Here is a 252320-nt window from a genome sequence, read left to right on the forward strand (position 1 = left end):
GAAGAAACAGAAAAGAAACGCCACGCTACCACCAGTCTTAGGAGGAGCTCTCAATTATTACTATGGGCAGAAAGTCTCGGCCTTCTGATCCAAGCTGTGAAGAAAAATACATTGAAGAAGAACATCGGCTGATATGTTTTAGTTCTCCAAGATAATCTTCAACTCAAAGAGATACTGAGAGAGAGCGAGAGAGAGAGCTTCCAGAGCAAGTTGTGCAATGTCAGGATGGCTGAGAGGCAACCAACTCACTGCACAGGCAATAGGCTCTTGCCTCTCAGCCCGAGCTTTGCAGCTATCCCCAACTCCTAAATGTCCTCCTACAGAGGCAAAGACAAGGCATGAAGTATGTTTCTGTCATCACTTACCCACCTTAACTTGACCACAGCAGTGCCTGGAACAAGGGCTCAGTAGAAGATATTAAGATCCAGGGAGGCTGATGTGGAAGTTTCCCTTAGGGCTGGGATGAGAAACCTGGTGCCCTCAGTTGTTGGAACTCCAGCTCAGCACAGTCAGTGATCAGGGAAGAGGGGAAGTGCACTCTCCCACCATGCCCTTGGAACGCCCCTTTTTTTTGGTGGGGCATGCTGGCTTAAGTTCTGCTGGCTGAGCTGGGACTTACACTGGCATAGACCCAGCTCAGCTGGGATAGCCCAAGCCCTGTTGCGCCCAAACTCTCTCATCCCAGCGGGTCTTGGGTTTGAATTACATAGAATCATAGAAGAGTAGAGTGGGAAGGGGCCTATAAGCCCATCAAGTCCAACCCCCTGCTCAATGCATTGTTGCTTTGTAACATGGTAAACCACCCTTGCTGTGTTTATTTATTTATTTTATTGTATTTGTATACTGGCCCACAGCCGAAGTTCTCTGGGCGGTTTACAGTAACTAAATACATTAAAAACAAATATACACATTTAAAACATATCTTTAAAACACAATTTAAATTTTTTAAAACAATTTAAAAACACATGCTAAAATGCCTGGGGCCCTCTTGCTCTTTCTGCTGAATTTAAGCCCTGCAGCCCTGTATCAGGCAAGGGTGTTTGGCCTTACAGTGCTGCAGGCCCTGGGCAGGCTGGTGCCCAAGGGCCCAGTCATGCCTGGCGCTTGCCCTGGTAGCAGATCACTAGAAAGCATTGCTAACAGAGGCAGGGACGTGCCCAACGTCTTGACAGATATCCCTGATTTGCTGGGTCACAGCAGACCATACCTTTGCCAACGCTTCACCTTAGAGCTGCAGGGTGTTTTTAGGTCGCCCTTCAAAATTCCCGTGTTTTCCATCCAAGTCTGGGATGCTAAACAGCAGCTGAAGAAGACCTGCGCAAAAGTCTCTCCAATTTTTAAAAAAGTGCATTTCTGGACGTAGAAGAAACCTAGGAGTTCTTGAATGCTTTGGTACTTGTTTCTCACCACTTCTTTGTGAAATTGTGCCAGGACATACATTGTTCATATATATTCCAGGACAACCAGGAGCTTTGTGTGAGCTCAGCTTTGTCCAGCTGCTGGTAATCAGTGCAGCATTGAGAGAGAGGGAGAGAGAGAGAGGGGGAGAGAGAGTGTGTCTCTGTGTGTGTCATTGTAGCCCATAACATTCCCATCATTCTCACCAGGAAACCTCTCCATCCTGGGGTGGGCCACTGGGATAGATCAGAGCTGCTGTCGGTGTTTCACCTTGAGGTGATCTCAGGTGTGGTGCTAGACAACCCCAGAATATTGGTTCTGGGAGAGATTAATATCTATGCCAAGGCTACCTTCACTGGGCCAGCTCCCGACTTCATGGTCTCCATGGCAACCATGGGGGCTGTCCCAAATTGTCACTATCCCAATGCACAAAGCAGGACATAACTTTGATTTAGTCTTTACCTCAGGATGTGAGACGAGCATGTGGATATTGGAGGGGTTGAATTAATCCCGTCATGGTGAGACCATTACTTGGTGAAGCTTGGTCTTGCAGTGCCAATCCCCCTCTGCAGGAGTGGGGTACCTATGAAGATGGTTCCCAGATACTTTTGGAATCTAAAGGATTCCCAAATGCTTTGGGGGATTTTCTAGAAGCCAGAGACAGTGATTCTATTGAGTCCTTGGTCTCGTTATGGAATGGCAAGATGTGCTGGGCTGTTGACACAATTGCTCCCGAAGGCCCTCTCCAACACTGTGGAGACTGGAAACTCCCTGGCTTTCCAGGGAGCGCCAACCTATGAAACAGGCTGGGCGAAGGCTAGAGCACAAGCGGCACAAGACTCAACAGGCAGCTGATCAGACACATGCTGGAGGGCATAGCTGTGCCTACTGCGTTGTGGTGAAAGCAGCAAAGGCAGCTTATTTTGCTGCCTCCATTGCATCCTCAAGTAGCCAGCCAGCAGAGCTTTTCCATGTGGAGAGGGGACACTTGACACTTGTCCTTGTGGATAGAGGGTTGGAACCCTCAGAGGCCAGCTGGGACAAGCTTGCCAGGCACTTTAGAAGATAAAGTCACTTGTCACCACATTCCAGAGCCAGGTGAGAGATGGCTGGCACAACACCTTGCCCAATCTTGTCAGATCGGTTTCAGCTGATGAGGACGTGGACTAGATGCTTGCAACAGTTCAGCCCACAAGCTTCTTCAACGTCTGCCCACCATGGCTAATTTGAGCTAGCCAAAGGGGGCTGGCCGGGTGGGGGTCCAGGGAATGGGTAACATGTCTCTGCATGTGCGTGGGTGGGTGTCTGGTGCTTTGAAGCAGGTGGTAATGCAAGCGCTCCCAAAGAAAGCCTCCTTGGGTCCTGTGGTACTCGATAACTACTGCCCAGTCAGCACTAAATACCCCCTTTTGGGGTAAGATGCTGGAGAGGGTAGTGGCAGCCCAATTGCAGAGATCTTGGAGGAAAATGATTATCATGGCCCATTTCAGTCTGGCTTCAGGCCTGGTTCTGGGAGGAAATCGGTCTTGGTTACCCTGAGAGATGACCTTAATGAAACACCTCACCTGTCCCTCCCCAGAGGCCAGCGTGGCTTCCTTTTCTCCGTCAAACCCCTTGTGGAGCAAGTGACTAGGCACATGAGTGGTTGGAATAACCCTGAGAGTTTTGGCACAAATGCACTCAAGACCCCAACAGCCACATTTTATGAAATGTATTGAGAACGAAAAAGAAAGGAAGGGGGCAAATGGAGAGGGCAGAAAGTTGCTTCAAGAAAATAACCAAAAGAACCTTTTTGTGCACACCTGTCTCTCCTATAATACCCGCTGACAAACAGGCTTCTGGTCTCCAAGTTGTTTCTCCGTTGTAGATTGAAAGGCCCCCGATGACCTCACCCTCCCAACTGCAGCAGGAGGGAGGGAGGGAGTTGCTTATAAAGCAATCAGCTCGCTGCTGGGCTCAGGGCTGGGCGCCTCACTTTCTGAAATACAGACTTCCTTCTGCAGTAGCAGCAATGCTGACACTTGGCAAACCAATCAAGGGCACCCCCAGAGGCCGTTTGAAACACAGAAAGGCACTGGAAAACTGCCTCTGTGCTGCCTGCCGCTCGGCTGTGCAAGTGGGACTGGAGACCTCTCTGCCCCCTCCCCAACATTCTCAGCTTGCACTGGGACAAAAAGGGGGGCACAGGGCTGCAGCTCCTCCACGGAGGCAGGGGACACATGCACGTTCTTCTCAGGATGCCAACCGGCACCGTCAAATCACTTTGGGATGTTTTATGGAAAGAGATTAATAAATGAAAATAAGGAAATGAATGAAAATAAATATATCTGAGTGAAAAGCCGTTTGTGTGCACTCTCAGGTGTTCTTGCGCCAGTCCTGTAGGGTAGACCAATGATTCATGTGTTGCAGTATGTGTGGTGGCTGTGGCTTGCCTAAGCCAACCGATTGTAGAGAGTGCCATTTTGACTACATAAGGATCCACACTCCCTTCTAAATGTTGAAAACAGAGAGAGCCAGTGGGACCTGCAACAAAATGTTGCAGCGTGGAGTGCCTGGTATTCAGGACTGCAATATTAGAATCTCTCCCTTGGTCCTCCTTTTCCAGCTAGTACTCCTCCCCACCCAGTTTTGTCCCCGTCCTCTGCCCCCCAAAACTTTCAGCCTTCTGTGGGCATTGAGCAACCTCAGGGCACTTCAAGGGACTGGCACGATTTTCAGGTGAGATTTGATCACATCCCAGCAAATTCAAGCTGCAGAATTAAAGTCAATTTGGAGTTTTGCAAAACAAACCCACTTCCTCAAAAGATCAGACTTTTTTAAAGAAGGAAAATGATGGGGAAATGCATGGAAAGTGCTGGGAGAACACTTGATGCAATCTCCCCAAAAAGAAATCAGGCTGAATGCTCATTAAATTGCCAATGCCACCTAAGCTCTCTGCAAACAAATCAGGCTGAACACCCATTAAACAGGCTGTATCCCTTTAGGATGCACACCTTAACGTGGTGAGGGGGGTTGAGAGTGTCGAAGAAGCTGAGAGCAATGCCGTCAGGAGTCTAGACCAAGACGCTAGACTCCTAGCAGGGGCACCCAAGGCAGAATGGTCAAAGCTGAGACACCAGACTAAGATGCATCCAGACTCAGAGGAAGGAAAGGGAAACCACCTCTGAATACCTCTGACCACGAAAACCCTATGAACAGAGTGTCCAAAATGCAACACGAGATAGTGCTGGAAGATGAGACTCCCAGGTGAGAAGGCACTCACCGAGCTACTGGGGAAGAACAAAGGACAAGTACGAGTAACGCTGTGACTAATGATGCAGCTGGGTCAAAGCCGAAAGGAAGCCCAGAGGCTGATGCGCACAGATGTGAAAGGAGAGTCCGGAGTTGCACAACGCACACAATAGGAACATGGAATGTGAGAAGCATGAACCAGGGAAAGTTAGAAACTGTCAAGCAAGAAATGGAACATATTAACATTACAATACTTGCCGTGAGTGAATTCAAATGGACAGGAATGGGGCATTTTCAATCAGGCAACTACAAAATATTTTATTCAGGAAATGAGAAATTTAGAAGAAACAGCATTGCTTTAATAGTGAGGTGATGTAGCAAAAGCAATTAGGAGCTACAATGCAAGGTCTGAGCGAGTGACATCAATGAGATTAAATGGGAAACCTATTAACATTACCATCATCCAAGTCTACGCTCCAACGTCAAATGCAAAGAGGAGGAATTGGAGAGATTTTACGCAGAAGTACAGGAAGAAATTGATCACACGCCAAAACAAGATGTGCTGATAATCATGGGGGACTGGAATGCAAAAGTAGGGAACAGAGAAGAATTAGGAATTGTGGGGAAATGGGGCCTAGGAGAGAGAAATGAAGCAGGAGAAAGACTTATTGAATTCTGTGAAGCCAATAATTTGTTTCTCGCAAACACATTTTTTGAGCAACCAAAAAGACATGTGGACATCACCAAATGGTCAATATAGGAATCAAATTGCTTATATAATTGGTAGCAGAAGATGGAGAAGTTCCATACTTTCTGCAAAAACAAGACCAGGAGCAGACTGCGGTACAGATCATGAACTGATAGTATCGAAAATCAGAGTAAAGCTAAGGAAGAACAACAAAGCAATCATAATGCCAAAATACAATTTAAATAGCATCCCAGAAGAATATAAAGATCAAATCAGGAACAGATTTGAGGCTTTAAACTTAGTTGACAGAGAACCAGAAGAACTATGGAATGAAGTCAGGGACATTATCAGCGAAGAATGCAAAAAGACAATACCTCTAGTTAAAAAGAAAGACCTCAATGGATGACTGAAAAATCTCTGAACAGGGTGGTTCATGACAGATGCTCTTGGAGGTCACTGATTCATAGGGTCACCATAAGGTCACTTGGCAGGTTTTTTTTGGAGATTCACCCTTATAAGGGTTCCCCCCCTCCCCCACAAAGGCATTTTGTACTGCTGCAAAACTTGGACGAGACTGCTGACCCCCCCACCTTGTGCATGGCTGGTGCCGTTTTAGGCAGAAAAGCAACGACACTCAAGAGAAGTGAATTGGAATTAGAAGATAGGGTGGCAGGTGCTGTTGGCCGGATGGGTCAAGAGTCCCCCTGATACTTTAAGAAACCTAAGCACAGTCCTGCTGGATCAGGCCTGCAGCCCATCAGGTGAAGCACCCTCTTTCCCAACATGTATGGGCAGAGACTTCTAGGAAGCTCACAAGCAGATGAAGCCAACGCCCCCCCTCCTACTGGCCATTTCCCCTCTCTCCCTCGTCAGCAAGTGGTATTTTGTTGGTTCTCCCAAAACAACTACCTTTGGGTTTGTTTTACATGGGCAAGGAACACTAGACCTTAGCCGTGCATACTCCTTGCCCACACTCTCTTTTGCTGTTTCAAGATGAAAATGGAGGCAGGGACTGTCCCTCAAATAGTGCAAGGCTCCTTTCCTCCTCAAGATTCAGACTCCACTGTGCTCAGAGCTCTGGGCATTTCACCATTACACCATGGAAGTGCAAATGCCCACATTAAACACCTGAGAATATTAAGCTTCCATGCAAAAAGAAAACAAGCAAACCCTCTGCCACCTTCGAGTCCCTGATGCTGAAAAGCAAACCTGCTGGTTTTAAGAAAGGTGAGGGAGAGGATGAGGGAGGACTTCAGTGCCACAGAGAAGAGGCTGCCTGGGCCTGTGGAGCATCAAGAATGCACCCCTGGTGAACTGCCATCGTTCCTGCAAGCGGCAGGCTCCCAACAACTCTTCCTCTCTGAATCACAGCTGGGGATTCAACTAGGAATCAGAAACATCTCCACCAAAAGGCAGCCAATCAATTTGGCTCTTCAATAAAAGAAAACCGCTTCCCGCCTCCAACTTTCTCCCTGGGATTCTTCTGACAGACTGAAAGGCTTTGGTGCCATGTCTCTTTTATTTCCTAGCAAATAACACCTGAAAAAAACTGCCTTACCCTGACAGTGGCTTCATCTGTAGTGCCTGTAAACCTTGCTCTGTAATCAATAGATGTGATGCACACGAGTTTCATGCTGAAGCCATTAATGGGCCAGGGACCAAAAATGGAAGCTGGAGAGATCACAGAACAGTAGAGTTGGAAGGGGCCTACAAGGCCATCAAGTCCAGCCCCCTGCGCAATGCAGGAATCCAAATCAAAGCATTCCCGACAGATGGCTGTCCAGCTGCCTCTTGAAGGCCTCCAGTGTCGGAGAGCCCACGACCTCTCTAGGTCATTGGTTCCATTGTTGTATGGCTCTAACTGTTAGGAAGCTGCCTGGGGGCCCCAGAAATCACAAGGATATAAAAACAGCACAAGCATACACACACACACCACTTTTCTTCCATTTTTATTCCATCAGACCAACTTCCTGCCTTCGCTGAGGGTCTAACTAGGCTTCCTGCTCCATGCTTTCTCTCTCCCCCCTCCAGTCCAAAGCTCTTTCTTGCACCATCTAAACACAACAGGTGATGCGACACAATTGTATTGGCCATTGCCTCCCCACTCTCCCCCCCCCCAAGGAAGCTGTGCCTGCAGTTTTTATTGAAGTCAGACGGCAGGACAACATTGGTTCAAAAAACCAATCCCTCTCTGGCTTTCCTTCTTTGGAAGCCAGGTCACCAGCTGCAACATCCAAGACACATTGAACCCTTCTTTAATCCAACACACCATCCTCGGCTAGTGTCAGTTAACACAAAATAATGACACCCGCTGGTCTCCAACGTCTGAAGAAAGTCCAGGTGTCATCTCTTTAACAGCAATGTTGTTAGAAAAGTGTGGCATCCCATTTCTATTTTTAAAAAATTGCACCACTGGAACAATTCCACCAAGCAGCGAGATGAATGGGCTACTGAGGCTGCAAAGATTGCCTGCGATAAATAAATGGTAGAGGAGCAAGCAGGCAGGTGGCAAAGTTTTGTCCAGGTCAGCTGTTCTGTAACAGATTGCTCCTTGCATCTGGGTTCATCAGTCTTTGGAAACCTACTCAGGAAATTTTTTTTTGCCTCTCCAGCTGAAGCGGATGCAGCCTGTGCCTTTGTTTTCCAGCCCTTCACCTCCTCACATTGTAGAAGCAAGGAGCACTGAATTCCCTGGACCAGGGGAAATGGTGGGGAAGTACGCGGTGCTTGTCTTCTTTGCTCAAGAGAACAAGAAGGGCCATTGCATGAGCGCACCATGTGGTTGATCCGCTGCAGCTGTGTGTGCATGTGTGCGCGCGCAAGCGCATGCATATCTGCCTTCTGAAACCCAGCAGCCAAGATCTGTGGCAAAACAGGGACTCCTCCTCAAACAGTAGATGCAAGCCAGGAGAACTACAAAACTGCACAGAATCTTTTTTTTAAACACCTGCAGGAAGTCAAGCGCTCCTTGGGTCATAAACACCAAGTACTAATGTTCCCAGGAAGATGTGGACACAGCACAGGAATGGTCTCTGGCCCACCGATACCTTCCCTCCACAAGGCGCTCTTCAGAAGCCGCGTCGTCCTGCCCGTGCCTCTGCCCCGTTGCACTCCCTCTGGCACGGCTCCCACCCCCCCAGCTTCAAGGGGGCCTGTCAGGCTGCTGCCTCTTCCCTGCCTTGCAGCTCATCCAGCAGGCGCTGGACGTTGTCGGTGAACTCGTCCCGCTTCTTCTCCATCCCACCCAGCGTCACGGGGTGCAGGCTAGGGTGGGGTCTCCTGTAGACATGGGGGCACCAGACGTTGCTGAGGAAGAGCCAGCTGGCATCTGGGTCCAGCTGCATCAGATGGAGAAAAACACTAAAGAGACAAAAAGCAGAAGCTGAAAAAAGGGGGGAGAGATCAAGTAATGCCAGACACAGCACTCCCCCCCCCCGGACTCTCTGCATTGGCTTTGGAGAAGTCATTTCTGGCCTCAGTTCTCCACCTGCAGCTGCTCTCCCCAACGTGCAAGAAGAAGTGATTCGCAGCACTGTCAGGGATGGCCTTTTGGGCCAGTGAGTGGGCCCCGTAGCTGAGGGGAGATTTGAACCCAGGCCTCCCTGGTCCACAGCTGAGATTTTGTTCCCCACATCCCACTGGCTGTGGCCCCCAACCCTTGGAATACCCTACCCCAAGAAGCCCGCTCTGCTCCCTCCCTGATGGATTTCTGGAGACTTCTGAAAACCATCTTCTTCTGGAGAGCCTTTGGGAGGGACTGAAGGTAGAGTCTGACACTGATTTTACGCCTTCTGTGTTAATTTTTATCTCAGTAGTCCCTTCAGTACCACTCCCTATATATGTGTGTATGTCTGTGTATATGTATATATATTATTTTATGTATTTTAATTTATTTTAATGTTTTTGTGATTTTTATTATGTACAATTTTGTTATGTACGTGCTCAATTTTATTGTAAGCCGCCCTGAGTGCCCTATTATAGGGTAGAAGGGCGGGATAAAAATATTTTAAATGAATAAATAAGATGAATAAAAATAAATTTTAGCTGGCTTCTTGTATTTTGCCTCTACAAAGAAGAATGCTGATGAAAGCCTGCAAGCAACAGCACCATCACCACCTAGTATTTCAATTTATTTACACCAAAGAACAATTCAAATAGCAAATTCTATAAAACACAGTACATACAAAATCAGCAGTGAAAGATCCCTACCGCTGAGCGACACTGTCTAAAAGCACCCGAAACAGAAGGACATTCGCAGGAGAAGGGCCACAGGCTAGCTCAGGGGTAGAGTATCTGTTTGCATGCAGAAGGCCCCATGTCCACTCCCTGGCAGCATCTTCGGGTAGGGCTGGGAATATCTCCTGCCTGAAACTCTAGACAGCTGCTGCCAGTCAGTGTAGACTGTACCAAGCTAGAGTCATAGAATCGTAAAGTTGGAAGGGGCCTGTAAGGCCATCAAGACCAACCCCCTCCTCAATGCAGGAATCCAAATTGAAGCATCCCCGACAGGTAGCTGTCCAGCTGACTCTTCAAGGGCTCCAGTGTTGGAGAGCTCACCACCTCCCTAGGTCATTGGTTCTATTGTCATACCACTCTAACAGTTAGGAAGTTTTTCCTGATGTTCAGCCGAAGCTAGATGGACCAGAGGTCAGACTCAGTATAAAGCAGCTCCCTTTGTTGCTAAGATTGGAGTGTGGTGGACTTTGGGATACCAGCAGGTTAGGAGTTCCAGAGATGGAGGGGCCACCACAGAAAAAGCCTTTTCTCCTGTGGCCACCAATCTCCTCTACCTAAAGAATCAGGGACACTCAAAAGTGTTTTGCCAGGCCCCCCAAATGCCTGCATCACACAACTCTGTGGTATTGCAAGGGATTCCTCAAACATGTCTCAGATCACACCTGGCCACCCCTAAAATTTCCTTCCCTCTGTGACCGCTGGGGTGGACTGTATAGTTGAAATGGCCCCGTAAAGAACACTTGCACGTTCTTGCAAATAGCAACAGCCCTTCACTTGACTTGTGCCTGCATGACCCCTTGAAATCCCTGGTGCAGCCACAGTGGGTGTCCTCACTGTAGCATTCAGGCTATATTCATAGACTTGCAATGCAGGAAAGGATGAAAGAGGTTCTGCTATCGAACTCTTGGGCTGAAGGGAGGTTGCCTTAAAGCATCCATGGTAGAAGACTGCACAGCCTTGAGGATAATCTTCGAGCCACACTCCAGCATTAAATCTCTTGCCCCACAAGCTTTTCTGCACTTTCCCCCCGGCCCCCTCTTAGATCCACATTATCCCAAGTCTGAGGGAATGAGACCACCTCCTTTCATTCATTCATTCATTCATTTGATTTATATCCCGCCCTTCCTCCCAGCAGGAGTCCAGGGCAGCAAACAAAAGCCCTAAAAACACTTTAAAACATCATAAAAACAGACTTGAAAATACATTTCATTCTGCTGAACACGTCTGCCTACAAGGGCCTTCTCTCCTCACCACAAATGATGACTTTTGGTATTGTCTGAAAGACTAATCGGTCCAATAAAGGTCTCATTTGCTCTGCTTATCATATTATGGAGAACCAGCCCAGGTACTCACACCCCAAAGTGCTGAGGGAACAGCCAAGGAATCACAACACAATGCCAGCGCTATCCTTAAGACCAAAGACTTCCTCAGCACCTGCCATTACTGATGGATTGGGCTGTTTGGTTTTTTTTTCTAGAGTCAAATTTTAAGCCTAGAATTCTCTCTCCACCTGGGCAGCCGCGGGCAGGCAGCATAGTCCCAAGGAGCCCAGTTGCCCCCCAGCTGGCAGGTGCAGAGAAGGAAGGGGCTGGCTTGTGCAGCTGTGGCAAGCTGAGCAGGCCCTGGCCAGCTGGGGAGGACTAGCCTCAGAGGGAGGCAATGGGAAACCCCCTCTGAATACCGCTTACCATGAACACCCTATTCATAGGGTGGCCATAAGTCGGAATCGACTTGAAGGCAGGCCATTTCCATTTTCTCTCTCTCTCTCAAAGGAAATTACCAAATCACGTCATTCTGAATGACTGATGGTGGTTGTTTACCTTGAGTTCCCAGTTGCTTTGCACTCCTTGCTTTTGCAGGCTGCCCTAATTTCCCAGTTAAGAGGCTCAGCAGTTTTAAAAATGGATGCAGGGGGCTTCTCATACCTGCACAGCGTATCACAGGAAAGCAAAGCCAGGCTTATAAGGATGGTCTTGTCTGCCCCCCCACCTCCGCAGTGACCTGTCCATCTTCAAATCAAGCAACTGTTTCTTGATCCTATCAGCAAGGCATTTCCTTCCTCCCCCTTTTTTTGTTCTTAACTGATAGGATGACTGGGAACCATTTTGCTACAGCAGAGATGGTTCCCTGCCAGTCTGTTTCAGTCCAATTGGTGGCAAAGGATCTTAATTCACTCTGGTTGCTATGCAATCTATATGTCTGATTCTAGATGGCTGGTTAGAGCAGCAGCCCTGCCTTGAGTCATTTGGAGTCCTGTCTCCATATAAAGCCTCTCTCTCTCTCTGAGTATGGCTTGTTGTTGTTGTTATGTGCCTCCAAGTCAACTACGACTTACGTTGGATAATGGAACGGAGCAAGGAATTTCAGAAGGAAATCACCCTGTGCATTATAGATTACAGCAAAGCCTTTGACTGTGTAGATCATGAAAAACTATGGAATGCTTTAAAAGAAATGCAGGTGCCACAGCATCTGATTGTCCTGATGCGCAACCTATACTCTGCACAAGAGGCTACTGTAAGGACAGAATATGGAGAAACCGACTGGTTCCCCATCGGAAAGGGTGTGAGACAGGGGTGTATTTTATCACCCTATTTATTTCATCTGTACGCAGAACATATCATACGGACAGCAGGATTGGACCAAGATGAAGGAGGTGTGAAAATTGGAGGGAGAAATATCAATAATTTGAGATAGGCAGACGATACCATACTCTTGGCAAAAACCAGTAATGATTTGAAACGAATGCTGATGAAAGTTAAAGAGGAAAAAGCACAAAAGCAGGACTACAGCTGAATGTCAAAAAGACTAAAGTAATGACAACAGAAGATTTATGCAACTTTACAGTTGACAATGAGGACATTGAACTTGTCAAGGATTATCAATACCTCGACACAGTCATCAACCAAAATGGAGATAACAGTGAAGAAATCAGAAGAAGGCTAGGACTGGGGAGGGCAGCTGTGGAAAAACAGAAGGAAGTAGAAAAAGAGGAAGGCCAAACAAGAGATGGACTGATTCCATCAAGGAAGCCACAGACCTGAACTTACAAGATCTGAACAGGGTGGTTCATGACAGATGCTCTTGGAGGTCGCTGATTCATAGGGTCGCCATAAGCCGTAGTCGACTTGGAGGCACATAACAACAACAACATGAATCAGCAACCTTCAACAGCATCTGTCATGAACCACCCTGTTCAGATCTTGTAAGTTCAGGTCTGTGGCTTCCTTTATGGAATCAATCCATCTCGTTTGGTCTTCCTCTTTTTCTACTCCCTTCTGTTTTTCCCAGCATTATTGTCTTTGCTAGTGAATCATGACTTCTCATGATGTGTCCAAAGTATGATAATCTCAGTTTCATCATTTTAGCTTCTAGTGACAGTTCTGGTTTAATTTGTTCTAACACCCAATTATTTGTCTTTGTCGCAGTCCATGGTATGTGCAAAGCTCTCCTCCAGCACCACATTTCAAATGAGTTGATTTTTCTCTTATCCGCTTTTTTCACTGTCCAACTTTCACATCCATACATAGAGATCGGAAATACCATGGTCTGAATGATTGTGACTTTAGTGTTCAGTGATACATCTTTGGAGTATGGTTTTAGTTCATGGCAATAGTTGACACCCTGAAAACTTGAAATGTGCTAAATAAGCATGATTCTTTTTAATGTTTATTTGCTGGGAGCAAAACCCCAGGAAGAACTAGAGAGTCCTGATTAGAGGCATTGCCACTTCCTATTTTAAACTTCTTTTATCAATGCATACCTCAATTGAAGCTAGTTCACTGTTAGTCACATTTTCAGAATGTGATTGCACAAAACAGCAGATTCAGAGATTACATTTTTAAAAGGTTGCACAACAAAAAGTAAATCTCTGGAAGGAGTGGGTGCACACATACACACATATATATCTTAATGCTAAACCCTGAACATCTGCATGCTTGCAAACATTTAGATATTTTTCCAAAGCAATTCTATTAAAAGTGGAAATGACGCACAAATGAAATTCAGACTGTGACAAGACACTACAGCATTTCCGGCCTTCTCCAGAGTTCTGCCCTGGTGCCAGCACTGACTTTGTACAGCCTCCCACAAGCTGTTGCTCTCCAGCTGTTTTGGACTATAATTCACGGCTGTGCTGGCTGAGGCTGATGGGAATTGGGAGTCCAAACACCTGGAGGGCCCCAGCTTGAGGAAGGTTTGCCTAGCAGACCCCAAGAGCGGTTTTTGTTTTTCCTCTTTCTCTCACCCCCCTAGAGAATTTTCAAAATCATTTCATCATACATTCACCCTTCCCACTGATTTTAACTTGCCGTTGATGCTGCTTTTTCATCAGGCTTTGCCCTCAGATTCCAAAATAAATGCATGTGGTGGTAGTTATGAAGCGCACTATGTTAATCACAGTTTTCCGTAAAAAAAAAATGTCAGAGACTTTTTTTTAAGGGAACATAGGAATCTGCCTTGTCCCGGATGAGACCAGTTCCCCATCTGCCCCAGTGGTGCCTCCTCTGACTGGCAGCAGCTTCCCAGGGCCTCAGGCAGAGAAGGGTCTTTCCCATCACTTGCTACCTGGTTTCTTTTAAGTGGAGATTCTGGGGACTGAACCTGGAGCCTTCCACATGGGAAAAAGGGGCTCTTCCACTCCCTTAAAGAAAAAAGCAACAGTTTGTATACACTCTGGTTCCTCCATATATTTGATGCTCAAGTTGTGGCATCAAGTTCAAAACATCACTTAAGAAGCGGCTCTCGCACCTTCTTTACAACCCTCATAAAGTTCCCTAATGAACTGTATCAAGCAGACTTCCACTTTTGTTGGGGTTGAAGATGAAAATCTTGTAGCTTCAGCCACTTCCTAAACACTGGGGGTTAGAGCTGCACTTTAGTCAGCCAGATCAAGAGATGCACAGCTCTTGAGAACATGGAGAGGTGGTTTGCATGAATGAAAGAGGGGAAACTTAAATGTCCAACTCTTGAGAATTGGAAACATGACACACTAACACAAGAGCCTGCAGGTGCAGACCAAAAGAGACCCACTAAGCCCAGCATCCCTGTTGTCACAGTGGCCAGCCAGATGCCCGTTATGGGAAGCACACAAACAAGACCTGAGCACTCTCCACACATGTGGGGCAACCGGTATTCAAAAGCACACTGCCTCCTACAGTGGAGGTACAACAGAGCCAGTCAGGCTAGTAGCCATCGACAGCCTTAGCTTCCATTAATTTATACACTTCTGCCATGTTGCCTCTTACTTGCTTTTACTTTAACCCAAGAAGCCCCAAATGCTGCAACCTTTCCTCACAGGGAGTCGCTTCATCATTTTGGTTGCCCTTTTCTGAATCTTTTTCTAACACTATATTTAACTCGTTTGAAATGTGGTGTTGGAGAAGAGCTTTGCAGATACCATGGACTGCGAAAAAGGCAAATAATTGGGTGTTAGAACAAATTAAACCAGAACTATCACTAGAAGCTAGTTATCATACTTTGGACACATAAGAAGACATGATTCACTAGAAAAGGCAATAATGCCGGGAAAAACAGAAGGGAGTAGAAAAAGAGGAAGGCCAAACAAGAGATGGATTGATTCCAAAAGGAAGCCACAGACCTGAACTTACAAGATCTGAAGAGGGTGGTTCATGACAGATGCTCTTGGAGGTCACTGATTCATAGGGTCACCGTAAGTCGTAATTGACTTGAAGGCACATAACAACAACAACAACATCCAAGTACAATCAAACCAGATATTTGTAAAACAGCATTATGATATTGGCAGTTTTCTTTTCAATATCTTTCCTAATGATTGCTAGCATGGAATTTGCCTTTTCCACAGCTGCTGCATACTGGGTCAATATCTTCATCGAGCTATCCACTACGACCCCAAGGTCTCCTTCAGATCCCATGAACATATATCTAAAATTAAGATTTTTTTGCTCCAATATGCATAATTTTACATGCATTGAATTGCATTTACCATTTTACTGCCCACTCACTCAGTTTGGAGAGGTCCTTTTGGAGCTCTTTGCAACTCCTTTTTGTTTTAACAACCCTGAACAATTTAGTATCATCAGCAAACTTGGCCACCTCACTGCTTAACCCTAACTCTAGATCATTTATGAAAAAGTTAAAAAGCACAGGCCCCAATACCATTCCTTGGGGGACTCCACTTTCTATATCCCTCCATTGGGATAACCGACCATGGTCATGGCAAAGAATGCATAATTTTATTTGTAAATTCACTTGTTATGGTTAAGCCACTGGAAGTACAAACCTTTGGCTACGATTCACCCACAAATCCACCAGCAAATCCCCAACCACCTTCTGTCCACTCCTGCCCTATGATAACTTGCCACCAAGGGATGCTGGCTGTTGCTGTGCACATTCCCTGTTGACCTGGGGCAGGAGCAAAGCCACAGGACTTGGCCAGCATGCTGGGCGAATTGCATTTATTTGTATTTACATGCTGCCTTTGAGCACAAACTCTTTCAGAGCAGCTTACTGTGAAAGACAGAAATACAGTAAAAATATGCTTAGATTACACCCTGGGAGACCAGGAATGGATCAAACAGGCAGCGCACTCAAAACTGCTAGAATATAAATCAAAGCCAACAGCAATCCAATAGCAGCACACACACTACCTGCTTCAAGGGAAAGTCAGTGAAGAAGTTTGACAGGCTTGCAGTCTGGTGACCAGGCCGAGTTCAACAGGCCATGAATTCCAAAGTGGCAGAGCTCCTGGTGCAGAGAATGGGCTCGGCCTTGTGCCCACCAGTTGAACGGCTCCTGATGGCAAGCAAAGAAGAAGGAGCTCCATGGAGGACTTCAGAGAGCAGACAGGTTGGCTCTAGGGGTGTAGGCATCCTTTAAATAACCCTGATCCAGACCACTGAGCCAAGGGTGCCATCTAATTCATGTCCCTACAACCCGTGGGCTCCATGACTGACGTCTGGGGGCTTTTCTGCAGCCGTATCAATCTAAACATCCCCTCAGGAGTGATCAGTTTGAAAACCACTGGCCTGCTCTAGAGCTGCAGCTGGAAATTGCCAAAGGGACCTGAGCAAAATGCAAATGCTAAAGAGGTGACTGCAGGCAGTGGAGGCCTTTGGAGAGAACGTCAGCCTCTTTTGGCTTTTTATGGATTTCTTCCCAGCTTCTTGTTTGTACCAGGCAAGCAGTCTTCCAGGTCAGCCGCTTTCCTGCTCCTTCAGAGCACGCATGTTTTCATTGTGCCCACTCAGACGGCCCCAGAGGCTGAAATTAGACGCTGTTCATATTCAGCATGCTTCTCTAAAGCCAAGAAAGACTCTTGAGGCCTGATTGGGATTCGGCAGGACCCTTTCCTAGAGGGAGAATAGCAATACTTTCCGTGGCCTAGGAAACAGCGGGTAGGTCAGGAGAAATCCATCATCTTGGGCAAGGATCAAATGGCCTCCACAATACATGTGGCAGAAGAAATTGCAGGGGATCCCACAGGAATGCGAGGAAGTCTTGCGATTCTTTAGGATGCACAAATCACACATGAAGACTGTGAAGTTGCTGGAAACCGCAGGAGGGGAGAGACTGCTCTTGCGCTCAGGTCCTGCTTGCGGCCTTCCCATGTGCATCTGGTTGGCTGCTGTGACAACAGGATGCTGGACTAGATGGGCCACTGGCCTGACCCAGCAGGCTCTCCTATGTTCTTAAGAAGTGACCCCATGGCAAGCTCCAGTCCTGGATACCTTCCACACCACCAGTTTGTACCACACTCTGTTAATGCAGACGTTCCGTGACGTCCTTGTTCCCCAGTCCAATTCTGCACCCACAAAACAACGCTGACACCTGGGGCATCATTGTTCCTCTTTACACATGAGAAACTAGACCTCTCTTGTTCTGCCGGCGCGACTGATTTGCACGGCTTGCCTCAGCTTGGCAGAGGCAGAGCCTCGTGGGCACTGGATGCCATCCGGCGACCTAATCCCACTTGAACCCAACCACATGGCAACGGGCAGAGTGAACAGATGTAAACATGCAAATCTGTCTGATAGCAAGACAGCCCATCGGTCCATCCAGCCTAGTGTTGGCGCCTCCGGCTGGCTGCAATTCCCCAGGGCCACTGGCAGACGTTCTTCTCCCTGCCAGAGATCTTCTAACTGGAAGTGCTGGGTACTGAACCGGGGGCTCCTGCACGCAGAGCATGCGCTCACTGCTGCTGCGCTGTGTGTCCCCGCCAATGCACATAGCAGGGGAAATGGTCCTTTCAGCAAAGCCGCTTAGGTGAGCAATGTCTTTGCTACACCACCCACACTGGAGCAAGCAGAAGAAAAGTCCAATTAACAGGCGGGCTTGCTCCCAAAGGGGCACTCTCTGAAAATGCTGAGCAAAGGGGCAAAACCTCAGACGAGTGTGCAGAGGCTGCTCGAACCAGCCTAGTCGGGCAATGCTTGTTGTGATGTGCAGATTCACCTTGCCCCCCTGTCCTCACCTAAGCCACCTGCCTGGTGCCTTCCCTTCCCACCCCACAGTCCTGGGTCCAGCATGGCTGTGCTGCCAACATCCAATGGACACATGCACCAAAACCCTTCCTCTTGTGGTCCAAGGTTGAATACTCACTCCTGATGGTCTGCAGCATAAGGAGCAACTTGACTTCTGCAGTAGATTTTTTAAAGGACTTACTCCAGCAGTTTCCAAGCAACCTCCGTTTCCATGGCAAAAGATTCCCGGGTTAATCCACGCTTGTGTGCTTATGTTTGTATTTGCTTTGTTCAAGTGTGGCTTATTGATATTTATTTATTTATTTGCTTGGCAGTGCTCTGTGCCCCGGGTTACAGTTGGCAGTTGCATATAAGTATCCAAAAATTGAAAGCGGCTCCAATTAGTCGCAGGGAATTGTGCTTGTTTTATTGTGGCTAGAGATGGTTCAGATGTGCCAGCTTGTGCAAGCTTATGCGGTCAGCATCTGGATCATAGAATAGTAAAGTTGGAAGGGGCCTCTAAGGCCATCAAGTCCAACCCCCTGCGCAATGCAGGAATCCAAATCAAAGCATTCCGGACAGATGGCTGTCCAGCTGCCTCTTGAAGGCCTCCAGTGTTGGAGAGCCCACTACCTCCCTAGGTCATTGCTTCCATTGACGTATGGCTCTAACAGTTAGGAAGTTTTTCCTGATGTCCAGTCGAAATCTGGCTTCCGGCAACTTGAGCCCATTATTCCGTGTCCTGCACTCTGGGATCCTCTCACTGTCCCGCCAAGTTGGGATCCAGCTGTCCGGACAGGAGTTTCTCTGCTGAGACATGCCCTTCTAGGCTGGAAGGGATTGTCGTCTATGCTCTGAACTTTCCCAGGAATAGCCCTTTTTTACGTAGGTCAAGGTGGGGAACCTGTGGCCTTCCAGCTGCTGCTGATGTTGTTATTATTAATTAGTCACTTTTTTCAGAAAGGTGAACTAAAAGTGACTCACAAATATAAGCATTAAAAACAAAAATAAAAACAATCCAAAATGGTCACCAATAATATATGTAGAAATGCAGATTCTACTAAACCCCAGTCCACTAAAAGTCAAAAATTAAGGTCCAAAGGCCTGCATGGGTAAGAGTGTTTTTGCCTCACGCCCAAAAACAGACACTTATGGTGCCAGGTGTGTCTCCATCTTCCATCGGCCCAGCCAGCATAGCCAACAGTCGGGGCAATGATGGGGGCTCTAGTCCAGCAACATCCGAAGGGCTACAGGCTCCCCACCATTTCGACACAACTCCCCTATGAAGAAAGACTGCAGCGTTGGGGGCTTTTGAGTTTGGAGAAAAGGTGAGTCAGAGGCCACGTGACGGAAGTGCATAAGATTATCCCTGGCATGGAAAACGTGGACAGAGAAAAGTTCTTCTCCCTCTCTCATGACACTAGAATTCATGGACATTCGATTAAACTGAATATTGGAAGATTCAGGACAAACCAAAGAAAGTAGTTCTTCACACAGCACATAGTCAAACTATGGAATTTGCTCCCACAAGAGGCGGTCACCAACTTGGAAGGATTTAAAAGAGGGTTAGACAAATTCATGGAGGTCAAGGCTATCATCAGTGGCTACCAGCCATGATGGCTATGCTCTGCCACCACAGTCATAGAATCACAGAATCATAGAACAGTAGAGTTGGAAGTGGCCTATAAGGCCATCAAGCCCAACCCCCTGCGCAATGCAGGAATCCAAATCAAAGCATTCCCGGCAGATGGCTGTCCAGCTGTTCAGTCATAGGCAGGATGCATCTGAACACCACTTGCCGGAAGCCACAGGAAGGGAGAGTGCTCTTGCACTGAGGTCCTGCTTGTTGGCTTCCCATAATGGGCACCTGGTTGGCCACTGTGAGAACAGGATGCTGGACTAGATGGGCCACTGGCCTGATCCAGCAGGCTGTTCTTATGCTCAATAGGTCTACCCTGAGTATGACATCTTAATCAAATGCTGCCCAATATCCAAACTTCATTGTAAGCCTTGCTGAATACTTTTAATAGAAAAGCATTTTTTAAAAACATTTTAAATAAACACAAAACTTATCTGTGGTGTGTGACTCTACTGGCAATTTTCTTGTTCAGGTCAAGGTTTTTTAGGGGCTTGTTAAGAGACTCTTGGTCTGAGCCTAACTCCGTGCTTCAGCTGCAGACGCACAGGCAAGGCAACCCAGTCTATTCACAGAACCAGGTAAATGGGATGCCGGGTGGGAATGGTCATGTGAAGTCAGGGCCACAGGCTATGAGGACATAAGGCAGGGCAAGACACACGCGAAGGAGGTCTACGGTGAGAGCTGGGAACCTTCCAGCTCTTCACGCCAGAGAGAAAAGGCTGACCAGGAAGTGGCCTTAGCGGCCAAGGCTAATCCCATGACCTCCTCAAGCCCTCTGCTGCTTCCCACAGGGCTGCTCAACTGGTCTCCCTGTAGCCCCCCACCACCATCACCGGGCCTCAGCTCAGTGATGGGGCCTGCCTGAGTCAGGATTATTTATTTATTTATTATTTGATTTATATCCTGCCCTTCCTCCCAGCAGGAGCCCAGGGCGGCAAACAGAAATGCTAAAAGCACTTTAAAACATCATAAAAAGACATTAAAACAAAACAACGTTAAAAACATTCTAAAACATCTTTAAAAAATCTTTTTTAAAAAAAGGGTTAAAAACATATTATTAAAGAAAACATATTAAAAGCAATTCTAACACAGACGCAGACTGGGACTCCATGCTGGCTACAGCCCTGTCCCTACCACGGAGAAGGACCTTGTGTGATTATGTCTTCATTAAGTGGTGAATCACCTTTCAAATAAAATTTCAAGACAACTTACGACCACACAATAAGAACAACTAAAAGTTAAGATTTTAAAACAATACAAATGAAACACCCAAGGCAAAGGCCTAATCCCCCCCCCATCCAGATGGAAAAGCTTACCGAAACAAGAACATCTGCAATTGTTTTTGGAAACTACAGACAGTGGGTGCCTGTCACATCCCAAGAGGGATGCTGTTCTGCAAACAGGGGCAGCCGCACTGGGTGCCATACTCTTGCTGTGGGGGGGCTTCTGATCTTTTAGGGGCTTCAAGAGACAGACTTTCCTGTAGACCTACTAGCGAACTGCAAGGAGATGGATCTCGGCCACATGGCCAATGATCTCCCCAGCAAGCATCCATCCTTTTCTCTCTGGGGTCAAAGCACTCAGATTTGGAGAGGATTTGCAGAGGAGCCCCTGCCTCTTAATCACTCCTCTTAAGTGAAGGAAGAGGGTCACCTAGCATGAATTAAGAGTGCAGAAGGTCCGAGAGTAAACATGTGTACTGCCCTTTTGCTCCCAGCCGGGCACAGCAGGGCACTTCAGCCTCTCATGTCTGCTGTGGTCGTAACTATATACACAATGGAGCTTTGGACAGATGCACAATAGAGGTGCTGTCTCTTTCCCATGATTTGCCATGGAGTGGAGAGAAATTAATTTAGGCTCAGCCAAGTAAAAGTGAGGTTAAGGAAGCAAGAGAGGGGCCCCTTTACAGAATTTGGTGAAAACAGGAGGAAGGGCGGTGGCAGGAATTTTTTCCACAGAACCAAATCCACATCTTGTTGTTGTTGTTGTTATGTTCCTTCAAGTCAATTATGACTTATGGCGACCCCATGAATCAGCAACCTCCAAGAGCAGATGTCACGAACCACCCTGTTCAGATCTTGTAAGTTCAGGTCTGTAGCTTCCTTGATGGAATCAATCCATCTCTTGTTTGGCCTTCCTCTTTTTCTGCCCCCTGCTGTTTTTCCCAGCATTATTGTCTTTTCTAGTGAATCAGGTCTTCTCATTATGTGTCCAAAGTATGATAACCTCAGTTTCATCACTTTAGCTTCTAGTGACAGCTCTGGTTTAATTTGTTCTAACACCCAATTATTGGTCTTTTTCGCAGTCCATGGTATGCGCAAAGCTCTCCTCCAACACCACATTTCAAAGGAGCTGATTTTGCTCTTATCCACATACTGAGTTACAAGAAGATAAGAATCCCTTTGCAGGAGAAGAAAAAGAAGTTCCACCTATCCAGCATTCGGATTCCAAAAATGGCCAGCCATAAGCCTCTGCAAGCTCAAAGAAGAGCAACAGTCCTTGTGGTCTCTTGGGCCAAGCGCCAAAGCCCGGCGCAAGAGCACTTGCATTGCATGCAGAAATCCCCAGCATATCCAGATAAAAGGGTCAGGTGGAAAGAAGGTGACGAGAAAGGTTTCTCTCTGTGCCTGAGACCTCAGAAAGCCGCTGCCAGTCAGAGTACAGAATACCGGGGAAGATCCATAGTTCAGCAGGTCATCTGCTTTGCATGCAGAAGATCCTGGGGGTCTTTCCTAGCTCTACCTGGAGATCCTGGGGGTTGAACCTTTTCCCTGCAAAGCAGCTGCGCTATAACCAAACCATGGCCCTGTCCTCAGACTGACAAGGACTGTGGTTTCCCCTCCTCATCTCCTATAGCCCTGCACCTTGGCTCACTTGCACGAGTCGCCTGGAGCAACCAGCTCTGCTGGTACCTTTCTGCGGTGTGCTTTTGGCACGTGGCCTGGAACAAATATACGGATCATAGAATCATAGAATAGTAGAGTTGGAAGGGACCCATAAGGCCATCAACCCCCTGTGCAATGCAGGAATCCAAATCAAAGCATTCCCAACAGATGGCTGTCCAGCTGCCTCTTGAATGCCTCCAGTGTCAGAGAGCCCACCACCCCTCTAGGTCATTGGTTCCATTGTCGTATGGCTCTGTGCTCAGGAAGACATGCAAGGGTTTGCAACGCAAGGCTTTGCATTTGCGGTACCTGCAGGCGGCTTCTTGCAGTTTCGCAGGCTGCTTGGCACTGAGGTAGAGCAGGCAGGCATCCGCCACTTTATCCAGGTCACTCTCACCTGTGGGGATGAGAAGAGAGAAGCGTCACCAGGTATGGCTTGTGCAGATAGCACCCCAAAGGGGGTGAGGCTGGGTGTGCAGAGCCCCTGCTTGAATCTGAGGACAAGGAGGGCCGTGTGAGATGTACAATTTGCCAAATCAGTCGAGGGAATGGATGAGAACTCAGCTCCTGGAAAGGCAGGAGCACAGGCAACACCAATTCCCGCAAGGCTGATCCCTATAGCAGGCCCACGTGCCCCACACCTGACTTCACAGATGACGTGAGGTGTGAGGCAGGGACAGACACAGTGGGATTTCCTGAGTGACTGAGCTGTCCCCCTGGGGAACTCAATCATGCAGCTGGCCACTGCAGAAAGCAGGGAGAGGCACCCCGCCCATCAGCTGAAGGGTGATGCGTTCAACTCTGCTGGATCGGCTGCCAGACCAAGTTCCATGCGGGGAGCTCGACTGCGCAGCTGATCCCTGCAGAAAGCAGCTTTGCCAGCCCTGTGCTTGGCACTTTGCTGAGCAGAGGACTGGCCAAGAGCCTTGCACTGTGGCTCCCAAACACCTGGTATGTAGGCAGGCCAAGCCTGTCAGTCATCTGATATCAATCTGGGTCACCGGCCCAAAAGGATCTCCGCCCATGGACTAAGTGATAAGCGCAGCATGGGTAGGAGAGACCTATGTAGGTTGCACCTCAGGGGTGGATTTCATATTGTCAAATGAGGGGCATCAACCACCCTTCTTCCCAGCACCCTTAAGTGCAACCTGAAACCTGCACGGCAACTAACAGGGCCTCCTCTGAATGTCTGCCACCTCCCCTCCAGTTCCACTTCAGGATGGAGGCCAGATGCAGGCTCCTCGGTTTCAACATGGGCCAACTTATTGTTGTTATTATTATTATTATTATTACAGTAGGGCCCCACTCATACGGCAGGTTAGGTTCCAGACCCCTGCTGAAAAGCGAATCAGCTGCAGCATGGGGGTCTGGAACCTAACCCGCTGATCGCGCCGGAGGAGGAGAAGGTCTACAGCTGATCTTCCCCTCCTTAGGCATGATCAGCTCGAGCGGGAGTCTGATTGCGCCAGAAGAGGAGATCAGCTGTAGCGCTCTAGAGCTGATCTTCCTCTCCTCTGGCACGATCAGCTGGAGTGCAGGGAGCTCGAGCCCCCCTCCAGCTGATCACCCCACTGGCGCCGTATTCGCAGAACACCAAAAAGCAGGGCCCTGCTGTATTTTTATTAAATTTATTTCGACCCCGCCTTCTGGCCAAAGGCCCTCAAGGCGGCTTACAAAAAAACAGGCAGAAACATAAAAAGACATCAATGAAGGCAATACAATTTACAAAAACTAAATAACAAATATCATTATTAAAAAAAACAGCAGTTACAACATTATTAAAAAACAACAGTTGCAACTTAAGCCCCTGCAGATGTTGCTGGACTGGATTGGATGTATGCATTGTCACCTGTTCCCACAAATGGAACCTGAGAAACAGTGAACAGTCACCTACGCCATGAATAACATCAGAGGTAGATAGGACAGAGTCACTGAAGTTGTGAGGAGTTGCTGGCACGTTTGGTCGGAATCAGCATGAATTGCCGGGAGTCTTCTGATAGTGCTGCTGAAATCTACTGCTGCTTGCAGCAGCTGCATGGCATGGGTGGAGGAAGGGTCTAGGCTGTCCTTCTCGGCCATGAGTTTGGGCAAGTACTTGCTCTCGGGCTCGGCCTTGGCCGTGGACTCAGGTCCAGGCAGCAGTGGGGTAGGGGCGGTGCTGGAAGCCGGCGGGGGTAAGCGGTGGCCGAGGGCAGCAGGACCCTCTCCCTCACTCCCTTGCTCTGTTTACCACCCGGCCTGGTAAAAGAGTTCTGGAGAATTCAAAAACTTCCACAGTCTTTTCGAACATTTGGGTGGTTTAATAAAGGCATTGCCCCCAATACAGATTTTGGTGTGTGCGTGTATGTATGGGTCCTTATGGGTCCACACAACTATCTTTAGCTCTCCCTGAGCATCTGGGCTGGTGTGGGACGAACATCTTAAGATGCAATAGCGACAGTTCCCTCCATGGCCACCTTCTCTGGGTACACTCACCAAGGTCCAGGGTTTCACAGAGCGATCCGAGACTCTCAAGCACAACGAGCTGAAGCTTGAAAGCAAGGGTGTGGCTATAGATGGGCCCGGCGCGGGCACTGACAGGCGCCTGAGTGACAAGAGAGCACACCAACTTGGGCAGGACGTCCTTGGAGAATCGCCGCCTCAGGAATTCGCCACTGTGGGCTCCCAAAGTGCACAGCACCTGTCAAAAGCCCCACCAAAGAAGCTCTTACTCAGAGAAACATTTGGCTGAACGAGTGTGACCTGCAGCAAAATGTTGCAGTGTGGAGGGCTCCTGCTCAGTGTACTGCAGCTTGGGTTCATGCCGGACAGTTGCAACAAGCTCTTTGTGCAATGCAGCAATCATGCAAGAGCGATCATGCAAGTTTATTTATTTTATTTATTTATTGTATTTATATACTGCCCCATAGCTGAAGCTCTCTGGGCGGTCTACAGTAACTAAAAACACTAAAAACAAATATACAAATTTAAAACACATCTTTTAAAAACAATTTAAAACACAATTTAAAAATTTAAAAACACGTATTGCCTCGAAAGAGTCCTCATGTCAAAAGATGCAGTGGCTGTAGGGCCAAGGATGGGAATGTCTAAGAAGAACTGCTAACCCTCTATGCGGGCTCACTTGCCAAGATGAGGGCCCACCCTGGACAGAGGGCTTGGTACCTTGCCGCACTGAAGTGCTCTCCCTTGCTTCCTGCAATTTCAAAAAGGAGGCCACTACCATCAAAGGATTTTTATAATTAAAAAGATCACCTCCCCTGCTGCTTGGTAGTGTATCTCAAAATGCTGAAACGGTAACTGTGTTTCTTGATAACAGTTTCTCCTCTCCCTTAAAATCCTGCCTTGCCCTTGAGACATTTGCATGAGCCACTGGCAGGATTAAATCCACAAGACTCGCTGGGCAGTGCATGCTTGGCTAATTTTTATTTTTGCACTTTTGGCTTTAAATCACCCAAACCATTTAGACTTCAAAAGCCCTTCTCTTAGGCCAGAACTCAGAACCAAAACCCTGGAACGCATCTGCATAAATGAATAGATTATTGCCCTGACAGTTGGCAAGGAGAACTTGCTCCTAGACCATAGCTGGGCCAGAACAGCTCCAACAGACCCTCCACCAGTCCTTGAGAAACAAACAAGAGCACCACAAAGGGATCTCCTGTTGGTTGCTGTATTGATTTCTTGCCAAACTTATGCTGTTTTTCATTTTGTTTTATACAGGTGAGCTGCAATCCTATACACCAGCCACCCCCAGAATGCTCAACAAGATGGGCCCCCTTTGGCCTGATCAAGTTTCCTTATGATCTGATGTTCTCTTGGAAATCCATTCTGCTCCCTCTGCTGCCCCCTGAAAGCCAGTAAGAAGCCTGAAAAGTGAGTTGCCTTTCACAAAGGCATTGTACAGCTGGGCACCACCACCAAAAAGGCACAGCTATGCTGGCCGGGGAGGATGGGAGTTGCACTCCAAACTCACCGGCAGAGCACCAGAGTGGAGACGGCTGCTGTGCACATTTACCTGGGAGTAAGCCCTATTGATCCATAGGGTCGCCATAAGTCATAATCGACTTGAAGGCACGTAACAACAACAAGCCCTATTGAACTTTGGGTGTTTGCTTTTATTTATTAAGTGTATATCTCATCCTTCCTCCCAGAAGGGGCCCAGTTTGGCAAACAAATGACAAAAGACTGAAAACATCTATAAAACAACTTAAAAATAAAATATCTTTAAAAAATATAAAAAAGCATATAAAAACACCTTTTAAGCAATTCCAACAGAGTGGGATGAGGTTTCTGCTTAAAAGGCTCATTGAAAGAGGAAGGTCTTCAGTAAGCATGGAAAAGGCAACAGAGTACACATGTCTAGCATTGTGCTGTCAAGTAACTTGCCTATTGTTTTTTTTTTTTCATTCTTGCCAGACAGGTTGAATTCTTTTTGATGATGAAAAGTGGAATATCCATTTTTAAAATGAATAATACAAAAAATAAAGACGCAAAGCCTTTTTGGTGGTGGTGCCCAGCTGTACAATGCCTTTGTGAAGGACAACTGACTTGACATGCTTCTTACTGGCTTTCAGGGGGCAGCAGAGGGAGTGGAATGGCTTTCAAGAGAACACCAGAAGATAACAAAACTGGATCAGGCCAAAGGGGGCCCACCTAGTCCAGTATTCTCTTCTCACAGTGGCCAACCAGATGTCTATCGGAAGCCTGAAAGCAGGACCTGAGTGCCCCGAAGGGTTTTTAACAGGCTTTTAGCTGCTTAATTTTGTCTTCTCCCTGCCCTCGTCCTCCTTATTTGTATATGAGATTTTATTATGGAGCCTTGTTATGGAGCAGAATATAAATGTAACAAACTAAATGCAAAAGAAGCAAATATATCTCATTTGCATCCATGTGGCAGAACTTATCTGGACACAAAATCGGCAGGGTCTGGTTGCCTTTTTTTAAAAAAAATACAAAGCGCTAGTTACAGTCCCCTACCCACGTGCCAAGTTAAAGTGAATGCAGGCAACAGTGCCCATCCGCGCACTCTCACCCCAGTGTCAGAAGGAAGCAGGACACCTGACCTCAGGTGGTCGGCAGGTAACTGAGGAGCAAAACCGTAAATAGGGGAGTGTCCCAAAGAAGGCAGCTCAGGCCCATTAGACTACAGAATTAACGCCAGCCTCTCAAGTTCCCAAGGACAGAGCTTTGGCAAGGGGGCCGTGGGCTGCTCTAGGGCTGAGATAATCTTCCTGCAGGCTCTGGGGTTCTGGCTCTCCTGCCCAAGATTCTGAGCAGGCTTACCTTGAAGGCTCTGAGTACGGCCAGAGGGTCATCATTAGTCAGGCGCTGGACCAGGGCAGGCCATGTCCGATGAGCCAGTGGAAGGAGGTGGTTTTCATGTGTGCAGAGCACCATCACACAGAGCTCCAAGATATCCAGGACCTGCCAGGGGAATGGGGGGGGAGGAGCAAGACAATGGAATTAATGGAGGCTAGGGGGGCAGCTCAGTTACTGAATCTCCAACACAAAAGCGTTCAGCCCTCTTGCTTTGTCCTCGCCTTGAGAAGAAAATGGTGCTTAACCCCTTTTTTCTAAAAAAAAAAAAGTAAATGAGAGAAAGAAATGTTCTGGACAGTGTTAAGATCAGTCCTCTAAGCTGTGTTAAGATCAGTCCTCCATTAGTCTCAGGTACATGGGTGTCAGGCCCAGGATGTGACTCAGGAACCAGACCAGCGGTTGTAGTTAATTCGTGTTTTATTAGGGTAATGTCCAAACAAAGACTGCGTTTTCTCATGAAGCAATACAGGGATACAGGTCCTGCGGCATTGGGAGAAAGTTGACAGAGCAAGGGACTTCTTCCCGCCTGTTCTTTAAGAAGGGGCCAAACGGGCGCGCAATCTTTCGCTCCTCCTTAACTGCCCCTCAGGTACTGCCCGCCTTCCCCCCCTTCTCTCCTGTCTTTTCAGCTGTCTGCGTGTGCGCGGTGAGGGGGGAAGCATCACCCCCTCCTCTTCTGAAGTTTCCGATTCCAGGATGGGGGATAGGGGAGGGGCTGATGGTAAACTGCCTCCCCGCTTTTCGGCTGTGAGCAGCCCTCCCTCTTCCCCCTCTTGCTCTGAGCCTGAAAGAGGGGGAGGCGTGAGAATGTCCAGGGAGGGCTCAGGCTCCCCGTTGCTAAGCGACCTTATCACTGGCAGTTCCTCTGTTTCGTCTTCGCTCCAAAGGGGGGAAGTTCCTCCCCCTTCCCTCTGCCATCCGTCCGAATACTCCTCTCCCAACTCTCCGGGATCCAGCTCCCTGGGATTGGGACCCCAGCTCTGCCTTCCGACAATGGGAAAGGAACTCTGGACATGTTCCAGGTAACTCACTTCATTACAGTTTTACATGTTCATTAAACCAGAACTGTCACTAGAAACTAAAATGATGAAACTAAGGTTATCATAATGAGAAGACATGATTCACTAGAAAATACAATAATGCTTGGAAAAACAGAAGGGAGTAGAAAAAGAGGAAGGCCAAGCAAGAGACGGATTGATTCCATAAAGGAAGCCACAGACCTGAACTTACAAGATCTGAACAGGGTGGTTCATGACAGATGCTCTTGGAGGTCGCTGATTCATTCGGTCACCATAAGTCGTAATCGATCAGAAGGCACACAACAACAACCAAGTGTTCTTTGGCACTAAAATGCCATTTCCAGGGCAGGACCCACAGATTCCCAAGACAAACCTTTGGTGAGCACAGGCTCAAACCTAAGCCTGAAATGTGTTCAGTTCCCTGCAGGCCACGCTCCACCCTGTGCAGAGTCCAGGAGCCTAAACCCCTTTGCTTGGAAGTAAGCTCTGCTAACTTTCGGATCAGTCCTGTGCTCTGAATGCAGCTACTGGCTGCTGCTTCCTGAATCTTCCCTACAGTGTAAGTTCGGTTCAAAACACAGAGTTGTATTCAACAAAGTCCTACTCAGAGTAGACCCACTGAAATTAATGACCCTAAGCTAGTCATGTCTATTGATGGCAATGGGTCTACTCTGAGTAGGACTAGCATTGAGACCAAGCAGCAGAGATGGAGCCTGATGTTGCACAGCATCACCTCAAGGCTTTTCGACAACAGACACCTTTCACTCAACAGCTTCCAGGTGAGCTTTAAGAGATACGAAATCTTGAGGAAGGAACAGGCCTTGATTATACTTATGATAGGTAGGGTCGTTTACATCTGGTGCTTCTGTGGTGACAGAACCCAGCATAGCTCGGCCAGCTAAGGGAATGAACTGCGATCTAGAAGGTCACCAGTTCAAATCTCATCTCAAACCAAAAAACCTACCAGTTGACCTCCCAGGGTTGTTGGACTCAACCTCTTCTCAAACTCAGACCTGCCTCGTATCCACAACATACAGATGAAGGATGGGGAGGACGTCATCTTGAAATCATGGCGAGAGGGAGCCCAGCAACTTGGACATGTCCAAATATTTTCAAAGGGGGAACAGCCACAGCTCTATCATCTCAGCATGCCTTGTGCCAACAAGATTTTTTGCACCAGGCACAGCCTGTAGAACACCTCCTCCTCCGTGCTAAGACTGTTACACACTGCAGGCTTTGGGGATTTTTCATCATGCCCCCAAAGAGGTGTTTTTTTTTGCCATCTACCCCAGTTTTGATGTTAACACCCAGCCTAAAGAAGAGTCTTCACGAACTTAAAAGCTCACTCACAACTTTGTGACTTTTATATCTGGTTGCTTTATCCTTGTATAGTTTTTCTAATGAGCCAATGCCGCTGCCCACCAGGTTTGCCCGTACAGTTCTAGTCCTCATGAATGCCAATGTAAAAAAGGTGCATTGTAAGGCTTCAGGGGACTGCACCGTGCCTTGCCCTCTCCCTGGGGCTGTCAGGAATAAAATACGCAAAGCAAATAAACAAATGCTGACAAGCTTATTTTGCAGAACTTGTTCAGGCTACAAAACTCAGTTTCAAAATTTAAACATTAGATTGTTTAGCAGAACCCACACGGCCCCAACTATATATCCCCTCCCTCCATTTCCAGCATCCAGTGCTGAGGACAGGAAATGAGATCCTCTGAGGTAGGCAAAAGGTGGCAGAACTTGACTGCAGTTCCGAGGAAAGAGTTTCTTCTGCCCTGCCAAAAGGGGTTCAAGGTAAAACCTTGATGTTCATCTAAGATTCTCCCTGTTTCTTCAGTGCGAGATGAATTATGAGCCAAGGGGGATTTTGCAACTTGAAACAGGCCTGGGGCTTGAGGGGAAGACTCAGAAGCAGGAAGATGCCACCTTCACCAGTGTGCCCTCTGGGGAGTCAATGCCTGGGATTCCTAAGGGAGTTTTGGCTGGTGTGGCTGCTCCAAGGGGCAAAGCCCACCAGCACGACCTGAGCGCAACAGCACTCTCCCTCCTGCAGTTTCCAGCAACGACTGTTCAAAAGCACGCCGCCTCTTGCCATCCAGGAAGAGCACAGCCACTGAGAGCCTCATCCTCCATGGATTTATCTAACCCTCTTTTAAAGCTATCCACGTAGTGGCCATCACTGCCTCTTGTGGGAGCAAATTCCACCGTTTAACTATGAACTGAACGGAGAAGTACTTTTTGTTCTCTGCCCGAACCTTCCAACATTTAGCTTCATTGAATGTCCACGAGTTCTAGCATTATGAGGGAGAAATTTTTTTTCTCTATCCACTTTCTCCATGCCATGCATTGTTTTATACACTTCTATCATGTCGCCTTTTCTCTAAACTAAAAAGCCTCAAATGCTGCAACCTTTCCTCACGGGGGAGTCACTCCACCTCCTTTATAATTTTGGTTGCCCTTTTCTGAACCTTTCCCCAAAACTACAGTACCCTTTTCAGTTACTGCGATTAGAACCGTACACGGTATTCCCAAATGCCGTCACACCACAGATTTGTATAACGGCATTATGGTATCAGCAGTTTTATTTTCAGTTCCTTTTCTAATGATCCCTCGCACGGTACCTTCAGTCGCACACGAAGACTCTTGTCGGAGAGTAAGTGGACGCATCTCTCCATCACAGCCTCAGCAGTCTGGGCATGGGGTGCCAGCGGGCCCTCCACCTCGTCGCTCTCCTCGTGTGCTTCAGGCTTTGAATCAGGCACCTGCACTTCTGGGGAATAAGAGATGAGCAGGCTTGACAGTCACGGGAACAGCTTGGCCCCCACAGGGTCGCATTTAAACACATGGACTTAATTTGCCAGTTCAGTACTGGGAAATACTGGGAAGCCCCATAGCTCAGTGGCAGAGCACCTGCTTTGCATGCAGAAGGTCCCAGGTCCGTGGCATCGCCAAGCAGGGCTAAGAATGGCCCCTGCCTGAAACCCTGAAGAACTGCATCCAATCAGTGCAGACAATAGTGCACTAGACGTACCAATGGCCTGACAGGCAGGCCTAAGGCAGCTGCCCATGCTCCTAATTATACAGCCATGAGAGTGGCTGTATACAATAGCCAGCATGGATTTTTTGCATTCCACAATGTTAAATAACCCTCAGTGCCATTCTGATGCTTCCAATCAGCTCATTTCAAAACAAAATGTTACAAAACTTAGTCCTGAACTCAGAAACGCTTATTTATTTATTTATTTATTAAATTTCTATACCGCCCCATAGCCGAAGCTCTCTGGGCGGTTCACAACAGAATAAGACATCAATATATAATTAAAACCACATATTAGACAATTCAAACACGCAAAAATACTAAAATGTTAAGAAACTAGCATACTAAAATGCCAAAAATATTAAAATGTTAAAAATGAGAAGATGTTATAGTGTTAAATGATTAAAATGCCTGGGAGAAGGCCCCAAACAGCTCTAGATACTTGCCCCCTAGAGTTTTGGCAAGCCATTTGGTGAAGATGTGACGGGTGGCCGTGTATCTGAGCCTTGGTGGTGTCAAGAGACGTTCCAAAAGCCGAAAGTTCTCATCTCGCTAAACAACTCTCTAAATTTTCATGGCAATTCACAAAACAGAGAGTTCAAAGTGTAAAAAGAGAGAGAGAAAAACAGACCCCTTTTGGACCTTTTTCTGCCAGAGTACTCGTTACACTTGTCTGTTGTCAGACAAAGCATCCGCCCATCCAAGGCATCCATGGCGTGTGCAGGGGACAGGATGTACATCCTTGGATTCAACTAGAGACATGAAGGGCTGACGATTTATTGCTTTATTGATGCATTGCCTTACTGATGTATTTTATATTTGTGTTTTACTTTTTGTAAGCTGCCTTGAGGGCCTTTGGCCAAAAGGCGGGATATAAATTAACATTAACATTACAGCTGCACTGACCTTCACCCTCATCCTCAGCATCTGAGAGATCACCCTCCGCAATCTGCTTCTCCTTGACATACTCCAGGAAGAACTCTTCCAGGGCCTCTGCTGTGGGCGGCGGGGAAGGCATTTTGTCACGCTGTCCGGCCGCTCCCCGAAAAGGGCCACCTTCTTGCTCCAGATCCTTCTTCATTTGGGGCTCCACAGCGAACCAGGAAGCTGCCGAAAGGAGGAAAACATGATTACCTCGAGTCCAACACTGGACACGTGACACAGTCATCTTAAAACGGCTATGCTGGCGGAAATGGATTATATATCAGGCAGCTGATGTATGTTTAAGTCCCAATTTGGGGAAAGAGGACTGAGGTATATAGTAGCAGATGCAGATTCTCCTGGCTTTTTCTGCAACTGGGACAGTTAGATCGCAAACTATCCAGGAAGGAAGTTACAATGAATTCAATGAGTCCCTTACTAAGCAGGTAAATATTGACAATGGATCACTTTGAGATTAAACAAATGCTGGTCCTCCTCAGAATACCCTCACTGAAATTAATGGGCATGATGAACGTAGCTCAATTCACTTCAGTAGGTCTACACTGAGTTGGCTACAGCCCTCAGTGCCTAATATCTGTTAAGTGTAATCCTAAGCATGCGTACTCAGACGTAAATCCCATCTGTAAATTAATGGGGTTATTTCCAAGTCGTTCTGCATCCCCACACAGTGCAGATGTTGCCTGGGAAATGGGGGCAGATTACGGCACAGCTCCAAGACCCTGGTTCAAATCCTCACTCAGAGTTGCTGAAAGGGAGAAATGAATAACAGATATACATTGCAACCAACGTCAAACCCTGGGGATAGGACAGGCAATACATTGACACAGGTTCTCTGTTGGCCAGAAAGTGCTGCAGAGTTCCTACCCTCAGCCAGTGTGGTGTCGTGGTTTGAGTGTCAGACTAGGACCTGGGAGACCAGAGTTCCAATCCACACACAGCCACGAAGCTCACTGGTGATCTGGGGCCAGTCACTATCTCTGAGCCTAGCCTACCTCACAGGGCTGTTGCCAGGACAAAACGGGGGGGGGGGGGGAACCATGCGGCAAGGGCTATAGCTCTGTAGCAGAGCACTCGTTTTGCATGCAGAAGGTCCCAGGTTCAATCCTCAGCATCTGCTCCAGGTGGTGCTGGGGATGCGTGGAGGGCTGCTAGATGGACCACTGGTCTGGCTCAGCGTAAAGCAACTTCTTCTGTTCCTACAAATGCTGTCTTGAGCAATCTGGGGGAGGAAGGAACGGACGGGCTCCTCTGCAGGAAGGTGCTGGATGGCAACGTACTAGATAAATAAAAACAAATAAAATGTAAGTGTCGTATTAAATCGCTACCCAGCATCAGCAGAAGCGTCTGCATGACCCCAAGGAATGAAGGCGCTCGGTCACTGTGACACTGGTCGAGTCTGGCCAGGATGTCTTGAATGACGTCCTCCACCAATGGCAGCACGTTGGCATCTGAGTGTCGCAGCATGGCTTCCAGGACCCGCGAGGCACGGTGCTCGTGCGCCTGATGGCGCAGGTGGAGCGAGATGCCGTTCACCAGGTAGTCAGCATTCTGGTTGATGAGGTCAGGGATGGAGCCGTAACCACAGGAGTGGCAGATGCTCGCCATGGCCCCCCTGGCCGCCTGGCTGATAAGTAGGGTGCCATCTCCTGCCTTTTCCAGAACGGGGTACAAGGCCGAGATTAACAGCAAACGGAAGCCGTGCTTAAGTGCATAGGCAAAGCGACCGATCCCTTCCAGCTGGATGCAGATTTGCCAGATGCTGCTGTTCATGGAGTGGACGGTGGGCTTGGAATCTGTGGGAGGAAGAGGCTGGCTGCGTGTTGCAGATGGAGCGGCTAAAAGCTCAGAGTATTTCGCTGCTGGTTCAGTGGTGAGCTCTTCGGCCTCGATGCTGGTGACCAAATGCCAATTTGCTTGGTCCACGTATTCTTCTAACACGGAAGTTACGACCCCTTTAAGATCCTCAGCGCTCAGCACAGCTTCCCGTTCATGAAGGATGTCCACCTCCAGCCCTGTGGCTCCAGCGATCAGTTCATTGACAACCATCGCAGCCTGCTTCCGGTACAGAGCAGATTCTCTATACAGCTCCATGAAATGGTCCACCAGCAAATAGAGGTTCCCATAGTAACCGAGAACCTGGCAGATCTGCCAGAGCAGAAACAATATCCGATCATCGGTGAAAAAACGGAAGCACTTCCTCTGGATGCTGCCCATAGGTGGCAACCACTCTAGCAAAGTTCCCAAAGGCTCCCCCAGCCGCCTTCCCTCCACGATCCTCACATCCTTCACATCCAGCTCCAGGACCTGCATGAGCGCTCTGGAGAGGCGCTGGAGATGGGAAGTGGAGTTGAGAAGGAGGTTCACCTTTGGGCCCAGCAGCTTCAAGTACCCCAGGAGCAAGTTCAAGGTGGAAGCTTTGCCCTGGTCGTCCTGGGAGGTCATTAAGCGGGGAAGTGCTGTGGCGAGGGAGTGGAGGTCCTCCAAAAGGACGTCAGCAAGAAGCCTGTTCTTGGCCACCATTCCCTGCTCTGCAATGCTCCTCAGCACCTCGTTACTCTGAGCTTGGATCTCGGGCCTCTCATCATTAACTAGACCAACTAAGGCTTTCAGAAGTTGGCCAACAGATTCCACCAAAGACCGGCCACACGTTGTCATCAGGAGGCGGACCATTTCTATGAGCGCCTTTCTTGCCTTCCAGTGAGGGTGAACAGAGACAGATTCAACCACCTTTTTCATGAGGATGGAGAGTTTGGCCGCGGTGCTCTTCGTCCAGTCCAGGCCTCTGTGCACCACGAGTTCTGATATTCTGCTCTGCCCCAGGGCTGAGGCCTCCTTCTCTGGTGAGATCTGCGCCAGCTGCTCATCAGCCATTATCAGACTTATCGCTCGAGAGAAGAGTTTGAGGGCTGAAACGACGACCGCGTGACCTTGCTTCACATCTCCTGCGATAATCCGGGACAGCGCGAGAGAGATCCCAGGCAGGAAAGAAGCGAACAGATCTCCACATCGCCTCGTCTCCTCCCCGTCCAGGGTCCTGTGACACTCCTGGCAGTCACACTGCAAAAGGAGAGCTTGCAGACATCTTAAGGCGGCGATCTTGATTTGCTTGGCTTTCTCCTGCTCTGCCAAGGAGAGGAGCAAGGACACGGCGAACCCCAAGTGGGGAAGGGTGGAGGGCTGGTACAGAGACACGATGACATCCCCGTAAGCCGAATGCAGCAGAGCAAGAAGCGCCTGGATCACGGCCTGCTTTAACTCTTCCGACAATGGGGCCAGCTGGTGGGGGCTGGAGGGAGAGGCCAGGCACATGCAGAGTTCCGAGAAAAGTTCCAGGAGGAGCTGCGGCTTCTTCACACACGTTGCGGAGAGCACAAACCTCACACACTGCACCACACTCTGGACCACACGCTCTCGCTTGGGCCCCGGCGTTTTGAGGGTGAATCTCAGAGGAAAGAGGACGTACTCCTGCAGCTCCTGCAGGGCAGAGTCACTGACCACCCGGAGCTGGGAGTGGAGGAGCTCCACATTCTCCACCGTCTGCGCTTTGGTCAGCTGCACACAAACCGGGCGCAAGACCCCAAACGCCTCCTGCGGGGTGTCGAAAGCCGCCATGGCTCAGTCCTGCCGCTCTCATGTCACGCTTGCTCAGTCGTCATCCTGCCTGCAGAATGGGAAAGAAACGCCATGAGAGCAAGTCCGTTCTGTTTCCTACCGGAGGACACACGCTGTCCAATGGAGGCCATAAGAGAGGGATGGCTATCCTGTAGCCCTCCAGGAACTACCTGCTGAACTACAGCTCCCAGAACCCCTGACCAGGTCAGCAACATCTGGAGAGCCATGGGCTAGCCACCCCGGCCGTAAGAAACCCAGTAAAGACTATGGCCCATTTTGTACATCTCCTTGCACGCTGTTGGCTCTCTACTGCTCTCAATCAACTCTAGTCCCCCATCAGTAAGAACATAAGAACCTAAGAAGAGCCTGCTGGATCAGGCCAGTGGCCCATCTAGTCCAGCATCCTGTTCTCACAGTGGCCAACCAGGTGCCTGGGGGAAGCCCGCAAGCAGGACCCGAGTGCAAGAACACTCTCCCCTCCTGAGGCTTCCGGCAACTGGTTTTCAGAAGCATGCTGCCTCTGACTAGGGTGGCACAGCACAGCCATCACGGCTAGTAGCCATTGATAGCCCTGTCCTCCATGAATTTGTCTAATCTTCTTTTAAAGCCGTCCAAGCTGGTGGCCGTTACTGCATCTTGTGGGAGCAAATTCCATAGTTTAACTATGCGCTGAGTAAAGAAGTACTTCCTTTTGTCTGTCCTGAATCTTCCAACATTCAGCTTCTTTGAATGTCCACGAGTTCTAGTATTATGAGAGAGGGAGAAGAACTTTTCTCTATCCACTTTCTCAATGCCATGCATAATTTTATACACTTCTATCATGTCTCCTCTGACCCGCCTTTTCTCTAAACTAAAAAGCCCCAAATGCTGCAACCTTTCCTCGTAAGGGAGTCGCTCCATCCCCTTGATCATTCTGGTTGCCCTCTTCTGAACCTTTTCCACTCTAGAATATCCTTTTTGAGATGAGGCGACCAGAACTGTACATAAGAACATAAGAACATAAGAAGAGCCTGCTGGATCAGGCCAGTGGCCCATCTAGTCCAGCATCCTGTTCTCACAGTGGCCAACCAGGTGCCTGGGGGAAGCCCGCAAGCAGGACCCGAGTGCAAGAACACTCTCCCCTCCTCAGGCTTCCGGCAACTGGTTTTCAGAAGCATGCTGCCTCTGACTAGGGTGGCAGAGCACAGCCATCATGGCTAGTAGCCATTGATAGCCCTGTCCTCCATGAATTTGTCTAATCTTCTTTTAAAGCCGTCCAAGCTGGTGGCCGTTACTGCATCTTGTGGGAGTAAAATCCATAGTTTAACTATGCGCTGAGTAAAGAAGTACTTCCTTTTGTCTGTCCTGAATCTTCCAACATTCAGCTTCTTTGAATGTCCACGAGTTCTAGTATTATGAGAGAGGGAGAAGAACTTTTCTCTATCCACTTTCTCAATGCCATGCATAATTTTATACACTTCTATCATGTCTCCTCTGACCCGCCTTTTCTCTAAACTAAAAAGCCCCAAATGCTGCAACCTTTCCTCGTAAGGGAGTCGCTCCATCCCCTTGATCATTCTGGTTGCCCTCTTCTGAACCTTTTCCACTCTAGAATATCCTTTTTGAGATGAGGCGACCAGAACTGTACATAAGAACATAAGAACATAAGAAGAGCCTGCTGGATCAGGCCAGTGGCCCATCTAGTCCAGCATCCTGTTCTCACAGTGGCCAACCAGGTGCCTGGGGGAAGCCCGCAAGCAGGACCCGAGTGCAAGAACACTCTCCCCTCCTCAGGCTTCCGGCAACTGGTTTTCAGAAGCATGCTGCCTCTGACTAGGGTGGCAGAGCACAGCCATCATGGCTAGTAGCCATTGATAGCCCTGTCCTCCATGAATTTGTCTAATCTTCTTTTAAAGCCGTCCAAGCTGGTGGCCGTTACTGCATCTTGTGGGAGTAAAATCCATAGTTTAACTATGCGCTGAGTAAAGAAGTACTTCCTTTTGTCTGTCCTGAATCTTCCAACATTCAGCTTCTTTGAATGTCCACGAGTTCTAGTATTATGAGAGAGGGAGAAGAACTTTTCTCTATCCACTTTCTCAATGCCATGCATAATTTTATACACTTCTATCATGTCTCCTCTGACCCGCCTTTTCTCTAAACTAAAAAGCCCCAAATGCTGCAACCTTTCCTCGTAAGGGAGTCGCTCCATCCCCTTGATCATTCTGGTTGCCCTCTTCTGAACCTTTTCCACTCTAGAATATCCTTTTTGAGATGAGGCGACCAGAACTGTACATAAGAACATAAGAACATAAGAAGAGCCTGCTGGATCAGGCCAGTGGCCCATCTAGTCCAGCATCCTGTTCTCACAGTGGCCAACCAGGTGCCTGGGGGAAGCCCGCAAGCAGGACCCGAGTGCAAGAACACTCTCCCCTCCTCAGGCTTCCGGCAACTGGTTTTCAGAAGCATGCTGCCTCTGACTAGGGTGGCAGAGCACAGCCATCATGGCTAGTAGCCATTGATAGCCCTGTCCTCCATGAATTTGTCTAATCTTCTTTTAAAGCCGTCCAAGCTGGTGGCCGTTACTGCATCTTGTGGGAGCAAATTCCATAGTTTAACGATGCGCTGAGTAAAGAAGTAGAAATTCTTATTCTTATTTATTATATTGATGAGTCACTTTCCCCCCAAAAAAGAAGCTCAGTGATTTACAACATTAAAAACAGATATAGAAACAAGAATAAAAGTAAATCCTAATCACGCAAGAAGATGGCATGTTTCAGTGCAACCACCCACCCTCTGGGCGAGCACGTACAAAGCTTTCCAGGGCCACAGAGCTCTTGTTGAAAGTCTCAAAGCCCTGCACACCCCGCCCCCAACATTGCTCCACTCAAAGCTGAAAGGGCAGGGGGCTTTTTCAGCATGCAACAGATGACGCAGGAGTCCACGTGGGCAGAGGAATCACTGCCGTACAGAGGCGAGAGTGTTGGGCTTAGATAGGGTGATGGGTTCAAATCTCAGCTCAGCCAAAAATGCTTGCTTGGTGATCTTGGGCCAATCACACTCTCTCAGCCTAACCTACATCACAGGGTTATTGTGTAAGGGTCAAACGGGATAACCCTTGTGTTAATGAGGATGGGTTATAAATACAAGAAGTAAGTAAGGTTGCCATCACTTCTTCACGCCTTGCTGGTAGTAGGGTTACAAGCACTCCCACTTCAGGGTTTCACAAAGTGAGAAGTTACAAACCTATGGCAATCTTCAACAGAAAAGGGGTGACTGCCCCCCCATGGCTATGGGTCTGCAATCTCAGGCTTGAATGGTTTGGAAAAGGGCTAGGGTTGGATGCCCACGGTAGAAAAGTGGTGGTGTGCGTGTCTGTCTCTGGAGGAGCCAAATAAATTATAAAGCTGGATAGGCACAGCATACAAGATCTATAAACTTAATCACTGAGGTAATGGGAGGGGGTGTCACATGTTACATTAAGGGCACAATCTGTGTACCTGTGAAAGGTACATTTGCACAATGATTCAATGAGGGTACAATCTGTGTACACAGTAGCTGAGCTGTACCAATCAAGAAGTGTATACACTTTTGCACACAATGTACAGAGGCAGCTTGTACATTGTTCAGTGCAACATGTGAACAATCCTAACGCATCATTTGAAAGAACATAAAAAGAGCCTGGCTGCTGGATCAGGCCCGAGGGGGCCCATCTACGCCAGCACCCTGTTCTCACAGTGACCAGCCAGATGCCCCAATGGGAAGCCCGCAAGCAGGACCTGAGCGCAAGAGCCATTCTCGCCTCCTGCGGCTATCGGCAACTGGTTTTCAGGTGGCAGAGCATGGCCATCATGGCTAGTAGCCGTTACTAGCCTTATCCTCCATGAACTTGTCTAAAAGAAGATCAAAGGCTTTACAAGAAAAGCGATCCCAGTTGGTGGCCACCCCGCCTCATGTGGGAGCGAATTCCATAGTTTAACTATGCGCTACACAAGGGCTGAGAAGCAACAAAGAGGCGCACAAAGTTCTCCAAAAGTTCGAGAAAAGCTTTCTACAAACAGCCAAGAGTCTTGTGGCCCCTTGAAGACCTGCGGTGCGGCCACGGCTTCTGAGGCTCAGATGTCCGCAGCCGATGCTCCCGCCACATCCGCAGGAAAGCTTCTGGCATCGATACGAAGAAACTGCCCGGCCCCAGGCTGGTCCGCGCAGGCAGCTCAGCACTGCCTGCCCGGACTGGCAGCGGCTCTCCGGGGGTAGGGAGCTGGCGTCGCTCGCCTCCTGCCCGCAAGGACCGTGCTCTACCCACTGCTCCCTCGCCGCGAGGAGGCATCCTGCTCGGTCCTCCTGCACCAGACAGGCGCGCAGAGCGATCCTGTGCACGCTCGCCACGAAGGCGGCCGGCTGGAGTCGACGGGGCTCGCTCCCAGACGGGGGTACGCAAGAGGACAAGACCCCCCCCCGCTGCGCTGGAATTGGTCACCCTGGAATAGACCCCTCGGGGTCCCAGCCCAGCGCCTCTCCCCCCAGCCTCCCCATGACAGGGAGAGGCCTCGCAAGCCCCCTGACCGGCCCCTGGCCCCGCTTCACCTTCTCCAGTCACCCCCTCAGGAGAAAGCGAGGGACTCGCACATGCCGGAAGCATACCTGCCTCTCTGGGTGAGGGAACGAAAAATCTCCCGCAAGCGATCACATCAAGGAGTCGGAGCGAGAAAAGTCTCGCCAGAGCAGCACTGCACATGCGCGGTGGCGAACTACTGCGCACGCGCAGTTCAAGGCCGGCCCACCGGCCGGTCGGAGCGGCGTGCGCATGCGCCCCAAGCGCGGCGGCTTGTTTCCCGGCCGCCTGCCCTTTCGCTAGAAGCGACGGTGTCTCACGCCAGCGAGCGAGCGCGCCTTTCCCGCTCTTTTGTCCCCCTCTGGCCACCCGTAGCATGCTGTCCCTTGACCCGCAGCGGCTCCGGGGTGAAAGGGCGGGCGGCCATTTTGTGGCGGTTGGTCGTCTCTGAGGCGCGGGGGGCCCCCGAGTGGGCGGGCGGCGGGGCCGGGCCGGTCCAACCAGGGCCGGGCACAGCCGAAGCGCGGCGCTCCTCTTCCCCGTCCGCTCCCGCCATGTCCTCGTTCTCGGAGTCGGCGCTGGAGCGGAAGCTGTCGGAGCTGAGCAACTCCCAGCAGAGCGTCCAGACGCTGAGCCTGTGGCTCATCCACCACCGCAAGCACGCCGGGCCCATCGTCACCGTCTGGCACCGCGAGCTCCGTAAGGGTGAGGAGGAGGGAGGAGGGAGGGGGAACGGCAGGAGGGGCGCGCTCTCTCGCACACACGCGCCTCGGTCCGCACAGAGCGCCGCAGCAGGGATGCCAGCATGGCTGAATAGTTGCGTAATCAGAGTGTCGCGCGACTTCCTTCTCTAGAGTACCGGTGGGGTGGCGGCCCTCCAGGTGCCGTTGCGCTCCGAACGCTCATGACTCGCAGCCAGCCTCGCCAGTTGACGGGTGGTGGGAGCGGAAGTCCAGCGACCTCTTGAGGGCCACAGTTTAGCCATAGCCGCCCCTGGTCTGGAGTGACCCTAGGTGGCGGCCACTCTTCTTTCTGGCCCTCGTAGCTCCTGACCTAAAGCGCCCAGCTGCCAAAACAAGAACACTGGGGAGCCCGGGGAGCTCTGTAAAGAGCGTGCTTCTTTATTTATTAGACTATTTCCACACTATGTAATACAGAAAAATGTCTCTAAGCGGTGTACAGAAAATTAAGACGAGCGTTATAAAAATACACAATAAAGACCTTAATACAAATGACTAATATAGACAGATATTAGTTCCTTCTCCTTCTGGCACACCTCCCCGTTCAACACCGCGCATGCCCCGACGCTCACTCAGGACTCCAGGCACCCACCGTGGCTCTCGCCCAGGGCTCATACGTTCACAGATCACCTCCAAAATCTCACAACATAGAGGGCTCCTGGGGTCTGCTGGCGTCATCCTAGTCTCCCACACTAGGTTTGCCTTTATGGACAAGCACTACACCAGATGGAGTTTCCTAGGCTGCCCCATTCAACTGCACTGCCCACACCACAGCACATTTTGTTCGGCTAGCTTCTCAGGGGCCCCAGAACATAAGAACCTAAGAAGAGCCTGCTGGATCAGGCCAGTGGCCCATCTAGTCCAGCATCCTGTTCTCACAGTGGCCAACCAGGTGCCTGGGGGAAGCCCGCAAGCAGGACCCGAGTGCAAGAACACTCTCCCCTCCTCAGGCTTCCGGCAACTGGTTTTCAGAAGCATGCTGCCTCTGACTAGGGTGGCACAGCACAGCCATCATGGCTAGTAGCCATTGATAGCCCTGTCCTCCATGAATTTGTCTAATCTTCTTTTAAAGCCATCCAAGCTGGTGGCCATTACTGCATCTTGTGGGAGCAAATTCCACAGTTTAACTATGCGCTGAGTAAAGAAGTACTTCCTTTTGTCTGTCCTGAATCTTCCAACATTCAGCTTCTTTGAATGTCCACAAGTTCTAGTATTATGAGAGAGGGAGAAGAACTTTTCTCTATCCACTTTCTCAATGCCATGCATAATTTTATACACTTCTATCATGTCTCCTCTGACCCGCCTTTTCTCTAAACTAAAAAGCCCCAAATGCTGCAACCTTTCCTCGTAAGGGAGTCGCTCCATCCCCTTGATCATTCTGGTTGCCCTCTTCTGAACCTTTTCCACTCTAGAATATCCTTTTTGAGATGAGGCGACCAGAACTGTACATAAGAACATAAGAACATAAGAAGAGCCTGCTGGATCAGGCCAGTGGCCCATCTAGTCCAGCATCCTGTTCTCACAGTGGCCAACCAGGTGCCTGGGGGAAGCCCGCAAGCAGGACCCGAGTGCAAGAACACTCTCCCCTCCTGAGGCTTCCGGCAACTGGTTTTCAGAAGCATGCTGCCTCTGACTAGGGTGGCAGAGCACAGCCATCACGGCTAGTAGCCATTGATAGCCCTGTCCTCCATGAATTTGTCTAATCTTCTTTTAAAGCCATCCAAGCTGGTGGCCATTACTGCATCTTGTGAGAGCAAATTCCATAGTTTAACTATGCGCTGAGTAAAGAAGTACTTCCTTTTGTCTGTCCTGAATCTTCCAGCATTCAGCTTCTTTGAATGTCCACGAGTTCTAGTATTATGAGAGAGGGAGAAGAACTTTTCTCTATCCACTTTCTCAATGCCATGCATAATTTTATACACTTCTATCATGTCTCCTCTGACCCGCCTTTTCTCTAAACTAAAAAGCCCCAAATGCTGCAACCTTTCCTCGTAAGGGAGTCGCTCCATCCCCTTGATCATTCTGGTTGCCCTCTTCTGAACCTTTTCCACTCTAGAATATCCTTTTTGAGATGAGGCGACCAGAACTGTACATAAGAACATAAGAACATAAGAAGAGCCTGCTGGATCAGGCCAGTGGCCCATCTAGTCCAGCATCCTGTTCTCACAGTGGCCAACCAGGTGCCTGGGGGAAGCCCGCAAGCAGGACCCGAGTGCAAGAACGCTCTCCCCTCCTGAGGCTTCCGGCAACTGGTTTTCAGAAGCATGCTGCCTCTGACTAGGGTGGCAGAGCACAGCCATCATGGCTAGTAGCCATTGATAGCCCTGTCCTCCATGAATTTGTCTAATCTTCTTTTAAAGCCATCCAAGCTGGTGGCCATTACTGCATCTTGTGAGAGCAAATTCCATAGTTTAACTATGCGCTGAGTAAAGAAGTACTTCCTTTTGTCTGTCCTGAATCTTCCAGCATTCAGCTTCTTTGAATGTCCACGAGTTCTAGTATTATGAGAGAGGGAGAAGAACTTTTCTCTATCCACTTTCTCAATGCCATGCATAATTTTATACACTTCTATCATGTCTCCTCTGACCCGCCTTTTCTCTAAACGAAAAAGCCCCAAATGCTGCAACCTTTCCTCGTAAGGGAGTCGCTCCATCCCCTTGATCATTCTGGTTGCCCTCTTCTGAACCTTTTCCACTCTAGAATATCCTTTTTGAGATGAGGCGACCAGAACTGTACATAAGAACATAAGAACATAAGAAGAGCCTGCTGGATCAGGCCAGTGGCCCATCTAGTCCAGCATCCTGTTCTCACAGTGGCCAACCAGGTGCCTGGGGGAAGCCCGCAAGCAGGACCCGAGTGCAAGAACGCTCTCCCCTCCTGAGGCTTCCGGCAACTGGTTTTCAGAAGCATGCTGCCTCTGACTAGGGTGGCAGAGCACAGCCATCATGGCTAGTAGCCATTGATAGCCCTGTCCTCCATGAATTTGTCTAATCTTCTTTTAAAGCCATCCAAGCTGGTGGCCATTACTGCATCTTGTGAGAGCAAATTCCATAGTTTAACTATGCGCTGAGTAAAGAAGTACTTCCTTTTGTCTGTCCTGAATCTTCCAGCATTCAGCTTCTTTGAATGTCCACGAGTTCTAGTATTATGAGAGAGGGAGAAGAACTTTTCTCTATCCACTTTCTCAATGCCATGCATAATTTTATACACTTCTATCATGTCTCCTCTGACCCGCCTTTTCTCTAAACGAAAAAGCCCCAAATGCTGCAACCTTTCCTCGTAAGGGAGTCGCTCCATCCCCTTGATCATTCTGGTTGCCCTCTTCTGAACCTTTTCCACTCTAGAATATCCTTTTTGAGATGAGGCGACCAGAACTGTACATAAGAACATAAGAACATAAGAAGAGCCTGCTGGATCAGGCCAGTGGCCCATCTAGTCCAGCATCCTGTTCTCACAGTGGCCAACCAGGTGCCTGGGGGAAGCCCGCAAGCAGGACCCGAGTGCAAGAACACTCTCCCCTCCTCAGGCTTCCGGCAACTGGTTTTCAGAAGCATGCTGCCTCTGACTAGGGTGGCAGAGCACAGCCATCATGGCTAGTAGCCATTGATAGCCCTGTCCTCCATGAATTTGTCTGATCTTCTTTTAAAGCCGTCCAAGCTGGTGGCCATTACTGCATCTTGTGGGGTTTGCTTATCAGCACTCAAAAGAGAGGATGTTGAAGCTGAAACGTTTGAATTGTCTTGTAGGGAGCAAAATCAGAAGAGAAAGAAGACATTTTTAAGTTAGCACATTTGTGCTTAAATGGGTGTCATGTGACTAGAGATGTGCAGAAAAATGGGAATAAAACAGAACCTGGAGGAAAAAACAGAAAAATGGGAGGAACTCCCCCCCCCTCATTTTTGTTTTCCCCCCAGGGCTTCGTATATCTGTGCATGACATACGGCAGAGTGTAAAATCCAAGTAAAGTAGTTGTTTCATTTGATTAAGAGGATAGATTACACATGATGTAGGGTGGAGTAAGCAGGGTCATACTGTGGTAGGTGTCTTCATTACAGTGTTGTTCCCAGAATTACCATTATATTCATTCTTTAATAAAGGCGGGGTCTCCACTGTATTTCACAAAAGCGCCCTTAAAGAGTGGAATATTTCACTCTCAAACTCCATTCTGTGAGTGTGCAAAAGTGTACAAAGGAGCAATTATTACATATTTGAGGTGCCGGAGTGGAAAGTACTTAGCTTTCACAAGTCGTGGCATCCAGTTTTCACCAATCCCCTCTGCCTGTCCAGGTCTGTATCCTGAAGGATCTCCCAACCCTCAGGATTAGCTATTCAAGGGCAGGGGATTGAGTGTGTAGGAGGGATCTTTGAAAATTGAGTATCCTGCCTTGCAGGATACTTTGAACAGAAACGAAATGAGCGGTCTGATTTTATTTCTTTTTTAAAAAAAATGCAAATGGTGCTGAGTAGATGTCTGAACAACTCTCATTAGGTGATGGATTGCTCTTCTTGGGCAAGGTACTTGACTGGATTGTGGCTGTACAGGCTCTTTTGGATGAAACCGATTTTCCAGATTGGAGTCTGGTTTTGGCACAGGAACCACCTTGGTTGCCCTCCTTCATGACCTGTGCTGGGGGCGGGGGAGAGAGAGAGAGAGAGCTGGGGAGTGCAGCCCTGCTATTTATCTTGCCCCCTTGGTAGCTTTCGATCCCATTGATCAGGAATCCTTCTGGATCACCTATGTGAGTTGGGAGCTGAGCGTATGGTGGTTCCATTCCTGTTTACAGGGCTGGTATCAGGAGTTAGTGCTGGGGACTGCCACTCCCATGCTCCTAATATCCATCTGAAGCCAGTGGGAAAGGTAACTCCGTGATTGTGGATCAGACACGCTAATGACATACAACCATGTTTCTCTCTGTCATTGAATGGTGTGAGGTGAGGGAAGTGCTGAATTCAATCCTGATAAGGTGGAGGTACTGTGGGTGGACTGTTAACTTATGTAGGGAGATGCTGTTCTGTCTGTTCTGGATTGGGATTCATCCCTCTGAAGGGACAGGTTCACAGCTGAGGGCGACACTTTGATCCAGCTTTCCACTTGAGGTGCAGGGGTCCCACGTGGCCCCAAGTTGTTGTTTTCCAGCTTAGGCTGATGTGTTGGCTGCAACTATGGTTGGGCAGAGATGGTCTGGTTACAGGGATTCATGCTCTGGTAATGACCTTTTTTTTGACTACCACAATGCCAGTACTATTCAATATCAGTCCAACTCAGAGTAAACCTTTTGAAGTTAATAAACATGACCAATTTAGAGTCATTCATTTCAATGGGTGTACTCTGAGTAGGACTTAGGTGACAGCAACCTGTGGGAATGTAAGCAGCACCTTTCTAGAAAGGCATTGTTAGTCCATCCACTCAGTGTCATCCACAGTGTCTGGCAATGGCTTTCTGGGGTTTCAAGTAAGAGTCTCCCAACCCTGCCTAGAGATGCTGTGAATTGAACCTGGGACCTTCTGCATGCAAGGCAGATGCTCTGCCACGGAGCAACAGCCCTTTCCTTGTGGGTATGTGTTGTGTGTGGGGCTGCCCTTAAAGGCACTTTGGAAACTGCAACATGTTCAGAACATGGCTGCTGGACTTCTGACTGAGGCGTTCCATTGGGAACATAACTTACCAGATGTGAAAAGGTTTCACTGGTTACTTGTTGGTGTCCCAACCCAATTCAAGGTGATGGTTCTGATCTTAAAAGCCTTGCATGCCTTTAGACTCAGGTACCCAAATGGGATGGGGAACCTGTGATTCTCCAGATGTTGCTGGACTGCACTTCCCCTCTTCCCTGATCACTGACTGTGCTGAGCTGGAGTTCCAACAACTGAGGGCACCAGGTTTCTCATCCCAGCCCTAAGGGAAACTTCCACATCAGCCTCCCTGGATCTTAATTCTCTCTCTCTCCCCCCCCCCCCCACGAGCTTTTAGAGCTCCTCCTAAGACTGGTTGTACCATGGTGTTGCTTTTCTGTTCCTTCAAAGTTTCACTTCTGACATAATGTCCACCAATTTATCATCTACCAAGTTGTTCCGGGATGTGTATCTGCCAAACAGAGGACCTTGACAAAGGACCTGTTGGATAAATATAAGAACTTGCACCATGTGGTATGGCTACATTTCCCCTGGCAGGTGCCAGGGCTCCATTTTGTCCACGCTGGAGATCATGTTCTCCCCCCTTACGAGGAAGATATGCCACCATCCATGTTGTTGTTATTATGTGCCTTCAAGTTGATTACGACTTATGGCGACCCGATGAATCAGTGACCTCTGAAAGCATCTGTCATGAGCCACCCTGTTCAGATCTTGTAAGTTCAGGTCTGTGGCTTCCTTTATGGAATCAATCCTCTTTTTTTACTCCCTTCTGTTTTTCCCAGCATTATTGTCTTTTCTAGGGAATCATGTCTTCTCATGATGTGTCCAAAGTAGGATAACCTCAGTTTCATCATTTTAGCTTCTAGTGACAGTTCTGGTTTAATTTGTTCTAACACCCAGTTTGTCTTTTTTGCAGTCCATGGTATGCTCAAAGCTCTCCTCCAACACCACATTTCAAAGGAGTTGATTTTTCTCTTATCCGCTTTTTCCACTGTCCAACTTTCACATATCCATACATATATATCCATACATAGAGATTGGGAATACCATGGTCTGAATGATCCTGACTTTAGTGTTCAGTGATACATCTTTGCATTTGAGGACCTTTTCTAGTTCTCAGCTGCCCTCCCCAGTCCTAGCCGCCTTCTGATTTCTTGACTATTGTCTCCATTTTGGTTAATGACTGTGCCGAGGTATTAATAATCCTTGACAAGTTCAATGTCCTCATAAACCTTCTGTTGCCATTACTTTAGTCTTTTTGACATTCAGCTGTAGTCCTGCTTTTGTGCTTTCCTCTTTAACTTTCATCAGCATTCGTTTCAAATCATTATTGGTTTCTGCTAGTAGTATGGTATCGTCTGCATATGTTATAATTATTGATATTTCTCCCTCCAGATTTCACACCTTCATCTTGGTCCAATCCCACTTTCCGTATGATATGTTCTGCATATAGATTAAATAAATAGGGTGATAAAATACACCCTTGTCTCACACCCTTTCCGATTGGGAACCAGTCGGTTTCTCCATGTTCTGTCCTTACAGTAGCCTCTTGTCCAGAGTATAGGTTGTGCATCAGGACAATCAGATGCTGTGGCACCCCCATTTCTTTTAAAGCATTCCATAGTTTTTCATGGTCTACACGGTCAAAGGCTTTGCTGTAATCTATAAAGCACAGGGTGATTTCCTTCTGAAATTCCTTGCTCCGTTCCATTATCCAACATATGTTTGCGATATGATCTCTGGTGCCTCTTCCCTTTCTAAATCCAGCTTGGACATCTGGCATTTCTCGCTCCCTATATGGTAAGAGCCTTTGTTGTAGAATCTAGAGCATTACTTTACTTGCATGGGATATTAAGGCAATAGTTCGATAATTACTGCATTCCCTGGGATCCCCTTTCTTTGGAATTGTGATATATATTGAACACTTCCAGTCTGTGGGCCATTGTTTAGTTTTCCATATTTCTTGACAGATTTTAGTCAAAATTTGGACAGATTGAGTCTCAGTAGCTTGTAGCAACTCAGTTGGTATGCCATCTATTCCTGGTAATTTGTTTCTTCCAAGTATCTTAAGAGCAGCTTTCACCTCACATTCTAAGATTTCTGGTTCTTCATCATATGGTTCCTCCGTGAATGAATCTTTCATCCTGGCATCTCTTTTATAGAGTTCTTCAGTGTATTGCTTCCATCTTCCTTTTATTTCATCTCAGTCAGTCAGTGTGTTCCCTTGTTGATTATTCAACATCCCTACTCTTGGTTTAAATTTCCCTTTCATTTCTCTAATCTTTTGGAATAGGACTCTTCCCTTTTTGTTGTCCTCTTCTATTTCTATACAATAACTAATCGCTGTATTGTTGCATTCAGGGTTCTAACCGTGTTTCTATCTAATTTTGCTTTTGCTTTCCTTCTCTCTTTAACCATTTTAAGAGTTTCTTCAGTCTTCTATTAAGGTCTTTCGCTCTTTTTAATGAGAGGTATTGTCTTTTTGCATTCTTCCCTGATAATGTCTCTGACTTCACTCCATAATTCTTCTGGTTCTTTGTCAACTAAGTTGAAAGCCTCAAACCTGAACCTTATTTGATCTTTATATTCTTCTGGGATGTTATTTAAATTGTATTTTGGCATTATGATTGCTTTGTTGGTCTTCTTTAGCTTTACTCTGATTTTCGATACTATCAGTTCATGATCTCTACCACAGTCTGCTCCTGGTCTTGTTTTCATAGAAAGTATGGAACTTCTCCATCTTCTGCTACCAATTATATAATCAATTTGATTCCTATATTGGCCATTTGGTGATATCCACGTGTACATTCATCTTTTCGGTCGCTCAAAAAATTGTTTGTGAGAAACAAATCATTGGCTTCACAGAATTCGATAAGTCTTTCTCCTGCTTCATTTTTGTCTCCTAAGCCCCATTTTCCCACAATTCCTAGTTCTTCTCTGTTCCCTACTTTTGCATTCAAATCCCCTATGATTATCAGCACATCTTGTTTTGGTGTGTGATCAATTTCTTCCTGTACTTCTGTGTAAAATCTCTCCAATTCCTCTGCTTCTGCATTTGATGTTGGAGCATAGACTTGGATGATGGTAATGTTATTAGGTTTCCTGTTTAATCTCATTGATATCACTCACTCAGATCTTGCAATTAGCTCCTAATTGCTTTTGCTACATCACCTCACTATTAAAGCAATGCTGCTGCTTCTAAATTTCTCATTTCCTGCATAAAATATTTTGTAGTTGCCTGATTGAAAATGCCCCATTCCTCTCCATTTGAATTCACTCACGGCAAGTATTGTAATGTTAATATGTTCCATTTCTTGCTTGACAGATTCTAACTTTCCCTGGTTCATGCTTCTCACATTCCATGTTCCTATCGTGTGCGTTGTACAACTCCGGACTCGCCTTTCGCATCTGTGCGCATCAGCCTCTGGGCTTCCTTTCGGCTTTGACCCAGCTGTGTCATTAGTTACAGCACTACTTGTCCTTTGTTCTTCCCCAGTAGCTTGGTGAGTGCCTTCTGACCTGGGGGGTCTCATCTTCCAGCATTATCTCATGTTGCATTTTGGATACTCTGTTCATGGGGTTTTCGTGGTCAGAGGTATTCAGAGGTGGTTTACCATTGCCTTCCTCTGAGTCTGGATGCATCTTAGTCTGGTGTCTCAGCTTTGACCATTCTGCCGTGGGTGCCCCTGCTAGGAGTCTAGCCTTTTGGTCTAGACTCCTGACGGCATTGCTCTCAGCTTCTTCGACACTCTCAAACCCCCTCACCACGTTAAGGTGTGCATCCTAGAGGGGGCACCATCCATGACAGTATAGAAGATAGGTGTTGTCCTCAGTGGAGGGACTGTGGCATTCTGCAGATGTTGAAAGGCACTATTTCCTTAGTCCTGTGTAAATCCTGACTTTGGAAAGGGAGAAAGTGTTTAAACATTGCTTCCCTACCAAGGCTAAAAGTCATCGGGTACCACTGATGAGTCTGTGTCTTTGCCCAGAACATCTGCCGAAAACTAAATTGTTAAATTCTTGAATTGCTGGGAACGGTGTGGACAGTATGTCCTATTGTTCTCCGGTGCACAGAATGTTCTATTGTTCCATATTCAACTTCAAAGGCTGCGTGTTTCTTGATCCTGTTCTGCTAGTTCTAAATTTAATGTTTAATGTTTAACATTCGAACTGATTGTTAACAAGTAGTGATTCTGGAATCAGGAAAGTCAGAAAAAGATACCTTGTTTCCATCCTAAATTTGTAGTTCTCGTCTCAGGTAGCCGGAGGACTTCCAGCAGTGTGCAATTTATTTCTGTTCCCCCACTCTCACCGTCTTGCAACTGGTTACCACACCTTAGGGTGATTTCTTGCTTCTGCAATTAGAGTCTAATACATAAGGGTAGAGTTTTGTTTTTAAGAGTTTCAAATGTGCTGATTGATGTCAGTTACTGGTATAGTCACTCTGAACTTATTGAGCTATTCGAGACTAATGAAACATCATGTATCTTCGCTTTTCCTTCTCTTCCTTTTTCTGTATATTTATATGGAAATATTTTTCTGTAAACTGGCAAAGAAAAGAAATTATAAAACTTTGAAATGGGGAGTGGGGAAAACTTGCAGCCACACTTGAATAAAGATTGTGTGTCATGTATTTTTGAAAGCATCTAGCAGGTTATATATGTAGGTATTCAGTTTGTTAACTGGCCCTTAGTTAGGATTCCAGGCAAGTTCTGTGTTTTGAAACAAACGAGTCAAGTTAGCATTGAGTGGAACTTGCTGGCACAGAGAAGCCTTGTGTGGCTGGCTGTGATGATCTTGAAGCCGAGACCCAAGAAAAGCATTCTGCAGCTCTTCCAGGGGGTTGAGGTTAGTAGCTAAAGTGCCTGTGTCAGGCACACTCTTGTCTTAGTTTGGTATGATGCTGCTAGGCTGTGTTGTTGTTTAATCTGAACTTTGATATTGTGGCCTGTCAAGTCTGAGCAGTGTGTGACATGCTTGGATGAAAGAGTTTGTAGAATTGCACAATCTTTTAGCATTAGCACTGTTTTGCCTGGGTCTGCCTCTTTCCCTGAGTCTTCACTGGGTTACACCATAGCCGTTTGCTTCCGTTTTTAAGGCTTTTTACAAATAAAAGTCAAATGTATTGGCTTTTATGATGGGAAATATTTGGGAAATAATATGTGATGGGAAATAGTTACCAGAGAAACAGGACAATACAGCCAAACAGTTATCACATTTCAACCAGAGTCGTGTGAATTACAATGAGCACTAACTGCAAGTGCTGATAGTGTAAAGGGAGGCTTTTCTTGGAAGCTGGGTTTTCTTTTCTTTCCCTTCTGCTCTCTAGAGCTGCTTTCCTCCACAAGTCTGGGAGAGCCCAAGTCTTGTCCAGAGACAGCAGAATTCTCTGGAATTTGTTAAGTTAGGCACTGTACCAAACTATGGTTTAAAATGCTCAGGGAGGGGTTGGTATAATCTCTCCACGGAGAGTGTCTCCTTTTGTATTGGGCAAGGGTGAGCTGAGCAGAGCTTTATTTCAGAAGGGAGGGGGTATATGATAGTATTGTGCCTGTTGCCTTACCCAGAAAGCACAGAGAAGGTAAGCACATGTCCACCCAGCTCATCTGGTGTTGCCCTTTTAAGCGACTTCACAGCTTGGGACCTTGGTCCTTGAAGAGTTGCCCCTTCCCATCTGCACCAGCTGAGACTCCGTGCTCTTCACGCGATGCCCTTCTCTGAGTGCCCCTGCCCAGTGATGCTCTTCAGTGCGAGGTTCTGAGAGGAAGGGCTTCTTCCTCAGTGGCCCGTCTGTTACAGAATGTCCTTTCTGGGAAAGTCAACCAGGCAAAGGCCCTTTTAACTTTCTTAAGCTTTTAGCTTTGCTAGTTGTTATTTATTTGTTTCTGATTGTGCTTATAAATAACATAAATAAAGATTTCCCCTTCCGTCTCTTAAACCTTTTCTTTTCAAACGTGTGACTTGAAGTAGGCTAGTTGAGCACTGTTTAACTGGGAAGCTACTGAGGCTAGCCACAGGCATCTTCAGGAATAAAACATGGCCTTGGGATGGAAGGAAATAAGTGCCCAATAAACCATCAAGTTAGCCTTTCATGTGCCACAGGACCCTTTTTCTTCTTGTGCAACAGCAGTCCCTTCTGGATTTAGAGTATCACTTCTGGCTTAAGAGAAGGGAGCATGAAATGGGAACTTCGCTCTTGTTCATGATGTCAGCCTCAAGGAGGCTGAGAAACTGAATGAAAAGGATTGAAGGGTGGCTTCAGAGCTGAACGTGCCATGCAGATATTTTTTTCTTCTATTTTACTAGCAAAGTCAAGTCGGAAACTGACTTTTCTATACTTGGCAAACGACGTCATCCAGAACAGTAAAAGGAAGGGACCTGAGTTTACAAGAGAATTTGAATCAGTTCTCGTGGATGCTTTTTCACATGTTGCCAGGTAGGTATCATAACCTTTTCTGATGCCTCTATACTTTGGCAATCTCTAGGCTGGATTACTGCAATGCATTATACATGGGGCTGCCTTTGAAGACAGTTTGGAAACTTCATTTAATCAAGAATGCAGCAGTTAGACTGTTAACAAAAACAGCGAGGTGTGAACATATAAATAACACTGGTTTTGGCCTGACTGCACTAGCTGCCGGTTAGTTCCTGGGCTCAATTTAAAGTGCTGGTCTTGACCTTTAAAGCCCTGTAGCACCCCAATACCTGAAGAACTGCTCTGTTCAGATGCTGCAATTATCATCCAAGGTTCTTCTCTGTGTCTCACCTCCAAAAGAAGTTTGAAAGGTGATGACCAGAGAATGGGCCTTCTTTGTAATAGCCCTCTGTCTTTGGAACTCTCTCCCTAGGGAGGCACACCTGTCACCAATTTTACTATCATTGCAGCGCAAAGTGAATCCTTTTTATTTTTCTGGGCAAATGGGCAGCTTTAATGATGCTGCTGTTAACCATTGCTCAGTCTGGACTTCCCTAGACACCCCTCTGTAGTGACCCATTCTCACAAAAGCCTGGCTCACGTGACTGTCTTTCCAGGGGAGGTGGCGATCAGTCATGTGAACAGGATTGTGGAGTGCCCAGTCTTGCCTTCTTTGAGGTGTCTAGTGGAGGGAAGGCCATGTGAGAAGGGGGTGGGGAGAAGAGAATGCGTTAGGATTGAAGGAGAACATTGGAATCTCCTCCATATATTGGACTCCATGAGCTGAAACGGCTGTGGGCCTGCAGTCTTTATACAACTGCCACAAAACCCTGAAGGGGATTGCTTAATACACAGTTGCTTTGTCCTTTCTGGGATTTAACTGGACACTGTATTTGATCTTTTTGTGCAGCATAAATGTTCTTTTCAGATTGCAGCAAAACTAACTTCCCTTTGATTGGTTGTTTGAAGAGTTATAACTGTAGCAGACACGTTACCAGTTGGAGTATTCCCTGCTGAAATTTCAGCTTGTTTCTGTCAGACCCTGAGTTGGCAGCCTTGTACAATTGCTAGTTATTCCACGTTGCCTTTGCTCTGTCTGAACACCATTTTTAGTGAGGTCAGCTTCTCAAATGTTACGGATTTATCAGATTTTTTTTTCCAGATTGCCTTTCTGCTTGACTCGCTTCATCCGTCATTGGGTGACTGTTCTCTGTCTGTGAGGCAAGCTGCAAATGAGCAGCTACTTGTCATTTCCTGGCACACAATATGTTATCAGCTACTTAAAGGCTGTGGTGCTATTTAGAGAAGACCTTAGTCTGCAAGCTGATTATATCTAGAACACACAGAGGAATAAGTGAGCAAATGTGTTCTGGATAACTCTATACTTAATTGTATATGTAGCAGATGACTAGATACTCCTTTTAGTTTGAACCAGCATATTTTAAATTTGGATGTCTGCAGCTGGCATAAAATAAACATCTTTCTTGGAAAGGCTGAGCTGGTTCAGCTCAGTTTCATCCCTGCTTTGCCTCTGATCATGTCTATCCTTAAACGTTTTATTTGGGAGGGAAGAAGTGGGGGGAGGTTCTCTGCCACTCTGCCCCGACAGTCCCTCTTTCCTTTGTGTGCTCCCTTTTAACCTCCTTCTGACATTCTAAATCTCTGACCCTCCAGAGAGGCAGATGAGGGCTGCAAAAAACCCTTGGAGCGATTGCTGAACATCTGGCAAGAGAGGAGCGTGTATGGCAGTGAATTCATACAGCAGCTGAAATTGTCTATGGAAGACTCCAATAGCCCCCAACCCAAAGGTAAAAATACGTTTCTTTTTCAAAACGTCTTTGACTTGGTGATTGAGCCATTACGACATGGTAGGTTGCTCAGTAACACAGTAGGGTATATGGATGGGTGGGGAGCCTGTGGCCCTCCCAGTGTTGATGGGCTAGGACTCCCATCATCTTGAGTTGTTTGGCCATGCTGGCTGGAGCTGATGGGAGGTGCAGTTCAAAAACAGCTGGTTTATGGCAGCTTCAACTCAAGCGCTTGGCACTCAGGGGCCCTGCATGGTTACCACTGAACTGGTGACAGCCTTCCCATCTGTACATTGTAGGCACTTGTGTTTTGTGTTCAGATTCTGTGTTAAGTTGTGTTGGCAGTGTTAAACAATATCATAGAATCACAGAGTTGGAAGGGGCCTATAAGGCCATCCAGTCCAACCCCCTGCTCAATGCAGGAATCCAACTTAAAGCATTCCCGACAGGTGACTGTCCAGCTGCCTCTTGAAGGCCTCCAGTGTTGGAGAGCCCACCACCTCCCAAGGTCATGGGTTCCATTGTCGTACTGCTCTAACAGTTAGGAAGTTTTTCCTGATGTTCAGTTGAAATCTGGCTTCCTGCAACTTGAGCCCACTATTCCTGCTCTCTGGGATGATTGAGAAGAGATCCTGGCCCTCCTCTGTGTGGCAGCCTTTCACGTACTTGAAGAGTGATATACGTTCTGTCAGTCTTCCCTTCTCAAGACTAAACATGCCCAGTTCTTTAAGTCTTTCCTCATAGGGCTTTGTTTCCAGTCCCCTAATCATCCTCGTTGCCATTCTCTGAACCCGTTCCAGTTTGTCTCCATCCTTCTTAAAGTGTGATGTTCAGAACTGGACACAGTACTCAAGATGAAGCCTAACCAGTGCCAAATAGAGGGGAACCAATACTTCAAGCGATTTGGGAGCGATACTTCTGTTAATTCAGCCTAAAATAGCATTTGCCTTTTTTGCAGCCACATGGCACTGTTGGCTCATGTTCAGCTTGTGATCAGTAACAATCCCTTCTCTCATGTAATATTACTGAGCCAAGTATTCCCCATCTTATAATTGTGCATTTGGTTTCTTTTTCCTAAGTGTAGAACTTTGCATTTATCCCTGTTAAATTTCATTCTGTTATTTTCAGCCCAATTCTCCAGCTTATCAAGATCACTTTGAATTTCGTTTCTGTTTTCCAAGGTATTAGCTATCGCTCCCAATTTTGTATCCTGCACCTTCTCATCCAAGTCATTAATGAAAATGTTGAAGAGCTCTGGGCCCAGGACCGAGCCCTGCGGTACCTCAGTCATTACCTCCCCCAAGTTTGAGAAGGAACCACTGATAAGCACTCTTTGAGTACAATTCTGTAGCCAACTGTGGATCCACCTAATAGTTGTTCCATCCATCCCACATTCTGCTAGCTTGCTAATCAGAATATCATGGGGCACTTTGTCAAAAGCTTTGCTGAAGTTGAGATATATTATGTCCACAGCATTCCCACAGTCTACCAGGGAGGCTACCCAATCAAAAAAATGAGATTAGTCTGGCAGGATTTGTTCTTGATGAATCCATGTTGGCTTCTAGTAATCACTGCATCCCAGGCTGCCTTTGGGAATCTCAGAGTTGGGTAGAGCCACCCCACGTGGTTTCCTAGGTCCTGACAGGCAACAGCCAGAACTGCAGGAGGCTGCCTTGCACCAGGTCAGGCTGTCTGTCCATTCCGCCCTGTATTGCCTCCTCCGACTTGCAGCATCTCAGGCAGAGATCTTTCCCATCAGCTGCTATCTGAACCTTTTAATATGTAGGGAATCTGTGCCCCTCCCAAAAGCTGTTGGATGACAAAGCCCACCATCATCCCTGAAGGTTGGCCCTGCTTTCTAACTGAGGAGTGAACCTGTGTCCTTCAACATGTGACGCATCTGCTCTTCCACTGAGCGGTGGCTGCTCCCCAGTCATAAGTACCTTAAGGCTGTTGTCCGCTTTAAAGGTAGTCTTGCTGGTAAAAAAGCTCTGGGAATGAAGGGGCCATGGAGCTCTCTCTCCCAGTAGCTTGCAATTTTCTCCTTTTGGGTGCAGGTCGTGACTCTCCATTTATTCTTAACCTATCTGCTACCACAGTAGCAGTAAAGGCTGTCATTGTGTTCTAGAGCACTCTTAATGATTATTTGTCTGTATTTGATAATGCCATCAGTGTCCATGATGCTTTCAGGCTCCCCCAATCTGGTGCCCTCCAGGTGCTTTGGACTACAGCTCCCATCAGCCCCAGCCAGCAGAGGGATGCATGGCTAGGAATGGGTTTACAAGGGAGTAATACAAGCAAATGCACTTGCGTGTGTCTAGGTTTCTTTTCAGCTGTGGCTGAGAACAGAGGGGTTAAGCCAGTCATGTTTGTTGGGAGGATGGGAGTTGTGGTCCAAATATCTGGAGGCACCAGGGTTGCAGAAGGTTGGTTAAGCCCTGAGTCTTTGTAGATGTCTGTCTTTGAACTGAGAGTGGCTTTTGAGCCAGACATGACTGTTTGGGCCATTGGGAACTTTTCCGTATCATTCATTTTTCCTCTTAATAGATTAGCACCATTTTAGCTGTCATCCTGAGACCAGAGCAGGAGGATGTGATGTCCCACTAGCTTTGAAATCTGGCATATTTTCTCCTGTGATATATACTAGAGTGTGAGCAGGTCATTGCCCAAAGCATTCTTCCCGGCAAGTAGGATGTGAGACAGCTTCATCTACTCTTTCCATTTGTTACAAGCTTTAACACACTCTTGGTTTTGAATGCCATGGTACTTGAAAGGGGTGCTTGGGACAGGTGCTCTTAGCACGGCTGCCTTTCCTCGGGTTCTTAGCAGGAAAATCTGGCTAGGCTAAGAAAAGGAGGATGCCAGTGTCACGAGGCTTTAATTTGTGCTCTGGAAGCCAGTCAGAAACACCTGACCCCTTTGTCAGTGGCGGCAGCAAATGCTTTCTGACCAGCTTGTATTTCATCTTCCTCTTGGTGCTGCCAGAAGCAGCTTTCCTTCCAGGCATGATTTCTGAGGGTGTGTCAAACAGCCCTTACCCTCCAGCCCTTTACCATCTGTGCCCAGGTTCCTACTACAAAAACATGCCTGTAGTTCTGTGAGTGGGGGAGGGGAGCTGCTCTTGGGCAAATCTGAGTTTTTGTCCAAAAAATACTAGCCAATAATCACTGACACTCTCTAAATGTTTTCTGAAAGGCCTTTAGCAGCTGGCCTTCGCTCTCTGAGGATGAAGGGGTTTCTGGGTATTCCCTCTTGGTCTCTGCCTGCCTTCTCTGCAGAAGAAGAAGGCAAAGGAAGCCAGTGTCCCTGCCCTGAGACCACCCCAGGCTGGGTGTCCAGCAATTCTGCCTCCATAGGGCTTGTTCTGGGAAGGGACTACTGAAGGGAAGAGGGAAGCCCTCCTCTTTCTTCCTTGGTGCCTCCTATTGCCATATAGAACTTGTGCAAGGGATACTTTTTTGGAGGGGGGAATGCATAGGTTTTTTTGACATGAAAGCTAAATTCAGTGCATGGTGGGAAGGTGCATGCAAATGGAAAGCTTTGAAGTGGGTCGTTTCTGATTAAAGGCCAGCAGGCTGAGGTTAGTGGGCTGTTGGCTCCTCAGAGAGAACTGTGGCGGTGGTGGAGGGGGTTCACAACGGGGGAGAGCCTCCTTTGCCCATTTCTTTCATTCTTTTTTTTTTTAACAATAATGCTGGGAAAAACAGAAGGGAGTAGAAAAAGAGGAAGGCCAAACAAGAGATGGATTGATTCCACAAAGGAAGCAGCAAAGCTGAACTTACAAGATCTGAACAGGGTGGTGCATGACAGATGCTCTTGGAGGTCGCTGATTCATGGGGTCGCCATAAGTCGCAGTAGACTTGAAGGCACACATACAAAAAGGATCCAGCAAGCTTGAGGACATTCCCCCATCCCCCCTTCCCTTTTTTAGGGAAGCTAATTAAGCATATTGTAGCAAAGCGGCATCCAGCACAACTGTCTGAGACTTGGTTTTTTGACCCCATTTCCATGAGAGGTGTGGCCTTGTTACGCTCTTTGGGTCCGCAGTGCCGCTCGTTGGGATGAATATCGATCACCCTCTGGTGAGCATGACAAACTCAGCACTGCATGAAGAAGTATTTCCTGTTGTCTGTCCTGAATCATCTGCATTCAGCTTCATTGGGTGACCCCTTTGGGTTCTAGTATGATGTGAGAGAAAGAAAAAGTTTCTTTCCCCACATCCTGGATAATTTTAAACACCCCTTTTATGCCCCCCCTTTACTAGTCCTAATGGCATGTCAGTCCCTGTTATTCTCCCTTTTCTGATTATTCAGCTTTCTTTCCAAATGCTTTAACCCAGTGGCAAAGAAGATCCTCCAGCACCAGCACCACCTTTCTGCCAGAAACACCACCTACGTAGGCCCTGTGGAACTGGTGGGGACTTGTGCAAGACTCTCAGCTGCCCCCCTGAGCAACACCCCGCCCATATCAGCAGGGCTTGCCAGGGAAGTCTCCTGGACTCAGGCGTTTAAGAGGAGGGCCTGGTGCATCTGGCCAGGCAGACTCTTCACTCTTACTCTCTTTATCTTTCTCAGCACAGAATTGAAACATGGGGAAATGGAAGCACCTGAGGGATCCCTATTCCCTTTAACAACCGTGGAGGCAGCAAGCGTGCTGCCTGACTGAGGCATGTGAGGTTGGCTTTTGTTTAAGTTTGTTTTCTTACTTCAAAAAAATAAAAAGAGGCAAGCCTGCTTAGACTTCCTACTTCCAAGGAAGCCAAAACAGTGTCTGATGTTTCCAGTTTCAGTTTATTGCATGATAGCCGACCAGCCTTTTTGCGTATACCTTGAAATAAAGAGAACTAAGAACAGATTAAAAATGGCAATGAAAGAAAATAGAATTAATCAATTATATAAACATGGTAAAATACTCTAAAAGTTGGTTATTTAATTTAATAGATTAATTAAAATGGTTCTAGGAACAGATATTAACACCTGGGAAAATAAAAACCTTCTGCATCTCTAAGGCTATCTATTCCTGGTAATTTGTTTCTTCCAAGTATTTTAAGAGGAGCTTTCACCTCGCATTCTAATTCATCATATGGTTCATGAATGAATGAATCTGTCATCCTGGCATCTCTTTTATAGAGTTCTTCAGTGTATTGCTTCCATCTTCCTTTTATTTCATCTCGGTCAGTCAATGTGTTCCCCTGTTGATTATTCAACATCCCTACTCTTCATTTAAATTTCCCTTTCATTTCTCTAATCTTTTGGAATAGGGCTCTTGTTCTACCCTTTTTGGTGTCCTCTTCTATTTCTATACAGTAACTATTGTAATAGTTCTCTTTGTCCCTACGTACCAATCGCTGTATTGTTGTGGCTCCCGAACTGTGGAATGGTCTCCTTGATGAGGTGCGCCTGGCGCCGACGCTGCTATCTTTTCGGCGCCAGGTGAAAACCTTTTTATATTCCCAGGCATTTTAATGCGTTCTATTCATATTTATTGATGTATTTTGCTGTTGCTTTATTATTTTTGTTTACGTTTGTTTGGTTTGATTCTATTGTATTATTGTATTTATATTTTTTTTTGATTGCTTCATTGTTATGTACACCGCCCAGAGAGCCCTTGGGCTTAGGGCAGTATATAAATTAAATTAAATAAATAAATAAAAATAAATTTAGGGTTATGACCGTGTTTCTGTCTCCTTTTGCTTTTGCTTTCGCTTTCCTTCTCTCTTTAACCATTTGAAGAGTCTCTTCTGACATCCATTGAGGTCTTTCTTTTTAACAAGAGGTATTGTCTTTTTGCATTCTTCCCTGATAATGTCCCTGACTTCATTCCATAGTTCTTCTGGTTCTCTGTCAACTAAGTTTAAAGCCTCAAACCTGTTCCTTATTTGATCTTTATATTCTTCAGGGATGTTATTTAAATTGTATTTTGGCATTATGATTGCTTTGTTGGTCTTCTTTAGCTTTACTCTGATTTTCGATGTTACCAGTTCATGATCTGTACCACAGCCTGCTCCTGGTCTTGTTTTTGCAGAAAGTATGGAACTTCTCCATCTTCTGCTACCAATTACAGGCATACCCCGCTTAACGTCGCTTCACTTAATGTCGCCTGGCTATAACGTACATGCTTAACGTTTCACAATAACCTACACTTTTTTGGCATGACGCTGCTGCCATCTAGTGGTGATTGCGTGCAGTACAAGTGAAGACAATTGCTTCACTTAGTTTATTTTCGCTTAAAGTATACTCTCCGGTCCCATTGCGAACGTTAAAGCGGGGTATGCCTGTATATAATCAATTTGATTCCTATATTCACCATTTGGTGATATCCACGTGTATAGTCGTCTTTTTGGTTGCTCAAAAAATGTGTTCGCAAGAAACAAATCATTGGCTTCACAGAATTCAATAAGTCTCTCTCCTAAGCCCCATTTCCCCACAATTCCTAGTTCTTCTCTGTTCCCTGCTTTTGCATTCCAGTCTTCCATGATTATCAGCACATCTTGTTTTGGTGTGTGATCAATTTCTTCCTGTACTTCTATGTAAAATCTCTCCAATTCCTCTTCTTGTGCATTTGCCGTTGGAGCATAGACTTGGATGATGGTTATGTTAATAGGTTTCCCATTTAATCTCATTGATATCAGTCGCTCAGACCTTGCGTTATAGCATGTTAAGGTGTGCATCCTAGAGGAGATATTGGCATCTACTGCTCCTTTTTTCTCCCTTCCCCAGATTCATTCAGAGCCAGTGTGGTGTAGTGGTTAGAGTGTTGGACTAGGAACTAGTGTCTTCTGACCTGGAGGTCTCGTCTTCCGGCACTGCATAAAACAAAGGAGGGGGCTTGTTGAGAAATTATCTTACACCAACAATAAATGGTTGCTTTCAGGACTAAGTCTTTACTAAGCAACAAGCTCCCTCTCTACTTACAACGGTGTTGGGGTTGATCTGGGGACACCTAGGGCTCTTATCAGTTTATGTTGTTCCAACTCCAGGGCTGCGATAGCTCAGTGTGCCCATGCAGGGGCCCCATACAACACTCAGGGCAAGAGCTTTGCCCTATAAGGCTCCAGGAGGGGCGCCACCAGCCTGCTCCCGGTCCAGCTGCGTAGTGGAAAATAGCATTGGCCCATTACATTAGCTGTTAAGGCAGCAGCTTTCAAGTGGGAGGACCAAGATCCTGAGTTTTTAAATGTCACACTCAGATGTTTATAGGAGTTGACTTGCCTGATGTTTGTTAGGTTTAGCTCTCTTCTCACCTTTCAAAAGGTACTGTTGAGCCACATCTATTTTACAGGATGTGTCTGTTCTATTACAGAGGAGAAGAAGGCCTTGAAGCGGACATTTCAGCAGATACAAGAAGAGGAAGATGATGATTACCCAGGGAGCTACTCCCCACAGGACGCCAATGCTGGCCCCCTTTTGGTATGTTCTGGGAAGCAGAGGACTGAGAGAGAAAAGGCCCCATCTTTAGAAAAGGGAGAGCCACAAGATGGTGCTATTAACCAGTGAAAGAGAACAAACGTGACCGCTGCTACACTTACTGGCTCAAAACCACTGGCCCTCGCAAGTGGAGGAAGACACGAAGCATGATAAAAAGGGACATAAAACAAATATTATTCCATAAAATTGCTGCAGTCAAAGCAAAATATAATAAATCACCAAAACCGAGACAGTGTATTGCAGCCTGGCATGGTGCCATCTAATTTATATAGCTAATAGATTATTCCAGGAAATTAATTAAACTCAGATTTCCTGCTGTGTTGAGGAACTAAGCTGTCTGTTCTTTGGGGCAGAAGGACAGGACATTCACATCTTCTGTGATTGCAGCTTCTTTTATGGGTGGCTTGTTGACAGCGTTCAGGACGCAAATGTTGATAATTCGTATCTCTAAAAAGTGATATCCTCTGGTAGTAAGGGAGTCTACTGAGAGAAGGTATGGTACTGCGCAGAGAAGAGCCAAGGAGCTGAGGATACCAGTTGCTGGAAACCACAGGAGAGGTGCTCTTGCGCTCAGATCCTGCTTGCAGGCTTCCCATAGGTATCAGTTTCCCACTGTGAGAACAGGATGCTGGACTAGATGGGCCACTGGCCTGATCCAGCAGGCTGTTCTTATGGGAACCATCAATATCCAGAAGGTCTAACAGTAGCTCTGGGAGTCTGGAAGTAAGCCCATGCTGCAGAGAGAGTCAAGGGAGTGGGCAGCAGGGTTCTACCCTGAAATTTCCCAGGGGTCACAAAGGCTGGAGTTTCAGGAAACAGGCAGAGTTCGAGATGTGGAGTCCTGGAAAAACTTGGGGTGGGGGGTGGCCAACCCCCCCTTTCCCCCAATTTTTGGGGGAGAAAAACAGAAAAGTTCAGGGGCGAAATGGTTCTGGCGCTTTCTTGACGGCTCTGCTCTTGGTACGGCAAGACCATCATCTTGCAGCCACCTAGCTATGCCAAATGTTTTTCCTTCTCCATGAAGACTTGATGGCTGCCTGGGGAATTGTGGAGGCTTGTGCAGGATAGATGCCTGTGTTGTCATTGGAGAAGCCGGTGGAGGAGATCTCATGTGCAAAGGTCCTTGGGTCTTCCCCTTCCTTGTTAAATTTAGCCTATTTCTTCATTCTTAGTACTGGAGCTTTTGAGCTTTCGATTGATTTTTTTGGTGTGTTAATGTTTGTAACTCATTGGATATAGGTATACGCTTTGCGGCAAGGCCTTTGAGCAGACCAGCGGTTTCTTTGATCTTAGATTCCTGTTCAAACTCCAGAACAGTGTCCCTTTTTTGTCTTCCAAATTCATTGTTCCAGACGTGTTAACCAAGCCTGTGTCACAGGGCAAACCCCGTCAGCTCAGCTTAAAATTAATAGGAGTCGCCATAGTTTTGCATGTCTCCCATTTGTTTCGAGGGAGAACTGGTGCAGGGGTAGTTCCCAGCGGGTTTCCTTTCTGCTAAGGCAGCCTTGCCCCATCAGCCCAACCATTCATCTAGCCCAATCTCCTGTTCTCCACAACTCTGACACGGATGTTTCCATGAAAGCCACAAGCAAAGCTTGGGCAGTAAAGCTCCCTGTGACTGCCTTAAAACGGGCATGCTGCCTCTGAACATGACCTTGTGGCCAGCGTTGCATCTTGCAGCAGTGACTACATGGTATGAAGCAGTGCTTTCTTTAGTTGCCCTGTCCTCTTGGTTTACTTAGCAGTGTGCATGGTGTTTTATGCACTGGCATAAGTAAAACACAGGTCCCTCTGAGAGGGAAGGATCCTAATTTTCAAAGATACAGAATGGTGGTGTACCAACACATACTGTCAGCACAAGGATTGTTGCTAGTGGAACGGGACTGCCCCCCTCCCCAAATCGTTTCTGGAGAGTTGGGGGAACCCCTAGAACAGATTTAGGTTCTAGGGGAGGGGAGAAGAGGGGGGAAATCCCACTGCACTAGTGGTAATACTGGCGCTGACAGGACCCTGACTTAGGGCCACATATACCACCCAGTGTTTCCATGCCTTGGGCAGAGATTTGCATAGTGAGAGACCAAGGGATCTTTTGGAGAGTGACTTGTCTTGCATGCTGGAAGCCAGGTGATGGCTGCAACCCTTGGGGAATGGTCTTGGCAATTTTTGTATGTCTCAACTGTGCAGACCGAGGACTTGATCAAAGCCCTGCAAGATCTGGAAAACGCAGCATCGGGAGATGCCACGGTGCGGCAGAAAATTGCTTCTCTTCCCCAGGAGGTTCAGGATGTGTCGCTGTTAGAGAAGATTACAGGTGAGAATCCAAAGTGCTAACACTTGAATGCAGGGGGTATGACCCGAGTCTTTTCCTACACCTGGAAAGTGGGAAACAAAGACTAGTGAGTTCTGACAGTGGAGGCTTTCCTCCACCCTCAGATCCCAAGAGATGAACATGAACCTGTCTTTCCCTTTTTCTTTTTCCCCCAGTGTGGCTTAGATTCTGCTGGGCCACAAGCCAACCTCCTCCTGTCTTCAGGAGCACTGTTGTTTGTGTGGTGAGAGCAGTTATCGCATTCCCCCTGAAATGGACCGTTGCATTTTCTCTGGCAGCTGCCCAGCAAGGGGAGCCACGCGGCCGTTGTGTCGAGACTGTGTGAACGGCTCCCACCGCTGCTTCCCTTTGGGCCCAGGGAACATTTGCTCATTTCTGTTCTTTGGCCCTAATGTCTTCTACCTTCCACACAACTGTTCACAGTGCCTCACAGTGGAAGAAAGGGTCTAGCAAAGGATCTAGACGGAGCACATGATGCATAGGAGCCCCGCCCCAAATGCAGCTGTGGTAGTACAGGATGCTGTCTAAAAGGAGGTCCCCAGGAGCATCGTGTCAGGCATTCTAGCAGTAGAGGTTACTGTCTGTGCTCATCAGAGGAGAGAGCCGACACACTTGCAATTGAGCCCTACCACTGCTGCAGAGGGCCTATAAAGCTAGCCCGCTCTGGCCTCAGCAACTTTGTAACCTCGAGCACAGACTGAGCAGCTCTTGGGCTACCCATCCCTTCAGAGGTGCCAGCCTGCTTCCTTGGGTGCCAGCCCTAACCCTGACTGCTTGGCTTTCCAGAAAAGAAAAGGGAAACATGGAGCAGCTGCGTTAGTGTCGGGTGTGTCAGTTGTTGTATTTCATTGCCTGCATTTAAAGGAGCGTGTTATTTGTTGCCTATTGTGAAATCCGCTCTCACTTGGCATTCACCACCAGTGAGAGGTTGGCTAGTCGGGAGCTGCTTTTTGTCACCCACACAAAAGCCTTTGAACGCAGCCCGTGTCGATTTTCTGCCACTTTTGTGCCTAGACAAAGAGGCAGCCGAGCGCCTTTCGAAGACTGTGGACGAGGCGTGTTTGCTGCTAGCTGAGTACAATGGGCGACTGGCGGCAGAACTAGAAGACCGGCGCCAGCTGGCACGCATGCTGGTTGAGTACACCCAGAACCAGAAGGATGTGCTGACGGAGAAGGAGAAAAAGCTAGAAGTGAGTCTTCCTTGGATGGGTGCCCAAAGTTATCCTTCCTCAGGAGTATCGGTTTCTTGAGACGGTTCTGGCTTCTTTTAAACATAAAACTGGGATTGCTTCAACGCAAAGATCAAGAATGGTCCATGTGGTTTACATAGTCATAGCTGAACCAGCTGCGTGTGTGTCTCTTCCACCACCACACGGGCCTCGAGTCGGGGACCGCAGCTCCCCAGTGTGTGTGTGCCAGGCATGTGAGACTCATGTAGCTGCTTGGGATGTGACCTTAGGAGCATTCAAGAATGGGCCTGAGTATACAAATGGTTGAATTGTGGGCAGAGCCATGTGCAGGAGCACCGCCCCCAACGTCCTCGTGTGTGCCATCCCTGCCTGGCCAGGCCTTGTCCTTCCTATGTTGTGTGGGGGAAATCTGCGTGGGGCTTCTGCATTTGCTTGAACATGAGTAGAACTTCCCCACCCCCAATTGGAGACCCTGGTAAATCGGGGCCCTGGTTGCATTCAGGATTTACTCACATTCAAGTGAATGTGAGTGTTAGCCCCGTGCGGACCTTCCCTACGCAATACAGTAGGGCCCCACTCATACGGCGGGTTACGGTCCAGACCCCCGCCTAAAAGCGAAACCTGCTGAAAAGCGGAACTCCGTCAATAAAATGGTGCCCGACGCCCGAAAAACGCTGTAAAAGCAGAACAAGCGCCGTATGAGTGGGGCCTTTCTCTAATTGAAAGCCGCCTTCTTAGCGGAATACTGAAAAGCAGGCCCTACTGTTTGAGGAAAATTGAGGACAGGATGGGGATTGAGCTTGCGTGCATTAACACCATCCACATTTTGAGTATTGGCGTATTCAGGACACTCTTCGCATTATTGTCGTTTATTACATTTCTTCGCTTTTACAAGTGTCTCAAAGCATCTTGCATAATAAAAATAGAAATAACAGAAAACATTAAAACCAAATATAAAAACAACAAGCAAAACCTAAAAGTGTTTATTGAGAAATATATAAAAGGAACAAATCCTGCCCACCCCACTTGGAAGGATGAACGCAAAAAGAAGCCACAGATAAAACTAGTTACCCTCTTGATTAAGAACCCAAGGCCTGGATAGATAAAAATGTTTTTTTCCTAACAGGCCATGATGGTGCCAGGTGTGATTCCCTGGGGAGAGCACTTCACCAATGAGGGGCCACCACTGAAAAGTCTTCTTTCTTGTGCCCCCACCCCCCCCACTTCCCTCAGATGAGGTACTGACTAAATGGTAGCCATTTAGTTATGTGGAGATTGGTGTTATATGCTCAGACCATCTTACTCTGATCATCCATCTGGCTGCTGAATTCTGCATCTGATGCAGATTCTGAACTAATTTCAGCAGCAGTCCCATGCATAGTGCATTGCAGTAATCGATCAGAGAGGTTGCCAGAGTGCAGCCAACAGAAATTAAGTTGTCCCTGTCCAGATGCAATTGCAGCTGTTTCATCGGTTGAAGCTGATGGAAGGCACTCTGCACCATTGGGTCCAGCTGTGCCTGCTGCCACAGCAGTGGGTCCAGGAATACCCCCAAGCTGGATACCTGCTCCTTCAGAGGGCATGCAATCCCATCCAGACAAGGCCAAATTCCCACCCAGAACAGCACCTCAGTCTTCTCTAGATGGAGCTTCAGGTTATTGGCTGTCGTCCAGTTCATTACCAAGGCCAGACGTTGGTCTAGCACATTCACTGCCACATCTGCAGATGTAAAGTAGAAATTGGTATGCTGTTGATCCACGATATGTGAAGTAGCATGTCATCTAATTGCCAAAAATCCCCATGGAAAAGGGCTGCGGGGCACGGAGTGGGCATATTTATGTGCAATGCTTGAACGTAGCAACTCAAATGCATGCTTCCGATTGGCATACATCAAAAAGCATTGTGTTTTAATATTTAATGTTAAAAACACAATACTTCTTTTAGAAAAAGGAACTTGTAAAACTTGGAACTTTCTCGAAGGAAACATGGATTGCTCTTATGTTCAGTCCAAGTCAGTTTGCCAGTATTTCCCGTTCCTCAGAGTGTCCAACTTGCACCTTGCTAGTAACTTGATGCTTTTCTCTTTTTGATGTATTTGCTCTGTGATCAGCTGTGCCATGCTCTACTTTTCTGACATCCTTGCTTGCTGCCTGCTCTTGGGGTGCCTACTTGGGAGTTCAGTTGAAGCCCTTTCAAACCTGATCCTAACCATACATGTATGCAAATGATAAAAATGCTTTTGTAAAAACAACTTGAACTGGGAATACAAGAAAAGGCTATAAATAAGACTTTGGAACTCAGCAGTGTCCAAAGCTGGTGGAGGAGAGTGCATGAGCATGGCAGAGAGCCATTTATCTGAAATGTACCACTTCCAGCAAGGCAGCTTGTTCTGCTCTACACCCCGGGATTATTACGGGAATGTAATTAATGATTCTGCTTGTATGTCATTCTGCCATCTGTTGTGTTGCCCCCGGGTAGCACATAAAGGGCTGCCAGCCCTGACTATTATGAGCAGCTGTTCTTGGGTGGAACGTGAGTGACTGTAGAGGGCAGAGCAGTCCAGAAGGAGATGCAGGGGCTGAACAGGTTGCTCCAGTGGCAGACTCTCCTCCTGCCACGGGCATGCGTTGACTCCTTGAAAGCTGCATGTTGCTCTTGCCTTTCAGGGCACCCCTTGCTCTTGGCTCTCACCTTGTTCCCATACATGATGTTGCATGCACAGTAATATTACACAGGTCTAGCTGAGGGTCCTGGATGGTTGGCTGATGAAATCTGTTGCAGTCAGAAAGGGTATTGGTGCCTGGTTGTAAAATGTGCTCTTTTGTCCAACACAAGCAAAACGCTCTGAAGTTTGGGGAGGTGTGTCAGTGCAGTTGATGCCCTTGTGCTAGAGATGGAGCCTCTCCTCTCAGCCAGTGCTCACATTTGCCCCCTGCTAGCTGCTTTGTAAGGGTAGAAGTTCTCCTTGAGCTCCCGTGCCCTTTGGGTCTTTGGGAACCACTTGAGCCCAGCACAACCCTGCTGTGCAGGTCTTAAGGAGCAGATGCATTCCTTGCAGATAGGGCTGTGGTGGTGCAGATTACTAGTAATTCCACTTGCCACTGCTGCTACATTACTGTGTCATGATGCGTCTATGCATATTAACATACTAACTTTAAGATGCAGGAATCCTCCATCTGGACCCCTATAAATATATATCTTGCTGCTTTCTTAGGCCCTGGCTAGGAGGACTGCAAATGCTGAATAGGCAGCTTGGTATGTTTCAAGCCCTCTGGCATAAAGCTCCTCTGTAATGTCCTGTTTGTTTTGTGATGCTCTCTTGTGACTCAAGGCCTCTTATCATAGAAACAAGAAGATCCCAGTTCGTTGCACAGTCTACCTTAGGAAAATTGACTCCTTCCCCTTAGTGCATTGTAAGGTCAAAACCTGTTTCCGGAATGAATTGGGGAAAGAAACATGGCTTCTGTCTGGCAATATAAATCTGGATTTATTTTGCTTAGTCAGGAAAAGTCTGGAGCTCTGATCAAATAAGGCAAATAGCTCTACATCTTCAGGGTGCTCCAGATTCTCAAAGTAATTTTTCACCCAAGTAATTAAAACAGTTAATCCCTGTCTCTGGGACAAAAGCTAGCTGTCTAAAGATTGGGGTTCTAATTTAGAGGCTACTATCACAATCGCTCAGAGGCTGAGGCAAATTCTGGGACTCAGTATTACTTACATGGGGTGTCAATGATTTCTCATTGCAGACTGTTGACCAAGAGATCCTAAAATAGCACAGCCCTGGAGCTCTGAGCTCCCTTGCTGGGATATGTCATACCAAAGTGTTGCTCATGCCAGGACACATTGTCAGATGAGATAGGATGGTGCTGGAACTAGCCCTTATCACTGCAAGACCCAAAAGCTAACTGTAGCAGAAAAAAACTTGAGTTTTAATCTCCAGAAGGGAATAAAGACACACGTTCCATCTTAAGAGGCAGTGGTTTTGAGCTGAAAGATTCAAAATAGATTGCAAATATGTCACCGGTCCTTGAAATACTGTGCATACTGAGGACACAATTCAGACTTGAAATTTAGAACACCATCTCAACCCTTGTAAGAGTTTTCAAGAAGACCAGGAAAAGATGTGACACGTGCATGCTCGCACTATGCAGTATCTCACTTTAAGGGGATGGGGGGAATTTTGACGGCCACTTGTTCCTGGATTGCATCTCCCGTTCTCCTCGGCCATTGGCTGTGCTTGCTGGACGATCACAGGTCCCCCATCCTTGCTTTTAGCAAGGAGATCACAGTGACAATTGGTAGAGACTTCTATCATATAATTTCTTCTCTGAACTTTTATTTATCTGTTTATTAGATTTATATCCTACCCAGGGCAGCAAACAAAAGCACTAAAAACACTTCAGAACATAATAAAAACAGACTTTAAAATATATTAAAAACAAAACATCCTTAAAAACATATTAAAATATCTTAAACATTTTTTAAAAAGCTTTAAAAACATTAAAAAGCAATCCCAACATAGATGCAGACTGGGATAAGGTCTCAACTTAAAACGCTTGTTGAAAGAGGAAGGTCTTCAATAGGTGCTGAAAAGATAACAGAGATGGGTGCCTGTCCAATATTCAAGGGGAGGGAATTCCACAGGGTAGGTGCCGCCACATTAAAGGTCCGTTTCCTGTGTTGTGCAGAATGGACCTTCTGATAACTTTGAGCTCTTGCCTGTGTCCCATGTCCACTTTTTTTTGGGGGGGGGATGAAATTGAAAGTGCATCTGTATCTGAAGCTTCTAAAAGATGGTGTTTTACTAGTCAGACGTGAAATGATCAGCACAATCTGTACTGTGTGTTGCTTGAAGATGGCTGGTTCCCCTCCATCAGCCGCATAAGTCTTCCACAGGGCAAATCTGATTGGCCATCAAATGGAGCGGGCAGTTCTTTGTTGCAGCTGAAGCCTTTGCAATCTAGGAGAAAGTGAGGAGCAGCCAAGTGGCCAGTAAAATATAGAAAGGAGATGGAGCCCCTTCCCAGAAAGCATCAGCCCACTTGCTTTGCCGCCTTGTCTCCCAGTTCTGCCATACAAGCTTGTGCCAGGTTGGAAGCTTGACTGTCATTTCATTTAATTTCATTCATTTAATTTCATTTCATTGGTGGCAGCTTTTTAGCAACCCTGTCTTGAATGGCGAATCTGAATTAATGTCTCATTTTATTTTTTTGAAGGAATTTCCTTCCCTTTTCAGCTGAGCAGAGTTGGGGAGTGAGCGTAACTTGCCTTTCTGTCTGATCCCTGCATGTACCGATTAGGCCTATTAACTTTTTGGGTTCAGCTGAGTCTTTGCTGCTTTGGTTGAGCTATTTCCTTTTAAGGGTATTGTGCATCCCTTGTGGATGGAGACCAGCTTTTTAAGCACAGAGCGTTAGTCTGCTTGCGGGTGGGGGTGGGGAAGAGGTGACTGTCTGGCTAGTGGATTGAACACTGAAACGCTGCCAATGGTTTACATTTATATCGTTTGTCATTCGAACTCCGGTCAGGAAGCCTGGTGAGAGAGATCATTGCTGGTAATCCTGAAAATCTCTGTGTTGCCGTTGTTTATGCTTGCGTGTCACCAGCCTTTCGGTTCAGTCTAGACGAAAAGAGGTCCCCACAATAAGGCTATCCCGTTGCAATGCCTCTCTGCCCAGTTGTGTCACAGCACAGACAATGAGCACTCATAGTGCAGCCCTGGTGGCGACTCTCTTTTGCCACAATGAATCGACCACCTTCGCAGGTTTTTCTCAAGGCAAACACTCTGTTCCATCTCATTAGGAGCCTTTTTGGGATTAATCCCGAAAGATATTGGCAAGTAGGGATTTGAAAGGGGGGTGGGTTTAGGTCAGTTGAGCCCCCTCTGCCCCAGGAGTGGGTGACAATGGGTGTTGAGTAAGTGGGGAGTGGGCCTATGGGACCTTGAAGTCTTCCTTGCCATTTATGGGGATTTTTGCCTTCCTGCATGATGCCTCGGACAAGTAACGGACAGTGTGCCTGCCTGACCTTAAACACTGAGCAGTGCTTGTGTGTTGTTTTCAAGGGAGGCACTTCAGCATGGGAGTCCTTCTGGTGCAATCAAGATAAGAGGGTTTGGCTTCCCCTTCGAAAGGCAGCATTCCAGGGTGGAGAACCCTTGTCCTCCCTGTTGAGCCTCCATTGGGTGAGGAGATGTCCTGGAGCAGTGGGGTTGCTGCTTCTAGGATGTGCCTTCCCTGCATTTAGATCTGGCGTTTCTGTGCTGCCTCTTCTGGCTGGCTTTTCCTCCAGGCTTGGCTGGTTGAAATCCCCGCCTTAGTGGGTGAGGGAGAGTAAGGCCTGGCGGTTGCGCTTCCCTCCTCTTTCTCCTTCCTGGCTCTCCCAGGGCAGCATCCATCACTGTCTTTCAGACTCTTGTACTACAGTGTCCAGGCAGCAGCTTCTTGGCAGCAAAACCCAGCAGTATCAGCCTCTTGTCTCTCAGCATTTTTAGGCACAATAAAGTCTCTTATCCCAAGGCAGCCCAGGAGACCTTGTCCTTTAGCTGTTCATTTGTTTTTCCGTCGTTCTGCTTCTAAGAGGACAGAAAGGACTTTGCCCCTTTAGTGTACTCTGCAAATATAACATTGCTGGGGGTGGGGGGCACTGAGGTTCTGGTTTCTGTATTGTAGTACAGTGAGCTGGAAGGACCTCAGGAGCCATCTAGTCCACCCTCTCTCCTGCTGTGAGTGGTGGTAGCCATCTGTCCACCAGGTGGAGCAACCTGCACAATCCAGACTGCAGTACAGTATACCACAAGCAGAGGAGGGCTGGTTATGTTACAGAAGGGGAATTGAGATGGCTCAGAGAGAGGTAGGCTGAGGCTTTCAGGGGAAAGGGGGAGCAGAGTCACTGGCCTTTTGGGGAGGGACCAGAGCTCAGTGGAAGAGTGGTAGACCCTCCTCTGCCTGAAAGCCACTACTGGTTAGAGCAGGTAACACTGAGCTAATTGGATAAGTGGTCTGGCTGGAATGAGGCAACTCCACACGTTCCTAAGTTTATTTATTATTTGATTGATATCCCGCCCTTCCTTCCGGCAGGAGCCCAGGGCGGGAAACAAAACAAAAAACTTTAAAACTTTAGGGTGATAAAATACACCCCTGTCTCACACCCTTTCTGATGGGGAACCAATCAGTTTCTCCATATTCTGTCCTTACAGTAGCCTCTTGTGCAGAGTATAGGTTGTGCATCGGGACAATCAGATGCTATGGCACCCGCATTTCTTTTAAAGCATTCTATAGTTTTTCATGATCTACACAGTCAAAGGCTTTGCTGTAGTCTAAAAAGCACAGGGTGATTTTCTTCTGAAATTCCTTGGTCCGTTCCATTATCCAACGTATGTTTGCAATATGATCTCTGGTACCTCTTCCCTTTCTAAATCCAGCTTGGACGTCTGGTATTTCTCGCTCCATATATGGCAAGAGCCTTTGTTGTGGAATCTTGAGCATTACTTTACTTGCATGGGATATTAAGGCAATACTTCAATAATTACTGCATTCCCTGGGATCCCCTTTCTTTGGAATTGGGATGTATATGGAACGCTTCCAGTCTGTGGGCCATTGTTTAGTTTTCCATATTTTTTGATGGATTTTTGTCAAAATTTGGACTGATTCAGTCTCAGTAGCTTGTAGCAACTCTATTGGTATGCCATCTGTTCCTGGTGATTTGTTTCTTCCAAGTATTTTAAGAGCAGCTTTCACCTCACATTCTGAAATTTCTGGTTCTTCATCATATGGTTCCTCCGTGAATGAATCTGTCATCCTGGCGTCTCTTTTATAGAGTTCTTCAGTGTATTGCTTCCATCTTCCTTTTATTTCATCTCGGTCAGTCAGTGTGTTCCCCTGTTGATTATTCAACATCCCTACTCTTGGTTTAAATTTCCCTTTCATTTCTCTAATCTTTTGGAATAGGACTCTTGTTCTACCCTTTTTGGTGTCCTCTTCTATTTCTATACAGTAACTATTGTAATAGTTCTCTTTGTCCCTATGTACTAGTTGTTGTATTGTTGCATTTAGGGTTCTGATTGTGTTTCTATCTCCTTTTGCTTTTGCTTTCCTTCTCTCTTTAACCATTTTAAGAGTTTCTTCAGTCATCCATTGGGGTCTTTCTTTTTAACTAGAGGTATTGTCTTCTTGCATTCTTCTCTGATAACGTCACTGACTTCATTCCATAGTTCTTCTGGTTCTCTGTCAACTAAGTTTAAAGCCTCAAACCGGTTCCTTATTTGATCTTTATACGCTTCTGGGATTCCTCTAGGACACACACCTTAACGTGATGAGGGGATGTTGAAAGAGGACGGTTGACACCACACCTTCTCAGGATGGTGATTCAGTGAAACTCTGAGTATGACTCTCTTGAGTCGTCACTTCAAGGGGAGACTTAAATAGAGGACAGCTCTTGAAGGTGCTCTGCCCTACCCTGGCATCCTGTCCATGTTTGGTGGCAGTTCCTTATATCCTAGAAGCTGTAAGGATTTGTCAGTGGAAGGCTGCCATCCCGTGTACAGAGAGCAGGGTATAAGCCCCATCAAACACCCTGGAAGCTTCTGCATAAAGAGGCATGTAGACTTTGTGCAAAGCTTGCAGAGTGGACTTTTTGCAGAATGCCTTAATGTTGTTTGTTAGGGTCAGGGAGAGAGCAATTGCTTATAAGGTATGCAAGGAGATAGAAAGGGGGGGAGTGATGTCGGGTTTATGGGAAGATTTTACTCAGATTTCCCAGGAATTTTTCCAATGCCCTGTCTCCCCAAAAACCTTTCTGATAGCCAATATAAGCACATCTTCTGTGGTTTAAATTACATTCAAACAAATGCAAAGTTTTACTTTAGAAGTTTATTTTTATTGGAGGGTTTGTAAATATTTTAAGACTTGTTGACTCCCATTAAAATGCTAATGTTAGCCCACGCAGAGCTTTGCGTGTGGCAGTATGGACTGCACGCTACTTTCCTAGAGGACTTGTGGTCTGAATCGTTTTAAGGCAGATTCCCATGTTTCATAGCGGCTGGCAAATGAGCTGTCCTCTCCTTTCACTTTCTCTCTAAGCCTAGGAATGGTTAGCGGATGTTTAGCTCACTCCTTCCCCTCCCCTCAGTCATGTGAGAGCTGGACACCTCATGCAATCCTGGGAGGTCTTCTCCAGCTACTTCTGACCTGTGCCATGCATTGCTGTAGGGCTGGATCACCCCTGCATAGACCTCCCAGCCGCCTTGCAGGGAATGTGGTGGGCAGGATATAATCATCATCATCATCATCATCATCATTTCACTGTACGGTTTTAGGCAAATGCTGAAGACACACCTCTTTACCCTGCATTTGACATCTCAGACAAGTATTTGTCTCAGTTCTCTATTTTGGGATCTTAGGTTGTTTTTAATTATTGTTCACACTGTGTGTTAAGGCTGTTGCCCTGGGACCTCTGGGTGGAGGGTGGGAAATAAATGCTAATAAAAATAAAAATGGACCCTGGAAACTGTGTGGGCTGAGCAAGATTTCCCAGGCTGCAGATGAGTGGAGCTCCTTGGCCCTCCTCCTCCCCACACTGGTCTGCCCGGGCCCTTGCAAACAGCAGCAGTTCCACCCATCCCTCCAGCTTTGGTCAGCCTAACACCATTTTCCTCAGACATCCTGGTTCATGAAAGCAGAATAAGTTATATAAATACGATGTGGATCAAATTGCCTGCCTGTCACTGAAAGGGTGGAGAAGTGGTGCCCTTTCCATGTTTCAGCCGCTTTTGGTCTCCTCTCTCTGCCCTATTTCTTCCATGCCGTTGCCTGGTGCTTGCTGTGGCTGCTTCCGGCGCAACGTAGGGATGAAGGAAGCACCTCCGTCTGTCTTATTTCAGCCTGTGGCCCTAATGGCAGTGGTGTTCACCTTACATTGCTACAGAAGCTGGGAAGGGGCCTGCAGGCTGCAAATCAGCTCTTGTATGCAGCTAAGAAGGGGAGGGTGGTTGGGAAGCGGGAGCAGCTTCTAATTCTTTTTTTCTGTCTTTCCCCCCATCAGGAATACAAGCAGAAACTTGCTCGGGTAACTCAGGTCCGCAAAGAGCTTAAATCGCACATCCAGAGCCTTCCTGATTTGTCGCTGTTGCCCAATGTTACCGGAGGGTTGGCGCCTCTGCCGTCTGCTGGGGACCTTTTCTCAACTGACTAGGACACAAAGGTGTCTGCATTCCCCTTTTCCCCTCTAGTTCCATTTAATCCCAGCAGAACACATAGGAAGGACTGGACGGAGACTCTCCTTGAACTCCTCGCTGCCTGTTGCTGGGATGGCGAGGGCGCTGCGCTCCTGCAGAGGAGGCGAGCGCCCTCCTATTTGGCGAAAGTTCATGTTTTATCATTTGCTTCCCCTCATAGCACTTCCAGTTTCCATCACCGCCTGTGCTAATCATGTCTGTCTACTTTTGAGAGTTTTCGGCAAAAAAAGAAAGTTGATTTTTTTGCTTTTGCTCCGCTCCCTCTGCTTGTATAAAAAAGAACTGGATTGTTTTTGAATTGGTTTGGTGTGTGTCGAGCTTGATTTTTCTGGGCCTGACGATTCTAGTGTGTGCGTGTGGCATTGCTGTGTGAAGAAAGCCGTGCGGTTGGTTGAAGCTTCTGCTTTACAGATGGAATCTCCGTGAGTGTTTCCTGCTGATTTGTGGCATGTGTACATGGAGACATACAGGCCACAGGTGACCAAAAACAAGTTTGCGTGACTGAGATGCAACTGCTGATGCTCACTGGCCCCCAGCAATGCTGTCATCTGCTGTTCAGCACAAGTCAGTTGTGCTCGGGCTCCCTTACGCTGTATTCAGACCCTCACCTCCATCCTCTAAGTGCATTAGGTTTAAATTGACCAGTGTGGAATGCTCCAGAATTTCTCCATTAAGAACAGCATCTTAAAGAATGCGTTGAAACCTTGGCAGTAAAAATCCGCCTCAGCCATAAGTGAATGAGCTGAACTTAGGAATAGGTTTGCAAGTGGCCACATTCTTCAAGGAGTGTCAGTTGGCAGAAGTCCATGTGAAGGAACAGGAGGCCCTGTAGATGTTCGCAGTGGATTGTGTCCATTGGTGGGCTACATCAGGGATGGGGAACTTCGGTGGCCCTCCAAATGTTACTGGAGTTCATCTCTGGCCATTGGCCTTTCTGTCTGGGCCTGGTTGGAAGTCCAACAGCACCAGGAGCATGGCACAGGTTCCCCGTCCCTGGCTTGCCCTCCTCCCTTCACCAGCTTGCTCTGTAAACAATGCAGCAATATTTGTACTTCTAGACTGCAAAGACTTATTTCGCATTAATAACAGGCTGATTTCCCAATGTTTTGGGATCTTTCATTCTTTTGTGTTTTTTTAAACAAGAAAAACAAACCTCCCCGTTCCAATTAGCACCTGTGAGGGCCATCCCTCCATCCCACACTCTGACCTTGGAAGAGGGATTTGGTCCTGGGCCACCTTGCTGCCTCCTCTGGTGCACCGGTGCACACTCTCACAGCCCTTTGCTCTCAGATTGCCCTGGAAGTGATCTACATTTTGGCTTTTGTCTGTGTGCCAAATCCAACCACAACGATCCATTTCTGTTCAAAGCACATAGAGTGCAGTTGGGCGTTTTGAGGTTTTCCATTATCAAGGTGAAAGACTCCTCCTTGATCTTCAAAGCTGAGGTAGAAGAGTCCTCAATGCAATGCCTTTTCCCCTCAAAAGATTGGGGGGGGCATGATGGGGAAAGCCCAGTGAGTGGGTGTGTTTGAGACACAGCAGCACATCTTTGGCAATCTGTGTGTTCCACTTTTTTGTTTTATTTTAATGTAATTGAAATCCAATTAATCTTAATTTGCTTTAAAGGGTCAAGGAGGGGTGGGAGTCTGCCAGGGCACTTAGTGCTCTGGATGATCTTTCATTGCGATCAAATCCATATTCTGCCCTAAAACATTTTCTTAAATCTGTACATGAATTGATCTAGAAATAAATTTAGAAGTATAGGCTGCCATTTTCGCAGCAGTATATTCTGAAATGTCTCATAAATATATTTTTGAATAAAGAGGGTGTCATTCAACAGGCGAGTGGCTCTTTTATTTGTGGAGAGGAAAGCTTTGTTTTGTGTTCTGCTGGCAGACCAACCTCTACGGTGTCTAAAGCGGAAACAATTCGGAAACAATGATTTCAAAGTCTTGAGCTTGATTTTAAGAAACAAAGTCTTTTGCCACCCTAAAACTAACAAATTTATCAGCTTTTGTGGGCTAGAGTTTGCTTCATCAGATACAAACATGATTCTTTGTTGTCTTGCTGGAACAGACTGATAAGGCTGCTCCTGTGGAACGTCTTCCGCTTGGAATTCAAACTATAGATACTGTTCAGGTGTATTTAAGCAGGGAGGCAGTGCCTTTTTAATGGTTACTCAGGAAGCATTTTCTGATTGAGCTGGATGTTTGGGATCCACAGCGCCTGTGTTGACTGCTTCAGTACTTGGTAGACAGCTGACTGTCACGCTGGCAGATCTGTTTCATTCATAGAGAGCACAGGTAAGTCCCAAAGTTTAACTATCTACCATTGGCAGCCCTTTTCCTGTAAGCTTTGCATATTGGCTATCAGTTCCTGGAAAGTTGCTCTGAATGTTGTACTGAATATTTGGAAGAACATTGGCAAGAGCCATTCAATCTTAGCATGCGCAGAGAGTGCTTGCTGACCGCTGGTTTACAGAGAAGCTGTAGCTTGGAGGACCTTCTCTTTTTCTTTCCTGTTTTTATAGCAGACTAAGTCCTGGCACCTCCCTTTAAAAGGTTCTTAGAGTAGGAGCAGGTGCATTTCTGCCCACGTTCAGTAGGTAGACAGTAGTACATAACTTGCGTAGTTGGCCTTACTCTGTGTACTTAAGAATGCCTTGTAAATCAGCCCACAACCCACCCAAAACAGGTGTGGGGAATCCTCAGCTCTCCAGATGTTGCTGAACTACTATCAGCTCCAGCAAGCACGACCAGCAATATCTGGAGGGACAAAAGTTCCCAATCCCTGATCTAAAGCAACAATCTGGGCCCAGCCAGTTCTCCCCTTGCAGGTACTAGTACATGGAGGCTGGAGGCTGTGGCTTTTCTTGGCTTGTCCCCAGCATAGGCTACTTGGGATGCCTGGCCACTGATCATGGAGAATGGCTATTTGCTGCCCTGGCCACTATTTACTGAATTTATATCCCGCCCTTCCTCCTGAAGGAGTCCAGGGTGGCAGCAATTATACCGTGCATGAAGAAATATTTTACTTTCTTCTGCAACCTTGTCTCTGCGGGGTGACCCTGAGCACTTGAATGAGAAGCAGGAATCCCCAGGCCACCTCAGTCCAGAAGATGCACCCTGTCGTCTGTGATGTGACAGGGGCTGGTGGGCAGCTTTTCTTAAGAGGATATGGCCATGCGAGGGCCTGACTGAATCACTTGTGCAGATGGTCCTCCCCTGCAGCTGCGGCACTTACAGGGTGATGGTAAAATTGTGCATTGTCTCTTCATCTTGGGGCCACGCTAGACATTTGTTCACGTGTCTGCCCTGTTCACATACAAAGTGTGTGGTGGGGAGGGGCAGGGAGAAGGTATAATGTTTACATCACATAGGGTATGTGCATAAGGCTCTTCCAATTCCAAAATGACCACTTTCCTGCTGAGCTGGGATTTGACCCTAACCCTTTCCACTCCCGAAGATTATAATAAATCTTAACATGACACGTTTCAATTTTAAATATGTGTGTTAACATTTTTCCAAAGAGCATGGTTTGAAGCATGTACACATTAAATTTTGTGTTAAAGTCTCGCTGCAAATTGTATAGATAGATGGCCTTGTTTTGCCTCCACCCGTGGTTTGCACTAGAAAGCAAAAGTTGCCACTTCCAGCCGAAATATCCTTGTGCCCCCCACCCTGGGGCCCAATTCCATGGTCAAGTAACAGGACTCCACATCTTTGACTGGGCATCTTCTCATACTCTCTGGTGTCTGCAATGGGCTGTAACCTTGATGCTTCTGGGTGCCTCTTGAAGGGTCGCAGCTGCTCAGCTCTGTCCTTTACAGCCTTAATCCTCCTCAACAGCTTAAGTATTTTGTCTCCTTTTTCCCTTCCATGCATGGGGAGGGAGCTGAAAATGACTCTATTCCCCTAATTTGTTTGTCAGCAAAGCTGCCTGAAGCTCTCTTCTTTCTCCCCACAGAGCCAGCCACCCTGTGGGTGAGTTGCTGGTTCCAGTTTGCTGATCCGGCTACTCACTGAGAGCAGAACAGCTGACAAGCAGAGCTTGGAAAAGTTACTTTTTGGAACTACAACTCCCATCAGCCCAATCCATTGGCCCTGCTGGCTGGGGCTGATGGGAGCTGTAACTTTTCCAAGCTCTGCTGTCAATCTGGGCTCTGCGGTTTCATTGAGCTTGGGCTCTTTTGGTGATATGCCAAACCTCATCCCTGCTTGTCTCGAGCTGTATGGAGATACCTCCGTTGAGTCCAGACAGGAGAAGTGCACTGCAGTTCTGTCGGGAACGGAAGCCCAGTGTTGGATCAGTGCTTAATTGTTCCCAGCACGCATGCACACACAGGGCAGAGGCCCATATCAGTCTGGACACTCTTAAAAAAAAAGTGCTCTGTGGGGATACACTTGAGCACAGCGAGGATTGCATGGAAGAAGGAAATTTTCCATGTTCCTCCATTCTTACTGCCATTCCTTGAAATAGTCAGTATTTCATTTAGGTGAGGCTGGGCCTATTTGTTTTAAATCAGGTATTTTTCTGCCTAAAAGAAAAATCCTTACCTACTTCAACCATGCCAAGTTAAACCCTTTAAAATTCTACTGACTTTTAGTAGGAGGCATTTAAGCACACACTTAACTTTGGCTGAATCACGGCCCCTGCCCCCCCCTCCGCTATTTCTTTTAGGTTTCTAGCAGGAATTCATTAACTAATTTGCTGGAGGAGTTGAAGGCCCTTGTCACTGGGATAAACAATTCTGATGGCTGTTCCTTCCTCGGGGGCCCAGCTGGGGGCACAGCTGGGGCCTCCACTCCACTCCACCCTCTTCCCTCTCTATTTCTCCTCTTGGCAAGGGCCTACAGTGGGAATTAACTGTAACATAATAGATTTGTGACCATTTTCTTCTCAGCCTCTCTTGAAAGCCCCATTTATGGCGTGTTTGACTTGTGAGCCTTAAAAGAAGTTTGACTTGGTCTACGGGGGCGCTCCAGCATCCTTCAGGGTGGCTAACTTGTTCCTCACCCCAGTTGTTGCTGGACTACAACTCGCATCATCATCATCATCCCTGCTCCATTAGCCATGACGGCTGAGGCGGGTGATGGGGATTGAGGGTCCAACAACAGCAGGAGGGCTACAGATGCTCCCCCCCCCCGTTTTTAATTTAGCTTTGATCCTGGTGAATCTGGACTCCGTGGATCCATTACAGAAGTCCTCCAAGAAGAGGCCCTCTGCACTTAGCCTCATTGAAACTTCTCCAGGAGGGGAATCTTTCCTCTGGAACTCTAGTAGTCTCTTGGAGTTTGTAGGGAGGGCCCATAGCTTGGTGGGGCAGCAGTGGGCTTGCACGCAGAAGGTCCCAGGTCCAATCTCTGGCATCTGATTTAAAAAGATGAAGATGATAGAGAAGATCTTTCCCTGCTTGAGACCCTGAAGAAGGAAAGGAGTAGGGCAGAGAGGCCAATAGTCTGATTTGGTATCAGGCAACTTCCCTTGGTCCCCACTGTATTGTCTAGTGGAATTGTTTAATCTGAATCCAGCCATTGTCCCTTTAATGCCCTATCTGAAGCCTAAATGAGGGCCTGAAAGCTGCTTAAAAATACGCCATGGTAATAAGTAGACGCTTCAGAGCTGTATCCTGTAAAGAGCCGGTTCTGTTTCAGAATGGATGATGCCGCCAGATAGCGCCTGGAGGCTCTGGGTCCCAGAGCCTGTCACAAACAGTGGGGGCTTGCTGGGCAGTGCCAGGCAGGAATGCCAACTATGGAGGTGTGGGAGTGGGCGGACTCCTGCAGCAGCTGGCTGTCAAGAGGATGGCACAGGATTGATCCTGATCAGCTGCACAGGAGGCCAGCCCTTGGGAAGCGGGGACAGCCCTCTGAGCAGGTGAGGGGTTGACAGTCCATTGTTGAAGGGGGAGAGACGCCATGTACCAGTGCTGGCAGATTCCACATGCCAACATTAAGAAGCCAGAGGCAGGAGGAGCGTGTCACCCAGCAGCCGCTACGATCCAGAGGAGAGAGTCTCTCGGTAGCTGCATCGTATGAGTTGTAAAGCACCACTGTAGTACAGAGTTCCTTTGATTATTCTGCTAAATAACTAATAAACCAAGTTGATTGGCACAGCTGGTGTTAATTTTCATTGCTTGCCTGGATCTGTTTAAAAGAACATCCTCCCCCCCCCCCCAAGCAGACCAAGGGGGTGACGTTATATCCACCTTGAAGCTTTCCTTTGCTTGCATCTTGTTGAACATTTTGGGTATGGCGTGGTGTTTTCTTTGCCAGAATAACCCCCCCTCGCTTTATAAGACCGTTTCACACTTTATACAGCAGCAAATCCAGATTTGCTACCAGTGTGTGCACCCAATAAAGAGCCACATCTCATGTGAATGCTCCTGGGTCATACAGAACCGTCCTTGCCTGATCCATTGACTTTCAGCTAGAAGACGAGATCTGCAACAAAATGTTTCCATGTGGAGCACTCCTCTTCAGGGCTACAACTAGCCAGTCATGCCCTTTTCGACGATAACTCCATTCCATTCTCCTATTACCACCCCTTCCAGACAGACAGTATTCTGTGGCCATCGGGCATTTTCAGTCCCCATTGGGCTGTTTTTAGCTTTTAAAAAAACCACCACATTTGTACTTCTGCTGGTCAAACTTGATTATCCTGAGGTGTTAGCTCTCGCTTGCGTGTGGATGGTGCCATTGCAAATCTATGCTTGGAGAATGAGCTTTTTCCAACCTCATGCCCTCCAAGGATTTTAGACTACAATTCCCATCATGATAGAGCCAATGTGGTGTAGTGGTTAGGGTGTTGGACTAAGACCTGGGAGACCAGGATTCGAATCCCCACACAGCCACGAAGCTCACTGGGTGACCTTGGGCCAGTCACTGGCTCTCAGCCTCAGAGGGAGGCAATGGTAAACCCCCTCTGAATACCGCTTACCATGAAAACTTGATTTATAGAGTCGCCATAAGTCAGTATTGGCTTGAAGACAGTCCATTTCCATTTTCCCATCGTGATGGGAGTTGTATTCTAAAACTCCTGGAGGGCACCACTTTGGGGAAGGCTGCTCTAAGGAAAGGTCTTCAGTAATGTAGACTGGGCTAAATCCACCATGTAACAATACAAGTGATACCGTGCAGGTGACGTTCCTCTCACTTCTGTATTGATGCCACGCCTTGTGACCAGGGGAAGGTCTGCATCCATTGGGTTGGGGCATGTTCTCATAGCTGTTGATGGGGAATAGATGAGGCATCCTTGCTAAACCTAAGCAGCAGTGGACCTGCTCAGTCTCTTGGAAGAGAGAACACAGAGAGTCCCAAATAACAGCAGGATAGGGGGGGAAATGCAGTCTGTGATGCTCAGGTCTGACACTGTTGGCTTCACAGTGATGCTTCAGCACAGCTGTGTGTTTGTGAGGTTTTTTTTGGGGGGGTAAATCAAAAGCATTTGGTAAAAGCAGGGGGCAGCATGAATATTCCAGCCTCACAGCCAGGGGGAGACTTGATGATCATTTGGCAGCTGTGAAGAATTTTGAACACTAACAAAAGCAACATTTTAATACCCGTGAATGTATCTACTGGTGTTTGCATAGAGTACAAGGGACCATGACTTGCTTTTTCTTTTTTGTTTTAAGGCTGATGTGCCTGTGCCTTTCTTAAAGCCCCACCCTCAGCACCAGGGGCCAGGAAGTCAGCTGTGGGGAAACTCTCTGCACATGCTCAGCGGTGTTCTCTTCTGCTCACATATTGCAGAGGATGAGCCTTCTTTGCAAATGGAGTCTTCAAGGCAGGCCTGCATGGTGCTTCTGCCTGATACTGCAGCTTGGTTCTGCCTCCCTAGGAGTAGCAAGAGGAGGAGCAGGTGAGACTCATGGAAGGAGGGGGCTGCACCGTGTTGGCCATTCCTGCAGCATCTTCACCATCAGCAATTTTGCCGCTTTTAACATTGTGTAGCTTTTGAAGTGCAGCTTCTCTCAGCCCAAGAACTATTTGACGTGACATGACAGGATGTCCTGGTGGAATTTTGGTTTCTTACACGACTGTCAAATGAAAGAAAGCCCAAACTTGAACAGGCTGGCCATCTCAGAGCACGGGGGAGGGGGGGCAGTGTGCCTGGGCTGGTGGCTTTAATGGGGCTCACTAAATTTGCATGTCTGCCATAACAAAGGCTTATGCTTTGTATTTTGGCAACGGAACAAATCTAGATTTCAGGACCAACATCTTAGTGGAAAACAGCTCAGTCCATAGTCCCTCTCCCCACCCCAAACTCGAGGCTTTCAAAACTGATGTGTTTCCATGGCGATGCATGTGTTTCTCCCTATCCTCTTTTCCTTAGCTGGCACCTAAAGGCAGTTTGGTCACTAGGTAATTCACTGGGACAGTGGAACTTCTCAGTTTAAGAGGCAGCGCCAAGCTCTGCAGTTTGGACCCTGCTAAAAGTATGATGTGCATTGACATTAGGTGGTTCTGCTGCTATGGTTTCAGGTATGGGAGCAGCACAGGGTGTTCTGCCGTCACATCATATGTGCTTAAAAGAGATCGTGCCCACCAGTGCCCTAGAACTCTGGTCTATGGCTGGGTTTCAGGAACCAACCCAGATTTGCTGGACCAAAGGTTCCATGGGGCTAGACATGGGTGGGATGCTGGAAATTCAAGCTCTGCAAGCCCCCTCCCTCCAATTTGTGCCTGGTTCAGCAATCAGGATCTGGTCCTGGTTCAGACTGACCTGCACTGACATATCCGAACCTTGTACTCCCATTCGCTTGCATTTGGAAACCAAATGGCAATTTAAAAAGATTAGATGCATGATATTTGGAGACATGATAGTCCCTCAAGAAGATATTATCCCTGCCAAATTTCAGACAGATCGCTTTGGGGTGGTGGTGGTTGTGCTAGCCACATTTAAATTTTGCTGTTTCTTTTAATAATAATAATAAGACTACAGCACTGATGCATGTAATATGCCACCACGTGTGCTGCTTGGACACTGACTGTGTACTGTACTTAGAAGACTTTCTGACATACACAAAATGCTAGAAAAGTCAGAAACAGAAAAGAGAACTCAGCTGTAAATGCGATGCAAACCTAACCCAAAAACACTAGTGGAGACGGGTGGAGAGGAAAGTAACTAAGAGACAGATTAAGGTTAAGAGACTAAGATTAAGAGACAACCTTTTCTATTGTTTGGTATAAGGCTGGGACAGTTGGATTCCTCCACTGAGCATGGAGTTGGACTCAATGGCCTTATAGGTCCCTTCCAACTCCAGCTTCCTATGATTCTGTGACAGGGATTGATGGGGGATTCAAAACAAAGAGATATAACGCTGGGTATGGTACCATGAAGGAAACAAAATACAGACTGAACAAATGGCACCGAACTGTTTCGAAGAGGTAGAACTTGCAAAAGAGTGAAAGCAGTGTGAGGTTGCTGCATTTTAAGACTTCACCCTCCTCCAGCCCCACAGGCACTGTGAAGGGAGAGTGTTGGGAGAGATTCTAGCCCTGGATTGGAAGCAAGAGCAGTTCCCCTCCCACCCTGCTGTTCACCTTTATATGGTGCTGTAATTAATAACAGTCTGTCTGGCTTTAGAGAGACTTTTTTTTTTAGTTCCAGATGGGCACAAATCACTCCAAATCAATTTGGGTCATCCCAACCCACTCTGTAGTGATTTGTAGTTCCTTTGACCCAATCTGGATTTAGCACAAATTGCCCTGATTTGGTTTAGGATTGGGACAAATTAATTGCATGGCCCTGTTGGAAACCTTTCAGGGAAGGCAACCCTAACTTGGATTGATACCTTTGATAAAGCAGCCTGCTTGCTTGCAAATACTTCTTAGTTGTCCCTTTTAAGCAGCATGCGTTGTATGTGGATGTGACTGACCTTCAGAAATGAGTGTGCCCATGTTTACCAAGCTCAGGCTTTGAGCCGGAGAAGGAGGCAGCAGTTCTGTCAGTAACAAATGGGCATTGGAGGCCAAGCAAGCACGCAGTGCAACTGCAGCTTCCAGGTCTGGCTGCAGGAGAAGAAGAAACAGCTGATCCAGCAGGCACGGCGGCATTTAATTTCCCTTTGATGAGGTGGACCTCTTCCTATTTTGTTTTCTGTTGAAAGGCTTCTATGCTCAGCATTTAAGCATCTCTCTCTCTCTGCAGCTCTTAGGATAGCAGCACATTCTACCCATCCATCACACCGGGGGGGGGGGACCTCAGGCCCAAAGACCAAATGCGAGCAACCTTTGATAGCTTTATTCCCCTCCATGGATTTTTGAGCAAGCACCCTTCAAAGCCTTTCCCGTCAGTCGCCATCACTACATCACTTGGGAGTGAACTGTGTGCTGAGGGAAGACGTCCTTCCAAGGCCCAACACACTCCTGTGGGAAGGAGCTGTCTGTCTGCCTTCCCCTGCCATGGTTGAAACCAGTCTCAGGCTGACATGACTGTCAGGTGTCCAGATGGAAGGAGCTGTCCGTTTCGCTTCTCTCAGTTCCTCATTTTTCCAATCTTAAATTCAGTTCTCCACATTTCTGCAGCAATTTGTGATATACATATATTTAAAAACCTCGTGAAAATTCTCCAGCATCTCAGTGCAAATTTCTCTTAATAAACACATTTTTGTCGACAGTTTTGACTAATGTGCACATTTTTGCCAGTAATTTCTTGTCATATAATGCATTTTTGTTATTTTTCACCCATATGTTCATTTTTTAAGCACACTTTCCCCTCACGTATGCATTTTCGTAAAAATTGGCTGGTTGATGAACTGCACTGCAAAATTTGAATGTGCGAATGTTCAGGGACGGCTGGTTTCGGTTCTCATGTTGTTTTGCAAAGTGTGAATTTTATATATTCAGCTTGAAGTGTAAACCTAAATGAATTTCTTGACCGTCCCTAGTCAGATGAAAGCTTTCCTCAAATACTAGCTAGTTATAGACAAGGGCAATAGGAATAAATAACAGCCAGAGTTTTGTTGCTGCTGCTGCATCCTCCCAGCAACTAACTGGCTGTCTGACTTTGCCAGGAAGGAGTCATTTTAAAGGCTGTATCAAGCACATTGACACAGAGAGTCTGGACTGGCCTTTGCCAACCTAGTGCCCTGTGGATGTTTTGGAATACGGCTGTGCTAGGTGGTGCTGATGGGAGCTGTAGTCCAAAACATCCAAAGGGCACCACGTTGGCAAAGGCCAGTCTGGACAATGAAAATCTACACATTGAAAGGGATAATTTACCTTTGCTTTTGCTGGTGCCTGATGCCTACTGTTTAACGGTTTATCTCTTGACTACTAATTGCGTTTTTATTTCTATTGTATATTTTGCATTTCAACTGTATTTTTACATTATTATTGAACACCATCTGGAGATGTTGGTCTGGCAGATGCTATATAAATATTTTAATAAAAATAGATTTTTTTGAAACGGCTGAGCCAAGGAAATAAGCTCATTGAATGCAGAGTTCCTGAACAAAGGAAGCCAGCAGCAAAACCCTTGCAAGGCTTTTCTTTTGCTCTCCGTGCTTGCAAGGAGCTCCAGAATTAATGCAGGCAACCTCTTGGGCTCCCATGACAAGCGGAGAGCTGATATCTCCAAGAAGCATCTTCATCCTGATTGTGACACCCACAACGGAGGCCTGTGTTGAGCATCCATTTGTGCTGGGTCACCTGCTGAACTCATCTGTTTTATTTTTACTCCTTTGGACAACAGTACAAAATGGCCCACCCAAGGCCCCCCAAAAGGAAGGAACACGGACTGCTAGATGGAGGGGCAGAGATGCTAGGCATAGTTTTTTGAATATTTCAGAACCGGTTTTACAACCAAGAAACTGCTAATTTGTGTCCATGCCTAGTTGAGTCGGGACCTGGCTGGGCTCCCATTTGCTGCTTTCTTTTCTCATTTCTAGGAAATATGAACCTTTTGCTCTAAAGCTAATAAGTTGCCCGTAGAAACAGGGAGAGGCCTGGGCTGGCAATGTGAAGCAGACTCTCCTGCCCCTGAATGCCCAGCAAAGCCAAATCCTGCATGTTCTTTTTTCCTCTTTTGAACAAAAATGTCCTGCTCACTATTGGGACTCCAGATTCATCTTATCCCAAACTGGAGTGGCTCCAGTTCAGAATTTATTGTGAGGTCTGTGGAGGATGGATACAAATGAAGCCCAAATGAGCCATCTATTTCTCTTGCACATTATGGGAAAGAAGAAACGCCTCTTCCGTTGAGGCATGGTGGAGCCTGGTGGTCGCTCCTGGGTGCCATCCTGTGTTGAGAGAAGCCTCTTAAAAGCTCCTTAATCCCATCCCACCCACGAGGGACGTACCTGGAAGGCGGAGAACTCTGGAAGCGATGCCCACCTGCAAAAGGAGATGGGAGTGGCAGCGATGACATCTGCCAACATGTGCTTTTTCTGACTCAGTTGTTGAAACAACCACAAGCTCTGTTTCCCTAGGTTAAAGAAAGGTCAGGCTCTTCTAGGTGGGAAAACAACAAACAAAAAAGACTTGCCTGGAAGTTGCAGCCCCTTGCTTAGATTAAAAGCAGCCAAAAGCTTAAACAGCCCCGCCCCTTGCTCAGGAAGGAAGCCCACCTTCCTGCCTTCAAAGGAAGGAACCCTGAGATAATCCTAAAGAGTTAAGCCCCAGCTGACAAAGCGTCAAGGCGAGTTAAGCAGCAGAGCGAGTTTGGCAGCAGGGCGAGGAGGCCAGGGCCCCCCACTCTACCCATCTGTTCCCTGACCTCAACTAAACCGCAGTCTCCAACCCATTGACGTAATAAACCTTAAACAAAACTATGCAGGTAAGAGGCCACCAGGTGTGTGGGGGCTTTCCAGTGTTTTGCACCGCCTGCAGCTTGTACGACTATCTGCCTGTTGGACAGAAGTCGTGGGTGTGCTCTCGGTGCAATGAGCTCCTGGCTCTCCGGGAATGACTTCATTTCCTTGAGGCCAAGGTGGCGGACCTGGAAAAGCGGAGAGAGGCAGAGAGGGGTGTAGAGGAGGCCTTCAGGGACGTTATAGCTGTGTCCCACTCCAAGGATGATAGCGCTCCTGCTATCATGGAGAACGATGGTCTTGGGGAAGAAGAGCATCCAGCCGAGAAGAGGGAAATGATCCCTTAGAAGGGACCCATTCCTTGGGGGATGAGCAGCTATCCTCTTGTGCTGAGGATATACGGGGGGTGGAGGGATCCTTGTAGTGGGCGATTCGATCATCTGGAACATAGACAGTGGGGTGTGTGATGGGCGTGCAGACCGCAAGGTGATCTGCCTGCCTGGTGCAAAGGTTGTGAATTTTGCCCGTCGTTTAGATAGTTTGGTAGACAGTGCTGGGGAGGAGTCAGTGGTCGTGGTGCACGTTGGCACCAACGACATGGGGAAATGCAGCCGTGAGGTCCTGGAAGCAAAATTTAGGTTGCTAGGTAGGATGCTGAAAGCCAGGACCTCCAAGGTGGCTTTCTCTGAAATGCTACCGGTTCCACGCGCAGGACCAGCCAGACAGGCCCAGCTTTGCAGTCTCAATGCGTGGATGAGACGATGGTGTCGGGTGGAAGGGTTCGGATTTGTTAGGCACTGGGGAACATTTTGGGACAAGCCGGGCCTGTACAAAAGGGACGGGCTCCACTTGAACCAGAATGGAACCAGACTGCTGGCACTTAAAATTAAAAAGGTGGCAGAGCAGCTTTTAAACGGACTGAGGGGGGAAACCCGACAGGAGCTGAGGAAGGTCCAGTTCAGAATAAACCTCCCCCCTGGGATAAAAACCAAAGAAATGATGAAATTTTAAAAGGGGTAGGCCTAGAAGTAGGCATTGTGAGAGCAGGGGCACAGGATATAAATTCAGAAGAGCAAAACTACCACAGGCCTAACCACAAGTGCCAAAGACACTTGAAGAGAGACACTGCTTACAAGTGCCTGTACGCTAATGCTAGGAGCCTCCAAACCAAGATGGGAGAACTGGAGTGCTTGGTCTTAGAGGAGAGCATTGATATAGTGAGCGTAACAGAGAGCTGGTGGAATGGAAAAAACCAGTGGGATACGGTTATCCCTGGATATAAACTATATCGGAAGGACAGGGAAGGATGTATTGGTGGCAGAGTCGCTCTATACGTGAAAGAAGGCATTGAATCCAGCAAGCTGGAAACCCCAAAAGAGGCAGACTCCTCCACAGAATCATTGTGGGTGGTGATACCATGCTCCAGGAGGGACTTAATACTGGGAACAATCTATCGTCCCCCTGATCAAAATGGAACCGACCAGAAGGATGGCAACCCTGGACTTAATCCTCAGTGGGGACCGGGACCTGGTGCGAGATGTACCGTTTGGGAGCAGTGACCACAGTGGTATTAAATTAAACATACATGTAACTGGCCAATTGCCAAGAAAATCCAACACGGTCACATTTGACTTCAAAAGAGGAAACTTCACAAAAATGAGGGGATTGGTAAAAAGAAAGCTGAAAAACAAAGTCCAGGGGGTCACATCACTCGAAAATGCTTGGAAGTTGTTTAAAAACACTATATTAGAAGCTCAACTGGAGGGCATACCGCAGATCAGAAAAGGTACCGCCAGGGCCAAGAAGATGCCAGCATGGTTAACGAGCAAAGTCAAGGAAGCTCTTAGAGGCAAAAAGTCTTCCTTCAGAAAATGGAAGTCTTGTCCGAATGAAGAAAATAAAAAAGAACACAAACTCTGGCAAAAGAAATGCAAGAAGACAATAAGGGATGCTAAAAAAGAATTTGAGGAGCACATTGCTAAGAACATAAAAACCAACAACAAAAAATTCTATAAATACATTCAAAGCAGGAGACCATCTAGGGAGACGATTGGACCCTTGGATGATAAGGGAGTCAAAGGTGTACTAAAGAACGATAAGGAGATTGCAGAGAAGCTAAATGAATTCTTTGCATCTGTCTTCACAGTGGAAGATATAGGGCAGATCCCTGAACCTGAACTAACATTTGCAGGAAGGGATTCTGAGGAACTGAGACAAATAGTGGTAACGAGAGAGGAAGTTCTAGGCTTAATGGACAATATAAAAACTGACAAGTCACCGGGCCCGGATGGCATCCACCCGAGAGTTCTCAAAGAACTCAAATGTGAAATTGCTGATCTGCTAACTAAAATATGTAACTTGTCCCTCGGGTCCTCCTCCGTGCCTGAGGACTGGAAAGTGGCAAATGTAACGCCAATCTTCAAAAAGGGATCCAGAGGGGATCCCGGAAATTACAGGCCAGTTAGCTTAACTTCTGTCCCTGGAAAACTGGTAGAAAGTATTATTAAAGGTAGATTAACTAAGCACATAGAAGAACAAGCCTTGCTGAAGCAGAGCCAGCATGGCTTCTGCAAGGGAAAGTCCTGTCTCAGTAACCTATTAGAATTCTTTGAGAGTGTCAACAAGCATATAGATAGAGGTGATCCAGTGGACATAGTGTACTTAGACTTTCAAAAAGCGTTTGACAAGGTACCTCACCAAAGACTTCTGAGGAAGCTTAGCAGTCATGGAATAAGAGGAGAGGTCCTCTTGTGGATAAGGAATTGGTTAAGAAGCAGAAAGCAGAGAGTAGGAATAAACGGACAGTTCTCCCAATGGAGGGCTGTAGAAAGTGGAGTCCCTCAAGGATCGGTATTGGGACCTGTACTTTTCAACTTGTTCATTAATGACCTAGAATTAGGAGTGAGCAGTGAAGTGGCCAAGTTTGCTGATGACACTAAATTGTTCAGGGTTGTTAAAACAAAAAGGGATTGCGAAGAGCTCCAAAAAGACCTCTCCAAACTGAGTGAATGGGCAGAAAAATGGCAAATGCAATTCAATATAAACAAGTGTAAAATTATGCATATTGGAGCAAAAAGTCTGAATTTCACATATACGCTCATGGGGTCTGAACTGGCAGTGACCGACCAGGAGAGAGACCTCGGGGTTGTAGTGGACAGCACGATGAAAATGTCGACTCAGTGTGCGGCAGCTGTGAAAAAGGCACATTCCATGCTAGTGATAATTAGGAAAGGTATTGAAAATAAAACAGCCGATATCATAATGCCGTTGTATAAATCTATGGTGCGGCCGCATTTGGAATACTGTGTACAGTTCTGGTCGCCTCATCTCAAAAAGGATATTATAGAGTTGGAAAAGGTTCAGAAGGGGGCAACCAGAATGATCAAGGGGATGGAGCGACTCCCTTACGAGGAAAGGTTGCAGCATTTGGGGCTTTTTAGTTTAGAGAAAAGGCGTGTCAGAGGAGACAGGATAGAAGTGTATAAAATTATGCATAGCATTGAGAAAGTGGATAGAGAAAAGTTCTTCTCCCTCTCTCATAATATTAGAATCATAGAATCACAGAGTTGGAAGGGGCCTTGTAGGCCATCGAGTCCAACCCCCTGCTCACAGCAGGAAATCCACAGCTAGAGCATCTCCCGCAGATAGCTGTCCAGCCTCTGCTTGAAGACATCCAGCGAAGGGGATCCCACCACCTCCCTAGGCAGTCGGTTCCATTGCCGAACCGCCCTTACTATCAAGAAGTTCCTTCTAATGTCCAATCTGAATCTACGCTCCTGCAACTTAAAACCATTAGACCTAGTCCTACCCTCTGGGGCAGCAGAGAACAAATCTGTACCCTCCTGTATGTGACAGCCCTTCAGGTACTTAAAGAGTGCAGTCATGTCACCCCTCAGCCTTCTCTTCACCAGACTGAACATGCCAAGTTCCTTCAACCTTTCCTCATAAGACTTGTTCTCCATACCGGCTATCATCCTCGTCGCCCTCTTCTGGACCCGCTCCAACTTGTCTATATCTTTCTTAAAATGAGGCGCCCAGAACTGAACGCAGTATTCCAGATGAGGCCTGACCAATGCAGAATATAGTGGGACTATTACTTCCCTCGACCTGGAAACTATAGCTCTGTTTATGCATCCCAAAACCGCGTTTGCCTTTTTTGCCGCAGCATCACACTGCTGGGTCATGTTCAACTTGCGATCCACTACAATTCCAAGGTCCTTCTCACATGTGCTACTGCTAAGCCGGGTATTTCCCATCCTGTACCCATGCATTTTGTTTTTGTGGCCTAAATGCAGAATCCTGCATTTGTCTTTATTGGATGTCATTTTATTAATTTCAGCCCAATTTTCTAGTCTATCCAGGTCCTTTTGGATTTTATTCCTGTCTTCTATTGTGTTAGCTATCCCTCCCAGTTTCGTATCATCCGCAAACTTCATAAGGCTTCCCTCCACCCCATCGTCTAAGTCATTTTATTTTATTTATTTTATTTATTTATTTCGATTTCTATACCGCCCACAGCCAAAAGGCTCTCAGGGCGGTGCACAACATAGAGTAAAATACAATAGAATTACGAAGGTCAGTAAAAAGCATACATATTAAAGAGTAAAACAAATTAATAAATTAAGTTAAAATGCATGGGAGAATAAAAAGGTTTTAACCTGGCGCCGAAAAGATAAAAGTGTAGGCGCCAGACGTACCTCATCGGGGAGACTGTTCCATAATTCGGGGGCCACCACTGAAAAGGCCCTGGATCTTGTTATTTATTTATTTATTTTATTTGGTTGCATTTATATACCGCCCTTAGCAAATAGCTCTCAGGGCGGTAAACAGCATAGGGTAAAATACATACATGGCAATAATAAAATCACAAAAACATATATAACATAAAAACAAATACAGTTAAACAGAAAATAAAAATAAAGACTTAGTATACAAGATTAAAAAGCTAAAAAGATTAGAGTGATTAAAATGCCTGGGAGCATAAAAAGGTCTTTACCTGGCGCCGAAAAGATAATAGTGTAGGTGCCAGGCGTACCTCTTCGGGTAGGCTATTCCACAACTCGGGGGCCACCACAGAAAAGGCCCTAGATCTAGTAACCACCCTCCAGGCTTCACAATGAGTTGGTACCCGGAGGAGGGCCTTCGATGACGAACCCTCCGAGCCTCTCTGTGGGTCAGGACTCGGAGGAGGGCCTTTGATGTTGAACGTAGTGAGCGGGTAGGTTCATATCGGGAGAGGCGTTCTGCTAGGTATTGTGGTCCCGCGCCATGTAAGGCTTTATAAGTCAAAACTAGCACTTTGAATTTAGCCCGGAAACAAATAGGTAGCCAGTGCAAACGAGCCAGGACAGGTGTTATATGTGTGGACCGCCTGGTCCTCGTCAACAGTCTAGCAGCTGCGTTTTGCACTAGCTGTAGTTTCCAAACTGTCTTCAAAGGCAGCCCCACGTAGAGCGCATTGCAGTAATCCAATCTAAAGGTTACCAGAGCACGCACGACTGAAGTGAGGTCATCGCTTTCCAGATAGGGGCGTAGCTGGGCAACCAAACGAAGGTGGTAGAACGCATTCCGTGCCACCGAGGCCACCTGAGCCTCGAGAGATAGGAATGGATCGAAAAGAACCCCCAAGCTACGAACCTGTTCCTTCAGGGGGAGTGTAACCCCATCCAGAACAGGTTGAACATCCACCATCTGGGCGGAGAAGGCACTCACCAACAGCGTCTCAGTCTTGTCAAGATTGAGCCTCAGTTTATTAGCTCTCATCCAGTCCATTATTGCGGCCTGGCAATGGTTCAGCACATTAACAGCCTCACCTGATGAGGATGAAAAGGAGAAATAGAGTTGCGTGTCATCAGCATACTGGTGACAACGCACTCCAAAATTCCTGATGACCGCACCCAGCGGCTTCATGTAGATGTTAAAAAGCATAGGGGACAGAACCGATCCCTGCAGGACTCCACAATGGAGAGTCCAGGGTATCGAACAATGCTCCCCAAGCCCTACCCTCTGGAGCCGGTCCACCAGGTATAAGCAGAGCCACTGCCAAGCAGTACCTCCAACTCCCAACTCTGTGAGTCTCCCCAGAAGGATACCATGGTCGATGGTATCAAAAGCAGCTGAGAGATCAAGGAGAATCAACAGAGTTACACTCCCCCTTTTTCTCTCCCGACATAGGTCATCATACAGGGCGACCAAGGCTGTTTCGGTGCCAAAACCGGGCCTAAAACCGGATTGAAACGGATCTAGATAATCGGTTTCATGCAAGAGCACCTGGAGCTGGCTGGCCACCACACGTTCTAAGACCTTGCCCAGGAATGGAACATTCGCTACCGGTCTATAGTTGTTCAAATTATCTGGATCCAAGGAAGGTTTCTTCAGGAGTGGTCTCACTACCGCCTCTTTCAAACAACTAGGGACCACTCCCTCTCTCAAGGAGGCATTTATCACTTCCCTGGCCCAGCCGGCTGTTCCAGTCCTGCCAGCTTTCACTAGCCAAGAGGGGCAAGGATCCAGTACAGAAGTGGTTGCACGCACCAGTCCAAGCACCTTGTCAATGTCCTCGAGCTGTACCAACTGAAACTCATCAATAAATGAGGACAAGACCATACTCCGGATACCTCATTAGGTTCAGCTGCCATAATATTGGAGTCTAAGTCCCGGCGGATGCATGAGATTTTGTCTTGGAAGTGCCCAGCGAACTCGTTACAGCGGGTTTCCGAAGATTCTATAATATCCTGAGGACTAAAGTGTAAAAGCCCTCGGACAATTTTAAAAAGCTCCGCTGGACGGTTGAGGGATGATTTAATGGTGGCAGCGAAATGTCGCTTTTTCGCTGCCCTCACCGCTTCTGTATAGAGTTTGGTGGAGGCACTCACCAAGGCGTAATTGCATCCATCAGGAGTACGCCTCCATCTGCACTCGAGCCTTCTCCTCTCTTGCTTCATCGCTCTCAGTTCCGGGGTATACCACGGGGCTGCATGAGCTCTGCATGGGAGAGGGCGCGCAGGAGCGATCGTGTCCACAGCCCGGGTCATTTCCGCATTCCACAGTGCGACCAAGGCTTCGACAGGACCGCCTGTCTTATCAGCCGGAAAATCCCCCAGAGCCCTTTGAAAACCCTGAGGATCCATTAGTCTCCGAGGTCGGACCAACTTAATAGGTCCCCCACCCTTGCGGAGGGAAAGGGTGTCTGTAAACCTAAACTTCAGCAAGCGGTGATCTGTCCATGACAATGGGGTCGATGAAAAACTCCCCACCTCCAGATCACCATCTCCGTGTCCAGTGGCAAAGATCAAATCAAGAGTATGTCCTGACACATGTGTTGGGCCAGTAGCAAATTGAGACAGCACCATGGTTGCCATGGAGGCCATGAAGTCCTGAGCCACCCCAGATAAAGCAGCCTCGGCATGGATGTTAAAGTCCCCCAGTACCAATAGTCTGGGGGACTTCAACAAAACCTCCGAGACTACCTCTGTCAGCTCAGTTAGGGAAGCTGTTGGGCAGCAGGGTGGTCGGTACACCAACAAGATTCCCAGTCTGTCTCCTTGACCCAGCACAAGGTGGAGGCACTCCAAGCCAGTCGTTACCTGGACAGGGTGCTTGATGAGCGAGAGAGAACTCCTATAGGCCACAGCCACTCCACCTCCCCGACCCTCAGATCTACCACAGTGTTGAACCATATACCCAGGTGGGCAAAGCTGGGAGAGAGTAACTCCTCCCTGATCACCCACCCAGGTCTCAGTTATACATGCCAGGTCGGCACCCTCATCGACAATTAAATCGTGGACGAGGGAGATTTTATTATATGCCGACCTGGTGTTTAGGAGCAACACTTGGAGATCCGAGAGCTGGCTGATAGGACAACCAACAGTCCTGCGGATGTGAGGAGGACCGGAACAAGGTACAGACACAACTTGTCTGGGACGAGTTCCCCTTATCTGGCATGTTCTCCTCACAACACCATACCTCCCATTACCCGTCACTACATTAATTGGGGCCCCCGAAAGTCCCCCCGCTGGGAGCGAAGTCCTCTCTCCCAGGCACATAGTAAAATACACATAAATTCACACTGACGTACTCATACACTCACTCAGTCTCATTCACACAAAACAATCCACAAATTAACTACACAAAGATTCAAACTAATACATTCGAATAAAGACTCAAACTCCTTCACACTAACACACTAAACACAGTCCACAATTAAACAATAACAACAGGCGTTTAAACATTCAACACTCAATCAGATGGGACTGCAGCGGCCGACTTGGCCAAGATAGTGGGTCTCCCAAGCAGGCAATGGCTCTCCCAAGCCCCCTCAGCCAGCCAGCTTATATATCCCCTCCAAAGAAGGGACAGATGGAACAGTATCAGGCACAGCTGGCTGAGTACCTGGGGCCTGGTCCTGCAAGGTGCCCACATGCAGAGCAGGAGCCCAAGAAGGAGAGAGCAGAGATGTTGGCCAAGCAGCAGCAGCTTTTGATAAAAATGTTGAAGAGTATCGGCCCCAGGACAGAACCCTGTGGCACTCCACTCGAGACCTCCTTCCAGTCCGAAGCAGAGCCACCGACAACCACTCTTTGAGTACGGTTTTCCAACCAGTTGTGAATCCACCTGACAGTATTTCCATGTAGTCCGCATTTGACTAGTTTGCTAATCAAAAGGTCGTGGGGGACTTTGTCAAACGCTTTGCTGAAATCTAGATAGATGACATCTACAGCATTTCTACCATCTACTAAGCTAGTGACCCGATCAAAAAAAGAGATGAGATTAGTTTGACAGGATTTTTTCTTGACAAACCCATGTTGGCTCCTTCTAATCACAGCATTGTCATCTAAATAGTTGCCAATGGACTCTTTTATTATCCGTTCTAATATCTTTCCCGGTATTGAAGTCAGACTGACCGGCCTGTAATTCCCCGGATCTTCTTTTTTACCCTTTTTAAAGAGCGGGATGACGTTTGCTCGTCTCCAATCCTCCGGCACCTCTCCCGTTCTCCAGGATTTCTCAAAGATGATGGCAAGAGGTTCCGAGAGTACATCCGCTAGTTCCTTCAATACTCTGGGATGCAGTTCATCAGGCCCTGGAGATTTGAACTCATTTAGGTTAACTAGGTTAACTAGGAACTCGTGGACATTCCAAGAAGCTGAATGTTGGAAGATTCAGGACAGACAAAAGGAAGTACTTCTTTACTCAGCGCATAGTTAAACTATGGAATTTGCTCCCACAAGATGCAGTAATGGCCACCAGATTGGACGGCTTTAAAAGAAGATTAGACAAATTCATGGAGGACAGGGCTATCAATGGCTACTAGCCGTGATGGCTGTGCTGTGCCACCCTAGTCAGAGGCAGCATGCTTCTGAAAACCAGTTGCCGGAAGCCTCAGGAGGGGCGAGTGTTCTTGCACTCGGGTCCTGCTTGCGGGCTTCCCCCAGGCACCTGGTTGGCCACTGTGAGAACAGGATGCTGGACTAGATGGGCCACTGGCCTGATCCAGCAGGCTCTTCTTAGGTTCTTATGAATAGCATCTGGGGTTGCTGCACTGAGAAAACTGGTACCATTGTGTGTGGGGGTCCATGCATGTATGTACCAGTCCCTTTGGACTTGGGAGCAGCTCTGTTCTTGAGTGGTCTAGGGGCTGGTTGGATGTAAGGGAGCTATATGGCACATATACAGTCAGCTATATGGAAAGCTGCCTTATTCCACATTTGACTATTTTTCAGGCTGCCCTGATTATTAGAGGCTCTCCAAGCAGTGGGGGCTGGTGACTCCGATGTCAGTGGGGCAGTGAATCCGCTCTGGGTTTTAGTCTGAACTGCCAAGGGGCTGTACAAGGTGCTTCAGCAACTTGGACAACTCCTTGAAAGTTTGGACTGAAGCTGGGAGCAGATTCACTGCCCCACTGACATCGCAGCCGACAGTCTCCACTGTCTCCAGGGTTTCAGGCACGTAAGGAGACGCCGCCGGCTGCATCAGGCAAATCTGGTTCTGCCTTCTCATAGTGGCCAAGCAGATGCCAGAAAGGTCTTCTCTGACATTGCATCCTACCTGATCTTCTTAACCGGTGATGCTTCCCAGGACCCCTCTGAATGCCAAGCAGATGCTCTGCCAATGAGCTATGACTAGAGCAAGGATGGGGAATCTGTGGGCCCCTAGAAGTGTTTGACTACAACTCCCATCATCCCCTGACTCTTGGCCATGCTGGCTGGGGCTGATGGGAGTTGGGGTCCACGCTTCCCATTCTTGCTTAGAATAAGATCATAAGAGCTGGTTAGCTCCAGCTAATTTAACCCAGCATCCAGTCTCCATCAGGGGTCACCAAGATGCCTTCATGCCCTGATTGTGAGCTTCCCAAAAGCAATATTCCTCTGCTGCTGTTGCTTCCCAGAAACTACCTTTTTGTAAAAAAAAAAAAAGTCTTCAAAACTTTTAAAAAAGTTTTTTAAGTTGTTTTGTTTTAATGTATTTTAAAGTCTGCTTTTATGATGTTTTTAAGTGTTTTTAGTGCTTTTGTTTGCCACCCTGGGCTCCTGCTGGGAGGAAGTGAACAGCCATTGGCATGCCTCTTCCTCCATGAATTAGACTAATCCCTTGCCAGAGCTCTCAAAGCCAGTGTCCTCCGGCCACCATCGCATCTGGTGTCAGTGAATTCCATCAAGTGAATTATGTTGTGTAATGAAGTGGATATCGATTTTTGTTCCAGCATGAAAACATTCCGTTGCCGTCCAAGTAAAACTGCCGGGAAACACTCTAGCGACCCTTGCTAGCCTGCTCAGGGCCAGGTCTTGCCTCCTGTTGGCCAGTTAACCAATACAAATCACTCCGATCCGACTCCACCGAGCCAAATCAAGGCTTTGTTTATTTATTACACTTTTATAACCAATAGCCAAATTTCCCTGCACGGTTTGCAAGAAAGAGTTGGTTGAGTGAACAATGATAGCTTTCTGCCACTTCTTTCTGCTCTACTCCCCCCCCCCAAAAAAAACCCCTGTTTGGCTGATGGTGAACTCTATCTCTTTGTCACGAAGCATAAACCAAGTGAATTGGGAATACAGATGTGTCCTCCTGGCAAACACATGAAAGGCTCCCACCCCCGATTTTGGAGAGACAAACCAGATGTTTTTGCGACTGAGCTGCTTGTTTTCTCTAGGTCAGGGAATGGTTGTGGTCAGAGTATAGTGCTGGGAGGGAGGGAAGAGAAGCGAGGCCGGATGCTGTGCGAGAATCCTCTGCTCGCTCGCTCTTTGTTTTTTGGGGAGTTTTTATCCTAAAAAGCCCAAAGCACTGAACAATTACTTAACCAAAGAAACAACTGAGTTTATAAAAACAGGATCATTAAAATCTCACAGTGAAACCAACATCATGTCTCCCTTAAAACAGAAACGAAGGCAAGGAAATGGACGTACTGCAGTTTTAAGAGCAAATTCAGAAAACATCTGAAGTTGCTGCTGCAATGTTGCAAGGCAGGCTGGTCTCTCCTTCTCCTCAGGTCAGAGGCACCTCTGCTGAGTTATGTTAAAGAGAAGCAATGAGCCAGTGGCACAAGGACCGAGCACCTTGCAATCGGGCAATTTATCACGGTTTGACAGAAGCAGCACCACATCCGCCACTCCAGCACATGCACAGAGCATCTCACCTTCCGCAATTAGGTTACAGGACCTGGCTGTGGTAGGGTGAGTTGCTGTAATAGCAACTGGTCCCATTTTAAGTGTCATCTTACAAGCAGGAGCAATCAGCTCCTTCATCCATCCTAAAATATGCACCTAGCCTGTACTTATTAGCCAATCCACACTTCCAACTTAAGGATGGAAAACGGAACATCAAAAGAGGTTTAAAGATGTTCTTAAAGCTAATCTTAAAAAATGTAACATGAGCATCGAGAACTGGGAAGCTTTGGCCCATGAGCATCCCAATTGGAGGTTGGCCATTATCAAAGGTGCTGTGGACTTTGAGGAAGCACGAGTACAGGGCGAAAGGGACAAATGAGCTAAGCGGAAGGCACGTCAAGCAAATCCTCATTGTGACCATCTTCCATCTGGAAACCTATGTCCTCACTGTGGGAGGCTGCGGGGTTCCAGAATTGGCCTCCACAGTCACTTACGGACCCACTGTTAAAGACCTTACCATGGAAGACAATCTTACTTGGCCACGAGTGATCGCCAATTAATGAATGAAGCAGCCCTAAAGAATGCTTGGGGTGGCCATATTTACAGAGGTGTGGTGGATACGTTCTGAGAGGTGCATCCTAGGATCCCTTGGAATGATGCGCGGTGAGCGTCTTGGAGCAGACCTCTTGGCCTGGGTGGTTGTGCAGTCACTCGGGCACCGCAAGTCTTACCCCAACTGAACTTGGGCCCAAGATAAAGGGATTACACAGTTGCTTTACTGTAGATCCAACAACCCAACGTTTTCAGTGCTGGCTCCAGCCATTTTCTTGCCTGAAGAGATGCCCAAATTACATCCCTTGCCACTAGAGCCAACACTTTTAAGAATTTTTGCTTTCCCAGGCCCTGCTGTCATCTACCCTCTGAAACAGGGCACTTCAGCTTCATCCTGCTGCATGGCAGGGGAGGCCCTACCATTTTTAGTGGGCACCATCAGCCAAATTTAAGCAATTTGAAGCTTAACCCTCTTCCTTTTCTAATCAATAGGGATTAACTAGGGTGCCTGGATTGATTCTCCCCAGCTCAGCAGCTTGGAGGCTGGAGGTATCATCAGCCATCCCCAGCAACTTGGTTAGGCCCTCTCGGCCAGCAGGTGCCATATTCCCCCCGTGGTGGCCAATCCTCCTAATGCAGTGATGGGCCACAGCTCTGAGGCAGAGCCCATGTCTCGCATGCAGAAGGCCTCAGGTTCAGTCCCTGGCATCTTCAGGTTAAAAAGCCTCAGGACCGGAGAGCCGCTGCCAGTCAGAGATGACAATCCTGGACAAGATGGATCAATAGTCTGGCCTGGCTGAATGTATTGACTAAGGCCAGCCCAGGGGCCCCGCATCGTTGCCTCTGACTAGGCCATGGGAGAGCAGTTCTGCAGCTAGCACATTTGCGCCACACTGACAGATGGGGCGTGGCTCACCTTCTGTTTTCCTTGCTGTTGTTCAACAGTTTGTTGTTTTGCTTTGTATTTAAGCAAAGGGGAGAGAATGCGGGGGGGGGGAGGTGGAAAGAAAGGAGAAACCAAAAGGGGGGAAAAAACCAGCCTGCATCATCAGAGAGACCCAAGTATTCTCCCTGTCCAGTAGGGACACTCTCTTATCTTCTGCCGTTTGCAAATCATGGTCCCTGTTTTGCCTTTTGGAGATGCCTCATTAACAGTTTTAGCATACAAGCTGCTTGCTTTTATCATTCTGCAGCTCCTTCCTTGGAGTTTCTGGAAATGAAATCATTGCATCTTGTCCCTGGGGCGTGTTGATGCAAATGCAGGTGCGTGAACACTAAGGCACCCACCAGGCACATAGTGTCACATGTGACACAGTGCATCTGCCCAGGTGTGTTCAGAACTTCTGAACTGCTGACAATCTATGCAAAGCCAATTGCAATCTTTGAGTTCAGGGGATGGGGAGCGTCTCTGGCCCTCATAAAAACAGCCCATTGGATGGCCATCTCGGCCAGCACCCTATTCTCACAGATGCCTCTGGCAAGCCTTCCAGATGTTCCTGGAGTACCAGTCCCACCATCCGGGAGGCACCTGGGAGTTGGAGTCCAACAATATCTGAAGGAGCAACAGCCAACCCCGCCCCCCACTCCAGTGTATTTCAGGTCAAAGGAACAACCCCCCTCCCCTACCTCTCTTCAATCTGGAAGGCAAGAGGTGCTGGCAGAGTAAACGCATGTCACGTTCAGAAAGCGGAACAGAAGACATCAGGAAGAGTGGGCAGGAGGGGTGCAGCTGTGCAGCACAGGCTGTAACTTTTGGGACAAAAGCTGGGCATCTTGCGCTTGTCCTTATTTATGAAGGGAGCGGGTAGGGGGACCATCAGCACCCATTTTATGAGCAGCCTGTTCCTCTGCTTCGCTTGTCTTTTCCAGTGTTTGAAGCTGCCTTCCCCAACATGGACGATTAGACAAATTCATGGAGAAGGATATGAAAGGCTACCAGCCACAATGGCTATGCTCGGCCTCCACAATCTGAGGGGGTATGCTTCTGAATAATACCAGCTGTTGGAAACCACAGGAGGAGAGAGTGCTCTTGCGCTCAGGTCAAGCTTGGGGGCTTCCCATTGAGTCATCTGTGTTGCGCCCCATATGTCACAGGGGTTAGATCAAGGAGGGAAGTCAGAGGAAGACAAGGCTGGCCCGCAGGCTCCATTGGTCAGCCCTCCCATGGAGGCAGTTCCCGATCCACCCGCGAGCCCCCTGCCTGGGCCATTGGAAGGCGATCCTTTGAGTGTGCCAACCCCACCTTTGCAGCACTCCCTGCCCGGCACTTCAAACAACAGCCCGCCAACCAGCTTCTTGCTCCCTGAGTCTGAGTCGGCACCTATCAAACTCTCAGTGTCAGATGAGCCGTCGGAAGCTTGCCCACCCTCACCCTGCATGAGAAGGTGGGAGAAGAGGGGCCTTGAGAGGGTGGAACTTTGCAGGAGCCATCGATTACCGGTGAAGACCTTCCCTACTTAAGCAGGCACCCACCCAGGTTCCAGTGCTGATTCAACTCTCCCCAAATGCTGCAGAGACTGCTTAGGTAGTAGTGAGGTAGCTTAGACAGGTTTATGAAGGGAACTGCCTTGGATGTATCCATTAAGCTATTAAAACATGAATTAACTCAACCCTTGCCTCCATCTCCTGATTCGGGCTCTGGGCAGGACAGTCTGGTTGGCCACTATGAGGACAGGAGTTTGGACAAGATAGCTCCCCCCTTTGGCCTGATCCAGCAGGCTCTCCTGATGTTTTTAACCTGGTGTCCTCCAGGTGCTTTGGACTACAACAGCGATGATGGTAGGGGCTGATGGGAGCAGAGCGTCCAAAACAACCATCCCCTCAGACACCTGTTTGCTTTCAGGAACCAGCACTAGAGATAAGCAAGAGTAATTCATCCAGTCTGTCTCTGCGGCCAGGTCCAACCCCCACCCTGCCCCTTTCATTCTGGAATTGGAGCTATTAATCATCACACAGCAGCATAGGCCAAAAAATCAAGCAATCTTCCTCCTGTCCTGACTGGCTGGTTTGTAATATTCTGAGGAAACGTGGTAGGCTTCAGTCAGAATTGAACAGCATTGGCAGACAGGCGGAATTGGATAGCCTTGGAGAGCTACAGGTGTCAGTGATTGGGTCTAGACTGAGGCAGCATGGAATCCTGGGAAATAAGGCACAGCAGTAAGAGAAGGGCCACAGTTGTTCCAGGCGGAGCCAGGCTCATGTACCAAAATGGCGGGAGGAGGGCGGGTAGTGTTGCCAGGAAACTCCTGCTGTCATTGAGCGAAGGTTCCAGGGGCTGCCCAAAGAACACATTCCTTCCAGAATGGGGCTGGAGCTGTGCATTTATTTATTTATGCCCTTTTTATCCTAGCCTTCTGCACAAGTGGTCTCAAGTTCTCCTGTTTTAATTCTTGGAACACCCCTGCAAGGTGGGTTAAGCTGAGAGAGATGCCATGCTGGCTGGGGCTGATGGGAGTTGTAGTCCCAAACACCTGGAAAGCACCTGGGAGTTGTAGTCCCAGGCAGCCGGAGGGAGGCTGCTATGAAGCTTGAACAAGTTCTGGCACAAGCTCGGCCCTTTCCTCAGGCTCCCAGGACAGAGGAATGGGCTGCTGCATGTAAAGTTAAACCAATGAAGCAGGAGTCTGTTAAGGGGATACTGCTGGAGAGAGTCTGCTTTCTGCTCTCCTCCCTGCTGGATCTCATGCATGGGGTTAATTGGAGGAGAGAAGAGGAAAGAGGTTTAAAGCAAGCAAGCGGCCTGTGGAAGGCTGGGCTTCATCTCCTTTCTCATCATCTGCCTGCTGGCTCTCTCCAGTCCTTTTAATCTTCCTTTCCGTTCAGAGCAATTACCTCTCTGCTGTGGCAGAGCTTCTCTCTTGATCTTCCAGGTTCTCATCTCTCCCTCTGCACGCTGGCGGGGCTGCCATCTCTCCCCCTTGGAACGTAGCACTAATGAGGTTTCAACAAGTGTGATGCAGTTGCCACTAAAGCCAAGTGGAATTGTACCCTCTCCTGTCAGGAGATGCAATTTCATTTTCTGCTGTATCTCATTCTCAGGGCTTATCCACATGGGAGCATAACTTTGTGCTAAACACACTGTTTTTACCTCTGTTTTCTATTTGAACTGTCCACAGTAAGGGCTCAATGCCAGCTGCAAACACAGTGTTTTCTATTTGCTCTGAGGGAAAATCACACAGTATCCTAATGACCACGCCCTCAAATTTAACATTTCCACTCCCTTTGGTTACCTGGCAACCGAGCACGCTCAGTTTGTTCTACCAGCTGCAGTAGGTTCCATTTAAAAAACAAGAACCCAGAAGTGCAATTATTTGTATTTTGACTGGTATGATAAAGCTGCAATACAAATCTTTGTTTGAGCAGTGTTACACTTTTATGCACAAGTTAGGGGGGAAAGAAAAATAAGGTGCTGTTTGCAGCAACATAAAAAGGCCAGCAGCCAGAAGTTGCTTGTTAGCCTACAGGAAACAAAATGAAAGAAGGGAAGAGGAGGGAGTGGGCTTGGAGAGGAGAACGATTGAGACAACCACCTAAAAGCATTGGAGCAAAGTGACTGCAAGCACTAGAGATACAGAGTGAAGACATTTTTTCCTTCCCTTTTCACATTATCAGAGGATTAGATTAGTATGGATTTACAGGGGGGAAACTGCATGATAGTTTCTGTTTGCCAGTAACATCGTGTGAACCATGCAAATTTAAAGGAGATGTGAGTAGCACACACTAAACCAACACTAAATCAATATGCCAAGATGGAGTGGATGCATCCCACATAGAATGATTGGAAATGGGACTTGTCTACTGGGGCCTTTCCAGTGTGTAATTTAGAGGCTTGTTTGGAGAATTCATGGTAAGAAGAACCAGGGGGATGCCACCACTTGTACTCAGCTCTGCATTAAGATCCACACTGATGCAAACTGGGTTGATTTCAATCTACTGAGTGACCTACATCTCCAAATCCACTCAAAAAGTATGTTTAGATGCTGTGTGTTCTCTTCTCCCCTTGTTGCCCCCCTCCCCTCATTAATAAGTGGTTGGAATGAGCTTTTACCATAGTGAAACAGCCACCAAATAAACCAAATTATTCCCACTGATCAGGTGTGTGTGTGTGTGTGTTAGGGATGAAAAGATCTGAGTATTTCAGTTCTCTCCGTTTATCATTTTTTCAATCTTAAATTCAGTTCTCCACATTTCTGCTGCAATTTGGAATTTTTTTAAAAAAAATCCTCATGAAATTTCTCCAGCATTTTAGTGCAAATTTCTCGTAATAAACACATTTTTGTAGGATGTTTTGACTAATGTACACATTTATGTAAGCAATTTCTCATATAATGCATTTTTGTCTCTCAATATTCATTTTTAAGCACACTTCTAACATGCAGTTTTGTAAACATTGGTTAGTGAACTGCATTGCAAAATTTGAATAAGTGCAAATGTTGAAGGATGGCTGTGTTTTGGTTCTCATATTGCTTTGGAAAGTGCAAATTTGATAAATTTGGCTTTAAATGTGAACCAAATTTAATTTCTCCCCCATCCCAACTGGAGATCAGCCTTCCTTGTTAAGGGAGGCGGCCACATTTCTAGGTGGAGTATTTGGGGGGGGAGTTCATAGCACCAACAAATCCCCCCCACTGGTGGAGAGGATGTGAGGGCCGGGCCAGGGGAAGGGAAAGGCTGTGAGCTTCTCCCTCACTCCTCCATGCAGGGAGTGTCTTAACTTACATAATAGGTGATGTAAAGATCAAGGTAACAGAAAATTTAGTATGAACACCAGGAATGTCTGGCATATTTTCATTTCATAAGAAAAAGGACATTAAGGATACAGTGAACAAGGGGATACTAAAAGGTGTTAACTTGTCCTCCTCCTCCTAGAATTGTTCCTGACGTTTAGATTTTCCTTTCTGTTGGATAATCAAGGGAAAATCTTTTAACTGGTTGCTATATAAAGGATTAACTGAGCAACTGGAAACTAATTGTGGGGTTTTTTTTTTACTGGTTGCTGGGTTGATTTTTCTGCCCAGAAACCCTGAAAAGGACTCATGCTGAGCTACACATTGGTAGAAATTAGGCTTGAGTTACAGCCTAAGTGGCCAGTCAGCTAACTGTGGGGTACACTGCAGTGTTTCTATTCCTCTAGGGCCGTTTACTTCCTTTGGCATCAAATACTCAAGAAAAAGGAGATAACATAGCCACTATGATTATGAGTACAGTGAATGCTTTAAAACAGTAACAAGGGGTAGATATTTATTTTCAGATCATTTAAAGTTATCTCTTTATTTCACCCTTTAGCAAGAAGCACCCAATCCTGCTCTAGTAATACAGTAGGCCCCCACTTTTCAGTAGCCTGCTTTTTGGCGTTCCACTAATACAGCAGCTTTCAATTAGAGTAAGACCCCACTCATACGGTGCTAGTTCCACTTTTACAGCATTTTTTGGGCGTCTGGTGCCATTCTATTGAATGAGTTCTGCTTTTAGGCTGGTTTCGCTTTTAGGCGGGGGTCTGGAACGTCACCCGCAGTATGAGTGGGGCCCTACTGTAACTGCAGAATAAACAAATTCTTAACTGCAGGCAAACAAACATGCTTCTTTTTTGGTGGCTGGACAGAGAGCACAACTGAAAATAAAAAGCAGAGCAAAGGAAAATCTAAGGGGTGGCATCTAACTAGCTCATAATACAAAGATTTAATATTTAACTCTTCAAGGGTCCTGTTACTGTACAGGCTGTATTTTTCAGGGTCACTTGAGTAACTATAGGGTAATTGTGATGACAAAAAATCCACCCTTAGTCAGGGAATGTCTTGAGGGAGCAAACTTTTGGGGGCTCTTCTTTTGGGGGCTGTTGTTCTTTAAGTGGGAGCTGTCATTGTCTGTCATGTCACAAACTAAAAATACAATTTAAAAAAAATCCTGGGGGTGGTGAAGCCCAGCTCTGGGTGGGGGAGGTGCACCTATTTATTTATTTATTATTTATTTATTTATTTTATTACATTTTTAGACCGCCCTATAGCAATAAGCTCCCAGGGCGGTGTACAGCATAATAAAACAGGTTAAAATACAAGTGGATGTAAATACAATACACAATAAAACATAATTAAAAATTTTCAATTTTGAATTCAAATTTTAAAATTTTTAAAATGCCTGGGCGAAGAGGTAGGTCTTTACCTGGCGCCGAAAAGATAACAAAGAAGGCGCCAGGCGTATCTCATCAGGGAGGGCGTTCCATAGTTCGGGGGCCACCACTGAGAAGGCCCTAGCTCTAGTTATCATTCTCCGTGCCTCCCTATGCGTTGGGACACGGAGAAGGGCCTTCGACGTCGAGCGCAGCGACCGGGTAGGTACATAGCGGGAGAGGCGTTCCGCCAGGTATTGCGGTCCGATGCCGTTAAGGGCTTTATAGGTAAGAACCAACACTTTGAATCTGGCCCGGAAACATATTGGTAGCCAGTGCAGCTGGGCCAGGACAGGTGTTATATGATCAATTTTTTTGTCCCAGTAAGAACTCTGGCCGCAGCATTCTGCACCAGCTGAAGTTTCCGAACCGTCTTCAGAGGTAACCCTACGTAGAGTGCATTACAGTAGTCCAATCTAGAGGTTACCAGAGCATGGATAACTGTGGCAAGGTTCTCCTTATCCAGATAGGGTCGTAGTTGGGCTACCAGCCGAAGCTGGTAGAACGCATTCCGTGCCACCGAGGCTACTTGAGCCTCCAGTGACAGGAGCGGATCTAATAAGACCCCCAAACTACGGACCTGCTCCTTTAGGGGGAGTGTAACCCCATCTAGGGCAGGTCGGACATCAACCATCTGGGCAGAGAGCCCCCCCACCAACAGCATCTCAGTCTTGTCAGGATTGAGTCTCAGTTTATTAGCTCTCATCCAGTCCATTATTGCGGCCAGGCAGTGGTTTAGTACATTAACAGCCTCACCTGAAGAAGATGAAAAGGAGAAGTAGAGCTGCGTATCATCAGCATATTGCTGGAAACGCACTCCAAATCTCCTAATGACCTCGCCCAGCGGCTTCATATAGATATTAAAGAGCATGGGGGACAGAACTGAACCCTGTGGGACCCCATATTGGAGTACCCAGGGACTCGAGTAATGCTCCCCAAGCACCACCTTCTGGAGACGATTCTCGAGGTAGGAGCACAGCCACTGCCAAGCAGTGCCTCCAACTCCCAAGTCCGCAAGTCGCCCCAGAAGGATACCATGGTCGATGGTATCAAAAGCCGCTGAGAGATCAAGGAGAACCAACAGAGTTACACTCCCTCTGTCTTTCTCCCGACAGAGGTCATCATACAGGGCGACCAAGGCTGTTTCTGTACCAAACCCCGGCCGAAAGCCCGATTGACATGGATCCAGATAATCAGTTTCATCCAAGAGAGCCTGGAGCTGGTGAGCGACCACACGCTCTAAAACCTTGCCCAGGAATGGAACATTTGCTACCGGTCTATAGTTGTCAAGATTTTCAGGGTCCAAGGAGGTTTTCTTTAGGAGCGGTCTCACCACCGCCTGTTTCAGGCAGGGTGGTACCACTCCCTCTCGTAAAGAGGCATTGATCACCTCCTTGGCCCATCCGGCTGTTCCGTTCCTGCTAGCTTTTATTAGCCATGAGGGGCAAGGATCCAGAGCAGAAGTGGTCGCCCGCACCTGTCCAAGCACCTTGTCCACGTCCTCGAGCTGAACCAACTGAAATTCATCCAATAAAACAGGACAGGACTGTGCTCCGGACACCTCATTAGGCTCAACTGCTACAATATTGGAGTCAAGGTCCCGGCGGATGTTTGTGATCTTATCTTGGAAGTGTCTCGCAAACTCATTACAGCGGGCTATTGATGGTATTATTGCGTTCTGAGGACCAGAGTGTAAAAGTCCCCGAACAACCTTATAAAGTTCCGCTGGGCGGTTAGAAGATGACTGAATGGAGGCAGCAAAGTACTGCTTCTTCGCTGCCCTCACCGCCTTCACATAGAGCTTGGTAGAGATCTTCACAAGTGCAAGACCACAGCCGTCGGGAGTTCGTCTCCATTTGCACTCAAGCCGTCTCCTTTCTTGCTTCATCACTCTTAGCTCCGGGGTAAACCACGGAGCCAATTGAGCTCTGCAGAGGAGAGGGCGCACCGGGGCGATCGTGTCAACTGCCCGGGTCATTTCCGTATTCCACAGATTGACCAGGGTTTCGACAGGAGCGTCAGTTTTATCAGCCGGAAAACTCCCCAGAGCCTTCTGAAAACCTTCAGGATTCATTAGTCTCCGGGGGCGGACCATCTTAATTGGTCCTCCACCCTTGCAGAGGGGAGAAAACATTGTGAGCCTACACCTCAATAGGCGATGATCTGTCCATGACAGAGGAATAGATGTAAAATCCCTCACTCCCAGATCACCATCCCCTGCTACAGTAGCAAAAATTAAGTCTAGAGTGTGCCCCGAAATATGCGTAGGGCCAGTAACAAATTAAGACAGCCCCATGGCTGTCATGGAGGCCATGAAGTCCTGAGCCACCCCAGACAAAGCGGTCTCGGCATGAATGTTGAGATCCCCCAATACCATAAATTTGGGGGATCGCAACACCAAACCCGAGACCACCTCCGTCAGCTCAGTTAGGGAGGCTGTTGGGCAGCAGGGTGGACGGTACACCAACAGTATTCCCAGTCTGTCTCGCTGACCCAACGTAATACGGAGACACTCCAGACCATTAGCTACCTGGATAGGGTGCCTAATGAGAGGGATGGAACTTCTATAGACCACAGCAATTCCCCCTCCCCGACCCTCGGATCTACCCAGATGCTGAACCGAGTACCCAGGTGGGCACAGCTGGGAGAGATTAATGCCTCCCAGATCGCTCACCCATGTCTCAGTAATAAACGCCAGATCGGCCGCCTCATCCACAATTAAATCATGGATGAGGGAAGCTTTATTATTTACCGATCTGGCATTAAGCAGCAGCAACTGGAGATCCGAGAGTTGGCTGATAGAACTACCAGCAATCCTGTGGATGTGGGGAGGACCGGAACACGGTACAGCCACCAATTGTCTGTGCCGAGTTCCCCTCAACCGGCATGTCCTCCTCACAATGCCATACCTCCCATTACCCGTCACTACGCTAACAGGGGCCCCCTCTGGTCCCCCCTCCCAATACCCTATCCTCCCGCCCAGGCACATAATAAAATAAAAATAAAATAAAATAAAAATACACACACACTCACAACATACAGTCATACAAACATCCACTCATTCCATTCAGGTCTACACAACAACCACAGTCCCGTGCTCCATGCGCACCAACGCAGCTCTCAAACCGTTCTTCTTCCCGGGAAAAGCGCCACCTGGGGCCTGGTCCTGTACCCACCCTGGCTACAGGGCTGCCCTTCAGGACAGTTTCTAATGTGGCTAGGAAAGTTGTTTCATTGGAAAGAAGCGAAAGAGCAGGAAAGCAAGTATTCTGCCTGCCAAGTAGGAGTATTGGGTACTGTAAATTCTGTGCATGCCCATATCTGCCATTAGTCACCTGATCAGCCAGCCAGAGCAGGCATTGTCCTCAGTTGTAACAGCTCCTCCAGTTGGGCAGCCCACCTTCATCTCTGCCTTGCTCCATTCCTTCTGTGGAATTTGTTGGAGTGCCTCGCCAATCCATTGAAGGCCTCCCAGTGCCTGGCTCTGGGCCGCCCTGCAGGCTTTTCCTCCGTGCTGCAGCCCAGAGCTGACTTGGGGCAAGAAGGCAGATGTAACATCCATCTCCATCAGGGTCAGATAAATGTGTAGGCAGCTGGCTTCAAAGAGGCTGCGAAGTCTGGGAGATCTGTGAATTTCCTAGGAATGCGGAATTCCTTGGTCTGCCCACAGTCAGCAGTCATGATAAAAGTTGGCCTTCTGAAAGGTTTTCACTCCCCTTAGTTCTGCATTCCTCCAGAGCAAAGTTTTTCTGAACATAGAACTTCCTCCTGGGTACCCCTCAGCATTCTCCAGTTGTGCCTGTTCAGCCTCCATATTCTGGTTTCTTTAAGATCTCCCTGGGCAGGTTCAAATGGCAGCCTCTGATTCAAACACATTTTGAAGTGTTTGCCTCTACAGAACAATCCTCTGAGCTGGCAGCATACAGGTACCACCCCAAACTGCTACGTTCTAGACCAGGGTGCTAATATATTTTAACGCAGCCCTTGTCAACCTGGTGTGCACCCCCCTGCCCCCGATGTTTTGGACTACAACTCCCATCAGCCCGTCAGCACAACTGTGGCTGCCAAAAGCTGTATTAACAGCTTCTACACACAATCACAAAAGTGAAGGCTGTGAGCACACTAGTCGCCTACAGCAAAGTGTTTGTATTGGCCACACCTGGAGGGGCAACAGGTTGATCTGCCAATCAGTTGCAAAATCTCATTGAAGCTGATTTTTTAAAAGTAAATAAATAAAATGTTCTCAAACTGTTCCCACTAGGTTTTACAGTCAAAAGGGGCTTGGGGCTTGATAGTGTCGTGTGCCCCCATTTTCAGAAGAGAGAGATGGAGATGCACTAAAACTGGCAGAACAGTCAGTGTGTCTCTATCCTGAGTGTCTAAAATGGACCCTTCAGCCAGAGTTCCTCCTTCCCTCTGCAGCTTGTTTTGAGTTGCTGCAGAAACTTACTAATGGCCATAACAAAATACAATCCCACTCTAAACACAAACGCAGACCTCTAAACAAACGCCACACTTCCTGTTTTCTTTACCAACCATTTAGCAAAGCAGGAAAGGACACAGCAAAGATGGAGAAGATCAAGCTTCACACGTGGTGGATAGGTGTGTTTCTCTGTGAATGCCCAAATTACTGCCATGTCTGTTATGATGGGAATACTGCAACGTATTGTACAAGGTGCAGATGGCCACCAACTTGGATGGAGTTAAAGGGAGATTAGACAAATTCATGAAGGAGAAAAGTGCCTACTAGCCACAACGACTAAGCTCGGCCTCCATGGCCAGAGGTGGTATGCTTCTGAATACCAGTTGCTGGAAACCACAGGAGGAGAGAGATTGCTGTTGCACTCAGGTCCTGCTTGCTGGCTTATCATGGGGACATCTATGGCCACCGTGAGAACGGGATGCTGGACTACATGGGCCCCCTTTGACCTGATCCAGCGCCAAGACTCTTCTTAATTTCTTATGGGACTGCTCTGCCCTTGAAGACACAGAAGCCTCAGTGAAAAGAGAATATGGCTGCTAGAATTTTGATTGGTGTGGCCTAGTTCACCCATAGGTGCTGGTTCTTACTTCAAAGCCCTAAATATTTTGGAATCCAAATCCTTGAATATCATCTATGAGGGAGACAGCTTTCTTGAGCATTGAGCAGGGGGTTGGACTTGATGGCCTTGTAGGCCCCTTCCAACTCTACGATTCTATGATTCTATGATCTATGATTCTTGATAATATATGGAATGACTTCCTGGAAGAAGTTCTCACTGGTGCCAATACTGGAATAATGGGCTCAAGTTATAGGAAGCCAGATTTCAACTGCACATCAGGAAAAACTTCTGTTAGAGCAGTAGGACAATGGAGTCAGTGACCTAGGGAGCTCTCCAACACCGGAGGTCTTCAAGAGGCAACTAGACAGCCACCTGTCAGGGATGCTGTAATTGGCTTCATGCATTGAGCAGGGGGTTGGACTTGATGTCCTTACAGGTCCCTTCCAACTCTATGATTCTGTGATCTAAGGGTAGAAACACTCACTGTTCTGCCAGTTCCAGTGCATCTCCACCTCTCTCTTCTGAAAATGGGGGCACACAACACTAGTCAAACCAAGCCCCTTTTTACTATAAAGCCTGGTGGGAGCAGCTTGAGTGAGGGTTTTTAAAAAAAAAAAATCACTTCAAAGAGATTTTGCAACTGATTGGCAGAGCAATCTATTCTCCCTCCAGGTGTGGCTAATGGAACTCTTTGATCTGGTGACTAGTGTGTCCACAGCCTAAGTGTTTGGCAAGTACATTTTTATTTATCCAGGTGTTTAAACTCGTTTTAACTGATGAGGACATTTTAAAGTTTTATTTGCTGTTGTCTTGTGTTTATATTTGTTTTATGGTGTGTGCTACCAGGAAATCTAACAATGGGTGGCCACTTCACTGCTCACTCCTAATTCTAGGTCATTAATGAACAAGTTGAAAAGTACAGGTCCCAATACCGATCCTTGAGGGACTCCACTTTCTACAGCCCTCCATTGGGAGAACTGTCCGTTTATTCCTACTCTCTGCTTTCTGCTTCTTAACCAATTTCTAATCCACAAGAGGACCTCTCCTCTTATTCCATGACTGCTAAGCTTCCTCAGAAGTCTTTGTTGAGGTACCTTGTCAAACGCTTTTTGAAAGCCTAAGTACACTATGTCCACTGGATCACCTCGATTTATATGCTTGTTGACACTCTCAAAGAATTCTAATAGGTTACTGACACAGGACTTTCCCTTGCAGAAGTTAAACTATGGAATTTGCTCCCACAAGATGCAGTAATGGCCACCAGCTTGGACGGCTTTAAAAGAAGATTAGACAAATTCATGGAGGACAGGGCTATCAATGGCTACTAGCCATGATGGCTGTGCTCTGCCACCCTAGTCAGAGGCAGCATGCTTCTGAAAACCAGTTGCCGGAAGCCTCAGGAGGGGAGAGTGTTCTTGCACTCGGGTCCTGCTTGCGGGCTTCCCCCAGGCACCTGGTTGGCCACTGTGAGAACAGGATGCTGGACTAGATGGGCCACTGTCCTGATCCAGCAGGCTCTTCTTATGTTCTTATGTTCTTAATTCAGTTTTCATTTAAAGCCAATTCTATCAAATTCACATTTTCAGAAGCAATATGAGAAGCGAAGTGCAGCCATCCTTCAAAATTTGCACATCTGAATTTTGTGACACAGTTTCTCCAAGCAAGCAATGTTTACAAACGGGGAAATGTGCATAAAAATGAACATATTAGTAAAAATATACAAAATGGATTGCATTAGGAGAAATTGCTTGCAAAAATGTCCACATTAGTCAAAACTGCATACCAAAAATGTGTTTATTAGGAGAAATTCGCACTAAAATGCTGGAGAATTTTCATGAGGGTCTTTTTAAAATGAAATTTGCAAATTACTGCAGAAACGTGAAGAACCGAATTAAATATTGGAAACATGAGAAAACGAGAGAACCAAAATGGACAGATCCTTAACACCAGGTGCTGAAAGGTGACTGGCAATGTCAAGCCCTCTCCCTTCCCTTCTGAAGGCTCTTAATCTTTAAACCTGACTTGGATGAAACAGCCATTCAAAGAAGAGGCTGCCCTCCCTCGGCCTCTCTAACTGGGTCTCAGGACTTCCTCCAGCCCTGCTTTGCACCTCCTTGAGTGGTTTTGACTGTTTGAACTGACTTCAAGGAGATAATGCTTCTTCCTTGCGTGGAGGGAGGATAGAGAGGGGGGGTTGAGGGTGTGTGGAAACTTGCCTGCTGCAAGAGGGTAACATTTGCATCTGTTGCTCTGCTCACTTTTGCCTCTGGCTCCCCACCACTGCTGTTATGTGGCCCCCAGGAAGTTTTCTAGCAGGGACTGTGGCCCTTGAGCTGAACACGTTTCTCACCCCTGAGACAGAGGACTGTCCTCTTTAAAGTAGAGCATGTGGCCACTCTACTGGCTGGCAGCCTTGTGCTCAGGCCATTTGCCCGTGGCTCACAGACATACATTGCTGGGTACGAAGGCGTCCACTCAGCGCTGGAGGAAGGTTTACACAGGTTGGCAGCTGAATTGCTGGCAGCTGTATGGGGAGGTGACAGTGCCTCTCCCGCATAACGTCTGACACCACTCTGAGAAGGCAGAGATGTGCTGGAGGGCGTGAGGTCAGAAGCAAACTTGGGAAGAGGACCTCAGGGTGTACCCTTCTTCGCCCAGCACCATCGATAGCAGTGGGGGAGTTGTCCTTGGCACAACAGTGGCTGGGGGGAAGGAAGACACCCAAGGATCTTGAAGGTGAAAAATAAAACTCTTTATTCAGTGATTGCATAGTTCATTCCCGTCAGTATAACACCCAACTGGCTCTAAGAACACAGTATTTGTGATGGACGTTAGCAAGAAATGGCTAAGAAAGCAAGTAAACCACTCTCTCCGTACATTCAAGATTAGGAACAGCATCATGGCATACAAATATATATATCTATGTACATGTATATTGCTCACATTATTGAGCCCTTTCTCAGGCTGGCTCTAAAACAGTAATCCAAAAACTATTTCTTAGCAGTATGCAAGAGAATGGGGAACTTCTGGCGAGGGATTAAAAGGAGCCAGAGAAGCCAGTCTCTGTGGCTGGTTTGGAAAGACCTACGGATTTTTTGTGGCTCAGGTCAGTAGTGTGTGTGGCCTTCTTAACAAATGTGTGGATGCACTGGAAGTGGAACCTAAGAGCCCCTCGCGCAGAGCGCTGGGTCCAGCAGAATCTCCACCAGGAAATTGCTTCTGTCTTTACTGTACTTCAAGATGGCCAAGGATGGAAAAGTGTCAGGGTGGATGCTCTGAAGCCCAGGGAAGAGCTGGTGTGGCAGGCAGCCCTGGCTGGGGGAATGAGGGGCTTTGACATCTGTATGTGCCTCCTTCCTCCTCTCAACCAGATCCTGCCTGGCATTGTTTCAGACATGAAACAGGCTGGAAGCGTCACGGTTGTCAGAGAAAGCAAGCACTCACGACTTGGCCCCCAGTGGCCCCAAACTAAGCAAATTCGAATGACATTCCTGATTGAAAAAGCTAATTTTCTAAGCCAGTTCGAGTTATTTTGAGGTCACCTTTTCTCCAGCCTACTCTTAATGTTGTGCTCTCTCTCTCTCTCTTTCTCTCTCTCTCTCCGTGTTGCTCAGTCATGAGACAGCTTCTGGTCCTTATTGCAAAGAGGTGCAAAGAATGAAAAGCCATGACCAAAGGCCCAGATGCCTGCCTCACAGTCAGCATGGCTGAGCTGGCCTCCTCTTGCCTCATGTCATGTGGGAGGGCCCGTACCGCAGTGGGAGAGCCTCTGCTGGCCAGGCGGAAGGCCCCAGGTTCAATCCCCAATGGCACCATGTCTAGGTTGGGCTGGGGAAGGCTCCCTGCCTGGAGCCTTGGAGAGCTGCTGCCTGTCAGAGTAGGTGACACTGAGCTAGATGGACCAGTGGTCTGACTCAGGAGAAGGCAGATTCATAGAATCATAGAATAGTAGAGTTGGAAGGGGCCTATAAGGGCATCGAGTCCAACCCCCTGCTCAATGCAGGAATCCAAATCAAACCATTCCCGACAGATGGCTGTCCAGCTGCCTCTTGAAGGCCTCCAGTGTCGGAGAGCCCACTACCTCTCTAGGTCATTGGTTCCGTTGCCGTACGGCTCTAATAGTTAGGATGTTTTTCCTGATATTCCTGTGTTCCTAGGTTTATTTCTAGGAGGAGGTTTTCAGGCACCTCACAAAACAACAGTGCCTGGGTTCCTTGGGAGACACCATAGCCGCTCAGCAGATGTGAGATCAGCATTTTTGTATAAACATAGCCCAAAGACTGCACACACAGAGAGAGAAAGAGAATGCGTTCTACCAACTTCGATTGGTAGCCCAGCTACGTCCCTACCTGAGTAAGGAGGATCTTACATCAGTAGTACATGCTCTGGTAACCTCACGTTTGGATTACTGTAATGCGCTCTATGTAGGGCTACCTCTGAAGACGGTTCGGAAGCTACAGCTGGTGCAAAATGCGGCGGCCAGACTGCTAACAAGAACGAAGCGGTCTGACCATATAACACCTGTTTTGGCCCGCTTGCACTGGCTTCCAATACGCTTCCGGGCCAAATTCAAAGTGTTGGTATTAACCTATAAAGCCTTATACGGCGCGGGACCTCAATATCTGTCGGAACGCCTCTCCCGCTATGAACCGGCTCGTACACTACGGTCTGCTACGAAGGCCCTCTTCCGGGTCCCGACTCATAGGGAGGCCCGGAGGGCAGTGACAAGATCAAGGGCCTTCTCAGTGGTGGCCCCCGAACTATGGAATAGTCTCCCCGAGGAGGTTCGCCTGGCGCCGACACTATCATCCTTTCGGCGCCAGGTTAAAACCTTTCTCTACTCCGAGGCATTTTAATTTTTTGTTAATGACTGTAATGTTTGTAATTTGATTTTAGCCTTTGCTGTTTTTAGATTGTGAAATTTGATTTTAGACTGATGTTTTTGTATTATATTGTATTTTATTGTATGTATGTTCACCGCCCAGAGAGCTATTGCTAGTCGGGCGGTATATAAGTTTTAAAAATAAATACATAAAATAATAAATACATGCCACGGGACCAGGGGAGCCCTAACATCATAAGACACCAATTTTGTGTTTTGGGGGGTAGGTAGTTTTGGAACTAGAGACATCCCTGTCACTTAAGGAATGCCTGGCCATCTTTCCAGAACAGCATTTAAGCAGCCACATAAGAAACAGTGTGTAGGGATGGGGGTCCTCTGTGCCCCCTCCCGTGCTAAATTCCCTTGGACGCTCAAGGCCAGTTCAAAGGGAAGGACCCCCAGCTGAAGGTTGCCCCAAACCATTTCCACATGTTGACAACTCCACACATAGGAAATCGTGCTTTTAAGGTAAGGATTGTCTCAGTTGTGTCAACAGCCTACAAGATGGCCTTAACATAAGAACATAAGAAGAGCCTGCTGGATCAGGCCAGTGGCCCATCTAGTCCAGCATCCTGTTCTCACAGTGGCCAACCAGGTGCCTGGGGGAAGCCCGCAAGCAGGACCCGAGTGCAAGAACACTCTCCCCTCCTCAGGCTTCCGGCAACTGGTTTTCAGAAGCATGCTGCCTCTGACTAGGGTGGCACAGCACAGCCATCACGGCTAGTAGCCATTGATAGCCCTGTCCTCCATGAATTTGTCTAATCTTCTTTTAAAGCCGTCCAAGTTGGTGGCCATTACTGCGTCTTGTGGGAGCAAATTCCATAGTTTAACTATGCGCCGAGTAAAGAAGTATTTCCTTTTGTCTGTCCTGAATCTTCCAACATTCAGCTTCTTTGAATGTCCACGAGTTCTAGTATTATGAGAGAGGGAGAAGAACTTTTCTCTATCCACTTTCTCAATGCCATGCATAATTTTATACACTTCTATCATGTCTCCTCTGACCCGCCTTTTCTCTAAACTAAAAAGCCCCAAATGCTGCAACCTTTCCTCGTAAGGGAGTCGCTCCATCCCCTTGATCATTCTGGTTGCCCTCTTCTGAACCTTTTCCAACTCTATAATATCCTTTCTGAGATGAGGCGACCAGAACTGTACACAGTATTCCAAATGCGGCCGCACCATAGATTTATACAACGGCATTATGAGATCGGCTGTTTTATTTTCAATACCTTTCCTAATTATCGCTAGCATGGAATTTGCCTTTTTCACAGCTGCCGCACACTGGGTCGACATTTTCATCGTGCTGTCCACTACAACCCCGAGGTCTCTCTCCTGGTCGGTCACCGCCAGTTCAGACCCCATGAGCGTATATGTGAAAGAGGATTAGATACATTCATGGAGGATAAGGCTATCAACGGCTACTAGCCATGTTGGCTATGCTCTGCTTCCACGGTAGCAAACCTGAATGTCAGTTGCTGGAAACCGAAGGAAGGGCGAGTGCTGCTGAGCTCAGGCCCTGCTCACGGGCTTCCCATAACGGGTATCTGGCTGGCCACTGTGAGAACAGGAGGCTGAACTGGATGGGCCGTTCTTTCAAAGGCTACTAGCCATGATGGCTTGCTCTGTCTCCATCGTCGGAGGCAGCATGCTTCTGAATGTCAGTTGCTGGACACTGCAACAGAGAGTTGCTGTTGTCCTCAGGATGCTGGACCAGATGGGTCCCCGTTGACCAGATGCAGCAATCAGGCTCTTCTTATGTCCTTAAAATAGTGTCATACAGTTCTGACGGCTGCTGGTATCTAGAGTTCTATTTTTTTTATTTTGGCATGATGTAATAAGCAGCTTATAAACTTTGTGCCTTCCCCTCCTCCTTCTCCAGCAGAAGTGTTTTGCGGAAGGACATATCACATTTTAAGAGAGCCACAGACAGGTGGATATTAAGGGCCACCCATTTCTGGGCAAGAGGAGCCACCTTCTCAATATCCAAATGGGATGTCCCGGCCTACACATGTGGCAGATTGAGGGAGGAATGAGGTGGCAGAGTGGACCGTTCCACTTCCGACTGTAGGAGTTGGGAGGAATGAGAGGGGCTGTCACACTCATTATTGCTTCCCAATGTAAATAATTTCCCCACAAACAGAAAATAAGCCTTGCAGGGAATTTTGGAACTTTGTGTGCGCATGCATGCCCGCCTTCCTGTGCATGTTATTGTTTTTTGCATGAATGAGCACTCAAAAATTACCTGCTTGAACTCCAGCCTGGAGTGGTCTTTGGATCATATCTCATTTTGGCGGTGTGTCTTGATAAGGCCACGAAGGGATCTGGCTGGGGGGGGGGGGGAGAGAGCTCTGCACATAAACGAATCACCAATTTCTGCTCCCTGATAAACATTAGAAAGGAAGCATTTGGGGTACAGAAATGTGGCCACTTGCAAGAGTGCCACATTTGAGTGTGTGTGTGTGTGTGGGGGCATTTATTGCAAAGCACCCTGAGGTCCCCTTTGCTGCTACAATTGTCCCTCTTTCTGCACAGGAGTCTTATGCAATAGATTCGGGCAGGGCCAGCGAAGCAAACCTCTTCCCTTCACGGGGGCTTCATTTGCGCAGGGGGGCAATGATGACATTCCGATAGCCCTTCACCCCCTTCAGCTTGTCGCTCTCAAAATCCACCACCAGCTTCCGCAAGCCCGACTGGCGAGGCACGAAGTCCACCCTCACTTTGGCATCCTCACCCGGCCCGATGGGGCAATCCCTGTGGAGAGATGAGAGGAAGAGATGGGGTCAACCATCCTGCCCCTCAGGGGATCTGCATCACCGTCCTGGTGGCAAGCTGCCTCCCCCCTGCTCCCCCCCAGCCCCTGCCTTGCTGTGGCCATTTGAGTGGTCCTTACAGCCAAGTGGAGCTTACTAGTGGCTGCACGTCTGCAAAAGGAGCTCCTGAGCCACAGTCTCTCTGAATCACAACAAGTGGGCCATCTACATTGCAAGAGGGGCCGGCTAGATGCCTTGAGAAAGCCTAAAGGGGAGGCAGGCGGGTGCAACCCAGGACTTGATCATTGTCTTGCCAGAAATTCACTAGTCTGCTGAGCTCCTCCTGGGTACCTCAGGTACACTCTCCAACTTTTTTTTTTAATTTTTAAAGAGGGATGTGTACTTTTTTCTGTTAAATGTACATTTGTCTCCTCTTTCATTAAGAAAAAACCCAAAGCAGAATATACTGTATATACCACAAATCATGCCGTGAAATTCCCTGCGTTTGGGGAAATCACAGGGGTCAGCAGATCCGGAGTGCACTGGATGAGCCTCACCTGGGCGAAACCACCTTCATGATCATGATATTTCCCCAGCCAGGAAATTCATTCATTCATTCATTATCAAATTTGTATTCTGCCCTTCCTCCCAAAGTTGAGAAACTGCTTTAGAGGGGAAGTAGGTTAGGGACTTTGGCACTTCCTAGACAATCAATGCTGTGCACGCAGCTGATTTAGGCATCAGACAGGAAGAACAGATTTCCCAAGTCCAGTCCGGAAGAAAATAGGAGGCTGCCTTAAACTGAGTCAGGCCATTTGGCCATTTAATATTGTCTGCACAATAGTTGTCACAGCTCTCCAGGATTCCTGTGTTGCATCTGTGTTGGAATTGCTTTTTAATATTTTTTTAAACAATATGTTTTTAACCCTTTTTTAAAGATGTTTTAAAAGCTTTTTAAAAAAATGTTTTTAAAGTTGTTTGTTTTGGTGTATTTTAAGGTCTGTTTTTATGATGTTTTGATGTGTTTTTAGCGCTTCTGTTTGCCGCCCGGGGCTCCTGTTGGGAGGAAGGGCGGGATATAAATCAAACAACAACAACAACAACAACAACAATAATAATAATAATAATAATAATAATAATAATAATAATAAAATTTCAGGCAGAAGTCTTTCCTAGCTTTACTTGTAGATGCGGGAGATTAATCTGGGAACTTCCGCATGCAAAACATGCCCTGCCGCCTCATCTGGCCTTCTGCAGACTCATGTGCTTCTACAGTGCACTCACTGCTAAAATGATGTAGTGCTAGAAGCAGTTTCAGTAATCCCTTACTATAACCCTCTTAAAGTATTTATTTCGAGGATTTGTACCCTGCTCTTCAGTCAAAAAAAAAAAAGCAGCTTAGATACAGTCCATTAAAACATGACAGTCCATGCCCACAGGCTTATACTGTGAAAGACGCAACATAAAGGGGAAAGGGACAAGGAGGGAAGAGGGGGGGAAGCAAACTCAGGTGCTAAGCCTTTACGTTCGGTTACTCCATATACATGGAAGGCTGAAGCTGCGTGCAGATGGGGTCATGCATGTGACAAATGCCTTTAAAGGGGGGGGTGCATGCCATGCTTATAGGGATAAGCATTTTTCCTGTGGCCCTTTCCACAAATGAAATGGGCTTCAATGGCACTTGTTAGTGTCATGTGTGGAAATGTTCTAACTACCACTGGCATTTAGTACCACAGGGTCAAAATAAGTCACTAGGTAATTATCACAAATTCTTTTAAAGTATTATGTACAGACGTGTCTTGCTGCAAGCTGTTATACATCAATTTAATTAAAGCACTTTAGTGAAAAAACACAAACTCAAGACTGGGCTGAGAAGGATGTTGCGAACATCTCTCTCTTGGCAAAGATGGTGGAGAGGATGGTTGTGGAGCATCTTCTGTAGGCATTCCATGATCAGACTGATTATCTAGATCTACTACAATCTGGGTTCAGACCTGGTTTTAGAACCTTTGTCACCCTGATGGATGACTTTTATTGTGAGAGAGAGGCAGACTTACAGTTCCTGGATCTTCTGTCCTTCCGTGAGACCAGCCCCTTCCACAGCAAAGAGGCAGCCAGTCAGCGGGGTTGGGAGGGGGTTGGTAAGCGTGAGCTCTGCCACCAGTTTGCGCTTCTGGATTGGCTCCCCCAAGATCTACATTTTAAAAGGAGGAAGGTCAGCCCGCCAGAACTGAAAGCTGTGATGTTTCTCCATGTGTGCCAGCGCTGTTAACTGCGAAGGATTGCATCAGACTGTGAGTCCTCATTAAGGCTGCTTCCCCTGCATTGGGGCTGGGGCCAGTGGGTGCATCTGCCCCCTGGGGTGTCCTGGGACTACAAGCACATCCACACCATACACTTAATGCACATGATTTCCTCCAAAGAATTCCGGGAACTGTAGTTTACTAAGGGTGCTGAGAATTGTAGGCTCTGTGAAGGGGAATGCTGGCTGGTGGCTCCATGCCAGCGTGTCAGTGGAATCTTCTCCGAGTTTTAGTCCAAACTTTCAAGGAGCTTCAGCGCCTTGGACAGCTCCTTGAAGTTCAGAGTAAACATAGAGCAGATGCCACTGCCCCATTGATATGGAGCCCCCAGCCACTGATGGTGAAGGATAAACTACTGATTCCAGAATTTGGGGGGGGGGAAACAATGGTGTGGATGTGACTGTATGCAGGCCTGTCTCCCTGGGAGGTGGTGGTGGGGAAACAGGCCACACTGGCTTTGTCCTACTCGTAGACAAGGCAGCCAGGACGTGGGCATAGCTGGACATCTGGTCCATGACATTTTGCTGCCTGAAGCAAAGAACAAGATGGTGCCCCCCCTCCATTCGTGTATCCAAGCTGACTGGACTTCAAAAGCATCCTCCACTGCACCTGAGGGCAGCACCTAGCTTAAGGAGCACAAGGCAAGCTGTGCTGTCCAGCACATGATCCATCCTGATAAACACTTTGCAGATGCTGCTGAACCCAGTAGCTGCTGGGGCTGCTGGAGGCGTCTGCCTCACTCTGCCTAATGACAGAGCTGGCCCTGGTACCCAGCCACCCACTCCCTCTCCCTCTCATCTCTGTGGCTGCGCTGGCAAGACAGCCCTGCCTCTTCAAGGGCTGCTGGGTCTTGGTGCTGTGAGGTCATCCTGCATGGAGTACAGAAGGAGGCTTGATGGGCCAAGCCTCATTTGGAAAAAGGCTGCCGACCAGCAGAGTAACTGGGGAGATCAAGTGCTCATGCCCCTGCCTACAAAGCAGAATTTGATTAAGCTGCAGAGCCTGGGCACCAAATCTGCCTACCTTTATGGTGGATTTTCTCTCTTGCTCTGAAAAGGGATGGATCCTGCACAGGCCTGACAACACCACCCACTTCCCAGAAGCCATGGATTGCCCAAGCAAGGCTGCCTTACCCTGACTTTGATATCCGGGTTTTTGACATAGATGTCCCTGACAGAGAGGACGATCTCGTTGGTCTCATATTCCTTCAGGAGGGCCATCACTTTAATCATGTTGTCCTGAGTCAGGCAGTCACCATACTTCTCATACAGAATGCGCAAGGGGACGACCTTTTCTGGATAGGAAGCCAGGAAAAAATAACAACAACTTGAGGCTTGCCAAAATTAGAATCAAAACTCCTCCTAGCTCTCCAGGTTTTAAGAAGACTCCACAACATCATGTTAAACACCATGGATGGCCATCGTTTGCATATATCCAGTTTACCGCCGGGAAGTGTGTATGTATGTGTGTGAGAGAGATTTTTAGCTTGGCAGCCTTGAAACCACAGCAGAGAGAAAACATTCTGGATGCAGCATTATCTTCAAACCCCAACCCACTTTCACAAGGGGCAGTGCTGTGTGACTGCTTCTGCCATGAGTCCTGGACTCACCTCTTCTTAAGGGCATGAGAAAAGTTCAGCAGTTGACCAACACCCTCTTTCCCAACATGGCCCACCAGGTGTCTCAATGGAAAGTCCGCAAGGAGGACTTGAGCACAAGAGACATCTCACGCCCGTGATCTCAACAGCCTGCTGTCCTTGATCCCAGAAGCCACCGATCACCTTGCCTGCCATAAGACCGTCCTGGCCTCTCTGCATCTCCCCAGGAAAGGAAGTTGTGTGATGAAACAGCATCATGCTCTGAGCTCTCCCATCCCCAGTCCAACACAGGAAGCTGCCTAATACTGGAGCAGACCCTTGGCCCATCCAACTCTGTGTATTGTCTACACTGACTGACTCTCCAGCGTTTCATGCAAGAGACATTCCCAGCTCTCCCTGGCGATGCCGTGGACTGAACCTGGAACCTTTTGCACGCAAAGCAGATGTTCTGCCATTGGGCTATGGCCCTTCCCACTCCACTGGCTGCTGCTTGTGGAAGGCGTGGAAGACTCTGAGTTCAATGCCTTTGCGTGGCGTGTCTCCTTTTCCTCAAAAGTAATTTGGGAGGGGACATGGATGTGTCAGGCATGCATCTGTCCTAATGCGCAGTTTGGCCCTCAATGCATTTGATACTTGGGAGCACTTAAGCCATGACAGCTCCCGCACAAGAGCCAACACTCTGCAGGATCTAGCAGGGCCAGCTATAAATCAGCTATCCCAGGAGGGATTTAGCCATGGCCCTTGGCTCTCATCTTGCCTTTGCTAAGGCTTGCCAAGTTTCCCTTTGGAACCTGACCTTAGTTTTCACATTTTTTCCAAAGTCTGCCTAATAGCAGGAGCTTTTCAGATTAAAACACAGTTAATGCAGGCGGGTCAAGCGGAGGTTGTTCTTGTAAAAGGTTTCTGCTGTACCTAAAATGTTAAGAGTGTTGTCAAAAATAGCTCAGCGGAGGTCAGCGCACGTTGGATCAAAGTGAATTGGATACTTTCCCAGCTGTGGAAGAAAACAGGTCACTTCTATCCGAGAAGATGCAGAGCAATCTGAGAGCGGGAGAGGATTTGCTTTCTCTGTCTTCGCTTCCGTGGCTCACTCCTTCCGCTGTCTGCCTAACGCTTTCATTCAGACTTGTGGCTAAAATGGAAACCTTGATAAGGCTGAAGCTCTGGGCCACTAATAGGGCATAAATAGGCCACATTATTTAATGCTGTCAGACATGGAATTGCCATTTTGACAATGCAAAGACAATCGGACCATTCCCCCAGGAAATGAGCACTAAGGAAAGTTAGGAACATGGGAAGACGCCTTATACCATGTCAGGCTGTTGGTCCGTTTAACTCAGTACTGCCTACAGTGACGGGCAGCAGGTCTCCAGGTTTCAAGCAGGCAGCCTCTCCCAGCCCTGCCTGGAGATGCCATGGGGATTGTACCTGGGACCTTTGACATGCAAAGCAGCTGCTCTCACCACTCAGCTACTGGCTGGGTACAAATCCAGTAGTTTGTTATGCTGCCGCTCGCCAGGCTAAGGCCATTTTAGACGCTCTTTGCCAGTGTGTTGCGCCTAAGCAACAGTAGCAAACACTTCATATCAGGGCTGGGAACTGCCAGTCCGCAGGCTGGATGTGGCCCCTGCCCCTTCCCTGCCCATCGTGCAACGTCTCCTCATCCCAGTGCAATTCTGCAGGAGGCTGTTTTCAAGCCTAATTGCAGCGCAGAGGGCTGCCTGCAGATGGGAGTTGCAGCTGGAGAGAGAAGGGTTAACTCTCCCCTCCCTGGATGTGACCTCCCCTGCTGAAAATGCCCCCCCCCCATTCCACCACTAGGCTTAAAAGAAGCCTTCTGTGAACTCCAGTGGCTGCAGGCGGGCCAGATTAGGGTTTATAAGAACCACTTCCACGTAATTACTTTCCACCACTTTTTTCACACAAGAGAATGGTCCTCTCGCACGTGTGGTGTAGCTTCAGGAGCCAGGAGCACATGGCTCCCTTTTGTAACCGCACACACCTTGTAAATGTGAGCGTTTCAGTCCCTGTTGAAGGAGCTCGCTTTAAGCCGGATATGCAGTCACACTGAGACTTTAAGAAAACAGCAAACTGGCATTTATTAAAGGAAGTACCTGTTTGATAGGAAACACCACTAGCTCTGGTGAACTAAGGTGATGGAGCAAAGAAGGCACGCTTCTCCCTGTATCTCAAGAGGAGAGAGGTTCAAAGGGTCTCCTTTCCAAGGAAGGAGTGAAAGGACCATACTAAAAATCCACGTTTTCCTTATTGGAATTATCTGCTGGTACAGTGGCAGCTGGTGTCAGTGGGACAGTGGACAGCTCCTTGAAAATTCGGACTAAAACCTGGAGCGAATTCCACTGCCCCACTGACATGCAGCCACCAGCCACCGCTGCGCTGGTAGTTCAAACTGGATAGCTTCGCGCTTTCTTTGTTGCAAGCATTCTTTGTTTCTTTTAAGCAAGCTATTTCCTCATCCATACTTATTAAAAATGGAAATGGCCTGCCTTCAAGTCGATCCCCACTAGCTACCCTGTGAATAGGGATTTCATGGTAAGTGTATTCAGAGGGGGTTTCCCATTGCCTCCGAGGCTAGTCCTCCCCAGCTGGCCAGGGCCTGCTCAGCTTGCCACAGCTGCACAAGCCAGCCCCTTCCTTGTCCGCAACTGCCAGCTGGGGGGCAATGGGGCTCCTTGGGACTATGCCGCTTGCCCACGGCTGCACAGGTGGCAGGGCACGTAACCCCTGAGCCACTCCCTGGGGGGGTGATCTTTAGCTGGCCCTTGACACCCAGGAGACTCAAGCGAGGATTTGGACTCAGACTCTGGACTCCCAGCCAGGCACTCCTCCCCACTGTGCTAGACCAGCTGTCTCCATACTTGTTGATGGGGCCTTTCTTTGTTTACAAACCCCTCATTCCTCCTCTCCCAGCACAGGGAGTATTGCTGATTGGATCAGATCAGAAGGGAGAGGGGTGAGGAAGCCGATGGGAACTCAACAGAGGCAGGGAAGGCAGCGGAGCTGAACCCCCCACATCGGACAATTTGAGACAAAGCAACCACGACTCCCTCCTTAGATTGCGCTTTCTCTCCTTTTCGCAGTATAGCTGGTATGAGAAACCGCGGAGTAAGGGAGGGGAAAGTGTGGGAAGGCAGCGATTGGATGCCGGCATCACATGGAAGGGAGAATTAATGGAGACTCAAGGGGCTTACCTTGCAGATTAAACTGAAGTATAGATAAGCCCAGAGAGAGACGGAGTAGGAAGTGAGGCCAGCAACACTAAAAGTATCAGTCTAGCACTGGAAGGTAGATCAACACAGGTTAGAAGCAGGGAATGTAGTCATCCAGGGTCTCAAGGCATCTTAGACTCATTTTTTGAGACAGACAGGTCCCAGCAAGGTCCCTATGTCTCCAGCATCCTATGAGCCAATCAGCACAAAAGGAGAGCCACTGAGAAGAGTCTAACTTGCTTCCTTGTTGGTTTCTCTGATTGGCTCCAATCAGAGTGAAAGGAGTTCCTATTAGTTCCTACTTCAAAAAGCCAAGCTGTGAGAGTCAGAATTCTGTAACTGCAGAAGAAGGGACAGTGAATCCTGAGGATAGCATCCCATCTACATCTTCAAGCAGTTTGGCAGCAACATGAGATAAATGTGTAGATACTGACTTCAGTAATTTAAGCAATATCTCTGACAGTGAGAAAAGGCCGTGAAATGGTGATAGTGACAGAGAAGCAGAAAGCGGCATTCAAGCCTGTCCAGATTATTCTAAAATCTTAGAAGATTATATAATCTTAGAAGGGGGCGTGGCTGTGACTATGCGATGAAGGGACCCTGAATTTGAATTTGCCACTACACTGCTGGCTAGAAGGGAAAGGACTGTGTAGGAAGCATGGAGGTTCCTCTCTCTGTGTGTCTACTCTTTCTCATGCAGACACATCAGTCTTCAGGGCAAGCTGAGTTGCACCCCAACAGTAAACCGCAAAGCATATCTCTGTGATCACAGAAGTTGCCACGGAGGATCCCAAGCCTCTAGTGAGTGAAGGAAGTGCCCACGCAAAGCCAACAGCAGCGACTCTCCCTCATCCCTGATCTGTAGGGCTGTAGGGAAAGGAGAAGCGACACTCCCCCCCTTGTCTGCTTCTCCAGAAGCACCATCAGTGTAATGTGCTCTGACTGAGCACTTGGCACTTCTAGAGGAAACTAAAGTGTGCTCCTGGCTTTGATGGGCAGCTGTCATGCTCTGGCACAGTGGGTGCTCAGATAAGGCCCCGACAGAGAACTAACTAAAACCAGCTAGTAAAAGAGGAAAGAACACAAAAGCCTTTTAGCATTAACCGCCTGCAACAGGAGCAGGATAGGAGATACAGCACCTCTGTCTGCAGGGATAAAAGCAGCCAGTCTGGACCATCGCAAAGGACCACCCAACCCTGTATACTGCCTCCAGGTTGGGGTGGGTGGGAGGGACATCAGAACGTACGAAGAGCCTGCTGGATCAGGCCAGTGACCCTTCTAGACCAGCACTCTGTTATCACTGTGGCCGAGCAGATGCCGAGGCCAGAAACCCACGAGCCAAACCTGAGCACACCAGCAGTCTCTCCCCTCCTGCGGTTTCCAGCAACTGGTACTCAGCAGCACACTGCTTCCAACAGAGGAGGCAGAGCAGAGCCGTCCTGGCTACTAGCCACTGATAGCCTTAACCTCCATGAATTTGTTTAATCCCCTTTGAAAGCCATCCAAGTTGGCTGCCGTCACTGCCTTTTGTGGGAGCAAGTTCCATAGTTTAACTATGCACTGTTTGATGATGAAGTATTTTGTTGTGACTGTCCTAGATCTTCCAGCATTCAGCTTCTTTGAATGTCCACGAGTTCTAGTATTATGAGAGAGGGAGAAGAACTTTTCTCTATCCACTTTCTCAATGCCATGCATAATTTTATACACTTCTATCATGTCTCCTCTGACCCGCCTTTTCTCTAAACTAAAAAGGCCCAACTGCTGCAACCTTTCCTCGTAAGGGAGTCGCTCCATCCCCTGATCATTCTGGTTGCCCTCTTCTGAACCTTTTCCATCTCTACAGTATCACAGGGGAGATAACTGCTCCAGTCCCCACAATGGCTTCCCAGAGAGGATCACTGCACTTAGCCAAGGTCACTTCCAGATAACCAGTTTATTGAACGTTCATTCTGATTTGTTTGCCCAAAGTCTGCAGGGAGGTTACACCATGTCTGCTCTTTACTAAGCATTCCTTCTGATCTGTCTGCAGGCAGGTTACAAGGTGATACATCAAGCAATTGTTTCTCCATGCTCTCCAGTGCATTTCCCCATCCCTTTCCTCACCACAAAAAAGGTCTTTCTTAAAAAAGAAAAAAAAATGGGTTGGTTGCATGAAAGTGCGAAATCCACTTTAATTGCACAATCTGAATTTGCCGGTATGGGACTGAATCCCACCTGCAAAACAGCAGCAGTCTGGAAGCAACCCAGGTTTGAACCTCAGCATGCATTGATACTTCTCTGGTCCCTTTAGTGAATGCCGTGGAATTCCCTGGCCTGGAGGGCCCCAGCAAGACAGAATCCAGCGAATGAGAAGCTCAAACAAGGCAGATGGCTACAGCTTCTCAACCTGGGTCCCTGTGACTTCCCTGGGCCATGGGCCAACATTCCTTATTCAGCAGTGCTCACATAAATGACCCTAAGGGGGATTTTGGCCAAACAGCTGCATTCCTGCCACTATTCACTCAGAGATGCTGAGCGACAGCCTGCGGTTTGCCTCAACGTGTTTTTGCGTTCCCTTCCAAATGGCTGTCACCCTTTGCACACTCAGCCCTGAGGGTGTTTTTACCAAGGAGGCTTAAAATCCCTTTGAGCCGCTCTCTCTTGCTCTCTCCTCACTTCTGCTTCTTGCTGCTTATGTGGAAGTGAGGAATGGCATTTGTAATGTGAATGAGCATCCTGGCCAAGGTTGGTTTTACAGTCTCTTTTCAAAGCTGCCTGAGGCAAGACAGTAAGTCCCCCAGGTGAAAAGGCTCCCCTAGGGCAAGGGAAGGGGGTGAGAGAGGGAGAGATTCTTGCTCACATAGCTAGTTTGGGTGTTTCCTAGGACCATCTGTCTGACAACTGGGGGGAAACAAAATGCTGGACTAGACAGGGCCTGCTTTATTTATTTAATCATTTGAAGCACTTTCAGCCTGCTCTTCAGCAACAAGGAAAAGAACAAACCTCCCTGAGCTGCTTATAATGTCAGTGATATGCCTTCAGGCATAGAAGCTAAAAGACATGACACAAGAGGAAAAGGAGAAGGGGATGGAGGAGGAAAAAGCAGCTGGCTCTTTAGTAAAGGTTCTTCACACTCAAGGCCAGCGCCAGAGGGTGGCCAGGTTGGGCCCTGGCTGAGGGCTCCTGAAGCCCAGAGGGTGGGAGGGTGGAGCTCCTGTTCTGTGTTCCGCGGCAGCATCAAGTCCTGCAACTCGACCCTGCAGCGGATCGCGGAGAGGGAGCTCCTAAGCACACCCCCTGCAATACAGACAGCACGGGTTTCAATAAGCCCACACGCATACTCCACCAACCTCTCCCATCAGCATTAATGCCATGTGCGCTATGTGTGCCTGCCTGCCATTATGCAAGATGGCAGTGGAGGTTTCCCTAAGGGGCTGAAGCCCCTGCCACCATCTTGGTTGATGGCAGGCATGTGCACTACACGCACATGTCATTCACACAACACGAGAAGGAGATGAGGCACAAGGGCGGGCTTATTAACCACATGCTGCCTGTATCAGGGGTAGTTCTGGGCTATGGTGCTGCGGGCCCACAGCAGACTGGTGCCCTAGGGCCCAGTCATGCCTGGCGCCGGCCCTGTTCACACTCCCCTCTCCAAGACACTGTCGAGTGCGCTCCGTCTCATCACCTGTACCTCAAGGTTCGCAACAGCAACATTCCTTTGGCGCAAAAGAGAATAGGAGTAGCAGGCTATTCGCCTTGGTGCCAAAGTGGCCCACAGCAACCTACTTGGTGTCCTCTGGGCCCATGGAAGAAAGGTGAATTCATACTCTCTTGCTGCTCACGCTGGAGCAACACTCAGCGCACAAATAAGTGTGCTAATCTGGAGACTAAATCCACCTCTTATCCCCAGATTCCCAACCTAACTCCCCCTTGGACAGTTGGGTTGCCATAGCACCTCTCTTTACCTGGGATGCTTCACTTCCTCCTCCAGTAATTCCCCATCCTGGCACACCCTTGGGATGAATGAAGAGTGACAGTCCTGGCCCTGGTTCAGAGTAAACAAGGGCCTCTCTGGTTGGGCAGGGAACACAAGCCTCCCCCTCCATCTCCCGGAAGGACTGTTATCTCTGTGGCTTTGCCTGGGGCCTTGTTCACCACTGCTGTGGCATGGAACCTGCGAGGAACCTGACCCCATCAGGTTTTACAATGCAAGCCCATTGTTTGTTTGAACCAGAGCCCCAGGTGCAGTTACATAAATAAGCTGAATAAAATAACAGCTGCCGGCTTGAAGGAGCAAAGGGCAGGAAATGGCCTGCTCAGAGTGAAATGATCCCTTCCACTTGCACTTGGTTGAGCAGGATGTGAACTCAGGCCTTTGTGCCAATCTCCACAGGATGCGAGCCAGTGGAGTCAGCCAAGAGGAGTCAGCCAGGCTATGAGGTATGCTACCAGCAATTCACAAGTAAGAACAAGCAAACAACTTGCAGGCTCACATGATGCTTTCAAAAGCGGAGAGAACAACCCAAACCTGGGGTGACCCAAAACATTTTGCTGCCTGAGATGAAGGACAAGATGGCGCCCTCTCCCATTCCATGCACAAAAGCCAACCAGACGGGCAGCTGAATCTGGCTTCAACACTGGTGGGGGGACAGCATGCCTCTAGTGCACCTGAGGGCAGCGAGCAGTCTAGCTCAGGGGGTGCAGGGCAAGTCGGATGATGTCACACAGAGCTCTTTCCTCCAAGCTGCCTCATTCTGCCTAATGGGTGGGCCGGCCCTGATCAAAACTTGACCCACAGTATTGACACATTCACATTCTTTAGTGTTATAAGCTTGGCTGGCTAGTCTAGTTCAGTGGTTCCCAAACTCACCCCCTTCCACCATGGACCACGTGAAAAATTGCTAAGCATCTTGGCAGACCACTTAATGATTTTTATTTATTTATTATTTTATTAATTAATTTGTATCCCGCCCTTCCTCCCAGCAGCAGCCCAGGGCGGCAAACAAAGCACTAAAAACACTTTAAAACATCATAAAAACAGACCTTAAAATATATTAAAACAAAACAGCGTTAAAAACATTTTAAAAAAACTTTTAAAAAGGGTTAAAAACATTATTAAAAAAACATACTAAGCAATTCTAACACAGACGCAGACTGGGACAGGTCTCAACCTAAAAGGCTTGTTGAAAGAGGAAAGTCTTCAAAAGGCGCCGAAAAGGCAGCAGAGATTTTTCGGCCGCTTGTAGCTATGTAATGTCCTCTGCTGGATGCTGGATGATTTTTTAACTGTAGTTTTACCGTCATGCCATGGAGCACCTGGATGAAGCTCAGTGGTCTGCGGACCATACTTTGCAAACCCCTGATCTAGATGTCATCAGAGGGGTCCCTCACAACCCTGTAAGACTGAAGTTTGGCCAGGAGACGGTTAATGGAACAAGCAGGACTGCAGGAGATTCCTTGAGGAACCTCCATTGCTCCGGGGATGTCTCTCAATGTACAGGTGATTTTGGGAGGAGGACCAATTGGGAATCAGGATTAGTTCCCACCCACCCCCACCAAAGACACCACAGCCTCCTACGTCCTTCATTCCAAAGAAACCAAGCCCAAGATATGTGCCAACACCCCTGAAATCTCTTGCTGTTTGGAGATTGGGGTGAATGCAACAGGAGCTTGGCAGTAACCTTAAAGGGCATTCAGTCCACCTCTCTATGCTTTTTTGCAGCACTAAATGCTACAGAGGATTTCCAACAAGGCTAGTTTTAAAATTTAAATTATTCTAACCTCCTCGTTCTCTGCTCACAGAAAGACACCTGCTTCAGTGCTCCTTGAGAAACAATTTCATGGAGATTAACTAATGCCTGCAAATGCACAATGGACTCTTTGCCCTCCGGAAGAGCGGAAAAATGTTCACAATGACTGTTTTGTTGGATAACATCTTTCTGGGGCCAACAGGATGCTAGTCCTGATACAAAAGATGCAAATGAATGCCCTGGCCCTGCGAGATGGACATAACAGGCAGGTGGAATGGGAGAGGCTTGGGATTGCTAAATGAGTTTATGGAGCAAGGAAGGTGTGACTGACGGAAAGCCTGTCAGGAGCAAAGTGGGTTTTGAAGACATGGGGCAGCAATGGGCTTTGCACAGACAGAGTCAGATCAAGGGATAGGGGGCAAGAGGCCCAGAGACTGAGTGAGAGAAAGAAAGGGGGCCACTGGCAGCATGGAGGTGACAGAATGAACTAACTGGATCATAGAATAGAATCATAGAATCATGGAATAGTAGAGTTGGAAGGGGCCTATAAGGCCATCGAGTCCAACCCGCTACTCATTGCAGGAATCCAAAGCATTCCAGACAGATGGCTGTCCAGCTGCCTCTTGAATGCCTCCAGTGTCGGAGAGCCCACCACCTCTCTAGGTAATCGGTTCCATTGTCGTATGGCTCTAACAGTTAGGAAGTTTTTCCTGATGTCCAGTCGAAATCTGGCTTCCGGCAACTTCAGCCCATTATTCCGTGTCCTGCACTCTGGGACGATCGAGAAGAGATCCCAGCCCTTCTCTATGTGACAACCTTTCATGTACTTGAAGAGTGCTATTGTATCTCCCCTCAGTCTTCTCTTCTCCGGGCTAAACATGCCCAGTTCTGAAGCACTTGCAATCATGGCCTTTTCTGCAGTGGTGCCCCAAATGGGGAATTCTCTCCCACTGGAGGTGAAGGTGATGACAACTCTGTTGGGAGCTCATTGCCAGGATAAGACTGATCCTTTGGAGGGATTTCAGGTAGGCTGTCCAAGATCTCAGTGTTACTCAGAGGTGATGTCATTTTCCTCTGATGGTTGGTTTCCAGTGTAGCTGTAGCCTCCTATGTTTTATTGCGTATAATGTGTTGCTTTTATATATCGTGTTTGGAAACTGCCCTGTGATAGCTATGTAATGAAGGGAGATCTAAAAGGGCTGTAAATAAATAAAGCAGTAAATTAAAATATATCAGGAGTGGAGAAGGAGAAAACCTTGCAAGCATGAACGGGCTAGTCAGGTGAATGCATGAAACTGCCTTGGACTAAGCCTGGCCACTGGCCCTCTTAGACCAGCGTTGCGCTGCTGTGACCGGCAGCCGGTGTCTCAGGTTGCTGGCAGTGGGAGACTTTCCCAGCCTTGCTGCTTGAGAACCTTTTATTCAGGGGTGGCAGTCCTGTGGCCCTCCATATGTTGTTGGACTCCAACTCTAGGCTGGATTACTGTAATGCTCTCTATGTTGGGCTGCCCCTGAGGTTAGTCTGGAAGCTGCAGCTGGTGCAGAATGCTGGCTGCCTATTAGCTAATGGGCCAAGTTCAAGGATGTGGTTTTGGTGTACAAAGCTCAAAACAGCTTGGGACGAGGATACCTGAAAGACCGTCTTACCCCTTATATACTCGGTCAATCACTGCGCTCTGCAGGTGAGGGCCTCCTGCAGATACCATCTTACCAGGAGGTCCATTCTGCACAACATAGGAAGCAGACCTTTAGTGTTGTAGCACCTACCCTGTGGAATTCCCTCCCTTTAAATATTACACAGGCACCATCTCTGTTATCCTTTCAGTGCCTACCGAAGACCTTCATCTTTCAAGAAGCCTTTTAAGTAGAGACCTTATCCCAGTCTCTGTCTGTGCTGGAATTGCTTTTTAATATTTTTTTTTGTTTCGTGTTGTTTACTGCCCTGGGCTCCTTTTTGGAGAAAGGGCGGATCATAAATTCAATAAAAAATAAATAATCAAACTCTCATTGTCATCCCTGGCCATTGGCTATATTAGCTGGGCCTGATGGGAGTTGAAGTCTAACAACATCTGGAGGGACACAGGATTGCCATCCCTGCTTTAACTGGAGATACAAAGAACTCAACCTGCATGCCAGAGACATGTTGCCCTGTGCTATGATTGCAAACAGAGCCTCTCCAAACATCTGGAGGCCTCAACTGAGATGGAGATGCCATGGTCCAGGAGATACAGATGCCACAGCAGCCACTCCACATCTGTGCTTCCTCTTGCAAGAATAAGGGCAAGGTCTTCATTCCTGATGCTTAGAATTTCCATTCCGTCATTGTTAAAGCATAACAAGAATGTTAAACAAGGAGGAGTGGAACTGGGTCAGAGAGTGTTGTTTAGCCTGGAGGGCAGGTCACAGGCTGATGGAGAGCAGCTGGACTGAAGGGAAGTCGTCTACATTGGGGGAGATGTGGAGCAATCAGGGGGAATGGAAAAGAAACCTTGTGGCCTGGAGATGGGCTGAGGAGGGGGCAGAGGCCCTTTGCTCTGCTCTGCACACTGGTTGTGAATTCTCTGGGCAGCACTGAGCCCTGCCATATGACAGCAGGGTTGCCTCCAGACATGGACGATTGAACAGTTCTGCTTTAAGCTGCAAGTGAAACAGCCACTCTGCTTCCAGGCTTCTAGGATCCAAATAACATTCTGCAGGTAGATACTCACTCCCTGCGGGTGGGATCCTCATATGGAGGGAAACTCCCTGCCCAGCCCTCACTGTACTCCTGATCATGATTGCACACACACACACACACACACACACACACACACACAGAAAGAGAAGTTGTGGTTTAGGAAATAAGATGCAAAAATGGAAAGGGAAGAGTTTATATGATAGAGTTGATTCCTAGAGAGAAGAAACAGATCGCAATGAAGGAAATGGCTACAGCAATCTGTACAGGGCACAACCAGCCCCAAATCTACAGAAAACTGCTCTGTGAGTCATTGACACCTGGAAAAATTGTGCAGCAGCCCCAAAATTTAAAAAAAACCAACAGGGCCGGCCCAAAATATTTTGTTGCCTGAGGCAACGGAGAAGATGATGCCCCCCATTCCCTGTACAGAAGCTGGCTGGGCTGGCAGGTCCACACTGATGATGGGGCAGCATCCTCCACTGCAGCCGAGGGCAGCCGGCTGCGTCAGGGCGTGAAGGGCAGGGCAGGTGGCACACTCAGCTGTCTCCCCCAAAGCATCACTGCTGCCCCTCAGTTTCTGCTGTGATTGTTCAAAACCACAATCATAGAAGCTCAACTAGAAGGTGTACCACGGGACTAGGGTTGCCAGGTTCCTGGCCTGAGATTGACCCTGTATCTTTAGGAGAAGAGAAAGTCAGCCGAGTGCAGGTGTTCTTGCAACACTGTAATGGGAAAAACCACAAGGTGGAATTCTCCCTTCCCCCTGCACAACTTTTAAAGATAGAGAAGACCTCTTGGAGGCTGGGCCTGGCAACCAAGAGGTCTTCTGTATCTTTAAAAGTTGTGCAGGGGGGAGGGAGAATTCCACCTTGTGGTTTTCCCCATTACAATGTTGCAAGAACTGCACTTGGCTGACTTTCTCTTCTCCTAAAGATACAGGATCAGTCTCAGGCCAGGAACTTGGCAACCCTACATGGGACCGACAAGGCACCGCCAGGAGCAAAAGAATGCCTCACCTCAAAGAGCATATTGTAAAGCTGCAAAAGAAAAAGGCAACCAGAATGATCAAGGGGATGCAGCGACTCCCCTACGAGGAGCATTTGGGGCTTCTTAGTTTAGGGGAAAGGTGAGTAAGAAGGGGCAAGGTAGAAGCATATCAAAATGATGCATGGCATGGAGAAAGTGGACAGAGAAACGTTTTTCTCCCTCATAACACTAGAACCTGTGGACATTCGATGAAGGTGAACGTTGGAACATTCAGGACAGACAAAAGGATTTCTTCATGCAGCGCAGAGTTAAACTGTGGAATTCTCTCCCACAAGAGGCAGTGACGCCACCAACTTGGAAGGATTTAAAAGCTGATTAGATGCATTCATGGAAGATAAGGCTATCAATGGCTACCAGCCACGATGGCTATGCTCTGCCTGCACAGCCAGAGGCAGTACGCTTTTGGATATGAGTTGCTGGAAACCGCAGGAGCGGGGGAGAGTGCTCTTGCGCTCAGGTCCTGCTTGCAGGCTTCCCATGGGCACCTGGTTGGCCACTGTGAGAACAGGAGGCTGGACTAGATGGGCCACTGGCCTGATCCAATCTGGCCACTGGCCTGATCCAATTTGACTCTGTGTAGATCAGCTGCACATGTTTGTATGATAAAGGGATTGAAAAAGAAAACAAGATTATCTGGTCTTTTACCTGCATATGGTTCCAGGCTGACATTCAGCAGGTCTTTGCAGCCACATTCTGGCCCCAGCGTCCCATTGTAGCTGACGGTGCGGGCGCCAAACATCAGCCGGCACCGCCGCTCGCTGTCTGTGTTGTTGTTGATGACAGCAAAGACATCAAAGTCACATCCGTTGTTCATCCCTTCAGATACTTTGATCTTGATTTTCAAGCCCTCCTCTGCTGGCGGATAGACCTTCTTGTGCTTCGCCTTTTCAAACACGGCCCTCTCTTCCTCCGAGTCTGCCAAAATGAAGCAGCAGCAACTAAGGTCACTTGTTCAGTGCCAGGTGCTGTGCGGAACACAGCATGTAATAGGAGGACTCCCTGTAATAAGAGGACCGCTCCCCAGCACCACCTGTGCACCTCTCCCCTCTGGCACCAGCATGCTTGCCTCGGCACTTGCTAAATTGTTTATCAACCATGGCATGCCTACTCCCAGTGCTTAGTTTCTAAAGGGACTCTGCATGTGCTTAGGAGCTCTCTTGTCTCCAGAATATCACACAAAAATGCAGATACAGAAGTAGAAGAAATTTGCCAGAGACACAAATCTTTGTCATTTCTGAATGTTCAGATAATGATCTCCATATGTACAGAATTTGGGGCCTCTTTTGTACTCCTCCCCCCTATACACACACACAGAACCTGGAGATGCTCTATGCACCTTCGCGGTACTTGTAGTGATGTGTGATATCCTCCTTGGCATCTTTGCCCACGCTCTTGGTGCTGATGTTCTTGCCCACGACAGTAGTGTACATGGTCTTCTTCCGGGACATGTCACTCTGGAGCATCAAATACGCAACGTCCGCATTGACCTCAGCAAAAACAAACTTAATGTCGTACTTCAGCTGCAAGTCTCCTTCCTTGACAGCTTTCACCGGGCAAGGCCCACAGCAGTAAACTCCTGGGGGGGGGGGGAAAGAAGCTGTCAACATCAAGCACGGACAAAAGAAGTCCACTGGGGGGAATGAGAAGTTAAGGGGCCCTAGGAGACATTTAAATGAACCTCCAGCACCAAGGCCAAAAATAACATTTTCATTGAGCATTTGACCAATGCATGGCCGCATTCAGCAGGGGGTTAGACTCGATGACCGTACAGGCCCCTTCCAACTCTACGATTCTATGATCCTATCAACCCTCTACTGTATATTAGCTACATATTCAGCTCCACTAATGGAGATTCTGCAACTTACAAACATTCAGAACTGCTTTGCAACAAGTCAACCCACAGAGCCCAGGAAGGGTCTCCTCTGCCTGGGAGCACCTCTCCACAGGTTTGGGCAGAGACCCTTCCCACGTCTGAGGATCTGCAACCTTCTGCATGCAAAGCAGGGACTCAAAGGCCTCTTCCTCTTCCAAAACATGACATCTCCCCGAAATTCAACCTCACGTTGATATAACGCTTTGGCTTTAATTGACTTTGTGGAAGGCTCTGCACTGGCTGCTTTGCTAGCTCTAGGGACACAACCATAGGAGGAAGTCCTTAGAAGGAAATCCCTTTACTTGCCAATCTCCACCAGCCCTTTCTGGATCTGAAAGTGGTTGTTTGAGAGCATTTAGGAGAATCAGTGGTTAAATGGGTGTGTTTGAGTGGGAGATGCAGAGGAGAGCACTTCAGGGACTTTTTTCAGAGCAGGAGGAATGATGTCATCTTCTGGAGTGTCAGACAGGCCCAACATTCTTGCTCTGAAAGTCAAGTGAATGAGGTGTCAATGCGCTGGTTCGCACATCATGCTCAGCTATGGTTGTTATGTGCCTTCAAGTCGATTATGTCTTACAGCGACCCTATGAATCAGTGACCTCCAATAGCATTTATTACAAACCACCCTGTTCAGATCTTGTAAGTTCAGGTCTGTGGCTTCCTTGATGGAATCAATCCATGTCTTGTTTGGCCTTCCTCTTTTTCTACTCCCTTCTGTTTTTCCCAGCATTATTGTCTTTTCAAGTGAATCATGTCTTCTCAGTATGATAACCTCAGTTTCATCATTTTAGCTTCTAGTGATAGTTCTGGTTTAATTTGTTCTAGCACCCAATTATCTGCCTTTTTCGCAGTCCATAGTATGTGCAACGTTCTCCTCCAACACCACATTTCAAATGAGTTGATTCTTCTCCCATCAGCTTTTTTCACTGTCCAACTTTTACATAGCTTAATTATGAATGTGTCAGTCATAGTATGATTTGTTGCGTCATATGAGCCCAAATCTCATGTTCCACGAGCAGTAATCCAGAAATAAGCCAAGAATAATCTATGGCATAGTTTTGATTTACCACTCATAGTTTGTTTGAAACAAATAAACCACAAACTGGGTTTGCATGACATGAATCGGGGAGAGCGGGGGAGGCAAGCTCGTGATTAAGCCATGGCTGAACACAAACTATGGCTTAGGGTGATGTATGAACAGGGCCAATGATGCGCCTCTTTACCTTCGCCTTTGACATCTGAGATGTATATGTTTAGGACTCAATGCTATTTTTCTGTTGTTTTGCTTTAAAATTTTAAGGATGTGATTTAAAATGTTGTAACCCACCTTGGGACCTCAGGGAGAAGAGCAAGTGATTAATCATCATGATAACCAGGATTTACTATGAGGAATCTAGGAAGGTGCCTTATAGTCAGGCCACTGGTCCATCTAGCTCAATATTGTCTGCACTGGCTGGCAGCAGCTCTCCAGAGTTTCATTCCCAGCCCTACCTGGAGATTGAACCTGGGACCTTCTGCATGCAGAGCATGCGCTCTGCTACGGCTGAGCTGTAGTCTTCCCCCAAAGGCATTATAAGGCAGAGCTGGATTCACCTTCCCTTTCCCTTAATAGGCTTCTTTGCTCAACTCTGCACAGGCTTGCAGCCATGCTGATAATAAGAAATGCTTAATATGTTTTTTTTAAGTTGCTTTTTTAAAAATGTTTTAATGCTGTTTTGTTTTAATGTATTTTAAGATCTGTTTTTATGATGTTTTAAAGTGTTTTTAGCGCTTGGTTTGCCGCTCTGGTCTCCTGCTGGGAGGAAGGGCGGGATACAAATTAATTAATAAAATAATAAATAAATAAACAAACAAACAAACAAGAAATGGAGTATTAGGCTCTGCGCTGCTGCTGTTTGGCATGTATTATAGAGATGTGCATACCTATCTGAATGGATTGACACAGCTGCTTGCATTTATTTATTGTGGACGGCATCCTACTAACATGGGCCATCAGCACAAGGAGTTACGCTTGCACAATGCAACTTCCACACCTCTGTCCCCCCCCACCCGCAACCCCACAAATCTGTTCTAGGGGTTTCCTCAACCCTCAGAAGCAGATTTGGGGAGGGCGCAGGGCATGCAAGGGAGGAGGAGACGAGAGAAAGTTCTGTTACGCGTGTGTAAATCCTTCCACTGGCGGGACACCTTAGTTGGATACCCCACCCTATTTCTTTATTTTATTAAACTCCTATCCCCCACTTTCTCCCAAAGGAGCAGGCAGCAAAGTAGCAAAACAACAACACCATGCCGGCTGGGGCTGACGGGAGTTGTAGTCCAAAACCTCTGGAAGGTCCCAAGTCGGGGAAGGCTGCTCTGGGCTGGCTCTGAGCATGGTTACCTTCACTTTTTTCCTGGGGAGTTGGGTCCAAAGCCTGCCAGCCATCATATCCACCCAGAAGATCTGGCCGGGTCATCCAGGATTCCACCCAGCAGTGATAATTCCTGTGGAAATCACACAGAGTAAGAGATGGGACAGGAAGCCCAACAAGAGTGGCACCCTCAGCTTTGCTGCAAAGGACCGGAGCATCCCAGAGGTGTTTGACATGCCTCCATCAGAGCTTGGAAAAGTTACTTTTTTGAACTACAACTCCCATCAGCCCCAGCCAGCGGCGCTGGCTGGGGCTGATGGGAGTTGTAGTTCAAAAAAGTAACTTTTCCAAGCTCTGCTCCAGCTGATTAATGCTCAGCCCCCACCCATGGTATTCTCTCTTTGGTGGTTTCTGATGAGTTCCAGGCACCCTAACAGTACAAGATATTTGACAGTAAGATAAAAGAACAAAAGCCTGTAGAATGCTCTTATCAAACATGTTGAAAACAGGAATTCTAGAACACCTGAAATTTTTGCTCACTCTTCAGCACAGTCACCTTAACTTGAATTTGCAACAGAAGGTGCCATTTCTCAACAGCTTACCATTTATAGATTAAAGCTTGCAAACAGTGAAATGGAAACAAATTACATTAAAAACATCATTAAAATCCCTCCCCCCCGGCAAAAAATGTTACCTGCATGGATTTTGCATGCATTTAGTATGCCTCCCTGCCCTGGTCGAATGCGAACTGTATCAAAATTCTCACCCATCCCTAATGCAGACACACTGGAATCAGCAGAACAGTAAGGGTGTCTCTATCCATTGATTCCCTGCTACCTGCAGCACCAGGAACACTCAAAGTTGATTTGCTTTGATTTGGATTCCTGCATTGAGCAGGGGGTTGGACTTGATGGCCTTATAGGCCCCTTCCAACGCTACTATTCTATGAAAGTTCCTCCTAGGATTAGTACCCACAACCTCGCAGTTATACAAAGGCAATCAGGCTCACTGCAGGCCTAAAATGCTGCACGTGTGTCTCCGCATTGGGCAGATTTTCCAGGCCAGCTGCAGCCCTTGCACATCCACTCACCAGATGAGTTCACGGTTCCCTTGCTGCAGTTTCCCGTTCTCGTCTAAATACTGCTCTATGACCAAGTTGCCGTTGGTGTCGTGGGCGGAGTTGTAGTTGGTGACCACGCGAGTGGGGATTCCCAAGCCCCTCAACACTAGGGAAGGTGGGAGAAGGGGGAAAGGTGAACAACAGCTTGGCACCTTCATGGGATCTGTCCAGCAGACCTGCCAAGCTCTGAAAATCCAACCAAGGAGGCATTTCCTCTTCCTGCTGACTTGAAAAATCCCTACAGCTTAATACACGGCAAACGTATACCCAAAGAAACAAACAGATGGACTAACATTTGCATTCATTTTGGTCCTATAATTAAAAGTACTTTTGTAAAAAGCAAAAAATACTAAGATGGAACTGGATGTTTTATTCCCAAAGGTAGGGTTGTTAAACCCCTGTTTGCCAGCGGTGTGCAATGGAAGGGGGCATTTGCAGGAGAGAAGCAAAGAGAAAGGGTGCATGAACCAGGATTCCCAGATGGGTTTTCTGGATAAAAGAGGAAAGTGGCCAGTGGGGCAGGGTTTGCAGAGGAAAAGCGGCAGGTTGGGAAAGGGTTAACCACCCCACCCCACCCCACCCCTCAATCAGAGGAATTAAAACAGGGGTTCTACACAGTACTTAATAATATAGCCCTATATTCCCCATAAAATTCTGGCAATACCTATCCCCATGGGCAGGATCCTCACTGTATGTTTACAGTCGCACAACAGCAAAGGTCCTACTTCTCCCTGCCACTGTCCCTTTACTTAGTAGCTTCCTTCTGGCCCTTTTCTCTGAAAGCAGTTTCTGTCCTATTAATTAGTGGCTCCCTTTTCAAGCACATTTTGCATCTGCAATATAATAATAATAATAACAATGATGATGATGATGATGATGATAAAAACAAGCAACAGCAACAATATTATTGTTAAAAATAATAAAAAGACAATGACTTGGCCTGCAAGGAGGAAACAGCATGTGAGAAGAGGCCTGCATTTTTGGAATGTTCCCCCACGGTGATGGCGGGGGGACCCTTCCTGCTACAGAGAACAGAAGCACAACAAGATGAAGAGTATACTAGAACCTTTCCCTCCAATGCACTAAAAAAAAGGTTTTTGGGCTTTTTTACACATAGGGAGGCCTTCAGAAATGACATTCCCCAACTGCATTCTGAGGTAGTCTGAGCCAAGGAGGCAGCCACCTTCACTGTGGGTTTCTCACCTGTGCAGGCCACAGCGGCAAAGACCCAGCACTGCCCATATCGGACCGGCTGGCACCCATACTTCTGCCACCTCTGGAGGATGTCCACACTCCCATTCCAGGCCATGGGGCTCACTCCATCACCATACTGGTTGTCCCAGCGCCCTAGCAGGATGCCTTGGTCATCGTTACAATTTACCTGCAGCCCAAGACACAACAGGAGAAGGAAGCATGGCTCAAGGACCAAAGTAACCATTTGCACAGATTTGATAGGATTTTCAGAGTCCAAGTTCAAAACGAAGTGGAACCAGGTGATCATATTTGTCTACCTGAAGCCTCAGATCTTCTCTGGAGGCCTTGCTAAGTGACGTGAGGTGGGCAACCACAGAGGAAAGGGATTTTTCAGTAGTGGCACACTGGTTATGGAACAGCCTTCCCAGGGAGGCCCACCTTACCTCATCCTTTGTGCCGTTTTGGTCCCAGGTAAGGACTTTACTGTTCACCTTCCATTTGCTGATGTAGCCTGGGCCTCTCAATTTTTGAAAACCTGTGTGTTTTAATCTTGGGGGTGTTGTAAGCTCTGTTTTTGTTGTTTTTATTTGCTTTTGATTTAGTTTTGTTATGCTTTTAAGTTTCATATTCACATTGTTTTTCTTATTCATCAAAAGCTACCCAGAAAAGTTTGTCTTGTGAGGCAGCCGCAGCATATAAAAGCTAACAATAAAAAATAAGTAACATTTCAAAGGGAAAAATGTTCACATTCCAGTTTTAAGATGTGAGGGCCAAATAAATCTTAAGCCATGCTGCAGAATGACTTACCTGAAGTAAGAGAAAGGCAGCAGAATAATTTATACAGATTTCAGAATTCAAGCGTCCCTAGCACAGAATTTTGTTTGATCTTATGACGTAGCTGACACATGGCCTTGGGTTGTATATCCAACGTAGTACTGAGTCAGGATCCAGTCAGCGCAAGGATTTACACTTGCACAGTGATGCATCGGCCACCCTATCCTCCTCTGATGTGCTCCCCTAAATTTGTTCTAGGGTTTTCACCAACCCTCTGGAGCAGATTTGTGGAGGATGTGGGTCGCACACAGGGAAAGGAGGGGGGAAGTCCCATTGAGCAAACGGAAATCTGTTGCTGATGGGGCATATTCATGAAATGTTGCCTCATTACAGGCCATCTTTGTTTTGCAGGACAGTCAACAAGTTGCATTGATTTAGATTGTGTTTTTGTATTATATTGTGTTATTTATTGTATCTTTTATGCTTTGTATTTTTATGTTCACCGCCCAGAGAGCTATTGCTAGTCGGGCGGTATATAAATTTAATAAATAAAAATAAAAATGAAGTATGGCTTTTTTTAAATAATGTTTTTAACCCTTTTTAAAAGATGTTTTTAAAGCTTTTTTAAAAAATGTTTTTAACGTTGTTTTGTTTTAATGTATTTTAAGGTCTGTTTCTATGATGTTTTAAAGTGTTTTTAGCGCTTCTGTTTGCTGCCCTGGGCTCCTGCTGGGAGGAAGAGCGGGATATAAATCAAATAATAAATAAAATAAATACAAATAAATAAGGAGGAGAGCTCTCTACAGGGACGATGGGACAGTGAGAATCTCCTTAGCACTGTGGAAAGGGTGCCTGAGGAAGCCATTACCACCGCCCGCAGAGGTCTGCCATTTTGCTTTGAACTCACCATAGCGCTCACCACCCTGCTTACGTAGATAGGGCTGTTGCGGCGGGAGCAGTCTTGGTCCTGGTTGCGCAGGAACTTGGGGTTGGTGTCCAGAAGCTGGAGGCAGATGTCCACAATGTCATCTTCAAACTAGTCGAGAAAGGAGGAGAAGATGAAAGATGACAGAGAGAGAGAGAGAGAGAGAGAGAGAGTGTCAGGTGGACATAGATGGTACCAGGAGAAGTATCAGGTGACAGCCCAAGTGTTTCTCTTCCTCAGAGCTGCACGCAGAAAGCAGCCAGGGATAAACCAAACTAGATGTGATGCTCAAACCATGGAAACCTGCATCTCTCTTCCCTTCTCCTTTAAATAGCCACAATAAGGATCAGGACTATGGCATGTGGAGAGGAGGGAGGGGGTAAACCTACCAATATGCTATTTGCTGTGCAAAATAAGGTCCCATTGTAGCCAAAGAAACCACCCTCTGCAGTGAAATAGCGGAGGGAGGGAGGGTTGTGTGTGTTGATTTTTAGCCTGGTGCAAAATTGTGAAGCGAATTGGAGGTTTCTGTTCTGGTGAAGCGTCTGAAGGATTTTCATAATGAGATTCAACAAACTAACCCAATTTCTCCAGGGGGAAGGGGGGATCCATACATCCTGAACCGCAGTCCTGTCTGTTGCAGTTTAAGGACATCACAGTTACCTCCCTGAACCAGACCAAAGGTCTATCAAGTCAAGTCAAGCATCTAGGTCAGGGCAGGGGAACATATTTCAGCCCAAGGGCTGCATTCCCTTGTGGGTGACCTTCCAGGGCCTCATGCCAGTAGTGAGTGGGGTCAAGGCCAAACAATCTCAGCCACACCCCATTTTTTACACACCTCTAAAGAGACATGCTCACGCATAAAACATGTATAATTAACATGACTTGGTGCCAAGACAAATCTAAGCTCTTTTTGAGTGCAAAGTGTTTTTCTTTATTTTGCAAATGTGATGAGTTACTATGGAATAGGGACGCGGGATAATATTCACTAAATCGGACTTAATACTAGATTCCAACTGAATTCGACAGTCTGCTATCTTTTCCGACCGGCACTGATTTCTTGCAGCCGACCACAGCTGTCATTGGCACGGATTTTTTTTCAATTTCCCCCCCAATTTTATGTAATTATCTTCATAATTTCCTCTAAATTGATGCATTTGTAACAGTGTGTAGGTGTGATAAATAAGAAAAAATAAACCACGTTGAACACCGTGATCATTTACATAGGCATTTACATTAAAAATTACACAATTTTTTCCCACAACCAAAGCAAACCAAACACAGCGGATTGAATCTGCAAGTGCCAAAGTAGGCAGTAACAAAAAAAAGGGGCTGATCAGGATTGAACGATGAACTATCAGAATAGAAGGGGATCGGAACTAGGCAACAAACCCCACCCCTACTATGGAACAACCCTTCTGGGTTTTGATATCAGTTTATTTCAAGCAAAGAAAAGACTGTTCTGAAACGACATCGGAAGAGATTAGAGAAAGAAAGACGTTTAAAAGCCAGGGGAAAATAAGGAGGAAAGCGGGAATGCTGACATGGTTACTGATTGATTAAAAACCAGTGGCTGCTTGCCACTCCACAGATAGCGGCAGCTCCACATGCCCACTGGGACAGTAATCTGCATTTTGAAAGCTCTCATAACTGCTGTGATTAGCAGGGTTGCCATTCCACTGAGTTCATTTCTTTCTCTCCCCCCTCCAGGGCTCCTCCTCCTCTGCCAACCATCTCTAATTTACAGGAGCCTTCCCCCATGACAGCCCCTATTAAGTGATAGTCAGAGAACCCAAGAAGAGCCTTGAAGCTGGATCAGGCCAGTAGCCCTTCTAGCCCAGCACTCTGGTCTCTCAGTGGCCAACTAGATGCCCCAGCCTGCAAGCCTCACCTGAGTGCAAGAGCACTCTCCCAACCTGTGCTTCCCAGCAGCCGCTAAACTGCCATTAAAGTTGACATTCCACAGACTTCTTCTTCATGTTTCCTGGGATTAGGGCCTATCCATTCAGCTATCCCTCTATCCACTAACTTTGTCTCTTGCCTTTCGCCAAAACGTTCAAGAAAATGCAGATGGCGTGCAGCCCTTTTTGAGAGTGGAGACCCCATCCAAGTCCCTAAACCGTTAGCCCTCTTCAGCTACATTGCCTCTCATGCAATTCCTGCAGCATCACACAGGGCTTCTGCATTGGCCCACAAATAGGGAGACATTTTCCATGATCTCTCCAGCAGGATGGAACCTGCAGGGCATCGGGATGATGCTAAGAAGCTGATTCACAAGGAAGGAGCTCAGACAAGAGGCTCTTTTGTTCCAAGCCAACTGGAATGTACCTGGTGGTTGCACCCAATTGCAAAGGGGGGGGGGAGACTGAAATGACCGCTCTGGTCTGACAGAGGGCTCATCCAAACAGAGCGGGATAATCCAGGTTTTCCATACCCGCTCTGTCATCTGAGAGAGCCGCAAGGAAGTTGTTGCCAACTGAGTCAGGATTTTCCTGGACTAAGAACTGAGTGGGATGGAGGCAGTGGGACTAGCTGGTCCACCAGAGCTTCCTCCCATAGTCCCATGACATTTGCTCCATCTTTTCACTGTTATCTTTTTGGTGCCAGGTCAAGACTTTCCTCTTCTCCCAGGCATTTTAGCATGTGTTTTTAAATTGTTTTTTTTTTAAAGTGTTTTTAAATTTGTATATTTGTGTATTTGTTTGTAATGTTTTTAATTGTTGTAAACCACCCAGAGAGCTTCGGCTATGGGGCGGTATACAAATGTAACTTACTACTGCTACTAATGATAATCTGCATGTCTCCATATGCGGATGGCGGCAAAGGCATCAAAGTTTCGAGGACCGTTTCCTCCACAGGCGACTGACAGGCCCTTCTGCCCTGAACTTTCTTCTCCTCAGACAAGGAAGAGCATGAAAGGATCCTTTGCCAGGTTTCAAACAGTCCTTTGTTTCTAATCCATTGTGTCCCCTTCCCAGCCCCGAGAGAAGATGTTTCCTGGCCAAGTAAGGGTTATAACCAAGAACGGGCACCCCTTTTCCTGACAAAGGTTCTCTGCGTGGCGGGTGTAAATTCAGCTGGTGAAGTTGGCAATGGCCACCAATTTAGATGGCTTTTAAAGGGGATTAGACAAATGCATGGAGGATTAGGCTACTGTTGGCTACTGGCTTGATGGCCACAAGATACCTCCAGGATCAGAGGCACGGTGTCTTTAATCCCAGCTGCTGGGGAACAACAGGAGAAGGCCCATTGACTTCCTGTCTTCTCCTATTTATTATTATTGTTGTGGTTGTTTATTTATACCCCGCCTTTTGGCCAAAAGGCCCTCAAGGCGGCTTACAAAAAATAAACACAAATATAAAAATACATCAGTTAAAACAATACAATTTACAAAAAGCAGCAGTTACAACATCCAACAATAATACATTAACAAATCACGAAGCAAAAATCCACTCCTCTCTCTTCTTGGCCCAGGAGAAAAAAGGGGCCCAGGAGAAAAGATGGGAGGCAAACGCTCATCTCCAAATTAGCAGAGACACACACAAAAGCAGAAAGGTTTTTCTAGAAGGAACAGGGAGAGGAAGGCGGCCCAGTAATGGCGGACGAGGGAAACAGCAGCGGAGTCAATACCGTCCGGGGAAACGTATCTCTCCGGCGAACCTTTCCAGTTGTTCCCAATGTTGATGTACTTCTCTCCATGCGTAAGGCTCAAGAGCATTGCCCCCTGACCCACACAAAGGCCTGCGCCACCTGCTTTGAAGTCTATCTGAAAAAGTGAATAGAGAGAGGCTTTTCTACCTCTCTCCTAACGCTAGAACCCAGTGGGGCCATCCAAGGATGCTGCACGTTGGAGGATTCAGGACAGACAGAAGGAAGTGCTTCTTCGCATGGTGCATAGTTGAACTATGGAATTTGCTCCCACAGGAGGCAGTGACAGCCACTACCTTGGAAGGATTTAAAAGAGGATTGGACACATTCATGGAGGACGAGGCTATCAGCGGCTACTAGACATGATGGCTGTGTAGCACCTCCAGTATCCGAGATGACATGCTTTTGAACACCAGTCACTGAGGAACAGCAGTGTGGGAGGACTGTTGCGCTCATGGAACGGGTTCAGAGGAGGGCAACAAGGATGATCAGGGGACTGGAAACAAAGCCCTATGAGGAGAGACTGAAAGAACTGGGCATGTTTAGCCTGGAGAAGAGAAGACTGAGGGGAGATATGATAGCACTGTACAAGTACATGAAGGATTGTTACATAGTGGAGGGCCGGGATCTCTTCTCAGTCGTCCCAGAGTGCAGGACATGGAATAATGGGCTCAAGCTGCAGGAAGCCAGATTTCAACTGGACATCAGGAAAAACTTCCTAAATGTTAAAGCCATACAACAATGGAACCAATGACCTAGGCAGGTAGTGGGCTGTCTGACACTGGATGCATTCAAGAGGCAGCTGGACAACCATCCATTGGGAATGCTTTGATTTGGATTCCTGCATTGCGCAGGGGGGTGGACTTGATGGCCTTATAGGCCCCTTCCAACTCTGCTCTTCTATGATTCTATGTGCTGCTTGTGGGCTTCCCAGAGACATCCGGTCGCAGTAGGGTGGACTAGATGGGCATTTCTTCTCCTGTTCTGTTCCAGCAGGACTTCCTAGCCAAACAAGGGTTATAACCAAGAAGGTATGCACTGGCACTCAGAATGTTCCTTTGGAAGGAAAAGCCCCAGAATGTCTGGTAAGGAATGAGCCGGGGCGGGGAGAGCCTCCTGGAGAAATTCCTTCCGTGGTGACAGTGACTTTGGCACAGATGCTCCTTGTTTGACTCACGGCTGCGCAGCCAACAGAGGCAAGAGCGCCTGGCACGAAGAGGCACGGCGGATGTCACCTTGGAGCACTTTTCCAGGCATGTGAAAGAGAAGCTCCCGCTTATGCCTGGGCTAGTGCCATTGGAAGCCTTTTTTATCTCACAGCCCAGGAAGAGGAGTTGGGCAGCCTGACAGGCAGCCAGGATGCCTCAGGCCTGTTTGCGCAGCAGAGATTAGATGCTCAGTGAAGCCTCAGATAAGGTCCACGGAGCAGCTTCCCCTCTTTTGGGCCCATTGAAAGGCTAAAGGAGAATGGCGGGGAGGGGCAGCTGTAAGCCATAACACAGTGCTCCTCTGAAAACAACCCTTCCCCAACCTGGTGCCCCCCTCCAGATATTGTGGACAACAACTCCCATCAGCCCCAGCCAGCATGGCCACCTGACGTGGGCAGTAGAGGCTGATCCGTGAGGGTGGCTGGGGCACTGCCCCACCCACCTCAGACTGCTCTCACCCAGCCCTCTCACTGGGCTCTCTGCCTTCTGACTAGGGTTGCCAGGTTCCTGGCCTGAGATTGACCCTGTATCTTTAGGAGAAGAGAAAGTCAGCCAAGTGCAGGTGTTCTTGCAACCCTGTGATGGGAAAAACCACAAGGTGGAATTATCCCTTCCCCCTGCACAACTTTTAAAGATACAGAAGATCTCTTGGAGGCTGGGCCTGGCAACCAAGAGGTCTTCTGCATCTTTAAAAGTTGTGAAGGGAGAAGGGAGAATTCCACCTTGTGGTTTTCCCCATTACAGGGTTGCAAGAACACCTGCACTTGGCTGACTTTCTCTTCTCCTAAAGATACAGGGTCAGTCTCAGGGATTGAACCTGGCCACCCTACTTCTGACTCTCCAGTTCCACTCGGTGCTGGGGCTGATGGCAGCTGCAGCTCCAAACCACTGGAGGGCACATTTTGGGGAACCTGGCAATTTACCTGCTGTGCTACTTATCAAGGGAGGGAGCGTGGGGAAAGAGTCGCTGAGCATCTGACTTCTCCATTTGCCTCACGTCTGGGGTCAGGGCCCTTGTCTTGAAGCTGAAATGGTTTTATTTATACCTGCAATTGTTCTGTTTTTCTGTACACAATTGTTCTATATGTGTTTTCATTATCTTGTGAAATCACTTTTAGATGTTTCTTAGGAAGCAATCACCAATGAAACAAACAAATTAGCCTTTTAAAATTTAAGAGTCTGTTTCCCATTGATCCCACAACCTGAAATACCAGGCTCCAGTTAACTGATCTACCAAGGCTCTATCACCATCTGCCAAGCAATCGCCAGGCCTCCCAAACTTGATGAGATAGTTTTTAAAACCACAAGAGAGAGAGAGAGAGAGAGAGAGAGAGAGAGTGTGTGTGTGTGTGTGTGTGTGTGTGTGTGTGTGTGTGTGTGTGTGTGAGAGAGAGAGAGAGAGAGAGAGAGAGAGAGAGAGAGAGAGAGAGAGAATTCTCTGCAACTGGCAAAGGGTCAGCCCAGGTTCACCTGCCTCAGTTGTCCCTGTTGCCAGCTTCCTGACCCTGGGAAATCAACTCTCACTTTTCATGCCTTTTGGGAAAAGCTTTATAAAATGTTATTTAGCTGTACATGTACACACTAGAGCCCTTCCGGGTTCAGCCCCTCTCTCAGGTCTCTGAAAACGAAATCTTGCATTGTGGCCTTGCAACCTGACTCCAGAACCCAAGAGCGCAGCCAAGCACATGCCCATGGACCTCAATTGCTAATGGCCTACCTCCCTTATCCAGGTAGCAAACATTGCCTGAATCTACACTGCATTGCCCTTGTGGCACTGAAGCCTCTCCCTGAATAGCAGATGCAACATGGGGGGAGGGGCTGTGAGAGTGGAGGGCAGCTATGGTGGAGGAGGCCACAATCCCTCCCTCCCTCCCTTCTCACAGGGGCACGGCTAGCCACACTCAGCTTGCCTATCCTCAAAGCGAGAGAGACCGGCAGACTCCAGAGGGGGAATTGAGAGTTGGTGACGTTGCAGAGAGGAAGCCAGGCACATACACAGTTAGGAGATAATGTGGCTGGCACTGAAATCCTGGCAGATGTCAGGCAAGGGGCAGTGCTTGCCCACTGGGTTTGCACCGAAAGCAAAGGGAGCCGTGCCCTGGAGGGAGCCGTGGCTGACGGCCTGTCCATAAGGGTCACCGCATCAGCCATGTCCACCGTTTCCCTGATGATTCCTTTTTAAAGCTGAAAGCAGCAGGATGGGCGGGTGGTGCTGGTAGAGCTTGACCTTTTTGCTCCCAGACATTTCCCCCCTGCAATAGATCACCACCACCCCACCCCCTGCCAGCTTCACAGCTGCTTTTAAATGTAACCTGAGTTTCTCCCCCCTCCTTAGCCTCAGATTACCCCCAACTCTAAGGGGCTCAGCACTCTACTTTAGAAGCTCCATGGCCATTCCTTGCTCTGCTGTGTGACTGTAGGAGGACCTTACAAAAAGCAGACTTTCTGCTCAAACCTGACAGTCGGTGAATTGCACAGAATGTGGCTTACTTTCCCTCCAGATCTAGCCCCATTGTGGTGGTGTTTCCCTACTTCCCATGCACTTAGCTTGGCTGCCATCTGCATCAGTTTAACACTATCTGATGACTCCTCACATGGAGGTTTGCTCTATATTGATTTTAGCTGTTTTTATTCTTTGGAAATATGTGCATTTGCTTGCTGTTGTTATTGGATTGCCGAGAGAACGCTGGTCTGGTGATGTGATGAACATTTCGTACAGTCAAATGTTTGTGCGTTTGCTTAATTTTGCTTCTTACTCATGGCCAAAACAAATAAATCAAACTGAAGCCAAATAATCCCTGTACAAAGTGTTCCATCATTAGTTCCATTTTTACAAATGGGGGAACTGAGGCGGGTGGGGAAGAAACTTGCCCAAGGCTAGGTAATGTCCCCTGGGAAAATCAGGACTTGAACTTGCTCCCCTGTGCCATTCTAAAATAGCCTTTGCCAACATGGTGCCCTCCAGCTGTTTAGACTGGTGCTGACTGGGGTTGATGGGAATTGTAGGCTAAAACACCTAGAGCGCACCAGGTTGGTAAAGGTTGCTTTAAAGCTGCCAACAACTTGGCTGTATCTGGCTGGGTGCCCTCCGCCCTCTCCTTATCACGCGCTTGAATCTGGAGGTGAAGGGTGAAGAGCAGCTGTGCATGTCTAATGCAGTCAAGCATGACAGTCAGACCACACAAAATTATGACTAGATCTTCTGAATGAAACATTCTTTTTGACTTAGAACAGAATCATAGAATCGTAGAGTTGGAAGGGGCTTATAAGGCCATCGAGTCCACTCCCCTGCTCAGTGCAGAAATTCAAACTTCTGGACTGCTTTCTCTTAATTATCCTCCCCCCCAAAATTATTGCCACTGGACAAATTCAGTGACCACCTCTGAAGTTCCCTGCTTGGATTCTTGAAAGGATCTTTTAAAACTGATCTACCCATTTTGGTGAAATCCAACCCAGACATATTCCAGCATAGCTGATGAGCACACAAAAGCAGGCATTGCTCAGCCAAATCCTCTAAAAAGGAGTCCTAAATAGGGGAGAGGCCACAACTCAGTGCAGAGCACTTGCTTTGCATGCATAAGGTCTCAGGCGCAATCCCTGTGCCTTCAGGTAGGGTTGGGAGAACCTCCTGCCTGAAGCCCTGGACAGCGGCTGCCAGTCAGTGTAGATACCACTAAGCTAGATGGACCAACATCTAACTCAGCATAAAGCAGCTTCCTCTGTTCCTATGACAGCATTTGGCCTCAGGGTGGAGACTATCTAGAGAGCACTTCCGTTCCTAGACGATTCTGCTTCCTACAGTCTCACCAGACATTTGGGGGCGCTGTCTCCCGACTCAGACATACCCAAGGAATGCTCATCTTTTATGACGCTGGATGTATAGAATTTCACGTGGGCCATGCTGCTGCTAAAGGATAAACAATTTGGACTCCAGTGAACAATGGTATTCAAGCAATGCAGCATTTTTCCTATTTTTCCTGGCTATGACTGGGGTCACTGATTTATAGCCTGTTCACTGATGAACCAAAGTCCACGCGGTCTCTCTAAACACAGGCATCAACTTCCTCCTCTTTCCCTTCCACTCAGTCCTCTGAGTTCTGGTGTCAGCATTTTCACATCCAGAAATGTGTGGGATTATCTCTTTGGCCATGGAAAATCCTCCCGGTAGATAAATATAACAATTTGTCTTTTGTCCAGTTACCATCAGAGTAATTAAAACAATCAAATAACAGATTATAACTAGGGACGTTCTGGTTAAACTGCCCCCACACAAGGGCATAAGAACAGCCCTGCTGGATCAGGTCAAACGCAATCAATTCCCACAGTGGCCAACCAGATGTCCATGGGAAATCTGTAATCAAGGATACTGGGCGCAATCATATTTTCTCCATCTGTGATTCCCAACAACTGTTCTGCCAGTTCCAGTGTGTCTCTGCCTCTCTCTTCTGAAAATGGGGGTACACAATGCTAGTCAAACCCTGCCCTTTTTTTCTGTAAAACCTGGTGGGAGCAGCTCGAGTGCATTTCTTTAGAACAATTCAGCTTCCCAGAGATTTTGCAACTGATCAGCAGATCAACCCATTCCCTTTCCAGGAGTAGCTAATGGAAATGCTTTGCCTATGTCGGACAATGGAGGTAGAACATAGGCATTGTGGCCAGTAGCCATAGCTAGCCATATCCTCTATGGATTTATTTCATCTTGTCTTAAAGCCGTCCATGTTTGTGGCCATCACTACATCTTGTGGCAGTGAATTCCTCTGCGCTTTGTGAAGAAATACATTTTTTTGTCTGTCCCAAATCTCCAAAAGGTAACGAAAACATTCTGATTTGCAATACACCAGGACAACAAATCCATTCCAATGCACCCTTCTCTAAACCTTTGCAAGTGCTTAATAAAAAAAAATAATGCTTGACACACCTTTGAATCTACTTTCATCTATCCCAACCCTTTGTAAACAAATTATTCTGGGGGCAATTGAGTTTTTTCTGCCAACTCTTGTGCTAATGGCCATGACGATAACAGGAACCAAAGTAATCCATGAGTGGGTGCCTGGATGGATGGGTGTAAGCATTTCTGAGGAACAGCATCACCAGAGGATTGAAACCTAGGGCTGCAGCCATTTTGAAATCTCTTGCAGCAGGAAGAGTCACACGCAGGGCTCACCAAACATTTTGTCTCCTCTGTGTCGTAAAACCTGCTGAAGAATTATGACAATGGCAATGCTTTTCATAGAATCATAGAATAGTAGAGTTGGAAGGGGCCTATAAGGCCATCCAGTCCAACCCCCCTGCACAATGCAGGAATCCAAATCAAAGCATTCCCGACAGATGGCTGTCCAGCTGCCTCTTGAAGGCTTCCAGTGTCAGAGAGCCCACTACCTCTCTAGGTAATTGGTTCCACTGTCGTATGGCTCTAATAGTTAGGAAGTTTTTCCTGATGTCCAGTCGAAATCTGGCTTCCTGCAACTTCAGCCCATTATTCCGTGTCCTGCACTCTGGGATGGAGAAGAGATCCCGGCCCTCCTCTATGTGACAACCTTTCATGTACTTGAAGAGTGCTATCGTATCTCCCCTCAGTCTTCTCTTCTCCAGGCTAAACATGCCCAGTTATTTCAGTCTCTCCTCATAGGGCTTTGTTTCCAGTCCCCTGATCATCCTTGTTGCCCTCCTCTGAACCCATTCCAGTTTGTCTGCATCCTTCTTGAAGTGCGGAGACCAGAACTGGACGCAGTATTCAAGATGAGGCCTAACCAGTGCGGAATAGGGGGGAACTATACTTCACACGATTTGGATTTTTGCTGTCTCCATTCAGGGGGGTCCTGACAGAAACGCCCCATATCACCTTTCATCTGCTATTTTGTGGAACATTCTCTCTGAGGAAAAATATAGTTAGGGGAGCTCTCTTTACAAGGGCAGCATAGCAGACTGCCTTTCTTTCTATCCCACGGGCTAGATTTTTTAAAAATGCTGCTGTTGTTTATTTATGGTGACATTTATAGCAATGTTTCCCAGCATTTCTGGGGGGGGGGGTGTGTGTGTGTGTGTGTGTGTGTGTGTGTGTGTGTGTGTGTGTGTGTGTGTGTGTGTGTGTGTGTGTGTGTGTGTGTGTGTGTGTGTGTGTGTGTGTGTGTGTGTGTGTGTGTGTGTGTGTGTGTGTGTGTGTGTGTGTGTGTGTGTGTGTGTGTGTGTGTGTGTGTGTGTGTGTGTGTGTGTGTGTGTGTGTGTGTGTGTGTGTGTGTGTGTGTGTGTGTGTGTGTGTGTGTGTGTGTGTGTGTGTGTGTGTGTGTGTGTGGAGGGAGAGGGTCACTCAATCTCAGAAAACTCACTAGGAGCAGCTGTACTTTGGGTCAGACTGTACTGTGCTCTCTATAATATCAATGGGGTCCAACAGAGTCCAGTTGGGCTCAGGGTAAACCAAGTTATTTCCCCAGTTTTGGTTTTTCAAGCCCAATGGAGAGACTGACCTGCAGCATTCACCGCATTCCTAGTTGTTGCTTGTTAGAGGAGGTTATAACTCTCTCTTTATTTAATAGTCCCCTTTTGAACTCCCTTCCTCAGCTCTCAGGAGCAGAAAAGCAATATATAAACTCTGAAAAAACGTGCATGCATCACAGAACTTCCCTCTTGGAGGCCAAGTGAAGGGGTGGCCCACACTCTTCCAGAGCCACAACTGTCATTGGTAAGCAGGGCCGGTGTACAGTTCACCTGCCTCACACACAACATGGTTTTCAGCTGCTCATCCCTCCTGGGTCACTTCTATTGCTCACTGAGCATTCATCCTGGTTTCTATGCATAACATTTGTGGGTGGACGAGAGGAAGGTTATTGATGGAACATTCATTCAGATTTGTTTGCGTGGAGGTTTGACGACAACGGATGAAGCAAATGTTACCACACATTTTCCAGTGCATTGTCCCACCATTTTTCTTTATCACAAAAAGAGTCAGATTATTTTGGAAGCAGGTTTGATGCGCAAGAGCTCCAAATCAACTTTAATTGCGCAACATGAATTTGCCAATATTTGACTGAATGCCACCTGAAATAGCCACGGTCTGGAAGCCCCCCTGCTCTGTGTGTATGGGGAGCCCCTGGCTTCAAAGCTTGTGTGTACCTCAGGGACACATATCCAGAGTTTGCCATCTGGGGTGGATGGTACTAGATGGGCCCCTACCCAGTGCTCTCACCCCAAGGGCAGGACAGGGCAAGGGAGGAACTCACCTGCCCAAAGTTCCATGGGATGGAATAGATGTAATCCTTTGATCCCTGGTAGATATGGCCGTGCTGGGTCAAGACGTATTCAACGCGCTCCTCTTCGCTCTCCAGAAAGACAGAATCCGCTGGGGAAAGAAGAAGCAGAGATTCCATCAGGACAGGAAGGTGGGAGAGGCCCAGGGCATCTAAGGGTGGTCTGGTGTGAAAAGAGAACCAGCTTGGCCTGCCTGTTTCTGCCAGACAAACTGGGGACCTTCCTTTACTCTTGAACAAAACCAAAGCTGCAACCTGATTGGGACCGGCTGCAGCTTCAAGGGCGATTTGCACAAAGTGAAACTCCTTTTGTCCTGTGCTGCCGGTGCCTAGAACCATGTGCTCAAAACAGTCCACCCCTTGCCAGGGCAGAGTCCTGGTTCTGAGAGCAGGTTTTTGAAATGCAGCCCTGGTTGAAATTACAGCCAGATTAGGAAGCCTTTTCTCTCTCTCCCAGCACTCTGCTTGCTCCCTCCTGCAGAGGGGCCGCTGCTGGCTGCAGAGCTCACCTGAAGCCATGGGCATAAGGCCCACCGGCCCAAACATTACGCAGACCCTCCTCCTTGTTGCTGCAGCTGAATGAAACTGCCTTTTCTCTTCAGCCTTTAGTGCACAGGCTGGTGGGATTCAGGAAACTGGAGGGCTCAGCCGTGGAACACAAGGCCCTTGGCTGCTGCTGCTGCTGCAGAGTGAATTCAGGGACAGCCTTGCAGTCTCCTCTCCTCCTCCTGGTGCCCCCCTCTCCACGGCCAATCCCCTTGCCAAGACCCATCACCCCTCAGGACCATGGCTGGAGCGCCTGAGCTGCATTTCAACTGCTCCTACGCAGCCATGGGAGGTTCGCCTGTCCCTGGCTTAGAGCTACCTTTCTTTGACATTCCGGGGCCTCATAGAATCATAGAACAGTAGAGTTGGAAGGGGCCTATAAGGCCATCCAGTCCAACCCCCTGCTTAATGCAGGAATCCAAATCAAAGCATTCCCGACAGATGGCTGTCCAGCTGCCTCTTGAAGGCCTCCAGTGTTGGAGAGCCCACTACCTCTCTAGGTCATTGGTTCCACTGTTGTATGGCTCTAACAGTTAGGAAGTTTTTCCTGATGTCCAGTCGAAATCTGGCTTCCTGTGACTTGAGCTGAGAATGCTTAGTCACCCCAAGTTGCTGCAGGGCACGATCTGAGAAAATGTGCTGGAAGACCCCTTGTGATGCTGCTGAGGGCGATCCGAGAGCGGAGCTCCAGCAGCGATGCTGCAAAGGATCTTGGCGCATGTGCCTAGGATTGCATAAGGTGCACCTTCATATAAGCAGAACCTAAAATAACCCCTCCGTTTAACCCTTGCCTCCATTTCTGTCTCCTTGCTCTGGAATGTCCCTGCTGTCAGTTTCATGTTAGAAGCCAAAGCCCCCGGGGTAATTCATCCTTTGAAAATTTCCATGGTCAAAGGTGATATCACAACAGTAACAACATGAAACATTTGGAATACTTGAAAAACTATAAATGCAAAGCGTTACAACTGGTAATGACACAGCTAACAATCCACAGGAGGAGACACATGAATGCAACAGCAGGGGGAGAAGTGTAGCATTTTTCACAGTAATTTGCTGGAGAATATGATCTCTCTTCACTAGAAATGCAAAATATCCTCTGGCTTCCCCACAGCAGTAACTGACCAACTGCGCTTTCCAAGGCCTACAGTCCCTGGTCTGGAAAGGCCCTGGACATATTTTGCCACAAATGAGGTAAAGCTGTTTTCTGTTTGAGCTGGCTTGGAGAGATGGAAGACAGGAGGAAGTTCCACTGGGGGTTTCAAGATCTGTTGCTGTTGTATGCATCTGTTCTGTTCTTTTCTGTGAGGTTTCTTCATTGTTTTATTCCATGGCTCCCCTCTGGGCAGGAAGATACATTTCAATCAATCAAACGCCAGACGGCTGACTATGTAGGGTTTTCTCCAACTAGAGATGGGCTAGAATTCCGCTCAATTCAGATTTGGTACCAAATTTTCCTTCACTTATTATTCTCAATTGCAGAGGATCGGATTTTAATGTAGCGAATTTCTGCAGCTATTTTTTGAAAATGGACTTTAAAAAAAGACAATAATGCTAGGAAAACAGCAGGGAGTAGAAAAAGAGGAAGGCCAAGCAAGAGATGGATTGACTCCATAAAGGACGCCTCAGACCTGAACTTACAAGATCTGAACAGGGTGGCTCATGACAGATGCTCTTGGAGGCCACTGAGTCATAATTGACTTGAAGGCACATAACACACACACACACACACACTAAAACATTGATTGTAAGAACAGTAATTTATCGATATTTCCTTTTAAAATATCAATATTTCCTTAACAAATATCAATAAGTGCAATCAATGAGTGGAAAAAACACCATGGATCAGTAAAACCAGCAGGCAGCGAACACAGAACGAACTCAAATCGATGCCAGCCTGTCCGGTCGACAGAATGCGTTCGAACCAGCACTGGCCAACGGATCCCATCCCTAGTACCAACAACATGCTAGGTGTTGTCCAGGGCACAGGTGGGACGCGCTTCCTTGCCTGTGGGTTTGCAGCCTACAGAAGATGGGCGAACTGTGGAGGGAGGTGTCGGCTGGCAAGGCCTTGCACTCAGGAGGCAGAGAGTCATCTCAGCGTTATCTCTTCTGGGCTGCAATTACTCTGGGTCTTTCTGGGGCAGGCACCATCTACCAACCTCCTTGACCCAGACAGCGTGGGTGCTGTAGCTGCTCCTATCAGGAAAGCAGGCAAGACAGGTTCTGCCAGGGGCAACCCTATTGCTACCACAGCTCTCCATAAAACGGAGTCCGCTGAAATTGGGTCTGAAATTGGTAGGCCATCCCCATGGATGACTGGTCTCCCCTGCCCTCCACTTGACATCATGCAGCTAGGTGTTCTCCAAGGGCTGTCTGTGGGCACAGCTGCCCTCCCCCTGATTCCTTCAGCACCACCCTCCCACCCCTCTCTTTCTGATCTGTCTTGGGCTTCCTGAAGAGGGCAAGAAAGGTGCTGTCCCTCCCCCCCCATGTTGAATCCTTAGCTGCAGTGGTCCTCCCTGAGGCATTCCAGTTAGACTTGGGGACCAGTTCACTTATCCTAGCTTACGGAGGACGGGCCATAGCTCAGTGGTGGAGCATCTGATGCAGAAGATGACTAGTTACGGAAGATGACCAGTTGCTGGAGACCTCAGAAGGGGAGAGCACTATTGCGCTCAGGTCCCGCTTGTGGACTTCCCAGTGGGCATCTGGTTCATCACTGTGCCAACAGGATGCTGGACTAGATGGGCCCCCTTTGGTCTGATCCAGCAGGCTCTTCTTAGGTTCTTAGGGTCCCTGGTTCAATCCCAGCATCTCCAGGTAGTTCTGAGAATATCCCCCATCTGTAAATCTTAGAGAAGCCCTGACAGTCAGCGCAGACAATACTGAGTTAGGTGGATGAATGGTCTGACTTGGTACAAGGCTCCTTGTGGCCTCTAGAAAGGTCAAGAGAAAAGCAGCCTGGAAAAGGACCGCACGCTGCTGGGCCGTGGGGAGCACTGAGGAGAGCACTCTTGGGGGAAGTGGCAACCTTCCCTGTCTCTCACTGTGGCCCCTCTCACTGTCCATCTGTCCTTCATGCCCTGGAATCAGTGCAAGGGTCTGGGAAGCCTGTTGTCTTGGAGAGGGAAGGCAAAGTGGCTGTCATCATGTCCCCTTCAGGAAAACCAAATACCCCAGAAAGTCAAATACCTCAGCACATGAGAGGGAGGCACTGGCCAGGTGTTGTTGGTCCCACCTTGTCACTGCCAAAACTTCCAGGAAGTTTCCACACTCCTGGCATACATGTCACAAATTGGATGGGGCCAGAGGTAAAGAAGTGGCCCTGCCTCCCACTAACAGCCAAGGTCTTTCCCAGCACTGCAACCTGACAGCCTTTGAAACTGGATTTGGATGTTTTGGATTACAGCTCCCATCAGCCCTGACCAGCATGACTGCTGTCGCTGGGGCTGATGGGACTTGTAGCCCCAAACTTCCAGAGGGCACCGGGTTGGCAAAGGCTGGCGTAGACAGTACTGAGCTAGATAGCCCAACGATCAGGCAGCTTCCTCTGCCCGTTCCCAAGGAGGCCTGTGGAAGACCTACCTGGACACCAAGGGTTAAAGAGCAAGACAAATTCCCCAAGGCTGACGCTGGAGCCCTGATGATCTGTGGAAGCATCCATGGTCAGGTGGTACCGGCCAATCCTGGCATCAGGAGGGGAGACGATGGACACGCTCAGGGAGGTTCCATCCTGGCATTCTACAGCTGAGCTCCAGGCTGCCCCTTCCAGGGTGCAGGAAAGAGGAAAGTGAGACCTGGTCCCTGATGTCTCAATGGGGCAAGGTCCTGCAGGAAGAAGGAAAACAGTCTGGTCAGCAACCTTTGTCGTAGGAACTCTGCTCCGGGGCTCCCTGGGCCCACACTTGAACAGGCAGTGAGCAGCGGCTTTGCAGGGCGTTCCCCCTCAAGACAGCAGCCCTGCCAGGAATAGACCTGCTGCCAGTCTCGTGTCTGAGGCCTTTTGCAACCTGCAGCCAGAAGCTGGGAAGTCGGAGAGGCGCAGGAGTGCCGGGGTGTGACTCCCAGAGTGCATGCCCCCGGGGCACAGCTCACAAAATGCACCACAAGCATTGCAAGGAGGGATGGAAACATCTGTCAGTTTCGGTCCTCTCCGTTCCTCATTTTTCCAGTCTTAAAATTCAGTTCTCCACATTTCTACAGCAATTTGTGAATTTTTCTTTTTAAAAAAATCCTTGTGAATTTCTCCTAATAAAACACATTTTTGTAGGCAGTTTTGATGAAGTTACACCTTTTTGCAAGTAATTTCTTGTCATATAATACATTTTTGTATGTTATTTTCACTCATATACAGTATTCATTTTTATGCACACTTCCTCCCAATATACGCATTTTTGTAAACATCCTTTGGTTGGAGAACCATATTTCAAAATCCAGATAATTGTGAATTTCGAAGGATGGCTGCGTTTCTCCTGTTGTTTCAGAAAGTGTGGATTTGATCGATTCAGCCTGAAATGTGAACTGAATCAAATTTCTTACCATCTCTAATTGCAAGGAAGTGGTCTCTAGGTGCGTACTTTGCATCACTCCTGCCTTGTTGCCTGTAGAATACACACTCATCTGACTGTATTCACAGGTGTTTCTGTGTGTGTTGTAGCACTTCACAACCCTCCAAAAATAAGTGTGCAGTGTGTACAGTACGGGAAACAATTATACCTCAATTGTAGCACCTCTGAAAAATGTCCTGCAATGTATTGCTTGTTTATTTGCAATCACCTTCCCCAACTGGTTGTCTTCCAGGTGTGTTGGAGTACAACTTGGCCATGCTGACTGTGGCTGATGTCCTAAACATCTGGAGGGCGCCAGGTTAGAAAAGGGTGGTTTACGATATTTAGATGTTAAATAAAAGATTAACTATTTAGATATATTCCTCTCAGCAGCAATACTTCCAACACAGTTAACACAGTTAGCACATATCAAATAATAGAAAGTTGGAACTGGAAAAGGCCTTGGGGGCCATCGACTCCCCACTTTGCTCCATGCAGGAATCTTGCCACTACAGCAGTGACGGGGGAACTGGGAGGTGGAGGGGTCCAGATGTTGCTGGACTACAGCTCCCAGGAGCCCCAGCACCCCACCTGGCCAATGGTCAGGGATGATGGGAGTTGTAGTCCAACAACATCCAGACCCCCCCATTAGCCACTCCTACACTACAGCCCCCCTGAGAGGTGGCCACCCAGTCTCTGCTTAAACACCTCAAGTGAAGGATATGGCTGGGAAGGAACCGGGGCTGGAAAGGTCCGTCTCTTTCGGGTCTCTCAGTTGCTCATTTTCCCAGTGTTAAATTCAGTTCTCTACATTTCTGCAGTGATATGTGAATTGGTTTTTTAAAAACAAAATCCTCATGAAAATTCTCCACCATTTTAGTGTGAATTTCTCAAAATCAACTCACTTTCGTAGGCAGGTTTGACAAAGGGACACATTTTTGCCAGCCGTTTCTCATCATTTCGTGCCTTTTTCCATGTTATTTTCACTCACATATTCATTTTTATGCATGCTTTCTCCTAATATATGCATTTTTGTAAATCTTGTTTAGTTGGCGAACTGCATCCCAAAATTCAAGTAAGTGCGAATTTCGAAGGACGGCTGTGTTTCAGTTCTCATATTGTTTCGGACAGTGCGAATTTGATCAGTTCTGCTTGAAATGCGAACAGAATTGAAATTCTCACCCATCCCTTGAAGGAACTCCCCAATTCAGGGGCGCAGCCTGTCCCACACCAGTCGGCTCCACTGCTGAACAGCTCTTCCTGTTAGGAGGTTTCTCCTAATATTTAAAGCAGGGATGGGCAACCTGTGCCCCCCCAGTGTTTGTGGGATTCCCCTCCTCACCCTTAGCCATTGTCCAGGCTGGCTGGGGACAGGGAAGTTAAGAGTCCAATAACATCTGGAGGGTTGTTGGGTAGCCTAGCCATCCCTGGTGTAACCGCTGACAGCAGCCAGACCCAAAGGCAGGGTTTTCACCAGTCTCCAAAGGGAAGAGAAACTGCCATTCTGGTGTCGTAGGTGGGAGGTAACTCCCTAATGCAGGGGCCAAGAGAGGAAAAGCCAGAGACCTGTCAGACAGGAGCAGGAGGATTGATGGGCAAGGAGGCTGGCTCCTACACAGAGGTTTCCTTGCTCCAGGGCGTAGCTGCTTGGTAGGGACGGATCAGAGTGATGCTGACTGGGAAGGCTTCTGACCTGCATCTCCTGGGGGTCATGGAATCAGGCACCCCCACCCATAACCTTGAGAAGTGTCCTTTTGCAAGCCATCCCAAAGACGCCACCACCGAACAAACATGGTCATAGTCTGATGCAGGACTAGACTAGGCTAGCCAAGGAAGGGCTTCTGTGGCGAAGCCGATTTTTCAAAGCTGTGCTTTGTACACCATCACTGAAATTGCTCACTGGTTTTGGTTTCATGTAAATGAATAACGTAATAAACAAATGTACAGATCTCAGGTGGCTGCACCTCACTGGTGCTGTTGCTCTGGCATCTAGCATCTCACAACCACATGCCGTGGTCTGAGAATAAGCAGGACAGCATGTTCCCATGTAAGGCGATGTGCAAACCAAGCCCTCACCTCCTCCTCCTCACAAACATAAGTGCCTTTGGGCAGCTGAGTCGCAAGTGGCCAAAGAAACACCATTGTCCTTCCAACTACAGCTGAGATCAGGAAATTGTGGGATTGCACCCAAACATCATTTACCTATAAAGCCTTACACTTCTTAGGACCACAATACCTGATGGAACGCCTCTCCCGACACAAACCCACCCGTACACTACATTCAACATCCAAGGCCCTCTTCTGGGTGCCTACTCTAAGGGAAGCTCAGAGGATGGCAACAGGGGAGAGGGCCTTCTCAGTGGTGGCCCCCAAATTATGGAATGATCTTTGTGATGAGGTGCGCCTGGCACAAACACTGTTATCTTTTTGGCACCAGGTCAAGACTTTCCTCTTCTCCCAGGCATTTTAGCATGTGTTTTTAAATTGCTTTTTTAAAAATGTGCTTTTCAATTTGTTTATTTCTTTTTAATGTTTTTAATTGTTGTAAATCGGCCAGAGAGCTTCAGCTATGGGGCGGTATACAAATGCAATAAATAAATAAATAATAAATAAATTTACTTCGGGGGCAGGGATTAACTTAATGGATCAGGTTTGCTTGTTCTCAGGGTTCGACTCATCTCTGCATTTGGATCCAGGAAGGAATTTCTCACTCAAGTCAAGATAGAAGGTGGCCTTCTCTGGCAAAATGTGACTTGGCTCACTTGTTTAAGTCTTCAGCAAGTACCTTGGGAATGCATGGGTCTACTATTCAGTTCCACAGCTGGGCAAGGCTCACATGTTATTTGATTACTGTTTGCATGTTGGAGCATCTCAACTTCTTTACACTGGCTGTTGCAAATACAGCTGCCTATAGCAACTCAAAACACTGCATCAGTGGGACGGCACGGTGGCCGTGTAGACAATCCCCACATGGTGATGACACTAGATCAAACAGCACTGCCTCACTCACTGTGAGCCAAGTGTCAGCCCTGCACTCACCTGTCCTAAGGCACTGGTGTGTGGAAAGGAGTGATCACCATCTAGAACCCATCCTGAAAGTCTATGGTTTGGATCCTACTTGATACCTCTGTCCGCTTAAGTGATCAACTCCTCTGCCAGCTCTTTTGTCTATCAGTAGTCCTCTATACCATATTCCATGACATTACCAAGGATATCCCTGTCCCCCGGAGCACATTTTCAGGAGGGGGCAGTGTTGGGGGGGCACAGAGGGAATGGCAAGGAGGGACAGGGAGAATTCCTTTCCATTCCATAAACTTTGTTCCGTTCATGGCTTCTATCTTTTTTCAGTTCATGCTGGCGAAAGTTGGATCTACGGATCCTCACAAATCAGGAGCTCAAGCCAACTAAGGCAGAATTATGTGTCTGGGCCACATTCCAGTAACTCTGAAATGTGCCTGAAAGAAAAGGGCATATGGACAGGCAGCCAAAAGCTATGGCAAGTATAATATATATGAAAAAGAAATAGGGTTGTTGAGATAAAATGCATAGTGCTGTCATTTTGTTGACCAACCACGGTCTGAAAGCAGAAACTTCCAGGTGAGAAAACCAGGAACTATAGTGACCTTTAGAGTCAACTAAAATTAAAAATTGCCCTCTAGGATGCACACCTTAACGTGGTGAGGGGGTTTGAGAGTGTTGAAGAAGCTGAGAGCAATGCCAGCAGGAGTCTAGACCAAGAGGCTAGACTCCAAGCAGGGGCACCCAAGGCAGAATGGTCAAAGCTGAAACACCAGACTAAGATGCATCCAAACTCAGAGGAAGGCAATGGTAAACCACCTCTGAATATCTCTTACCACGAAAACCCTATGAACAGAGTATCCAAAATGCAACACGAGATAGTGCTGGAAGATGAGATCCCCAGGTCAGAAGGCTCTCACTGAGCTACTGGGGAAGAACAAAGGATAAGTACGAGTAGCGCTGTGACTAATGACGCAGCTGGGTCAAAGCTGAAAGGAAGCCCAGAAGCTGATGTGCACAGATGCGAAAGGAGAGTCCGGAGTTGCACGACGCACACAGTAGGAACATGGAATGTGAGAAGCATGAACCAGGGAGAAATTGTCAAGAACGAAATGGAATGTATCAACATTACAATACTTGGTGTGAATGAATTAAAATGGACGGGAATGGGACATTTTCAATCAGGCAACTACAAAATATTTTATGTAGGAAATGAGAAATTAAGAAGAAACGGGGTTGCTTTAATAGTGAGAAGTGATGTAGCAAGAGCAATTAGGAGCTAAAATAGTGAGAAGTGATGTAGCAAGAGCAATTAGGAGCTATAATGCAAGGTCTGAGCGAGTGATATCAATGAGATTAAACGGGAAACCTATTAACATAACCATCATCCAAGTCTACATTCCAACATCAAACACAGAAGAAGAAGAATTGGAGAGATTTTATGCAGAAGTATAGGAAGAAATTGATCACACTCCAAAACAAGATGTACTGAAATCATGGGGGACTGGAATGCAAAAGTAGGAAACAGAGAAGAACTAGGAATTGTGGGGAAATGGGGCCTAGGAGTAGAAATGAAGCAGGAGAAAGACTTACTGAATTCTGTGAAGCCAATAATTTCACCAAATAGTCAATATAGGAATCAAAATTGATTATATACTTGGTAGCAGAAGATGGAGAAGTTCCATACTTTCTGCAAAAACAAGACCAGGAGCAGGCTGTGGTACAGATCATGAACTGGTAACATCAAAAATCAGAGTAAAGCTAAAGAAGAGCAACAAAGCAATCATAATGCCAAAATACAATTTAAATAACATCCCAGAAGAATATAAATATCAAATAAGGAACAGATCTGAGGCTTGGTTGACAGAGAACCAGAAGAACTATGGAGTGAAGTAAGAGACATTATCAGGGAGGAATGCAAAAAGACAATACCTCTTGCTAAAAAGAGAGAAAGATTTCAGTGGATGAGTGAAGAAACTCTTAAAATGGTTAAAGAGAGAAGGAAAGCAAAAGGAGATAGAAACACAGTCAGAACCCTAAATGCAACAATACAGCGACTAGTACGTAGGGACAAAGAGAACTATTACAATACGTTATTGTATAGAAATAGAAGAGGACAACAAAAAGGGTACAACAAGAACCCTATTCCAAACCATTAAAGAAATTAAAGGGAAATTTAAATCAGGAGTAGGGATGTTGCATTAACGGGAACACACTGACTGACTGAGATGAAATAAAAGGAAGATGGAAGCAATACACTGAAGAACTCTATAAAAGAGATGACAGGATGACAGATTCATTCATGGAGGAACCTTATGATGAAGCACCAGAAATTTTAGAATAGAGGTGAAAGCTGCTCTTAAAATACTTGGAAGAAACAAGTCACCAGGAACAGATGGCATACCAATAGAGTTGCTACAAACTACTGAGATGGAATCTGTCCACATTTTGATAAAAAATTGTCAGCAAATATGGAAAATTAAACAATGGCCCTCAGACTGGAAGCATTCAATATACATCCCAATTCCAAAGAAAGGGGATCCCAGGGAATGCAGTAATTATCGAACTATTGCCTTACTATCCCATGTAAGTAATGCTCAAGATTCTACAACAAAGGCTCTTACCATATAAAGAGCGAGAAATGCCAGATGTCCAAGCTGGATTTAGAAAGGGAAGAGGCACCAGACATCATATTGCAAACATACATTGGATAATGGAACGGACTAAGCAATTTCAGAAGAAAATCACACTGTTTTTACAGATTACAGCAAAGGCTTTGATTATATAGATCAAGAAAAACTATGGAATGCTTTAAAAGAAATGGGGGTGCCACAGCATCTGATTGTCCTGATGCGCAACCTATATTCTGGACAAGAGGCTACTGAAAGGACAGAATATGGAGAAACCAATTGGTTCCCCTTCAGAAAAGGTGTGAGACGGGTATATTTTATCACCCTATTCGTTTAATCTATATGCAGAACATATCATAGGTGAAGTGGGATTGGACCAAGATGGAGGTGTGAAAACTGGAGGGAGGAATATCAATAATATAAGATATGCAGATGATATCATACTACTAGCAGAAACCAGTAATGATTTGAAATGAATGCTGGTGAAAGTTATAGAGGAAAGCACAAAAGCAGGACTACAGTTAAACGTCAAGAAGACTAAAGTAATGACAACAGAAGAGTTATGTATCTTTAAAGTTGACAGTGAGGACATTAAACTTGTCAAGGATTATCAATACCTTGGCACAGTCATTAACCAAAATGGAGACAATAGTCAAGAAATCAGAAGAAGGCTAGGACTGGCGAGGGCAGCTGTGACAGAACTAGAAAAGGTCCTCAAATGCAAAGATGTATCACTGAATACTAAAGTCAGTATCATTCAGACCATGGTGTTCCCAATCTCTATGTATGGATGTAAAAGTTGGACAGTGATAAAAAGCGGATAAGAGAAAAATCAACTCATTTGAAATGTGGTGTTGGAGGAGAGCTTTGCGCATACCATGGCGTGTGAAAAAGACAAATAATTGGGTGTTAGAACAAATTAAACAAGAACTATCACTAGAAGCTAAAATGATGAAATTGTGGTTATCATACTTCAGACACATAATGAGAAGACATGATTGAAACATGTTTAATGCAGAGTTCTGAAGAAGCTGCCACATTTTTGATGACTTACACATAATGAGAAGAAGAATGAAAAGACAATAATGCTAGGAAAAACAGAAGGGAGTAGAAAAAGAGGAAGACCAAACAAGAGATGGATTGATTCCATAAAGGAAGCCACAGACCTGAACTTACAAGATCTGAACAGGGTGTTTCATGACAGATGCTCTTGGAGGTCACTGGTTCATAGGGTCACCATAAGTTGTGATCATGAAGGCACATAACAACAACAACGAAATAAAAATAATTAAAAATGGTGTTACTCGATAGATTGTGCTGTGGTGGGATAAACCCTTTGGGGTGACCACACATTTTGGCCGATTGAAATACTGGACTGTGTGTCCTTAAATGATCAGGTTAAAAGCTACCCACCCACTGCATGGCTGGCTGTAAAGTTCCACGGGCCAGTGGTCAAAAGATGAGCTTTACCACTGGCATGGCACCACTGTAGGCTGCAGGCAAGACAGATTTCTCCTTTCGCTCATCCCCATAGCTGTTTTCGTCAAGATGAAGCCCACAAGCAAAGGAAGGCTTTGCTGGTCTGGCTTGCAAAGATGCTTTGCCCTCTTACGAGACCACACCCGAGAGAGAGAGAGAAATAAACAAGGGCCAACTGCATACTCATGCTTTGGGCCTGCCTTCCCCGCCTGTCTGGCCACAATGACTCGCCTCTTTCACTGAAAGGGGCACTCCGTGTGCCATCGCCAGTCACAGGGCTCTCATACAGAGTGTACTGTCTGCTAAATTCATCCCACGCTCAAGCATTGCTCCTCCTCACTCCACCCTTGCTGTGGATGGAGTCAGATTCTGTGAGCAAAATTACAGATGAGCTCAGCAGAGTGACAGGGCCTCCTTGCCCTTCCCCCTTCGGTGAGGCCTCCCTAATTCGAGGGTGTGTGTGTGGAAATCTTCACTCCCGGGATATTGCTGTAGGAGCCCCAGCGTGAGAACAAGGCTTGGTCACCGTCTCCTGGAGTAGCCGTGCAATTACTCAGGGGAACGGGAACAGGAATAACTGTTCTGTTCCTCCACCTTGTTCCCAAATAGGGTCGACGTGTTCTTTCTCCCTCACCCCCTCAGACAGTTGCCAATTCAGAACTGCAGAGGATTCCAGGGTGGAGGCCTTGCTTCATTAGAAGTGTCCACAGGAGCTGTTTATCTGGAATTGCCCAAACAGTGCGGCCTCATAACAGACCGTCCCCACCCACTGGTTGCTTATAAATAAAACCTTCTCTTTGCACAGTGAGGTATGGAGCAGGCGGGCGTGTGGGCACGACAAGAGGGCCTCACTTCAGCCTTGCACTGCCCAGACTTCCTGAAACCTGAAGTCTGCAGTCTGGGAGAGACAGAAGCCCTTTCACCTGGGCAGATCAATGGAGATGTGTACACTTTGCTCCCCTGCTGTGGAGAAGAGCTATGTAAGCTTTGAGAGGTGAAGTTGCTTCTGCAATTGACAAAAGTATGCTTGGTTCCATCAAGTCTTTCCCAGTGTCATCAGTCATTCAGGACATGATCCACAAGGCCTTTCTCCCACACAAGCCTGGATGAAACGGAGGAGGGCTGGAACTCTTCAGCATGTTAAACTAGGCTTGGGTAGTTCCGCTCATTCTTGGGATATCTGCCTCATTCCAGCTTAGCTTGTCACATGAAGGAGGTTGCACTTAACCAGATTGTCCTGAGAACTTTGGAGAAGTGGGAGAAGTTCTGTTGCTGTGCCAGAATCTGGAAGACCTATTTCATTTATTTATATTGAGCCCAGAGTGGCAAGACTTGTTGACAACCATTCCCGAAGGCAGTTTTTAAACAAAAGGCACAGTCCTGCTGCATCATGACACCAGCAGAGGCTGGACAGCTATCTGCAGGAGATGCTCTAGCTGTGGATTTCCTGCTGTGAGCAGGAGGTTGGACTCGATGGCCTACAAGGCCCCTTCCAACTCTATGATTCTATGACGGCCTACGAGGCCCCTTCCAACTCTATGATTCTATGATGGCCTACGAGGCCCCTTCCAACTCTATGATTCTATGATGGCCTACAAGGCCCCTTCCAACTCTATGATTCTATGACGGCCTACAAGGCCCCTTCCAACTCTATGATTCTATGATGGCCTACAAGGCCCCTTCCAACTCTATGATTCTATGACGGCCTACGAGGCCCCTTCCAACTCTATGATTCTATGATTCTAAGTTATTCAGCAATTGAAAATCCCAGCAGGAAAAGCCATTATGTGCTCATTTCAGGTTGGAAAATGTATTTATTTATTATTTGTTTTATATCCCACCCTTCCTCTCAGCAGCAGCCCAGGGCGGCAAAATTGATGTGGTGTCTTCTTATATGGGTTGTTCCTCCTTTCTAATTCTTGTGGATATAGCAAGTTCTCTGAGCTCAAGAGCCATAAAGAAAATACCCCCCATCTTTCTGTGATATAGTACTGTCAGTGCTGGCAATGTAGAAGCAGTCAGGTATCAAACAGGCGGGGCAGTCAAGCCAGGAGCCAAGCAGGAAGTAAGTGGCGAAGGAGGGCCAGACAGCCTAAGCGGAGCTCAGACACTGCCCTTTGGAAGGACCATCGCAGCTCAGTGGGAGAGCGTCTGCCTCCCATGCAGAAGATCCCAGGTTCATCTCCGGGCATCTGCAGGTAGGAGAAACCGGAAACCCTGGACAGCAGCTTCTAGTCTGTCATTGTGGACAACGCTGCCTGCGCTTGATGGGCCAATTACTCAGGCTAAAGCCGCTTCCTCCATGCCTCCCCTGTGTCCTGGGCTGAGCTGCTCTGAAGACACTGCCAGCTGAGCCCTGCTTTGGGCTGTTCTGCTTCTTCTGGTGCACCTGGCCAGATGCCATCGAGAGGACAGACTGAGTGGCAAAGCCAGGGGCGGAGTTGGCAAACAGTGCAGTGCCAAAAACGTCTCCAGCTTTTTTCTTTTTACCATTCTCCATCAATTATTGAGAAAAGAAACTGTATTTGAAAATGATCAAAGAACCTTTTGGTGAAAGTCTCACGGATGGGATGCAGGATATTAGCAATGCTTGCCTGATACTTCTGAGGTGGCCACAATTTTGTGAGAGTCCCTTCTTCCATTCTACAAGTCAACTCATTGGCAGTCTGCAGCCTTCCTGGGTACTCCACACTTCAATTAAAGCCCAGTAAGCAAGAGATCATAGATATACTGATTAGATTTATATCCCACCCTTTTTCTCCCAAAGGAGCCCAGGGCAGGAAGCACACAAGTGATAAAACAATGAAGGCATCCAAAAATATCTAAGACCAATTCCAAGACACATGCAGGCTGGGAAAGGTCTGTACTTAACAGGCTTGCTGAAAAAGGATGGTTGCACCGAAAGGACAACAGAGACGGCACCTGTTTAACATTTAAATGTAAATGGACTGCCATCAAGTCAATTCCGACTAATGGCGCCCCTGTGAATAGGGCTTTCATGGTAAGTGGTATTCAGAGGGGGTTTACCATTGCCTTCCTCTGAGGCTGAGAGGCAGTGACTGCCCCAAGGTCACCCAGTGACAGTCATGGCTGTGTGGGGATTCGAATCCTGGGCTCCCAGGTCATAGTCCAGGACCTTAACCACTAAAGGGTCGGTGCCACCACACTAAAGGCCCGATTACTATATTGTATGGAACGGACCTCCTGATAAGATGGTATCTGCAGGAGGCCCTCACCTAGAGTGCAGTGATTGACTGGATATATAAAAGGAGTGAGGTAATGTTTTAGGTATCCTGGTCCCAAGCTGTGCAGAGCTTTATACACCAAAACCTGAATTTAGCCCAGTAGCTAATTGGCCACTGCAGGAGTTATCTCCTTCCATGAAGCTTTCTCTGCGGAGGCTGATGAGTGCTTGAGAAACGTTTCACTAGAAAGAAAAACACACACCACCTTTTGCCACCTCACAGTAATACGGTGAACTCAAGACTCGACACCCACTGAAATTCTAAAGATATCCTGAAGTGTCCTGAGAATGAGGCAGAAGCCCCTTCCACAGGGGGGAAAACGTTTGAGAAACTGGAGGGCACATTTTGGCACAGTTTGACTGAGAATGGTGGGGGACGCCAACCAGAGGAAGAGATCCCTCCCTTTCCTGCTCTCCAGGCTGAGCAGGTGAGGCTCAGTCAGCTTTATAGGACCAAGTGAGACCCAACCCAGCTGACTCTTTGTGTCATCCACAGAACTGGCAGTTGCAATGCCATCCTCTGACCATCCGCAGTGATGGCGCTGAAGCCACCTCGGTTCTGCAGCAGGGAGTGGTGGGACCCTCTGACAGAGTCCCCACTTTGAGACCCCCAGCGCATCTGTCACAAATATCCAGAGATGTCCTTTCTAATAGGGGTGGTGAATGAAAGAAACCCAGAGAGCCAAGCCTTGACGTTGCACACAGGTTAGGACCCGGACCCAGCGCTGAAGAAGTTGCCAGTGGAGCTGTGCTGATTTGGCACATTATTTTTCTTTGTTTTATCTGGCAAAGAACCGGCAAAGTGGGAGTCCTTCCTTGCAAAGCCACACACAGAACTGTGGGAAAGGCCGCCCGAGGCGCCAGCTTCCTCCTATTGTTTCCCTCCGGTGTCCTTTTTGCTTCAGCGCCAGCTGCCTGAGGCTCAGAGATAAAACGGGAGCCAAGAACTTTGGGAGCTCTCACCCCATCCCCTCCTCTTCCTCCCCTCCTCAAAAAGGATTGTGAAAGCTTTGCTCTGGAATAACCAACAGTGCTGTAGGCATTTATTAGGGCGCTTCCAGGCAGGGGCTTAATTTGCAAGCGATTCATTGAGATACCCTAAACGGGACATTGGGAACATAGAACAAAATTACTTGTCAGATTTCCCCTGGAAATTCAAGGCGAAATTCAGACAAAATACTGACTCGCATTTTGGTACCAGTGACGTTGTGCGGATGCTGCAAAACAGCTTGTGTGAATAAGGAGCATCGATCCCTCAATAAACATCTGTCTGGAATAGGGCTGGGGTAGAAATTCAATTTGGTTCACATTTAAAGATGAATCTATCAAATTGGCACAAATCAGTACAAGAACCAAAATGCAGCCATCCTTCAAAATTTGCACTGATCTGAATTTTGCAAGGCAGTCCTCCAGCCAACAGGGGAAACTGCTTGACAAAATATGTTCATTAGTGAAAGCTACTTACAAAAATGTGTTTTGTAGGAGAAATTCACACTAAAGCGCTGAAGAATTTCATGAGGACTTTTGTTTTTTAAAGCAAATTGCTACAGAAGTGAATTTAAGATTGGAAAAATGAGAGACGGAGATTGCTGAAGCTGACAGATCTTTCCACCCCCAGTCTGGAAGGACCTTTAAACAATTAATCACTGTGATGAATCACTGTGATGAATCAAGACTGCATCCCTTTTGGGCTGCTGTTCTGAGGTCACCACAAAGCCAAGGGTACACTTTGACTTGTTTTCTTCTTGGACATTATTGTAGTTTAAGGACAGAGGTGAGAAAGAGGATCCATTTGGCAGGCCAAATCCTGACCCCGCTCTTGCAATGGGCCACCCACCTGTCAATCACCCAAAGCCATAATGACATCAGGAGACAGAACTTCAGATGAAAGAACCAAGAGTGCCATGCAGGGGTTCAGATTGAAAAACCACCAACTTCAGTCTTCAAGGAAAGGATCGGGAGTACTTCCTTTTTGGCTGTGGCCTGAAGTTTCCGTGACCTGTTGCCATGTGTTCAGCCTCCATAGTTGGAGGGGGTATGCTTCCAAATACCAGCTGCTGGAAACCACAGGAAAGGAGACTGCTCTTGCGCTCCGGTCCTGCTTGCAGGCTTCCCGTGAGCAAGTGGTTGGCTCCTGTGAGAAAGGATGCTGAACTAGGTTGGCCCCCTTTGGGCTGATCTAACAGGCTCTTCTTATGTTCTCAAGTGAGGGGTGAGTAGAGAAAATGGTGGGTAGAGACACACTCACTGTTTTGCCGGTTCCAGTGTGTCTCCGCCTCTCTCTTCTGAAAACCGGGGCACACAACATTAGTCAAACCCCACCCCTCTTTCCTGTAAAACTGTGTGGGAGTAGCTCACGTGCTTTTTTGTTTTAATTCCGCTTCAAAGAGATTTCGCAGCTGATCGGCAGATCAACCTGGGTGTGGCTAATGCTTTGATCTGGCGACTAGTGTGTTTACAGCCCTGTATTGCCCCAGGTGAGAAATGGGCTGTGCTTCTGTACATGGTTATTGGTTCGTTGAAAGTTTGTTTTACTGAAGTAAGTACTGAATGGATGTAGTGATGTGGTGGCTGTAAGTAAGGAGAGTTTGAGTCTTGAGTGACTGGCTATGTGGGGCTTGTGCATTTAGACATTACTTTTGTGTAGTGTGAATGTGTATGCAAATGGTTTTGGTGAATGTATGGTTACGTGTGCTTCTTTTCATAATATGTAGGAAAGCTTTATCATATTAAATTGATTAAGAATAGCCGTCGCCGTGATCATATCACTCTGGTGTTAGTAGATCTACACTGGCTACCAGTTGTCTACCGGGCCCAATTCAAGGTGTTGGTGTTGACCTTCAAAGCCCTATACGGTTTCGGCCCAGTTTATTTGAAGGAGCGCCTCCAGCATCACCAATTATGCCGCCTGACGAGATCAGCCACACAAGACCTTCTCTCGGTCCCACCAGTTAAGATAGCGAGGCTGGTGCGGACCAGAGAGCGGACATTTTCGATTGTGGCCCCCACCCTCTAGAACTCCCTTCCTTTTGACCTTCGCCATGCCCCTTCCCTGATAGGTTTCCGCCGGGCCTTGAAGACCTGGCTGTTCAGGCAGGCCTATGGGATCTCTGGGGTGGGTTGCTTTTAATATTGGTATATTAATTATTGTTGGTGGTTTTCATTGGTTTTTATTGTATTTTATCATGTACATGTACGTCGCCTAGAGTGGCAGTTAATTCGGCCAGATAGGCGACTCAAAAATAAAATTTTATTATTATTATTATTATTATTATTATTATTATTATTATTATTATTATTATTATATGTATTGTTATGTTGCATTTTAATGCTTTTATATGGTTTGTTTTTGTGGTTTTCATTCATTTCGCTTCATTCACATTGTTTAGAGATATTTATTGTTCAGCTGTGTGACTTAAAACATGGAATGAATGTGGAATTTGCATTTTACTGCATTTTGAATGTGGAATTTCTATTGTATTTCTTTTATTAATTGTGTTTAAAGTGCTTTTAAATAAAACCTAATATCTGGCAAGGAGTTAGCAGCGGCCTCCACCAAATGGCTGTTTTAAGGCCCTCTTTGCTCCATTCCAAACCTGCCAACCATTCTTTTATTCCTACGAAAATCTGCCCAGCAACTCCCTGCCTTCATTTTTCTGATATTTCTGCCAAATTTCTGTTATTCACATCATTCTGCCGAGGACAATGAGGGAAAGGACATGGTGCTCTGTCGCCAGGGTCTGCTGCCGTTGTTGATGGGCTTAGGAGATCCTGCTGGGAAAAAGGGAGTCAGCCTCATGGAATTTTGCAAAGGGGCGCTGGAAATACATTTTGGGCCGGTGACCTGAGAGGTGCTGTAAAAAGAAACAAATGGGGGCTTGTAGAGGAAGCAGGTATTTCTGCAGACGCACGTGCTCTGGTTGTGCAGTATGGTGCTGTGTTGGGGGAGGTTGTGAGTGGAGGAGCAATTGAGGTAAGAGACACTCCTTTAGGGCGAGGGGGGGAACTGGAGATGGACAGCTGGGGTGGCATGGGCAAGGTAGGACAAGAGCTGCTCTTTCTCTAACTTCAAGCCCTCTAACTGTGCACCCTGCTCTTTGCTGTGTGGGTTCTGTTGCTGGAGTAGACTGAGGCAGAAGAGGGCTACGAAATAGTATATGAACTCCAGGCCTCAGCATCCCTTGCTGCCGCCTATGGGCCCTAGGGCTTGCACCTTCACTAGTAAGCCGATGAGGGATGGAAGGATCTGTCCATCTTGGTTCTCCCCGTGTCTCATTTTTCCAGTCATATATTCAGTTCTCCACATTTCTGCAGCATTTTGTCATTTTTTTTAAAAAAATCCTCATGAATATTCTCCAGCGTTTTAGTGCAAATTTATCCTAATAATCACATTTTTGTAGGCAGTTTTGACTATATGTACACATTTCTGCAAGCAATTCCCTGCCATAGATTGTTTTTGCATGTTACTTTTACTCATACATTCACTTCTATGCACACTTGCCCCTGACATGCGCATTTTTGCAAACATTGTTTGTTTGGTGAATTGCACTGCAAAATTCGATTAACTGAGAATTTCAAAGGATGGCTGTGTTTCGGTTCCCATATTGTTTTGGAAAGTGTGGATTGAATTTCTTGCCTGTCCCTAAAGCGGACCTGGGGGAAGCTTTCCCTGGAGGGAGCCAGGTCACCTGCCCTCCTTCCTCCTGTTCGGCAGCAACATCCAGACCACTCTTATACCACATCCCCCCCGCAAAAAAAAAGAACCCTGGGAAGTGTAGTTTATTAAGGTTATACTAAAAACTCTCAGCACTCAGAATTCCTTGGGGGAAGCCGTGACTGTTAAAGTGGTATAAGAGTGCTGTGAAGTAAATGGTGTAGTTGTGACCTCTGTGCCTCTTAACTGGCTCCAAAGTGTTTCTTTGTCCTTTTCCAACTAACTGGACGGGAGTTGTTTACCCAGACTCTGCTGGAGATTACATTCCAACAGCTGGAGAGAAATTTCCAGCTTTCAGGAACATAATTCCTGTCATTCGCTCCCATTGCTGAAACATCAAAAAATTATCCTGGACTGTGAGCAAACCATCAGCCTTGTGATCAACCAACATCCATAACAGTTTATTATTATTATTATTACAGTAGGACCCGGCTTTACAGCGCTTCGCTTTACGGTGATCTGCAAATGCGACGGTCTCAATTAGACGCAATTAGACTAAAGCCCCACTCATACGGCACTTGTTCCGCTTTTACAGTGGTTTTCGGGCATCGGACCATTCTATTCAATGAGTTCCACTTTTCGGCGGTTTTTGCTTTTCGGCAGGGGTCCGGAATGTAACCCGCTGTATGAGTGGGGCCCTACTGTATTATTGTTATTGTTATTGTTATTATTATTATTATTATTATAGTTTTAGACTAGTATTAGCATTATTTCAGATGGTACTGAGCCCTTCTACACAGCTGGATCCGCATTTAAAACCATTTCACCATTGTTCCTTGAACCACATTGGTGGACTATCCAAAGAGCAATTTCTCTGGGGAAAACAGCCAAGGCAGAAGGGAGCAGTCCTGGTTTACACCACTGAAGGTTGAGCAAATGGCAGACTGGGATGGGGCTCAGATTCAGACTTGCAACACACACGCACACACATTCACTTACTTGCTTACTTACTTACTTTAGAGTCACTTTTCAAATATTCATAAAATGCCCAGCTTAGTCCTATGCACAGTTCAATGGGCTGAACCTACTGAAGTCAATAGGCTTAAGCACATCTGTGTCTGCATAACACTGCTGACTTAGCTCGGTTATCACTGATTTGGAGCAGCCTCCCTCATCCTAGTGCCGTCCAGATGGTGTTGGACTCCAGCTTCTGTTAACCCCAACTCCCTTGGCCAGTGGTGAGGAATGATGGGAATTGTACTCCAGCAATGTCTGGCGGGCACCAAGTAGGAGACAGCTGATTCAGAAGTGTCCAGGGGCACTCACCTGTCTCAACGTAGAATGTGAGCTTGTCCACTCCTTCCTCATAGGCCCTCCCAGTAAAGTACAGAGTAATGGTGAAGGGCTGCCCCCTGCGTACGATGAGCTGCTGGCTGCCTGTTTCAGATGTCCGGTGGTCCCGATTGTTGCGCTCGCATTCCAGGTCCCATGTCTCTAACTGGAGATCTGCAAAGCCAAAAAAGAATTAAGAAACTTTTCTGCAGGGAAACTGTGATAGCATAAAAATGGCCAAAGTAGTCCCTGGAGTGCCTCTGCCATGAAAACTCTTGGATCACTTGGAGAATGGAGAGATTATTTCTCTCCTGAAAATGCAGCAACTCCCTTGCACCATACAGCACCCACACACATACCAAGATAGTCCACATGCTACGGAGATTATAGATAGTCCTCCTCTTTTGAGAGGCTAAAGGTCCTGTTGAGGCCTACCTACAGCCAGTGTATCTCAGGATGAAATTTATCTAGAGTTCTAGTTGTCCATTCATGTGATGAAAGCAGGGAGACAGCACAACTAACCTAACGTCTGTAATCTTCTACCTCCATATTAAAGCATCAGAGATCATGCTCATTGCATTGTATGTGGAAATGAAGTGGACTCTCTGGAGGTTGAAAGACTTGAAAGGTTGCCACACAGAGGAGGGCGAGGATCTCTTCTCGATCATCCCAGAGTGCAGGACACAGAATAATGGGCTCAAGTTACAGAAAGCCAGATTTTGGCTGAACGACAATGGAACCAATTACCTAGAGAGGTAGTGGGCTCTCCAACACTGGAGGCAGTCAAGAGGCAGCTGCACAGCCATCTGTCAGGAATGCTTTGATTTGGATTCTTGCATTGCGCAGGGAGTTGGACTAGATGGCCTTAGAGACCCCTTCCAACTCTATGGTTCTGTGATTCTATGAGGGGAGGGGAGGAAGCAACTTTGGTCCCCTACTCCCAGCATTATTTATTTATTTATTTATTATTTGATTTATATCCCACCCTTCCTCCCAGCAGAAGCCCAGGACAGTAAACAAAAGCACTAAAAGCACTTTAAAACATCATAAAAACAGACTTTAAAATACATTAAAACAAAACACCTTTAAAAACATTTTTTTTAAAAAAGCTTTCAAGACATCTTTAAAAAAAGGTTAAAAAACACATTGGTTAAAAAAAGGTTTAAAAGCATATTAAAAAACAATTCAGTCACAGAAGCAGACTGGGATAAGGTCTCTACTTAAAAGGCTTGTTGAAAGAGGAAGGTCTTCAATAGGCGCCGAAAAGATTACAGAGATGGCGCCTGCCTAATATTTAAGGGTGGGGAATTCCACAGGGCAGGTGCCGCCACATAATGGTTTAATTCTCATATTCGTACATCCCCAGCCATAGCAGAAACCTAACCAATGAAATCCCATTCTCTACAGTAGGGGTGAGGAACCTGTGGCCCTCCAGATGTTGCTGGACTGCACCTTCCATCATCACCCCTGGCCCTGGCCATCAGCCGTAGTGGCTGGGGCTGATGGGTTGGAGTACAGCAACATCTGGAGGAGGGCCATTGGGTCTCTACCCTTGCTGTAAAAGAGTGAGAAATGGGGTTGCATTAGCCCTATTATTTATTTTTCATATTTATATAAATGATACAACCAGATGTGTGAGGGAAGAAGTTCCTCCCTCCATCTGTTTCTAAAAAGCTATTGTATTGCCCCAACTGTGGGCTTTCAGGTTTCAGAGATACCGAGGAGACAATAAGACAGATTCAGGTTTGCTTACAAGGAGAGTTTATTGAGCAACTTACAGTGCGCGTACCCAGTGGATCAGACTGCAAGGTCCTGCACAAACCGTTGACCAGCCTGAACACCCAAACTGGGTATCAAGGGTGCTTATATAGCATTTACAAGCATTGCAATAATGTTTGAAGCATCATAGCATTTGATTGATTATCTTATTTTTGCAAAATCCAAGTGATAAGGCATTGCGCTAATTACCACTACTAACAAGCAGGTCATCTTGACATCTTGGAGCTACTCTTCCTGGCAGCACATCAGACCACTCCCTGGCAATGCAAGCTCGTTAGCCCCTCAGATAAGGTACCGGGTGGGCTATGAGCTAAGCCAATGGTACATTGACCGTTCTTTGACCTACCTTCCAAGCTGCCAGGAAAATAGCCCAATTATTGCAGGTGCTAAAGAATCAGAAGATAACATTAGAAGCCTTCATTTCTAAAAGCAACTATACTTTTGCTTTTACAATGGCCACAGCTATCCCAATACAGAAGAACAGGGCTGGTGCCAGGCATGCCAGGGCCCTTCGGCACTAGCCTGCCCCAGGCCCTGGCACACACACACACACACATGCACATCCCACCTATCTGTCTCTCCTGTCTTTTGCGGCTGCGCGCTCAGGGCTGCCATTAACCAAGATGGTGGCCAAGGTTTCCCTAAGGGGCTGAAGCCTCTGCCACCATCTTGGTTGATGGCATGCATGCTTGCTGCATGTGTGCATCCCTGCCATCAACCAAGATGGTGGCAAGGGCATCAGCACCCTAGGGAAACCTCAGCCACCATCTTGGTTAATGGCAGCCCTGTGCATTCAGCACACCCAGCTGCAAAAGACAGGAGAGACAGGTACATGGAGCCAGCGAATGGGCGAGTGGCTTGGAACCTCCTTTCCTGTGATCCACGGCAGAGTGCGGAAGGGGAGTGCTATTCCTCCCCCAACCTATTAAGGGGGCCCTTAGGGGGCCCTGTAGCCCCAGGGGCCCTCAGCCAGGGCCCAACCTGGCCTCTCTTTGGCCCTGGCCCTGCAAAAGAACCTCGTTATAATGTGATAGGGGAGGGACAAAGGATGCACCTGTATTATAGGGGTTCTGCATTATAATGAAGAATTCAGTGCTGTGCACAGTATTGTACTCGAGGACATCATCACACCAGTGGTATATCCGAATCTGCAGTACAACGAGCCGTGTTATAGTGAGGTTCTACTATATTAACCTATGCAGGATACAGGGATGATAAATTATGCCCTGGAGAAGAGGAGAATAACTATCTACAAATGTCTGAAAAGATGTCAACAGCATAACTGTTTGTTCACACATTTGCCCGTGAATGCACGGAGTGGAAAAGTGACTGATGTTCTCTCTAATACAAAGATTGTCTTTACATTATAGGGAAGGGTGTAGGGATGGAAAGTTCTGTCAATTTTGCTTCTCTCAGGTTTCTCATTTTTCCAGTCTTATATTCGGTTTGCCATTTATTTCTTTAAAAAAAATCCTCATGAAAATTTTCCAGCATTGTAGTGCAAATTTCAACTAATAAACATAGTTTTGTAGGCAGTTTTGACTAATTAACACATTTCTGCAAGCAATTTCTTGTCATATATTGCATTTTTGTATATTATTTTAACTTAGTTACTGTAAACTGCGCAGAGAGCTTTGTCTATGGGGCGGTATATAAGTACAACAAACGAACAAACAAATAAATCACTTATATATTCATTTTTATGCCCACTTTTCCCTAACATATGTATTTTTGTAAACATTGTTGTTGGTGAACTGCATTGCAAAATTCTAATAAGTGCAAATTTCAAAGAATAGCTGTCTTTTGGTTCTTATATTGTATTGGAAAGTGCAAATTTCATAAATTTGGCTTGAAATGTGAACTGAATCAAATTTCTCACCCATCCCTAGAAGGGTGCACATTGGAGTCAAACCAGCTGAGGGAATAGCTTGCTACCTAGTTGATAAGAGTAATGGGATGGGGGGGCTGGTATGGGCTGGTAAGGAAGGCTGTGAAATCAGCATGCCTAGAACTGCTTGAGGGAAGGTTGCACAAACACCTGCCTGTCATGCCCACAATTCAGAGGTGATTTCCAGACTGGAGCCAGGGCCGGCCCCAGACATGCCGGGGCCCTTGGGCACAAGTCTGCCACAGGCCCTGGCGCTCCCCTTCCATGATTTGTGGCAGAATCGCTGCCACGCATCGCACACCCCGCCATTCCCTTGCTTAACCTACCTTTCTCAGCTGTTCTCTGGCTGCACACACAGCCCTGCCCTTAACAAAGATGACCGCTGAGGTTTCCCTAAGGGGCTGAAGCCTCTGCCGCCATCTTGGCTCATGGCATGGATGCACGCACGCAGCACGCATGTGTGCCATCAGCCAAGATGGCGGCAGAGGCTTCAGCCCCTTAGGGAAACCTCAGCCACCATCTTTATTAAGGGCAGTGCTGCATGCGCAACTACAGAACAAGGTAGGTTAAGCAAGGGAATGGCGGAGCCACAAAGCTCTCACCGTGCAATCCGTGGCAGCGATCCTGCCGCGAATCGTGGAAGGGGAGCAGAGAGGCCCCTGTAGCCCCAGGGGCCCTTGGCCAGTGCCCCACCTGGCCACCCTTTGGAACCGGCCCTGCCAGGAGGAGTCTCCCATTTCTGTCGTTCTGCTCTTCTGTGGCCCAGCACTGAGAGTGTGGTCAGCCAATTGAGCACATGAGCATGTGTGCATTTCCCCCACATTTTCTTAAAGGAACTCTCAGTGGAGAAACCACAGGGGTGTGTATGTGGCCTAACCTTTAGGTGCATTTCACGTTGTGTGTGGGGGAAACAACTTATATTTTTGGCCAGGAAACTTCCTCTCATTCTAAGTTCAAGCCTGTCAGAATCCACTTCGCCACGGCAGCATTGGTGTCAGGAGAAGGGGAGGGCCTCTTCTGAAAAGAACCTGCCCCCTCTCACTGGCGGTCTGTTTCAAGCATTGATCACCCGGGTTTGTTATTCTTCATCTAGGTGTTTCCTTTCTAACATGAACCACACTCGCATCACCTCTTCACCTTCCTTTGGAAAAAGGAACAAAGCGAAGTTTAATGGCTCCAGCTTCCTTGCTCATGTTCCAGGAATTTAAGTACCGTCGCGATACTTGGATGCACAATTCTCCTGCAGCTGGGGCATTTTATAGGGTTTCATTCCCAGTTTGCATCATCATCAAAATGTGCAATAAAATAATAAGGACTTAAGAACAGAAGAATTAGAAAACAGTCCTGTCTTGGAGGTTCCAAAAAGCTAATAGCCATGAAAGAGGTCCCATGACGAATGGCTCTTGACAGACCCTCTCCCCCTCCTCTTCTCTTTCCTCGTCCATAAATGTGTCACATCCTCTTTTAAAACCAGGCCTGGTGGCAATGCATGCTTTATGTTATCTATTTAGTTTTTAAATTTTAATAGTGCTCTTCACCAGAATTGGTTCTGGCTTTACAGGTCAGTTTCCAAAGTTAAAAAACCACAGTTAAAAGACAGCAGATCAAAGAGCCATCAACAACCCTTACAACAACAGCCTGCACCCATAAGAAGGGTTTTGTCTGGTGCCTATAGGAAAGACATGGTGGTCTTCCGGGTGGCCCCTCCTTCCATCATAGCCTGTCTCGTTTATTCCTGGGGGACTGAAGAATTTGAATGTCTGAAAAGGAAGAACCCAGCTGACTGTGGAAATGAGAAGTAATTGGACTGATAACGAAGATAACAGTTGCCAGGGTTATTCTTGTTCTTGGCTTGTGGACATGTATATACAAGCATTTAAGGTAACACTTGCTCAATCATTTGCTTTTAATAATGTTATTTGTTATTTAATTTTGAGAATTGTATTATTTTATTGATGTATTGTGTTCTATTGATGTATTGTTATGTTCATGTTTTTTTTGTAAGCTACCTTGAGAGCCTTTTGGCCATAAGGTGGGGTATAAATTTAATAAATAAATAAATAAATAAATAAATAAAGGCATGGTGGTGCCAGGTGGGCCTCCTTGGGGATGACACCCCCAGCCAGGGGGCCACCGCTGATAAAGCCCTCTTCCTACTTCACCTCAGACAGGGAACACACATGGCAAAGGGTAGCAGGTGCTGATCCTAGAAAAGAGGGACCTCTATCCCAAGCTATTTATTGCCATCCTGGGCTCCAGCTGGGAGGAAGGGCGGGATATAAATCAAATAATAAATATATAGATATTTAGAGCTTTAAAGGCAAGCACCAACAGAGTGACTGCATTACATTACAATTGATGGCGTGTTCTGCCCTGAAATCTCCTGCCAAAGAGAGTACGCTAACCAAATCCTTTGCAACTCCAAGGGTCGTTCTTTTATTTATTTTAGTCAAAACTCCTCGGTCAGTTTGTGGCATCGTGGCTAAACAGTGGGAAAACAGCTGAGGGCAATTCCTCCAACTGTCCATCTTTAATACATAAGACCATGAGAAGAGCCTGTTGGGTCAGGCCAAAAGGGGCCCATCTAGTCCAGCATCCCGTTCTCACAGTGGCCAGCCAGATGCCTCTTCTGGGAAGCCCCCAAGCAGGAGTTCAGTGCAAGAGCAGTCTGCCTTCCTGCGGTTTCCATTATCAAAGCACGCTGCGTCCGACAGTGGAGGCAGAGCAGGGTCATCACAGCTAGTAGTCACTGATAGCCTTTTCCTCCATGACAGAATGACAGAAGAGGCACCTACTAAATACCTGTACTGTAGCTATTGAATAATGAGCTCATTTTCCCCCTTCCAGGCATAACTCCTGAGGAACCTTCCACTGGCATGAATGGAAAATGTGCAAAGGCTCATTAGTATTCCGTGCAATAGCTCTATCTCTGTTGATTAATCTGTGATGGCACCTTCACACACTCAACTCAACTATGGTGACTGTGGAAAAATGAGCTAGCCCTAAATGGCGGGAGAGGAATCTCCCAGAGTTACTGTTTACTGGTCTATTTGCACCTTTGTCCTGCAAGGAGATGCTACTTTTTCTCTTGACAAATATTGTCATGACAAGAATGTGCTCCATTAGTCAGGCAGGACAGTCCACTCTGGGAACAGAGTAAGTCATAATTCGACACCACCAGAGAGGCAAACGAAGGAGCCTGGTATGTGCAGCTTGAGCAGCCTGCTGTATTGGTTGGGGCTGATGGGAGTTGTAGTTCGGAACATCATTTCTCCAACATATGAGTCGGTTGCTACTTAAAAAGTCTCTTGACTTACAAAGCTTTAAATCTATAAAGCATAACATAACATCAAGAAGAAAAAGAGAAAGAATGATACAGTACAATAAAACCATACATAATTTTATCTATATTTGGTACCTTAGTCATTTGTTTTTTAAAAACAATTGTCCGTGTATACAAATAAAACCTAATAATAACAATCCCATACACAATCCATAGAACAGACCCTGTGAAACAACAGCAAAACATCATCCAGCAAATCATCATAATCTGACAAATGCCTGGGAGCAGGGCAACACCGATATTAACACTTAGAAATGCTAGTTATTAAGCGGCGTATATATATATGCCTTAAATAAGTAAACATTTATGATGGCCCCTGGCAGACCGCAACTGGGGAACCACCAAGACAGCCCTCTCTGCTGAACTTCATACTCGAGAAGGTCAAGAGGGATTTAGAGCAGGCTGCACACCACTGCACATCTGGAGGCAGTAGGTTGGTGAAAGCAGCTGTTGAGAAAAGGACTGACAATGAACCCCTCCAGTCAAAGGTTTCTCCTTTCCAAGTCAGCCACACTTTTGAACTTCTGACACTGCCTCAAGCGGGCCTCAAAAGAATGAGGTAACTACTCAGTGTGGTTTTACTATTTCCTCCCTGTTGTTGACAGCTTGGAGAAAGCGAACCAGGATGCGCCAGAAACAGAGCAGTTGGAAGCCCTGCCTGGAGGCTGCTTTGCCTACGGATGGCCGTGGCAGCACTCACACGGGTGGAAACAAGGCTGGTGCCAACGGAGGGCCCCCAAACCCAAGGAACAACATCCGCCGTTGTCTTTGTGCAGCAAACAGTTTGGCAGCACTGCTTGGGCTCTCGTAAATCTTCAGCGACCGGCAGTTATAAATATGAGTGCAACTATTTCATGCAGGAAAAGAGATGAATGGGCCATGAGAGTAGGGATGTTTCCAAAATAATCCACATCTGAATTCCCCAAGATTTTGCAGCAAACCAGAACCAAATGCATTAGGGATCTGCCATTTTGTCATCCCTCCCGCCGCACTTCTAAATTTGTAGAGGACATTGCACATGCACAGTTTGCCACAGCTACCTTTCCATTTTTGTCTCCCCCACATCACCAGCGAGTGCGCATGCACACACACACACTGATTACACACTGCAAGAAAGGAAGCTTGGTCCAATGGCACATGTATGACACTTGCATCAAGACTCTTAAGCACTGATGTTGAGAGAGAATGGGCTCATCAGTAACACACCAAATAAAAAGAGTGTAGAAGTGATATAAATTATTGTTATTATTCATAATAATAATAATAATAATAATAATGATGATGATGATAACAACAACAACAATTTATATCCTCCAAAGGAGCCCAGGACAGGAAACAATCTAGCAATCTGAAACAATCTAGCAGTAACATAAAGAAAAGCGGCATAAAGAGAAGCATTCTAAAAAGGTTCTGAAACACAGTCACAGTTTAATAAAAACATTCTAAAACACATGCAATCACATCAAGTCTGTGTCTGTGTTGGAAATGCTTTTTAATATGTTTTAAACCTTTTAAAAAAACCAATATGTTTTTAACCTTTTTTAAAGATGTCTTCAAAGCTCTTTTAAAATGTTTTTAAAGATGTTTTGTTTTAATGTATTTTAAAGTCTGTTTTTATGATGTTTTAATGTGTTTTTAGTGCTTTTATTTGCTGCCCTGGGCTCCTGCTGGGTGGAAGGGCGTGATATAAATAAATTAAATAAGATGCCTTTTTTTGCAGTGTTTTATCAATGCACATCCGTAAAGTAGAGGGGTCGTGGTGGGGGACAGCTACCCTAACTTCCTAAGTGGAAGAGGGCAGACAGGTTTGGCTCAAATGGGATCTCTGGTGCTATTCATGAGGACTCCACCCTGTGAGATAAGTTAGGCTGAGTGAGGGTGATTGACCAAGGTCACCCCAGTGAGCTTCATGGCTGAGCTGGGTTTGCATCTGGCTCTCCCCAGTCCTAGTCCAACACTCAGAAAAAGCCCTCATATTTATTTGCTTGGGAAGGAGAGATGGTCTTGTAAATCTCCTCTACAACACTTTAGATCAGAGCTATCCATCACCTCATGCTTAGTAAATTTTATCTTAAAGCACTTACAAAGGAGCTGAGGTCTTGCAAGAGGCTGAGGTGTATAGGCTAGCAGCTCAGGTTTTGCAAAGCCTGTTTTCATTTGCCTGAAGAACAGCTAAGTGCTTTGCTTTGATCCAGGAAATGGTACTTTTGCAAAACCTATCTTTACTTCATTGCTTAGCAGACCTCAAATGAAGATAAAACTGGTCTGAACAAAAACAGTCAAGAGAATCCATCCTCAAGCAAAAGGGTGCTGGGTCTTATGTATCCATTATCTTCAGAGAAAACCATCAATTCCTTTCTTGTTAACAAGGACCTGGAGGAACTAAGAACTGGGGTTCAGAGAAGAGTGATGGAGAAGATTAAAAGAAACGAAGAACTGCAGAAGGAATTCTTGAACATTTTTCTTGCTAAAGCAAATCTTTGTGTTGACCTGCATGACATCGGGCTCTGACTCCACGGAGGAGATGATGCACTTTGTAAAGAACAACCCAAAGCTATAAATAGAGAAATTAGGTTTGTTTCCTTGGCCAGTGCAGGGATGAAACAGAGGAATTTCATTACAGTGGGCTTTGTGTGGGAGAACATCCCATTGGATAGTAACTGTTATAAATCGGGTGTGCAGGAACTCTGTCATATATATACACATAATTTTATAGCAGCTGCCTGTGAGTCCTGTTGGAATGCTCCAAGTATTTCTTTCAACATTTCCTTCTTTGGATTTTTTGTACTTTTTTGCTTTCTTGCTTTACTTAAAAGCACAAATTATTAAAGATAGTTTCAGTATAAAAATGGCTACCAATGATTTAATTGCTCTCCAAATACTAATCATCTCCCCTGCATGATTGTTTTAGTTTGTTTCACCCTGCTTTTTAACCAACAATTTCTCATTTTTTAAAAAACTAACGACAAACAACATTTTTCATAGCCTGTTGGCCAGCTTAGGTTAAAAGACAAAGCAAGTGCACTTTATTGGCACAAGGTTGTTTTAAAGCAAGAGTTGCCATTAATAGAGTTGGTGAATCAACATGGAACATGCTTGTCTGCCTTCTGGGTTTCATGTGGAATTAGTACACAGTACACACACACACACACACACACACACGCAATCAGTGTGGGTCTCCCTTTGCAACGCTCATGTTACAAGCAGGCAAAAGCGTTCAGAGAAAGACACTATGGAGAATCTGCCAGTGTCCCCACAGAGCTGTCTATTCTTTCATGTGTCCCTCTGCGTTTTTTTTACCTTCTGCCATGCTGCCCCGCACAGGAGTCCCTTGAATTTTCCTCCCTGGTCTCTCTCTCTCCCTCCTCCTGTCTGGTTGCTGCCAGCTCAGCTCTGCATGTGCAAGGAGGAGCTGCTAGCTTACCTCCCCAGTGCAGTGTCCACTTATATAGTCATCCAGAGCACACACCCCCTCGGTTGGGTGGATGTCTGGCTGTCATGTAAGGAAAGTGAAGCAGGGGAGGAAGAAAAAACATTAAAAGATAAGGAGAGAGACGTGCAAAAGCATTTCCAGGAAAGATTAGCTCTGCACTTTTTAAACTTGAAAATGAATGAGTGGGGTTTGCATTGTCACAGTAAACAGTGGCACACTGGGCCAAGCGGCATGTGGGGATGTTTCACATTGGAGAAACAGCCCCCTCTGGCTGGCTGATTTGGCCACATGCACTCCCAAGGGGGCAGGCTGGCATTACCACTGACACCCATGCACACAACTGGGGGTCTTTTGTGGCATTTACAGGGGGCAAGTCCCAACCCTCTTCTCTGGCAATTCCACCCAGCCACCCAATATGTATAAGCAGATGAAGTTTTTCAAAATTCACCCTCCCCTGGAGTAAGAAAGGAGCCAAGAAAAACAGAGTCTGGCCACAGCCTTAGAAAAAAAAATTCCTTGACTATCTCTGGAGCAGCCTTTGCCAAGTTGGTGCCCTCCATATGTTTTGGACTACAACTCCCATCAGCCTTAGCCTGGGGCTGATGGGAGTTTTAGTCCAAATCATATGGAGGGCACCAGCTTGAGAAAGGCTGGTATGGGAAGTTGCAGGATGAGGCCTTTCAGATGGGGAAAGAAAGAGCAAGGTCCACCCAGCTGTGTTTCGGATCCTGCGCTTCTGACATGGAGTGCCTTTCATTTCATTTCAGGCAGCAGTTTTAAGGCCTGATTAATTTAATGCACCACCCGGCGTCAGCATGATGGGATGGATTTTGGCACTGGCCACCTTTGAGGGCAAAATGCAACATGGTCTGAAGCTGCCCCCCATCTTCCCCACCTTCCTCCACTGCATAAAGCAACTTGCCTTATCTCCAGGTGGCCGGATGTGCCCAGTGATTCCATTCCAGGACCTTGTTCATCTGAGGGACCATGTGCTTCTGCTTCTTTACATCAGTGGGACTGACTCCTTCACAGGCTCTTCTGTCCTGCAGGGGGGAAAGAGCTTCTGACTGCAATATCATTTATTTATAAAAGTATTTACCTGCCACCAAGTCACACAATATAACATGGTGGCATATAACAATATATGCAATAAAATATGAAACACCATAAAAACATTTTTTTAAAAAAGAATGATCATTAAAATGACTGGCTGATCAAAAAATGTGAGCAGTTACATAGGCTTGTCTACAGATATATGTGTGTGTGTGTGTGTGTGCATGCGTGCGCAGGCCCCCCCCCCATCTGAACCTGACCTGAGCCCGCCTGCTATTCTGCCCCTCGGGTGCTTCCTCAGGAGACTCGGGAAGGATGAAAGTATCAGCTTTTGCTCCTCCGGTTCCTCATTTTTCTGTTCCTAAATTCAGATCTCCATGCTTAATTTGCAATTATAAAAAAGTCCTCACAAAAAGCATTTTAGTGTACATTTTTTCTAATACACACATTTGTGTATGCAATTTTGTTTAATAAACACATTTTACAAGCAGATTTTCCTAATACAAAATAATAGGTTATTTTACTAATATGTGTGTTTCTTTTTTGCAGACTTTCCCCTATACACATTTTCAATGCATTATCATCATCATCATCATCATCATCATCATCATCATCATCATCATCATCATTATTATTATTATTATTATTATTATTATTATTATTATTATTATTATTTATACCCCGCCTTTTGGCCAAAGGCCCTCCAGGCGGCTTACAAAAAACCCACAAATATAAAAATACAATATAAAATACATCAATAGAATAATACAATTTACAAACTACAATTTACAAAAGTTAAATAACTGCTCTTAGGCTAACAATGTAAGATGCACGACACATGAGGGAAAAGGGACAGGGAAGAACAATTATGGGGTTGGAAACTGCATAGCAAAATTTGGGGAAATGCAAATTTGCAATGATAGCTGTATTTTCCAGAGCTTGGAAAAGTTACTTTTTTGAACTTCAGCTCCCATCAGCCCCAGCCAGCATGGCCACTGGATTGGGCTGATGGGAGTTGTAGTTCAAAAAAGTAACTTTTCCGAGCTCTGGTTTTCACTTTGCAAATCGTTTTGGGAAGTGGGAATTAGGTAGGTTTGCAATACATGCAAACTAGACTGAATTTCTCCCCCATCCCGCAAAGGCAAACATCTTGACTCCTTCTTGCCTGCCTCTTGGCTCCAGCAGGAGCCAGTCAGTGAGTGATGCTAAAGAGCCTGCTTCTTCAGGGTTTGTTAGTTGCTGACCAGGGATCTATACTAAGAGAGGGGCTGTAGCTCAGTGGGAGAGCATCTGCTGTGCATGCAGAAGGTCCCAGGTTCAATCCCCGACAGCATCCCCAGGTGGAGAGCTGCTGGCAGTCAGTGTTGGCAATACGGAGCTAGATGGGACTCAGTAAAGGCATCTTCCTACCTAGTGCTAATTCTCTCTCTCCCCCATCAAATCCTTCTTTAAGATTCTCCTTTTCTGAATGGCCTAATCTCTTCATCCTCATTCCCAGCTGAAATGCCACCTAGGTCCACAGTTACCTCTCCAGACAATTAATTCTTGCCACCCTTTCTGCCTCCCTTCCCTGCTTTTAAACACTAAAAGCATCTTTCAGACATATTAAAAACAAAACATCTTAAAAGACATCTTCAAAGCAATTCCAGCGAAGGTGGAGACTGGGATAAGGTCTCCACTTCAAAGGCTTGTTGAAAGAGCAGATAAAATTTTATTATTATTATTATTATTATATCTTCAGCAGGTGCCGAAAAGATAACAGAGATGGCTGCTGCCTAATATTTAAGAGGAGGGAATTCCACAGGGTAGGTGCCACCACACTAAAGGTCCATTTCCTATGTTGTGCAGAACGGACCTCCTGATAAGATGGCATCTGCAGAGGGCTCTCACCTGCAGGGCACTTATTGAGGTGAGATAGTCTTTCAGGTATCCTGGTCCCAAGCTGCACAGGGCTTTGCACACTAAAACCAGTGCTTTGAACTTAGCTTGGCAAACCCTCAGTGTGTCCCTTGGCTGAAATGGCCACCCCTGATCCAGATATTTAATGTGGGCTTCATTTTTATCCTCCCCCCCCTTGCACATATCTCAAAAATTCGCCTTTCCATTTGGGTCTATCAGAGAGCTCCGGATAACAAGAAAGCTGTTACAGATGCTTTCACCAACACAGGGGTTGATTGAGCAACCAAGATGGAAAGTCCCCTGCCTACATGTTTCAGCCACCTTTTTGATTGGGCCATTCCTACATCAGTGTGTATGAATTGCAGCTGGTGGGGAACTCCTGACAACCGAGGGGTGAACTGGAGTGTAACGAGAACTCAAAAACAGGCAGCAGCTTCTGAGAAGAACTGAGTTAAGAAGAGACTAAGGAGCTTTTTCTCTTCCCAGCAAATGCTGTTTGTCTTTCTGGACGTATCAATCTCCTGTTCACCTTGAAGACTTGTAGAAAGAAACAGCCTCAGACACAACACCGCCTTCCCAGGCAACACAATACTCTTGGGTAAATTTCTAGGGCTGATTTGGATGTCTGGGGGTGGACATCTTAATGGTCCCCACACTTGGAGTCCAAATTCAACCAGGAAATGATCACTCTGTGACAAAGGAGTAATAATCCTCCCATAACTGGACATAAGAACATAAGAAGAACATAAGAAGAGCCTGCTGGATCAGGCCAGTGGCCCATCTAGTCCAGCATCCTGTTCTCACAGTGGCCAACCAGGTGCCTGGGGGAAGCCCGCAAGCAGGACCCGAGTGCAAGAACACTCGCCCCTCCTGAGGCTTCCGGCAACTGGTGGACAATGCTCTGTAACAAAGGCCAGACCAAGGGTATGCCTTGCCATGTGTGTTGATCAGGTTGGAGAGCCGGGGGAGATGGCGCCTGAGTAGGAGTGTTTGATTGGAGCTCCACATATATCTGCTTTTTACTACACGTCCTGATAAGTGGCTGATTAGAAGAGCACATATGTTTGTGTTTCCCGCTTTTCCCACTTATTTTAAAGTATAATTTTTAAACGCAGTTTATACAAACATAGTGAACTGACCAGAAGTGGAGAAGAGAAACAAGAGATAAGGGGCCCCTGCAGGTGCTCCAGAGAGCAGTGAACTGCGTAAATTGGGGCACTTGCATTTACATTATTGAAAACTGTTTAAACAGCTCAAACTTTCACCTTGGGAAGCCAGAGTCAGAATTTACATTAAAAGATATGGTGATAACCAGAAAAGGCTACAGGTCTCAGGGCATTGTTCCCCTCAAAGGGTGCGCCCCTTTAAACAAACAAAGAAACAAAACAGGCAAAAATAACTCATTTTTTAAGGAATAGTGAACTTATAAAAGAGCCTGATCATAGGCCCTTGTATACCCCAAGTTCCATCTCAGAGTGGATTCTAGACTGCAATGGAGCAGAGGGTTGGACTCGATGGCCTTGTAGGCCCCTTCCAACTCTACTATTCTATGATTCTATGATTCTATGAAACACCCAAGATTACAGTGGAACCTTAACCTGTGCCACCTTAGCAGCTGAGCTGGCTCTTGCTGAGCACAACTCATCTACAGGGTTAACTCAGACATTTGCAAAGAACAATCAGTTAAATGACCAATTTAACGATTTAATCTCTAAGCAACTTGAGGAGCTGGCCATCAATGAGGATAAGACAAATAAAAAAGATTGTTCAACCCAAAGCGAGTGACCACAAAATAAGAACATAAGAACACAAGAAGAGCCTGCTGGATCAGGCCAGTGGCCCATCTAGTCCAGCATCCTGTTCTCACAGTGGCCAACCAGGTGCCTGGGGGAAGCCCGCAAGCAGGACCAGAGTGCAAGAACACTCTCCCCTCCTGAGGCTTCCGGCAACTGGTTTTCAGAAGCATGCTGCCTCTGACTAGGGTGGCACAGCACAGCCATCATGGCTAGTAGCCATTGATAGCCCTGTCCTCCATGAATTTGTCCAATCTTTTTTTAAAGCCATCCAAGCTGGTGGCCATTACTGCATCTTGTGGGAGCAAATTCCATAGTTTCACTATGCGCTGAGTAAAGAAGTACTTCCTTTTGTCTGTCCTGAATCTTCCAACATTCAGCTTCTTTGAATGTCCACGAGTTCTAGTATTATGAGAGAGGGAGAAGAACTTTTCTCTATCCACTTTCTCAATGCCATGCATAATTTTATACACTTCTATCATGTCTCCTCTGACCCGTCTTTTCTCTAAACTAAAAAGCCCCAAATGCTGCAACCTTTCCTCATAAGGGAGTCGCTCCATCCCCTTGATCATTCTGGTTGCCCTCTTCTGAACCTTTTCCAACTCTATAATATCCTTTTTGAGATGAGGCGACCAGAACTTTACATGGTATTCCAAATGCGGCCGCACCATAGATTTATACAACGGCATTATGATAGCGGCTGTTTTATTTTCAATACCTTTCCTAATTATCCCTAGCATGGAATTTGCCTTTTTCACAGCTGCCGCACACTGGGTCGACATTTTCATCGTGCTGTCCACTGCAACCCCGAGGTCTCTCTCCTGGTCGGTCACCGCCAGTTCAGACCCCATGAGCGTATATGTGAAATTAAGATTTTTTGCTCCAATATGCATAATTTTACACTTATTTATATTGAATTGCATTTGCCATTTTTCCGCCCATTCACTCAGTTTGGAGAGGTCTTTTTGGAGCTCTTCGCAATCCCTTTTTGTTTTAACAACCCTGAACAATTTAGTGTCGTCAGCAAACTTGGCCAATTCACTGCTCACTCCTAATTCTAGGTCATTAATGAACAAGTTGAAAAGTACAGGTCCCAATACCGATCCTTGAGGGACTCCACTTTCTACAGCCCTCCATTGGGAGAACTGTCCATTTATTCCTACTCTCTGCTTTCTGCTTCTTAACCAATTCCTTATCCACAAGAGGACCTCTCCTCTTATTCCATGACTGCTAAGCTTCCTCAGAAGTCTTTGGTGAGGTACCTTGTCAAACGCTTTTTGAAAGTCTAAGTACACTATGTCCACTGGATCACCTCTATCTATATGCATGTTGACACTCTCGAAGAATTCTAATAGGTTACTGAGACAGGACTTTCCCTTGCAGAAGCCATGCTGGCTCTGCTTCAGCAAAGCTTGTTCTTCTATGTGCTTAGTTAATCTAGCTTTAATAATACTCTCTACCAGTTTTCCAGGGACAGAAGTTAAGCTAACTGGCCTGTAATTTCTGGGATCCCCTCTGGATCCCTTTTTGAAGATTGGTGTTACATTTGCCACTTTCCAGTCCTCAGGCACGGAGGAGGACCCGAGGGACAAGTTACATATTTTAGTTAGCAGATCAGCAATTTCACATTTGAGTTCTTTGAGAACTCTCGGGTGGATGCCATCCGGGCCCGGTGATTTGTCAGTTTTTATATTGTCCATTAAGCCTAGAACTTCCTCTCTCGTTACCACTATTTGTCTCAGTTCCTCAGAATCCCTTCCTGCAAATGTTAGTTCAGGTTCAGGGATCTGCCCTATATCTTCCACTGTGAAGACAGATGCAAAGAATTCATTTAGCTTCTCCGCAATCTCCTTATCGTTCTTTAGTACTCCTTTGACTCCCTTATCATCCAAGGGTCCAATCACCTCCCTAGATGGTCTCCTGCTTTGAATGTATTTATAGAATTTTTTGTTGTTGGTTTTTATGTTCTTAGCAATGTGCTCCTCAAATTCTTTTTTAGCATCCCTTATTGTCTTCTTGCATTTCTTTTGCCAGAGTTTGTGTTCTTTTTTATTTTCTTCATTCGGACAAGACTTCCATTTTTTGAAGGAAGACTTTTTGCCTCTAAGAGCTTCCTTGACTTTGCTCATTAACCATGCTGGCATCTTCTTGGCCTTGTGGTACCTTTTCTGATCTGCGGTATGCACTCCAGTTGAGCTTCTAATATGGTGTTTTTAAACAACTTCCAAGCATTTTCACGTGATGTGACCCTCTGGACTTTGTTTTTCAGCTTTCTTTTTACCAATCCCCTCATTTTTGTGAAGTTTCCTCTTTTGAAGTCAAATGTGACCGTGTTGGATTTTCTTGGCAATTGGCCAGTTACATGTATGTTTAATTTAATACCACTGTGGTCACTGCTCCCAATCGGTTCAACAACACTTACATCTTGCACCGGGTCCCGGTCCCCACTAAGGATTAAGTCCAGGGTTGCCGTCCCTCTGGTCGGTTCCATGACCAACTGGTGTAGGGAATAGTCATTTAGAATATCTAGAAATTTTGCTTCTTTGTCATGACTGGAACACATATGCGGCCAGTCTATGTCCGGGTAGTTGAAGTCACCCATTAGTACCACATTTCCTGGTTTGGATGCTTCCTCAATTTCATATCTCATCTCAAGGTCTCCCTGAGCATTTTGATCAGGGGAACGATAGATCGTTCCCAGTATTAAGTCCCTCCTGGGGCATGGTATCGCCACCCACAACGATTCTTTGGAGGAGTCCGCCTCTTTTGGGGTTTCAAACTTGCTGGATTCAATGCCTTCTTTCATGTATAGAGCGACTCCGCCACCAATACGTCCTTCCCTGTCCTTCCGATATAGTTTATATCCAGGGATAACCGTATCCCACTGGTTTTCTCCATTCCACCAGGTCTCCGTTATGCTCACTATATCAATGCTCTCCTCTAAGACCAAGCACTCCAGTTCTCCCATCTTGGTTCGGAGGCTCCTAGCATTAGCGTACTGCTTACTAATTGAGGGTTGGATTTATTTACTGATGAAAGAGATTGACCATATAAAATCCTTTCTATCTGTGAGTGACAGTCTCTTGACAGCTCTGGAGGAAACACATAAAAGGATGAAGAGTGGAGGGGAAAGCCTGATAAAGGATTTGTGCGATATGTGCAATCACAAAATGCAAACAGACAAACAGCATCGAACGGAAAAGCACGCAGGAGAAAGTCGACCATAAAAAGACCTAATATTTTAAAGAAGGGGGTAAATAACTTTAAAAAGAGCAAAAATATTAAAAATACAAAGCCAATGCATTATAAGAAAATGGACTTTGGAAAACTCTTTAAACTATTAGAGAAAAGCCCCAACCAAAAAACAAAATATCAGGGAAAGCCCTAAACAGAAAGTTGAACAAAATATCAGGGAGAGAGTCAAGAGTAAGGAACTTGTGGAAACCAATGACAAGTTTCCTTTTGAAACTAACTTTGGCTCCTCCCCACAGCAGTTTGTATCTCAGGACCAGATGAGGAGGACTGACATACAAGACCCTTGGGGACATATTTTGTTGACAAGAAATCCTCTTCAAAAGCAGATAAAGCCTGACAAAAATTGGGTTTTAGTGCTGAATCACAGAAAGTTAGTTTTCAACAACTACCCCAAACCAAATTCAGCATGATAGCAAATCCCACCTTCTGGAAATCCTGGAGACAGTTCTATTTTCTCTAGTTGATATAGAACATGTGGAGTATTTTTTTTACAACTACACCCATGCACATGCAGTGGTTACTTTTAAAGAACAGGGCCTAGTCAATGCTGTACTTGCTTCCAGAGACGTCTTCACCGAGAGCAATATCTCAATTTTAAGATTTTTTGAGAATCTAGCTCCTCCCCAGGCTCTGATTACGCACCGTAAAATAAGTTCAGAAACTATTCCCATTGCAGAGCACATTCAACCTAAAAATCTAATCAATTTGGATATCCTTACGGAATCATTTAACAAAATCGTAGGCCTGTACACCTGTGAGCAAGAAGGGCGTGGAGATGCTTGGGTCCATCCAGTAAAGCAACCCCTCTTTGAGGTGAAAGAATTTGCTAATGAAGAAAAAATGTTACTCGACTCCTCTTGTGCACTGCCCCTAGAGGCCCAAGATGAAATCATGTTGAGATTAGACCTTTTAAAATCAAATTTGGAAGCCAAGCAGCTACGGTTAAAAAGCTGCCCAAATAAAGTAAAGGTACATGGTGATTTAGTGCAACCGCTTGAAAATCGGAAAGGACTAATGAAGCTACCACAGGACCTGAAGGGGTACAGAAACGTGCCTCGAGTTTTCAAGTTACAGCAGAACTCAATCTACTATCAAAGGATAATCCTATTAGGAATGACCTAACCATTACAACACCAACTATAAATACCCTGAATAACAAGCCCACCACCTGGCTTGAAATGAGATTTTTAGAGGCGGAGGTATGTGGTTCACCGGCAAAGTTAACCAACCCTACTGGTTGCGTAGTAAATCAAGCACCCTGGATGAATTCAAATGTCATCAAGATGAGTTCTAGTATGGAAGCAATTGAACACCTAGAGGATGAAATTGAAACTGTTGAGGTGCCCCCCATAAAAAATGTGAAACAACAGAGAAAGAAGGGCCCTTCCTCAGCGAACATGGGTGGGTGGTGCCCTCAAAGAAAAGATCTTATGAACAAAGACCAAACTGCACAAAGTGTGAAGACCCAGAAAAATCCCCAGTGACAAAAATCACAACAGCCCAAGAATCATCTGACATTACTGTCCTGGAACATCGCAGGCTGGCAATGCAGAGCTGCCGATTGTACCTCCTTGGACTTTATAAACATGCACAATATTATATTGCTTCAAGAAACATGGGCAAAGGAGGGCCTGGTTTTAAATAGCTTTGCTGCATATTGCCTTGATGCCGTTCCCAGTTCTGGGGGGGGGTCGCCCTAAGGGAGGTCTTGGGGTTCTGGTGTCCACAGCCATCCGAGTGGTTACTAGTACACCAGCCCCCCTGGTCCACCTTGCAACCTCCTTGGTTATCAAGTATGGGTCGATCAGTCTACTGATCATAAATGTTTACCTGCCCCCGCAGAGATATAAACAGCAGATTAAGGAAAACTGGTCCAAATTAGAAGATTATATCACCAAACTGGCCGCTTTGTACCCAAAATCCTTTGTAATAGTGGCAGGCGATTGAAATGCCAGAATAGGTCAGAATTATCTTCCACTGTATTCCCACTTCCATGAATGACCGCCCAACCATGAGGAGACCCATATGGTTCCCATTAGACAGTCCAAAGACAAGGGCTGTAACTACGCTGACCCTTGTCTAATGCAAATGGTTAACAGACTGGACCTAGTAATATTAAATGGGAGTGCAGAAGGTGACATTAATGGCAAATTCACATTCCTTTCAGGGCTGGGAGCCTCCACAATTGATTATTTCATTATTTCATATGATCTACTAAATCTAGTGTCTTGTTGTAAGGTGGACAAGCGTACGGAGAGTGAGCGTTTACCCATGGTTCTATCCTTGAAACTCCGATCTCAAAACATTCGCGCAGATTATGAACTGTTGCTAAACTCTGAGGCAGAGTCAAAAACCACATGTGTAAAGTGGTCAAATATGACAGAGCACACAGAGTGGTTGTACTCAGAAGACAGCCTATGCCATCGCAAAGCTATGTTAACAGCAGACTCTCCAAGCGCAGTGATAATTTTGTTTCAGAAACTGATTTCCTCCTTACATAATTGTTTAAAAACTAAAATTCCAACAAGATGAAATGTTAGCAAATCCAAACACTGGTTCCATCATGAATGCATTGATATGAAAAAAATCTGTTATTGAGAAATATCAATCATACGGGGATCAGATTCTGTCAGCACTACCTCCAGAATGGTTCTAGTTAAAGAGTAGATACAAAGCTTTAATTAAAGTAAAAAAAGAAGCAGGCCACAAGGGAGGCTTGGCAAAGCTTAATTAAAGCGACAAGAGCACATGCCACCGCAACCTTTTGGAGGGTGGTCGTGAGGGGCTACCCGAAAACAACAATGAACATGGATGGACAGCTATATTCCAGTGACTTCCTGGGAACTGTATTTTAGCACTATCTACGCAACAGGACCAAGCTGTCACCAGTCATTAAAGGTAGACATACGTCGTTTCCCTGAGTGGCCGCCAGTCACCTCCCGTGAAATCAGAAGACTTATTTCTAAATTGAAAGCTGGCTACAGCAGGAAAATATACTCGGTGACAAGCCGGCCGGTTTTAGGACGAGTCGCTCCACAACTGATCAAGGACTTGTCCTTCGACATCTTATGGAAAAATATACTCTATCAACAAAGGAGGGGCTTCACGCAGCTTTTATTGACTTTAAATCTGCGTTTGATTCGATTTCAAGAGACAAACTTTGGGAAAAAATTGAGGCCACAAACATCGATAGGAGGCTCCTTATATTAATGCGTAGTCTCTGTGAAAATACACGCTTGACGGTTAAATGGGATCCTGTTCGTCACTTAACAGGTCCATTCCCACTTTTAATGGAGTGAAACAGGGATGCATTTTAGCTCCCACGTTGTTTAACTTTTATATTAATTCATTGATCAAAACCCTAGCAAAGGTAAATTCACATCCTCCCAAGTTGGCAAATAGACCTGTGTCAATCCTTCTCTACGCAGATGATGCGGTTCTTCTGTCCTTGTCAAGAATCGGCCTGAGATGCCTTTTATGCACTTTAGCCTGATAATGCAAAGATGAACGACTGACAATTAACTATGACAAGTCTAAGGTCCTAATTTTTAATAGGAGGAGAAGTAGGCATTGATGGCAGATTAATGACCATCAGATTGAGCAGGTTACCTTCTACAGATATTTAGGTGTAACCTTTCATTCAACAGGCTCATGGAAAGTTCAAATAAAAAATGCCATTGCGAATGCCCAGAGAAGTACAAAGGCACTTCTATCCTTCTATTACACCAAAGGTGGCCAATATATCCCCGCGGCCCTACAGGATTTTGTTGCTAAGATCATAGCCCAGATGCTGTACGGTTCCCAGCTATGTGTTTTTGATAATTTTGCTCCTTTTGAGACTTCAAACTAAATTTATAACAGCAATATTAGGTACTCCGCTATGTGTCCCTAATATAATTTTGCAGTTGGAGGTGGGCCAAATCTCTGTTGAGACTCGCACATTGATATATAAGATAAACGTCTGTCTAAAACTAACGTTCTTCCCAGTGGGTTTAGCTCCTTTGACTCTGGTAGATACTTTTCAATCTAGATGGAAAAGAGAATTGTCAATGAAATTGTCATACTTGGGGTTTTCCATCCCCGCCATTATGGCAAAAAAGCAAAAAAGGCTGTCTCCCAGCGAATCAGGGACATTGATTTACAAACCCATTTGAGCTTGACTGCACTCTATTCTGACTATGGAGATTATACGACGAAGTTTATGACAACAAATTATATGAGAAATCTGTCGACTCCGAAACACAGAAAAGCTTTCATGCTTGCTAGACTTAATGTCTTACCTTCTGCACTTTTAGAAGGGAGATTTAGCAAGGAGCAAGGATTTAGTACAGGAGCACTTTTCTCCCTATGATATGGGAAGTGTGGAAACTGCTGCACATGTATTGTTGTATTGTCCGTTTTATCGAGACTCCAGATTCGATCTTATTAACCCAATTCTCAAAAAAAATCCCAGGGAAGTTTGACGCATTTTATTTAGAATATTTACTCTCCGATAGGAACCGGCAGGTGACAGCCAAGGTGGCAAGATTCTGTGCTTTGGCTGTTACCTGCAGGAGAGGGATGATGGCAAATAACAATAATAGTTAATCCTGGGTGGGCCACTGATGTCTTAATCTAGCACCATTAGCACCACATTATTTCAGGCTGCTGCCCTTGTTCCCTCCTCTGTATAATACTGATATGTTTTATTGCTTTACTGCTTTTACATTTTATAGTGCTGGCCGTTGACTGTAATAAATGATGACTGATTAATTGGTTGATTAGGTTGAAGCTGTACTGCAATAGCCTCATGGTAGCCATGGTGCCTATGAAGCTGGCCCAGACAAAGGGGCCTCAGCATGAATACTGAAATTTCTCAGTACCAACATCTGGGGACCTTCCAACATCATCATGTCAGAAACCACCTCAACCAGTCCTAGCAGCCAGGATGGGAGTACACCAACAAAAATTTTAATCTATGCCTCTGACCCAACACCAGAAACAGACCCTCTGACTTGGCTCCCAGCTACTTAGTGGCAGGGACAGGATTTACTGCCTATGTTCCGATCCGCTTGTATTCTGATAGACCATCATTCGATACCGATCCACCCTTGTTTTGTTCCTGCTTGCTTTGACACTTGCTGACTCGATCTGCTGGTTTTGTTTTGGTTTTTTGGTTGAGGAAAAAAGATTGCATAATTTTAACGTAAATGACTTTGTGAAAGATCACAATGTTCCATGTGGTTTATTTTTTCCTATTTATCACACCTACACACTATTATGAATGCATCAACTTAGAGGAAGGTAATTATGTAAAATTGGGAAAAATAATATTTGCTGATTATAGCTGTGGCCCACCGCACAAAATCAGTGCCAGTCCAAAAGGAAAGCGGACTGTTGAATTCAGTTGGAATCTGGTACTAAGTCTGATTTGGCAGATATTATCCCCCATCCCCACTAAGCGGCAAGCAAATGTGGAAGGAATCACATTACACCTGCACTGCTCTGGCTTCCTCCTCCTTTCTGAGCCCAATTTAAGATTTTGATGTTGACTTATAAGGCCCTACATGGCTGATGAAGAGCCTCTCTTGGTATGTGCCAGACTAGCCGTTGTGATCTTTGGAGTGGGCTCTGGTCAAGGTCCGAGACTCTGCAGTGTGTGTGAACAGGGCAAGAGCCTTCCCCACTGTTGCATCCTTGTTGTGGAATTCTCTGCCTCTGGAAATGTATCACGCACCCTCAGTATTTCAGTTTTACCACAAACCGGTCAAAGAGATACACCTTCAACTAGGACTTTTGGTTGTTTTATTGGTTTCTGAGTCCTCAGTTGCTAATTTAACAATAAACATTAACCTTTTCCAGCATCTTTGAGATACATTCATGTTCCTTGTTTACATCATTGGATACTTCCATTTTGTGTGTTTCATCTTGTGTGAAGAGCAATACATAAATGGTAATAATAAATAAATGGCCTCTTCACTTGGACGTTGCTACCTGCTCTCCTTCCACATCTGGGCTGTAACAATATATTTAAAGCATACCAAAAGGGCACCAATAAATAAATGGCCTCTTCACCTGGACGTTGCTACCTGCTCTCCTTCCACATCTGGGCTGCATATATACAACAACACATTTAAAGCACACCAAAAGCTCATCTCACTCAAAGAATCCTGGGAACTGTAGTTTACCTCTCACAGAACTATAATTCCCAGCAGTCTTAACAAACTACACTCCCCAAGATTCTGTGCTTTCAAAGTATGGTGTATGTATGCAGCCCTTGGTGTCTGTGTCTGTGTCTCCAAGACCAGATAGCCGGAACTGAGTAGATATCTTGTGCAGGGCAAGGGAGTCTGTTGCTTTGTTTTAGGCAGAAGATCTTCCTGTGGAAACTTGGGTGGCCCCAACTGAGACTACACACAAATGTTTGTAAGTCACCTTGTCCTATGTAAACCACTTTCAGAATTTTGTTTATTTGTTGAAACTGATGTACAAATATTCAGAACAAAAAGTAGTGTGTGCCCTGGTAATGTCCATATGCTCTTACTGAATCGTTTTACTCTAAGACAGCCTCCCTCAATGTGGTGCCCTCCATACATTGTGGGTCACGCAGGAGTACTGGAAACTGCCTTATACCAAGCCAGAGCATCTCCCATTTAGTTCAGCACTGTCTACCTTGACTGGGCTGCAGGCTGGAGAGTCTGGGGCAAAATCCTCTATCACTGGGCTACAGGCACAGCTCTCCTCAGCCCCAGGCAACATGGCTGACTGTTGTTGAGGCTGACAGCTGTTAGATGGGGCTCATGGGAGTTGTAATCCAAAACATCTGGAGGGCTCCTCGTTGGGGAAGGCTGCCCTAATTTCTACTTTTTATTGCGCCTCACAGTGTTGGCTAAAGGTCATGTTTGCACATTTCCCTAAGTCGGGCTTGGGAGGCTTCCTAGAAGAGCTTTCAGTCTGTGTGTGTAAACTGTGACTGTTGCACATACAAAGGAGCCTTCCGCTCACACCCTTCCGTCAGTCTGGCACCTCCTGAGCAAAGTCTTGGCATTTACACAGAGATGCCTCTCAGTCAAGCTGAATAATGTTTGCATTGCTGGGAGCAACTCTTGGCTCTGGTGATGACGCCTGGCGGGGAAATTTCACCACCACCCCATTTACCCAACTGTAAACAGGCAGGCCTGAGAGATCAGATGGGGTGGCCAGTCCTGCTCAGGAAGGGAAACCCGCCAAGGCTTTCTCCTAAGGGCCAAGCAACAGGATGCCTTGAAGCTCCCAATGTAATCTGCAGTGAGAACTGAGGCATGTGTGTGCATGCATGCGTGCATGCATGCGTGCATGCAAGATTTCCCCCTGTCCCATGCGCCAAATACAGACCTCCCTCGAGGGGGGAAAGCTGCAATCTTAACTTTTAAAGATTTAAACACTTTTGACCTCTTCTCCCCCACCCATGATATGGCCTTTATCCAAACTAGGAGGTTTGCAAAAAGAAAACGGATGGGAGCTCCCACGTAACAGTTAATAAGCCTTCTAAGTTAATAGCTTTCTAAGGCACAAACTAGCCAGGGAGAACCATGTTTGTTTATTCATGTGTCTGTCTACCTCCAGTCATGGTCAGGAGCTGTTGGGATCAGTATGCAGGTGTATGGCGAACCAATTGAACTGTAGGTGGCTCCATGCTCAGTGAAAAATCTTCCAGACATGGACTGGCTCCGCCCACACAGGTTGGCGATTGGAACTTCTGGACAAGAAGGTGTTTAGGGGCCCTTCCATACGACTGTATAATGTGCAAGGTTATAGCTCTATGTCCTCATTAATTCACTGTGGTCCATATGAGGTTGCATTTCTCATTCAAAAATCCGCATTAGGAACATCCCCCCAAAAACTGAGATGCTTTCCTAAACCGATAAACAATTGCATTTACATCCGTGAGCTCAGATGCAATGCCGCGGACTTTCCTGCAATAGGCGGTCCATGGGTGGTCCTCCATTGTATACCAAACCCCTTGTCTCATTCCCATGCAATAGCAGATCCACAAACCTGCGCATGTGTGGGAATTTAAAAAAACAAAACATTTCTGCGCTTTTCCGAAAAAGCTCACAAAAAGCAAAAGACCATTATGGACCAATCACTGAAAAAGGGTGGACTTAGGGGAGTGGCCAATGCTAAAGCAATTTAGACAACGAAGAAAACATGTACAGATGCCTGAAAATCAGGTTTTCACAATAATCCAACCACAAACAGGACATGTGTGGATCTTGAGGCCACCAGACGAATATTGAAAATGGGGATTTTGCCATTAGGCATGGATGGGCCGTAAGAAGGCTTCCTGGTCCAGCTGCACTGCGCTTGAGCAACAAGTTCTTCTGGAACTCTGGTGCATTTCTGTGTTGCTGAGCCTGACTTTTGGGAAATGAGGCTGAGACTCAAAGCCTGATGCAATAACCTCTGAAGGCTGCTCAGTGTTGGAAAAAGAAGTCCATTCTTCCTGTTCCCAGGGCATAGGCTGGGGTGGAAGTGTGGGATTCTTTCAAAGTAAAAATTCATAACTCAGATGTGACTTTTGTTTCAGAAATGCTCAGGTTTTACATTTGACTCTCAGTCTTGAGGGAGGGAAATTAGTCTTGTTCATAAACTCATCTTGCCAAAGTCAGTATTTTAACTTCAATGGCGTCTTTCTCTGGGAACTATGAATGAAACACAAATCAGAAGAAAGCTGAGAATTTGGCTTCTCCATTATGACTCCAGCCCGAAGACCTTTGTTTGCCTTTGTTTTCACTGTATTTTTAAAAGTTTTAATGTACTTTGTTTTTTTACTTGTTGTGAACTGCTTTGATGTTTTTAAATGAAACAGCAGTGTACAAATATATTTATAAAATAACTAACTAAATAAGAGGAGAGAAACTGACTGTCTTGGGCACCCAACAGCCGCGTTCTCGCTGAAGAGGCCAACTTATGCCTTAACTCTGCCACTGCGTGGGAAACATTCTTCCATGGTCCAATATATCCCTCCATATCTGCTGTGTGTGGCAGAAGGGTTCTAGCCTAGGTTTCCATGAATAGGGAGTGTGTGTGTGTAGAAGCATTGCATCTTGCCGACCCTCCACTTGCCCAATGCAAACTGGCGAAAGAGCCTCATCAGAATTGCTCTCCTTCCTTTGCTGCTACAGCAGAAGTGAAACATCAGCACAAACCCAAACAGGAAGGAGAAGCGGGCTCTGAAGAAGTCTATAAACACACTTTTAATTTCTTCAGAAAATGTGTCTGAGCCAGAATTTAAATCTCTCGGGAAATTAAATCCTCTGAGCTGCCAACTCTGGTAATCAAGTATTTATATATTATACTTGTATCTGATTCTTCCTTCCAAAGTCCCCCAGGGAGCTTCATAGCTGAGTGAGGATTTGAACCCCGGTCTCCCTCACCCAAGTCCAACAATCTCTCTTTTTCTCTGTCACCAAAATCCACTCCCCAAATGAAGAAATGTGTAATATTCAAAGAGTCAAACTCTATATAATGCAAACTCTATATGATGCAAACAACTCCGATTTTATAGCAGGCCATTCCGTTTTTAAATGTATTAATCCCAAGATGAATGCAGAAAGGACCAAATGTATACAGACTAGAATTCCACTTGGGCACATATCCATGACCACTTGCTCTTTCCAGGAGTGGATGGAACTGGGGGGGAGGGGACTAACCAGCCACTCTGCTGGCAATCCTGGGGGCATCTATTTTGCTTTTCCCCAAATGCCTTGATTGCAACATTATTTCAAGGCTTGGGGAGGAAGGATAATGTCTAGCATACATGAATGAACAAATGGCAGCCCTTCAGGCAACTAACATCCCCCCCCAATGTCCCAGAATTATGCTATATTGAAGCAACTCTGTTGGCGAAAGCTAAATGCTGCCAGTGTCGGCTCTGGGGTTGTCACCACCACCGCCGCCACTATCACCATCACCAGGTGTGTTGGCAAAAACATGTTTTAAAATTGAAAGGTGTGTGAGAGCCAAAGATAAGTGTGAGAAATTGACAAATTAAACACAAAATGAATGCATTCATGAACAAAACATGAAATGCACAAAGAATGGATACAATCCCCAAAGAAAGGCTGTTTCTTGCACATCCCCAACATGCAGCTTCTCTGAAAGTGTGTTTTAGTTGAGTGCAGCCACGAGGGGGAAGAGCAAGGACTCCACATGTGACTGGAGCAGCCAAGGGAAGTGACTTGAGCCTTTTGCCCTGTGGGTCATTTCTCAGTTAAACATTTCCCTCCTCAGATCGCTTTTTGCTCCCCAGGAAAAAAAAAGGCTTGTAAGCCTGGTATCTTTTCCCCCTCTGGTGGGAAGATACCTTGGAAAGGGGCAGGTCATTTTGGTGAGGTTCCAAGGGGGAAATCGTAGCCAACTGCTTCCTGTGGCTACTGCTCTGATCAAAATTGAACTCTCCCCTCACCACCACCCCAGGTGCATAATCTGAGCAATTCACAAAAGTCAGGAGGTGCTCAACACATCATCTCTAGTTTGGACCCCTAAAACCGCAACCATCAGTTCATAACTCTTGCTTAATGCATGTCCACATGTAGGCTACAAAAACCAGAGGATTTCTACCACGAAAAGATTTCAGCTGTAGGAGATGCTGGCAGCTCAGCTTGTTTTGGTCTCTGCCTTGTGGAATGACCAGGCAAACATGACTCTCACTTGACAACATGTTTCCTTTCCAGGACCAGCCTGGACCGGCCTTCCTCCATGACATAAGCTAGCATGCAGCACCAGCCAAACGTCGAGTGAGCAAAACAGAGCAGCTCCGTCCCTGCAAAGAGTGCAAAAGCCAGCCTGAGCTTGAGCTCCAAAAGACTTTTTTCTCTTTGCTGTAAGTTCACGTAAGGAACAGTCAGATGCATTGAACACACATGTACATACACATGCAAGGTGACTCCTCAGGGCCTGGTGAGGCAGATGGGCAGTAGCTTTCTGCTTGCCGTCTCCACAGAGGGCCTTGGCTAATCTCAACTTGCTACCATTCTAGGAGGGCACTGAGTCTTGGCTGTCATCAATGGTCACCTTCTGCTGGTTTCAGAGGGATGCAGCCTTCCCACAACTTGGCAGGGAGTACCTGGCCTACCACCTCCCTACTTCTGCCCAAAATAGTGTCACCAGAATTGGTGAAAGAGTTTATTGGAAAAGGCGTCCTGACCTGAGAACACCGACGTGCTGAAGCGCTCCACAGAAAAAGCCACAGCGTGGGTTCTGGGGGTCTCCTTCAGCTCTGCCGACCACAGTTTTTGTTGAGCCTCAAAAAGGACAACTCCACCTCATAAGTGACCAGTTCTTTTCTCCTGTTTACACAGACAGCACCACAATTGGGTTAGGGTTCAACAGCAGCAGCAACAACTGGTGTATTTGCCTAGGGATTCAGTCTCCTCTGTGGTGGCGTCTACTAGCTTCACCCCAAGGGAGCAGCAACTTGTGGCTCCGTGTCTGTGGGGCAGTGGAAACTGCTCTGGATTTTAGTCCAAACTTTCAAGGAGCTGCACAGTGGACAGCTCCTTGGAAGTTCAGACTAAAACCCCGAGTGGATTCCACTGGCACAAGGGCATGGAGCCACCAGCCTCTACTGTCCCAGGTCCCTTCCCTCAGTCTCAGAGTCCTGTGGGGACCATTCAGCTGTCCTCACCTTTTTGTTGCAAACATTAGAGCCCCTACCTCCCCTCTTTTACACAGGAACACAGCAGGTACATGAAGAACAGATGTTGGCGATGGCCCCATCAGGGCTTAGTTGGCTCTGAAACAGGAAAGTCAGTGCTTCTCAGTTGCCAGGATGTGTTTTGGGGAAACGAGTGTTAAGGGGAGATTTACGGAGGGATTTATCTTGGCAAGGTATGTGTTTCTCCTGAGGCCAAGACCTAGGCGTTGTCTGAAATGAACCAAAGAGCATCTTTTCAAGTCTCTCCTAATTTCCTTAGGATGTCACACAACAGCTTGGCATTCCTTTGTTCGTTCGCTGTTGACTTTGCAATGAGCTCATCATGTCTCGCTTCTTCAGAGGTCACCACCTGGTTGGACTGCATTTCCAAGCAGCCCCTTGATAGTCGCTTTCCGGGGTCAATCCAAGGTGGCGGCTTCAACCTTGAAAGCCCGAAGCGCATGGTTTTTGTTGTGACAGTTGTGTTGTGTACTCACTGGTGCACAGTACCTCTTTCTTTCTTTTTCTTTTCGGCATCCACAGCACTTTTAGCAAAAGATGAGCACCAAAAAGAAAGAAGAAAAGCACTGCCTAAATGGTTTAGGTCTTGGTCAGCTAAGGGACAGTATGGCTAAGGGGCTGCATGCCTCATTATGAACCTCTCTGGCAATTCAGAGCTGCGGGAGAGGCCCTTTTGCGGATGCCAACACCATCCACTGAGTCTCACTTGATGGGCCCACAGCCAGAGAGGGCTTTCTGCAGTGTCTCTCCCAGAATGTGGAACGTACCCTCCCACTCAGGGGTACAGTTTCTTCTCCCTTCTATAAAAGGTGTGCCAAGACCTTTTTCGTTTGGCCTTTGACATTTTTTTTTAGAAGCTTTACTGTTTGTAATCTTTTCATTGGCTTTTATGATTTTTTTATTTTCAGTTTGCTTTGATGGTTTTTAAAAAGGCAGTATAATAATGTTATGAATACATTTATAATTATAATAATGATTGAATGGATTTCTTACCTGCCTTGCACCATAAGGTCCTCAGGTGGCTCTGAGAGAAGATCCACCATTCCCAGGGTGCAAAAGGGCCTTGGTGAACCTCAATCGGAAGAGATTCCCCCTCACCTCTTGAAAGGTTCTCACACCCTCTGGAGCACTCTTGTTGAAGGTTAAATATAGAAGAGCAATCTGCCATATGATAAGTGTGGATTTTGCTGATTTTCTCAATTGGAATTAAAGTGCTGCAACATGGACCAAAGCAGACAGGTTATCATTAACACACATGCTCCTGCCTTTTCTTGATGGTTCTTTCTGCATTTCTCGTTAGTTGTTTGCTCTGTTACTTTGAAGATGTCCTTTCTGTCTGTCTAACCATCCCTGCAATAGTGAAGTGTTTTGGCATCATTGCTATGTTCGTTGTGCATGGGGGAGTAAATGGTTCAGCTTGTTGCCATAACGTTAAACAGTAACTCATGTTGGAAATTGCTTCTGCCTGCAAAATAATTTGTGGAATGTTTTCAGGATAAATATTTCATGTTTGTAATTTTAAAAATCCCTTTGTTTTGGCTGAGCCTGTCTTTTAAAATTTAGCTTATTAATATTTTCAGCACTTCTTACTTTTATTTTGGGCAATAAATATTTCTTTTTTATAAATAAAATACGTATTTTTAAGATTGAGTGTTCCTCCCCTTAGATCTTGTCCCAATGTTATTAGTAAAAATTTTAAGTGAATTGTTAGTTTATAGTTGAAACGTGTTTAATGCAGAGTTCTGAAGAACTTGCCACATTTTTTATGACTTACACATCATGAGAAGACGATTCACTAGAAAAGACCATCATGCTGGGAAAAACAGTAGAAAAAGAGGAAGGCCAAACGAGAGACGGATTGATTCCGTAAAGGAAGCCACAGACCTGAACTTACAAGATCTGAACAGGGTGGTTCATGACAGATGCTCTTGGAGGTCACTGATTCATAGGGTCACCTATGAACCCTAAACAAAATTACACAATGTTTTTATTGATAAACATATTTGTATACTGTTATCTCATTTTTTAAAAGCCCATCAATGCGGTTTACAACAAATGAAAACAACACTGTAAAAAACATTTAAAATACAGTAAAAACAAAGATCAGCTACTGCATAATGACATCTTCTTAACTGCCTGCATAAGCCTGAAGTAACAGAAAGGTTTTCAGCAGGTATGTAAAGGTTAAATTGATTGATTGATTGATAAAAATATTTGTACATTAACAACATCAAAGCTATTCACAACACGTTAAAAACAATGACAACCATAGAATACAAAACATTAAGAATACAATAAAAACAAAGGTCAACTATTGTGGGGAAAAAAGCATTTTCTTAATTGCCTGCCTAAGCCTGGCAGAGCAGAAAGGTTTTCAGCAGGCCCCTAAAAGTTGAAACAGAAGGTGCCTTCTGAATCTCTCTTGGCAGAGCATTCCAGAGAACTGAGCCGATGTTAAATGAGCCTTGCCAACTCAGGGGATGACCAGAGCCACTCCCGCAGATTATCTCAATGATCAAGCTGGAATATAAGGGTTCAGGAGGTTGCTAAGACACCCTGGACCTAAGTTGCTCAGGGATTTGTAAATTAATACAAGGACTTTGAACCTCATTTATTTATTTATTATTTGATTTATATTCTGCTCTTCCTCCGGGCAGGAGCCCAGGGCGGCAAATAAAAGCACCAAAAACTTTAAAACATCATAAAAACAAACTTTAAAAGCCATCCAAAACAAAACATCTTTAAAAATGTTTCTTAAAAAAGCTTTCAAAACATCATCTAAGATTAAAAACATTTTAAAAAAGAAGGTTAAGAACATATTAAAAAGAAATTCCAACACAGACACAGATTGGGACAGATCTCAACTCAAAAGGCTTGTCGAAAGAGGAAAGTCTTCAGTAGGTGCCAAAAAGATAACAGAGATGGTGCCTGTCTAATATTTAAGGGGAGGGAATTCCACAGGGTAGGTGCTGCCACACTAAAGGTCTGTTTCCTATGTTGTGCAGAATGAACCTCCTGATAAGATGGTATCTGCAGGAGGCCCTCACCTGCAGAACGTAGTGATCGACTGGGTCTATAAGGGATAATACGATCTTTCATGTAACCTGGTCTCCTCAAGCTGTATAGGGCTTTGTACACCAAAACTACAGCCTTGAACTTATTTATTTATTTATTACATTTATATACCGCCCCATAGCCGAACCTCTCTGGGCAGTTTACAACAATTAAAACATTAAAAACAAATATACAAATTTAAAAACACATTTAAAAAAAACAATTTATTATCAATTTATTATCAAAATTATCCAAACAAAAGATAATGCCAAACTCCAAATTTATGACATGAGCATACATTTGTGGACAAATGTGACAAAATCTTATTTTTAAAAGTGTTTTCAAAATCTTCATTCTGATGACTCTATTTCAACATTACAAATACCACAGGAATGGACGAATGCAAACGGGAAACAGGGCAATAGCTGCAATGACATCCTTAACAGGCCTCAAGATGTGAGTCAGCTGTTGAGCACTGCCTGGGTTTAAGCCCTCGGCAGGCTTTGGATTTGCGATATGAACTAGAAACAGCCCCAGCGTGCTGGCTGGGGCTGATGGGAATTGTAGTCCAAAACAGCTGGAGGGCACCAGGTTGGCAAAGGCTGAAGCAAAACAAGGTTGGAAAATGGGGAATAGGAACTTGACAGCTGCTGATTTCATCAGTTCCACGATCCTGTCTGTTCTCTCCTCTTCCTCTAGAAAACTCCAGTCTTACTGTGTTGAGAAGATATTTCTTGCTTCGTATAGTGCTATTTTCCTGCACCACCTCCAGAACTTTCTGGACAAGACCTTCCATTCTGAAATTAGCACTGCCTTCCTCCTCATTCACATCAGCATTGGTGCTCCCCAGTTGTTGATCTGGCTGGCTCTCAAGCAACCCAAGGCAGATGAAATAGTGAGTTCTCTTCTGACTGAGTCTTTCCCGGTCTTCCTAAAATACTTGTGGTTATAACTGGGTCTTGTTCTTTGGAGATTTTGCACACGCAGAGGTTCCGAACCCTTGCAACCACCTGGAGCCATTGGTGGGATGCGTGACACTCCTAAAATAATGTCATTGTAGTGTCTGATTGAGCTGCTGTGGAATCGGGCGATGAGGAGAGTGGGGGGTTAACATAACTGGGTACATAAGAATGCTTGGCTTGAATTCAGTGCCAGCCGCGATGCCTACATTGCTCTTGATCCCAGATAAGTGGCATTCCACAACAATGTCAGTGCTGCTGCTGGAGCTCAGCAAGGTCAGCTGAGGTGCTGCAAATCACTTTTAAACGAGCAGGAATCTTTGGGATGCAAACTGCTTAGATGTGTTTCCAAGTTGCAAGTGAGGGGGCTTGTCAGAACCCTCCAGTGTTTGAGGGCAGATGGAGGACAGCGGCAGAAATCACTGAGAACAATGGATGCCTGCCGGCCTTCTCACAGGCTCTTTCGGAGATTTAGCAGATCAAGCTGCTCTCATTTCAGTTGTCTGGTTGCTGCTTCCAATATAGTTCAGGATAAAGAAGGAATAAAACATTGGCAACTGATTGGAAAGAAGTGTTTGCTCTGCACTTGAACTCCTCTCTATGTGGCATCTCTTTGAGAGGAGGATGCAAATCCTCATCAGAGGGAGGGGAGAATGTGACATGGAGGGACGGATGACTCTTGTCACTTTTGGTTCCTCCCAGTTTCTCATTTTCCCAGCCTTAAGTTCAGTCCTTGCACATTTCCTCTTCAGTTTGCAATTTTTTAAAAAATGTCCCCACAAGACTTTGACAGCATTTTAGTGTGCATGTCTCCTAACAGACACATTTTTTTTCTATTGAAACTGTGAGCATATGAGATTTGGATTGCAATCTGCAAGCTGGCTGGCCCTGATGAGTTCAAGAGTAGTGTGAAGTGAATTTAAGGAGGTCTGGAAAACCTCTTGTGTTTGTTGCTCTCACCAAAACGCTTCTTTGGATTCCTTCAGAAGCCCCCAGACAACTCAGTAGCACAGCAGAAGGGCCCGGGTTCAATCTCCCATTAAAAGTATCTGGTGGAACTTGGAAGCGAAAGGAAAAAGCTTTCTCTGCCCAAAATCTTGGGGAACTGCTGCTTGTCAGAGCAGACAGTGTTGGGCTAAATGGACTGATGGACTGGCCTTGCACAAGGCATTCTCGTATATTTTTTTCCCCTGAGCAGAAACCTCAAGCCCACCTCAGTCATAAAATTTTGTTTCAGGTGAAATTCAGTGGCAAGTCAGGAACTGGGGATAGAAAGTTTGATAGCCATGTGGAGATTCTTTTTTGCATCTCTCAGAATTCCTCAGAGGTTTTGGCTGGAAAGACACCTCCAAACACACCTGCAAATTTCCCTTTGACCATAGCTTGTTGGGTGGCACATTTAGTCCACTCAGCCTGGCTTGTGTTCTATGACTTGCCAGCCTGCATCATCCACCCAGTTTTGCCAATCTCACTTTGAAGAAAGTCTTTCACGTGGAAGGCAAATGTACCTTTTAACGGTCATCTGTGCGATGGCAGCACCCAGAGAGTAAGTAGTCTACTCTGTAAGGTTCTCCTCTTCTGACCTTTGCCGTTCTGAAGTGGTGAGGGCTGTCACCTTGGAAGCAGTCAGTCTTCCAAGAAGAGAAGTACTCTAGTACAGAAAAGTCAGAAGATGCAGACAAACTGGAAGGGGTTCAGAAGAGGGCAAAGAGGATGATCAGGGGACTGGAAACAAAGCCCTATGAGGAAAGACTGAAAGAACTGGGCATGTTGAGCCTTGAGAAGAGAAGGCTGAGGGGGAGATAGGATAGCACTCTTCAAGTACATGAAAGGTTGTCACACAGAGGAGGGCCAGGATCTCTTCTGGATTGTCCCAGACAGAACTTGGAAAAGTTACTTTTTTAAACTACAACTCCCATCAGCCCCAGCCAGCATGGCCACTGGATTGGACTGATGGGAGTTGTAGTTCAAAAAAGTAACTTTTCCAAGCTCTGGTCCCAGAGTGCAGGACATGGTATAGTGGGCTCATGTTGCAGGAAGCCAGATTTCGAATGAGCATGAGGAAAAAAGTTCTAACTGTTAGAGCAGTAAGACAATGGAACCATTGACCTAGGGAGGTGGTGGGCTCTCCAACACTGGAGGCCTTCAAGAGGCAGGTGGACAGGCACCTGTCGGGGATGCTTTAAAGTCATATTCCTCCATTGAGCAGGGGGTTGGACTCAATGGCCTTATAGGCCCCTCCAACTCTACGATTCTATGATGCTATGCCCAAGGAGATGCAGTCTGATCTCAACTGTGGTTTGTTTTTCAATGCAGGCATCTAACCACTTGGTCAGATGTCTGCATTACAGCTAGGGATGGAAGGATCTGTCAACTTTGGTTCTCTCACTTTCTCATTTTTCTAATCTTAAATTCAGTTCTCCACATTTCTGCAGCAATTTGTGGATTTTTTTAAAAAATTCCTCATGAAAATTCTTCAGCATTTTAGTGCAAGTTTCTCCTAATATATTTTTGTGCAGTTTTGACTAATGTACACATTTTTTGCAAGCACTTTATCCTAATATAATGCAGTTTGGGTATGTTATGCTCACCAATATATCCATTTTTTGCACACTTTCCCCTAATGTATGCCCTTTCTGTAAATATTATTTTGTTGGAGAACTTCATCACAAAATTTGGGTAAGTGTGAATTTTGAAAGATGGCTGCGTTTCGGTTCCCATATTGTTTCAGAAAGCGCACATTTGATAATTTCAGCTTTAAATGTGAACTGAATCAAATTTCTCTCCCATCCCTGATTACAAGTGAGATCAGACACCCGTTGACCTTCCAACAGCTTTTCTTCGTGCATTTGCAATGCAACTTGCTGACTGGCACTTTTGCAAGGCAGAATAAAGAAGTTTACTAAATGACACGTGATGTCTCCACAACACTCGGATATATTTACAATGAGCATGCTAGAATCTATACTTTCTCATCCCCTGAGACTTGCCACCACACAATCCTTTTTCTTGTGTGAGGGAGACCATGTTTCCTGGAAGAGGCAGCTGTGTGGCTCAGTGGTAAAAATGATGATTCATGACCCAAAATTCCCAACTATAAGAATGTGGCCAAGGTGGTGGCCTTTTAAAAAAGGAGGAGAGGTCTCTCAACAAGCATCAGCTGTGCAACCCTTGCAGTGGGCTTCAGATTCATCCTGCTTTTGGCACCTCTTAAAATAGATGGCAGAGATATGATGATGGCCCCACTACCTTAAGCGTCTTTTTAAAAGGATCAGACACTGTAGACAGAACTAGGGCGCCTGTGTGTCTTACTTTAGACAGGACATTCCTACACAGCAAGTGGGTTGGACTGTGAAAGACCAATCCAATTTGTGTTTGCATTTTGGCAAATTTGTAGGCAGTCCAATATCTCAGAGAGGAGGTCAGGTCTCCTGCTCCCCTGGTGCATTCACTATAGCAGCCCAATTTCCCTGCTTTTTAAAGTTTCATAGAAATATCTGTGGACTATAGGCACATTCTTAAACCGCAAGGTTTTTTGCCTATTAGTGAATTAATATATGATTGAAAATAATATACAAAAATCCGTTGTATGATAAGAAATTGCTTGCAATAATGTATATGTTAGTCAAAACTGCTTACACAAATGTATTTATTAGAAGAAATTTGCACTAAAATGCTGGAGGAGGATTTTAAAAAAAGTATTCCCAAATTGCAGCAGAAATGTGGAGAACTGAATTTAAACTGGAACAATGAGAACATGAGAGAACTAAAATGGGCAGAACTTTCCATCCCCATGTACCTCCAGGTGATTGACCCACCTGTCAAATGTGAAGCGTGGAGGAAAGGGTCTGGCACTCTGGCCAAAACTGGTTCCCCCCCCCAGCTCTCGATGATCCCGTGAATGACACCTGTCCCCCAATCCATCCACAAGTCATGGCTTCATCATGCAAACAAAGCATTTTCCAAGGAAATGATGTTGCAAAAACAGGAAACTCAGAGCTGCCAGATGTGACCTTATGGAATAAGGGGAGTTTCTGTGAGTAGCCCTCAGTTGCTTTTTCTGAGGCAGATCAGGGCTTTGCTTTGAAAGCTCTCAGGACATGAAAACGGCCTGGTTAGATGACAACCCATCTATTTCCAGCAGCAGCTGGCCAGATGCTTCTGGGTGCTCTGCATCTGAACATGAAGGGGGTGATGGCCTGTCCCATTGTCTATCCCTTGCATCCTATACTCAGAGGTAGAGTGATTCTGAACATGGAGGTTCAATTTAGTTGTAATGGCTAACAGCTGTTCACAGGCCTTGCCTCCTCCTCCATGAATTTATCCAGCCTTTTTGAAACATCATCTAAGCCAGACGTTGTCATCACATCTTGTGTCAATGAAGGCTGTAAGTTGATCGTGTATTGCATGGCGTGGGGGAGAGAGGTGGTTTGTTTAACTGCTGAGCATCTACTATCCATCAGCTTCTCTGGGAGGCCCCAAGTTCTAACACTGTGGGAAGAGGAGAATAATTTTCTCTCAGATTAGAAAGCTCGAACTGCCTTAGCCTCTGTGGGAACCTCGCTACGAATGGAAATGCTCAAGGGGAAATGCTCCTACCCTCTTGATCATTGGGGCTGCCTTTCCTTTTATAGCTTTTTTTCAGCTTCATGAATGTCCTTTTTTGAGAAAGGGCAATTAGGCACTCAGGGCAGTCCGTGTGAGGCTCACACATAAAATGTTCTCTGTGTGACTAGCAATTATGCAGAGGTGGTGACAATGCATTTGCTATTATGCGGGGGCCTTCTTGCTAATTTGAATGTCTGGAAGGGCAATTTATTGGTCTCATGTCTCCCTCTTCTGGATCGACTCAGCACACATCATTGTCTCTCTTCTGTGGTTCTTGGCCCACAGTAAATACAATCACACCCATCACAAATAATGCTCAAAAAGAGAGCTCAGTGCAATGCAATAGAAAAGCCAGCATTTGGAGGAGATTATCAGAACCTCTCATTTTTCCTTGTTGGCGCAGTATTAACGATGGAGGACAGGGCCATGCTTCTCTTGAGAAGTGCCCCTGCTGAGGGAGACCAAGGTGGACCCATCAAGGTGGATCTGTCCTGATCCCATCAGCAGCCGGACAGCCAGTTACGTCCAGGAACTCCACAAACAGGGCATGGGTGGCAAAGGGGGCAAACCAAGAGGGGAGAAGGCATGGCACAAAGAGACACAAAGGGGGTGCTTTCCCAGAGGTTGTTGCTTGCTGGCTGCTTAAACGACTCTGGGCACAGGCCAAGATGACACAAATCTCCACATCTGATATGCATGTGTGTGAATTTAGGCCACATCCTCATCACGTGGAGGGCTGCCCACCTGTCAGTCACATGACATTGCTATGACATCACACAATCGACATGTGGATTGTCAAAATCCCTTGCGTGGGGCACTCTGACAGCTGGCTGACTGCAGGGAAGCTTGGGAACTCTGCACAAGGGGTGTTGCTTGCCCGAGACTCAGCAATTTGGGAAGGGCTGATCATGGGCGCAGGGGGCAGAAGCCTGAATTTTACAGGTAGTGGGGGCCAAGATTGGCCTGCAGGCTGGAGGCTTCCCACCCCCCTCCTGTATAAGGATTAGGCCCTCCGCTCACCTGCAATCCGTTGGGAAGAACTGCTGCTTATGTACATCTTAAAACTTGTCCAACATCTGTATTCATGACCTCTTTCACTCTCTGGCTGCTGCATCAGGCCAAAGGGGGCCCATCTAGTCCAGCACCCTGCTCTCACAGTGCGCAACAAGATGCCCCTATTGAAAGCCCCAAAGCAGGACCCGAGTGCAAGTTGGTAGCTATCACTATGGCTGCATAGGCACCAAGCATTTAAAACGCATTTAAAGCACCCAACGTCCCCCAAAGAATCCTGGGAACCGTAGTTTGCTAAAGGGTGCTGGGAATTGTAGCTCCATGAGGGTAAACTACAGTTCCCAGGATTATTTGGGGAAGTCATAAATAAATAAAACAAAACACCTGACAGATTATAACACAAGCAGCCTTCTCTGTGCTGGGATTCCAGATGATGGGGATGGTGTTACCCTCATGTCCCGCTTCTAAACTTCCCATAGCTCAGTGGCAGAGCACCTGCCTGGCATGCAGGAGGCCTCAAATTCAATCCCCGATGGCATCTCCAGTTAGGAGAGACTCTTGAGAGCTGCTGCCAGTCAATGTAGTCAATGCTAGAATAGATGGACTAATGGCCTGACTCAGTACAAGGCAGGCTCCTATGGTCCTAAGGAGTTCAGGGCAGTGTTCATGGATTTCCACTGTGCTCATTTTATCCCTTTCACTACTACCCCATGAGGCTGGGTAAGGTTGCAATGCTGTGACCAGCCCAGGGTCACCCAGTAAGCGTCATCACCATTGCCCCAACCATTGCTCCACTGCTCCTCAGCCCCCATGGTCAGCCCCCCTCTGCCACCCCAGCTTGCCCTGCTGTAGCTTATCAGGGTCCTCTCTAGACTGTCACTATTTTGCAGGAGGAAGGATTTAATCACATCTTAGCAAATTTGTGTTTGTGCAATTTAGAGTGGCGCTCTTGTGCAACAAACCCATTTTTTTTTTAAAAAAGGTTTATTTTGTTTGTAAGGAAAGTGATGGGGAAATGCCCTAGAAAATGTGGGATGGCAATCTATTGACAGGGAGTAGTTATTGCCCCCCCCCAAAAGAGTCAGAATCCATGCTCATTCAACAGTGGACGTTGCACAAAGCTTGTGTGGAGATTATACCAACATATCAGGGTGCATGGTCAACAACAGGGTCATTTGGGGCCCCCAAAGTGCAGGTGGGAAGGGCTTCCTTTTTAAAAACGTTGCTTGCAGGGCAGCTCCAAAGTGCAACCCAGCTAGCCATCATCTTAATTTGTCCAGGGTGCCTCTGGGAAGGTTAAAAAAAAAAGGTTTTAAAAAGAGGGGGAGGGGCAGGAAATTTGTGACCAGTGTACAGACCTAAGGTTTGGGGGTCCAGGCCACCCCTTAACAATGCCCCTGTGCCCAGCCCATCTAGATCCATTTCAATCTGGTTTCAGGCCCGGCTATGGGACTGAGACGGCTTTGGTCGCCTTGGTGGATGACCTACGCAGGGAACTGGACAGGGGGAGTGTGTCCCTGTTGGTTCTACTGGACCTCTCAGCCGCTTTCGATACCATCGACCATGGTATCCTCCTGGGTCGCCTCGCTGGGATGGGACTTGGAGGCATGGTGCTATGGTGGCTCCGATCCTTCCTAGAGGGGCGAACCCAGAAGGTGGTTATGGGGGATACCTGCTCGACCCCTTGGCCATTGACCTATGGGGTCCCCCAGGGTTCAGTCCTGTCCCCCATACTATTTAATATCTACATGAAACCGCTGGGAGAGGTTATCCGGAGTTTTGGGGTTCGGTGTCACCAATATGCGGATGACACCCAACTCTATTCCTCCTTTCCACCTAATGAAACCAAGGAAGCCGTCCAGGTCCTAAACCGCTGCCTGGTATCAGTGATGGACTGGATGGGGATGAACAAGTTGAAACTAAATCCTGACAAGACAGAGGTGCTCCTTGTCAGTCGGAGGGCGGATCAGGGAATAGGGATTCAACTTGTGCTGGATGGGGTTACACTCCCCCTGAAATCTCAAGTTCGCAGCTTGGGAATACTCCTGGACTCGACTTTGAGCTTGGAGGCGCAGGTCTCTGCTGTGGCCGGGAGTGCCTTCGCTCAATTAAGATTAGTGCGCCAGCTGCGCCCGTTCCTTGACCTGTCAGACTTGACTACGGTAGCACATGCCTTAGTTACATCCCGATTAGACTACTGTAACGCGCTCTACGTAGGGCTGCCTTTGAAGACTGCTCGGAAACTTAAATTGGTACAAAGAGCGGCAGCCAGAATGTTAACTGGAGCTGGGTTCAAAGAACATACTACTCCTTTGCTTTACCAGCTCCACTGGCTGCCAATCTGTTTCCGGGCACAATTCAAAGCGCTGGTTTTGACCTATAAAGCCTTATACGGCTTAGGTCCAGGCTATCTGTTAGACCGTGTCTCCCTCTATGAACCTGCCCGGATTTTAAGATCATCCGGTGAGGCCCTCCTTACTATTCCATCTTTCTCGCAAGTTCTTCTTGCCGAGACACAGAATAGGGCCTTTTCGATGGCTGCCCCTAGATTGTGGAATTCCCTCCCTAGCGAGGTTCGGTTGGCTCCCTCGCTATCGTCCTTTCGCGCCCAGGTGAAGACTGTTTTATTTAGGTGGGCTTTTAACTGAAAATGTTATAGTTTTAATCTATTTTGATTTAATCTATTTTTAATTGTTTTAAACATGTATATTGGTTGTTCTGATTGTTTGTTGTTTTAATTGTGAGCCGCCCTGAGTTCCTCGGAAGAAGGGCGGGGTATAAGTATTTTAAATAAATAAATAAATAAATAAATGCTTGCCTTCATCCCCATCTGACACTGGCCCAGAACCCTCAACAGATTATCCTGGAGCAGAGCTTGGAAAAGTTACTTTTTTGAACTACATCTCCCATCAGCCCCAGCGCTGGCTGGGGCTGATGGGAGATGTAGTTCAAAAAAGTAACTTTTCCAAGCTCTGTCCTGGAGGGATGGTGGCTCTCTACAGAAAGAAGCTTCCTTACCCTAGCCCAGGGCAAGAAACCTTTTTTCCGTAGAGAGCCACAGTTGGGCTAGGACCACAGATACCTCGGTTACCAATCCCCACTAAGCCACGAAGCTGTACAAGGTGACCCTGGGACAGATACTTTCAGCCTAACCTACTTCACAGGGTTGTTGTAGGGATAAGGAATGTAACTGTAACACAAAAGGTTCACCCGTGGTGTTTGCCCCTTCTAGTACCTGGAATGCCATGCCTTTGATTATGGATGTTTCAATTTGTTAATGCAATTTTGCTGTTCTGAGCCAAACTCTTCTGTGAACTTAATTTTCCTGCTGAAGTCTCATTGAAGGGGACGTGAGCTGAGATGTTACCCACGCACATGAAGCCTTTGGCAGGCAACAGTCCCAGCCTTAGAAAGGCTGCCTTGAACTTCCCTCTTTGCGAAGGACCCGCAAACATTTAGGGAAATGATGCCCTGCTCCATACCCGCTAACCTTGGAACTGTGTTTGAAACTCTCACCCAGCACCCTGTTCCTACATTGGCCAACCAGGTGCCCACAGGAAGGGGATTCTGAGAGGCCTTTGCTCGGCCATTTTGGAGAACAGGAGAAGATGGGCCCTGAGCTCTTCCCCCCCCCCACTCCCGTATTCTCACAGCCTGCTTTCTGTGCTGGGTTAATAATTTTCAGAAGTGATTCATCAGAGATGAGAAGATATCCTTCACATCCATTTCCACAACGTTTATGTGAATGTTTTAAATTCTCTTGTTATTTGAAATGGATTTTACTGTAACATTGTATTTTAACTCTGTTTTGTACACCGCCCAGAGAGCTACTAGCTATGGGCGGTTTAAAAATGAAATAAATAAAATAAATAAATAAATAAATAAATAAATAAATAAATAAATAAATAAACGGCATTAAGCCGCTTCTGGCTGTTTTAACAAGAGCCTTATAAATTAAAACAAATGAGAATGGAAACTGTTTTCCCAGAGAGTTAGGATGCATGTTGCGAATGTCCAGATTAAGAAGGACAGCAGAGGTGGAGGGTACCGGGTGATCTCCCTTCTCCCCAGGAGTGATGGATTCCCGGTGTTTGATTTAGGCTCGCTTCCTCCTTATGCGAAATTGCCATCTGCACATTTGGTCTTCCCGAGGAGATGATATGTCAAGGCTGGGCAGAGCGGCAGTGGCTGTGGCATCAGCAGGCATTCCATTAACATAATGACTTCCCTAAATTGCTGCTGAGTCGTCTTTCAAAGCCTTCACATTAGTGACCAATTACCTGTGACTTGTCAATGGACTGTCCCTTGCTGGGATAATACAGATGCATGTTCTTTAGGAAGGAAGGCATCTGCAGTGGCTAACACGCGCTCCCCCCCCCCCATAATGAGGGGCTTGTACATAGGGACCTGGCTGGGATCCTGCTCCCCCAAAAGTAATATGTCTATGCCCCCCTGTGACCCTGGACAACTACACCCCTCATGCATGCCCCAAAAAGCTGCTCCAGAGGGTCCCCCAACTCTCTGGAGCAGATTTTGAGGGTATGCAGAAAGAGGGAATCCTGCTGCATACATGGGAGTCTGTTGCTGACATGGAAATGCAGCGTTGGCTGCAATGCAGGGCTGTTTCCCGTTGAGGAAGGCCCTCTGTGGGAGGCCTAAGCACCAAGGAAGAGCTCTGCTGCTGGACCAGATGCCTGGCAGGGCTGGGCTGGCCATTATGCGGCGTGAGGTGACTCCCAAAGGGCAGGGAACAGAGGGGAGGTGTTGGAAGGCAGAGCTGTCTCTGCCCCATGGCCTGTCCTCCTATAGTAGCCTCCTGCCCTCCTGCAGAAAATGCTGTCTGGTCACTGGTGTGAAATAAGATTTAAGTGCTGGGGGTGGGGGAGGCACCATTTTCTCTGTCTCAGGCAGAAACCTGTCTAGGAGAGCCCTGCCTCTGGGAAGCCCCATAAGTAGTCAGGGAGGAGCTCTCTCATCATTTCCACCAACTGGCAGTCGGATACATGCTGTCCCTGACCTTGCTGGGGGCAAATGGCCATCATGGCTAGACAGTGGAGACTGGTTGCTCAAGTGTCAATGAGGGCAGCGAGTCAGCTCCAGGTTTTAGTCTGAACGTGGAGAGCTCCTTGAAAGTTGGGACTAAAACCCGGAGTGGATTCACTGCTCTCACTGACATCGGCGCAACCAGTCTCCGCTGGGGCTAGTAGCCCTTGATAGTTCCATCCTCATCGAATGGATCTAATCCCCTCTTAAAGCCATCCAAGCTGGTGGCCATCACACAGTGTGGCAGCGAATCCCATAATTTTAACAATGCGCTGTGTCACTCAAGAAGCATCTTTCCTTTGGTCTGTTCTGCTTCTTTGCCCAACCCCCATTGGGTGCTGGTGTGATGCTGCGGGTTCCAAAAAGGTTTCCTAGCAGGCTTCCGGGAAAGCTGCGGGAACAGGGCAAAGACTGGAAACAAATCACGGAAGATCAGAAAGGTAATTGGGGGCAGGAAGCAGTTTTGAAAGCTTTGATGTCCATGCCTGAGCATATGGGACACATGAGACGGGCAGCGCCATCTCTGGTGTCCTTAAAGTCAGTGTGTGGCAAAGATTCAAAAAGTGAGAAGGTTCCAACTAGATAATATGATGTACCTGGAATGGTACAAGGACAGCCATGCTTTCAGATTCCACAGAATTCTTCATCAAGCTGGAAGAAGTAGTAAGTTTCCCAGTATACATAGAGCAAGCTGGTTTGAAACCATTTTGTGCTGCAAGTGCTAAATATTTGCGTGCGATTCATTCACTGGAGGCAGTCCAGATGTCTCCTCATCACTGCGGAAATGCCGATGTACTCCCACCTGTCACATCCGTGGTTACTGTGAGTGCTATTTTGGAAATCAGTTTTACGGATAGATGAAGTGTTTGTGATATCACTAGTGAAACATACATACACCCCTCAGGCATGTGCAATTTTGTGAACATTATGAATTGTTATGGATTGGGGGTTGGCCTCAATGATCTTTCGGGGTCCCTTTTAACTCTGTGGTTCTTAGTTCTGGGAGAAGGCATTGATGGGCTTGAAGCCTGCAGATTTTGTCCTGGCCCATGGTACTAGGGTTGCCAGGTTCATGGCCTGAGACTGATCCTGTATCTTTCGGAGAGGAGAAAGTCAGCCAAGTGCAGGTGTTCTTGCAACACAGTAATGAGAAAAACCACGAGGTGGAATTCTCCCTTCCCCTGCACAACTTTTAAAGATACAGACGACCTCTTGGAGGGCAACCACTTCTCTGACTTCCTCTTCTCCTAAAGATACAGGATCAGTCTCAGGCCATGAACCTGGCAACCCTACTTGGTACTGTTAGGCTAACTACAGGGTTAGATTGCTGTAGGGCCTAACCTTTCTTTGAATGACAAGAAAACAGCCTGGGATGGAGAGCCCTTCTGGAAGGGAGCTTGTCTTTCTTCTCCCACCTTCCTCCCTTCCTCCCACCTGCCTCCCTCGCAGGGCCAGTAGTAGACGACGTCGTCAAGCTGCAGCAAGGTAGACAGAGACAGGCTCAAAAAGCATAAAGCTGTGCATTTATTTTATTCATTTATTGACATATATATGCTTCTTGATTGTGAAAAACCTCTAGGCGGTTTACAAAAGATTATTGATAAAACAGTTAAAATCAAGTAATTAAAAACATGTGAAAACAGCTGCAGACAAAACAGTCGGGCTCTTCAAAGATCTGAGGGTTCTAGCTGTTCCCTGAGGGGATCCTATGGGGAAGCAGCAGGGTTAGGACTAACTGCTGGAGTGGTTTTAATGCCATACCCCACCTATGCAAAACCTGTATCTTTGTAAATATTACAGAATGCCAATAAATCTACAGTGGCCTCTTTCCATTGAAATGAAACCTATTAAAGCACTGCATCCCCGAAATCTCACTGCTTAGAGATTTAGAATGCATATAGCTATATGTTTATTATTTTGAGGAGTCTGAAGGCTCCCTGCTGTACCAGACTAGCATTGCAAGACTTAACAGGCCCTTTCTGCAACCGTCCGGTCGATGTGGCAAACACAATCAGCACAATCTTCTTTCCCACACAGCAATGCCCCACTATTTCGAACATTATTATTAATATTATGATGATTATTCAAGCCTCGGAAAGCAGTGTGGATCACATATCTGTTTTGTGTCAAACATGCAAAGAGGCTCAGAGCTGCTTCTTGCACCAACGCTTGTGTTGCTCCCACCCCTCAGAAAGCCAGCTCTGTTCCATTAACTGGGGGGCAGGACTGGCAATGGATCAATGCTAATATAGTGTTAATGAAAAAAATGCCTTTTTTCCTCATCTGAAAATGCGAGACTTCTTTGCTTGGTGAAGCCGGCATCTCTCTAGCCCAGTGCTTTCTTTCCAATGAGAGCAAGTCATAGAATCATAGAATTGTAGAGTAACCATATCCTGCCCCCTTTCCTGTTCTTTGTCCTTAGTAGACTTTTTTTTTGTTGAGACATCAGCCTCTGAACACAGAGCTCTTGCTTAGCTATTGTGGCTAGTAGCGGCTGATACAGGAAAAGACAGGAATGAGGATAACAGCATGCCCAGTAAGGAGAAAGGTTGAGGGGCCCCTTCCTGGAACACCCCTTACCCCCCAAAAAAAACCAAGCAGCAGAAGGGAGAGCAGCATTCTAGACTGCATCTTGGCTCCTCCTCTTCTCTTTCTGTCTTCTTCATCGTCACTAACTGTAGTGAACATCTGCTCCAAACAGCAGGAAATCCTGGGGAGAGAAGGCAAAATTCTAGCTTCTGGCTGACAACAGTTCAACAGGGCCCCATCATCCAGCCACACCCATGACATGGTGCATCACTGCTGGGCCGCCTGAGGTGGGCTTCCGCCGGCTGCATCGGGGAGCAGTTTTTGCACTTCATTTTTAGCAGCAAAATGGGGGGAAGCTGCCCAGAATACCTGCAGTTTCTTTGGCAACAGCGTAAATGAATCACTCACTTGGTGAATCTGGAGGATGGTGTTGGAGAGCTGCACATGGTCCAGGAGAGGGAGAGGGAATCCCTCGGCCAGTCGTGCTAGAAGATAAAATTCATGGAGGTCATGAAAGGAAGCCAATGGAGGGGGGGTTGGCCAGATGGCAGTAGAGTGGGGAGCCTCCCTTTCAAGTTTGTACATTTTCCCCCATATCAGGGCTACACTAACTCCCTCCAATTATAATAGAAGCCAAATTTGAAATGCATTCTTCAAATTGCACCACTTTATACATTTTTTAAAAAAAACTGCAATTGTCTTTTTCTCCTGTGAAGAGATGCAAGGACATCCTCAGATCACGAGAGCCAGCTGTCACCACCATGGAGAGCTCTGTTCCGCTGCCTGCACTTCCATAGAATCAAAGAGGAATAGAGCTGGAAGGGGCCTGTAAGGCCATTGACTTCAGCCCCCTGCTCAATGCAGGGATCCAAATTAAAGCATACCCAACAGGTGGCTGTCCAGCTGCCTCTTTAATGCCTCCAGCATTGGAGAGCCCACCACCTCCTTCGGTCATTCTTGTACTGCTCTAACACACAGGAAGTTTTTCCTGATATTCAGGTGAAATCTGCCTTCCTGTAACTTGAGCCCATGATTCTATGTCCTGCACTCTGGGACAATTGAGACATGTGTAGCAACCTTTCAAGTACTTGAAGAATGCTATCATATCTCCCCTCAGTCTTCTCTCCTCCAGGCTAGACATGCCCAGTTCTTTCAGTCTCTCCTCATAGGACTTTGTTTCCAGTCCCCTGATCATCCTCATTGCCCCCCTCTGAACCTGATCCAGTTTCTCTGCACCCTTCTTGAAGGGTGGAGACCAGAACTGGATGCAGTACTCAAGATGAGGCCTAACCCAATTAACTGTGCAGCCACAAGAACGAGAAAGTTGCTTTTTTAAATAAAGAAGCCTTCACTCAGTAGTCTAGGGATGTGCTAGAATTCCTCCCAATTTGGACTTGCTACTGAATTTTCCGTTAATGTGCTTATTTGCTATTGTTGCAGATCAGATTTTAATCTAATGATTTTCTGTGGCTATTTTCAGGAATGGATATTTTTTAAAAAAAATCGGTGTCTAAAACATTGATATTTTTATTGATATATCCTTTATCATCCTTTCCTTTCAAACTATCGCTGTTTCCTTTTACATTATCAATATTAATAAGTATTTTTTCCGAGGGGGGAAAACCTGGGTTGGTAAAAACAGCAGATTCCGGACAAAGACCAAACCTGAGTCGGTGCCAGCCTGTTAGGTCGACAGAACGCTTCCGAACAGGCCCCAGCCAATGGATCCCATCCCATCCCTACAGCAGTGTGAAGGTTCACTGTCCATCTGCCCCACAGCTGATCACCCTGCTCCTGGTTGCCCCCACCTCCTGCCGAATGCTCTGAGAGCCTCCCATGTTGTACGTGGGGTGCAGGCCCCTCCTTCCCTAGGACATGCACTGCTGTGTCCATTGGGGTGTGCAGGAGCAACGTTTTCTTGGAGTGGCACCAAATCTGTACTCAGACAGATGCCCTCCTCCAGGGCACAGCTAACGTCACCCTGAGGTCAAAAGTGGGGACTTCTCTGTGAAAGTGGGAATGCCCTGGATTCACCTGAGCAACCAGGGAAAAGCAAGCTCCCTTTCCTCCACAGGGAGGGCAGCCCAGCTGGACAGCCCCTCTCCCATGTACACCTTTTCTCCCAAAGGCCCAAGGCCAGGCTGCTCAACCCATGCCTAGGCCTCAGGAAGCTAATGAGAAGCAGGTAGAGGGGGGCACATGGGTGTGAAGTCACAAGCGGTCCATGGTTCCTTTCCCCACGGATCCCTCTCCAGACCGAACAGGGATTCCAGGAAGGCTTTTTCGTCAATCCTGTCATGTCTTGTAATCTTCTCTTGCATCTCCCAATCACCGTGCATGAATACTGTGGACGGTCTCCTGGCTCGGGGGCAGCTCCCCACATCATGCTGGGCTGATGAATGTGAAGGAGGTTATCAGAAAGCACTCTGTGCATCAATGAGACTAGTCCTTACCATTAATTTGAGGGATAAGGATGCTTCCAGCATAGTAGTTCATGAGGGCCTGCATTAATTGCACCTGGGCATTGAGAGAGAAATCAGAAATGAGTAATCAAGATTAAAAGGTTGGGAGGGGGTGTCAAAGAGTCCTCTAATTGCCCCCCTCCTTCTGCCTTGAACCAGGACCTCCTGCATCTGCCTTGATCTGTGCCCCCCAAAGGCCTATGCCTTGAGCAATTCCCGGTCAATGGGTAGAAGCCCCTAAAAGGGATGGGAAAGTATTTCTGTGGGTGGGTCACTTAGGGATGGGCAACAACCTTTGTATGGTTCATACTTCCTGAAACAATATGCAAACTAGACTTCGGCATTTGCACTTTTGCAATGCAATTCTCCGATGAAATGATATGTACAGAAATGTGTACATGAGGGGTGTATGCATAGCCATTAGTGAAGATACCATAGAAACATGCATTATATTAGGGGAAATTGGATACAAAAATGTGCATATTAGGAGAAATGTGCCCTTAAATGCTGATGAAATTTCATGAGGACTAATTAAAAAAAAGTCATAAACTGATGTGAAATTGTGGAGAACAGAACTTCAGACTGGGAACATGAGAAGTGGAGACGAATTGGAACGGACAGATTTGCCCATCCCTCACTGCACCAGATCATTCCATGGGGGGCACTGGGAGAATGGGCCGAAAGGAAAGGGCAAAACGTCTCTGGCCCTTTGGCTGCTCAGAAGGAGAGCTGGCACTTCTAGCTGTGCCCATGGAACCCTTGGAGGCCACTCAAGGCCACACAGTCAAGCAGTCTAGGGCACCAAGAAGGACTTACGGAGAAGGGCCCGACATCCGAGTGCTTCAAGGACAGCTGCAGCCTACATGAAGATAAAGGAAAGAGGGAGCAATTTGGGGGAGGGGTTTTGCCTTAGGAGAACAACAACTGCCCTTCTTGACCTATGAGGAGCCAATGCAAGATGAGTTAAGCCAAGTCAGTGGAACAAGCCACACTGTAATGGCTGGTAATGACCCTTTCCCCACTCAGCTTTCTGCACACCTTTATTGGCTGTCTTGTGGGGCTTTAAGAACATAAGAAGAGCTTGCTGGATCAGGCCAGTGGCCCATCTAGTCCAGCACCCTGTTCTCACAGTGGCCAACCAGATGTTTGGGGCTGAAAGGTACCATAGAAAAAAATTATAAACAATATAACAAAAGTATACTGTAGAAAAAATGTATACAGTAGTACAAGCACTGGAGGCCTTCAAGAGGCAGCTGGACAGCCATCTGTCGGGAATACTTTGATTTGCATTCGTGCATTGAGCAGGGGATGGGACTCGATGGCCTTATAGGCCCCTTCCAACTCTACTATTCTATGATTCTATGATTCTACAACTCAGATCTCACAGTTCCTGGGGCATGTCAAGCAAGCATTAAGTCAAGCAGTTTTTCTGGGTCCCAAACAACATAAGAAGAGCCCACTGGATCAGGCCAGTGGCCCATCTAGTCCAGCACCCTGTTCTCACACGCATCTGGTTGGCCACTAGGTAATGATATTTGGTGGCTATGATTAAGCAAACAAGGTTTTTGGTATGAAATCAACTAGGGGACGGGCCATAGCTCAATTGTAGAGCATCTGCCTCACATGCAGAAGGTCCCAGGTTCAATCCTCAATGGCGTTTTCAGGTAGGGTTGGAATTGTTCCCTGTCTGAAACCCTGGAGAGACACTGTCAGTCAGTATGTATGGAGCTAGGCAGGGCTGGATTATCCATTAGGCTTAGTAGGCTGAAGCCTAGGGGCCCGGAGGTCTTGGAGGCCCGCGATCTGCGGAAGCAGGACAGGAGCCACGGATCACGGGACAAGAGCTTCCAAACCGCCCGCCATCCCCCTGCTTCACTTACTTTTTTCTCTGCTGTTTTTTGCGGTTTGCCATCCATCAAGATGGCGGCCGAGGTTTCAGCCCCTTAGGAAACCTTGGCCGCCATCTTCACTGATGGCAAACCTGCGTGCGCAGTGCGCGCAGCCGCAAAAAAAGCAGAAAGGTATGTGAAGTGGGGGGATGGGACGGGACGGCAGGCGGCTCAGAATCAGCCTAGGGGCCCTCCTCAGCTTAATCCGGCCCTGGAGCTAGGTGGATAATTGGTCTGACTAGGCATAAGGCAGCTTGCCTACAGTCTGGTATGAAGATGGTAAAGTGTCCATGCAGAGAATCTCCCCACTGTTTCTTACCTGCCAAGCTTCAGGGAGCCAAAGATCCTGGTAGAGTTAACAGTAACTTTGGTTGAAATGGTGGTTGACTGAAATCAAAGAGAAGGATGTTGAGTCTGCTTGGCAAAGAGATCAAAATTGTTCAAGGGCTGGTTCACACTGGAGCTGAACCTCATTTTAAAGGCAAAGCTTTTCTCATTGTGATGGAGTTGAAAGGTTCACACTTCTTACCTTATGTGAGCCCTCAATCCGCAGTTTTGCATTCACACTGAAGGGGAAGGGTTAATCTCGCAGCGTCCTAATGGCCACGCCTTCTAAACGTTATTATTATTATTATTATTATTATTATTATTATTATTTATACCCCACAATTTTTCCAAAACTGGAACTCATGGCGGCTTCCAGATAAAAAATACAAATAATTAAAAACATACAAAGTCTACATTAAAATAAGATTAAACTATTTCCAATATTAAAACCATACACACCTGTAGCTAAAAAAGTTCAAACTAGTTTAAAAATGATATAGTAGACATTAGCAATGCAGCACCCTCCACGCCCTATCCTTAGCCTTCAATTCCAAAGGCTTGTTGGAATAGGAAGGTCTTTGCTTGTCGGCGGAAGGACTGCAAGGAGGGGGTCATTCTTACCTCTCTAGGAAGGGAATTCCAAAGCCTAGGGGCAGCCACCGAGAAGGCCCTCTCACGCGTCCCCACTAGTGGTACTTGAGAAGATGTGGGTATTGACAGAAGGGCCTCTCCTGAGGATCTCAGGGCCCGGGCAGGCTCATACAGGGAGATACGGTCTGATAAATAGCCTGGACCTAAGTTGAACTATCTCTTCCTCTGGTTACCTTAGCAACCAAGCATGCTCCATTTTTTCCAGAGTAAAACAAAACAAAGGAAGGAGGAGGGAGTGGGCATGGACTCACCAAAGCATCGGAGCTAAGCATCTACAAGCCCCTAGAGATGCGAAGGACAGACTGTTTTTCTTTCCCTTTTTGGATTAAAATTGGATTGATTTGCTTTGGATTTAAGGGAGAAAGCAGCGACTTGCCTTCTTATGGGCTGAAACATCATGTAACCTCAGCAAATTTAACAGGCATGAGAGTAGCACCAATCTTGGAGTAAGTCCCCATGTGAACGAGCCCTAAAGCATGCCACATCTACACATATGCAGGTTTGAAATTATTTTATCCATGGAGAAATTTACTAAGAGTACTCCAAATCTAGAAAGTGTGTGGAGAGACCTTTGAAAAGATATGTCTGTTTGCGAAACAGGTGGACATGTGCCAGACTCAGAAAGAAAAGCTTCTGTCAATAAAGATTGGAGGAGGGAGAAATGGGCATCCATAAACAATAAAAAACCCAGGAGGAGATGGAGAAGGCTTGGGGCAATGGCGAGATTGGATGAGACAGAAAACGTCTACCCTGTTGACCAGCGGTGGGCCAGCACTGAGGGCCAATGAGTGGACAGAACTTACCGCACTAATCACAAAGAGTGGAGCCAGGGAAGAGTTGGGCAGGATGGCAAAGGCTTGGATATCAACCGTCGGACTCAGCGAGAGGACTCCAGGCGCAATAGTCACAGATGGGGCAGAAGGAGGCGAAACCTGGAGCTTCATGAGCATGTTGGGGTACACCTTTTCCAGCTGGGCACAAAGAGGAAAGACAGCAAAAGAGCATAAGGGGAGCCTGACTGCTGGATCAGGCCAAGACACATTACCTGGTCAATACAGATGGCCTCCAACAGGCCTTGTGAATTGCAGTTGAGATGTGCACATGCATAATGAATAAGTGGCATAATGAATAAGGGTTAAAATAATGAATAAGTTGAATATTAGACAGGCGCCATCTCTGTTATCTTTTGGGCGCCCATTGAAGACTTTCCTCTTTCAACAAGCCTTTTAAGTTGAGACGTTATCCCAGTCTGTGTCTGTGTTGGAATTGCTTAATATATTTTTTTTAACAATGTTTTTAACCCTTTTTTAAAATTGTTTTTTTAATGTTTTTAATGCTGTTTTATTTTAATGTATTTTAGTCTGTTTTTATGATGTTTTAAAGTGTTTTTAGCTCTTTGTTTGCCGCCCTGGGCTCCTGCTGGGAGGAAGGGCGGGATACAAATTAAATAATAAATAAATAAATAAAATAAGTGTCCTGCCCAGAGCCGAAGGATTCAGACTGAGGTGAGGTGATGTCTTTTTCTCTTCTTATTAAAGTTATGGTTACATCCAAAGTGGTGCGCTTCATATACCTGTCTACTCTGACTCACTACTTCCCCTAACTATCCTAACGAAGCAGTCTCTGCAGTGTGTGGGGTGAGTTGACTCAGGACTTCTGCCTTGACAGACACCGGTTTAAGTAGGGACGGTTTTCGTGCATAAGCGGCGGCGGCTACGCCTGAGTTCCACCCTTTGAAAGTCACTCTTCTCGTGCTTTCTTGCGTGGGGCGAGGGGGGGGAATCTCAGGCAGTACATCCAACAGCGGGGCTTTGCTAGGTGACTGCAGCTTCTGGAAGCTGGATGCTGATTGGCTGGAAAGCGTTTGAAGTATCTGGTGGGGATTTCTTCAAGGGCGTGGATGGTGCGATTGGAGAGTCACTTCCCAACTGTTCTGGTGTTGGACTCGCAGGAGGGGCAGGAACTGCCTTCATGGAAGTCCTGAGCATGGAGTTTGAGGTCTGCCAGAACCCTCCCCGCTCATCTCCCTTCCTTCAGCTCCCCAAGGAACCTCATCCTCATCTTACTCCCCTCCCTGATCTAGCTCTCCCTCTGACTGGGGCACAAATATAATGGCCGGGAAAATGTACAAAACTCACATTCCCAAAGGCCTGATGGAGACTACGTATATTGACTGAGAAAGGTGCACAGTTCCCTCTTCATAGATGGATTATGTGCAAATCCTCTATGATGCCTGGTGAATGTGCACAATGGCTGGTTGTTATGCACTTTGACCACTCAACTTACATTCCTGTTAACACATATGTGTGTGCATCTAGATAAATAACAACAACCTGTCTCTTCAGTACAGTTGGAAGCCCTTTTTAATTTAATTTTTAATTTATTATTGGACTGCTCAGAATCCCCTTCCCGGGAAATACCCACACTAACATCTTAATAACACGTTCCAGCGTCCCTGGCATGGGCTGCATCAGGAAGACTGGTGCCCCCACCCTTCCTCGGGATGATGTCACTGCCCCCATACATGCATTCACAAGGGCGCTACTGTTGTGATGTTTAAGACACATGACAGATTCTCTTGCAAAACACCTGTTTTGCTCAGGCACGCAGTTGGGAAAAAAGCAGTTTGTTAGCCAGGTTAACAATAATTTTGAAGAAATAGTAACAGTAGTAGTAGCAGTAGTAGTAGTAGTAATAATAATAGCGACACAGTTAAGAAGACTGTTTGTTTCTCCTAACTCCCACCCAGCAGTGAGAGAATTTCAGGATCTGTGCTTAGAGAGAGCACAGGACTAATAGTCTTCATCTTCACATGTTTGCAACATAATTGTGTGCTCAGTTCCATCTCAAGCATGTGACCCAGAAGGGTAGAGTTGATTTTATTTTCTCACAACTTAATGAAATGCAGATTGGAAAATGGCCCAGATCCACCACCCAAATAACATGGCCTCCCCCCCACTCCCCTAAATCATTCCACAATACCCTAATTTTTTACAAAACTGGAATCTCTCCAGTGGTTGACGCACCTGTGGAACGAAGGCCCCAAAGGACGTGGTGTTCAGCCGGATTTTAAACTCCTTTGGAACCTGCAGCAGGAGAAAACAGTCATGTTGAGGATGATGAGATATGTTGATATCGAATTTGGAAAAGCAGAGGATAGAGGTCAGAAAGACACCCCCCCCCAAAATCTTCCTCTTGTTCTCTTCCAGTCGTCTTAGCTGAAAACTCAGCTCAGAACCTGCTGTCCAACCCTAGGCTCAGTTGTGGGACATCTAAAGGCTAATATTGCCTTCTGGATTGAACAATTTTCAGAGATCCTCAGAATTATCTTTATGTGTAATATTTATTAAATTTTAATAATAACCATCATTATTTATTAAAGCAAACAGGCAAAACTAAACTCTGAGGAGAGGATAGATGCCCCAAATAAGCAAATTCTGTCAGGAGGTTTGCCCTGTTTCATTTTTGGAAACCATTGATTCTGAGTGGGTGGTGGTGGTGTGCACACTCTCTCATCATGTCAACAAATTGCATCAGAACTAAGGATGGAGGAGGAACATAAGAAGAGCCTGCTGGATCAGGCCAGTGGTCCATCTAGTCCAGCATCCTGTTCTCACAGTGGCCAACCAGGTGCCTGGGGGAAGCCCGCAAGCAGGACCCGAGTGCAAGAACACTCTCCCCTCCTGAGGCTTCCGGCAACTGGTTTTCAGAAGCATGCTGCCTCTGACTAGGGTGGCAGAGCACAGCCATCACGGCTAGTAGCCATTGATAGCCCTGTCCTCCATGAATTTGTCTAATCTTCTTTTAAAGCCGTCCAAGCTGGTGGCCATTACTGCATCTTGTGGGAGCAAATTCCATAGTTTAACTATGCGCTGAGTAAAGAAGTACTTCCTTTTGTCTGTCCTGAATCTTCCAACCTTCAGCTTCTTTCAATGTCCACAAGTTCTAAATCAGAGGAATCTGTTTTATACGTAGAATTCAGCAGTTCTGACCCAATCAAGTATTGGACCACCTCTTATATCAAGCTCCCACTTGCATCTGAACTGCTCACACATTGACAATCTTTAACCCAACTAACTATATGCAAAAATATACATATAATACATATGTCAAGTCCTATTATGCACTGTATTTCTGCTGCATAATTGTATATTAATTTTATAAAGTTATATGCATTGTTCTATGTGTTCGTTGCCAGTTATTTAGGAAATCTGGAGTGTATGTGTGTATAACATTATATGTGTAACAGAATCATAGAATAGTAGAGTTGGAACTGGCCTAAAAGACCATCAAGTCCAACCTCCTGGTCAATGCAGGAATCCAAGTTAAAGCATCCCCAACAGGGGCTGTCCAGCTGCCTCTTGAATAATTCATATAATACGTGAGAATTGCTCGTATTTTTAGGGGAAAGACCTCACTTTTTGTCAAGCTTAAGCAGTGAGATGGGAATTAGAGAAAAACCCACTGAATAAGGTCAACATCAAGATCTTCTGAAAATGTCACTCCACATCAGGATTCCTGCCATTGGATGAAGGGCAATTTGGGGATTAGAGGCAGGACTTGCAAAATTTCCTGGGGAAGCAGAAACTGAAGCATGCACCACATCAGATTTTGCTAACCATTGCAAACAGTCCATCAGAGATGCATTCTCTTTCTAATGCTATATTGGCAACTTTCCTGGTACAAACCAAGGCCTGAGGCACGAAGAACGATACGCAGAGGGAGCTCAAGATCTGCTGGAGACGGCTGTGCTCACAGCCCTCCCCAGCCAGGGCAGTTCTGCAGGCCCAGCTCCTCCCAGCCCTCCTTACCATGTCGTCGGTGATGGAAAAGGTCAGGGCTCCTGCGCTGTGGTACACGAGGCCCGCCGTGTTGAAGAAGTAACTGGAGATCCCAAAATAAAGCATGCGGTCATGATCGACAGGGAAAGCCAGTGCAGGTGGTTGGAAAGGAGCAGCAGAGCGATGGGCGAGGGAAAAGAATTCACCCTGAAGGGGAAGGAAATTTTGATAAGAAGGGCATTGTTTCAAGAAGACAATGTGGTCCATTCCAATGCTGTTGGGCTTACCAACCAGGAAAGAGAGAGGACAAGCCCCTCCAAACTGGGAACTGAAGAGCCCCCCCTGCAAGCATCACCTGGCTGGGGGAGCCCAACGGGGCCCCACACGCTCTGAGGCAAAGCTCTAAACACGTTCCCTAGCCACGGTAGCATTGGCCCCACAAGATGCCGAGTGGGGCTCAGCCAACATGTGCAACTGAGTGAGGTGTTAGAACCCCGAGGGGGTCGCGGGGATAATCCCAGCTGTGGATTGTCTCCCTGCTGTGCCAGCTTTCTACATGGGGTGGGGGACTGCATAATTCTCCCCCATCTGCTCAATGAAGTAGCACAATGGTATATTTTTAACTATATATTTTTATCGTTGTAAGCCGCTTTGAGATGGTGAAAACAGGATATAATTTTTAAATAATAATAATCTATCATCCTGCCATCTCAGGACTGAAGCACGTTCATTCTGCTGCTGCATGTGTAGACCTGAGTTATTCCTCAGCCAAAGGATTCCCACATTTGTTTTTGGCACAGCAGGGTATTCTCCCCCCACCCCAAAAAAATAGTGAAGAAATGATCCCTTGTTTAATCATGACACCCCATCTCCCCAATTTCTTCTCCTTGTTGTTGTTGAGTATGTTACATGTATTCATGAAATCACCCCAAAGAGAGAAAACAGGCCTTGCCCCGAGGCTTACAATCTAGCTAAGGGCCGGATGTTTTAGGGAGAAGGGAAGGGAGGCAGCTGGCAGATTCCTACCCATCACGGACACCTCTGAGAGGCAACCTGGCCGTGACCCGTGGCCTTTGTCCTCCCGGCTCCCTCCCTCCCTCCTTTCTCCTACCTTCAGGTCCAGGTCCAAGGAATCCTGGGTAGCAACAGGAGGCCCAACCAGGGAATAATCGATCCCGGCCACCTTGTCAAGTTTTGCTGTGACTGGGAAAAAGAAAGCAAAGAGAAGCGATTATTTGGGGTAACGACAAACAGGGCTGGATGAAGCCATCCGCTTCAGTTTCCCTAAATTTCCACAGCAGTTTGTGGGCTTAAGTCCTCATGAAAATTCATCACCATTCTAGTTCTTCGAATATACACATTCGTGCAAAGATAGGTTTGCAAGCAATTTCCCCTGACAAGATGCATTTTTGTTTGTTAGTGTCACCAATATATGCATGTTTATGCTCACTTTAACCCAGGCTATGAATTTTCGTACACATCACTTGGCCAGAGATCTTCATTACAAAAATGTGGAGACGTGTGCATTTTAAAGGATGGCTGTGTTTTGGGTTGCGTCTTGTTTCAGAAAGTTTGCCTTTAAATGCAAACCAAATTGAATTTCTCCTCCCTCCCCACTTCAAAGGGCCATGGCCCCTTATAGCGGGAGGCCAAATACGTGATGGAGGAAAATAGATACTCCTGGTTTTCCCAGAAAAGGGATCCACGGCGGATACTGAAAGGTCAAAAGTTATTTTCACAGCAGCCAAGAGGTATTCCTTTTTCTCCCTCACAGATGAGTAAATTTTGCAGATTCTTCCAGAGGACATTCCACCTAGATTAAGATCTTTGGTATCAATCATGGTTGTAGCTGCTAAAACTGTATTGGCCAGAAGCTGGAAATTGGCACAATTACCTTCTGTTAATGAATGGTTAAGGAAATGTCTTAAGCCCGCACTAATGGATAAATGAACACATCACATTCAGAAGAGAGAAGATCCAGCAACTTGGGCTTTATGGAGAAATGGGGGCCCTTTGTTCAAGAATGGAATAGCAGACATGGAGTGTTAGATTTGAAAGGTTTCATGGGATAATTTAAAACAATTTTCCTCTAATTTGTAAATATCTGTTAATATTTTTTGTTATGTAACAAAATTTATATTTTAAAATGAAAAAGCAAAAGTTATTTTCATAATGGGCAAGAAGTGTTCCTTTTCTACCTCATAGGCAACTAAGTCCTTAGCTTTGTGGAAACCAAGCAGTCAGCCAACCGAAGCGCAGGCAGCCAAATCATGCTGCCTAAGGGACGAAGGGAACGACAGCAAACTGGGTGCAAACCCTCTCCGACAACTGGGAGACCTGGTCAACTTTCTTTCTCTCTGTCTCTCAAAACTACAGATTGACCTACATCCTTTGGGTAGGTAGGAGAGGCTTTGGAGATGGCATGAAAGAATCTGTCTAAATTCTGGGCAGGAAGGAGGGTGGCCGTTTGTCCCACTCCAGAGAGGACAGTCCTCTATTTGATGGGATGCCGCAGCACAGTCCTCTGTCTGAAGGTGCCTCCCTAAGAAGAGACAGCAGCTGTGGTAGGGGATTTGAAGCTGCCCACCATGGTTTAGCACCTGGACAGCAGAGCAAGCAGGCACACAGACCATCTGGCTGCAGTCTTCTCAACTTGGCTGAGATGGATTGCATTTCTATTTAAATCTAGTCAGTATTTCCAGATTTCATGGGAATTCCTCTTTTCACCTCTTTTTTGGTGATGCACCAAAGTGGCCACTCTTTCAGTTGTGTTAGGGAACAAATATTGGACAAAAATCTAAGAGCATTTTTGTCTCGCAACGGAAGGCCAGCAGAGATGTCCTCTAAACTGTGGGTACAGTTCAAGGCCAGAGGAGCCGGCTGGTCCGGGAGTGCAGAAAGTTGAGCCCCAGTCTGCTTGGAAAACCCTCTTTTCCTGCCGATGGAGCTCGGCTTGTTCCTTGTCTCTGCTGCATTAGGTGCCCTTACCTGGCAGAGTCTGCAGAAAAGGCTGCAGCTTGGTGCTGACTGAGCTGGTCACCTCCTCACAGACCTGGGAGAAAGAGAAGAAAGACCAGAGGAATGAATCCTCCTCTTGGCAGAAGCGCCACACAAGTTGTGACACATGTTTAGTGTTGAGAATCGGCACTGCGCCAGTGGAACCTGGAACAAAATGTTGACATTTATCTTGCCGTCCAAGTTTGCAGTCAGTGGCTTGGACCTCTCAGGCACAAACTCTGGATCCCCTTCCTGGCTATTATGGGTGTGGTTGACTTCAACAGCTCTGCACCACAAGCCTTTGTCATCCACTAGATGGTGCCAAATGTGGCCAAATCAGTTGTGAGTGATGCTGAAGTTTCCACTCAGGCCCTTTCCACACCCTGAGACCTGGCAGCTGGTGCCAGACAGCCATGTAGCAATTATGGCAAGCAGCTTGTCCACACCTCTTGGCACAGACTGCCAGCCTGTCAGCTTTTGCAGAGAGCAGGAGGTCACATTGTTTGCAAGGACACGCTCTGCTTAACTGAGTTTGCAAAGGCCTGTGAAACTGAAGGATGTTAATTTCTGCCCCCAGGTGTGAAACTCAAACCAGCTAACAATATTGGCTAAATAAAAAGGTCTGTTATACAGAAAATAATGGGATGCTGAGCTGGGCATTGGCGTACCTAGCCAATAAAAGAACCTGAAATGACCAACAGGAGGTCAACCAAGCAGCGTAGGGCATTTTCTTTATGGGGAGAAAATAAACTCTGTCATAACTGGGTAGAACTCTTTCAGCTGAACATCAGGAAAAACTTCCTGTTAGAGCCATACGACAACGGAACCAATGACCCAGGGAGGTAGTGGGCTCTCCGACACTGGAGGCCTTCAAGAGGCAGCTGGACAGCCATCTGTTGGGAATACTTTGATTTGGATTCCTGCGTTGAGCAGGGGGTTGGACTGGATGGCCTTATAGGCCCCTTCCAACTCTACTATTCTATGATTCTATCAAGCCAGATTTCGACTGGACATCAGGAAGAATTTCCTAACTGTTAGAGCCATACGACAATGGAACAAATTACCTAGAGAGGTGTGGGCTCTCCGACACTGGAGGCCTTCAAGAGGCAGCTGGACAGGCACCTGTCGGGAATGCTTTGATTTGGATTCCTGCGTTGAGCAGGGGGTTGGACTTGATGGCCTTATAGGCCCCTTCCGACTCTACTATTCTATGATTCTATGATAACTGGGTAGAATGGAAGGAAGGAGCCAGCCAACTCTGTACTGGATGCTATAATGGAGAATCTCTCATATGGATCCCTCAATATGTCGAATGTTTCCTAGCCAAAAGATAATGCACTGATGTGGCAAGATCCATTTTGTGCCATTAGCGCCACCACCAGCAGTGCTGCCCACAGAGCCCACCTTTCTTCTGTCATCCAGATCAACACCTCTGCCTTTACCTAACTAAGAATCTAAAAGGACTGGGAACTGCCAGCTATCCCGCCAAAGGGCAGCAGGTACCTGATCTACGTGAAGAGTGTCTTTCCCACCCGCTGAGCAACAGCAGCTGGTCAGCACAAAGCTGGGCTGTTTAGAGGGCGCAGGACGTCAAGGCGTGCCCATGCGTGGGTCCCTCTCATTTTAGAAGTGAGGGGAAGTGGGGGAGGGGGGACATTGAAAGAGCCTCCGGAAGCCCCGCAGTGCCCTGACTTACCTGGCCTTCCATGGTCCTTCTGAGGGCTGATTCAACTTTTTTGCGGAAGAGATTGTACAGCCAGCTGTGAAGGGGAGAGAAGAATGGGAGGGTCCAGTCACTGAGCAATGTCAACCAAGTGAAACACCTTCATTGTCCAGAGTGGCTGCATTTCTTGCCCCTTTGAAGATACCAGAAACTAAGAGCAGCTTCAGGCGCTCCAAGGAGGAAGCAAGAGGCGAGGAAGGCCAGTTCCCTGTTGCTCCCATTCCTCACGTTGTTGGCTTGTAGTGCAAAAGTGGCTCCATGGGCATGAGGAGAGGTGGGTGGAACAGAGGTCTGTGCACCTCCCCAACCAACCAGGGGCGAGAGGGGGTTGAACACCCCCTGGGTTGCACACACTGGATGGAGGCAAAATGGGTAATGTAATTCAATGGCGGAATCTAAATTAATGTTAAATTTAGCATAGGTGAAGGCAAGGTGTTTCCAAGATGATAAAATGATAGGATTGTGCAGCTTGCTCAGACACTCAATGAGGCCAGCAGGTCATGCAGAGAGTGGGACTCTTACGTCGCACAAGCCCCCCTGCCTGCAGCCCAACACCGTAAATGCTGAGGGGTGTGCAGAGATATCAGAGACACGACGGGGCACTGGGCAGCAGCAGAACCCATTAGAGCTTTCTGCACGACAACAGTGCTGTGAAAGCCCCTCAGCCAGTTTTAGTTTGCCCCAGTATCAGGTCTCCAGGGGTGGGGTGGGGTGGGGTGGAGAAACAGGCAGCCGGCCCTGAGCCTAGATATGATTTGTTTTGGCACTTGTGGTGTGGATAAGGTACCAAGGGGACTGCCAGGGTCAAGAACAAGCAGGAGACCCTGCCCAAGGGGGAAGGTCAGCAACGTACCTCAACCCGCCCGAAAAGTGCACTTTGACATTAGAGATGTGAGCAGTGCAATCAGCTGTGGTGGCCGTTGGTCTCCCAGCGGCATCGCTACCCAGCTTCAAGCCCACAGAGATGGAGATGCCCTCAGTCTTCAGGTCAAATGAGCCATGGTCCTTGCTAATTGGAAAAACAAGATCACAAATTATTTGCAATAGCCTTAATATTTTAAAAAGTCACTTGACTTTGTAGCTGTCCATATGTGTGTGTGTTTGAGAGAGAGAGAGAGAGAGAGAGAGAGATGAGACCTAGTTCATCCAGGAAGCATACACTCTCCCCATTCCAGATGTATGATGGCAGGTTGTGATTATTTAGGAGTGAGGATGGAAAAGGAAATCACCCTGCACATGTTCAAAAGCAGTCAAGTTCTAGCAGTGAAAACAGGAAAAATTCTAATAAGATCTTGTTCTGTTTAAGGAAAAACCCATTAGAACTATTAAATCCTCCTCATAGGGACAGTTTCCTAGGAGAGGGAATGGCTATTAAACCAACCAGCTCACGCTTGCAGGGTAGATATCCCTTTTCCCTCAAAGCACAAAGTGGGGAGGTCAGTACCAGAGCAGACAGAGGTTCCCACATTCACTCTCTGGCATCTGACGTTTAGAAAAGGATCAGCTAGCAGGTGATGAGGGCTGAATATCACCAGTTTAGGAATCTGGAGTGCTGCTGCCAGTCAGAGTGTGCAATACTGGGTTGGGACTACTAGTGTGATTTTATATCATGCAGTTTTATTTGTTCGTATTCAAAATCTTGCGTTGCTGCTGTTGTCATGTCAGCCAAAAAGCACAACCTCCATTTTTAGGGACATTTATCCCAGTCTGTGTCTGCGTTAGAATTGCTTTTTAATATGTTTTTTAAACCTTCTTTTTTTAAAAAATGTGTTTTTAACTCTTTTTTTTTTTTAAAGATGTTTTGGGGGCTTCTTTGAAAAGATGTCTTGTAGTGTATTTTAAGGTCTGTTTTTATGATGTTTTAAAGTTTTTGGTGTTTTTAATAAACAATAATAATAAAATTTTATTTCTGAGTCGCCTATCTGGCCAAAAAACGGCCACTCTAGGCGACGTACAATCCATTAATAAAATACAATATAACAATAATTAAACACAATAATTAATAGGTTAAAACCAAGAACTATAATTAACAGCAGCAGCAAAACTAACTCGCCACAGAAATCCCATAGGCCTGCCTGAAGAGCCAGGTCTTTAAGGCCCGGCGGAAAACATTCAGGGAAGGGGCATGACGAAGATCGAACGGGAGGGAGTTCCAGAGAGTGGGGGCCGCCACCGAAAATGCCCTCTCTGTAGTCCTCACCAGCCGAGCTGATTTAGCTGATGGAACTGAGAGAAGGCCCTGTGTGGCTGATCTTGTTTGGCGGCATAATTGGTGATACTGGAGGCGCTCCTTCAGATAAGCTGGGCCGAGACCGTATAGGGATTTAAAGGTCATCACCAACACCTTGAATTGAGCCCGGTAAGCAACTGGCAGCCAGTGTAGATCTACCAACACTGGGGTGATGTGATCATAGCGATGGCTGTTCTTAATTAAACGTGCCGCCGCATTCTGTATTAGTTGCAGTTTCTGGACCGTTTTCAAGGGTAACCCCACGTAGAGCGCATTACAGTAATCCAAGCGAGAGGAGACCAAGGCATGTACCACCGGCAGGAGCAGATGAACAGGAAGGTAAGGTCGCAGCCTTCGTATAAGATGTAATTGATACCAAGCTGCCCGGCTCACCGCAGAAATTTGAGCCTCCATGGACAGCTGGGAGTCAAGAATGACCCCAAGGCTGTGAACCTGGTCTTTTAGGGGCAATCTTACCCCACTGAATACCAGGTCTATATCACCTAACCTTGCCTTGTCTCCCACCAGTAGCACCTCAGTCTTGTCAGGGTTTAGCTTCAGTCTGTTTCTTCCCATCCAACCACTCACGGATTCCAGGCAATTGGACATGGTCTTCACAGCCAACTCTGGTGAGGACTTGAACAAGAGATAGAACTGAGTGTCATCTGCATATTGGTGACACCGCAGCCCGAATCTCCTGATGATGTCTCCCAGCGGCTTTACATAGATGTTGAATAGCATGGGGGAGAGGATAGAGCCCTGTGGCACTCTGCAATAAAGAGGCCAAGGGTCTGAAACCTCATCGCCCAGTGCTACCTGTTGGTGTCTATTGGAGAGAAAGGAGTGGAACCACCGTAAAACGGTGCCCTTTATACCCAATCCCTCCAGACGATCCAACAGGATACCATGGTCAACGGTATCAAAAGCCGCCGAGAGGTCCAGGAGGACTGCTGCCCTGGGCTCCTGCTGGGAGGAAGGGCAGGATATAAATAAAATAATAAATAAATAAATAAATTTATGTTTCTCCCTGACTATCAGATGTGGAGGACAAAAAGCAAACTGCCATTAAGCATCGCTGGTGCACCTCTCTGAGACATCTCTTGGGCATGGTTAGGTCTCCACATTTTCACATCTGTTTGTGATTTATTTATTTTAAAAAAATATAGTTCCCATGATTTTTATTTATCATTTGAGTGCAAATTTATCCTAATATACACATATTTGTATACAATTTTGCCTAAGATACACATTCATGTAAAGCAATTTCCCCTAATATAAAGCATATTTGTTATTTTCACTAGCATGTGCATTTTGATCCATTATTTACTCCAGTGTTTGCATTTTTGTACAAATTACTGGGCTGGAGTAGCGCATTGCAAAATTAGGAGAAGTGTGAATTTCAAAGGACGTTGTGTTTTGTCTACATAATTGTTTCTGAAAGTGCAAATTTTGTAGATTTCTCTGCAAATGAGAACTGAATCAAATTTTCCCCCCTCCGTCCGTATATGTGACTCATGCAATGTGTAAAGGTAGGAAGAAATGATGGACTCACAAAAACCTCTTCTTCACCTGCCACTTGCCCCTCAGTTCAGCAAAGGCATTGCTGATGGAGACCTTGAGGCCCACGCCTGGGATTGGTGCTATTGCTGAGCTTGGCAACTGGAAACTGTGAACATTTAAACTGCAGGAGAAACAGGGAAGAGAAGGTTATTGGCTTCAAAAGATGGCAGGTTGCCAATGTGACGGACAGCTTGAAACTGCCTGATTAGTATCAAGGGCTCAACCTCTGCATTGGAACTCTAGTTCATAGAGTCACAGGCCATATGCACGCCAGACATTTTTTCCACTTTAGACAGTCATTTATTTTATTTATTTATTGTACTTATATACCGCCCCATAGCCGAAGCCCTCTGAGTGGTTTACAGTAACTATCCCCCTGACAGAACTGCAGTGGCCAGAGTGGTTTAACGGCCAGCCCCTCTTCTGGGGATTGTAGCTCTGTGAGGGGAACAGGGCGTCTCCTAGCAACTCTCAGCACCCTTCACAAACTACACTTCCCAGGATTCTTTGGGGGAAGCCATGACCGTTTAGTGTGGAATAAATGTCTGGTATGGATGTGGCCATAGAATCCTAGAATTATAGAATAGTAGAGTTGGAAGGGGCCTCTGGGACCATCGAGTCCAACCCCCTCCTCTTTATGGGAGGACTCAGATGCAGGAGCAATTGGAACTGACCGAGTGGCCCTTCATCTAAAGCAAAGAGGCCTCCAGAAGGTTTTGGCTGGCGAGTCGGGTGAGACGCGTTTGGCCCTCGCCGTGTGATGAGCAGGGGCTGGGCTGGGCAGAAGCAGCATCCTGGTGGGCTCTGGGTGGGGGGCATTGTGCCAATGCCACTTTAGAAGTTACCTGCTCCAATGCCACATCCTCCCCTGCAGTCATTCTCAAATTATTATTCTCCTTGTTCAAATCTCTCTTTTTTGTCAGAATGATATTCCCAAATTTGTTTTGGTTTTCTCCACAAACTGTACCTGCCCTGAGGCAGAGAGTCCTTCCACAAGAACCTCTTATCATAGCCTGCAGCAATGTGTGGTCTCACCTGTAGAATTTATATTTGATATGTCCAAAAGGTTTGGCTTTCACGGACCCAGAGACGTCGGGCAGAGTCAGGCTGGCCAGCTTCTGTTGCAAGGCTGCAACGCCCTCCTGGCCAGCTGAAGCAAAGCAAAGAGAGCGTGGGCATCAGATGGTTTCCTTCAACATGGAAGCGACCAATTTGCTTGGAGGGGGGAACTCTTTCCCTCTACTGAAAAAAGAGAAGAGAATCAAAGAAAAAGGAAATGGGCACCTACCATAATCCAGGCCTTTGTCTGTGATTCTGCCCACAAACCCAGGGCTTGTGCCCTCAGACAGCACCAAGTAGTAAAGAAAGACCAGCAGACAAGCCAGGAACAAGTTGCCCTTGGACATCCTTGCTGCAGCCCAGAGCCCTTTCGGAGACTCCTGCCCAGGGAGGCTGAATGTGCTCTTAGCTTAGAAAAAAGAGAAGTGACACTGAGCAGACCAGGGAAGCAGGAAGCTGTATTCTTATTTCCTCAAGAGGGCTTTCCCCCAGTTGCACAATTATCAGCTTTGGTCTGGGTTGGTTTTGTGGTTTCATTTTCTTTAGCAGGGCATGCCCGGAGGCTTTCTCTGCCTGGGGCTGGACCAGGCACTCGGCTGCGAGAGTCCGGGCTGACTGTTCTGACTGTGACTCACAGCATGGACTTTGTCTCTGACATTCTAGCTGATTTGCTTGAAACAGGCACACCCAGCTGGAGGGCTTGATTTCTAAACATTTCTAAAAAAGAGTTCCTGGATCTCAAGACTGCATGGAAGAAACATGCCCTGGAACTATAAGGGCTCCTCCAAATGATCTATTTAGTGAGCATTCATTCCATCCTGATTTGCTTGCACAAACATTATGCATTGCTCTGCACTGAGCATTCACTCTAATTTGTATTTGAGGATGTTATATGACAATGAGCATTTGTCCTGATTTGCTTGTGAGGTGTTCATATGTCTTCCCATTAATCATTCACATTCTACTCTGTACAAGGCATTGGCCCATTTCAAATGCATTTATTTATTAAATTTATATCCCACCCTTCCTCCCAGAAGGAGCTCAGAGCAGCATTGGAGACCCTCCTGCACAATACTGACACTCTGGAGATGCCCTAACGCACCTTAGGACTTCCAGAAAAATCCTGGATGGGTGTGTTTGTATGAAGGATGTGAGGGGGAAGGCACTATGTACATGGACAGAGGCTGTTGGTCTATTATTTGACATGTGTTTTCCTGACATTCTGTACAGGTTCCAGAGTCAGACCCCTCTAGACTCTCCTGTGCCTACTTGTTCCCCACACAATGGCCTGCAACTGATCCAAGGTGGGGGCAAAGTCTGAGAACGAGGCCCGTGTTTTCCAGAGTGAAAGTGTGTGTGTGTGTGTGTTTGTAAACCTTGTGAGGCAAGACTTGGTGGGCCATTTTCTTCAGGCTGGCACTCAGAGTGGTCTGGGGCAGGGCTGAGAGTTGGCTGAGCTGCTCCTGGGTCTGGTGATATTCTGGTGGCGAGAGCTTCAGTATTTTGTCGCATTCTTGGTTTCTGTGGTTTGCTGTGTTTTTTCCCCTGCTTTCATGTTTGTAGTGACATTGTTAACTGGTGGTTTGATTGTGTTGTTAGCCGCCTTCGGTTACTGATGAGGAAAGGCAATGCAGAATTGTTTAGAATAAATATTGCTCACTACTTGAATATATTTGGGAAAGCAGCAGGGAAATGTTCTAAGGAAGGGAGGAATGGCAGAAAAGAAAAATCTATCAAATATTGAGAAAGTCATTTGGTCACAACTAATTTGATGCATGTCTAAACGTTCGCTGGGATCAGGGCCCTGGTGAATATCAGCAACGTCCCCTCCATTTTCCCACTGCTGCAACAATATCCTGTATATTTCATGGAATTTCTTGCTTTCTGGGCCAGGGCTGCATCCATAGGGCCAACTCTCCTAATACAAGAAATCAAAGACAGCTGTGGCTTCCCTCATGCAGCCAGTGGAGGTGGAGGAGAGGCGGGTGGCAGGACAGGGCACTACATCAGAAAAAACAAAACTGCCTGCATGTTCTCTGGACTGCAACCTGGGGGCCCTGATGAGGGATGATTTGGGACCTGTGCCCACCACAGCAGTTAGATCTGGTCTGTCTTCTCACCCCTCCCTGGCCTTTTCAGATGGAATTGTGTTCCTCTTGAAAATGTATCTGCTAATTATCTGATTTTATACCACTCTTTGTAACATCCCAGAGTAGTCCACAAAAGAAATAAAACAAAATACCCCAAATTAAAACCAGCTAGTGTGGTGTAGTGGTTAGAGTCCTGGACTAGTACTTGGGAGACCAGGGTTCAAATTCCCACTCAGCCATGAAGCTCAAGAAGTTACCTTGGGGGGCTAATCACAGTGTCTTGGCGCAACCTACCCACAGGGTCGTTGTGAGGATAAAATGGGGGAGGGAGACAAACCCTAAACTCCACTTTGAACTCTTTGGAGGAAAGGTAGGACATAAATATAATAACACAAAAATAAAAGATGGAGCTTGGGTAAGGAACTTTTATTCTAGCCAACTTGCTTGTGGCAAAAAGGGTTTAAGTGCCCTCAGGCCAGCCGAGTCACCAGAAGGCCATTGTAGGAAGAAAGGAGCCTAGTATTGTGGAGATGTTAGAATGGAGCACTCAGAGTAAAGATGGATGCCCCCGAAGGCTACAATTCTAAACACACTTATTAAGCCCCATAGAACACAATAGGACTTACTTCTGAGTAGATATGGTTTAGATTCTTGGTAAAGCTTAACTAGGGATCATCTGCAAAGATATCCATATCCATATCCAAGTACAATTGGCAACCTGCTGCCTGGAATGCCCTGCCCCTGCCTTTTAACATGGCTGCTCCAAATTTCTTTTCAGATTTGACACTTCACTTCAGAAAGAGGTCTGATAAATGAGAAAGAGTAAGAAGATTCTCTACTCTTTTCTGTCTTCCCTGTGGGCTGTAATAAACTCACTTTGGTAGCCAACTCAATTCCAGTAAATCATAATTGACAGAGAGAAGACACACATGGTTTGGTCTACCTTCATAGACAGCAGCTTGGGAACAACAACAGTTGCAGCTATGCTGCCCAGTATGTGAATTCTCTTTTGCCACTATTGGGCAAAAAACAAACCATCATGCAAACAGCAAGGTGCATCATCAGTGGGTTTAAGAGGGCTGAGCTGAGTGCATAGAACCACTGTTGTTGCTTGTATGGATGTAAGGAAGTGCGGTTAAAGGTAAATGAAATGCAGATAGAAAAAGAAAAGCATAGCGATTATTTCCTAAATGCAATACCTATTGTGACCCAGGATGGAGAGGAGGAGTTTGACTTTGAGGACTTGACTGAGGGTTTGAGGGAGGAGGGACTGCAGCATCCTCACCTTAGTCAGGATGCCTAACCAAAAACCAAAAGTAAAAAAATCCTGGCAGCCAGTCAGCCAAGGTCGCAGAAATTCCCATGCAGCACAACCTGACTTGGGGGTTGCAGTTATTGCAGAATGCTGTGGCACAATTGCTGACAAGAGTGAGACCCTGTCAGCACATAATACCTCTGCTCTGAAATCTGCACTGATTGCCAATTTGCTACCAGGCCAAGTTCAAGGTATGCTTTCCCTGTTACAGGTTCCACATAGTACTTGTTCTGGTCTTATAAGAAAGCAGGCCTTTACTGTGGCAGCACCTACACTTTGGGAACTCGCTGCCTATTGACATTAGGCAGGCACCTTCAGTGTACTCTTTTCAGCACCTGCTAAAACATGTTTGTTTAGCCTACCCAGGCATGTAGAAGCTATTGTGTTTTCAATCTGTTTTTAACTCATTGTTGGTTTTATTATTTTGAATGTTTTTAAATAACCTGTCTTTGTTTTTGCCAATAATTTTATTGTTTTAATTCTTTCTGTAAACCACTTTGATATTTTTTTACAGTAAAGTGGTATATAAATATTGTAATTAAAATACATAAATAAATTTTGGAGTCACTGTGGCCCTTGGGTCTCTTTCCACTTTTAGGAACAAAGGAATCTGCCTTATACTGACAGGCCATTTGGTGCCATCTGGCTGAGTACTGATGACATGGACTAGCATTGGCTGTCCAGGATCCCAGGCAATAGAATTTGAAATTGAATTTTGGACCTTTGCATGCAAAGCATATGCACTACCATTGAGCTATAACCCTTCTCCTGTTTTTTAAAAAAACTTTTAGAATTGTTCTTTTCAATTCACTAATGAATGCACATCATACCTAGGGCAGTTCCATTTAAAGCACATTCAACCCATATTTATTTATTTTATTTTATTATTTGATTTATATCCCACCCTTCTTCCCAGTAGAAGCCCAGGGTGGCAATATTTGAAGTACATGAATCACACCACAGAATCATGGGAACTGTAGTTTGTTAAGGATGGTGGGAACTATAACTGTGAGGGGAAAATTACACTTCCCAGGTTTCTTTAGGGAAAACCATGTTTTAAATGCAAGTTGGATGTGCTTTAAACGTATTGTGTGGATCTACTTAATAAACGTTGCCTGCATGTAAATTGCTTTAATTAATTTTTTAAAATGAAAATGAGCTATAAGGTTTACTGGGTGACCATGGGCTACTCACCATCTCTCAGCGTAATCTGCCCTTCAGGATGAAAACAACAGAGGGGAACCATGACCACCCCAAGGAAGAAGGGCACACTTAAAATGTGGAGGAAATAATCATGTACATCCATAGCATGAAATTAGATATTTATCGGGACAGAGTATGAAGAAATATTTATGTAAGCATAACCATCAAAGATGTTTATTTTTTACACAACCTGTAAAGATATTTATAGTGCAATCCTGTTTGTTTACTCAGAAGCAAGTCCCAATGTATTCAATGGGGCTTACTCAAACAGGGAAGCGTGCACAGAACTGCAACCTCAAGTGATAAGGAACATTCTCCCAACACAAAATTCAGAATTGTGCCACTTTAAGCTGTTTTGCAACTGTTTATACTTACTTTTATGGTTATTGGATTTTAAAGGGATTTATTTCATATTGTGAGCTGCCTTGGTTTCCAATTACCTACCCTACCTCACAGGGTTGTTGGAAAGACACACTGATGTAAAAATACATACACCCCATGTAAATATTTTATTGTCAAAACCAGTTGGTCATTGCAGAACATTTTTAAAAAATCAGTATTAGTTTCCAACATAATAAAAGCACCTTGCAGTGGTGAGTGGACTTGTGTGTTCCAATGAACCCTGTGAGCGATGCTGTCGGGAGTCATGTACTCCCAGCAGGGTCACCCATGGCGGTAAGGTCAAGGGAGAGGAACCAGACAAAGAACGATCCAAGAAAGTCCTCAACGGCAGAACAGGCGGAGGATAAGAATGTGTATGTTACAACGGCTGTGAAGGCGGATGAAGGGTGCAGCAGATAAAAGACTTCCAATTGTTGTGGTATCCATGCCATTGGATC

The 252320-nt window shown here is 46.7% G+C and overlaps 4 protein-coding genes and 1 non-coding gene across 10 annotated transcripts; 1 reads left to right on the top strand and 4 right to left on the bottom strand.

The window, feature by feature from the left end:
* Nucleotides 1-7255: 7255 nt before the first annotated feature.
* TTI1 (TELO2 interacting protein 1) lies at nucleotides 7256-41150 on the bottom strand. 3 transcript variants are annotated; one of them, XM_061630758.1, is made up of 8 exons: nucleotides 41062-41150; nucleotides 34155-36490; nucleotides 32794-32994; nucleotides 31472-31620; nucleotides 27796-27936; nucleotides 24991-25195; nucleotides 22825-22912; nucleotides 7256-8677 (listed from the first exon to the last, which is right to left on the bottom strand). In XM_061630758.1, the coding sequence occupies exons 2-8, from the start codon at nucleotides 36439-36441 to the stop codon at nucleotides 8473-8475; spliced, it is 3276 nt and encodes a 1091-aa protein (XP_061486742.1). In that variant the 5' UTR covers nucleotides 36442-36490; nucleotides 41062-41150; the 3' UTR covers nucleotides 7256-8472. The 3 variants fall into 3 exon arrangements, with proteins under 3 accessions (XP_061486742.1, XP_061486743.1, XP_061486744.1); XM_061630759.1 differs by having other exon boundaries at nucleotides 34155-36486; nucleotides 41062-41107; XM_061630760.1 differs by lacking the exon at nucleotides 7256-8677 and adding an exon at nucleotides 16194-16324.
* A 38-nt stretch (nucleotides 41151-41188) lies between these two features.
* Nucleotides 41189-104229, top strand: RPRD1B (regulation of nuclear pre-mRNA domain containing 1B). Of its 4 annotated transcripts, none has more exons than XM_061630761.1 (8): nucleotides 41189-41677; nucleotides 53650-53779; nucleotides 55433-55566; nucleotides 62869-62975; nucleotides 65178-65304; nucleotides 66337-66512; nucleotides 84380-84606; nucleotides 95675-95750. In XM_061630761.1, exons 1-8 carry the CDS (start codon nucleotides 41527-41529, stop codon nucleotides 95733-95735), a joined length of 1113 nt encoding a protein of 370 aa, XP_061486745.1. In that variant the 5' UTR covers nucleotides 41189-41526; the 3' UTR covers nucleotides 95736-95750. The 4 variants fall into 4 exon arrangements, with proteins under 4 accessions (XP_061486745.1, XP_061486746.1, XP_061486747.1 ...); XM_061630762.1 differs by having other exon boundaries at nucleotides 41189-41671; XM_061630763.1 differs by lacking the exon at nucleotides 95675-95750 and adding an exon at nucleotides 103528-104229 and having other exon boundaries at nucleotides 41190-41677.
* Nucleotides 104230-116595: 12366 nt separating this feature from the next.
* On the bottom strand, nucleotides 116596-190310 carry TGM2 (transglutaminase 2). The gene is made up of 13 exons (XM_061630765.1): nucleotides 190178-190310; nucleotides 179862-180041; nucleotides 162549-162791; nucleotides 158391-158509; nucleotides 146300-146428; nucleotides 144628-144805; nucleotides 143395-143530; nucleotides 142334-142437; nucleotides 139417-139656; nucleotides 138726-138995; nucleotides 124931-125091; nucleotides 123552-123688; nucleotides 116596-121495 (listed from the first exon to the last, which is right to left on the bottom strand). Exons 1-13 carry the CDS (start codon nucleotides 190185-190187, stop codon nucleotides 121339-121341), a joined length of 2064 nt encoding a protein of 687 aa, XP_061486749.1. The 5' UTR covers nucleotides 190188-190310; the 3' UTR covers nucleotides 116596-121338.
* Nucleotides 121946-122102, bottom strand: LOC133388189 (U1 spliceosomal RNA). The gene has a single exon (XR_009763677.1). It is a non-coding gene; the product is annotated as a U1 spliceosomal RNA (small nuclear RNA).
* A 35878-nt stretch (nucleotides 190311-226188) lies between the features above and the next one.
* LOC133386946 (bactericidal permeability-increasing protein-like) lies at nucleotides 226189-247467 on the bottom strand. Its single transcript, XM_061630766.1, has 15 exons — nucleotides 247103-247467; nucleotides 246850-246964; nucleotides 245807-245935; nucleotides 242878-243033; nucleotides 241998-242061; nucleotides 240293-240356; nucleotides 238416-238507; nucleotides 237335-237511; nucleotides 235550-235609; nucleotides 233327-233494; nucleotides 231865-231932; nucleotides 230473-230515; nucleotides 229648-229711; nucleotides 227603-227679; nucleotides 226189-227375 (listed from the first exon to the last, which is right to left on the bottom strand). Exons 1-15 carry the CDS (start codon nucleotides 247218-247220, stop codon nucleotides 227337-227339), a joined length of 1434 nt encoding a protein of 477 aa, XP_061486750.1. The 5' UTR covers nucleotides 247221-247467; the 3' UTR covers nucleotides 226189-227336.
* Between the last annotated feature and the right edge of the window lie 4853 nt (nucleotides 247468-252320).

Source organism: Rhineura floridana, chromosome 6 (genome assembly GCF_030035675.1).
Source record: "Rhineura floridana isolate rRhiFlo1 chromosome 6, rRhiFlo1.hap2, whole genome shotgun sequence".
Lineage (NCBI taxonomy): Eukaryota > Metazoa > Chordata > Lepidosauria > Squamata > Rhineuridae > Rhineura > Rhineura floridana.

What these genes read in the sequence shown, in the direction of transcription:
- TTI1 (XM_061630758.1), bottom strand. Translation starts at nt 36,441, where the DNA reads ATGGCGGCTTTCGACACCCCGCAGGAGGCGTTTGGGGTCTTGCGCCCG. An exon ending in TGCTGAGGATGAGGGTGAAG is followed by an intron (nt 31,621 to 32,793) that starts GTCAGTGCAGCT and finishes CTTATTCCCCAG; the next exon opens with AAGTGCAGGTGCCTGATTCA. An exon ending in CTGCAAGAAGCCGCCTGCAG is followed by an intron (nt 8,678 to 22,824) that starts GTACCGCAAATG and finishes TTGTCTCTTTAG; the next exon opens with TGTTTTTCTCCATCTGATGC.
- RPRD1B (XM_061630761.1), top strand. Translation starts at nt 41,527, where the DNA reads ATGTCCTCGTTCTCGGAGTCGGCGCTGGAGCGGAAGCTGTCGGAGCTG. An exon ending in GCTTTTTCACATGTTGCCAG is followed by an intron (nt 53,780 to 55,432) that starts GTAGGTATCATA and finishes CTGACCCTCCAG; the next exon opens with AGAGGCAGATGAGGGCTGCA. An exon ending in CCAATGCTGGCCCCCTTTTG is followed by an intron (nt 62,976 to 65,177) that starts GTATGTTCTGGG and finishes TCAACTGTGCAG; the next exon opens with ACCGAGGACTTGATCAAAGC.
- TGM2 (XM_061630765.1), bottom strand. An exon ending in TCCCCAGGAAAAAAGTGAAG is followed by an intron (nt 139,657 to 142,333) that starts GTAACCATGCTC and finishes CCCCCCCCCCAG; the next exon opens with GAGTTTACTGCTGTGGGCCT. An exon ending in TCACTACAAGTACCGCGAAG is followed by an intron (nt 138,996 to 139,416) that starts GTGCATAGAGCA and finishes TCATTTTGGCAG; the next exon opens with ACTCGGAGGAAGAGAGGGCC.
- LOC133386946 (XM_061630766.1), bottom strand. Translation starts at nt 247,220, where the DNA reads ATGTCCAAGGGCAACTTGTTCCTGGCTTGTCTGCTGGTCTTTCTTTAC. An exon ending in CAGGTGAAGAAGAGGTTTTT is followed by an intron (nt 243,034 to 245,806) that starts GTGAGTCCATCA and finishes TTTTCCAATTAG; the next exon opens with CAAGGACCATGGCTCATTTG. An exon ending in GGCTCCCTGAAGCTTGGCAG is followed by an intron (nt 230,516 to 231,864) that starts GTAAGAAACAGT and finishes ATCTTCATGTAG; the next exon opens with GCTGCAGCTGTCCTTGAAGC.